Source organism: Drosophila grimshawi, unplaced genomic scaffold, assembly GCF_018153295.1.
Source record: "Drosophila grimshawi isolate 15287-2541.00 unplaced genomic scaffold, ASM1815329v1 contig_1369, whole genome shotgun sequence".
Lineage (NCBI taxonomy): Eukaryota > Metazoa > Arthropoda > Insecta > Diptera > Drosophilidae > Drosophila > Drosophila grimshawi.
This window is the reverse complement of record NW_025062891.1, coordinates 3745026-3957334: the sequence shown is the minus strand read 5'-3', so window position 1 is coordinate 3957334 and position 212309 is coordinate 3745026. Positions and strand designations below refer to the sequence as shown.

The window sequence follows — 212309 nt, the reverse complement described above, 5'->3', positions numbered from 1 at the left end:
TATATATGTATATCTCTTCTACACTTTAAAGCTTTGCATTTGCTTTTTTTCTTCAACTCTTTACTGCCTGCTTCAATTGACATTAGAATTCTGTGTGAGTGTGTGTGTGTACGTATTCAAGTACTTGTTATGTTTGCTGCTTCCTCTTTCTACTAGCATTTCGCGCTGTTCGCTGCTTTAAATTGATTTCAATAAGAGTTTGTTGAATTGAACGGTGCTCCAACAAACATCGCCACTTGACTTGGCCCTCGCTCCATCTCATTTACACACACACATTTACTCCATGAGCGTCTGGATATGTGTGTCTGCCTATGCCTCTGTGTGTGTGTGTGTATGCTTGTGTATATGTCTGGCCACACGACCTTGATGCTGTACATTAACCCATTAAGTTTTGTTGTGGTCGCATTGCACGTAGCTTATATAGCTTATGTAGCTGATGGCAACGGCAGCCAGGAGGCAGCAGCTTGCCCAGGCGATCATCTTACAAGAGCGCGCGAGAGAAAGAGAGAGGAAGAGAGAGAAGGAGAGTGAGCTGTGAGAGTGAATTTAACACAGGTTCTGTTTTCATACACACAGTGCCAGCCATAAAGTTGTCTCCGCGTCAGTTGGACAGATTGTCGTGTGGATTTTTTCTGCTCTTGTTTGTTATGGGGAAAAGCAGCAAAATTAATTGAATGCTTACGAAAATTCTATGCTCAATACAATAAAGATAATTTTGTATTTTTTTATATTTTATTTATAAACAAATTCAAAAAGTAAAAAAATTATTAAATTAAATTTTATCTCAAAATAAAAAATATTCATAAGATTTATCTGTTTGCAAACCTGTTGCAAATCTGTTGGGCAAACCCAGTAATCTTGTAAATATTGCTTATATTTTCAAATATAAATTTAAAAATTACATTTTATTTGTACCTCTTTAAAAAAATTCAATATTTCAATTTAATTTAAAATAAATGGTATAGAGTTAAAAATAAAATGTTATATTTAAATTTAAATTTAAAATATACGTAATATTAACAATATTTCTGGGGTTATTTAAGGGCAACATTTATAATTTATTTTCTACTTTATGTATATTTTCTGTGTCGACAGATATTAATCTATAGTAAATAAACTTCAAACGCCTTCTATCTTAAGCTGGCAGTCGCAACAGTGATAACAAATCAAACAAATAACAAAAAAAAAAACGAATGTCGATTTTCAAATGTGAATTACTTTTAATTGATTTTTTTCCGAATGCAATCACAGCAAACGTTTAAAATGTGAAAAGAGAAACCCGCGAACAACAACAGCAATAAGAACAACAAAAGAAAGCAGAACACCAAGTGTCAAGTGGGGCAAGTGTGGCAACACCAAGAGCACCAAAAGGCGTGACCTAATCCACTAAAGGAGTTCGTTCGAGTCACGTGTTCGCAAATGGCCCAGTTGCCAATGCGAGCAGCAGGAGCAGGAGCAGCCATAGCGACGACGACGACAACGACGAAGAGGCAGCTGTTGTTGAACTCAACCCGTGCCACATGCTCAGAGTCAGCCTCAGCCTCTGCCTCAGTCTCAGCCTCTGTCGCAACGCGCTTATAATTGCAACAATTCAATTAAAGCTGGAATCGAACTAAACATTTGCTGGCGGCGCTGCTGTTGTCTGTTGTCAACCGTCTCGTCTCGTCTCTCTGCGTGTCTCTCACTCTGTGCCACACTCTATCTGCGCTTGTGTGTGTATATATGTGTATGTGTGTGTGTGCGCCGCCAGCAACAGCAGCAGCGGGCATGAATAGCAAATGAACTTAAGCTCTCGGCAAACAAAAGAAAATGCAACTTAAGTGAACTTCCTGCGTTGACAACAATAACAACAACAACAACGAGAACAACGAATCGGAGGCGGCACCAATTATTGGAGCCAACAGCAACAACAACAACTACAGCCAAAAAAAGAGAGCAAGTGAATCCTGTGCAATGGCCGCCTCCACATCAACATCAACATCAACGCCACAAAACTACAAAGTGCCATCGACGAGCAAAATATCCGTTGACAAACTGCTCCGCGTCGGTTACTACGAGCTGGAGAAGACAATTGGCAAGGGCAACTTTGCCGTCGTCAAGCTGGCCACGAACGTTGTGACCAGAACAAAGGTGAGTTGTGCAACATGTTGCAGGGGCGTGAATCGCGTGGGTTCTTTTATTTATTATCTAATCAAACAACAAACAAACAGTTTAGCAAGTAGAAGCAATTGAAATTATTAGATGACAACAAATATTATTGAGTATAAACATAAAAAAGAGGGTATCTCTTAGCAGACCAATCCCTTTATAAGTGTGTGTTCTACACACATGCATTCAACAATTCAGCATTGTATTTATATTTTCATCTTGTTAACGCATCAAATTGCCCATCGAAATTTATATGCCTGTATATTTTTTTCTGTCGATTCTTATACCCTAAAATCATTGCGAATGGGTAAAAAGGTTATGATGTTAACTCATAAGAAAATTTCCCCAAATTTGAGTAAATCGCCATACTTTTGGGGTCAATGGCTTGTCACTCTATTATGCAGAAAGTAAATTTCTAAAATTTATGGTTGTGACATTCTAAAACTAGGGTTTGCATTTGTAGACTTCAGGATCGATTTTTCTAAAAGGTATGACAAATATATTAACTTTTCAACGGTGCTGTTATCTGTCGAGTTAGCTTTCTTGTTAAAATATAATCAATTCTTTAAATATAAATCAAACATTTTACATACTTTATTTACGATTTCATTAAATTTCATTACTAGTTTCCGACTTTTGGAAAGTATTTATTCTTAAAATATGACTTTTTAGAAATAATATTTAAAATATTTTGTGAACCATACGCATATTAGGTAAATTTCAATAAATCGATCACTTAAATGATTCCCGAACACAGGTGGAAATCGATTATCGACATCACTAAGGAAACAAACCATTTGAAGATACATACAGTGTCTCGCAGTTCAACTGGAACAGCGCCTAGCAAAAAAGTTAATTGCCTGCCATAAACAAATTATTCAATATTTTTCAAAAATTCCAAAGAACTATGGCAGGTACATATATTGACTACCTAAATGACTATATGACCCCCATAAACTGGGGTTTTCCCACTGGCTAGGTCGGGTTATGTAAAAAAGTACCTTAATTTGTGGTCACATATTATGTGGAACAATGGCGTTATGGACACCTGGGTGCCATAAAACCCTGATTTTTTACGTCAGGTTGATTATTTTTGGTATAAATAGACCAATCCTTCGTAGTCAGATTAGTTATATCCTGCATCTCGAGTGCAACCAGCCAACAAGGACTATGTGCAAGCGGACTACCATTGAACAACGGAAACTGATCCTGGAACACTTCAGGATTGGATATTCATATCGCCAAATAGCTAAAATGGTAAATCTGAGTACCACAACTGTATTCAATATCATTCGGCGCTTCGTCGACGAAAATCGGATAGAGGACAAGGGCAGAAAGGCACCACACAAGATTTTCACCGAACAGGAGGAGCGGAGGATCATCAGGAAAATAAGGGAAAATCCCAAGCTATCGGCTCCAAAACTGACTCAACAGGTGCAGGATGAAATGGGGAAAAAGTGCAGTGTGGAAACTGTGCGCCGGGTTCTGCGCAAACATGACTTTAATGCCCGAGTACCACGGAAGAAGCCCTTTATAAGCGCAAAAAATAAAGGGACTAGGATGACGTTCGCCAAAACCCACTTGGACAAGGATTTGGAGTTCTGGGACACAGTCATATTTGCAGATGAGTCCAAATTCAACATTTTTGGCTCGGACGGACGGAATTATGTGTGGCGACAGCCCAATACTGAGCTGAGTCCCAAAATCCTAAAGGCAACAGTCAAGCACGACGGAGGAAGTGTCATAGTATGGGCATCTATCTCGGAAGCCGGCGTCGGAAATTTGGTGTTTATTGAAACAACAATGGACAAGAGTGTGTATCTCAATATATTAAAGGAAAATTTACTCCAAAGTGCCGAGAAGCTACCACGACAACGACCAGGACAACAGCCAATCATAAGTCCGGATTAGTACAGTCCTGGCTTATCTGGAATTGCCTCCACATGATAATTCCACAGGCCCAGTCTCCAGATTTAAATGTTATTTAAAATTTGTGGGCTCTGCTCGAAAATAACATCCGGAATCACAGATCCGATCTCAAAAATGCTCTGCTGGATGAGTGGAGCAAAATCAGTCCAGAAACGACCCGGAAGCTGGTATCTTCCATGAATAATAGGTTAAGGGACTTTATTAGGGGTAAAGGATATCATACTAAGTATTAACATCCTTATTTAAGTTTTTATACGCCTAATATGTTACTTTTCTAAGACTGTTCCAAAAAAACTTTGACATGTATTTTGGATAAGATTTCAGTTTTTGACTAATTTTAGTTAATTAATTAATATTTTAATGAAAACTGAAGTTTCCTTTTCAAATGTGATATAACATAAAACAAATTGACATTTATACATTTTGCGTTTGTTGTTTTGTTTAAAAGTTATAGCACTTTAAATATTTTGCTAGGCGCTGTTCCAGTTGAACTGCGAGACACTGTATATCTTTTTATTGATATACAGTGTCTCACAGCTTATTTCGGCAGTGTCTAGCAAAAATTTTAAAGTGCTATAAAGTTTAAACAAAGAAACAAACGCAAAATGTATAAATGTCAATTTGTTTTATGTTATATCACATTTGAAAAGGAAACTTCAGTTTTCATTAAAATATTAATTAATTAACTAAAATTAGTCAAAAACTGAAATCTTATCCAAAATACAGGTCAAATCTTATTTCAGCAGTCTTAGAAAAGTAACATATTAGGCGTATAAAAACTTAAATAAGGATGTTAACACTTAGTATGATATCATTTAGCCTTAATAACTTCCCCTAACCTATTATTCATGGAAGATACCAGCTTCCGGGTCGTTTCTGGACTGATTTTGCTCCACTCATCCAGCAGAGCATTCTTGAGATCGGATCTGTGATTCCGGATGGTATTTTCCAGCAGAGCCCACAAATTTTAAATAACATTTAAGTCTGGAGACTGGGCCTGTGGAATTATCTTGTGGGGGCAGTTCCAGATATGCCAGGACTGCACTAATCCGGACTTATGCTTGGCTGTTGTCCTGGTCGTTGTCGTGGTAGATCTGGAAAGTACGCCGGATTTCTAGCTTCTCGGCACTTTGGAGTAAATTTTCCTTTAATATAGTGAAATACACATTCTTGTCCATTGTTGTTTCAATGAACACAAAATTTCCGTCGCCGGCTTCCGAGATAGATGCCCATACCATGACACTTCCTCCGTCGTGCTTGACTGTTGCCTTTAGAATTTTGGGACTCAGCTCAGTATTGGACTGTCGCCACACATAATTTTGTCCGTCTGAGCCAAAAATGTTGAATTTGGGCTCATCTGCAAATATGACTGTGTTCCAGAACTCCAAATCCTTGTCCAAGTGGGTTTTGGCGAACGTCATCCTAGTCCCTTTATTTTTTGCGCTTATAAAGGGCTTCTTCCGTGGTACTCGGGCATTAAAGTCATGTTTGCGCAGAACCCGGCGCACAGTTTCCACACTGCACTTTTTCCCCATTTCATCCTGCACCTGTTGAGTCAGTTTTGGAGCCGATAGCTTGGCATTTTCCCTTATTTTTCTGATGATCCTCCGCTCCTCCTGTTCGGTGAAAATCTTGTTTGGTGCATTTCTGCCCTTGTCCTGTATCCGATTTTCGTCGACGAAGCGCCGAATGATGTTGAATACAGTTGTGGTGCTTAGATTTACCATTTTAGCTATTTGGCCATATGAATATCTAATCTGGAAGTGTTCCAGGATGAGATTTCGTTGCTCAATGGTAGTCCGTTTGTCCATAGTCCTTGTTGGCTGGTGGCACCCGATGTGCAGGATATAACTAAACTGACTACGAAGGATTGGTCTATTTATACCGAAAATAATCAACATGACGTAAAAAATCCGGGTTTTATGGCACCCAGGTGTCCATAATGTCACTGTTGAAAATAAGCCGTGACCATAAATTAAGGTACTTTTTTACATAACCCGGCCCAGCCGGCGGGAAAACCCCAGTTTATGGGGGTCATATAGTCATTATGGTGGTTAATATATGTACCTGCCATAGGTCTTTGGAATTTTTGAAAAATATTGTATTATTAGTTTATGGCAGGCAATTAAAATTTTTGCTAGACACTGCCGAAATAAGCTGTGAGACACTGTATGTGTCCTATTCATAATATTGATAATATGCAAAGATTGCCTCAAGATCATTTAGAAAATCGTTTATTAAAATGTGCAAAATAATTTAGGGTATTCGCTAGTAGAGCCCTCTCGACTTGAGCATTCTTGTTCGTTTTCTTTATTTTGCCGTTAGGCTGCGGGTTTGGTTTAATCAAATTGATTTTAGTGATTATGATTCTTTTGTTGTTTTGTTTATTGCCGCGTAAATATGCGCGTAGTATACTTTAATGTTTACACAACTTATTGACAACACATATTTGCCAGGCATACATACATGTATATATATATATATATATATATATATATATATATATATCAGTAAATGGCAAATGTTGGCATTAGTATTCGAAGTGTGCTTTGCCCCATGTTTGCTTTCAATTGTGCCGCATGGAGTTCGACGCATAGATCAGATCAGATGATGCTAATTGAAACACACCTCTCTGTCTATCTCTATATCTATCTCTGTCTCTTTATCTCTTGCTAACATAACTGCTAATACATCCCTCTCTCTTTCTCGGTTTTTCGCTTTCTCTGTATTTCTTTCTGTCTCTGTATGAGGAAGTAATTAAGTTTTGTTTCGTTCTGTTTAAGATCATCGCAATCTCAGTCTCAGTCTCTGTTATTGTTGTTGTTAAATGTAATTTGCATTTTCACAAATATTTTCGACAGTTTCCGCACAACTTGTCAGCACTGCATATCTTAAATTAAGTGCCTGGGATGCTGCATTTAATTAGTGTGTTGCGTAATCACTTCGAGTATATATATATATATTTTTTTTTATACTGGTTGCGGTTAGCTAAGCGATTGTTATACTTAATATTATACCTTGTATGTGATTTAAAAGTCCATCATCTTAATATATGGAATTATTAAAGCAGAAAAAAAGCAAACAGAATTCAATGTGGTTTTTAATAAGACAAAAATCTACATTTTAGAGTCATTATAAGTAATAAAAAATGCATATAGCATTAATTAATTAAAAGGGGCACAATTGAACTAACAGGTCGCATAATTTAATAATTTACAGAGTAGCACTTAGCCGAGTGCATTTGTCATAATGTACTCTATCAGCTGAGTGACAGTTTCCTTCCCAGTATTCTCAGTGGTATAAATTCCGTATGCATTTTACAGCTGTTGCTGCCGGCGAGAAGTGATAATGAGTCACCTTCAAAAGGGAAACATCTATATATATATATATATATATAAATATATATAACATCATACATATATAACATCACAGTTGTCGCCCAATTGCAGTTGTAGTTGATAATTGCGGGCTGTCAGTGGCACAAAACATAAGCGTGCAGATGAACAAAAAAACATAAACTGGAACAACAACAATGCGTTTTAAATAGTTTATCACAACAATAATCGGGCAAACTACAATAGTTAAGTGCAAATTTGTAGGCCAAACAGAGACCTGCTCGTTATATGCATAATTGACAACGACTGTGCAAACAGCAACTACAACAACAACAACAAAGAACAAGCCAACTGTCAACAATGTGGAAAACAGAGTCTCCACACGTACATAGACACACACTCACACGCGTACATAACTGTGGTGAGATTCATCTTGCACTAGTGTTGAGTACGTGAGCACGTGCCTTCAATTCAAAATGGCGGAGAGGTCTGTGAAAATAAAAAACACAAATTTACATACATATGACGCGCGCATATTTGATTAATTTTTACTGTATTTTATTTGATGTTGATTGTTGGTTCATTTGTTTTCGTTGCCTATTCTTTGCTTTGTTTGCTGTTTACAGTTGGTTCTTTCATTTTGCTCTTTTTTTTTTTTGTTGATAAGAGACCGACCGAGCGACACAGCTGTTTGTCAATTTCAAGGTCCACTCGTCGCACTCACTTATCTTACTTAACACTCCGAGTGCAAGTGTGTGTTGGGTGTATGTGTGTGTGAGTGTTTTGGGGCTTGTGTGTGAAATGCAATGTACAAATACAACATGATTTGTGTTGACTGGATTATTGTTATTATAATTATTATTATTAGTATTATTATTGCCCACACATAGCCTTAGCTTATCTGCTAAGCGCATTTCGACAATAATTATTACTATTATCAATAGTCATGTACAATGTGCATATGTACATTAAACAACATCGTGTCCAACAATATCGATAAGAATGTATGAGATTGTTGTTTGGACCTAAGGCACTTTACAAAAACAAACGCACAACAAACAACACAAAAGTAGCAATATTTGTTCCTTCTAAATAGGCCAGAAACAATTTACTGATTTCCTTGACTTAAAAACTAGCGTTTACCTTTGGTACTACTTTTGAAGGCGTCTCCAATTGCATTTTTGGATTAGAATCTGTCAATGAATTCCTATTACAAATCGTGTATCTAACTAATAAACCTGAATTTAATAAGCAAACCCATTTCGATAATATATCTAGTTGAATTATTTTGGGTTAGTATCTGTACATGAATTAAAATTAAAAATAATGTAGCTAACTTTTTCCATTACTAAGTTAAAACTTTACAGAACTTTATTAATTAAAGCATTTTAATAATACATTGTTTCGTAGACTGATTAATTTCATAGTGCTTTCATAATGATTTTATTAATCCTCCTATATATCCAATTACTTTTAAATTAACGATTAATTTCATAGTAAAAGCTTCTACTCATCCTCCTTTATCTTCAACTATATGCATTAATCCGAATACCTTATTAAATAAATTTTTAATTTAATGATTAATTCCCAAAAATGCTTCTGCTAATCATCCTTTTCCTATTGAATCACTTTTTTACTTTGAATTCAATCTTTAATTGTGACAAATGTTTATTGGCTTAATAATTGCGCTCTTTAGATAACAATATATAATAATAACGGCTTTTTAGTGCAAACCACATGCTAATTCTTATCAAGCCCTTTGATGCAGCTACTTTTGTTTGATTTAATTAGACAGTTCGAGTTTTTTTTTTTTCGAAAATTTTATGGTATCTAAATTGGATCGTCTGTCAATTGGCCATCGAAGACTTAATTGGGCTTATGACGCGTGGCGGGATCGACTATCTACTTCTCGGCAACTGTTTTGATAACTGCCATTAAGCATTAACGCTCCAATTGATGCAATTAAGCATTCTACAATACCCACTCAAAGCATGCATTAGCAGCGGGATTTCTGGACGGAAATTTTCAAGTGTTTTTTTTCTTTTTCTCTTTTTTTTTGGCTATTCACCAATAATCAACGCGCTCCCGTTGCGCACTGAGGCAACTTTGATTGATCATTTGCTACGGCCAAATATTTAACTTGAGCTCACGCTGTCTGGCCACGATGCGATCTCAGTCTTACAGATAGAGACAGCAAAACGCCAAAAACCAAAAACCAAAAAAAAACTTGTTGCTGACCACTCACAGATCAGAGTAGCAATACATATACACAAAAAAAAAAAAAAATATATATATATATATATATAAGTTATATCTTCTACGTTGCTTTACGACTCAGTCGCATGGCTGACCAAATCGTTTAAAATTGGTATTTACTTTTTCATTAACTATTTCGCGGCTGTTATTTTTTTTCTTCCATTTCTATTTTTTTGCGTCTTTTAGCTGTCTGGCATTTTTTACCTTTATTTATTTTTTTGTTGGTCTTTGCTTTGGTTGTCTCTGTCGCCCGGGCTTATTGTCTGCATGGCTGCGATAGTGAAATCGTGACAGTTGCCTTTTTTTTTATTATTACTATTTTAGAACTGCTTAGGAACGTAATCCTCTTCATATTTCCACAGACTTTTTTAATCTCTTTTAATTTTTAAGCAGTTTTCCTTATTTTTTGCAGAACTGCTTTGAAATGTAATCCTATTGATATGTCGGCAAGCTTCTTTGATCTCTTAGTTTGCACTGCTTGATAATTGTTTAATTTAAAATAGTTTTCCTTTTCTAGAACTGCTTGAAATTGATATCCTACTGATCTATTTTGAATTTGCAAGCAGTGCACTGCTTAGCTAGTGTTTTTTACAGTTGTTCATAATGTCCACAATAGCTTTACAGGGTATATGCGCGGTTCAGTCTATGTGTGTTTATCTTTCTAATTTATTGTTTATTCGCGCTTGAGTTTGTCTGTCGTCTGCACACACATATACACATACACATACACACACACACACACACACACACACAGACGTTTACGCACACGCACAACTGCACACACACAGACTCGATAAACATTCGCGCACATATGATAACAAGCTCCGCGCTATCGTAAATTAAGAACGAGAACAAGAACAACCACCACAACAATAATAATATCAACAACAACAACAACAAATAACTACGTAAACAACGCAACAATTTGCGAATCAATCACGTGCACTGATATCCCTCTCTTTCTCTCTCTCTCTTGCTTATTTCTCTTTTGGAATCAAGTGAATTATTCACATTTCTGAGTTTATCTTTTCTGTTTTTTTTTTTCACACTTCTGCATCATCGTCAAAGCAAAAACAGCAAGTGTCGCAGCACTTTCTATAAATGATTTATCAACCCGCGGACAGTTGATTAAAGTCAAAGGCCTGCCAGGCCAACCTATCAATTTATACAGAAACGTGCCCATAAGTAGGCCATTAATGTAAATTCTTGCAATCGATTTTCCACTGCTGCTAAAAAAAATAAAGGGAAAACAATTGGAAAATTTAAAATGCCTCCACCTGTGAACCCAAATAAAGTTTACCGACCCTTGGCATAATTACGCATAAGGGTTAAAAGGGTGTGAACAACAGTGACCCAAAGAGAGAGAAAGAGCGTGAAAGTTAGACGGAGTGGGAGAGAGAGAGAGAGAGAGAGAGAGCATCAATTGCAGCAGCCCCAAAACAGTTAGCAGGTGGCGACTATTGATTAAACAGGGTGTGTTGCAGAGGGGGGAGGTTGGGCTGGCAACACACGTTTTGATTACCGCGTGTAAACAGCAACAAGAAAATCAACTAACAACTGGCAACAAGGGGCACGTTATTGCAAGGACTCGTTGCAACGTTTAGTGCCTCGAACCAAGTCACATGTCTGAGAAGCCAGCCAAGGAACCGAAAACCATCGAATCGTGCGGCATTGAGACGTGCCCCCGTTCTAGGTGCATGCCCCCCCACAAGAAAAAGTCCTCGGCCACACCCATGAGCATTCTGTGCGAACTGATGCGACTGAAGGCGCAACAAAAGTATCTCGAATGCAATCAAGTCAAGCTGAATGCCAGCAATTTTCTCGACGACAACGAGAACGACAACGACCTTGATGGTGTGGGTGGTGTGGGGGGCGGCGAGGATATGGGGGGCACGGCCAGTCGACGGCCTTCGAGCGGCAACAAAGTCGCCGGCCGCCTCATCAATGACATTGATCGCCTCAAGCTGGAATTGGACGAGAAACTGAGCAAGCATCACGTGGAGAAACGTGGCCAATTGCAGGACATGTGGCACTACATGAACACCCTCAAACAGGATGTCTTTCGGCCGGAACGCCTCAGTCTGTACACGGTGAATGCGGTGCGGGAACGCATCATCGCACTCAACGCTCAACTGGAGCGGCTGAGTGTTCAAAATGCCAAGGAGCTGGACACGTTGCGGCAAGAGTACGAGAAATTGGAGCAGGACAATGGATTCGTATGGAAGGGCAGCATTTAAGCCAAGGTTGCTTTATAAAAAAACATCCCCAGCATTTAAGCAATGATTGCTTCATACAAAATATCCCCATCTCTCTCTCTCTCTCTCTCTCTCTGCACAAACGGAATAAAGTCTGTCTTTATTAATTTGATTTATTTTGTTGGATTTTAATTGATTGAACACTTTCGACTCGAATTTAATCAAATCATAAACACTGAAGCGTGAGTCAGCTTTGCAGCTATCAAAGGAATAGTCAAATTTACATACAAACATCTGTGGTCAAAATAATATGTTCAGAAATAATAAAATAAAATAATTGTTGTGGAATAGTTGTGAAGCATTCCTGAGGAATAAGTCAAATTGAAAAGAAATGTCTCCATGGAATCGAAGGGAGGCTATGCAAATATTATGGATTTTAATTTTTTGTAGCAGTACTACTATTATTTTGACCGCAACTGTGCATTCTCAAATTGTAGCATTTAGCATTCTTGGGGCAATCAGGCCTTGTAGTCAGTCAGTCCTTCCCTTTAAATCAATACGAGCCTCTCTGCCATTTGCCTTGGCTTTTTCTGTGCTATGCCAAGCGAAGGATTTCCAAATGTGACATTCCTGCTGATGTTGTCGTTGTCGTTGTTGTTGTTGTTGTTGTGGTTGCTTCGTTGCTTACTTTGAATGTCTCATTTACGAGCGTTTGTTCTTAAGGTTCATCGCATTCGCGGGGCAAAAGGTCAAAATGGCACGTGGCAATGGCATTTTCCGCCACAAAACTCTTCTTTATATTTTGTTCTTGTACCCTAAAACCCATTGAAAACTTGTAAAAAGGGTATACCAATTGTTGTGCACAAGTATGTAACCAGGCAGAGACTCGCCACATAAATTACATAAATATTCTTGAATAGGATTAACAAACCAGTGAATTTAACTATGTTCGTCTCTGCCTCACCATCTATCTGTCAATGCTAATGTTTAATTAAAAACTCGATTTAAGGGTATTTCCGAGTCGATTTCTCGTCAGTAGAGCATGCTTTCTTTTTTGTTGTTGTTTTTTGTTTTGTCCAATTGCCGTACATCATTTGTTGTGATACCTTTCTAGCCCAGTTTTAAAGCTGGGCGTAATAACTTATTGTATTAACCTAAATACCTTTAACCTTTTTTTAACACACAGAACGTGACATTCTTGTGTGTTATATAAAATAGTAATTTCTTAAATTGAATACATTAAAGCAAACGCGTTTTATTTTCCATATAATAATAATATATAATGCTAATTATCGTGTAATATTTGCATAGCCTTGAAGACAAGTCCCGATGCGATATAATAATATATATGAAGAAAACCTTGACCCGTTGCCAATGAAAAGCATATTTCATTTATAAAAAGAGGTCACCAAACAATTAAGTATTATTGTAATATAATATAATTTGATTTGTTCAATAATATATATATATATATGTTTATATATGCATATTATTTATTATAAATCTAACAAAGTGATGCTGATCACGTGGCATTGACACTTCCAAAAATTGATTGCTCAACTGTGAGGCAATTATGTAAAATGTTAAAACAACGGCAAATTACAGATGAAAATGCGTATACAATATTACGTATACGTCACATGCGACAGATTAATTCTGCTCTGATGTTCGTCCTGTTTAACATATTATTATTTCAGTTATTGGCTGCATTCGATACGATTAAAGCAAAAGTGCTGGATCACTGCTTAAGGCAATAGTCAGAAGAGCGACAAAACGAATTTTATTTAAATGTTGAGGCAGCAACAACAAATCAAAAACCGGTATGGGGATCATCATGATGAAGCTCTATTGATTATAATGATTATTATTATTATTATTGCTTTTGTTGTTGCTATTGCTGTTGCTGTTGCTGTTGTTGCTGTCATTGTGTAAGCAAGAGCAAGTGATCTATCTCTCATTCTGTATTCGCCTCTCGCTCGCGCTCATGCCGCTAACGCTGATTGTTAATTATTTCAGTTTTTGTTAAATTATTATTGAAATGCTTGGCAAAAACACAAAAGCAAATAAACAGACAGTCGGCAACGACAACAACGACGAACATCGTGTGTAAAGAATGTTTTTTCTGTTTTTTTGTTGTTATTTTTTTTTGCGTCTAGTCTACCCTCACACCGTCCTACATTGCCCTTCCGCTGCTCCACTCTGCCCCGCTCAAAGTCGTCGTCACCATCATCATCATCATCTCGTCATCATCATCATCATTATTTCACATACTACAACCACACAGAATTTAACACTCGCGCCATCTTTGGCGTTTGTTGTCGTCGTCGTGTTTTTACTGCGGTTGTAGTTGTTGTTCTTGGTCTGGTTGCTGTTGTTGCTGTTGCTGTTGCTGTTACTGCTGCTGTGGCTGCAGACAGTGCGCCACCTACCACCTGACCCCCAGCAACAGCAAAACAGAAACGCGTCGTGCTTTCCCAGCGATGCCCGTTCATTTTTTCATTCTCTCTTTTTTTCTTGTTATTTTTTGAGTACATACCCTAACATTAGAGCATTATGATATATTAGTTAAAGTATGAAGAATGCTTTCACACACTGCAAAATCGTTCGTTTAAAAAAGTTAAATACACACATATCATATTAATTTATATATGTGTGTATATATATAAATATATATATTTTTATATGAATGTAATCGATGTTGTTGTATATCTAATTATATACATTTTATTGAACTATCTGCATTTAATTTTTTGAAATGCGAGCAATCTCTTGGCATACTTAATAATATATATATAATAATATATAATTATGTATTTTTATAATATGCTCTAGTTTGAATCAATTTTTATTTTTGGAAAACAAAAGAACATTACTTTTTTCTTAAGGATAGTTTTATTTGAATTTTAATCATAAATCTTTGTAGTTTTTGCAAACCCTTAAAATGTGTTAAGAATAGTTGTTGAGTTTAGTTTAGGATTTCTGCTGAACCCATATTCATTTTACCCGTTTTCTAAAGCTAAGAGTATTTCAATGTTCGGTTCTCAGTGCATAAATATGCTTATTGTTACTTGCTCTTATTACTGAGGGGGACACATCGAGTGACAAAGAGGGAGACAGACAGAGAGAGAGAGGGAGAGAGAGAGAGAGAGAGAAGTGACAGAGGCACAGCTGTCAGCCCACACAGCTCGAATTCTTTGGATCTCGTTGTTTGTCAACGTCGCACTCTCCTCGCCTTTGGTTCGTTCACCTTCAAGACCGAACCCACAAAAAAAAAATGCGCATCCGAAACTGTTTATCTTCTTTTTTTTGGCGTATCGTTGACTAATGCGACCTTTTGCTTCCTGTATTGCGGTTTTTAATTGCAGGTGGCCATTAAGATCATTGATAAGACATGCCTCAACGAGGAATACTTGAGCAAGACGTTCCGCGAGATATCCATACTCAAATCGCTGCGACATCCGCACATAACGCGCCTCTACGAGGTGATGGAATCACAGTCGATGATCTACCTGGTCACAGAGTATGCGCCAAATGGCGAGATCTTTGATCATCTGGTCGCCAATGGACGCATGAAGGAGCCGGAAGCGGCGCGCGTCTTCACACAGCTCATCTCGGCGGTGCACTATTGCCATCAGCGCGGTGTGGTGCATCGTGATCTCAAAGCGGAGAATGTCCTGCTCGACAAGGACATGAACATCAAAGTGAGTTGCAAAGAAAACTATTGAAATCTCTTTTTTAATATTCATCTGTTGCAGCTGGCGGACTTTGGTTTTAGCAATCACTACGAGGAGGGCAGCCTATTGCGTACGTGGTGCGGTTCACCGCCATATGCGGCGCCGGAGGTTTTTCAGGGTCTCGAATACGATGGACCCAAATCGGATATCTGGAGTTTGGGTGTTGTGCTCTATGCACTCGTCTGTGGCGCATTGCCCTTCGATGGCAAGACCATATTGGAGCTCAAGAGTCGCGTGGTCCTCGGCAAATTTCGCATACCCTTCTTCATGTCGCAGGGTGCGTTTTATACATATTTCCTTTCGTAGTTAACTCAGCTAATGTATTTGAATACCAATTTGTAGAGTGTGAGCATCTCATTAGGAATATGCTTGTCGTGGAGCCGGATCGTCGTTATACCATCAAACAGATCATCAAGCATCGCTGGCTAAGCGACTGGCAATCGGAACTGGAGCAGGATGAGGTGCGACTGGACGGCATGCCGTCGTTGCCGTTTGGTGCAACCGGCCTGCAATCCAGCTCCTCCCTGGCCAGCTCCACAACATCGCTGTCCGGTGCGGATAGTACGGATGTCACAGCACCCCAGTTGGACGCTGTGGTCATGACCCATATGCTGCAGCTGCCCGGCCTGACGGCGGACATGATTGCACAGTCGGTGCACGAGCAGCGATTCGATAATATCTATGCCATATACAATCTGCTGCAGGACAAGCTGCTGCAGAAGCGACGCGAAAACCAAAGACTGCAACACCATGCGAATCTGGCGTACTCGAGATCACGCAAGACAAGCATCACCACCGGCATCGTGGATCGCTCCGAGCCCGTCAAGCAGGAATCTCTCGATCGTCTCAGTCCGCTCAGCAATGCGAACGCCTCAAGTTCGGCGCTCGGATTTGGCTGGTGTGCCGATGTCGGTGTCGATTTGGAGAAGTTCGGCGACATTGAGCTCGAGTGCCTGGCGCGACCCAATGAAGTGAGTGAAGCAATATATATGGACATTATGCATTTGCAGATTGTTCTCTCTATATTTTACTCATACCATCTCTCGCTCTCTCTCTCTTTTAATCCTCCCCAGCAGCACTCTGTCAATGCGCAGCACTTGAGCGCCACAGGTGGCGGAGTCTCTGGGGCGAACACGCGTCGCCACACAGTCGGACCGGGCGATGTGGCGCACGAGCAGGCGCTGGCCAATCCCAATGTGCCGCCCATCGATTTCAAGGGTGCGCCGCAGTGCAGCGATACGGCTCAGGCGAATCCCATGAATCTTCCCATGCTGCAGAATCAGCCGCTGCACAATTTAACCATCAAGGATCAGCATCTGCTGAAGCCGCCCGTTGTCATGGGTGCCAGTAAGTAGTTGATCTTGTCTGCTCCTTGAAATTGTATTAAGCTTCGCATTTCGTTCGTTTGGCCAGGTTCGTTTGGACGTCGCGCCTCGGATGGTGGCGCCAATCTGCACATTTATTATCCCGCCAGCGTATCGGCTGGCAGCAGCGGTGTGGCACCTGCGGCACAACAAATGGACACCACTGGCTACTATATCAATCAGGGCCTGGCAGCAGCGCCTCTTCCCCCGGAACTGTCGCCGCTCAGCGAACAGTCACCGATACAGCTCAACTGCTGTCCCGAAAACAGCGGCGAGGAGTGCAGCGAGGAAATTGAGAGGCAAGCTCACCTCTCCCTCTCTCCCTTGCCATCTATTTCGATATACTAAAGTTATAACTTTTTGAATCCTCACAGGTACATGCAGAAGCGCGGCTGTGTGAAGCGACATACTGTCGGCTGCACAGAGGATCTCTCCGTCAGTCACAATCCCGGCGAGCTGGGCCAGATGCAGGTGCCACCAGGTGGCCAACCACAAACGCCAAGCGGCAACGGTGCATCTGCTGGTGGCAATATGCGCACCCGTCGCAGCGGTCTGCTAACAGTTACAGATCGGCCGCCAGGTACGTTTCCCATGGCTACTCTGCTTAGCTATCAAGCTGTAAAGTGTTGGCTGTTCCACAAAGACTAACATGAGATGTTTCTCTGAAATATAGTGGGTAGTAACCTGTTGGCAGATGTAGTATTATATTGACATCTACTTTATAGAATTGATTGTTAAATAGTAATTTGTAAATCCTTGCAATGCCTTGGCATATCTTGGAATGAAACAGCTTTAAAGACTCAAACAGCAAAAGCATTGTATGGTTTTGTAAATAGATTAAGAATGAACATAAGAAGCATAAAATACACAGAAACAATTTGGATTTCAGGCATTACAATGACTTTAAAAGTCTGCTTAGGTTTTTGTAGTAGTATCTCACCAAGCGTTTGCTTAAAAGATTTACTTGATTACTATCAGGGTGTCAAATCGAGACGAATTTTGTGTTCCGGTTTAAGCAGAGAAAGTGTAAAAGTTCCGCTAAAGATTACGCATTGAATTTCGGTTTCGATACCGATTCCGGTTCTGAATTGTAATCGGTTAATTTCGGTTCCGGTTTAACATCCCGCATTTATTTTAACGATTTGACTTTCGATCAAGTTTTGCAGTATTAAATACGTGGGAATTAATATTTAATGAAGTTACCTCGCTTGATTAACCATGCTTAAATAACTATATTTTTTAAGTTTCAAAAATGGTTGGTTTTTTTTTTTAATTACTGTTTTTAATTTTATTTAATTGATTTGTGTTGTATTTTTTGTTTGTATTTCATTTTATGATTTTTCGGATCATTTTGGTTAATTGCACTGCGTTAAACGCTAAATCGTCGCCTGCTCAACAACCGCAACAACAACCAAATGCTGCTGCTGCTGCTGCTGTTTGCTTGACTCTCTACCTCTACCTCTACCCTCCACCCGCAATCCCCGCACCCTCCTTGTCGTCTGTGTAGTGATTTGCCCCAAGCTAATACGCGAAGTTGAATCTCGCATGAATCGCGACTATTTGCCGCCCACACTCAAATCGCTGAGCCAATCGCCGCCCAATCCGCCCATTTTTGGTCTGGCAATGGGTGTGGCAACGTCGCCGTTGAGCGCCGCCAGCGCCGGCAGCAGCAACTCTGTGCCGCTGGTGGCGGCGCCCACAATGGCGGCCAACAATCGTCGCACCATCCGCCCCACCCACTCTAAGCTGCCCACTGTGCAGGAGGGTGGTAAGTTTAATTTTTCTTTATTTCTTTTTTTTCCTTATTTCCTTATTTCCTTACTTCTTGCCTTCTTTAATTCTTGAATTCTTTCTTGATTTCCCCATGCCGCATTTTATATCTGCGCCTTGCTGGAAAACTCAGCTCTGCAACTTTATTATTCCATTGAGAATTTCACTAATTTTGTATTCGGTTTTGTTTTGTTGTTTTTTTTTTTTGTGTGGCCATCTCTTCGGCTGATTGCGTGGATTGCGTGGATTACCGCTTAGCGACCATAGGACGCTACAGTCCTGTGCGTCGCGCCTCGGAGGGATCACGTTCGCAGTTCCAGGGACCGCTGCAGGAATGCCAATCGCTGCAAAAAGGTATCGCACAGAGAAATTTTTTGGTTGCACCCAGTCCGCCGCTTTTAGAAAATTCGATCAGTCTGCCCGGTAAGCCAAATCAATATGCTCCACTCAAAATTCAATTCGAACACCTTTCAGCCCACTTGCTGCACATAGCAGACGAACTAATCCTAATGACTACTTGCCTCCACACAGCCTCACCCATCCATGGCAAACCGACGAATCTGCAGCTGGCGCTGCGACGTGGCCACGATATCGAGGTGCCGCCGGAGGCCATACAGAGTCTGATGCCCGCCTTGGATCGATTGGTGAAGGAGCAGCGGGTCAGCTTCGACATTGCCAAAAAGATAATCTCAACGAAAGTGGTGCCTATCGATCTGGCCACCCAGCTTGGACTGGCCGCCCATGCGGCGAGCGGTGCAGCGGTGAGTGGTGGCCATTTGGATCAGTCGCATCTGCTGCAGCAGCAGCAGCTGCATCAGCAGCCCATGTACAGCTACAGTGTGTCGCCGCTGTCGACGTTGCCACATGGCGGCGCCAATGCCTCGCTGACCACCGCCAAGCAGATGTTTGGCCAGCCCATCTGTGGCTATCAGTATCAGCCGGCAGCAGCGGCCGCGGCAGCTGTGGCACTAACACTCCCGTTGCAGCCACAGCATTTGGTGGGTCAGTTCAGCAGCATCAATTTGGGCGCCTGCAATTCGAACAGCAGCAGCGGCTGCCAATCGCCCGTCTACAGCAGCAACTGCAACAGCATCATCAGCAGTAATAGCCATAGTGGGAGCGGATTCAGCGGCAACAGCTCACCCAATCCAAATCCGTATCTGCCGGGCACCGGTCCCTTTAATCCCTGTGTGAGTGTCAATGCGTGCGCCACATCCCCATTGCATCAGATCACCAAGGGCATCTCAGTGCTGAGCACTGGCGGTGGCGGTGGCTCCATTACGCGTGGCACCTCTGCCGCCAGCGAAGGGGCTGCTCAGCAGCCACTCGATCTGTCCATGGATGTGTGCATTGCGGGCGATCAGCCATCGGCTGATTATGCAACGACCAATTGGTTTATGCCCACGGCGGCGTACTATGATCTGAAGCCATTGAATCTGTCGCCGGCGCAGCCAGTGCGCGTTGTGACCACGCCGCCGGCATCGCCCAATCTGTGCATCATCCAGGAGGAGAATGGCAACGGTCAGATGTGTCACACGATTAGCACGGGTACCCCATATGCCGGCTGCACGGGCGGCATAACGCCACAGATCTGCCTCACCGATGTTCAGGGCAGTGAGATCACGCTGGTGGCCCTCTCCTCGGACAACAGTCGAGACAGCGAGGACTCCTTGGAGCCACATACGCCCATCATGTCAATGCAGGTGGGCACGATTTGCAAATTCTCTTGGCCAAAACTCAATCGAACACAAATGCTAATCTTTGAATGTGCTAATTGACTCGCAATTCTAATCCCAGTATGCTTTAACTCACAGGGCTTGATCATCGCGGAGCCCAGCAGCGATATGCCATCGATAACGCGTGGGATTGGACGCAAGGCGAGTCTCGATTGCGAGAATAGCACCACCAGTACCACACATGCTGCGCCCAGTTGCCATGCCCATGGGTCTGGGAATGCGGAGCCGCACAGGCGTGGCAGTGATAAATCGCTGGGCTTCTCAGACGATTCGCTGAGCAACGACTCGAATAATCTGTCGCCATCATGCCAGGAGCCATCGGCCAGCTCCGGCTTCAAATCCGACTCACATTCCGAAATGGGGGATCACACCGAATGTGGGCATCTAACGCCGGACTCCATGTGCGATTCGCGACGCATGTCCGACGAGATGTGCTACGAGGTACCACTGCCGCACGAGTGCTCCAATCTGGACTCGACACGCATCCTAGAGATGGTCAAGCAAACGATCGACTCGACAATGCCGCCCAAGGGCTTTGTGCTGCACAAGGGCAGCATTAGCTCCGAGGATAGCGGCGCCGAGTCCCGCTACAGCAGCGCCTCCAACGCATCCAGCGAGGCGACACCCAATGCCAATGCCATCGCCAGCGTGGCGGCCAGTGCTGCTTGTGCTGCGTCCAGCTATGGCGAACCGACCACCAATTTAAGTCTAGAGTACTCGGGTGGACTGCAGATCGAACTGCAGGTGTGCGAGGGACGCAGTCGGGATCATCATGGTGCTGGCAAAGGTATCAAATTGAGACGCATCTCGGGGGATCAGTTTGAGTATGGAAAGATTTGTCAGCAGCTCATTAGTACCATAACCATGCAACAGGTGGCGGGTTAAGGCGGCAGCAGGACTGTCCCCAAAAGCTTCACATTAAATATGTGTGTGTGAGTATGTGTGTGTAAGTGTGTATGTGTGTGTGTATGTGTGTGTGTGTGTGTGTGTGTGTGTGTGTGAGTGTGTATGTTAGTGTATCTATATGTCCTGTATTTTGAATGTAAACCACAAACAGAAATGACTCGCCTTGCCTATAAACTCTGCGTAGCTGTGATTTAAGCCGATATGTACGATATATGTGCATATATCATATATATGTGAATGTATCAGTATGTGTGTGTAACTGTTAACTGTTACTGTGTATCTGCATCTGTGTACGTGTGTGTGTGTGTGTGTGTGTGTGTGTGAGTGAGCTATGTTTTTTATATCCTAACAAATCAAACAATCGGACGAATAACATAAGCAATTGAAAACCAACGTCCGATGTATATACTATGATTATATATATATATATAATGTAATTTGATTGTTATTTGACATTTTTTTAGGCTTCGTTTCAATTCGTTAAACTAGTAACTTTAATCAAAATTTTTTTAGCTAACATATACAATAGATATATATATATATATATGTATTTAACTGGCGAGCATTTGAAAAATTTGTAGCTACGGTTTTAAATGTACATACTTCATATATATATATATATATATATATGAATTGATCTATATATATATATATAAATATACACACAGGCAGATACATACACATAGCTAATGGCATTGCGTATAGTGTAGAGCTGCAGATTCTTATTCTAATATTGATTCAATATTTCAATTCTCTTTTTTATTTTTGTGTAACGAAACAAGTGAAATGCATTCCAGTAGCAAATTTTTTCAAACATTTTCAGACGTTCTAGCTATATCATAGACATATGTATATGTATATGTATATGTAATTAGTAGTTCTAGTTAAGAGCCTAATCTAATTTTTAACTCTGTGCAATCCTATACGACAAATTGCGTATAGCGCTCACGGTGGACACGATTTCGATTTGGAACACTTTGTTCAATATACATACATATATATAAATATTAAATACTATAATATGATGATACAATTAATGTCTGTAGTTAATATGCATTTTTTGCTCCGATATTCGTAAGCACTATATAGTAAGCTATTTGATTCCGTTACATTTAAAAACAAAACAACAACAACAACAAGAACATTTATGTATGTAGTAAAACTTTGTTAATGGTTAGGAGTGGCGCCTTCGATATGCGTTCAAATTGATTAAACACAAATTGAGAAATATATTATTAAAAGACTGCTGTGATTTTAAATATAATTACTTTTACTTTTTATTTAGTTCCGAAAAGATAAACAAAAACAAATTATAAACAACAAATCAACAACATGAACTTAGTTATACATATGATATCTAATAATTAATTCAACTTTATCTTAAATAAATTACCAATTCTCCAAACATATAACTACTAAATAATCTTCAGTTTCATTACAAAAAAAATGCACGAAAAGTATTTGCAACTAAAATTTAGAACTAGAAATAATTTTCGAACTCGATTTTATCGACAGCATTTGCAAGGCGCCACCTATTGGGACTGTGTCAAAACTTAAGTTTCTTTACAAAAGAAAGTATTTTCATCGAATATTTAGAATTCATAAAATATTTGCGAATTGGATTTTATCGGCAGAATTATGTGCAAAGCGCCACCTATTGGGACTGTGTCAAAACTTAAGTTTCTTTATAAAAAGAAGTATTCTCATCGAATATTTAGAATTCATAAAATATTTTCGAATTGGATTTTATCGACAGCATTATGTACAAAGCGACACCTATTTGGAATGTGTCAAAACTTAAGTGCCTTTATAAAAAGAAGTATTCTCATCGAATATTTAGAACTTATAAAATATTTTCGAATTGGATTTCATCGACAGCATTATGTACAAAGCGACACCTATTTAGAATGTGTCAAAACTTAAGTTTCTTTACAAAAAGAGGTATTTTCATCGAATATTTAGAATTCATAAAATATTTTCGAATTGGATTTCATCGGCAGCATTATGTGTGAAGCGCCACCTATTGGGATTCTGGCAAACTTGGCAGACGTAGCAGAGCTGCGCTTAACAGCAATCACCGATAGCAACGCACAACTGAGTTGATTGCTTATCGATAACACATTCACGCAAAAGAAGAAGCAGATTGTTTTGATGCAGCTAATTTTTAATTGAATAAATTTTGTGATTATTGCTGAAGCATTTATAATGGAAACTTGAGCACAAAAATGATTTGCCGTCTGTGCTTGAACAGCGTCAGCGACACCATTCAAATATTTGAGGGCGTCGGCCTATCACTGAACATAGCCACAGTGCTGGCGAAATACTTTTGGTTTCAGGTACGATTCGTATATGTATCTTTATATACATATGTTTTCCATTTGCAACTGTAAACAATGAGCGTATTTTAGCCGAAAAGCGATGATCCCATATCGACGGCCGTCTGTGGGGGCTGCTGGACGCGGGTCAGTGACTTTAACGAATTCTATGCGAGCGTGGAAAAGGCGCATCGTCTCCTCACCGAACGTTTCTCCCTCAAAGGCGGCGAACCCCAGCAGGAGAAGCTCCATGCAAGTAGCCAGAGTCTGTTGGTCGGTGAGGGCAAGAAGGAGGCGATAGACATGCAGGAGGACACTAAAGACTTCCTTTATCATGCTGAGGATGATGACTTGGATCAGGATCAGGATCAGGACACGGCCGTCGACGATTTGTATGTCAGCGGCAACGAGAGCGATACAGCTGCATCGTTTAGCAATGAGCAGTTCCTCACCGATGTGCTTGCCCAGCAGGCACAAGCAAATAGTGATCCTGCTGCAGAAGAAGTGCCCACTGAACCGGAACCAGAGCAAACAGCTGCTGTGCTACAGCCAACTCCTGAAGCTGTTCAGGAGCGTCGTGAAACGCGCTCCACGCGTGCTAAGAGCAAAGCGCACCAGGTAAATGAATCGCCTCCAGCTGAAAAGAAAACACCAGCCAAGCGACGAGGCCGATCAAAAACGGAGAAAGTCGTTGCCAGCGATGCGGAGGAGTTGCCCAAGCACAAACGTTATGTGGACTACAAGAAATCCATGCTGGAGATTGATGAGAAGATCGCCCAACATATGCGCCTCACCTGCAGCGTTTGCCATGCGGGACAGGAGACTTTCCGGAAGCTGTGCGAGCACATGATGCAGATGCATCATCGCAAGGGGTATGCGGTCTGCTGTAACAGGAAGTTCTACAAGCGCTCCTTTCTCACCGATCACATCGATCGCCACTCAAATCCCGAGAAATTTAAGTGAGTGTAATGGTAAAGTGCGGACAACAAATTCCAAATCAAAGCATAATATATATCCAGCTGAAACTAATATGGTTTTTTCCATTGTATCCAGATGCGATCTGTGCGACCGAACCTTTGCAGACAAGCAGTGCCTGCGCAATCACGAGCTGCTCAAGCACCAGCCGGACGAGCAGAAGAAGTTCATGTGCGAGCACTGTCCCAAGCGCTATATCAAGCAGTATCTATTGGATCAGCATCGCATCATACACAAGGAGCGCAATGTGCCCTGCAACATATGCGACAGACGGTGAGCGAATGTGATGCAACTGTTTATATTTGGATAGATTTATATCTAGATCAGCCTCAAGAATCGACTTGATGTATAGTTGCGTCTGTATGTCTGACTTGAAGGGAACTACTCTTATATTTGCAGTTATTGTTGTCCAAGATTAATTGTAAACCAGACATAAATCTGTGATTATTTCCATGACCAACTCTTCTCACTTATTAAATTTCTTTCATAATATAAGTCTTCGATTTTGCTCCATAGTTTTCCCAACGTTTCGAGACTGTGTACGCATGTGAAAATGGTGCATGGCAATTATGGAACCATGTGCGACATTTGCGCTCAAGTTATCCGAGGACCAGCTGCATTTGAACGCCATCAGCTGACGCACGCCGGGATTACGGAGCCAAAGGTGCAGTGCGAGATATGCGGTTCGTGGCACAAGAACAAGACCAGTTTGAAGAAGCATGTGCGTCGCCACAACGCCTCATCGGAGGAGTGCAAGTGCAACATCTGCGGCAAGGTGTCGCCCAATCGCAGCGCCATGCTCAGCCATCAGAGCTATGTGCACAATACGGATCGGGCGCATGGCTGCAGTGTGTGCAACAAGAAATTTAAGAAGGCCATCAATCTGAAGGAGCACATGGCCACGCATACAGGCGAGGTGCTCTACAAGTGTCCGCACTGTCCGAAGACCTTCAATTCAAATGCCAACAAGCATTCGCATCGTAAAAAGTGCCATCCCAAGGAGTTCGAGGAGGCGCGCAAGGCACGTATACAGAAGCGCATGGGCGCCGATGCGATCGAGCAATCGAGCAAATCCCAAACTAGTCTAATCACAATCATGTCGGGCGAAACGGATAGCGAACTGGAAACGCACAATATACTGGTGACCACAACGACGACGACGTCGGCGACGGCAGCGGCGGAGGAGGCGGAGCACAGCGATGATGATTTCAAGGGCGAGGACATTGAGTTTATGCTCGAACTCAGTCCACAGCCGGTCGAATAGACAATCTGTTTAATAATTATGTGTTTGAATAGTGTATTTTTATGTATTAAGTGAAATCCTTAGGCTAGCATCAAGTAACAAAATTAAATAGACACAGATCAGATAAAAGTCAGGAATGTTACACACACATTTTGTCGAAATTTTCAAGTACTAACCCCGCTCACAGATGATCTCGACGGCATTCGGTTCCATCAGCACCGACTCCAGGCAGCGATGTACCGCTGACCCGAGTATCTCATCCAGCAGAAAGTTAACCAGGCTGCAATTTCAATTGTTAAAAGTCAGTGTTAGTGGCTTATGGACTGGACTGGCACTCACTTTTCATCGCTAACAAAGCGCCACAGATTCATTTGCAGATAGTGCGCATCCACCTGGATCTGTTGTAGTCCAAACTTGCTGAAGGTGCGCAGACGGACGCATTCCAGCAGCGTCTGTACGGGGATTAGTGAAGATGATTAGCAATAAACTAAAACTATGAATCATATCCCTACCTTAAGTCCAATCTTAATGATGCCCATCACAATGGACGCCTTGCTAAACTCGACCGATGTAAAGATGTCGACGCGCTCCGAGAACAGCCGATGAATGTTGGACACATAGCTGGACTCCAGCTGCGAGGGCGTGTAGTTTGACCAGTTGGATCGATATTGCGGCTTCGACGCATTGAAATTGCTAAAGTATGTTTTGCGGCTGGAATCGCTGCTGGCCGTGGTGCGAAAACCTGCATTGCCTGTGCTCTCATAGAGGCTAGCGACAACCGTCTCAATGCTGCCCAGTTCCTCGACGACACGTTTCATCACGGCACGCACTGAACGCGGCTCCAGGCAGTTGAGCCAGTCGCGCGTTTCGACGCTCTTGCGCAGCATCTGCGAGATGTTTGTGCCCTGCAAACGCACATAGGCGTCGAGCAGGGACTGCGCCGTCTCTCGCATCTCCGCACAGATCTCCGTTTCGTGGGTGAGTGTTGCACTGTTCTCCGAATCAATCTCGTAGAGATCATCGACGAGCGCTATCTGCGGACCAGATGAAAATAATACGTAATATATTTATTATATCAGAAAAAACTTGACTGAACATCTACCAGTATATGGACGCCCTGCTGCTCCAGTTCGAGGCACGTTTTGGACAGCACCAGCAGCAGGTTGGGCGGGCTGGAGCTCGAGGCATCCGCAAAACTGCACATCACCTTGGAAATGTGACGCAGGAAGCCAATTAGGAGGTTCTCCCGTATGCCCTCCACGCAAAGGGCGCCTTTGTGTTCGGCCTTGATGTTGAAGGACCAGTCGGTGCGCAGAAAGATCATCAAGTCCTGCAGCACACCCTTGATTTTCTCCACCATGGCCACATAGAGATTGCTAATGAGATCGCTGAGATTCACGCCGGCAGCCACATCGCTCTTGGCGGACACCAGCGACAAGCGCACCGCACTAAGGCTATCTGCGAAATGATCCCGGAGACTTTTTCCGTGCGCATCGCAGAGCTGATGGGCAGCGGCAATGATGATTTCCAGCGTGTTGCGCTGCACCTGAAGACCGCGACAGATGTTGCGCATCGCCTGCAGCCTGCGATGCAGGCGGTCCAAGGCGCGCAGCATCACCTGCGTATCTCCGTAGCCAATGTCAGACTCGACACGATCCTGTACCAGCGTCAGATACTTGTCAATGTTTTCATTGAGGAAAATGTTCAGCTCGTTCAGAGCATTCTCCTGGAAGTCATCGCTGCAATCAAGTATTTGTTATGGTATACAATCAGAGCCAAGATTTAAAATGGGAGCAGCTCACCGTTCGTGCTCGTAGTGTTTGGCGACAAACATGTCGAAATAGGAGGTGACCACCAGGGCCAGATCGTTGAGGAAGCCATCGATGCCAATGTCAACAAACTCGAGCATATCGCGCTCCGTTTGATCCTGCAGCATGACAATTTGTTCGTGCAGCCGCTTGCCAGCACATCTCAGCATCTCGCTGGCCAAATCGGAGGTCTTCTCGTCTAGCTGTAGCAGCAGCTCACCAATTTCTGTGAGAGATTGCGCTGTATTGCCGGCTCTCTGGAAGTCCTGACGCAGACGTTCCTTTAGATCGGCCATAATTGCATCACAATCGCGCTGAATGCCGTCGAACGAGGGCTGTCTGCCATACTGAGCGAACACCTTCTGGGCATGCAGATAATCCTGCACGGCCTGCGCATAGTTCTGCTCCTCAATCAGCGACTTGAGCTTCGCTGGTAGTGTGGACAGAAACTGCAGCCGCTTCAGCAGCGAGTGCTTCTCGGAGAGACGACACAGCTGGGAGCGTGTGCCTTGAAGGGTGCCTGTGATCTGTTCGCTAAATGTTGTGATCGACTGCATCTTGGTCATGAGCAGATTCACATCAGTTTCCATCTGCTTGAAGTCGTCCTTCATCTTGCGTATGGTATCCGTCGCCGAGATGAATTTGTTGTAGTTCTCATACACCAACGTTTGCATATCCGAGTGCAACGTTTGTGTGTCCTTCACAACGGCCGCTTCGGTGTCCATAATCTGCTTGAGCGAACAGTCCTTCAGCAGCCTCTCCAGATACCTGTCGGAATCGAAGCTGGAGGTATCCATGTCGAACGGATTCTCTTTTTCTTCCATTTCGCAAGATCTTTGTGGTGCAACCTTTCAAAAATGTATTAATAAATGCTAATTTACAAACTTTTATTTAGTTTGTGTCCGAAAAAAAAAACACAGAAACATATGTTTCTGTTATCCGAAAACTTAACAGTTTGATAGCTGTTAGCAACAGTTGCTAAATGGCGCCAAGTCGCATACTGGTAAATGAAAACAGCCTTTGCTAACAATAGTTTCTATTTATTATTATTATTTATTTAATATATTAAACATTTGGTGGCATTTTATAAAATTAACTACGAAGTACGTCGGTGGAAAACAGTTAGAAGTTTAGCGAAAGTTGGTTCTTGTGCAGGGCTGCAGAAAAGTATATACAAGCAAAGAGTAAATGAACGAACACCGGGGACTGAGCTGGTTCGTTCAGTTAAGTGAGTCGTTCGATCGAACTTATTCCGAACGATTCGATACAGCTCTAGTATACACAAAAGGTTTAAAATAAGTACTTTTCTTGTGTGATAAACAGCAAAGTGTGTTAAAGGACACATTGAAACGGCAACTTCAACGCAAAGTGCACAATTACAAACAGTGAAATGAAGCCAATATTATAGTTTTTGCGTGCGTCGGCTGCTGAAAAACGGTAACAACAGCCCTGCCCCATTGCGTCCCCTTGTGTAACAGCCCTGTTCCTTAAGTGAATTTTGGTGCTCCTGCTTAGACACAGGACCCAATTGTGAAAAGTCAAAAGGAACTGATTGGAAACCAAAAAGAAATAAGAAAAGAATAAACAGAGAATGACGATATTACGCTACATTATGAAACTATCTATTCAATTACGAACATTGAATGGGAACTATATGTGTGTAATAATCAGATTTCAAGATGTGTGAACTCTGCGGTTTTCAAGTACTGTACTAAATCGAACCACTTACACATTGTATGTTTATATATGTATGTACGAAATGCATTTCTAGTGGTTTCAGTTCAACACGGAGAATTGCACACACTCAACGAGAGCGGCGGAACAATCAAGTGACAGCGATAAGGACAGGATCATGACCTTGGAAACGCAACCAGTTGGCGGGGGACTGTGCGATGGCAAAATTGCCGGACTCTACGATCTGGAGGAGACACTCGGTTCGGGTCACTTTGCTGTCGTGAAGCTGGCGCGACATGTGTTCACTGGTGCCAAAGTGGCAGTGAAAGTCGTTGATAAGTTGAAGCTAGACGAGGTCTCCAAAGCGCATTTATTTCAGGAAGTTCGGTAAGCTTGAAAATTGTAAATTATATCGAGTGTATACATAAATTTGTCCTATGGCTGTAGCTGCATGAAACTGGTGCAGCATCCGAACGTAGTGCGGCTTTATGAAGTGATTGACACGCAGACCAAGTTGTATCTGGTGCTGGAGCTGGGCGATGGCGGCGATCTCTATGATTATATAATGAAGCACGAGACCGGGCTGAGCGAGGAGCTGGCCCGCAAGTATTTCCGACAAATACTCCGCGCAATCACGTACTGTCATCAGCTGCACGTCGTGCACAGGTACGAACACTCATAAATTCGCCATTGAAATGCCAAAAATGCCAAGTGATTTTTTACGTAACAAATTTCTTGTGACTCGCTCAACGGACAGGGACTTGAAGCCAGAGAATGTTGTATTTTTCGAAAAGTTGGGTCTCGTCAAGCTGACAGATTTTGGGTTTAGCAACAAGTTCTTGCCTGGCCAAAAACTGGAGACATTTTGTGGCAGTCTCGCATATTCAGCACCCGAAATATTGCTGGGCGACTCATACGATGCGCCCGCAGTGGGTAAGTCTATATCTGCGTGTGTGTGTTTTTGTGTGCTTGTATCGCATGATAAGCTTTATTTTATTATTGACATTATCTATTAGATATTTGGTCTTTGGGCGTCATACTGTATATGCTGGTGTGTGGCCAGGCACCTTTTGAGAAGGCCAACGATTCGGAGACGCTAACCATGATTATGGATTGCAAGTACACGGTGCCGTCGCACGTGACCCAGGAATGCCGCAATTTAATTGCCACAATGCTAGTGCGTGATCCAAAAAAGCGGGCAACCGTTGAGGAAATTGCATCATCCGCTTGGCTTAAGCAAATCGACGAGCCCGAATCCGTTGAGCACTCGCTGCCGCTGGTAAGCCGTGAGCAGCTGAGTGAAGAGGATCACGCTTTTATTATACAGAAGATGATAAACGGAAACATTGCGTCCAAGGAAGAGATACTGCAGTTAGTAATCAACCAAATCGAAATATATAATCGCTCACAAATTTTTACATTTATTAATAAGCATCATCATTAAGAGGGCTTAATACTTAACACGCGTTTGCCATATATTCTATTATTGTTTACATTTGCATATTGATTGCATAGCAAATATATGACTTGCACTATTTATTCAGACATTTGAAATGCTTGAAAAAAAATTTTAATTTGCGAGCGACAACTGTAATTACCATTCTATTTTTTAACAAAATCCAAATTTCGTACAGGGCTCTAGATAAAAATAAGTACAATCATATAACAGCCACATATTTTCTTCTGGCTGAATTACGTTTGCGCCGACGACGAGAAGAGGCACACAAGCAAAAGCTGCAAGAGGCGGGTCTAAAGTAAGTAAAAAAACGTGTATTTATTTTATACGTATATATTAATTATATAAATATATATATTGTTATTCAAATTGTGTTATCTATTAGACTGAGTGATGTTGATCGCAGGCCCACAGCAGATAAGCCGAGTCCAACGGAAAATCCCAAAGTAGTTGTGCCTGTTAGCATAAATGTCACCCCGGCAGCACAATTTGGCAATGATAATTCAAAGCCGGTAAGTTGACAGCTTTTGGGCACATATTTGACATTCTGATGACGCATTATTAAACACTCTTAGGATAAGCGTACCCGCAAGTGCAGCATAGTACGAGAGGAGGACGAGGAGGAGTCGGCGAATGAGGGCGGCGGCATTGGGAATGAGCTGCAAGTGGCTTCAATGCGGCGCGAGTCCATTTCCGATGGACGCCTCAACCGCTCATTGCAGGAGCGCCACTGTTCGTTAGCGCCAGCAGCCGATGTGCCAACAAATACACGCACAAAGATAGTCGTGTCCGTCGATACGCTCGCCCAGAAGCTAAAGCAAATGGAAAAATGTGTCAAGGTGGATGAGGACACAATAAGCGGTCTAAAGGAGCTCGAAATTGGGAAGCTGAAGCCGTTGCCCAGCAGCAGCAAGAATCCGGTGCTGACGCATCGACGTACAAAGCTTAATAAGATACGTACGCCATCGTGCAGCAGTTCTGAGGCATCTGACGATGACACAAAGACCCGTAACAAGAAGAAGATTAACAAGTTCACTGGCGATACACCCATAAGATTTCGCACGCATCGGAGAGACTCGCACGATGATTCCAGCGACTCACAGGATCAATTGTATCCACCGCCGGGCTCCAATAGCAGCGCTGCGAATTTCATTTCGAATAGCAATTCTGGTGTAAGTGGCAAAAAAGAGGAGCAGGGACAATATAAAGAGGTAAAGCGTTAAAGAACAATTACTTTAAAAGCTCCAATTATAATCTAAATTGTCATCCATAGCCAAATAAATCGGAGGAAACACGCAAATCTCACACTCAAAAGAATAGGAAGCATCATAGTAAGGACCATGTTGATAAACATTCCCAAGCGGAAAAACAGCAAACAGTAGTATTTGAAAGTACAACAACACGTCGAAGGCGCATGCGCGAAAGCCAGTCATTGGATCGCATCACAGAGGCTCAGGAATACGAGCTGCGTCATCGTCATATAAATGAAGCAGCCGGTGGAGATGCTGCAACAGGTGAATCAAGTCATCAACAACAGCAACAACAACAACATATCCAGCAAAGAAATTCATTATTCAATTTAAATACATTCTCCGTTGCCGAAACTAAAGAAGAATATGACGAAGAGTCCGATTTTATACCGGACATCGATAATACGGACCAAATCATGAACACATTGAATGCAGCCAAAGCAACGCTTAAGCAAAAGCAATATTTTAATGACACCAATTATAGTAGGAACTATAACAAAAACAGCAGTAGTAGCAACAACAACAAAAAGAAATCCAACGAAACACCAAAAGATATTTATAATCTGAACTCAATCGAGAAAATCGATTTGATTTTGGAAGATAAAAGCCTTACCAAAGCAATACATGTTACCGGCTCTAAATGCTTTGTCACTATGAAGAAAATTCGAAGGCTCGGAAAATATTTTCCGGTAGTAAACTTTTCTTAAGACATAGTTACCGTTATATTAATAGCTGCAAAGTGCATTCTAAATCTTAAAAAACGTAGAAAATATGTAGAAAATATGCGTGTACGTGTATGTATTACAAAAAAATTAAGAGAAAAGTTATTAAAAAAAAATACATATGCGACAATTTAATATTAGTTGTAGCGTAATTTAATTTATTATGCAATCTTTAACTAGCAATAAAAAAGGCACATATTTTGACATTATGCTAACCTCATTTACTGATGAGAAACCATTGTCTAATCTCGAAACACCACACGCACAAATAGATTTCGTGCATTCCCGAAATAAATGTATGTTATGGCGATAAGTGTGTGGGTACAATGTACAAACCAACTCAAATAAAGTCAATAAAATATAAACCCCAAAGTATTGAAGGACTGAGCACACAATTTTTGGATTTGAAGTTGGCGCCTGCCTATCTGCTCTTATCGTTAGATTTTGCAATCGATTGTGCCCCAAACCGATATCGTCGATACAAACTAGAGATGTGCAACCGCTGTAACTTGTTACTCCTCGATACTAGTGTTAAGTAACAAGTACGTGAATAGCGCTCATCTCTATTATGAAATTTTTGTTGAGAAAAAATTGAAAATAATATAAGAAATAAAACAGGCATTGAAAACTGTGTGAAAACTTTTGCCTCAATAAGCAATAATGTTGCGCATCTATCAGAATACAAACCGGTAAGCACAGAACGTGGCCAATGCGAACCGGTCGCAAATTTTCATACATCGATTTCGTCATCATCGCCCCATTGCATTTTGGCGAATTTGCACTTTCAGGCGAACCGCTAGAAAAGCCGTTGTATACTCAACGAAGGTTGTCTGCTGCAATCACTCCACGCTATGCAACATCACCAGTCAGTCGCGTCGCACCGGATCTGCCAGTGGTGCACGCTGGGAGCAGCACAGCAATCGCAGCCACGAAGAGTTTCTGCTGGGTGGCAACCAGGCGAGGGGCTGGACAATACCGCCCCACTCGCGTGGCTATGGAATGTTTGTGGTGCGAATTCTAAGGGGCGCCCTCAAGCTGCGTTACATTGTGCTGGGCGGCGCTGTTGGCGGTGGCGTTTCCCTGAGCAAGGTGACTGAAAATAAGTTACATCTAATAAGTTAATTGTTATATAATTGGCAAAATGCATTTGTGCACGTGCAGAAATATGAAGATTGGAAGGATGGGCTGCCCGATTTGAAATGGCTCGAGGATGCTCTGCCTCAGGGTGAGAGATGGACTCAGTTCTCGAAGAATCTCATTGAAGTCGGCAGCACGGTGAAGAATGCCATTGAAATCGGTGAGTTCTTAATTTGTATATACTTTTTTCTTTCTCTCTCACTTTAAATTGCCATAACAGTTAGTTATATTTTACTGAATGCGGGTTGAAGGAGTTTTCCAATTTTTCTTTGCATTCATTGTTTATTTGTCACGAGTCGTTTGATTTTCACATTCAGTATGCTTAACAAATGGGCATTTCCACAAAAGGCTTTACTCTAACATCAACGCATCGGCAGCAGAACTTATTTGTTTATTTGCACAAAATTACTAAATAATTGAATTATCTAATTTATTGGATCATTGCCTAACGAATGCAAATGTTCTTTAATCATAAACCTATTTTGATTTACCTTTTAACAACCACTATCAAAAATTAATAGAGATTGGTTAAATCTCAAGTAAATAGTAATAGTAATAGTAGCCGTATTTATTGAAACTTGTGTTATTTCAATATTCTTGACAGTGCTCAGTCTTAAGCTCAAATTAGTGATACTAAAATGCTATATTCAACGAAAAACATGTAAAAAGTAATAGACGAGAAATGGAAATGCCCATATTTCACTTCGCTGCGTTTTAATGCATAGTCTTGGCTTGAGAATGAATATTGATGATATTGGGGTTTGCTTGTAGATCCGAGGCTTAAGCAGCTGAGCGAAGATAAGTTGTCGGAATGGCGCTCGTGGTTCGATAGTCGTCTGGACGATGCAATTGAAGCGGCCGATTATCAAGGAAATCAAATTGTCGAAAGTAGGTTACACACAATACAATTCAAATATTCAATTTGCTGAACATAATGCATTTAAAGTGAGAGAATTTATGCTCGCCTATTATTAATTCGTCTTATTCACTTATTCAAAACTCGAATTCATATTCCATTGCAGCCAAGGACGATATCAAGTCGAAGACAACTGTTGCCGCGCTGGGCATACCAGCGGACGAAAGTCGTAAAAAATATGGTGAGTCGGCAATAAAGTAAGTGGTAAATTAAAATGTTTATTTACTTTGGATTTGTTTATTTTTTTGGCAGACAAACTGCAGAGCCAAGTGGAAACGCTGCAAACTGAAATTATGAACGTGCAGATCAAATACCAAAAGGAGCTCGAGAAAATGGAGAAGGAGAATCGTGAGCTGCGTCAACAATATCTCATACTCAAAACAAACAAGAAGCCGACGGCAAAGAGAATTAAGAAATCGCTAATTGACATGTACTCTGAAGTGCTGGACGAATTATCTGGCTATGATACCGGCTATACTATGGCCGATCATTTGCCGCGTGTTGTTGTTGTCGGCGATCAGAGCAGTGGCAAAACGTCTGTGCTCGAGTCCATCGCCAAGGCGCGTATCTTTCCACGCGGTAGCGGCGAAATGATGACACGCGCCCCAGTCAAAGTAACTCTGGCCGAGGGACCATATCATGTGGCACAATTTCGTGACAATGATCGTGAATACGATCTAACTAAAGAATCGGATCTGGCTGATCTGCGGCGCGAGGTGGAGTTCCGAATGCGCTCTTCCGTCCGTGGCGGCAAGACGGTGAGCAATGAAGTGATAGCCATGACGGTCAAGGGTCCTGGACTGCAGCGTATGGTCCTGGTGGATTTGCCAGGCATTATTTCGGTAATCAGATTGTATTACATTTTTTTATGCCCTTAAACTTTTCTATAATGTATTCAATATTTGCAGACCATGACAGTTGATATGGCATCAGACACCAAGGACTCCATTCACCAGATGACCAAGCATTACATGAGCAATCCGAATGCGATTATTCTATGCATCCAGGATGGCTCTGTTGATGCGGAGCGCAGTAATGTCACCGATCTGGTCATGCAATGCGATCCCTTGGGTCGCCGCACAATATTTGTACTCACCAAGGTTGATTTGGCCGAAGAACTGGCAGATCCTGAACGTATAAGGAAAATATTGTCGGGCAAGCTGTTTCCAATGAAGGCCTTGGGGTACTATGCCGTTGTCACCGGTCGCGGCAGGAAAGATGACAGCATTGATGCCATTAGACAGTATGAAGAGGACTTCTTTAAGAATTCCAAACTGTTTCAGTAAGTGGTAACACAACTACTATGTTTGTGCAACATTTAATGGACAGTATCTTTGCAGTCGACGGGGAGTTATTATGCCACATCAAGTGACGAGCCGAAACTTGAGTCTAGCTGTTTCGGATCGTTTCTGGAAGATGGTGCGTGAAACTATCGAACAGCAGGCCGATGCATTTAAGGCAACCCGATTTAATTTGGAAACCGAATGGAAAAATAACTTTCCCAGGTGAGTCGCCGTTGCTGATATGCATATTCTTCAATTGAATACTTATAGCGCATGATTATTGTAGACTGCGAGAATCTGGTCGCGACGAGCTGTTTGACAAGGCGAAAGGCGAAATACTGGACGAAGTGGTGACACTATCACAGATCTCAGCCAAGAAATGGGATGATGCTCTCACACACAAGCTATGGGAGAAACTATCGAATTATGTATTCGAAAATGTTTACCTACCCGCTGCACAGTCAGGTTCTCAAAGTAATATTCTGTAGTAATAAGTATTAAGTTGTAAGCCACGCCCAGGATCACATCCAGTGCATCACCATAATTGTGGCGTGTTTGTGTGTTAAGAAGCCAGAATATAACATTTTACCGGGAAATTATATTGGTTCCGTCAGCCTTTAACGCATCGACACATATCAATGTCCGAATCACATATCAATGGGAATCACAAGCCCATTTTAGGTTCCGAAACCGGATTTATCTCGTGCTGAGTTGAACCCTGTTTGCATTGAATCATGACCTAAAATTTGATATTTATATATATATATATATTCCGAATTTCAATTTTAATTAGCATCGTTTAATCAGACAAGTTCCCAAAACAAAAACGTGATTCAGAATGTTATTTTTTATTATTTGTTGCAGTCATGTGCGAATAAGGCGCGTACTTGTCGGAAAGTGTGACTTGAAGATGTGAAAAATATATTTGTAGATAAATTAAGCGATTATCGTGTCAAGGAACACGTTTAACCGGAAATCTTAATTTTAACTGCGTTAATTTGATCAATGAGCACGAAAATAGCAATTCTTAATTATCATAACTTCCAAATACAACTCCAGATGCGTTGGCCGACTTTTTACTTCATGTTTATTGTCGTTTTGTTAATCACTTTTGCATCTATTCTATAATCTATTAAGCTGGCGACTGAAAGAGAGACTAAGTTTTAATTTTCTTTTAGATTCCTTCAATACCATGGTGGATATCAAGCTGCGACAATGGGCAGAGCAAGCATTGCCCGCCAAGTCGGTTGAGGCTGGCTGGGAGGCACTGCAGCAAGAGTTCATATCACTGATGGAACGGGCGAAGAAAGCACACGATCATGACGGTGTCTTTGATCAGCTGAAGAGCGCTGTTGTCGATGAGGCCATTCGCCGGCATAGCTGGGAGGACAAAGCCATTGATATGCTGCGAGTGATACAGCTAAACACATTGGAAGATCGCTTTGTGCACGACAAAACGGAATGGGATCAGGCAGTTAAATTCCTGGAGAACTCTGTTAATACTAAACTTGAGCAAACCGATGAGACGTTGTCCCAAATGTTTGGACCCGGGCCGTGGACGCGATTCGTGTACTGGAAGTCAATAACCCAGGATCAGCAAAAGCGACGCAGTGTCAAAGGTGAACTGGACAAAATACTTAAAAATGATGCGGTGTGTAAGCTAATAATACAAAATCATAAATATAATTTAATGCAAGCCAACATTAAATTGCAGAAACATCTGCCCACCCTTAGCTACGATGAGCTGACGACTGTACGCAAAAATCTGCAGCGTGATAATGTGGATGTGGACACCGATTATATACGTCAAACGTGGTTCCCCGTCTACAGAAAGTGTGTAGCTTATAATTGATATATATACACTCAACTAATGTTGAACGTTTTGTCGCTTTTAGATACTTCTTGCAGCAGGCGCTGCATCGAGCGAAAGACTGCCGCAAAGCGTATTATCTCTATACGCAACAGGGCACAGAGTGCGAGGTGTGTGTGCAAAGAACAATCTATCCTTTTCATGACTAAAAGTCTGTGCTTTTGCTCTCTGTTAGGTATCCTGCAACGATGTAGTCCTCTTCTGGCGCATACAGCAGGTGATCAAGGTGACGGGCAATGCACTGCGGCAGCAGGTCATCAATCGAGAGGCGCGACGCCTGGATAAGGAGATCAAGGCAGTGCTGGACGAGTTCAGTGATGATGAGGAACGGAAAGGTTATCTGCTCACAGGCAAACGTGTTCAGCTGGCCGAGGAGTTAAGTAAGTTGATCACCAGGACTCTTTCGAACCACAAAACTAATCATCTAATTCTTTCAGTTAAAGTCCGGCAGATTCAGGAGAAACTAGAGGAGTTCATTAATTCATTGAATCAGGAAAAATAGGTTATAGTTGGTGTGCCATGACCAAAGACACAACTGCGTTATCTATTTAATGTTGTAATTTAAGCTGAAAAACAAAACGATTCGTTTATAATCACGATTTTCCTTACGATTTAGTTATTACGCTTATCTTGTGCAACTAAGAGTAATAATAAAACGATTGTTAGTTTGTATTTTATATAGCGTTTCAATTTATTGACAGGTTTTTTGGGTTCTTAGATCACCTCATAATGCTTGACTGCAGTCCTATGGAGCTGATCGTTGCGATTCTTACGCATCGTGTCCTTGGAAATTCTGTAAGAATTTCGCCTAGTTAGATACATTTTTGTAAAATGGACATTCGTTTTTTGTTCTTGCTCTGATATTTTTGTAATAATCGAAAGATTTCGAGAACTACAAAATGTTTTCCACAAATTACACAAGCGAGTTTTCAGAAAAAAAATTCAAAATGGAAAAATTTGGTGATACTTATCCGTTTCAAGAACCAAAGAAAGAAAGGCTTTCCTTAAATCAGATTATCGCTTTTAGCTCGCCCATATCATTACTGATTCTGACGAATCTTGTGGCAAACATTGTGTTTTGCCCAGGACAACTGACCGTAGGGCTCCCAAATCGTCCTTGAAGTTTCCAAAGAACAAGTGATTTTAAATGATTTCCGGATTATCGAAAATCTTCAAGGATATTATCGACTTGGTACATTTTCCCATCGCCAGTATGCCCCTCATGGCTTTCTTGGCTCGTTTAGCTAATACACGAACTCAATAGGTGTCCGTGGTGGGTGCATATGCTATCCTAAACAGCAGCTGGCAAAGAAAACAAAATATTTAAAAAATAGTTCCCCAACCGACAAAATAAAAGAAAAACGCTCAACTTTGTAGTGTTTGTAAATTACTCAAATGTTTACATAGTGAAATGTATAACTGTTAAATAAACTAGATAGATACATATGTAGAGATATCTCGTATAGTCTGTTGTATTGTTTCGGTTTTCTCTCATTGTTATAATTTGTATAATAATATTTTAACATATTGTAGTTGATAAACATAAGCACAAAGCGCGCTTTACTTTGCTTGAGTATGTTTGCATCTATGTATATATATATATATATATATATATATATATATATATATATATATATATATATATGTATGTAGTGTGTGTTTGTGTGAGTGTGTGTATAAGCGGGTCACAACACATTTTCAGATGGCCCACGTTTTGTTTGTTCTTTATAATCAACAATCAACAAAACGAGTCGATGACAACGGATTGGAGTTGGGTTCGGATTCTACGGTGCAATAACCTCTTGGCTCTTGGCTCGCTGCAACAGCAACATCAACAACAGTGTGACAGTGTGTGACAGTGTGTGTATGTGTGTGTGTGTGTGTGTGTGTTTGGTTTGTGTGTTTACTTAGAGCTAGAACTTACATATGTACAAACTATGCAACAAGTCTGGAGCAGAAGCTATCAGTTTAGTTAGTCAAACTTATCAATTAAACAAATGCAACGTCCTCTTCTTCTTTTAAATTGGCAGTCGAATTGTGGCCCAGCCATGCGGTCAGCTGCTATAAATATGATTATAATTTTTATAATCATCATAATTTTGTTTCTTTTAGTGTGTTTGCACACCCACTTAAGCACTTAAGATTGACCATTGATCGATGGTAAATATAAATATATATTTATGTATATTTAGTATATACAAATTTAGTTACAATTTAATCAATCAAGACATGAGCTGTGTGGGTGTGTGTTTAGTTTGAGGCGAGGCACTCGATAAAGATAAAGGCACAAACATTACACTTAGGCTAAGGCCTAATCTAGGCATTAATCTAGGCTACTTAATCTAGATCAAATCAAGGAGACATCTCAAGTACTACAACGCTTCAACGCTGCTCCGCAGCAAGCACTGACAGCAGTTTGGCTTAATCTAAAACTGCTCCTTGCTCTGCTTCTTCATTTTCCACTTCTTCTTCATCTTCTTTATCTGTTTGCTGTTTGCTGTTCAGTTGTCAGTTACTGGTTACAGTTCCGTCTTCCGTCTTCCGTCTTCAAGAACATCGAGCGATTGGCAATTAGTTTTGAATTAACCACTTAATGGGACACAGTGTCGTTATCAGAAGACATTTGCGACACTTTGTCGAAATTTCCAGTTTGTCGAATTGGTTGATTCTGCTTTCACTCACTCTATCTATCTATCTTTTAGTCGCTTCGCTTGCTTTCCACTTAGGCCGTTGACAGCTCCCCGTTCTTTGCATTGCGTCGGCTCTCCCAGTTTGATACGTAGGTGAGTGGATAGCACAGGAAGGCCGACAGCAGAATAAGTCCGCCAGCAAAATAAAAGGCCACATTATAGCTGTCGGTCATTGAGTACAGGGCGCCTAAAAGATATACAAAGAAAATACTAATTTAATAGGTGTTCAATCTTCTAAAATGTTTACAAATTAAAAGCTTTATGTTTTTTCAAAACAAACATATTATATTGTTTAAGTCGCAACAGATAGCATAGTGTTATAGAAGAGTTAATATCTAAGTGATAAGGTTATCAAGGTAATACGATATTTCCCATTGACAACAAATTTATTATATTATTTTATTTATTAATATTTACTATATTTGAATAATAAGACTAGAAGTACTCACCAGCAATAGGAGTACCAATGGTAGCGGCCAGGCCTTGGAAGAGCATCAGGAAGCCGAATGCATTCGTCAGCTTCTCCAATCCGATCAGCTCGACGGCAATCAACGAGCGCAGCGCCGAGAAGCAGGCAATGCAAATGCCAAAGAGAACGACAAATGTCCACTGGGTGGTTGAGTTGATGACGACACCGCTGAATATGGTGGCCAAGCCGCCGGCGGTGAGGGCGACATTGTTGAGCCACAGTGGCTTGACGCTGGGGAAGGAGCTTAGGGAGCCGCAAACGATCCTAGCAAACGTGTTGATCATGCCAATGCCGGAGATGAGGGACAGTGACGATTCCTTAGACATGCCAGCGGCCATGGCGCGGTTCGTCAGGAAAGAGAAGGGCACAAAGAAGCCCATCATGGTAAGGAAACCGCTGACGGCCAAACACATAAAAGCCGGTGACTTGAGCAGACTGGTGTCCAACATGGTCGACAGTGTGCGGCGCACTGCCTCGGGACAAATGCGACAGCCCTTCTGCCTATCCTCCAGCATGTCCTGCTTGGTGGGCAACCGCGTGACGGACATGTGATAAGCCAGCGAGGTCTGCGACTGATACTGCGGTATGCGTGTCAGGGAGCCCGTAAAGAATGCATCATCTCTGTACATGGGACGTGTCGAGGAGTGCGACGGATGATGACTGCCATCTTGGGCGGCGGCAGCTGCCCGCTTGGCCAGATCCTGTGGGCGACGTCCCGAGACTGTGTGACGACGTGCCTGAATGCTAATTGGCTTCACCTCCGTCTCCAACAGATTATCGTTCTCGGCCTCCTCCTCGTTCTCGCCGACGGTGGTCAGCTCCTTGTGCAGATTGAATGTCAGCTGCTGTGGATCGCCATTCGGTGTCGTTGGCTGCGATTTGCGCAGCTGCTTCAACTCGGTGCCCTTGCTGGCCTGACCCGAGGGCCGACGCTCCAGATTCATACCCTTGAAGATTTCCGCTGCCGTCGGATAATGATTACGCTGCGAGGCACCCATATAGGTATTGTGTGCCGAATTGGGCATGGAGTAGGCAAAGCGTCCCTCGGGCAGCGGCTTCGTGAATGCAGCCTGATGCAGTTGAGGCGTTGGCGCCACCGTATTACCATGGCCATTGAGCTTGACCTTCTCATCGCTGCCGTCGTCGGTGACGCCCAGCGTGATCGGTTGGATGGGACGGAAGGCGAGTCCAAAGAATGCGCACGAAAGAATCATGAGTCCCTGGATCGCTAGGGTCATGCGCCAACCGGTATTCTCCAGCAGCATATTGGTAACCGGGGCAAAGACAAAGGTGCCCACACCGGAGCCACAGAGTGCGACTCCCGTTGCCAGGGCACGCCACTTTTCAAAGTAGAAGCCAATGATAACCACAGCGGGTATGTAGACCATGCAGAAGCCAATGCCACCCAGCACGCCGTAGATCACAAATAGGAACTCCACACTGGTGGCAAAGTACGAGAGGCCAAAGCAGCCTGCCGCAAAGATGGCGCCCGCAATGGTAACCGCACGGAATCCAAAACGATTGGCCAATGCACTAACAAAGGGTCCGGCCATCAAATAGCAACCGCTGAGCAGCGACGTAACGAATGTCACGTAGAATTTGGTCACCTTAAACTCTTTGACGAGTTCATCCTGTATGAGGCCCGAGCAGAAGACGATGCCATCTATGACCGTGCAGCAGAGGAATGAGGCGACCATTACCACCCAGGCCCAACCACTGTCCGGTGGCACCACAACCGCTGCCGTTTCAATATCCTCCTCCTCCAACTCCTCATCGTCCTTGTCGATTTCGGGCTTGTTATCCGGATGCTTGGAGACGAGCGCATTAGCTACAGCCAGCTCATCCTGTGATCTCGTATGCTGCGTTGGCATTTTGCTGCTGCAAATCAAATAGAATCGATTATTAATAATATTTCGTATTTCGTATTTCATAATCGCGATTATGCAAATGTTTATCAGCACTTCAGTTTGTTGTTGTTGTTGTGCAGTAAAAACCAAAATATATTTTTGCGCGTAGCCTTCACACAGATTGCGTATACGCCCCCCTCCCACGAAAAAAAAAAAACACTTTCCATTTTCAATACTCTGATTACATTTATATATATTAGTCACGTGTATATTTCTCCTACGCATTTGAACATTTTATCTGTTTTTGTATCTGTATTATTGTGCCGAACTTTTGCTTATCGAGACGACGTCAATCGGTGGGTGGGTGTTGCTGAGGTGGGTGGGTGGGGAGGGGGGCGATGTGTGGGGATGGGTGTCAAACGTCACCGCACTCCCCCATGCTCAATGACAGCGGCAGTGCCAATGTCAAGCAGAGAACAAAACAACAACTACGTCAAAAGCTGCTTAAAAAACACTCGCCAAACAATCGGAAAAATGTATAATTGTTTTTTTTTTTTGTTGGTTTTTTTTAAGAAAAAAACAAAAATAAATAATAATAATGACTAGAAATTTCAGCTATTATGCTTCTTAAGTTGTCCGTCAATTTTCCTGCCACATACAATATACACAATAATACTTTGTGTATTTGCATACAAATATTTTGGCAATTTATATTTCTTCAATTTTGTTTGTGTTTTTTATATTCTTTGCACCAACGTTTGTCGACTAATAGCCGCATGGCCTTGATTCTTTATTTTTGGCCTAATCTAATCTGATCTGGACCTGACCGTGTACTGAAGTTCTTATGCCATAAACTGAAAGGAACTGCAACATTTTTGAGTGCTAAACAATTATTTATTTACTTTATTTAGTTTACAAAATGTGTACGCTATGTGAAAAACTTAAGATACTATATATAATTAAGATATGAATTGCCTTTTCAAAGCTCTTAATTGTTAGACTTTAAGTGAGATATGATGTGGCTAATATAGCCCATATATAAAAGATAAAGCTATGTTACAAGTTGAGGCTTTTCTAGAGATTTAAGCTCGCGAGTACGTACTCGACTACCTATATACCCTACAATTCCTCTGAAGTTTCCTTTATGGCCTTTATAAAACATTAGTGAATCAAATTTGTAGTTATCTTTAAAGGCTTTTCATTTTTTCCGCTTCAATTTCCCACAAACTTTGACCAATAAATTCTGGTGAATGTCTGCCGCAACTAGGCGTAATCATGACACAAACTAATCCAAATAATCCATCTATATACATGTTTCTGGTCGTATCTCTAACAATATTTATATTGATAAAGAAAAAATCCAGTTACAATTAACACGCGACAGGCAAGATTTATGATATCGGAGATTTATTATAATTAATAAGCACTTGATAAAAGCAGATTATTTGGCACATTGTAGGCACTTGACAACCCTGCACAAGCAAAATTTTATTTGTTTTCAACAAGTACATTTAAATTTTTTTTGCGGTTTTATTATTTGTGTTTCCTGCATGGCAACCCCGGTCATAAAAAATAACATTTTAAAGACCTGACGATTAGCTGTTGATTAGAGGATTGTAAATAGTTTAGTGTCTGCCGAAAAAGCAGCAAATATTAAACAAATACACTGAGAGGACAGCGGCTTAAGTCAAATACTTTTCACAGATTTGTTTTAGCCGCTGCGTGTGAGTGCCAGATAAGATGGCCTTAACGGATTTGCCGCGCTATCAGGGCCCATAGTAGCCATAGTACCAGATAATACATAAATTGTACCTTCTTAGCAACGAAGTAACTAACTAGCCACTTGTCATGTGACGATTGTTGCCGATTGTTTGCTTCCTTGATTAATTGAATTTTGGTCGACGGTTTATGGTCCGTCATAAATAAGTATTCCATATTTATATATTTATATTAGTCGCAGATTAGACGCCGTCGTTGCTGAAACCTTTTACGCTCTTGTTTATTATGCAATATTATTATTATTATTATTATTATTGGCGGGTATCGTATCGTATTTCATGATTGCTTTTTATGTACACACACGTTTGTGCCAAATGGCTGGCCGAATAGGAAATGGCTCTGAGTTGTCAGCCCAAGAAGAAGCCGTTTAAGTGTTTCTGTTTCTGTTTCTGTTGCTGTTTCTGCTTCGGCTTCTGGGATCGGACTCTTAACTGGCTTGCCATGCTATCCCATCCTATCCTATCCCATGCATACTATAAATAGACCGTTGTCAACTTGTTGAACGAAATCGAACCATTTTGTTTTGCACAAAAGTACAAACCACTTGTGAACCGGAGGACGCGCCCAGTTTCACGTGTTTTTCTTTTTCAGACAGTTCCTGACTCGTCATCTGCCCTTTTAACAGGCAAAGTGGGGTAAAATAGACACCAGTCTGGGATAAAATAGTATCTGTGTATCTCAGCGAGAATTAATGTATCTTTGTAAATCGTTATTCATATTATTTATGATTACTGCAAATGTCAAGCATAATTTAGAGCTGACTCAAATACTGACTAATTCTAATTGCTGCCAGTTAGTTTTCTATAAAATTATTGTTTCTTAATGTTATTTACAATCTCAATTAAACAATCGCAAAACGGTTTCGTAGAGAATTCAAAATTACGATTGCATTTTTCAATCGAAATTCAATCAACAATTTACAGAGCATCTGCTAGTCGTGCAATTTTCAGCTGAGACATGCTTGATTTTTTTTATTCTTATTTACTTTGGTTTGGGATAGGCGACAGCACGTTTGTGTCAAGTCGAGTTGTTATCCTTCGCCTGGTTGTAAGTTAATCCCACTGCGCGCAAATAGTAGCGCTTATCCATCAACTGACGGCTCTTTCACCCCCTTCCCCCTTCCCGGCCACCCCTTCCGACCACTACACACACACGCACACCTTTTGTGGCGTCAGTCGAACAGTTGTCAGCGACAATTGCGCCTGTTGACGGCTCTTAAATTGATGCCCGTCGATTGAATTAACAAATATAATAAGTAAACACATATGGCCATAGACTCAAAGAGAGAGAGAGAGAGAGATAGATAGATAGAGAATAAGAAATTAACAGAGAGAGAAAGACGTGCAGCGTTCTCAAGTTGTTGGTTGCTGGTTGCTTTTCCTGTTGCTGGTTTTTCTTTTTAGCATAACTATGCGTACACATTTATACACAAGTATCTATAGCCATATCTGTATCTGTATCTGTATCTGTCTCTGTATGTGTTTGCTTACGTATCTCATTTATAAAACATATGTATACTTCTGTGTCTCATCTGTCCATCTGTCCATCTGCCTTCTGCTTCTTTGCTTCTTTGTAGCTACACAAAACACACACACACACACACACACACGCACACACATTGCTGCAGAGCAATTTGTAGCCACATGTACAGCACTCATTAAATGATTTTATGCTGAAAATATTAATTAGCCGACGCTTTTGTGGGTATTACCAACAACAACGATAACAACCTGTTGTCTGCCACCCAAATAAGGCAAAACACAAAACACAATGCTAGCCCCAATTGATTTTGGCCCCCACACGAAACAGCGCCACTCGCCTCAGCTACAGTTGGCCCAAATTTTGTGAAACACTTCAAACAACTGTCTTCTGTGTTGTGTGTTGTTTGTTGTTTGTTGTGTATTGTGTGTTTTGGTTGTTTGTGGTCTTGTTTGCAATCCAAGTTCATTGAACGGCCTTTCACCCAGAGTGATTCAGTTACTCAGTTTGAATCACAGCCAAAGCTCGTGGCTCATGTGCGTCGCGCATGCGCCACAGAAATGCGAGAGGAGGAGGAGGATGAGGATGAGAGGCTGGTGAGGGTGAGGAGAAGAAGGAAGTATGGCATCATTTCAGGATAATTATAAATGCCATGTGGCATTGGGCTTGAATATTTAAAGTTAACTGAATTTTGATAAGTATTCGAAGCATGTGCTGGTTTTACCATCAGTATTTGTAATTCAATGGAAAATTACATTTTATTTCTGCTAACGAATAAAAAAACCACATCAATTCTGATAAGAAGTCATGTTTCCAGCGATATTCGGAGTTTGTGAATTTAAAAACAGTTTTGACAAAGTTACGACCACAATCTTGGTGACATTAACCGATATTAAGACTAAAGTCCAATTGTCAGCAAGAGTAATGAAACTTTGGAGTTCAGAAGAAAGATCTTTCTGATTACGCATATATTTAATGTGTGCATTTGTATGATGTGTGATACCGAGGAACTTTATCAGTTTTGTTTTTATTGTTGTGGCGGATGCTGTCGACGTTATCGGCATGAACAAAGGCCTGTCAACTCACTCAACTCAGTGGAGGCACTGCCAGTGTCAATGAACAATTAGTAGAGCGATCAATGGTCGTCTGCCACTCTATATTCTATCAGTGTGGAGAGAAGAACTAAGAGAACCAGAGAACCCGAACCCGAACCCGAAACCGAACCCACAAATAACCCGAGCGCTCTTTGGTCGGAAGTGGAGCATGCGATTCTAAATCAATTAACATGTTTAAATTATGGAAAATAGAACTAAGTCCCGCGATTATTGACTGTGATGCAATTAAATAGAGGCATTCAACTGATTTTTCCAGCAAGTGAGTGTAAATTGAATTTTAATTGGGCTTTGTACAGGCGTTAGTTCGAGGTATAATGCACTACATACATATTAGCTACAGATACATTCACTGGAGCCACAGATGCAAATACAGATAGTGGTTGGATTCATGACCCGACCGACCGTCGCTTTGACATTGGCGCTAGAGCATTCTCGAACTTAAAACGAATCTGATAAGAAAAGCGCACACAAATACTAAACGAAGTAAAACAGAAATCATGCTGCAATCATATTCGAAAATAGTCCTACCCGCCTTATCAGCGTTATCAAGTGGAAGCTGAGGAGAAGCTCTCAAGCAGCATGTAAATATTTACTAAGTGATTAGCTCTGCCTCTGTTCTTATTTCATTTCATTTTATTTGTTTTCTTACAAGCGCTGTGGAAAGATTTATTGTGCTCAATTCAAAAATAAATATAAAAAAAAGGTTACACACGCAAGCGCACTGAGGCTTATCCAATAAGTAAAAAAACGGCATGAAAACCTCAAAATGTAACCGCAAGAATTTGGAAAAGCTCAGCTGAAAGCCTCACTTATTTGGCAATGACTGACTGACTGACTGACTGTCTGACTGTCTGACTGACTGCGCTGAATTGTAAATGCACAAAACATGTTTACTGCACAGACAAACACAAACACAAACACAAACACAAACATAACTCCCATAAGTATATATATATATATATATATGTATATGTAAACAATCTATACTTAATACCGATTGCAGCTTAGCCTAGTTTTGCTTTTGCTGTTAATTAATCAAAATATTTGCCAGCATGCCACAGTCTACTTAAAATGTAATTAGGCGTTTGCCAATTTGGGCCATTAGCATCTGAATCAGAATCTGAATCAGTTTCAGCTTTCAGCTGCAGTTCTAATGCTTCTTGGCGACACGCTCACGTCATATCCTTCTTGGGGTAAGCTTGCGAAGATAGATAGATGCTTTTGCCTTTCAAATGTAAATGATTTTAACCTTAACTGTTTAACTGATATACCCAACAACATAAATTTCTCTAGTTGATTTTGCAATTATTTAAAGTCTTTCTCATAACTGCGAACATATTAAATAATTCTATAATGGCTCAGTAAAGTGTATAATCAAGTCGATAATGCCCATTTCATATACGAGTTGCTCAAGCGACATAAACAAGATATCAATAACGGTTCAACGTTGAGTTGACTTTTAGGCGGCAACCGGTTAATGAAAGGCATGTTACTTATGGAAAAAAATGAATTATAAAATGTATCATAAAGTTTCCCAAAACTGCCGACCAGAAATCAAAGACACGCTGAAAAAACCTTTACCAAAAGACAACATTTTTGGCACCTTGATAGGTTTTCAATAGATAACTCAGTGCACAGTCATTTAGAGATAGGAAAGATAGAAGAGGTTTGTTCCATTTTTTCATCGGTTTACTTAAAAAAAAAAAAAACCAAAAGTTTGTACACGAATTTTTATAGTTTCCTTTTCGGGCTAAATTTTGAATGCTAATTGTGGGTGCAATTAAGATAAAAGTAAATTGCTGGAACAACTGGGTTCGATATTTGCATAACTAGCGGGTAAATGTATCTGCATATGCATATGTATATGTATGTGTATATGAATATGTATAGGTTCTTGTATATATGTGTTATATGTGTATATAAATAAGTTCAGGCTTATTATCGATCTATTTTTAATCTGATTTTCTTCCGCTGTTGCTCAAGTTCAGGGGAGAAAAACGAAAAACAGAAAACGAGGGGAAAAAAATAGCATCGAAGCAAAGTCAGCGAAATGGGCCCATAAAAGGCACTCGAAAGCCGTTAATGTGTGAAACGTTAACGTGTTTCTGGTTCCTGATTCCTGGAATTAACCTGAAGATGAGACTTCTGCATCTGCATGAGACAAAAGCAACAAAAAAACGAGTTGTCGGCCACATGAAAAAAATATGAAGACCGGCGCGCTAAAGTTAGAACATTAAAAATATTGTGACTAACTTCTCGGGAGTCGTCTCAATTGGAGTTAGTGGCAGACGTCGCGACGTGTTTTTTTTTTAAATATTTTTTTTATTCATGTCTGTTAGCCAAAAAACTCGTTTTTCGGCCGGGTCAGCACTAGGGGAGAGACGGGTAGGGGCGCGGTCATGTGACACAAGCATATAGCCCGGTCTTTTTAGCCATTCATCTGTATGTGTATGCTCTGGGTGTATGTGTGTGCTTGGCAGTGTGTGTGTGAGTGTGTGTGTGTGTTGGCCCTCTTGTGCTTGCTTACCTTTTTATGTTGATGTGTTCGGCGTCTGTTGCGGCTTTCAATTTGTTTGCTGCGTTCAATTCCGTTGACTATTTGAATGTTGAGAATTTTCGTTTTTTAAATTGAAAAACGGGACACGCTGTCTTCTTGGGCGGTGTTTTTTTGTTGTTAGTTTTTTTTTCAATTGTTTTTTTTTTTTTTTGGGCTATTTTTGGCGGCCAGTCGTGGGCAGTGCAAAGAATTTCTGAAGCGAGAAAGCGAAAGCAAACATGAAACGCACAGATAGACACAGAAAAAAGCGAAAGTTAACTGTAAAAAAAAGCGCCTCAATTTAGAAACTGAACCGAATGCAGAGACGAAGAGCGAACGCGCTCATAAATACTTCTAGTTTATATATCTGTGTCTGTATCTGTATCTGATTATCTGTAGCGGTTTAGCAGCTGTTCGTACCGATTCCCCTCAGTGTATGGGTGTCTATATATATATATATATATATATATATATAAATGTGTGTGGTATTGTAAAAGTGCACGCAGACATACAAATATTATAATAGCATATAAAATGTGCGACCTGCCTCCGCCTGCAAAAGGCGCGCGTTTCAATAAAGTCGTTGTGTTACTTAATATATGTGTGTAAATTATTCTATAATTTTATTATTCTGTTTCAAGCGGTTGTTTTCTTCGGTTCTGCTCTGTTCTGTTCTCAGCGGTGCTTCGCTTTTTATTTATTTTTGTATTCCTAATCGATTTTTTGAAACGTATTGATCGCGCGCTTACCGACCGATCCGAGCGACTGACTGAAGATTACTAAAGTGAAATGGAAATGTGTTGGCAGTATAAACCACAAAGCAGAAAGCAGCAACAGCAACAGCAGCAAGAGCAGCAACAGCAACAGCAGCAAGAGCAGCAACACCAAGCAAGCAGCACAAAAACAGTACGCAGCAGGCTGCCGCGCAATACGAAGGCCCCTCCATACTAGAACTCAGAAAAAGACAAAAAAAAAACACACACACACATACATATTCACACGCAAACGCACACATGATGTGTTTGTATTTGCTGTTGGCATCTGTGTGAGTTTGTGTTTGCTTTCGTTGTTGTTCTTTCTTGTTCTCGCATTCTTGTAAACGCACATTATCAGGCAGCTAAACGCACCCCCCACCCCCTGTCGTTATCGCTCATGCGGAGTCGTGAATGAAAATGACCCACAACAACAACAGTGCCATCGTGAGACAGCATAAGAAAAAAACGTTACAACAACTACCGGCAAAACTACAGAAACATGGCGCGCTGCCCATATCTAAAAGCATTGCGCATGTGTGAGTGTACCTGCAGCAGTGTGCATGTGCGTAGCATAAGAAGAGAGCGTGCTCTCTCTCTCTCTCTCTGTCTCTCGCTCTCTCGGGCTCTCGCTCTATTTTGACATGTGCCCGCTCCTTAGCCGTCGCCTGCGCCTTCGCCTTGCATCCGCTTTGCACGCTTAACAAAATGGCTTGACAAAAACAAACAAGCAAAAAAATAGAGAAATAAACTCAGAAGAAGAACAAACGTATACGCAATGCGTTGATTTCGATGCCGATGGCAACATCAGCTCAACTGAGTTGATCGTGTTTCTTAGCCGAAATCTTTCAAATTCGTTGCTACACTCTGAAACTTTGGCGATTGCTCATTTCGTTTCTTATTTTTATGTACTCTTGTCGTACTCTAAAAAATACGTTTTTTTCTAATATGCTTTTTTTTTTGACATGAGGCGTGTTTGCCTGTTTGTGTATATATTTGTATTGGTAATTTTGGTATATTCAGCGTGTGTGCTGTGCTGTGCTGTGGCTTTTTCCACTAACAATAGATAAACGAATATTGAATGAGATTCATTCACATTTTTCGGGGAATATCTTATCGTTTTTCACACTTTTTTACGGGGTAGCCGACTATAAAAAAGCACGGCAACCATTACATTACAAATTTGAAATAATAGCCAAAAATTATGAAATAGTTCAATAAGCAAACTATCCCCAAGACTCAAGACTTAACATGATTGGACAGAAAAGACATCCAAATAAAATAGCAAAATCATGAAAATTGGAATTCATTAAGCGTGCTTTGAACTTGCAAATGATTTAGTGAGCACTTGCGAATGTTTCTAGTGTGAATCACCGAACTATAAGGAATTCTCGAAAATTCGATGCTTTGATTATGCATAGGGCTTCAGCACTTATCAAGAAATATATATATATATATATATATATATATAATAGCATTCCAAGCAACTGCCTATCAACTTGTTGAATACTTTTCGGCTGCTTTTGATTGATAATAAACCAGTTTTGCCTAATGTTTTAAATGGAGAGCAATTTTCTGTGCAATTTTAAGATAAGAATATTAATTTATTTTCAGCGTTTTATATTATTGGAAAAGAAAAGATAATATAAAAGTCAAATTACGAAAATTAAATTTATTTCTCATATGTACAATACTGAGTACTGAGTGTCCTTTTTCCATTGTCCATTGTACAGTCTACATTAGGTTGAACTGAATTTGAATATCAAGTATCAAAGTGAAGCAAAATCGAAAGCAATTAGAATCAAAAAGTAATCATATCATCATATATAATATTTTGAATATTCTGCGGAAGCAATTCACATCGGTTCATTCACTTCATTCTATTCTTGATCAGCAAGGATTATTGTTTGGAATACTTCACCTCCGGTATCCATTTATCTTTAATATTCTCCAAGGAATCTTGCCAATCGATCGGGTAGCACAACTATAGAATTAGTGTGCGGTTAGCTTAGCACTCTCAATCGATCATAATCCTCCTGCCCGGCTGTATCCAACAATTCCATGCAATTCCACCTGAAAGCTAGCAAGAAATCCATTTCTCTTTTTATTATATTATTAAAAGACCTGTGAATGAGGGCAACTCTGAGTCATGATTCATTAATCAAACATAAACGATTTTGTAAACTTGAGAAGAAAATGTGGGCCTACTTTTGCGCAGGCACGTGATATAATAAGATGTGTACTAAATAACATACACTGTATTAACATGCAACATCTTTATAAATAGGTGCGTGCAATTGTTGGTGTAAGCTTGCAACATTGCTCATACAGGGTACACAAAATAAAGAGATGTATTTTAACACAAACCTCTGATGATTCAACTTCTACATCCGCAATATAATTTTCATATATTGTTGGCACATGACGGACTGAAATATTGTCTCTACACAAGACAGGAAGCTCTTGCCACATGCGCCATGCATTTCGCTAGACACGTACTGTTTCAGAGGCACTTGAAAAGTGAAATGATGCATAAAATATGTTTATCATAATTCATTTTAAATCTGCTTATAATAAATGAAATAAAACTTTCGTAGTAGGTATTTAATTGATATATAATCTTGAAATTTAGTTCAATTTTAAGGTATTTGAATCAAAAGTAAAAATTGATCTTTTCATTCGCTTCCTAGTTTCATCGACCTGCAACGATGCTCTGGTGGCTGCTTCGAAATCTTCGCGAATTCCCTCCTTTGATTTGGTGGAGCTTTCGGCCATTTCCATTCGCTCTTTTTTTTTGACGGGTTGCTGCCTTTGCAGAGACAGGTTCTGCGAATGACAAACAGCATTTTAATTAACTTGATACGGTTCAGAGTTGTAATAAGCCTGCCTCGATAGTTTTCGGATCGTTGCGCAAGTCGCGTTTGTTGCCAACCAAAATAATGGGAACATTTGGGCAGAAATGTTTCACCTCTGGTAACCAAATAACTTTAACATTCTCCAATGAATCTGGCCAATTGAACGAGAAGCACATAACTATAACATTAGTGTTTGTAAGCTTAGCACTCTCAATCGATCATAATCCTCCTTCTACCTGGTAGAGAGTGAATCATCTATGTGGCTATATTTTAAATAAATAAAAAGTGGTATAATTTTACACAAACCTTTGCTCGTTCGACTTCCACATCCCCAAAATATATTTCAGATACTGTCGGTACATGACTGAGTGGGAAATTATCTGTACACAAAACGGATAATAGACAGGTCTTGCCACATGCCCCATCGCCCACTAGGACCAGTTTCTTACGTATAGAATTCATGACAGAAACAACACCTCTTACATTAGATTACAAAATAAAACTAAAAGTACTTGTAATCAATTAACTAAAAAATATATTTATCATAATTCACATTCTTTTCCAGTCTGTTTATAATAAATCGAACGAAATTTGTACAGCAAATTGAAATTGAAGTAGATAATATTAAATAATTACACGCGGAAGTGAACGTACTTATTCTTGAAATATAACAAAATCGAAAGGTTTTATAATCAAAAAGTAAGCGTTACACTAATGGTATGATAAATATTGTGTTATAGCAATTTACATGGGAAATCAAAACAACTCGTTCTCTTCGCGCTGTTGTTGACCTGCAAGGAAACTCGCGTGGCTGTTTCAAAAACTTCGCGAACACCCTCCTGCATTTTGGCGGAGCATTCAAGATATGCATAGGCATTGATAATCTCGGCCATGGTCCTACCATCCTCTGATTTGATGGGTTGCAGCTTTAGCAGAGACAGTTCCTGTGGGCAACAAACAGCATTTTTGTTAACTTGATAAGGTTCGGAGTTTGTAATAAGCTTGCCTCGATAGTTTGCGGATCGTTGCGCAAGTCGCTTTTGTTGCCAACCAAAATAATGGGAACATTTGGGCAGAAATGTTTTACCTCTGGTATCCATTTATCTTGAATATTGTCCAAAGAGTAGGGCTGATCTATCGAGAAGCACATGACAATAACATCAGTATCCGGATAGCTTAGCAATCGCAATCGATCATAATCTTCCTGGCCAGCCGTATCCCACAGCGCCAATTCCACCTGGAAGAGAGTGAATAATCGATTTCGCTGTATATATTATGAATCAAGTATGAGCGATTTTTCTTGAGAGAAAAATTGGGCCAGCAATGGGGCAGGCACGAGCTAAAATAAGACGTGTACTAAATAAAATACACTGTATACACATGCAGCATCTATATAAATAAGTGCGCGCAATTGTTGTTGCAGACTTGCAACATTGCTCATACAACATACGCAAAAATAAAGTGGTGCACCTTAATACGAACCTTTGATCCTTCTACTTCTACATCCGCTACATATGTTTCAAATACTGTCGCAACATAATCCAATGGGAAATTGTCTTGACAATAAACGGTTAATAGACATGTCTTGCCACATGCCCCATCGCCCACTACAACTAGTTTTTTGCGTATTGAAGTCATGATAGAACTCTACAAAAATATATTGAAAGCACTTCGCAAGTCACGTAGTGATACAGAAGCACTTGAAAATTAAAATGGTGTATTGATATTTCTTCGAATCTGTACTGTGCGACTGTTTAATGAATGCAAATTCCTGAAGTATTTTGTTTATTTATGAATTCTTGATTGCCCTACCGAGAAAACGATCCTGCTTATACCTAAACGAAAATGCTGCATTTTGAATTACATCAGAAAAAAAAACACAAAAGTGCTGTATGACTTAATTAAGTATTCTAAAGTGTATGGTGATCATAACTAATATTTTAAATTTTTGTAGGGTAATTACTATTCGAATGACAGTTAAATTAATAAATTACTTAATGGGTAACACTTTAGAACAGAGTTGCTGTGGTGAGCTGGCAGTTCCACAAACTATCGTATAAGCGTTGGCATATCGCTATATATCGATGTCACAATCAGCCCTGCAAGCAATGCGAAGAACAAGAAATCGGCTCTTCCTCTTTCTTTTATTTCCGCCATTGCCTGAGATAGTTGGAAAATCATGGGTGAGTTGTTAAAAAGAGTGTTTTTGTGTGAAATACGCATATTGAGTCGTTCAAAACGAGTGCAAAATGAATTACGGCAATTTTGTTGCAGTTAATGTAAGTGAATTGAAACTGGCCGGCGTTAAAATGTGTTCAATACGTTCAATACCAAAACTTGCAAATTAAGTCTGCAAGTTTTTAACTGTTAAAAATCGACAAATACCAAAAGAATCTTGCTATATAACAAGTCAAAGTCTTGTTTTACCTTAAAGTTGCTATATAACTCAATAAATGCAAGTGTTATTTGTGCAAATTTTCGAGTGCATTCGAATTCATTGTGTCTGCTTCAAACTAACCTTAAAATGACGCCGCTGAATTCGCCATTTGTTTACAATTGTGTTGATTGTTTTCTATGGCCAGCAACAAAAAGTTAACTAAATCGAAATGTTTATTGTAATTTACAGGCAAGCCTAGAGGTCTGCGCACTGCCAGAAAGCATGTGAATCACCGTCGCGACCAGCGTTGGGCCGACAAGGACTACAAGAAGGCCCATTTGGGCACCAGATGGAAGGCCAATCCTTTCGGCGGTGCTTCTCACGCCAAGGGCATTGTCCTTGAGAAGGTGTAAGTGGACATCTATCAGCTATACATTATTTAGAAGTGTTTTCAATTTGATATACATATATAGATAGATCTGTTAAGCCCACCACTGTCGATGTCTCGCAGTATATTTTTGTGTTTTGTTTATTTTTGAAAATCAAATCACAGGATTATACTGTGAGTTATCGCCAGCAGCAAGGACAACCAAATTTTAATTTACCCAAATACAATTACACAAATATATCTAATTTGAGGCATATCAAATTTAACTTTTGCATTACTCTCTCTGTCCGCAGTGGTGTTGAAGCTAAACAGCCTAACTCTGCCATCCGCAAGTGCGTAAGAGTGCAGCTGATCAAGAACGGCAAGAAAATCACTGCATTTGTGCCCCGTGACGGTAGCTTGAACTACATTGAGGAGAACGACGAGGTGTTGGTTGCCGGTTTCGGTCGCAAGGGTCACGCCGTCGGTGATATTCCCGGTGTCCGTTTCAAGGTCGTCAAAGTGGCTAACGTCTCCCTGTTGGCGCTGTACAAGGAAAAGAAGGAACGCCCAAGATCTTAGATGAGGACACATCTACAATTTTCCAGAATTAGGGTTTTACAAAACCAAATAAAAAAACAAAACTAACTTTTGAATGATTTTGTTGTAATATTGGGCATTTAATGTTAATCTTATTATCAGTTTTATAATATATAATATTATGTTTAAATGCCTAGAGGCCTTATAAACTAACAGTATGGATTATATGGTCCTCCACGACTCGTTCACGGATAACCGCCACCGCCGGGATTGAAATTGTTTGGTCCTGGACGCCGCATCGGGCGACGGCCGCGCGAACGATTCGCGAATATGCGATTGCTATTCGGCGAGCCGCTGGGCATGTTATTGTGATCCTGCATGCCGGGATGACCACGCATATTGCCTGGGGCGTTGTCACGCTGCCACACAATGCGTGCCGGCCTGTTGGCGTTGTTGCTGTTACTATTGTTGCCGCGCATTATGGAACGACCGCCGCGACGAGCGGGTACAGCACTCCTCAAATTGCGGAACCGTGTGTTCTCCGATGGCGATGTGGCTTCCGCTTCGCGACCCTCCTCCTGTGCACAGATTTAGAGGGATAAGCATTTATTAAATATTGTAAAAAAAAATCAACTATGTTTGTCGGGTTACCTCCACTTCAACGGCCTGTTTTTCGCCTTCTGAAGATACACCATCGGCACCTTCGTTATCCTCCGAGGGTCCTTCAGCCGGATTTTCCTGATTCTCTGTCTCCAAAGATTGGCTGGTGCCCACATTGGGATCTAATCGAAAATAAGCAGATTTTATAATAGTAATAGATTTCCCTCATTCTTCTTCATGTCGTCATCTTTCTATACACTTACTTTCATTGCTAAGCTGCTGGGAGGATTCTTCGGCCTGTCCAGCTGTTGTCTCTTCAGCAAATGCCTCATCTGCCTCGCTCACATTCTCTGCGCCTGTCGGCTCCCCTTCGTCCGGGTTGTCTTTGGCCTCCGCAGTGTGGCTGATGCTGATGCCGCTGCTGGTGCTGCTGCTCTGCTCAGCTGCCTCATTTGGTTTCTGAGGTGAGCTGCCCGCGGCAGCTGTAGTATAATCAACGCTGGTGCTGGCGCTGGTGCCGGCAACATCATCTGCCGCCGCAGCAGCCTCCGCTACAGCTGTGCCATCGACTTCTGCCTCGACGCAAGTGGGTTGTTGTTGCTCACTAAAGTTGGACACTTGGGGCGAGCTCACAATTTCAACAGAGCTGTGGGGGGAATTTGGGAAATATGTACAATCTTGTCAAAGACCACTTCTCGTTCACTTTACTCACCTCTCAGTGCGGCCTCGCTGTGCTGCAGCCGTTGATGTTGAGGGCGCCTGCTGCTTCCAGTTGGCCTCGGCCTGAGGCATTTGGAGTGTGTTCGACTCGCCGCTGCCGCTGGTTATGGCCTGGCTCTGATTGTTCTCCTGCTGCGTGGACACGGTGGTGGCGGGTGAATTGGTGAGTAGTTGGCTCTCGGCTTGAGCAGGCACCGGCACTTGCTCAACGTCCACTTCGTTGTGCTCATCGGGTGCATCGTCAGCACCATCGTTATCCTCCATTTCGTTGTCCTGCTCGTAGGAGTCCTCGTAGCCCTCCTCCTGCTCGGCATCGCCACCATCGATTGGACCCAGGGCATCTTCCTCCTCCTCATCATCGTCAGAGTCAACGACCTGAATCTCATCTTCCTGGTCACGCTGCGACGACGTGGGCATCTGATCCACATCCATGCCAGAGTCACCAATGTGCCCGGCAGACAATTCACCACCATGCATCGGTACACGCATCCGTTTCGCCAGCTTGACTATTTTTTCGGGTACACCTTCCTCGGCATTGGTGGAGGAGTCGCCTTCGACATCGCGCGGACGTTTGGAGCAACCCGCTTGGGTGGTGGTCACATTGCTGCTGGACGGCGTGTGGCGACTGTGACTGCTGACCACCGTCGAGGAGCTGCTGCTGCTGCCCGATGTACTCGGCTGCTGTTGAGTGCTGGCATCCTGAACGCTGGGCACCGTCGGCGTCGATGTGGTTGTTGTGCTGCTCGACGATGACGACGATGAGCCTTCGACACGTGGTGAAACGAGAGCCACCACCTGCTGCTGTGCACCGCCCACAAAGAGCTGTGCATCATTCTGCTGCGGATGCTGGACACTCTCCGCCTCCTGGGAGCTCTCCGCCGCCGCCGTTGCACTGGCCCCCATCGGCGGTATGGCAGCAACGGCGACCGAAGCGGAGCTAGTCGACGGCATATAATCGGTATGCGAGGATGTCGGCGATGAGGAGGCCATCGATTCCAAGGTGGCACTGCCAGTGGTATGCACCTGCTGCTGTGGCGGCACCAGGGCCGTATTGCCCACAGCTGAAGAGCTGGTGGTGCTGCTGCTACTGCTGCTGCTGGTGCTGCTGCTGCCGGCAGCTGAGGCGGCGGCTGCCGATGAAGTGGATGTGGACGTTGAAGTTGACGAGGTGGTCGCACCCGGCTGCTGACTAGTCGGCAGTATGGCCGCCGTGCGACTATTCTGCACAGATATGGGTCGTATGCTGGCTAGAGGTGTTTCGCCGCCGCGCCATGGCGTCACCGTTGCCGACTGCTGCACAGTGGCCGAACCTGACATGGGCTTCACATTGGCTGTGCGTGGCGACGATTCCGAGATGCTGCCCTTCTCGGCCATGCCCACGGAGCTGGTGGATGGCTTGGTTGACTGTTGGTTGCCCAGTTGACGCTGCAGCTGATTGATGCGCATGTGGAGGGATTCGTTTTCACGCTGGAGCCGAGCATTGATGTCCTTGTTACTGGCAATGTGATCCTGCAGCTCCTTCTCCAGACGCTGCACAGTCTCATCGTAGCTAGTCTTGGTCCCAGCGAGTGCCGACTCCTGGTTGGTCAGCTCCGTTTTGGTAACGGTTAGCTCCTGGAGCAGCTGTTCGATCTTTTGCTTGGACTCGCCGCTTGCCTGTTCCACATTGGAGCGTGCCTTGAGCTCGTCGTGCTCCTTTTGCAGCTTCTCGTGCTGCTCCTTGGTGCTGCGCATCGTGTTGTTCAGCTCGTCCAGTTCGGAGCGTACCTTCTCCAATTCGGCGACGGTGTCCGTGCCACCGGATTGTGCCTGGAGTCCAGTGTAGTAGTCTTTGTAGCGCTTGGCCAGTTTGCGCAGCATTATCTCCTTGCTGTCCTTGTCCTGGATGACCTTATCCTTTGTCTCGAGCTCCTCCTGCGCCTTCAGCAGTTCCTCCTCCTTTTGCAGTAGCCGATTCTTCAGCTCCATAATGTCCTGCGCCTGCCGTGTGCTCGTCTGCTTCAGCGACATGGACTCATCCATTTGCTTCTTACGCGCCTCATCCAGCATCTGGAGATTCCTATTCAACGCCGGAATCTCGTTCTCGAGGCGCGACTTGAGTGACGTTAGTTCGTCCAACTGCTTCTTATTCACCTCCTTCTCGGTTGTTAGCAGCTTGGCGAGACTCTCGCGCTCCGCTTGCAGGCGCTTGAACTCCTCGGGATTTCTGTTGCTCTTCTCGACGAGAGCATTGGCACGCTGACGCCACTTGATGGCCTCGGTGCGCAGCGAGGTGTTCTCAACATTAAGCTCCTCGATCTTTGAGGTCAGCTCCTTGTTGCCGCACTGAAGCGGGAACAGCTCCTTCTCTACGCTGCTGATGCGCTCCGTCAACTCTGCAACGCGTTTTGTCAGCGCATTGCGCTCCTCGCGCAAAATGCGATTGCTGTCGGTGATGGCATTGAGGGTCTCGATCTTGCGTAGCACTGCCTCGTGCTTGGACGCCGAGACGACATCGGTTTCGCTCTTGGAGCGCTCCTGCTTCAGATAACCGTTCAGCTCATCCACCTTCTTCTGCAGCAGCGTGTGCTCCGACACTAGACGAGCATTCTCCGCCTTCAGTATGTCCAGCTTGGCCGCATACAAATCCTTCTCCTTGCGCAGGAATTTGATAATCTTCAGCAACTGCTCGCTGCTCTTGATCTCATCCATGGCCGTCATTGAGCTGCTCAGCTCCATTGTGGATGTGGCCGCCTCCATCAGCGATTCGTTAAGCGACATATTGGTCGACGACGCAGTCTGGGCGAGCGCAGCCAATTTTGTTGTCAGCGCCTCAATCTGATCGTGCAGACTGGCATTGAGCGCATTCAGATCAGACACACGCTTCTCAGACTCTTCCATCTCCTTTTGCAGCGTGATCTGTGCCTCGGCGTTTGCCTTCAGCAGCTCATCGTGGGCATTTTGTAGCGATTCACGACCATTCTTCAGTTGATTCAGTTCGTCTTGCACCTGCCAGACAACATTCAATTAGTTTTCGGAACGGAATTGAAAAAGAATATCTCCAAGCAAGGTAGAGAAAATTAAAGAGTGTCAGTAAGTCAAAAACTGGTAGAAAGAAATGTAATGACGCTTATACGACGAAGATACTTTTGACGTCTCTTGTACGTCAAATTGTGGAATACGAATCCTGTGTAGGGATTCCCCTCAATATCAATCAATCTCCAAACTTTATTGGAATCTGTGCAAAAGCAATTCTTACTTTCTTCGTCGCTATGACCTCCATACACCGATTGACTCCTCCTTATTAACCGTGTCCCCCTAACTAATTATCGAGCAATGCTGTTTCCTTTAGACAATTTCGTTACTTCTTCCCACTTTCTCTTAATCGCTGTACTACTAATTATTCCTCGGCAATGACTACAATAGTCTTTGTCATGTAATCAATTCAAAGTACTCTCTTTCTCAATTTTAAACGTCTTGTCTGGTGTATAACATTTTCGCATGCATTTGTGATTGGGCTTAACTAATTCAAACTAAATATTTCTGTTTTTTGGTCTGATTGTTTTTTTTTCTAATCCGTGCAACAAATGTTGGACCACTTTGCATTTAAATATCTCCCGAAATCTTATAAATATTTCTTATTTTCTTAATTTAATCTATTTTTAGTTTTCATATTTATTATGTCGACTGACTTTAGTTGACATTAAATAACTAAATAAAACTGAGACTTTGGGGGAACTATATATATATCTATATGTATGTGGATGACTTACCTTCAAGAAGTCTGTCTTGAATTTTGACAATTCTTGGATATCGGAAGAGTGCAATACCATTTCATTGGCATACTTGACTTCGACGGCATTTAAGGACTCGGCAAGCGTCGAGTTCTCGGCGCGCAGCGTGCGAATGGCACGACCAGATTCGGTCAGTTTCTCCAGCACATTCTTGAGCTCTTCCTGGGCGATCTTCAGCTGATCCGATTGATTGGTGGACTTGCTCTGTTCGGTCACATTGCTGAGCATCAGCTCAGCTTCCAGATCGGTGACACGCGTCTGCAGCTCAGCCTCGGAGCTCTTGAGTTTCTTGATCTCCGCCTCGGCCTTGGCCACGATATCGGCGTGCATATCATGCAATCGTTTGATTTCGCTCTCTGCCGATTGGGACATCTTGTAGAACTGATCACCGTGCTCACGCGTCTTCGCCAGCTCCTTCGTGAGGGATTCGATTTCGATTCTAGCCTGCCCGTAGCGCAACTCGAATTCGCGCGCTTTTTTGTTGGCCGCAGTGATTGGATTCTCGTCCTTGGATGGGGTGAGGCTCTCCTGCAGCTTCTTGCTGAGATCATTCACCTGGCTGACCTTGGCGGCGAGCTCCTCGCGAACGGCATTCAATTCGTTGTGCCACTTTTCGGCATGCTGGCGCTCTTCCTCCTTCAACTTGTTGGCCGTTTCCGTTTGACGCTTGAATTCGTTCAATGTTCCGCGGAATTTCTCCTCCTCCTCGTAGAAATGACGACGCTGGGCAGACAACTCGCGAACAGTGTCATCGAGTCGCTGCTCGAGACGCAGACGTCCCTCCGTCTCCGAGCGCTCCAAATTGGCCTTGATGAACTCCAGATTGTTGAGCAACAATGCCTGATTCTGATGCTCGCGATTGTAGCCCTCCTTTTCGGCCTGCAGCCGTGCCGTGGTGTCCTTCAGCACACGATTCTCGTGGCGCAGGTTGTGCGTCTCCGTTTCGGATGTCACCTGTTTGTTGTGAGCCGTCATCACCTCATCCTTGAGCATGTGAATGGTCTGCTCGTGCTTGATGATCGTCTTCTCATAGTTTTTGGTGCGATCCTCGAGTGCGGCAATCTGTTGTTTATACGCAGCGATGCCCTTTTGCAGCAGCTCAATTTGTTCCTTCTGGAACTCGTTGGCATTGATCAGTTTGCAATTGCCGGAGGTGAGTTCACGGACCTCCTTGCGCATCGAATCGAACTGCTCCTGGACGAGTGCATCATTCTTGCGCTTCTCGCTGGTGTAGTATTCATAGTTCTCTTTCAGCGCTGCATATTTCTTCGACTCATTCTCCAGCTGCTGCTCCAGGCTGCGTATGCGTCGCTCCAGCTTTGCTTCCGCTTCCAGTTTCTGGGCATTATGAACAGCCTTCGATTGCTCCAACTTGGATTCGTCAATGAGTATGATGGAATCATCTATGTCTATGATCTGGCTACCCAGTTTCTTTTGGGCATCGAAGTAGAGCTTCTTGTAGTGCTCACACTTGGCCATCAGTGTAGCAATTGTGTTGTTCTTTTGGTTGAGTTCCTCGTCTATTTCAGCGAAACGTTTCGTGGCCTTCTCCAATTTCTCCTCGTAGGCCTTCAGCTGCAGTTGATCGTTTCGCAGCTCATACGCTTCCAGTTCGGTGGTCAATTCCCGTATCATCGACAACAATTTCACATTCTGCGACTGCAATTCGGCAATCGAATCGAATGTGACAAGATCCCGACTGATGGCCTCACTCGAATTGTGTATGATGCCGGACTGGGACTGGTTGCGCGGTCGATTGACGCCAGCACGCAGGCAATTGAGCTCATCGAGCAGCAGGCAAACCTGGCGACTCAAATCCACTTGCGATTGCTTCAGTTTCTTGTTTTCCTTGACGTGGCGCGTAACATCAAATTGTGTCTGCTCCAATTCCTGTTCGATGCTCAGCTTCTGCTCGACGATCTCATCGCGCTGGCGCAGCAGCTGAGTGTGTGCTTCGTTCAGTTTGATGTAGTCATCGTCCTGCTTCTTGAAGACAGGCGCACGCTCATTGATCTCCTCGACAATGGACTTAATCTGCAGTTTGAGCTGGGCATTCTCCCGATTCTTTCCTTCGAGCTCTTCTGAATTCTTTGCATACAGCGAGTACAGCTCGGTCAGCGACATATCCGAGCGCATCAGACGATTAGCCACAGCGGCAGTTGGTGCCATTTTGCATATGGCGCTCTCAAGACTCTGCTCCCGGGCCTCCTTCAGCAAATCGCCGGCGTGTGCAATCTCTTGCTTGAGCGAGTCAATTGTTTTATTGAGCGCCGTCAACTCATCGGTATGTGCTTCCTTGTACTGCTGGAATTCGGCCTCCAGTTCACCATATTGGTCGGTGGTCTCGGTCAGCATACGCTTCAGATCCGAGATGCCCTTAAGCAGCTCATTGCGTTCGGCGATATTCTGGGAATCGGCATTCTTATAGATATCAACAAGTTTCTGCTTGGTGTCCAGTTCTTTTTTGAGGGTGTCCACGAACTTTTCGGTTGCCGTATTGTGCTGGAACATTGATTTATTCAGGTCCTCAATCTTCTTGTTCAGATCCTCAATGCATTTCAAATATTGGGCATTCTGGCCTTGGATTATCTGCAGCTCGTCGCACTTCTCCTTGAGACGCACCTCCAAATGCATGGTGTTCATGTTGTGATCGCGACGCAGATTCTGCAGTTCGGCATTGTTGCGATTCAGATCGCTGCTCAACAATTGTATCTCATTTTGGAGCATGGCACGCTCGCTCTCCAGCCGTCGCTCCTTCATGTCCAGCGACAGCTCTTTGCTTTGCACCTCATCCAAGCGAGCAATCGCCTCACACTTGGCTGTGATGGCGGCTCTCAGCTGCTGCTGATACGTTTGCAGATCTTGCTTGAGCCGTTCCAGCTCACCATTCTGCCGTTCGATCACCTTGAGCAGCGAGTCACGCTCATCCACAAAGGACACCTTCTCCTTGCGCAGCGTCGCCGCATTTTGATCATAAGTCTTAACAGACTCCAGCAGTTGATCACGTTCAGCGGACACTTGATCCAACTGGGTGCGCAGCTCTGTCACATTTTGCTCAAAGTTGGTGAATTTTACCTGATTGTCGAGAATTTGGTTTTGCAACTCTTCATTCTTTTGTTCCGTTTCACCTTAGAAGAGCGCAAAGCGGAAAAGAGAATAAATAATTAAGAAAGAGAAAGGTGTAAAAATATAGTTGATAAAAAAAATTAAATATATATATATATGTGTGGAGTCGAAGTTGCCTCACTGCTGTCTGCAACTTTACTCACTGAGCCTATGAGCGGCCGCTCGCTCTTTGCAATATTCGTCGAAGAAGCCGTCAATGTAAGATTTCAATTTGTGCTGCAAGCCGGTTGGCAGCTGCTGCAGCTCATCTGGCGCAAATATGTGTGCCAGGGATTGTGGACCACTGAGATCCATGCTTGGAATGCTTTTATTTCCTTAATACTACTGTTCAGTTCACGTTATTTTTAATTCTTTAATGGGGAAACAATTTTTGCAAGCGAAAAATTGCAGTATTTATGTGCAAGTGTGTACACACGACCAGTGTGTACACCTCAAATGTCGTAGATTTTACCATTTTGCTTTGTACTGTTTTTTTTTTCATTTTGCATGTGCCGGCTTTTTCTTCGTATAAATTTTTGTTTAAGAATGGGATTACATATTTTGCACTTACTTAGGCGATTTGCGGCTGCCCGTTCCTTGCAATATTCGTCCGAAAATTTCTCAATGTAAGAAGAAAGTTTTTCTTGTATCTTGTCTGGCACTAGCTGCAGCTCCTCCGGCTGTAAAATGCTGCTTAGCGACTGAGTGCCGCCGAAGTCCATGTTGTTGACTGTGACTTGTAACAATTGAAAAATCCTTTTTTAATGTTTTAAATATTTCACACCACACGAAAACTATTTTATTTTGTTAGAAAAATCAGCGCGCAACTGAGCGTTCACCATACCGACGTAGTGATGGAATGAAAAAATGTATATTCATATCGATGACTACATTTAGTAATTGAAACTATCGGGGCATCGATAACTACATTTTAGTGCTGCAAAACGATAGGAAATAACGAAGGCACATATTTTACAGCACTATTTTGGCGCGAAATGTGCTTACAATTCAAAGAGCCTGGACGCGTTTCTAATTACTGTTACATAGTTCAAATACGTTCAATTTAATTATGATAGCATTTGTGGGCATGTATTGTAGGTATGAATATTATGTTGCCCGTGGTTAAATACACTCCTTTGTTTTATATCGACATATTTCAAGTTATTCAAGTGCCTGCCACTCAAACCTACCGCAGCGGTTGTTTTAACAGGCGGGTATTGCACACACAACACACAACGACCTCATCACACCGGCTTCGGCTTACATAACCCAAAACGTTCAGGCAAAACCAACAGCAGACAGCAATCAACATCAATGTGTGTACTGTAGCAGCTTCATTCAAAGACTGCATCAGAGACAGAGAGGCTGAGTCTGGACCAACGTGTGCCAAGCTTCATCTCTGATAAGAGCAAACTGCACCTACAGCGATACTTTTGCGATCACTGAAGCTTGTACACTGAGCGAAATCACGTGGCCAGCAATCAACTGTCTGGCTGTGTGGCCATCACAGTTTCTTCCAGTGCAACAGCCGGCCGATCTGCTTATCAATAATTTGTATTTTGTTTCCCTCTTGCGTTGCATTTAAGCAGAGATTCGCAGGCGATAGCAACCTCAAGTGTCACACGCCCACATTTTTGGAGCAGCAGCAGCAGATGAGTCGCAGCGGGCCATAGGTTGCCGTTGCCCGGACCATTAAGCTAAAACTTGTAACCCACCATCGCCGAGGCACGCTTTGATCCTCATCCTCAGTCCCCGACGACTTTGACTGCAACTTCAACTCCAACTCCAACTCCAGCTCAAAGGCGGTCGGCACACGCTTGTGTGGCTGTGTTTTGTTTCTTTCTTTTTGTTGTTTTTTTATTTTGTTGTCTTCTTTGACTTTTTGTTTTGGCCGGGCTGTTGCCCAGTCTGTTCTGTCCTGGCCTGGCCTGGGCTCGCCAGAGCCCTGGCATAAATCGACGGACCCAGCGAGCGCCGGCGGCAATTATCGCGATATGATAAACAAATATTTTTGCATCTAACCCACGTCGCCGACTGAGAAGCAAAGTTTCTGGCATTCTGGCGCTTAATTATGAACTCTGTGCTTCGATGTTTTGTGTGAGTGTGCGTATGTTTATATATATATATATATGTAAAATAAATGCTTTACGCGTGGCCAAATGCACTTTTACCTGGTTTTGGGTTGGTTTTCGGTAAGTACCTGTGCATTGGCAGTTGATCCGTTGCTGGGCTTGGCTTTTGCTCTTAGTTGCTGCAATATGCAATTTAGAAGCTTATCGCATTGCGGATACCAATCAGTCGGCGTTTTGGGCTGCATGCAAAAGTGGGTGGATAAATGAAATAAAAATTAAATATGGCTCTATTTGAATATTAATATTTTTGGTTTTCGAAGGTTGGTTTCATTTTTGACTGCGAAATAGTGATAAGATGATAAGATTTAATAACTACTGACATAATATACGTAAGGCAAGAACGGGTAACTGAGTTAACTTAATGTGATTTGTGTCATTTTGCGTGTTATTAGTTCGTTGTAAAGGACAATTGGTCATTTAATTGGTCACATCTACATGAGTAGGTATAAAATACTTGAATTTTTATAGCCATATTTACTGAATGACTTTCAATGGATTCTGTATATTCGATTATCTTGCCCAGTTTTTAAATAGCACATTATTCAATTACTAACACATCCGTTGCCAAAGTTCTCACCTTATCATTATTAATTTGTATGTATAAAATTGATATTAACATTTTTAGAGATTTCTTTATGTAACAAGTTTGCTTTTTAAAGATAGTTTTGAAAATATATTATACTTATATTACATCTTATTCTCTTGTACATCTGATTTAAGATACATCAATATAATAAATTTAACATTATTAGGAACTAAGCAATTTTTAGGTATTTATATTAATATAGGTTATTTAATTTGTATAACGATTTTTATTAGAAATATTTGCTGATTATCACAAATATTTGATAATGTAACTGATATATTTAAATTTTCCCAGTAATATAGTTTTTGTTTTCGTGATACAATGGCAAATGTGGATCCTGGTTATTATAATATTATAAATTGAATTTATTCAATATTTATTTATTGGATTTGTTATTAAACTAAATTATACTATACTATTAACTATATTAATTAATTCGTTAATTTTCTAATTATATATTTAATAAATTCCCTAAATATATATTTACAAAAAAAAAATAGATAGATCATCAGATATGATCATATACTTATTAACCGTAGTAGCTACAAAGGTTCCGCATGTAACAATATTTGCATACGCTGCGCTGTGTGCTTACTCATATACATATCTATGTGTGTGCATATGTGTGAGTGTGCGTGTGTGTATGCAAGTCATGTATTTGGGGCTGGCACTCACACCAATACACAGCCGTTTGGGGGCCTCCACCAATTGAAACAAACCAAATGCAAAGTCGTCTCTCCCACAACACATTGAAAGACCGAGAACAGGTTTTAGTCATATTGTGAGTGTATGCGACAGCTGCCGTAGACAAGGAGGATGAGGGACACGGAGCGGGAGCGGGAGCTAGCTCTGCTCTCAGCTCGAGACTTTTTTATTGTAAAATACTCGGCGAGAAAGAATATTAAATAAGTCTGTTTCATTTCGATTTGTAAGAACTTGCCGCACGTTGCCTGTTGCTCTGTTGCTCTGTTGCTCTGTGGCTGAGATCGGTGCTTGGAGTTGAGCACACTTGCCCCAGAATGAGACCTGCGTTCGTTCCGCTTTGCTGGGCAGCTGACAGTGCGCTCTCTATCTCTATCGCTCTCTCTCTCTCTCTCTCTCTCTCTAGATATATATATATATATCGCTCCCTGTATCTCTCTCTGGGGTCGTAGCTGGTGCTCAGCTTCAAGTTGGGCTAAGACTGCGCAAAAGGTTTTGCTCGTGCGCTTTTTGGCCTTATGCATTCGACTGCGACTCGAGATACTCGACAAACTGTGTGAGTCGCTGTCCGGAGATCTCAGTTCAGTTCACAGAGCACCACTGGCTGGGAGAGAGTGAGAACAGCAACAGCAGCAGCAGCAGCAGCAGCGCACTAAACACTGAACAGTGAAGTTCGCCAGTTGTTCGCCAGTTGTTCGCCAGTTGTTAGTTGCCAGTTTGGCAGTTTGGCAGTTGTCAGTTAGTTAGCTTGCGGTTTGTCATCGGCGTGGTTCATGTGTCTCTCCTGACCGCTTTTTTTTTGGCCTAGCCAAATCTCTCATCTCCGGCAGCAGCTGCGGCTGTTGCGCGTTGCGCTTATAATCATAAATATCTACATACTAGTGCAGCGCGTGTATCTGTGTGTGTGTGTGTGTGTGTGTGAATCTGTATCTATAGCTGTTGCCGTTGCTATAATAGTAGTATATAGTAGGTCCGTTTTATATGCCAATGCGTTGTGTTGTACATTTTCCCAAGTGTATTGTAAACTTGTGAGCCAAAGGCAGCAGCAGCAACAATAACAACAACAACAACAACAAAAACAACAACGGCGTCGGCAAGCCGCTCTCGGTTTTGTTTTTGTGAAATGTTGAAGCCCTTGATTTTAAGCACCAGATACGTTCATTAGTCGTCGCAAGACTTTTCGTGATCGTAAGCGCGTTTCGCCAACCTCTTGATATTGGCTAACGTGGGATCGTAGAACCAACTGCCAACGGTAAAAAAAAACAACAACAACAACAACAATTACTGTAAATAAAATTAAAATCCTCAAGCAAAAGAAATAAATAATAATAATGCGTGTGTGATGTGTAAGTGAAAGAGCAAGAGCCTGTTTCTAATTTAAAAAAAAAAAGTGCCTAATTGTGTTAAATTGATATGTGAAAAATGTATAATTTAAGCAAAAAGTAAAATCATTGCAAAATCCAAGTGCTTAATGTGGGTTAGGGCTTAAACTAGCACAAATTAAAATACAACATACACCCGCACAACAAATAGACACAAATTCACACATGCCAGTTAAAAGACAACAGCAACAACAACAACAACAAAAGCAACGAATGAGCAAATTTATTGTTGGTAGTTGGTACTCTGGGCCAAATGGTACCACGGCCAGCAGTCGCTTAGGGAAAAAAGCTAACGGAATAATGCAACATTAAGCAAAATGCTGCTGGCCCTGCTAAAGCTAAAGCAAAGCACAAACCACCACCGCCACCACCACCACCTCCACCACCAACAACAACAACAGCGAGAACAACAGCAACAACAACAACAACAACAACAACCTGCAACCATCGTCGTCGTCGTCGTCGTCATCGTCATCGCAGTCACCGTTACCACGAAACGTAGCCGTTGCTGTATAGCTGGTGTATAGCCGTATAAAATGGAACCCTCATATGATCACGAACATCCACATCATCTGCTAACAAATTACAAGTAATATTTACATTTTTCCCATGCAAAAAAAAAACACAACAACAACAACAACACACTTTTTTTTCGCTGTTTAATTATATCCAACCGTAGCGAAGATACATATCTTCCAAGATAATAACCATAATGAAAAATGGAAAAATGCACTGGTAGTGGTGAAGAAATTCTCTAGATGTCTCGTATATGTCGCTGGCTCTCCCATATATACATATATATATATATATATATATATAAATGTATATATGTATAAAAGTTAAAGCACAGACTATGTCTATGACGGGGTGGGGGGCCATTTCAAGACTTAGTCACACATACAAAGCTAGAGATGGAGATACGAAAAAATCACAACACGACAGCTAAAGCAACGCGAAGGGGATGTTTAGGTATATATATATATACATATATATATATATGTATACATATATATACACGAAAGTTAGCTTAGATTTTGTTTATGCTTAAGGAGATCCCCCACTTCCAGCTCCCCAATGGCAAGATACATCTACTTGAAGCACTTGCACTTGTATGCGTGTGTCCGCTTTTTCGTTTCACTGTGTGCGTTCTGTGTGAATATGTAAATAGATAGTTAGAATAGAACGAGCGTCTTGGTTGGCTCTCAAAAACTCAAGCTTCAGACTCGGACTCGGAATTGGTCAAGTGGAAAGTAAACCAAGAGCACAACGCGTCCGAGCCGCGTGGTCAGCAAGAAAGTCGAAAAGTATGAGAAAAGAAAAAATAACCCCAGAGGGCAACATAAAATATATAAAATAAACATTGTATATACGTTGCGGAGAGGTCACCATGCGGTTTCGCTCATTAAAATGATTTAGTTTTGATCTAAGCTCCCTGATAGCTCTGCTAGATATTTACATAGACAAACATTTAACCAACTAACCTTAAGTAGCATCCGGTTACGATTTGAATTCATATTTCTTGTATAAATGTATGGAATATATTAAAAACCCTTTAAGACTTCTTCGTATTTTTGTACCACACAAAAAAGATCGAAATATTTTTTGACATTCTGTCACAAAATTGGGAATTTGATGATCTTTTTTGTGTTCAGCTAGTCGTCATCCTGTGAAAGATGACAAATGCGATGACGACACGGTTTCGGGTTTTGTTTTTATGTTGCTCTATAAATCAATCCACCAAATACGTAGACACATCAATTTAACCAAGATTTAAACCGGCCAACTGGAGTATCCATCTCAATTGATTTGCATTTTGTACAAGTCTAACAAGTTTAGCGCTTTAAGATATATTTTTCCTATTCATATAAAAGATTAATAAAAAAAGTACCTTTTATTAAATGCTTCCTGCTGACAGGAATATAAATCAGAAGTTGGCAAGATAATTAATGTCTAAGCTAATAAGTTAAACATACCCATTTTATTATAATTATTTATACGCCAATTAACTTGTAATAATATTTTACTCCGTGTTAACAACGTTTTGATATGTTTTAAGATAATTAAACCGATTTAATTAAAGAAATAATACTTGCTATGAATTTGTCGTGTACAAATTCTTCTTAATAATGATATAATGAAAGTTTTTATCAAACTTGTTGGATTCTGAATTAAGTACAAACATCGAAATGAGGGGATTTCATTATATGCAGTAACCAACATCCATAGTTGAAGTATATTTAAGACCATTTATATAATACAAAAATTTAGATTTTAGGATTATAATTATATATTCAGCATAAGACGCTATCAAGCGCTTTAGGAATTAGCAATTAAATACAATTACATTGGATTATTATCAACTAATTGGAAGGGAAAGCTGAGAACGTTTTGTTAAATAAAACTGCTTAAATTTTTGAGGCGCCTTAAAGCAAACTATTTGAATAAATCTTTGATACTAATGGGTTAAACCATAATTAATTCAGCTTTATGTTTCTATACATAGTTATAGATTGTATTGTATATTTATCTGCACTAGCACTTACCCTGCCTGCCAAACTAAGCGAGGGAGTTGTTTTGTATGTGCGTGATAAAATCCATTACATTTCAGTACATTTTTCTTGGGTCTGTCTTTTTCATGCTCTTAAAATGGCTTTTGTGTGTGAGAACTGGGTCTTGCGTTGTTTCTTTGAGGACGGTTGTAAGCCTCATTAGCCGAACTCATTCGCAGCAGCGTTTCGGCCTCGGTTTTTATTTATTTATTTATTATTTTTTTCGCTGTTATGCTGAGCGCTCTCGTGCATTGGAATATGATCGGTTGGGCCCTAAAGAGACACACCGGAGAGAACTGCAGCGCCAAATGCTTGGCTTCATTAGTTTAATTATATACGGAGTTATGTGTAGGAATCTTATCCATGTATATATATATATATATATATATATATAATGGCAACGCAAATATAAGCAGATCAGAGCTAAGGGCATTTATCTCGGTCGTCGCTCGCTCTCGCTCTGCGTCTCCCTCTCTCTCTCTCGCTCTCTCTCGCCCCTTGCTCTCTTTTTCTTTATGGTGGCCTCTCATTCGACAGTCAAGAAATTGCCACAGGTAGCTGCGTTTACCTTTTCTTGTTGTTGGTTCATTAAAGCGAACGCGCTAAGATGGCGGTTACCCGGGCCGGATGCTGAAGCTGTTTATGCTTATTGGTCAACAACAACCAGCATCTACATAAAAATACAAATACAAATACAAACACACAGATACAGATACGGATACAGATACGGATACTGAGACACGCACATGCTTATGCATATGTATGCGTATCGACTGCGTCGTTAAGTTATTCCAGTACATCACACCTGGGCCTCAGTCGCTTTCGCACCACAACAACAACAACAACAACAGTACACAGCCAACCAACAGCAGAGGCAACAACACACAGCAGCCAACACTGAGGTCTTGGCCTGGCCCGTTCCGTCCCTGGGGCCAGACTGGTTTTATGTTGTTGTTGTTGTTGTTGTAGAGGCAACGTGAAATGAGTTGGAAACAAATGTATTCGGGTTTTGGGGCGCCTGGCACCATCAGCCAATAGACTGCAAATGGAGCAAAGCAGATGCTGCATCTTATGCAGGCCACACCCACTCTGTGGGCATCGCAGAAAAACCAAAATGGCTTTTATTACCACAAGCTTACAACAACCATATTCAGCTCAATATGGCCGGCAATAATGCGATGTGTTTTAATTAATGTCACCCGAAAATGCGTAAAGCAAGCTAATAAATGAATAAAGTTAGTGGCACTGAGGGAATATATCTTATATTAGTAGAAAACTGCTAAATAATATAATTTCTATTAGCAGAAAAATTATAAATAATGCTTATTGACATGTATCCATATCTAATCTAATCACATATAATTAAAAAATGTAAAAACTATGAGTATGATATGCTGTTTCTTAAAGTTAGTAATAATCTGAAGAATGTTGTTAATATTAAAATATTAGAATTGGTCCCCAAAAATCGAAAAGGTATTTTAGTGATTTGACAGCAATCGCTCCGATTCCAGACTAGCCAAGTTTAAAAGTATAAGTCTTTTGAATGTTGGTAAAAAGAATAAAGCTGTTTAAATAGTTTATTTTGTTACAGATTTGAAATTTACATGGCAAAAACTGTGCCGTATTTGACATAGATAGATAAAATGCATAAGTTTAAATAAAATAAATTTTAATCTAACTGCAGTCTAAATAATCTAAGAATGCATCAAAATATGTCCGGCTAATTTAATCAGTATAAAGATATTACATACAAATATTTTTGTTTAATCTTATTGCAAAGCTAAAAGGCTTTAAATAATACTTAGGAGAGAGAGAGAGATGAGATTTGGATAGGTTTCTTGGGGAAGTTTTTAAAGAACTCACGTTTATAACATGACCAGAAGCTTAACATAATATTTGAATTATATAAAATCTAGGGAAAAACTTAGGTAGTAATAAGTCTAATGATATTATATATTATATTAGGATATAATATATATCATTTGGTATTAAATTATAAGACTATCCAAAATCGCAGCGAAGAGGTTAAATGTAATAAGAGATGTAATATGGCAGTTCATTCTTGTGATTTCCTATAACAAAGTCAAAGTTAAGTTCACACGTGCCAGATATCTGACCAAATTTATGTGTATTTGGTTCCGTAGTCTAAGAATTTTCTTCAGACTTGAAAGCAAATGCTTTGGAGATATTTGGAACGTGTGAATTAAGTACGACAAGTTCACATCTATATAGGAATGAACTTTACTTACTTTCGCTCGATGCGCTTGTTGGACAAGTTAACATAATAACTATGCAGATTTTAAACATTGTATTATCTGATCATCCGACTCATAATTAACACCGAATATTTAAAACACGGTGGATAAAACCGCAACAAAACGATGCGGCCTTTTTTGTTTTTTTGTTGCAAGCAAATCGGATTCAGATGGGAATGGGGATGGGAATAGGGGAATGAGTTGTGGCGGGGAGGAATAAGACTTAAAAGGCTGTCTTCGAGCAGCGACACATGAATCACAATATGCTAAAGGGCTGACACTCTCTCCCCCAGATCAATGCGGCTTCTGAATGAAGTTTTTTCGGGCTTGTTAAGGCCCAGAGCCAAAGTTGCCTACTTTGCGGCAGCCGCAAGTTGCCAAGCTGTGAGTTAGCCAAGTTAGCAGCAGCAGCAGCAGCAGCAGCATGTTGAAGGCGCAGTTGAAGCCACCAGCAGAGTCGCCCCGTTGCGGTTGTCGTAAACAAAACGTTGCCACAGTCCACAGTCCGCAAAGTCAGCGCGGACGTTCAGTACTTGGACAGCAGACAGCAGACAGTGGACGGTGGACGGTGGACGTCGGACAGTGGACGGCAGACAGTGGACAGTGGACAGGGAGATAGAGAGACAGGGCACATAAAGGAGGCACAACGAGTGGAAAGCAGACAAACAGACAGTGGTGGACAGAGGACCGCAATGTGGAATATGTGGCATTTTGCAAAGATGTTGACATTTTGCGCGCATAAAAATGCCAACTTACCGGCCACTGTATGTGTCCTATTTTAAAATCAGGGCCATGGCTAAGAGACGCTGCTCGGACCGGTGGCTAAGCCCAAAGCCAAAGCCAAAGCCAAAGCTAAAGCCGCATCGTCGTGGATCGTGAGCGCGCGCTTAGGATAAAAAGCAAAGCGAACCAAAGCAAGACCCAAGTCAGAACCCAGAGACCAGTTGGACAGGCGTACAGATCCGGACGGCATAATTTTGTGTGCCTCGGTAAAGTATTTAGCAGCAGCAGCAGCAGCAGCAGTCGCAACCGAATATCAAAAACGTAACGATGTCACCAGGAACCCTCAATAAATTATCCAGTTGATGCCGTGTATCTATAGCTGCAGCCTGGGGGCTAGGTCTCTGTTTGGTTTTTGGGCCTTAACTTTGTCGAGTTGTGTCGGCTCGAATGCTCGTTTGGCCAAAGAAAGCATGAAACTAGAGCGCCTAGTTGCGCCAAGGTAGCCCCTGGCTGGCATCGCCTATGGTTGCAGCTAACAATTAGGCCGAGCTCATGTTAGCTCAGTTTCGCCAAGTTGGTAGGCAAAAGAGCCAGACAGTCAGCCAGCAAAGACAATAGACCAAAAGTGTAGTGGGCAGCAATAAATTCAAACGGTAACAAATCGAGCCAGGGGCCAAAAGACACGCACACACACACACTGAGACTGAAGCGAACCGAGACAGGAGTCGGATGTTGAAAGTCGGGCATCCAGGCGTCCAGGCGTCCGGGCGTCGGGGGTTCTCCCTTAGGGAGCGAGTTTCAGGGCTGAAGCATTGGTAATATTTAAACTTGTCTCGTTTGGCTGCTGCGGCTGCTGCTGCTGCTTGAATTCCTGGAAGCCGAATTACTTTGAAATGTGTCGATATGTCGCAACTTTTAAAAGTTATGCATAAAGGTCTGGGGGCCCAGCTCCTGCTCCAGCTCCAGCTCCAGCTTCAGCTTTAGCTTCAACTACAGCTTCTTTGCTTACCCTGCAACCTGGCGGCCTCCTTTGATAATACAATAGCTGCACGCGCCCAATTTACATTTATGTCCACTGACATTAAGGAGCGCAAACGTTGCCGGGCAGCCTTCGAGCTTGTGGACCTGGTCCAGTTTCCAGCCCTTCGTTTCCCCCTTCTCTCTTCGTGTTGGCCATTCTCTCTGTGCTCGTTGGTGTCTGCCATGAACGCAAAGTTTTTACCTTTGTTTTCGTTTTCGCTTTTTTCTTTTCTTATTCTGCGTGCCAGCAAACGTGAAAATTGTCAACGTATTTAGCGGCGATTTTAAATATCATTATAAGGCCAGCATTGCCGACATTTCTTGTACGTAATTTTTAACAGTAGCTCATAAAAACAATGAGAAACATGCTTCAGCGATTTTATCTCTAATTAGGATTTGCACAGCTTCAACAGGCAACACCTTAACATCCAATGAGTTTGTAAATATTCTGTTAAATATCGAAGAATTCACTTCTCAAGCTACAAAAACGTTTTGAGAACTTATTCTGTCTTATATGGGTTTTTTTTATTGTCATGATATCTTCGACGAAATAACTTAAAACCACATTTTCTACTCTGTCGAAATTGGCAAATGTTATTATTTAATGTATGCATTATAGTATTTAGAATCTTGAGACTTAAGTTTGTTGAATGCATATTAGATTAATAAAAATATACATCGACACAAAGCTGATGTATTTGCCAAAATTAGTATCATAAATAACATTCATGATTGCCAAAAATATATTTGCCATATCGCTTGGTTTTCAATTCATCACATTTTTATGGCTTATGAAAATAACATTTAAATTTATATATTCTCTTTGAATCCTCTCAAAAGAAATATTATTAACTTTAAAATTCAATTCCCATTATTATATAGACCGTCTTTCTTTATGGTTTAAATAGTTGTTATAAATGAAACCAAAATATTTCAAAATTCTATTTATAGTTAGTCAAGAAACTGACTATGCCTGAACTCTGATGGATATAAGTATACCTCTCTTATAGAATTAGAGATGTCTCATAAAGGGTATAAGCAAGAGCATATTACAAGGACAGTTCATATATATATGTTTGTCCTTTGATTGAAAGGACACATTAATTCATTGGAGCATTGACACATTTCTTTTGTGAACAATTCGTACAAAGCACAGATTTAATTCGTTTTTATTTTTAATATACGTTAGATTTAAAGAAATACTTGATACTCTATCTTACATATTAGATTATCCTTTATATTAATATTTTCTCCGATATTAATTCTACAACTTTCTAATTTCCATTTTATTGCACTTATCATTTTAGTGCTAAGAAGTATCCACTTGTGTCCCGTACACCGGAATATAGCCACTCAACCGTTGGTAGCGATTATCCGGAGCATGTTGGCTACTTGGCATCGGATGGGCGACTGCTGCACGAGAGTCCCAGCGATAGCATCTACCATGTGAGGCAGGGCAGCGAGCACTCCTCGCCCAGCCTACACTCACCAGCCATACAGAGCGCCGGCTACGAGAATGAGCACTCCATGAACGAAGCGGCGCTCTCTGTGCACAGTCACAGCCACTCACCGATGGTGTCCAGTGCGTATAGTGTGGGCGGTGGCGGAGGCGGTGCCTCATTGATCAGCAGCAATATACCACTCCTGGGTGGAGGGGGAGGCGGCACATCAATGCTGAACAAGTTCTTATCACATCCGCATGCAAGTATGATTGTTGGTGGCCAGGATGAATGTGGAGTGGGAGTGGGCGCGGCATCGCATTCACCCATTGAGCCGGCGTCAATGTGGAGCTATGACTACAAGGGTGACATATGTGCACCGAATTGTGGCTATCTGGACCGGCACAAGGCCATGCCCAGCGATTTGAAGTACAGACCGGGACCAGGTAATCAGTCAGTAAAAAGTGCCAAAGAGTCGCGCATTCGCCGGCCAATGAATGCGTTCATGGTGTGGGCCAAAATCGAGCGCAAGAAGCTGGCCGACGAGAATCCTGACCTGCATAATGCCGATCTCAGCAAAATGTTGGGTAAGTTACTATTCCTACTTATTATTTTAGATAGTTCCAACTAATGCTCCTGTTAACAGGCAAAAAGTGGCGCTCCTTAACGCCGCAGGATCGGCGTCCGTATGTTGAGGAGGCGGAACGCTTGCGTGTCATACACATGACAGAGCATCCGAACTACAAATACAGACCCCGTCGGCGAAAGCAATCCAAACTGCGCACCATTTCATCACAGCCGGGCAAGGAGCCGTCGGGTGAGATGACAACAACCGTTGCAGCGATGGCAGCGTCTAAGACAACGCCTAAGCTGTCAACGCCGCCACTGTCTGCAACAGCCACCAGTGGCAGCTATAACACGCCCACCGACGACAGCCGCAACTCGACGCCCCAAAATGTAGGCGGGCTATACGAGCAGCCGTTGAAGCCGAGCTTCTCGCCCAGCTCCGTGGACTGTTACAGCAATGCGGATAGCACGGATCAGATTGAGAGCTTAGCTGCCAATTGCAATGAATCCTCACCGGTCACAACAAATCCCAGCTTCGACAGCTCCCTGCTGCTCAAGAAGCTAACGAAGCCAGCGACGGCGACGCAAAGCCGTGCCAGCAAGCAGCGCAGCGAGAAGCTGGCCAAGTCGGACGAGAAGTCAAAAGCACAGCAACAACAGCAGCAGCAGCAGCAAACAAGTCTATATGCAACATATCCGCTGGCCAGCTCTGTGGCAGTTGTTGCCGCACGTGGCATGTATGTGACGTGCAACAATCGTGGTCTCCTGGATCATGGGCACTCCGTCAAGGGCACGTTCTATCCGCCCGTGTCGAGTGCCAACGATGACGATGCCACCATCTCAATGCGCAGCAGCAGCTCACTGCAGCATCAACAGCAGCAACAACAGCAGCAACAACAACAGCAGCAACAACAGCAACAACAGCAGCAACAGCAGCAACATTGCAACAGCAGCTCCAGCATGTCCACTGCGACAGTCACGTCGAGTGCAGCTCCAGGCTCCAGCTATACGGTAGCCATGGCAGACAGCAACTGCAGCAATGATTATCTATCCAATGCGTATGGCATGCAGTATGAGGATTTTCTGCGCTATCAGAGCAACGAGCAGTTGGACTATGATCAGCTGAAGGAGACATCGGATAATAATGGCACTCAGAAGTGTACTAAATATCCAGACACCAATCAGAATTACGATGATTACGAGGCGGAGGCCTATAATAATGCCATGTTGATAACGGCGGCACCACCACCGCCACCAACAGCACCACCTACTGGCGCCACCAGTTACTACACCCAGTTGCCCTACTCTACCGGATTGGCGGCTGCCTTTCCCCTGCAGCTAGCCGTACCGTTCCAGCAAACATCAGCGCCAGGCGGGGCCTATGCACAGCCCATGCAGAGCAGCTACCTCCACTATGGCAACTACTATGAGGCCAATGGAGCGAGTGCACAGTTGCTGCCACAGCAGACAGCAACAGCAGCACCACCACCACTACCACCACCACCAACTGCAGAGGCAGCCATGCAGCAGCATCATCATCCCCACACCCACGCCCATGCCCATTCCCATCCACATCATCATCATCATCATCATCACTTTGCCACAGCGGGCAATGCCGGACCGGGTATGGTGGGCGTGGGGGTGGGCGTTGGTGTTGGCGAAATGCTCTTCGAGCAGCAGCATCAGCAGCAGCAACAGCGCAAGGATGATGAGATTAGCAATATTTTGGCGGGAGTACGCAAAACCTGTTACAGCAATTGACAACAATTGACAGCAATGGCATCGATTAAGAAATCCTTGCTGGGATTGTCTCGCATATTCTCTTAAAATTTGTTATATTTGAAAATGTAGACATTAGTAGCGCTTGGTTTAGGTACGCATAAGTAATGACCCTACCCTCCTACTCCTCCTCCTCAGCCTCTGTCTCATCCTTCTCTTCCATCTCTTTACAAATTGTACTATATATAGAGTTTTTATTATTATGTATATCAAATATGAAATATGTTCAACTTAAGCTAGCTTGCATTGAAATAAAATGAAATTTGCGATGATATTTAATTGTATTACTTATATTACAAATACTAGTTATTAATCAACATGGAAAGCCCTAATAAAAATGGTATTGATTTAGCAAATCGGTTCAGATTCGAAAGTGCAAAATTTGGAATCGTTTCCAAATGGATTTATTGAAATAAAATTATAACATGAATTTTGACACAACAACAACCACAAATGTAATGCTTTTGGAAATCGATTAAATTCTTTTGTATTTATGGAAATGTTAAAAATTCCCAACCATCTCCAAATGCGAAGAGCTTCAAGAAGAACTCAAGATTATAACTCGATTAGAAAATCCAATAAGATTCACGCTTCATGAATACCGATGATTTTTGCCTGGTGTGTGGAAGATAAGTTTGACAGTTGTAACCATATGACACCTGACACCCATGGCCAACCAATACACACATGCACAGCATCTGCCAGCTGGCGACTGCGCACTGTTCCACGGGATGAGAGATTGAAAGTGAAAAAAGAAGAAGAAAATAATTTTCTTTTCTTGCTGCTGTGCTGAAGGGCTGAAGGATTTCCCTTAAACGTTACATAAAAATTTCAATTATTCAATATAATTTTCCAAATAATTCCACGTTTGGTCGGGCTGTACGAAAAAGAGATGCTGCTATTGAAGCTAGAGTTCCAGTTCCAGTTAAGCTAAGTGAGCAGAAATGTGTAAAGTTTTGATAAAAGCATTTGCATAGAGCGCCATTTATGCGCTGCATACAAAAATTTGTTAAAAGAAAATTCACACACATACAAATATCACACGAAAATTAAGTTTTTTAGTTAAATAGTTAGTAATGTTGTCTAATTTAAGTTTGTAAATGTGAATAATTGGAAATCAACAGCCGTAATTCGACAACATTTCAACATTCAGTAAAATCGATAAGCTTCAGCATCCGTACAAATTCGCACTACAACTTGATAGACAAAAGGGGCCGCCGTCATCCACCCAACACCAACACCACCACCACCACCGCCATTCGCATTAGCCACCCACCCACCTAACAGAGCTCGCTCTCTCGCTCACTTGCTCTGTGTGTAATCGCCAAGAACAACAACAATAAAAGCTACAACATGTCATTCATAACGAAATTGAAAGCAACGCCATTGCCACCAATCAGGAATATACTCAATGTGGCCATGCAAACGGCCAGACAACAAATTCCAGAGCGCAAGGATTATCAACAACCAACCGGCACAAGTGGCAATCCCCAGCAGAACTTTGCTCACGGTCAAGGTCACGGCATGTTTCCACCAGGAGGCGATGCTGGCGCTGGCACTGGCACTGGCGATGGCACCGAACCGCCCACAGAGATGAACTCGAATCCCTTTCGAAATGCGACCAGTTGGTCCAATGAGGATGCTGCTGAGGGTGACTACAAAAACGAATACCAGAGCACATCCTTTGTGGGCAATGAATACGATGGCAGATATCAGCAAACCGACGGATTCAGGTACGTAGCACACAGATGTACAAATTCCACCCAATGATGCAGTTGCTCATTTGTTGTATCTTCTTTCATTTCCATGTAGGCAAGGCAGCATTGCCTCGGATGCCAGCTCGTTTGTGTGCGAGGGTGAGGGTGGCGGCGGCTCCAAGATCGATGAGTTCCAAGCGGCATGGAATGTGACAAATGCGATTCAAGGCATGTTCATCGTATCGCTGCCATTTGCCGTTCTGCACGGCGGATACTGGGCCATTATTGCCATGGTGGGCATTGCGCACATTTGCTGCTACACAGGCAAAGTGCTGGTGCAGTGCCTCTACGAACCGGACCCGGCCACTGGTCAGATGGTGCGTGTACGCGATAGTTATGTGGCCATTGCCAAAGTGTGTTTCGGCGCCAAGCTGGGTGCCCGGGCCGTCAGCATTGCCCAGCTGATTGAGCTGCTGATGACGTGCATCCTGTATGTGGTCGTCTGTGGGGATCTGTTGGCTGGCACATATCCGCAAGGATCGTTTGATTCACGCTCCTGGATGCTGTTCATTGGCATCTTTTTACTGCCCATGGGTTTCCTCAAGTCACTGAAAATGGTATCGACGCTATCATTCTGGTGCACCATGTCACACATTGTGATAAATGCGGTGATTTTGGGCTATTGCCTGCTACAAATTGGGGATTGGGGCTGGTCGAAGGTACGCTGGAGCATTGACATGGAGAACTTTCCAATTTCGCTGGGCGTCATTGTCTTCTCGTACACATCGCAGATATTTCTGCCCACCCTCGAGGGCAACATGATTGATCGCTCCAAGTTTAACTGGATGTTGGACTGGTCCCATATAGCCGCTGCTGCATTCAAGGCCGGATTCGGTTACATCTGTTTTCTAACCTTCCAGAACGACACGCAGCAGGTGATAACCAATAATTTGCATTCGCAGGGCTTTAAGGGCATGGTCAACTTCTTTCTGGTCATCAAGGCCATTCTCAGCTATCCATTGCCATACTACGCTGCCTGCGAGCTGCTCGAACGTAATTTCTTTCGTGGCCCGCCAAAGACCAAATTTCCGACAATCTGGAATCTGGATGGTGAGCTAAAAGTCTGGGGATTGGGCTTCCGAGTGGGCATTATAGTATCCACAGTACTAATGGCCATATTCATTCCCCACTTTTCGATACTGATGGGCTTTATTGGCAGCTTTACGGGTACTATGTTGAGTTTTATTTGGCCCTGTTATTTTCACATAAAAATCAAGGGTCATCTGCTCGATCAGAAGGAAATAGCTAAAGACTACCTCATTATAGGGCTAGGTGTGCTCTTCGGCGTTATTGGCATCTATGATTCTGGCAATGCCTTAATCAATGCATTCGAGATCGGTCTTCCATTTTAAAAAGTATCATTACGATTGTTACAAAACTATTTATAGATTTGTTTACGAAAGCACTAATCAAACTGGGTAACACGCAGGTATACCTAGGTATATATATTTGTTGGGTTTTATGGTCTGCATTTTTGGCAATACATCCACAAGTCTTCCAAACTATATAGTTAATATTGTATTTAATGCCAAAGATGCAGTCTATGATGATATATATGAATGAAAACGAAACAATAAACCTAGTCTATAAGAAATGAAACGCAAGTCTTCCAAAACAAGCGAACAAATGTCTTCCAAGCATGAAATATGAAACTCCTAAGCTAATTTAAGTAACGAGTAATTAAAGAGATTATTGATATTTACTGTATGAGCGCATATTATATATATATATATACACAAATATATATAAATGTATAAATATATATAGAGGGAAAAACTTCTAAAATGAAAACAATAAACCATTATACAAATTGAAATGTATGTAAATCTATTAACGTATAGATAGAACTCATTGATTATTTATATACCAGCGTATAGTATATATACATATAGTTGAATGCGTTTTTTTAAACGATATTAATTATACAGTTGCTGTACTTATACATACGATAATAGCCTTTAAAACCCACACTAGCATCTTTTAAAAATTCTTAATAAAAAAAACCATCATCTCACGTTGAATAATCACTCGTATTTAAAACTATTTTCTAAGAAAAAATCAGTTAGGGTTTCTTTTGTTTTTAAAAAATGATATGCATTTATTGGTTAATCTTATTAATATTGTTGGTTTTTCGTTTAGGTAAGTTGATATTGTATAAAAAAATATTGTCATGGAATCTTAGGCACTATGTGATATGATATGAAGACAAGACACGACAAAAAAAAGAAACGTACAAAAATACGATTTTATATGTTAGTTGGAGGATTTATAAAACTTATGATCGTGTGTACTTCTGGTATGTTGGAATGCACCTTGTTTAATTTTATGCACAGCACACGTTGTTGTTGGGGCAGTTATATATTCGCTCTTATAGAGACTGGAACCGGTAAACTTATCGTTGCCCAGGCTGATCGACGATTGATTGCCGCGACGAGCAGTCATAACACGTTCGTTCTGGCCATGGACATTGCGGGAAGAGGAGGAGAAATCGATGCCACTCGACAAATGTTGGCTACCACTGCCACCACGGTGACGCGTCATGTGGCGCTCGCTCTGAGATTGGGATTGTGAATGGGATGGGAAATCGATGCCACCGGACACATAGGTGCGTGTAACCGTAGACCTATCTAGATTCGATCTATTGGCATTATTGGCGGTGTCAGTGCCACCCGAAATAATGCGCGACATGGATGAAGTAGATGAAGAGGTTTTCACTTGATGTTCCTTATTTTCCTTGTGGATGCTGCAACTGCGACGCTCCGTGGAATAACCTGCACTCAAGTCCGATTCCCGATTCTGGCGATGAATGCTGCTGTAACTCTGGCGATCATTCGAATGAGCACTGGTGCTCGATGGCTGCTCGTGTAGATTGAGGATACTCTTGCGTTGCATCTTGCCAGTTGATGTCAGGCTACTGTTGACAGCACTCGAGTCATTTGAAACATTCTTGCGATGGAATATGGTGTTGGACACATCCGCTTCCGATGAAAACTCGCTCTTCCTGTGATGGAAATGCTTGGATGAGCTCATTTGGGAAGTGGAGCTGCCTGTCACATTACTTAAATTGGTTTGTATTGAACTACCACCGACCACACGAGTCGTTGTACTGCCGGCGGACACATTGTCGGCCACGGTACGTCCACCTACCACATGAGATGTTGAACTGCCATTAGTCACATTATCGGTCGTTGAACGACCATGAAGTGTTGTATCACCGTTGACCTTACTGGTAACTGTACTGCTTGAGACAATGTGGGATGTTGAGCCACCCGATCCCGTCACATTGCTAGTTACGGTGCCATTTTGATTCCTTCTGGTTGTGGTGGAGGTCTCCAGAGCTCTGCTGTCATCTGTTGAACCTCTTATCTGTTCAGTGTTTACAGCAGTCCTTTCCACCACATTGAGATTTCTTTGCATAGATGATGATTCCTTATGTATGTTTTTAGTGTTTTCGATGTTTGTAGTCGTCGTATTTTTGGATACATTTTCAATAACATTTATCTTAGCTGGTCGTTTCACATATTCCGTTTCCGGCTCCTTTTTAGTCCGACCACCGACAACTGTTGTCACCTTTTTCGTTGAAACAATTATTAAGCCATCGACTGGATTTTGGCTATCAGAATCCACTTGCTTAATTGCGTCCTTGCCCGATACAAAGTTCATCTGGTTTGTTGTTTTCAGAATTGAAGTATCAGTTCCCAAATTGATGGTGGAGCTATTATGCTTGTATTTTTGTGTACGCTGAACTCTATCGACGGCAGTCTTATTCGTTGTTGTCTTGTAATCATCCTTTCTTGTCACCGTCATGGAACCTTCAAGTTTTAAATTATCCACCGGTCGCTTCACTGGCTCTCTTCTAGCGCTCTCTATTATCGTAGTGCTGTCTGTTTCGGTTCTATCGGTTCTATCAGTTCTCTTATAGAATTCACCTTCTGGCTTTAAGTTATCCTTGGGTTTCTTTTGGGTCGGACGTTCCGCTGGTTTAAATTTGGGTTTTTCGGGTGCATAGAATGGTCCTTCGGTCTTCAAGTTATCGCTTGGCTTCACCTGTTCTGGTCGCTTGACATGATGATATTCCTCCTTTTTCGTAAATGTCATTGTACCCTCGGTCTTAAGGTTGTCTTTTCTTATGACAGTCTTAACCTTTTCCGCTGGCTTAAATGATTCCTTTTCTGGAATGTACATTTGACCTTCAGGTTTTAAATTGTCAACATGTCTCTTTTGTTCAGGCCGATCTGCTGGCTGGAATTTCTGCTTTTCTGGAGTATACATAACACCTTCCAGAGGCTTCAGATTATCCTGAGGTCTCTTCTGTTTGGGTCGTTCAACAGGCTTAAAGCCAGGTTTCTCAGGAGTGTAAAACTCACCCTCAGGTTTCAAGTTATCCTCTGGCCTGACTTGAGATGGCCGCTCACCTGGGCGGAACTTCGGCTTCTCTGGACTATAAAATTCGCCTTCGGGCTTAAGATTATCTATTGGTCTAACCTGTTCAGGGCGAATGACGTATTGATACTCTTTCTTCTCCACAAACGTCATTTCACCCTCAGTTCGCAAGTTATCCTTTCTGATGATTCTTTCATTTTTCTCTGCAGGCCGGAAAACTTTCTTTTCGGGGGAAACAAACTCCCCTTCCGGTTTGAGATTGTCCACTGGCTTCTTCTGAACTGGACGCTCTGCTGGCCTAAAGCCTGGTTTATCTGGAGTATAGAATTCACCCTCGGGTCTCAAGTTGTCTTCTGGTCTGACTTGAGATGGACGTTCACCTGGTCTATACTTTTGTTTTTCAGGACTATAGAATTCACCTTCAGGCTTGAGATTATCTGTTGGCTTAACCTGCTCGGGGCGAACCACATATTGATACTCTTTCTTCTCCACAAATGTCATTTCACCTTCGGTTCGCAAGTTATCCTTTCTGATGATCCTTTCATTTTTCTCTGCTGGACGGAATACTTGCTTTTCAGGTGCAACAAAGTCTCCTTCAGGCTTTAAATTGTCTACTGGCTTCTTCTGAACTGGACGCTCTGCTGGCCTAAAGCCTGGTTTATCTGGAGTATAGAATTCACCCTCGGGTCTCAAGTTGTCTTCTGGTCTGACTTGAGATGGACGTTCACCTGGTCTATACTTTTGTTTTTCGGGACTGTAAAATTCACCTTCAGGTTTGAGATTATCTGTTGGCTTAACCTGCTCGGGGCGAACCACATATTGATACTCTTCCTTCTCCACAAATGTCATTTCACCTTCGGTTCGCAAGTTATCCTTTCTGATGATCCTTTCATTTTTCTCTGCTGGACGGAAAACTTGCTTTTCAGGTGCAACAAAGTCTCCTTCAGGCTTCAAGTTGTCTACTGGTTTCTTTTGAACTGGACGCTCTGCGGGACGATATCCTGGTTTATCTGGAGTGTAGAATTCGCCTTCTGGTCTCAGGTTATCTTCTGGTCTGACTTGAGATGGACGTTCACCAGGTTGATACTTCGGCTTTTCGGGACTGTAGAAGTCTCCCTCTGGACGCAGATTGTCTTCTGGTTTCTTTTGAACTGGACGCTCTGCTGGCCTAAAGCCTGGTTTATCTGGAGTGTAGAATTCGCCCTCTGGTCTCAGGTTATCTTCTGGTCTAACTTGAGACGGACGTTCACCAGGTTGATACTTCGGCTTTTCGGGACTGTAGAAGTCTCCTTCTGGACGCAAATTGTCTTCTGGTTTCTTTTGAACTGGACGCTCTGCTGGCCTAAAGCCTGGTTTATCTGGAGTGTAGAATTCACCCTCTGGTCTCAGGTTATCTTCTGGTCTGACTTGAGATGGACGTTCACCAGGTTGATACTTCGGCTTTTCAGGACTGTAGAAGTCTCCTTCTGGACGCAAATTGTCTTCAGGTTTCTTTTGAACTGGACGCTCTGCTGGCCTAAAGCCTGGTTTATCTGGAGTGTAGAATTCACCTTCGGGCCTTAGATTATCTTCTGGTCTGACTTGAGATGGACGTTCACCAGGTTGATATTTCGGCTTTTCGGGACTGTAGAAGTCTCCTTCTGGACGCAAATTGTCTTCTGGTTTCTTTTGAACTGGACGCTCTGCTGGCCTAAAGCCTGGTTTATCTGGAGTGTAGAATTCACCTTCGGGTCTCAGGTTATCTTCTGGTCTGACTTGAGACGGACGTTCTCCAGGCTGATACTTCGGCTTTTCGGGACTGTAAAATTCACCTTCAGGTTTGAGATTATCCGTTGGCTTAACCTGCTCGGGGCGAACCACATATTGATACTCTTCCTTCTCCACAAATGTCATTTCACCTTCGGTTCGCAAGTTATCCTTTCTGATGATCCTTTCATTTTTCTCTGCCGGACGGAAAACTTGCTTTTCAGGTGCAACAAACTCTCCTTCAGGCTTCAAGTTGTCTACTGGTTTCTTTTGAACTGGACGCTCTGCGGGACGATATCCTGGTTTATCTGGAGTGTAGAACTCGCCTTCTGGTCGCAGGTTATCTTCTGGTCTAACTTGAGATGGACGTTCACCAGGTTGATACTTCGGCTTTTCGGGGCTGTAGAAGTCTCCTTCTGGACGCAAATTGTCTTCTGGTTTCTTTTGAACTGGACGCTCTGCTGGCCTGAAGCCTGGTTTATCTGGAGTGTAGAATTCACCCTCTGGTCTCAGGTTATCTTCTGGTCTGACTTGAGACGGACGTTCTCCAGGCTGATACTTCGGCTTTTCGGGACTGTAAAATTCACCTTCAGGTTTGAGATTATCTGTTGGCTTAACCTGCTCGGGGCGAACCACATATTGATACTCTTCCTTCTCCACAAATGTCATTTCACCTTCGCTTCGCAAGTTATCCTTTCTGATGATCCTTTCATTTTTCTCTGCCGGACGGAAAACTTGCTTTTCAGGTGCAACAAAGTCTCCTTCAGGCTTCAAGTTGTCTACTGGTTTCTTTTGAACTGGACGCTCTGCGGGACGATATCCTGGTTTATCTGGAGTGTAGAACTCGCCTTCTGGTCTCAGGTTATCTTCTGGTCTAACTTGAGACGGACGTTCACCAGGTTGATACTTCGGCTTTTCGGGACTGTAGAAGTCTCCTTCTGGACGCAAATTGTCTTCTGGTTTCTTTTGAACTGGACGCTCTGCGGGGCGATATCCTGGTTTATCTGGAGTGTAGAATTCACCTTCGGGTCTCAGGTTATCTTCTGGTCTGACTTGAGACGGACGTTCTCCAGGCTGATACTTCGGCTTTTCGGGACTGTAAAATTCACCTTCAGGTTTGAGATTATCTGTTGGCTTAACCTGCTCGGGGCGAACCACATATTGATACTCTTCCTTCTCCACAAATGTCATTTCACCTTCGGTTCGCAAGTTATCCTTTCTGATGATCCTTTCATTTTTCTCTGCTGGACGGAAAACTTGCTTTTCAGGTGCAACAAAGTCTCCTTCAGGCTTCAAGTTGTCTACTGGTTTCTTTTGAACTGGACGCTCTGCGGGACGATATCCTGGTTTATCTGGAGTGTAGAACTCGCCTTCTGGTCTCAGGTTATCTTCTGGTCTAACTTGAGACGGACGTTCACCAGGTTGATACTTCGGCTTTTCGGGACTGTAGAAGTCTCCTTCTGGACGCAAATTGTCTTCTGGTTTCTTTTGAACTGGACGCTCTGCTGGCCTAAAGCCTGGTTTATCTGGAGTGTAGAATTCACCCTCAGGTCTCAGGTTATCTTCTGGTCTGACTTGAGACGGACGTTCACCAGGTTGATATTTCGGCTTTTCGGGACTGTAAAATTCACCTTCAGGTTTGAGATTATCTGTTGGCTTAACCTGCTCGGGGCGAACCACATATTGATACTCTTCCTTCTCCACAAATGTCATTTCACCTTCGGTTCGCAAGTTATCCTTTCTGATGATCCTTTCATTTTTCTCTGCCGGACGGAAAACTTGCTTCTCAGGTGCAACAAAGTCTCCTTCAGGCTTCAAGTTGTCTACTGGTTTCTTTTGAACTGGACGCTCTGCGGGACGATATCCTGGTTTATCTGGAGTGTAGAACTCGCCTTCTGGTCTCAGGTTATCTTCTGGTCTAACTTGAGACGGACGTTCACCAGGCTGATACATCGGCTTTTCGGGAGTGTAGAAGTCTCCTTCTGGACGCAAATTGTCTTCTGGTTTCTTTTGAACTGGACGCTCTGCTGGCCTAAAGCCTGGTTTATCTGGAGTGTAGAATTCACCCTCAGGTCTCAGGTTATCTTCTGGTCTGACTTGAGACGGACGTTCACCAGGTTGATATTTCGGCTTTTCGGGACTGTAGAAGTCTCCTTCTGGACGCAAATTGTCTTCAGGTTTCTTTTGAACTGGACGCTCTGCGGGACGATATCCTGGTTTATCTGGAGTGTAGAATTCACCTTCGGGTCTCAGGTTATCTTCTGGTCTGACTTGAGACGGACGTTCTCCAGGCTGATACTTCGGCTTTTCGGGACTGTAAAATTCACCTTCAGGTTTGAGATTATCCGTTGGCTTAACCTGCTCGGGGCGAACTACATATTGATACTCTTCCTTCTCCACAAATGTCATTTCTCCTTCTGTTCGCAAGTTATCCTTTCTGATGATCCTTTCATTTTTCTCTGCTGGACGGAAAACTTGCTTTTCAGGTGCAACAAAGTCTCCTTCAGGCTTCAAGTTGTCTACTGGTTTCTTTTGAACTGGACGCTCTGCGGGACGATATCCTGGTTTATCTGGAGTGTAGAACTCGCCTTCTGGTCTCAGGTTATCTTCTGGTCTAACTTGAGACGGACGTTCACCAGGTTGATACTTCGGCTTTTCGGGACTGTAGAAGTCTCCTTCTGGACGCAAATTGTCTTCTGGTTTCTTTTGAACTGGACGCTCTGCTGGCCTAAAGCCTGGTTTATCTGGAGTGTAGAATTCACCCTCAGGTCTCAGGTTATCTTCTGGTCTGACTTGAGACGGACGTTCACCAGGTTGATATTTCGGCTTTTCGGGACTGTAGAAGTCTCCTTCTGGACGCAAATTGTCTTCAGGTTTCTTTTGAACTGGACGCTCTGCGGGACGATATCCTGGTTTATCTGGAGTGTAGAATTCACCTTCGGGTCTCAGGTTATCTTCTGGTCTGACTTGAGACGGACGTTCTCCAGGCTGATACTTCGGCTTTTCGGGACTGTAAAATTCACCTTCAGGTTTGAGATTATCCGTTGGCTTAACCTGCTCGGGGCGAACCACATATTGATACTCTTCCTTCTCCACAAATGTCATTTCACCTTCGGTTCGCAAGTTATCCTTTCTGATGATCCTTTCATTTTTCTCTGCTGGACGGAAAACTTGCTTTTCAGGTGCAACAAACTCTCCTTCAGGCTTCAAGTTGTCTACTGGTTTCTTTTGAACTGGACGCTCTGCGGGACGATATCCTGGTTTATCTGGAGTGTAGAACTCGCCTTCTGGTCTCAGGTTATCTTCTGGTCTAACTTGAGACGGACGTTCACCAGGTTGATACTTCGGCTTTTCGGGACTGTAGAAGTCTCCTTCTGGACGCAAATTGTCTTCTGGTTTCTTTTGAACTGGACGCTCTGCTGGCCTAAAGCCTGGTTTATCTGGAGTGTAGAATTCACCCTCAGGTCTCAGGTTATCTTCTGGTCTGACTTGAGACGGACGTTCACCAGGTTGATATTTCGGCTTTTCGGGACTGTAGAAGTCTCCTTCTGGACGCAAATTGTCTTCAGGTTTCTTTTGAACTGGACGCTCTGCGGGACGATATCCTGGTTTATCTGGAGTGTAGAATTCACCTTCGGGTCTCAGGTTATCTTCTGGTCTGACTTGAGACGGACGTTCTCCAGGCTGATATTTCGGCTTTTCGGGACTGTAAAATTCACCTTCAGGTTTGAGATTATCCGTTGGCTTAACCTGCTCGGGGCGAACCACATATTGATACTCTTCCTTCTCCACAAATGTCATTTCACCTTCGGTTCGCAAGTTATCCTTTCTGATGATCCTTTCATTTTTCTCTGCTGGACGGAAAACTTGCTTTTCAGGTGCAACAAAGTCTCCTTCAGGCTTCAAGTTGTCTACTGGTTTCTTTTGAACTGGACGCTCTGCGGGACGATATCCTGGTTTATCTGGAGTATAGAATTCGCCTTCGGGTCTCAGATTATCTTCTGGTCTAACTTGAGACGGACGTTCACCAGGCTGATACTTCGGCTTTTCGGGACTGTAGAAGTCTCCTTCTGGGCGCAAATTGTCTTCTGGTTTCTTTTGAACTGGACGCTCTGCTGGCCTAAAGCCTGGTTTATCTGGAGTGTAGAATTCACCCTCAGGTCTCAGGTTATCTTCTGGTCTGACTTGAGATGGACGTTCACCAGGTTGATATTTCGGCTTTTCGGGACTGTAGAAGTCTCCTTCTGGACGCAAATTGTCTTCTGGTTTCTTTTGAACTGGACGCTCTGCTGGCCTAAAGCCTGGTTTATCTGGAGTGTAGAATTCACCCTCGGGTCGCAGGTTATCTTCTGGTCTTACTTGAGATGGACGTTCACCTGGTCTATACTTTTGTTTTTCAGGACTATAGAATTCACCTTCTGGTTTGAGATTATCTGTTGGCTTAACCTGCTCGGGGCGAACCACATATTGATACTCTTCCTTCTCCACAAATGTCATTTCACCTTCGGTTCGCAAGTTATCCTTTCTGATGATCCTTTCATTTTTCTCTGCCGGACGGAAAACTTGCTTTTCAGGTGCAACAAAGTCTCCTTCAGGCTTCAAGTTGTCCACTGGTTTCTTTTGAACTGGACGCTCTGCTGGCCTAAAGCCTGGTTTATCTGGAGTGTAGAATTCACCCTCTGGTCTCAGGTTATCTTCTGGTCTGACTTGAGATGGACGTTCACCAGGTTGATATTTCGGCTTTTCGGGACTATAGAAGTCTCCTTCTGGACGTAGGTTATCTTTTGGTACCTTTTGAACTGGACGTTCTGCGGGTCTATATCCTGGTTTATCTGGAGTGTAGAATTCACCTTCGGATCTCAGATTATCTTCTGGTCTGACTTGAGACGGACGTTCACCAGGTTGATATTTCGGTTTTTCGGGACTGTAGAAGTCTCCTTCAGGCTTCAAGTTGTCCACTGGTTTCTTTTGAACTGGACGCTCTGCTGGCCTAAAGCCTGGTTTATCTGGAGTGTAGAATTCACCCTCTGGTCTCAGGTTATCTTCTGGTCTGACTTGAGATGGACGTTCACCAGGTTGATATTTCGGCTTTTCGGGACTATAGAAGTCTCCTTCTGGACGTAGGTTATCTACTGGTACCTTTTGAACTGGACGTTCTGCTGGTTTATATCCTGGTTTATCTGGAGTGTAGAATTCACCCTCGGGTCTCAGGTTATCTTCTGGTCTGACTTGAGATGGACGTTCGCCTGGCCTATACTTTTGTTTTTCGGGGCTGTAGAATTCACCTTCAGGTTTGAGGTTATCCGTGGGCTTAACTTGCCCGGGGCGAACCACATATTGATACTCTTCCTTCTCCATAAATGTCATTTCACCTTCGGTTCGCAAGTTATCCTTTCTGATAATCCTTTCATTTTTCTCTGCTGGCCGGAAAACTTGCTTTTCAGGTGCAACAAAGTCTCCTTCAGGCTTCAAGTTGTCTACTGGTTTCTTTTGAACTGGACGCTCTGCTGGCCTAAAGCCTGGCTTATCTGGAGTATAGAATTCGCCTTCGGGTCTTAAGTTATCTTCAGGCCTTACTTGAGATGGGCGCTCTGCAGGACGGAATTCGGTTTTTTCGGGTCCGTAAAACTCTCCTTCTGGTTTTAAATTGTCTGGATGTCGCACTTGACTTGGGCGGTCACCAGGCTGATATTTGGGTTTTTGGGGGCTGTAGAATTCACCCTCTGGCTTCAGGTTGTCCGTGGGCTTTACGTATCCAGGACGGACAACGTATTGATATTCTTCTTTTTCCACAAAAGTCATTTCACCGTCCATACGTAAATTGTCTGTGTGTATAATTTTTTCACGTTTTTCGCCTGGTTTGTATGGCTCTTTCTGTGGAACTAAAAAGTCGCCTCCGACTGTAAGATTGTCTTCGGGTTTCTTTATGACTATGTAATCTACAAATATGTCTTCATTTTTTTTTGGAATGTTATCATCGTTCTTAGACCAAGTGTTAGTCCGTATCCTTGTGTAAGTTTCGTCGACGTTATCTGTAAAAGCAAATAAAAAAAAAAATGAATTAGTCTATAAGGTAAATTCAGTAGTTAGAAAAATTTCAGAGCACTTGCCATCTATTTCAACAACTGTAGTTTCTGTAGTTTTCGTTGCGCTAGTGGAGCAATGATGACGCCTAAGAAATCAAGAATCATTAGATACATTTTTTACGAGAAAATACAAACTGACTTACCCGCAAGTACATATTTCACAAATACATCTCTCACTGTGTTGTGTTGTTCTTTTGTTTTTACTGTCGACTCCGCGCTGGAATACATATTGAATTAATAATCTTTTTCAATTACATTATCATTTAGTAATAATCACTTACGGTTCTTGAATCGTCTAAGCGTTTCTTATCAGTGCGTACATTATCGATTTCATCATAAATATTCTCTGTGATATTTTTGTGTTTCGATGTTTCATTCAGATTCAATGTGATATTTTCATTGTTCTCTGAAATGGATGTATTCTTTTCAATTTCCACAAACTCGTCCACATATATTGTCTTCTTGGGTGCCTCCACAATTTTCTCAATAACATCCGTATGGACCTTCTCATCGAGAACTCGCCAGTCATTAATGCTCGCATCGAATATCTGAGGGTAATATTAAAATTCTATAGTTAATTAGCTTCACACACACCCCCGAAAAATAGTGTGTAACACACCCAATATGAGAAGCAAGACACACGCACCTTTGAAAAGGCTCAATGGTCGAACTCACCTTTGTTACTTCTGTGGTGGTCGTTATATTTGCCACATCGGTATTATCTTTCTCGATTTCACGAGCAATGTCATTCGGCACAAAAGCTTTCGTATCTGTGTACGATTTCTCGTCGACGACCGTCCATTTGCCGAGCTTCGTGTCATACACCTTGGTCGTGTACGTTGTGGTTGTTGTATTAATGACATCATCGACTATTTCAGGATAGCCAACATCAGAATTACTATCCACAATGCGCTCATCCACCACACGCCACCGATTGTTGCGTCTATCGTATATCTTCTTTTTGTATGTTATTTTCGTGGTGCCATCCGAATCTCTGCTAACATATCGCTCAATGGTCGGCGTCTTTTTGTTTGTGGCATGTGTGCTGCCATCGCTAAACTCGCTCCAAGTCTTCGTCTTCACATCGTACACCTCCTTTTTCGATGTGGACGATGTCGACTGTTTTGTGCTGCTGCTGCTGCGGCTCTCGTTGACCTGCTGCTTGCTGCTGGCTGTTTTCGCTGTTGTTGTCGTTGCTGTTGCTGATGACGTTGCGACTTTGTCCACGTCAAAGCTAACAGCTGTGCTGCTGTCCCGCAACGTTGATGACGTCGTAGTTGGCTTTGTTGTGGTTGCGACCGGTTCGCCCGGCGACGTCATCGTTGTTGTCAACGTTTTAGTTGATGACGAATCAGCAGCAACAACGGACTTTGGCACGCTCTGAGATTCGCCGCTGCTGCTGATGATATTGGTGTTGGTGTTTGTGCTGTGTTTGTTAATGTTGGTGTTAATGGTGCTGGTGTTGAGGTTGCTGCTACCGCTGACAACCTGTTCGGCAACATCAAGCATATATTTGTTGCTCGACAGCGACGAAGATGATGTCATACCGTCTGCTCTCTCGCTTGCAATGAGCGTTTCGTTAGCGTTGCGTTGCTGCTGCTGCTGTTGACTGGAACTGGTTGTTGTCGACTCAAAGTAACTGGAGTTGCTCGCCTCCTGGCGGCTGCTGCTGCTCGACATTTTCGATGTCGATGCATACATTTTGGATATGCTGCCACCACTGGCGGACATTAAGAGGCCGCCGCTGCTGCTGCCGCCAGGAGCTACAATCTCAACCACCTCGATGGGCACGGAGAAGACCGGTTCCTTTTTCTCACTTTCGAGCAGATCGATCGATGATATGATCTTCTCATTTGAGTAGTCTTTGGAGAACTTGTTGCTGCTGCTGCTGCTGCTAAAGACTGCTTCCGACTGCTCGGACTTTGACTGAGATTTAGCTGTGTATGAGCTGGAAGTGTAGCTCTTTCCACCGGCTGCTGTCACCAGACTTTCCCCCTGCGTCAACTGACCCCCAGCTGAAGTGCTGGGCGCAGTCGCAGTCACAGTTGGCGCACCAAAAGAGACAGATTCATGCTCCATTGATGTTGAGCTGGTGTTTGTCGTTAGCGTTGCCAACGCATTCGGGCCAAGTTTTTTGGTTAATTTGGTCGCCGAGGCCGATGTTGATGTTGTTGTGCTTGATCTGTCTGCTGGCGGCTGCGTTGACTGCGATGGCGACTGCGACTGCGACGAGTGCGACACTTGTTTCTTTTTATTGCTTTTTGATACCATTTTGCTGTTGGCTTGATTTTCACACAGATGAGGTAATCACTGACTATGTGCGTTGAATTGAGTAATATTTTTATGCTACTCTACTTTTTATTTGTTTGTTTCTTTTTTTTGTTTCGTATGCGTTTCGTTTGTAATTAATCACAATTATCGGCTGGTTTTGGCACTACATTTAAAAACTATATTAGAATTATTATCTCTCTCTCACTATCTATCTTTCTCGCTCTCTCGCTCTCTTGGTGTCTCCTGAATGTCGAAATACTTATTTTTAATTTACGTTTGTATATTTATTATGCGCGAGCCACAGTTCAAGTTGAAAATGACAAAAGGTGGCGCTCACACACACACACTTACACAAAAACCACACAGAGTGCGACACTTGAATATGTGAGCGGGGAGCGTGAGCGTTAAAAAAGCTTAACAAATAAACACACACACACAGAGACACAGACACAGACAGCAAAAAACGCTTAGATAGATAGAGAGAAGAGACTTTATTCGGTTAGATGCTCAATTGGGCAAAGTCGTTTTTATATGTACATTTATATGTACATATTATTCGTATTCGTAGAGCAGTATTAAAAGATCCACAACCGTCGCGAAGCACAACTCAAAACGTACTGATCAACGTTGGCGCTGTCTGGAATCGCTTTCGACCGTATCTGTTGCCGCTCTGCCAACAGCCAAAAACCAAAAGCAGCGCAGCAGTAGCAGCAGCAGCAGCAACAACGCTCGTGGGCTTTGCTCCAAAGCGTTGGAAGCATTGCACGCCTGCGTGCGTGCGTGCGAGCGAGATGGTACAATGCAGCGCTTCGACTTCGCCTTCGCAAAAGGCAAAAAGCCAGGCCAGATCGTTACCGAGGCAGCGACGCCGTCTCGCGTAGGTTGCCATTTGAGTTATGTGTATTGGGCCAGTCTGTGTGTGTGTGTGTGTCTGTGTGCTTAGAGAGTAATAAAAAGTTACAGAAAAAGTTGTTGCGTAGGTTACTTTAGCTGCTGAGACACGCTCACCGCCTGTTTTTGCCACGCAGCGAGATCAATATGCCAATAAAAACAATACAACAACAACAATTTGCTCATTTCGAAAGTAACCGCAAAGTGAGACAAACAGCTGCTTGATGAACACCAGCGGCGTTTGTATTTTTTTTTTTTTTTGTAACTGCTCCCGCTCCCAATTGCTCTCCGTCTCTCTCTCTCTCTCTCTCTCTCTCTCCCACTCACTCACACGGTACCGGCGGACGAGGGTTTGATAAAATCTTTAGAACGGGCCAAAAATGAGCGCACTGACCAAAATTGGCCAGTTTGAACAGACGACTTCGTCGTCGTCCTCGTCATCTGTCTGCCGGATGGATGCACAATTAAAATGTTAATACATGTAAATATATATGTATCTATGTATCTCGTATATATGACACTGAGAATTAGTCAGCCAACAGTCAGTTTTTTGCATATACTTTCCGAATGTCTAGCTTGGCGCTACGTGGGCGCTTCCGTCCGTGCTTATAACTCAGCTCAATAACAGCAGCAACAGCAGCCACAGCCTGCCAAGATTTATTTAGTATGCATCGACAAACAAACAAAAAAAAGAGAGAATTGATGCTGAATTTTATTGCTCAATTGATTTATAACGGCCTTAGGTGGGTGTTGCTCAGAAATTATGCTGCAACTCGTTGTGCCCATAAAAAGAGCTCTCAGTTTATTATAGACTATATAAAATATATATACATATGTACTATATAGCAGACAGAGCCCAGGTTTAAGCAATTCGACCTCTAAAAATCTAGACAAGAAAACTAAATTCAATTCAATTCTTGCTTAATTCACGAAACGACTCTCAACTTATGACGTCACCCGGCCAAGACTCATTTTCATGCGAGGCTTGCACGAACAATCAAAACTTGTTTGCTGCGCCGAGACAACAAAAAGCAAACAAAAAAAAAACAAAAGATATTAGCAAAATAAGCCAAAGTGAAAAAAGAAACAAACACACAAAATTAAAGTGAAAAATAAAAATCGCACTATGGGCACACAAAAAAAAAAAAAGACACATTACAAATTCAAAGCACAGCTGAAGTGACCCGAATTCACCAAACAGTGGATTAAATACTATGTGGCATGTACACAAATGGCAACCAGTTGGAATCAGGTGCATTCGCCAATTTAGAATATTCAGAATATGTGTGCAATTAATGATCAACAACAACAACTACAAATAAAAACAGTGAATTAGTTGTGAGATGATGACATCTTTCGCTGCCATGTCACGGATTTTCCATGGAATTGAAATTGAAATTCAGCAATGAAGGCGAACACGAAAATTGTATATGCCACTTGCTCAAGCGCAAGCTCAATTAATTTTAATTTAATGCCAGAGGAATAAAAAAGCCGCTGAAAATATGTTTGATATCAAGGCAAAGGAGTCCATGTCAGAAGACCCTTATATGGGCAGCTGCCCAAAAATTGTTGGCCTTACACTTGTGAGGCAAATGCACTTTTAGGGCACAATTCCATGCATAATTTACGAGTACTACTCAATAAGGCCAGATTCTCTCTCCCTCGATGATGTAATCGCTGCAGTGTCTCACGTATCTGTACAATAATGTTCAGAAAATTTAAATACTTTTGTAATTTACTAGGCAATTATAACCGATGCTAATTATGAATGAGATGTAACAACTCTTTTGGCGGATATTCAGCGCTTTGAATGCTAAACATTTGCTACGTGATCGTTTCAACTGTTTCAACTGTTCATATCGGCCATATGGCCAGGTCGAGCTATTTTTGGTTAGTAACTTCGTGACTTCAGGTAAAAACAACGCTAATTATTTTTTGTGTATACAAATATGTAGTCAAAACTGAAAACTGAAGCTAATAGCTACAAAGAAATACCCTGTGCTATTCAAATATAATATATAACTGGTAATTGCAGCTAATTGTATATTTATTAGCAAGCCTATACTGCTTGCTAAAGTTTAAGCACCTTATCTACCCGATCAACGTTCTTTTGCTGGGCATAACTAAATACAAATTTTAAACATTTTTGTTTTATCGTGCCGGAAAGTGAACTTCCACATACATACCAAACACAGATACGTGAATCTTATCTACCGAGGAATTCTACGCGCATAAGCTGTGTATAATTCTTGAGAACATTATTTTTATGAACTGATTTAATTAAAGAAAGAGAACTTGCTTTGGCAAACTAGTTTGCTTTTACTACCTGGCTAGCTTGCAAAAAAAAACACACTCTAATTAATAATAATACTACTTGATTATGGAATGTCAATTGTGACTAGCAGCTACCCTGTATGGGCTTTAAGAAAATCCAATTGACTGATTCACTACGCAAAGCAATTGACTCAGAATATTAATATGACTTTTTGTTTGTTTAATCAGCAATTCTAATAATAAATTATTAATACATACGCCAAACTCGAAACTGTGCAAAAATACAGCATATTTGGCAACAACTGATACATATATATATATATATGTCTGTCCGTTTGTCCCCTTGTGGGTATTTTTGCACTTATGTATGATAAAAGCAAACAAACTGATAACACTGAAATATTTACCAGATCTCAGATATGAGTAATTATGGAGTAATCTCGAGTGAAAGTGGAAAGTATCCGAGTTAATATATACAATAAAAATACATACAGTTACACATTCTTTTTTATTATTCATAGTCGTATTTTCTTTAAGGCTTACATATTAAAATATATGCTTAATATTAGGTTCATCTATTTATCGGATTATGTTATCGATTTACTTTTTGCATTCATTTAACGCATTCCTAAGTTTAAGGTATAAGGTTTTTGTTTATATTATATTTTTACAATTTTGATAATAAATGTTGTTTGTTGGTTTCTTTTTCCTTTTTTTTTTTTGTTTTGTTTTTGTTTTTGCCACAAAAAGCGTGCATTGATTGATGGAACTGCAACTGCGAACGTGTGGGTTTTTTTTTTGCGTGTATGTGGGTGTGTGGGCGTATGTGTGTGTCTATAAACTAATTGCTCTTTATTTTTTTGCAGTGTTTGTGGGTGTGTTTTGTGTCGTCGTCTATCATTTTGTTATACAACTAACGTTACTTACAGCTATTCATATTTTAATATATTTCCTTTGCTTTTAACTTTCTTTACTTTGCTGTCGTCTTCCAAGTTTAGATATAGTATGCTTTAGTTATTGTGCCAGGCACCTACTCAAAGTCTCGCTGACGGCGTGGGCGCCTAATCGAACCGGCTACAAATTAAATATCTCTATATGTTTTCTTCTTATTTAGACCTGTTTCTTTTTATTGACTTAAGTTCTAGTTGTAGAGTTGCATGTTGCATGTTGTTTAACTGATTTTTATTTTATATACAAGCTTGAAATGTTCGACAGCGAGTGTCTCTGTGTGTATGTCTCTTTGTGTCTGTATGTGTCTGTGTGTGTGCTGGACAAACGCCCACGATCACGCCCACAACAACATGATCGAGACGCTGAGTGCTGTTTCTTTTTTATTCTTTTGTTTTCTCGTCTATTTTACGTATTTACCATAATTATTATTTAGCGTGCCTAGAACTAAACGTAGTTGTTGTTATGCATAATAATTAGTTTTAATATATATATTTGTTTGTTTTTCTTTTTCTTTTTGTTTTTTTTTTTGTTTTTTTTTTGTTAAAATGTATACACAGTTTACAGTTAGGCAATATATAAATGTGTGTATACATACTTATGTGTGTGTGTGTGTGTGTGTGTATTTGTTTAAAATGTTTCAATTAAAAACTAATTAGGTAAAAACTTTTGCAACTTAAGACGAGGTTCTTGTTTTAGATGCGACCGACGCATCACGAAAATTTTAACAGGAGAGAATTAGTTATAGTTACAAATTAATTTTTGTATATTGATGATGTACATATGTATGTATGTGTGTGTGTGTGTGTGTGTGTGTTTGTGTGTGTGTTACGCTAGTTAACTATTTAGGTGTATATTTAATTAATAGCTAAACGGTAACTAAATTAATACAAACTAAGGGAATCGCTTATTTCATATTATTTGCCCAAGGATATCTCTCTTTCACTTTTAGCTGTTGTGTGTCGGTGTGTGGGGTGTGTGTTGCGTGGAAAGCTGCCCTGCTACATATTAATGCGTGTGTATGTGGGTGGGGTGGTACATATGTATAGGTGTCTGGCGGATTGTGTGTGTGTGTGTGTGTGCGGGGAGCAACAATCTTCCGCCTTCCGCAATTGCAATTGCACATTGGCTCTGAATATTTACAAAAAGTTACAACAAAAATGCTCAAAATTTACTGCGTTTATAAAATAAAAATTGTAATCATCATCATCATCTTTCCCTGGCTTCATCTGCTCCACTCTCTCTTTTTTTCCTTACTATTCCGCATGCATTGATGCCTGCTGCTGCTGCTGTTGTTGTTGTTGCTGCTGCTGCTGTTGGGCGGATTGCTCCTCCTGCAGGACATTTCGACAGATCTCATACTTGATGACCTTGGCATGGCCACCGGGCAATATTTGCACCTCCACCTGTGTGGATTGTTGTCCAGCGGCTGCTGCTGCAGCCGCAGCTGCTGCTTGTTGTTGCTGCTGCTGCTGCTGTTGCACGTCGGCCTCCTGTAAAAATGTGCAATTCAAAACTTTAGCATATTCAAACAAGAAATCTAAAATCTGACTTCTCTCTAACTCTCTTTCTCTCTCTGTCTCAATTTAAATGCAATTAATCAAAATAAATGTATAATTACTAAACTAATATATTACGCTCAAGCAAAAATTGAAAAGGATCTATCAAAATTGTAACGTGTTGTTTTTGTTTTTTAGATTGGAAATGGGAGTAGACAGATTAGAACAGAAAACTGGAGAATTTGGTAAGAAAAAAAAGAATGTACAGAAGTTACAAGGGTGAAGAGGACAATAAAAAAGAGAAGAGAAGACACAGGCACAGGATACACGCAATACACAAGAATACAAAAAATAATAATAATAATAAAACATAAATAATTATTGTATAAAACATATATAAATATAACTAAATACACATGACAATGAGACGTAAGTAAAATAATAGGCATTTGATATTAATGACAATTAGCCATAAAATTTGGAATATTTTTTTATTTGTATACACACCTAAAACGCGCACAGTGAAGCCTTTTTTGCGTACACGCGTCTTACAACAAATTTTGTAATGTAGTATTTGATCTATTTGTTATTATTTGCTTTATATGGATTTTATTGGTTTATCAATTTGATTTTCTTTTTTGTTCTTCTTTTTTTTGAGTCTGCTACTCCCACACAAACGCACAGGCACACACACACACGCACGCACACGCACACACACACACACACACAGAGACGAGACACTATTTTATTTTATTTAAATGGCAATCCGAATGTGTGTATTGTGTATGTGTGTATGATGTGTGTGTGAATGGGGCGAGTGTGTGTGTGGGTAGCTTTCTCTAGCATTTATTATTGTTCAGTTGATCTGATCGATCTATTTGTTTATTGTTTTCTTTTAGTAAGAAGTAGTTGGTACAACAAGCTGCAAGTATTCGAAGTTAAAAAAAGGTAATGCAATTATCATTTCGTGATTGTTTTTCTTTCTTTTTTTTTTTGTGATTTGTATTGGTTTACAGAGGATAATAATAAAATAAAAACATTAAATAACGCAATACAAGATGTTGAAACGAATATATATACAAATTTATATATATATATATAAGTGATATATGTAGTTGCAGTTGCTTTAATTAATGTTAACTTGTTTTTAAGCTAAGTTAATGTTGGACAGAGTTTAGATTTCCATAGAGAGAGAAGAGATTAACCCCGACAAAAATAGGCAAAGTTCTCCTCAGCAGACCGACTTTCCGACTTTATGAAGCATTATGTTTTTATTGTTGATCTTGATAGTTGTTCAGTTAACAATTGCTTGGTTCGTTAATAGCTAAATTAAATTGCATAGCTTAGGCACTAAACTAACTGCGCTCCCACATAATATATAAAACTAAGCCTAATCCAATTACAAACTAAGCCAGATTTCTTCTTATCTTTTTTTCTTTTACTTTAACACGAAGAAATGAAAGCAAATGGAAAAACAATCGAAATATCTAAATATATATATATATATATATATATATAAATATATATATTTTTATTACTATCGGGTTTGGGGTGGGTGTGTGGAAATTGGAGCTTAGGCTTAGGCTGGGCACACTTAGCATACCTGTTGCTGCGATATGGCTGGCTTCGTTTCCAAATGCTGGCGCTGATGCAGCATCAGATGATTCTTTTGGAAGAACGCCTTTCCACACTCGCAGACATGGGTGCGCACCGTGCAGCCGCCGTTCGGATGCCTGCGATTGTGTTGCATGAGGCCGTGCTTCGCGGCGAATCCCTTGCCGCAGCTGGCGCAGAAATGCGATTTGGGTTTGTTGGCCGGTGAAACGGTGACGACATGTTGTTGCTGCTGCTGCTGCTGCTGGATGTGCTGCAGATGATGTTGCCCGTGGAGGGGCATTGTGGGCACGGCGGTGACCACAGCTTGCGGATGCGTCGAATTGGCGGCCTGCACCAGTGTGGTCTGCGACATCACCTGACCGGTCGATGATATGATTTGCACCGGCACCGGACTCTGCCCAACCATATTCGGATTGGCCGTAACCACAGTGCCCGGATTTAAGCTGGCCGTACTCAAAAAGTGTCCCGGCAGGGCCGCTGTTAGCGCACACAAATCGGTCATCAGACTCTTGTCGCCGGTGTGCAGTCGCAAGTGCAAGGCGAGCGCCTCCCGACTATTAAACGCGCTGCCGCATTCACTGCAAGCCAAACAAATAAATTAGCCTCTTTATATCGAGTAAACTAGAGGATCACTCACCGGCAAACGAATTGTGGACGCGCCACGCCATTCGCATCGGTTGTGGAGACGGTGAGCAGCGTTGAGTTAGCCGGATTGCTGACAACGGTTATGGTCTGCGGATGTCCCGGATGATGATGCGGCTGTTGTATCTGCTTAAATATCAATTTAATTAACTTGCTGCTTTAACATGTGTCTATCTGCTTATACCTGTTGATTGGCTATAATGGTGGCGCTGCTCGTATTGGGATTGACGCCATTGTGCGCCGCACGCACATGCTGATGCAGTTCCGCCTTGGTGAGGAAACCTTCGCCGCAGCTGACGCAAGGATGCGCCTGCTCGCCGGTATGTACGCGCCTAGCCATGGTAAGGTAAATGGGATAAATTAGTTAAGGGACGACTCTCGCTGCGATCTGAGATCAAAGCACTTACCTCATGTGGGAAACTAGTGTGCGCTTCTGTAGAAACTCTTTGCCGCAAACGGTGCAGGAGTGTGGTATCTTGCCGTGTATGCGTCCGTGATTAACCAATTGAAATTTGCGTGGAAACGAGGCACCGCAATCAGGACAAACAAATGGATTCAATGAACCATGAAAGCTGCAAATGAAATTGGAGAATATGTAATCAGAGTTTGCCAGAAATTGGTGATTGGACTTACCGCGAGTGCATAATCAGATGGTTCTCCTGTGCGAAACTCTCACCGCATTCCTCGCAGACGTAGGGACGTTCGCCGGCGTGAAATTTACTGTGCGTGACCAGATGCCGTTTGAGAGGAAAGGATCGTCCGCACTCCTGGCAAACGAACGGTCGCTCCCGGCTGTGGACCCGGGAATGCGTCAACAGATGATGCTTGAGTGTGAAACTCTTCTTGCACTCCTGACACTGATATGGCCGATCCGTTGAATGCAACAGCAGATGCGTATTCAGACAGTGTTTGTGCGCAAAACTCTTGCCGCAATGTGTGCAAATATGGGGTCGTTCACCTAAACAAAGAGATGGCGGACAGGAGGAGTACGGAGGAAGGAGGAGATTCGATTAGACCTGCTCGTTGCATGAATGGGTAAGTGCTAGGAACAAGAACAACCACCTGTGTGCACGCGTGCGTGTGTTGTCAAATGATGTTTGAGCAGAAAGGATTTGCCGCACTCGTCACAACTGTACGGGCGCTCCTTTTTGATGGTGGCGTCGGTCTAAAAAAGAATATAGTCCGCAAGGTGAAGAGAGAGAGAAAGAGAGAAATGGAGACAAGTTGATTACTAATCGATTTCGGGGGGGCAGCATATCATTGTGTATATATAAGATATAATTTTTTTTGTGTATTTGTGTTTATGTGTGTAAGGTAAATGTTGGGCTTACTTCGCTGAAATGCATTGATTCCTGTAGTTCGGTCTTTGGGGACAATTCTAATGTGCCTGGCTCCAACTTTAAGTTGGGTGCGTCGCCCTGCGAGTCCTCGTTCTCTTCGAGTCCTTGTATTACTTTCTGTACTTGAACTGAAATACCAGGAAGTATGTCACCTAAGAGTGTTGTTGCACCGCCAACGGAACAATAACCAAATGGAATTCCAATACGATTGTTATCATCCAAAATAAAAAGAGAAGAAAAACACACAAGAAACAAAATCAAAATTACGAACTAAACGAAACACAAAAACTCTAATCAAATCAAAGTCAAATAACATATTAAAACACATGGAAAAACAAAGATCAAATGAAAAAATTAACGAAAAACCGAAAGGCTATAAAAATCGAAACAAAAATGTATGCAAATTAAAAACGAAATGCAAACGCAACGTAACGTGTCACGTTACGTAACGCAACGTAACAGGAAAGCAACGAGAACCGAATACCAGAAGAGAGAATACCAGTGCCAAGAGCAGTGTTGAGCAATTGAAGAGGATGAGGAGGAGAAGTAGGATCAGAAGGAGGAGTCGGAGAGAGGAGGAGTAGGAGCAGGAGGATCAGGAGCAGGATCAGGAGGAGGATAATCGAAACACAACACAGATTTGAGATGCTTACTTGGTGTCGCGCCTGGCGCCGAATGATGATGGTGCGCTCCGTCGCCAGCGTTGGTGATTGCTGTTGGGTGCGTCTGATGATGATGGCCGTGGCCGGCTGCAATGGCGCGCTTAATTAGTATCTCATTGCACTCCTCTTGGGTGAGATGCAGTGCACCAATAGAGCTAAAATGCGATTTGGCTGCCGCAGCGCTCGCCGCTGCCGCCGCCGCCGCCGATGTCAATACGGTTTGTCCAGTTTTGGCATCAACAATGCTGCCACCATTTGTCAATGTATGATGATGATGATGGTGGTGGGCCGCCGCCGCTGCCGGATCACCTCCTCCGCCCGCTGCTGCTGCAGCTGCAGCTGCTGCCGCTGTTGCCTGATCGACCAAAAGATCTAATTTGCGCCATAGCCGCCCGCCGCCGCCGCCATTTATATAAGATGTGATGGGTGATGGGATGGTGGTGAGTTGAAGTGTGGTGAGTTAAAGTGTGGGGAGTAAGAGAGTGGGTGGTGGTGGATAGTGGAAAGAAGTGGAGAGTTGTGGTTGATGCATGACAGCAACACAAATCGAGCGACAAACAGCGACAACAGACAACACAGAGAGACAGACAGAAGAAAGAGAGATAGACAGAGAGAGAGTGAGAAAGAGAGAGCGAGTGGAATTTAACATTTTAGTGGATCATTTACAGCGAGCGAGCGAGCGAGCAGACAGTAGCGAGTGGAGCGAGAGAGAGGGAGAATGATAGAGAAAGGAAGAGAGAACAAACGATTAGCGAAAGAACAAAAAAAACCCCTGCATGATAATCGATAATCGATAGCCAATAAGCGAGAATCGATTACAACCAACACATCAACAACGCGTGCAACACTAATTATTTGATGATTTCTCAAAAACAGACAAGACCACTTACAATTCTTATCGAGCGAATTTATGCTCAACACTTGCTGACCAGAGTCCTGTTTTTTGACCACCGTCGATGCGGAGCCTGTGGTAATTACTCTGTGAATGGATAGATATAGAGATAGAGATAGAAGAGAGTGAGAGTGTGAGAGAGAGTGAGATCATCGAAGCAGACGAGAAAAAAAACGTGGGCTTATTAAAGCTTTTACTTCTTTTTGTATTTTTTTCTTTTTTTTTTGTGAGCTTCAGTTTAATTTTTAAGTTTTTTTTTTATTTTCAAGTTTGTTGTGTTTTGAAAACGCACCTTTGTGTTCCGGGCGCAAATGAGGAATCGTTCACGACGAACATGCGACGAACGACATTGCCCTTATTGCTGGAGAGTGCGCCCTTAACATCCTTTTGTACGGCCAATGATCCATCCGTGGATAACAGATAGGGCATCTAAAATGGGTGTGTACACATTGTTTTTTGTTTTTTTTTTTTGTTTCTTTCAGTATTTAACTCAGGCTGGACTCGGGCACAAATACTCGGCACAAACAAACGATTGAGATGATGATGTATTATTTTTTTGTTTAATGGAGATGTTAATTCGATTTTGATTTCGATATCGATTTTTTACTTGATTTTCTAGATTGTTTTGGATTGTTTGGTTTGCTTGATTGATTGTTCAATGTCTGTTGTTAGTTTTGTTTGATTGTTTGATTCATTGATTGATTTGTCCCCAAAAACCGAACAGATTACAGGAAATGCAAGTGCAATGTTTTAATCAGCGTGTATTGTTCAACACTGGTCGCCGCTGCATAACACATTTTTTTTTGTAAATTTTAATTAATCCAATATACAAATAGTTGTTGTGGGGGGAGAGGGGGGTGTTGGGGTTGGTTAGGTAATTATTAAACTAATTCTATGCTAAATGATTAGTACAAGAAAGTACAGTTGCCACTGCTATTATTGGTTGATAGTCTTTATGTATTTTTAATGTTGCGCTTTGTCGTTCTTGTTTTTTCTGTTTTGTTTTGTTTTGTCGTGTTCATATTTTGTCTTATTAACACGCTACACCTGCGCAGCAGCAGCGGTGGGGCAACGGCAACAGTTGATAAAGAATACAGATACACAGATGCCAAATGAAAGGGAAGCAGCAAGCAGCGGTGGCAGCGGCAGAGGTGACGACAGCGACAGCGGCAGCAGCAGCGGCAGAAGAGCAAGAAGAAGACGAGCACACAAACACGGAGGAGGCAAACAGAGCAAAGCGCGCGCTTTTTTTTCTGCGAGTGTGTGTGCGTATGTGTATGTGTGTGCTATTGGACTTTTGACAGTTTGAGTTGAGCGCCAAAACGTAAGCAAAGTGTAATCAAAACACACGCACGCATCGCACGCACACCAATATATGGTCAACTGGGTGTGTATGCGTTCATCAGAGCGGGAGACAGAGATAGAGAGCGAGCGAGAGCGTCGCTTTCTTTTTTTAGGTGTGCGTGCGTTGGGCGTGTGTTAGTATTGAAGATTTAACGAACGGCGAATTGACGACTGTCGCACACATTCACACACAAAATGGTCGCCAGCAGAGCGGCGCGGCGAATTCAAACACAACGAAACTTCGTCGACGTGTGCATGTGTGTCTCTTTGTATGTGTGTATTCACAATTGTGCGCAAAGAGGCAGAGAGAGACAGGCAGGCAGGCAGGCAGAAACACAGCGAAATAGGGTTGCACTCTGTGTGATGCCAAAGCAAAAAAGGGACTGCCAATTGTATAACAAACTTGTCCAACACAAAAACAAACAAAATTAACAAAAAAAAAAGAAAAGGCAACACGAAAAATAAAAATATATGCGTGATTAAAAACCAATATGCAATAGATGTATTTTAGAATTAAATTAGATTAATATATATATCTGTATATGAAGATAATTATGGTTACTTATCGACTACCATTCGATGATTGCTGTTGGCAACAACGCCATACTGTAGCTTTCGCCTCCTCTAGCCACACACACAATTAATAATTGCGACCAGTAATTAAATTGCCATTACCAGGGAGTAGAAGTTGCAACAATCAGCTGCCACCGCAGCGCAGCAAAAGCAACGTGCGTATTTTTGTTTGTTTGCATACAACAGCAAAACAAGATACATACATGCATACGTAGATACACACGTACATACATAGCATACGTCGTACGCATACTTTTTACAAATACCAAATTATGAATGTTTACGAATGAAATGGAAACGAAAAATTTTTGTATAGATGTATGGTAAAAGAATTCTAACACACTCGTCGCTCGCATTCGCATGACCAACGCAGTTACATAAAAGTATATGTAGCTGCCTGTTTTTTTTCTCTTGTATTTGGGCCTTCACGTACGTACGTATGTATGTATTCATGTGTATATCGTACGACGTGTATACGTGTATACATACACGCGCACTACCCTGCATACGTATACGTACACATATATATGGCCGATGCACTTATACACACAGCGTGGCAAACCAACGAGTGAGCGAGCGAGCGAGCAAACGACGTAGCTGTATCTGTACTAGAGATGGCAACGTGACACAAATGCTTGTCGCTCGTTAACCGATTATTATACATATTAGAGGGAAAACTATTAAATATATCAAGGAAAAGCAAAATTAAAGTGTACCTAAGAGTATAGTATGTATGTCTATTGATTGATTGAAATGCTACAATTGTTTTCGTTGCTGATTAAAAATCGTGTACAGCTTACACATGACATTTGATATTTCTCTCGTGATATTTGCTTACACGACCAAGTCATGTGACCATCTCTAAGTAGTATGCTTATGTGTATGTGGCGCTGTTGTTAAGGAAACAACAGCGTACAAAGGGGAGAGCGGTAAAAAGAGGACACAACACGATTCGCTGTGGGAAAGCAACAGCAATATTATTACGTGGGTGGCGGGGGGAGAGAGGGGGTTTGGCGCTAGCTAGCTCGTTGGGTCGATCGGTTATTTAGTAAAGCAGCTTGCACTTGCAAAAAGCACTCGCATTCGATATGTACGAAAATACAAATGAAAAAGGAATACGAAAAAAAAAAAATATAGATGCAACCAAGGAAATTATTCTATGTATACATACAAATTGAAGATATAAAATGTTGGCTCGACTTACCGATTCCCCACTGACAGTGTAGTTAATATTTGGCGATATCTCCAAAACTGATTCTGCGGCACGGTTGCCGTTGTCTGCAAAACCCCAAGTGTAGCCGAAGGGCGGCGGATTGCTCTGTGCAGCGCACATTATAAATGAAGCAAAAAGCAGAAACAGAAAATGTGGGGTGGGGAGTTGGGGGGTAGGCGAAAGAGAAAAAAAGCGCAAAATTTCCAAACGCAAATTGTAATTGCACTTTTCTGTTGCTTCTATTTGTATTATATATGTATATGTATTTATACAAAATCACGTACAAAATACTAGCCTCCTGCTGTACGTCAAACGTCGCATTTAGATGCAATTTGCAATATATATTTTTTTTCTTTTTTCACTTTTCTTTTTTTTTTTTATTTTATCGCGACAAATATGCGACGAAAACGAGCGACGAGTGCGGCGACGAACTACACACACCGAAAAGAAAGTCAACTTGCTTCTGTGGCTGAGGCGGGCGCCATTTTTTTCCGTTCCCTCGAAAAATTCACTTCGTTGGCGTTGGCGTGCTTCTTGCTGCTGCTTTTTGCCTCAAATTCGATTCATTGATAAGCGCACTTTAGCATTTGTCTGTCTGCCTGTGTGTGTGGGTGGGTGGGTGTGTGTACGCGCTATTTATTTATGTGCCGTACTTGCAATTAAATTTATAAACAAAATAATGCACAGTTTTTTTTTACCCCCAATATATAAATTCACAGACACAGACACCACTGAAAAATTCCTTAGTGTTCGTGTTCGACTGCTGACGCCATTTTGTATGATCAAACAGTGTGTACACACTCACTACCCATAATACCCAGAGTTGCATTACCACAATTATTTGAAAAACGCAAACACAGCGTTTTTCAACACGAATTTGAGGTCCTTGCGTTGCTGTCCTGTCAGCGGGCAGCATTATTAATCAAAGAATTTTGCAACGATTTAAATATTATAATGGTACATTAATCGATAGTCCGTTTGTTGATAATTTATCGATAGGTATTGTGGTAGTGCAGTGTGTTTTCATAACACATTTTGTTTTTTGGTCAAGTTTTGAATAGGTTTGAAAATGTCCTTGTCACCAGCCAGTGGCATTGGTCGCTTCTACAAGCACTCCGCCAAAATAATACGCTTTGTGCGTCTCGGCTGTGCCAATCGGCCATTCTATCACATTGTCGTTATGGAGGTGAGTCTTTCATTGGACTCTTTGAAGAGTGTGTAATAAATAAATTCATACTTTACAGCGTCGCAAGAACCAGCATCAGCCTGTCATCGAGCAGGTTGGCTCCTACGATCCCATGCCGAACGAATCCAACGAACGCCTGGTGGCTCTTAACACGGAACGCATTCGGTTCTGGCTGGGCAAAGGTGCCCACATGTCGGAGCCGGCTGCAGAGCTGTTGGGCATCTCCGGTCTACTCCCGGTGCATCCCCGCACCTATATGACTGCCTGGCGGAATCGGAGAGCAGCTGCAGAGGCAGAAGCAGCAGAGACTGAAACCTCCAAGGTCGACACGGCGTAGTTTTGCATTAATTATAATTAAAGTACTCAATAAACAGTTGATTTTTACAAAAATTTATGTGTAACAAGCCGAGAATTCCACTAAAAACACATAGTAATCATTATTAAATGAGGCGGGGATTGCGAGAACCATGTGGCATGAGCCCTATAACAACAATTATTGAGTACAAATTTAAAATTAAAAGACAATCCGTGATACAAGCGAATTCAATTTTTTGTGACATTCCGTCGTGCCAGCGGAAGCTACCAATTGCTCAAGGAAGTGAGAAGTGAGTGAGAATTGTGTGATAGCATCTTCATTTTAATCGTTCTTCAGCACGCTGCCGGCCTTCTTCATGCCATCATCGATGATCTTGTCAACAGCTTGAAAATGAAAGTAGAGTTTCAGCATGGTATTGATATCTATAAATTAAATATAAATCACTTACAAGCATGATGCTTAAGGAAATAAGGTCGCACTAGCTTCTGGTAGATGATCTCCGAGCCATTGTTCTCCATTGGGAGCATGCACCAAATGAGGAAGCCGCACTGACGAGAAGTACAATAATAGCAAATTAAAATAAATTGTTTAATTTAATAATTAAAAATTGCTTCTCACCTTTAAGAGCCAGTAGAAGGGTATTACGTGGGTTAGCATATGCGAGAAGAACTCGATGACTGTGAAGATGCCGAAGGTGACCCAGTAGGTCAGCCATTTGGTGTCATCCAGCTTGGTGCTGGTCTCAATGGCATGAATCGAGACATACGCTGGATAAAGTACGCCAATAATGTTGCACAATAACTGAGCGCCATAACCAAATATCAGATAAAGTCCGCAAAAGACAGCAGCACCTATAAAAATTACAAAATTATATTGAATATTAATTATTAGTAATTACTAATTAATGCCTATTTTATTTTTAATCTGACCATATCGCACAATGGGATTCACTTGGAAAATTTGAATTAGTTTTTCTTCCAATGCCTCGAATGCCATGATCTCAATCTCTGATAACTGAATGCAGATGTTGCACGTAGTTTAATTCAAAGACGATTGCCCTTTTTGCAGCCCGTGTGGCTATTATTAACCATTTAGCTCTTGTCATAAGTTGATTTTTGGCCACGCGCATTTCGCCCATAAATTAGGAATTCTGTTCTACGTCTACAATTTCTATGATCACAGATTGCCCAGCTGGCCAGTGTTGCTTTGCTCGGCGACGCATAATTAATGCTCTCCTTTGCATATTTAATCGCACTGAATTATCGTTAGTGACGTCACAGACTCAACTAATTAAATTCGCGCTCTCCAACACACCTTACCCATGGGCAGAGAGATGTGAAGGTGCCGACAGATAAGAAACAAACGCTGCTGATTCACACACACACACTCACCTGAGCCTATGTAGACAAGGGGAACTCGAACATTTTTACGCGCCGCCTGCCTTTGTCGAATTTCCATCATGTAATCCCAGAGCCACATTAATATTGCGCTTTATAACACACTTAACATGCTTAAAAACACACTCAACACACATGTATATATGTATGTGTATGTGTGCACACCTGACCCGACCTTTTAATTACACACGTGTGCTAAAACAGAAAATCGCCACGAAAGCACAAAGTCGAAGTTGAGCTTAACCTTTGGATTAATTCATTAATTATGTGGTTTTTAATAATATAATTTTGCAGCTGCTGCTGCTACGACAGAAATTACGCTTCTACACGCAGCGAGAAATGCGTTGTGTGTGAAGTAAACAAAAGAAAGAAAAAACATCAATAGTTTATGGAAAAATATGTGGAGAAAATACAGAGAGACTTTGACTTTGTGTGTGTGTGAATCTGTGTGTGCTGAAAAAAGTATGCAATTGCTGTAGTAATGAAAGTAGTCAATCTGCTATTCTCGCATTGTGATTAATTTTCGGCGCCCGCATGAAATGTTTTGTATATGTTTGCCTTGCTATAATATTATAACAGGTTGCGGTTCCTATTTATAAGTGTCACACAGACAAAAAATAAACCCCACTTAGTCACGCCGCGTAGCCACGTATTATGCATGGAGACATTCTAATTGCTTATTGCGACATGTTTAGTTGAGTTTTCAGCTGGAGAATGAGTCTCATTAGGAGCAGGACTCACCAAAAAATATTTTAGATCTGTCGATGCCCGTGCGCTGCTCGACCATATCTAGTGGTTTTGTCCATGGCTTGCTTGAGTCGCGCAGCGAGTAGTCCACTGTTTGCTTGTAGTTTTCAAACCATTGCGTCACAAGTGAGAATTGGGCGGCCATTATTAACTTTGAATTTCTGAAAATAATTGATTTAATGTGCTTCGCCGACTAGTTACACCAGCGTTCTTTCAATATTTCGATGCCAGTGTTTACTTTCGATAGTACGAACAATCGACCGACCGCCACAGCGGCTCAATTTTGCGTTTGCAGCTGCTGCGAACTCCAAGTGAGGCATGCTTAAGCTTGCCGCGCAGCACAAAACTTTCCAATTGGAAAGCTTAACAGCTTCGCAATCTTGATTGATGGATCTTATACCCTGTACGTATAATATATGTATAGTCTACATTAGCTATATAACTAAAATAAAAATACAAAATCTAAAATACAAACAAAATAACGCATTTTATTAAATAAAAGTATTGCACAGTTATATTTACGTACTACAGGTCTACTTTTCTAGCTTTGCAAAATGGGAATTTGAAGTTTCGATTTGAGCAAAATAAACGCTATTTGTTTCAATATTTGTTTGTGGATATTCCAGCTCTCAAATCTTAACCATACGTTACAAAATTACACGTTAAGGCACATTTATAGGAAGCATTTGAGGAATTGGGGAATGGAAAACTCTTTGGGCAGGTTTTTATTTGTTAACAAATCTAGTAACAACTATTTAAAGAAATTTGTACTTAAATTAAGACAAAGAAGACTAGCACACAGCACTCATACTGGAGTACATTGCAATCAGAAGCGAAGATTGTATTTTTCCCGCACCGCGATCAGTTCGTCAAAGAACAGCAAGACCAGAGTCGAGTGCGGAGCGATGCGCAAATAGTTGGCCCAGAAACCCTTGTACATACCATAGATGCCCTCGGTGCGCAGGATCTTGACGCAACAATCCAGATACCCACTGTAGTAGAGCCCACGACCCTGCGCATCCACGCCCTGATTGTATAGACGGGTACTTATCACATCCGGCGGCGTGATGGCCACCGACATCAACGAGCCCGCAATCAAACCCGAGCTGAACGAGTTGAGGGTCGGCTGCGTCACCAGATCGTATTCCACAAGCATTGTCTTCGTCTTGCCAAAAGTGGCTATCTGGGCACCGGAGCCAATAGCAGCACGTGGCAGCGCCGACAGTGATCCTCGCCAGAGGCCAACGATGCCACTTTTGCCATAGATCTCTCGCAGCGCACTGCTCATCGATTTGTGGGCGTGTTGATGGCCAACAGCAATCTCCTTGGCTGCCTGCGACTGCAGCTGTGTCTTGATCTGAATTGGGAAGCAGGAAGGGAAGTTATCAGTTGTCGTCTCATAAGAATTAACCCATGTGGCATGAATTGCTACTAATCTGCTAGATTTAATTATAAACACAAAAGTTTTGTTCATGCTGCAGATTAAAATTATTATGGAAAAAACTATTTAAGATTAGAAAAATTGAAATTGAAAGTCTTCAAGGTACTTTGGTGGTGATGTATAAGTTCCTATTAATATAATTTTAAATATTAATAATGTACTAAATCTGATGTTGTGGAAATGAAGATATAAAATACAAAATGAACACTTTGAGTACAGAAATAATAATAAAAATAATAAATTATTTTGCAGTTTAAAAGGGTTATGCAAAATGCATTTTTTAATATTAGAAAATTTGAAATAAGTCACAAGTCGTTACTCTTTTCAATTGAGATATTAAATAATAAAATAAAAATGTGATATAATTCTGTAGATGTCGAAATGAAAATTTAAAATTAAATTAAAAAATAAATATTTGCAAAACTGTTGTCATTTGAAAAGCATTCAGAAATAATAATTGCACAGTAATTCGAAAGAGTAATGGAATCATCGATATAATTAAATCTATAATATACTATAATTATACGTGTGGTGGTAAATAAAAAGCATGCAACACGTTCACATCGCTAGTTGAGGAGGGCAAATGTAATTTGTGTTCTTATCTAAGCCCGAATGGACTCAGATCACATTTTATGCCGAGGCAAACATATTACGTCTAGCCTCAAATGATATTTGATGGAAGAGGAATATAATCATAAAGATAGATAAGTTGGCGTCTGATTTTATATAGCATGCTTTATGTAACCGTCTCTGCACTCACCATAAAAAACGGACTAGAGCAATAGCTGCCGACAATGCCGCCAAGGGCGCCCCAGCAGAGGCCCAATCCAAAGGAGACCTCGCCATGCCTGTTGTGCATCCAATGCTTCTCCATGGCAGTTGTGTAAATGCTCAGCCTGATGATGAAATGGCACCATTTACATACATCGTTTAACATAAGTGATTCACTCACCTGAAGGAGTTGATTATGAACTGAAAATAGAGGGCGGGAGCCAGGCCCTTTTGGAGGCCCTTGATGCCATCATTTTTGGCAACTGTGATGAATGCCTGCAGGACTCCCTTGTAGGGCTCCACATAGGAGCCCCTGGCGGCCAGTTCGCCCTGTAGCTGGATGCGCGTCTTAATCACCTCGATGGGGTTCGTGAAGAATGTGGCGCCCACTGAGGCCAAGCCACCCAGTACAAAGTCCGATGTGGCCATTAGTTTTTAGTTACGGTCGACTAGAAATAGCTCAGCTGGATCCTTAATAAATCGTCGGCAAGCGTCAAACAGTCATGTTAGGATCTACTCAGCGTAGATAGATGAGATTCAGTGCGGCTGGTGGAGGTGCTGACGCCTTAAAGATCTGCCGGCGTTTAATCAAAGCAAAAAAAAACTATACTTATTAAATTTGCCTCCATGTGGGAGTAGCTGCGGCAACAGTGTTGCGGCTAGTAATAAATAATGTAATATGGTATCGATACCCAGCTGTGGGCTCTCAACAGCTTTAACATTATGCGACAATGTTATTAACAGTGCGAAGCCGTTACGAGTACTGTGTGTGTTGTAAAATTGCATCTAAATTCACAATGGCACCAGCAACGCTCTGTTCCTGTGTGTATCAATGCAAGAGTATCGGGTAATACGATACAGCCATTCGATATATCGATAAGCATTTAGAAGTGCAGCAGCTCTGGCTAGCCTTGATAGTTGTCAGCCCTGGCCCAGATGCAAAACAACAAAAAGTTCGTCGAATGTATTTTTAAGCATTTTTTACAATAATAATTAACGAACAAAGGAACGTGCATGTCTGCATTTCAAACCGCGCACACATAGCACGCACGCAGGACGTGCCAAATACACCAAAATACAAACACAATGAGCAAATACACGCTTTGCTCGCTACTCAAATTGACGCTTGCAATTGCGTTCTATGCGCCAACTGCAATTGTTTGCTACAAAACGGTGCGTTTGCAGGACAATCTCTGCTCGGACAAGCTCATTTATACGTTGGCCAAACCGTTCCGTGGCGATCCAACGCTCCGGTTAACAGAAGACCACGACTCGGGGGCGATCATCACCCAATCGTGGAATGTGACGCTGCCCAGCGGCGGCGTTGGTGGTGGTGGTGGTCATTCGTCGAATAAAATCAAATATGACTGCCAGTTCCGAGTGCAGACCAATGATCGTCCGCCCGGTGGTATTTATACGATCATCACACGGCTGAAGTTTCGCAGAGATCCGGTGACGAAAAAATGCATCGATTACATTCAGTTCACCAATGGAAATCGTTCGCCAAGCGAACGCATCTGCAGCGACATCTCCATCGATGGTCCAGCTGGTCGCCTGATCTTCGATCAGCGTGATCGCGATGTCCATGTGCATATATTTATCGATAGGGATCGTCATATATTCGAGAATCCACTGGAGCTGCGCATGGTGCTCACTGCCCATTCGCATTGTCAATTTGCGGGTGACTTTTTGTGCGATCCCAAGGATCAATACTCTTGCATATCGCGTCATTTTGTGCGTGACAATATCACCAATTGTTTGTATCCATGCCGGGATGAGGGCACCTGTTTCCACGATGCCATCGCACCCGAGGAGATGGACACCACCAATGTGGCCTTATCGGCAATCACATCCCTCATATTCACCATGGTCGGTGTGGGCTTCTGTGTATGGATTTGCTGGAAATATTGGAACTGCATCACTGTGCAGCAGCATGCCCACGAAGCATCCGCTGCTCGCTTCAATCAGCGGCATGTTCGGGTGAGTATCAAAAAAGCGGTTACTGCATACATCATTTTATTATTTATTTATTGCTTGCGTTTGTTAGTCGGACGTGCCCACGATTGAGTTGCCGTCAGCGCCGTCATATGATGGCGTGCTGGCACATGATCTATCGCCAGTTTCGCCGGATCATCATCAGCATCATCATCAGCAACAGCAGCAGCAACCGGGAACCCCAAAAGATATGCCGCCCAGCTATGAGTCACTTTTTCCGGAGAGATAAGGGCTGCATAATATGCTATATTTATAATACGCTCCGCTTTGTGCCAGAACCGTTGAACCAAAAAGATGTTGGCGCCAAAACGAACACAAACACGAAAATCAAAACTCCAAACACTTGAAAAAACTCGAATTCACGTTTAATGCAACAGTTCCATTAATAATTGTTAGATGATTGCATTTGTTGCTAACGAATTATGCAATTACTATTACAATATTGATATTGATAGCAGGCGAGATGATATATGAATGCAATGTAAATATGCACATTCGTTGTAGTGTTAGGGCTGATTTTATGTTCGATTCGATATTCGATTAGCTTTAGGCCAAAACTCAGAATATTATTTTATATATCTTATAAGACTTTGGGTGAATGTGTTCAAACGCTAACAAATCAAGTACAACCACTACTACTAAAACAGTTAACTTTGATTTCCCCCTTTTGTTTTTAACTAACAGTTTTGTAAATACAACCGCACATTATTTATATAGGTATATATTATTATTTTGTTTGTTGATATTATAGTCGCGAATTATGTTTGTTTTTAAATGTAAAAGCTGCCGTTCAAGAATCTGTAGTAATAATATAAATACAACACAACACAATCCAATCCAATCAATCTCAATTACACACTAATGAAATCTCACGCAATTAGTAATGCAAATTGTATCAATTATAAGGTAAACTACAACTAATGCTAGTTAGTGCAAATTTGGAGATTCCAATTAAATAATTGTAATATAAGTCCACAAAATTTAGCGGCATTCCATCTAGTTGTACCTGTAACATATTTATCTATATCTATATATATATATATACAACACGCTTTTGTGAAACCGAAAAAAGAAACTAAAAACAAAAGACAACTTATTACGTATTTGTGAAAAGACAACAATTATGTTATTGCTGGCCTTGTCGTCAATTGTTTAATGTCAATCCATATGCGAAAATGTTATTGTGTAAGCTACAGTATGTACTCGAAATATGTAACAGCAATAGCCGAGCAATATGTAGAAAACTAGCGGTCAATTTGTCTTGAAACACACAGAGAATTACACAAATACACATACCCATATACGTATATTAACTATAAATAAAACAACTAAATGTTAAAACTAAATATTATGATTGTTGAATTTGTTGGGTGCGGTAAATTACCCATTTATAGGTAATTTTAATCCACATCAAGTGGTGACACAGAGCTCAAAACCAAATGATTCATCTCGGAGCGACCAGCAGCAGAAAAGAAGCCAAAAACCAGTTGCAGCCACAAAAAGTATTTCGTTATTGTATTAATTTTTGCATATAGGGAAAGCATATTTGTTTATTCACCTCGAATCTGTCACGCGCATTTAAAATATGGCAAACATTTGCAAACAACTCAGCTAAACTCTTTGACTGAGGTCAACAAACCATATAAAGCCAGATGATTTTTATGTCTTAAAGTATTCAATGCCAATGCGAAACGAATCTTAATGGTCTTAAAATTTGGTAATTGCCTTGGTAAAGTTCAACTAAACTAAAACTAAATCCAAACAATGGTAATTTAAAGAAACATTTAATCTTTATTAGATGAGTCATCGAACCCAACTAAAGTCAATGGCCGATATTTCACAAAACCGATTTGTAATGGTCAAGTTCAAGGCTCCTGAACTACCTCAATTTGAAGCACTTAGCCATAATTACCACTTGTTATAATTGGTGATCGGGTCATTAATTTGATTAGAGTACTCGTTTTGCTTTATTTTCTTTATCTAGCATAATTCAGACATCAGATAAGAACACATCGTATCAAGTACAATCGTCGTGGCTGGAACGCAATTGCCCGTTGACGCTAATTAGGCTGTGTCCACATTCAGATTTAAATCGTTTGCCATATCAAAAACAAGCTGAAACCAGTATCCAAATGCTAAAAGTATCAGATAGCAAATGACAAACTCCAAAATCTCGATCATTTCGAAGTGACGTCAAAAGCATTAAAAGCGTTCAAATTGATGAAATTCATGATTTTTTTTGTTTTCTGGTTTTCTATACACTCGCACAGAGAGTATCTTAAATAGCACATGCGAAATGTGAGCGGAAAGTTTGTGTATTTTGAGCAAACTTTGTATTGATAACAAGGCAATAAAATAACAAAATAACTGAGTATATATTTTGAAGTTTATTCAATTTTGTTGAAGTTATCGTAACTTGACTCGTTTTGTTAAATTATTTATTTGATTGCTGTTGATTATGCAATTGTTAAATGCTTCAACCAACAAAAATGAAATATTGTTGTTTCAGATCGAGTATCGTTGAACTTAAGGGTATTTAAAAGGCGTAAACTTGGCTTAAACATAAATTGAATAAAATTTGTCTTAAATATTATCAAAGCTAAATAAATTATTTTGTAAAAATTTCATTATTCATATGTGAAAAACTTTGTTGATTTAAAAATTATCCTAATGGAATTTTATCAATTCTTTTTTATAATTTGATTGCTGTTTAAAGCACCGTTAATAAATTCATTTTAAGCTTCTTGTGTGTTTTTTTTGTACATATAAATGAGTATTTATTTTGAAATTAAATTTGTGTTGCTTAAGAAGAGTGTCTGCTGGCTGATTATTTTGCCATGCTTGTTAATTTTACAATTAGTGCGCGTGTGGGCGTGTAGGCATTATAATAAGATGCTTAGGGCCACGCCCTGAAGACGTCCTCAATCTGAAACGCTAAAATGCCATGAGATACTTATTGCTGCATTTTATTTATAAACTGAATTAATGAAATGTGCGAATTACAAAGAGCGACGATAAAAGCGTAAATATTGGTATATACAATGGTACCAACAACCACTACACACACACACACACACTTATCTGCAGGTATATAATTATAAATTGCACTGCACCAGTATGCGTGTGTGTCGGTGTGTGTGTGCAAGTCTGTGCATGTTGCTGTTACCTTTTTGCTTTTGCCGGCTGCGACAATTGCTGCAGTTTAATGTTGTTGATGTTGCTGTGACTTTAGCCATTTGTTTGATTTTTGGTCAGTGGCACAATTAGCCATGTTACGCTAACTAACACAAGCGCATCAACAAAACACAATTTGTTGAAATTACTTTTAGCATACACCAAATAAAAAAAGTAAAAACGAGTTAAAACTCTGCGATCGCAACTCAAACGATTATTGTCGTTGCTTGTTTGCGTGTGTGTGTGTGTGACTGTGTGTGATTCAAGCGACGAACAGCGGAACGAAGCAAAAGTATTGGTATCGACGTGGGGAGAGAGTGGTGGGGTTCGTGGAAACTACCCATACCCATAACAATACCAGCTCGAGGCAGTTGGCTGCCCAAGTTGCTGGAGAGCTGTGCTCAGTCGACAACACAGACCTCAACCAGAAAGATCAATTTAGCGGGCTTCGCAGCGCTGCGTGTCGGAGAGTGCCAGTGAACTTGGAGCTACGGCGAATCGAAATCGGGGTGGCAAACTTTACCGTCGTTTTACACTCGAACGTAATTCCCATGCAAATTGTGCGCGCGTGTCGCTGAAAATTCAATTGAAAGTCAACGATTTATATTTCATAAATTTATCTTACACATTTATTTCTTCATTGATTATTGTGCCGTCAATTGTGCTATAAACTTTTGTTTAAAGGGAAAAATCAAAACGCGGAAGCGATAGTTTATTTAATACAACGCATAACGCCAAAGTCAAATATTTTTGTGTGTGTAAATCAGAAATAAACGATAATTTGTTTGTGCATAGCGCGTGTTTTTCAAAATTGTTTAAATACATGAAAAAGCTTTATTTGAAAATGACGACGGCGCCGAAAATTCAGACAATGCTGCTGATTATTGCAAGTGAGTAAAGAAACAATATATATTCTATAATGTAATTGTTAATGCGGAGGAGTGTAAGACATTTTTGGGCTCATAAATACAAAACTTTGTATTTTTTGTATAGATTTTAAAATTTGAAATTGTAATTTTAAATGGGATTTTAATTTACCAATGATCTGCATCAAATTGTTTAAGACCTTATATAAATGACTTTTTTTAAATTAAAATATAAAATTGAAGATTTTATAAAATGAATTCTCTTATGAACACATCGCATGGGAATGTTCCTCATTAAAATATGACTAGAGATTAAAGATACATACATTATAGTGCATTAGTGCATTAGTGCATTTAAAAGCAATTAACTACACTCAGAGAAAAAATCGACCTGAATTTTAGAAAATCGTCTTACTTTTGGCACCAAGTGTAACTCACATTATTATTAAAAAAAAACATTTCTAAAACGAAAATCTGGATCTTTCTAAAGCCGCGGTTTTTATTTACTTAGTTTCAGGCTACACTTTTATAAATTAAACATAAAAATTCCGCATTTCATGTTTTTTTTTTTGTTTTTATATGTGTACACAGCTTATTTCTTTGTTATTATTATTTCAGTTATTCAAACTTTCTTAGTAGATTAAATTAAAAAAAAAAAAGTAGAATTATATAGGGTATTTTCTGGATTTCAAAAGTGATTTTTTCGAAAAATATGTCATTGCACATTTATATTTTTGAACAAATACGAAGGAAGCATTTCCAATTTTTTCGGAGAGAAAAATGTTCTAGTCTTCGGTATGATTTTTAAATTTAAAAGTGGATTTTTTTCTGTGAATATAAGCACATGTATATGAACTATGAGCATTTTTCTCACTTTTGTAATTGAGAATAAGTTGAGTTTAATGCGAATTATGATGTTATTGTCAATGAGCAATAGTTTGTACTTGACTTAAATTATTCAGATTGCATGCATGTTGCATGAGAACTTCCCGTGGCAGTTCCCATTACTCAATAGCTGAAAGTGCTATTTGATAAATCGCAATTAATAATTGCTCATATCTAAACACCGCTCGTTAACTGAATTTGCCGAGTGAAATGCTTGTTAGACAGGGTCAAAGTCAGCCTGTCAAAATATTAGAGGTAACAGCTAATACATTAAGAGCAAGTATAATTTATTTGCTAAATGTGTGTTGTCATTGTATTGATAAGGAAATTGGGCTTATATTGCGAAAATCTAGCTAATCACTTTTATGGTTGACGAAATTTGAGTGTTGTCAATGTATATTGATAAGGAAATTGGGCTAATGTTGCAAAAATCTTGTTAACCATTTTGTGGTTGACGAAATTTTAGTATTGTCATTGTATCTGTCACTGTGTTGATAAGGAAATGGGGCTTATTTGACAAAAATGTTGTCAAACTGTTTTATGGTTTATGAAATTTGAGTGTTGTCAATGAATTGATAAGGAAATTGAGCTTATATTACAAAAATCTTGTTAAACACTTTTATGGGCTATTTACCAACTCAATATATCTGTATCTAATAACATATTATCAGCACTTATCCGGTGCTCATAAAAAGTCTAATGACGTCCGTTATGAGATTGTCGAGGTAAAGATAAGGAACTGACATGTGCTTGTTTTTAGTTCATATTAAATACATAATTAAAATGAATCTACAAACATGACAAAAGATAATTTAATCAAAACCATTTGCTAAGTCAGCAAGTTCAATTTAATTATATAAAGGTTGACATCGGCATTGAAATAAGTATGTTATATTGAAATTGCACGCCAAACGGTTAACCGTTTCGCTCTGCGTAATGTCTCTCCAACTGTTTATGCTAATTTCCCCACACACACAATTCTGGCTGAATTCTCAAAAAGGCATTGGACTCGACTTGTAATCAGCACAACAGCTATGCAAATGACGGACACAACTGACGGCACGTGACCGACAGCTATTTTGTTGAGAGAAACCGAAAGGAATTGAGAAATCGGCGAATTTCGATCACTGGCCCAGTAGAGAGAGAGAGAGAGAGGGAAAGAGAGAAAAATGCGAGAGGATTGACACGCGTATACTTATATTGATTTATTATCTCTTGACAGATTAAACACCTAAATAGATTTGCCAGATGTGGCTACAATTTGAACAGTTACAAGATTGTAAAATATGTGTAAATATAGTTTATAAAGTGGCAAAATTGACATTCGTTATTAGCCGCCACTAACAGTTTGTTCAGCTTTTTGTTGTTTAGTATTTTCTTTATATAGCCTCAACCCATTAAATATGGCTAACAAGGGTATAAGGGTCTCCGACACCAATGGGTGTACACATTTTCGATCACGCGGATATCAGAGACTATAAGAGCTGGAGAATAGAATATATAAGCTCTCGTATTTCGCACTTTTCAGTATATATCGTAGTCGAGCTCACTCTACAATGGTATTCTTACTTTATTTATTTAGCTTTTAGCTTTTTATGGCTGTCAGCTTTCGGTTTTTGTTTTATCAGCTCGCATTTTGCATTTTTGGTATGTGGCAATAAAATTAGAAGAATAATTTATTTTTACTGGTTTACCCATCAGTACCTGTGCTGGTCATAAGAAATGAGAGCACTTCCACAACTGCTTACATTTTAATGTGCAAAGCAATTCGGCAATTAAACAAGAATTACATATTTAATAGCAGTAGGTTAAGGGCATCTCGTGGTCGATCTCACTCGACTATAGCATTCTTGTTTTTATATTCCTTTTTTTCATTCATTTTTTGTTTGTCGTATAGCCGGTGCGCTTTTATATGGTTGTCGCCAATAGGGTTCGGCTTTTGTCTTATCAGCTCGCATTGTTCATTCTATAATTGGCCATGGGCGCTGCTTAATGAGCTTATGATATGGCCGCATCAGGCAAACGCTTAACGTTCATCGATCTTAAGATGCCTGTTTAAAAAACATATATTGATTGTGGGGTATATTTGAACTTCTAATCACTTGAGCACATTATCTGATGAATCAAGTGTTGCGGAAATGAATTAAGATTAATGTTGAGGTGACTGAGGGGTAGGGATATTTTATAAAAATTATCAAGCTTCATTCACAACTTCATTATACCCTTTCACCCATTTTCAATGGGTATTCGAGCTAACGACAATAAAAGACTAAATTGTTTTTACAACTTAAATGCATAATTCAAGCTAATCTTATTTTCTTTAATGCAGACATCTGATTTTATAACTTGCGTACCCAAAATAAGAACTAAAATACTATTCAAACTAAACAAATTGTGTTTAGATAAAGATAAAGCCGAGTGATAAAGCCACTGTTATTCTAAGCAACTGGTATTTGTCTTAATAAATTACATTTAATGTGGCTGTCAGATGCAGCTTGTGACTTAAGAGTTGTCAGATTGCCTGACATAATACCGGGCCCAAGAGGCGTATGAATAATAGCTAAGACAGCCCCTAAGTAGTTCGATAAAATAATAAGGAAAATGGACACCTGCCGCATTTTGAGCCTAGGTCAACAAAACTTTTGTACATCGTTCGCTTGCGTTGTGAAATTGATAAAAGCCAACAACAAAAAATTAGAGGGAAGAGAACAAATATGTCAAAATGATTGAATTTGCAACAAAGTCGTGTGCCGTGTGCGATTCCATAAAGATAATTATATTTACTATTTCTGTCGCTGACACACGCGCTTTTGATTTGCCGATTGATAAATGGTGGAAAGGCAAAATCGTCGAATGTTCCGGCAGCGTAAGATAGATTAAAAAAAAGTAGACAATAACAAAAACAAATCGATAAACCTGCTCAACTAATAATAGCAATGTGTTTTTCGTTATTAACTGCAAGTTTATGATGGAACTTGAACTTACCTATAAGTTGGGGCACTTAAGTGCTTTGCCTGTTTATGCGATTGTAAACTGATCCATTAACTGGTTCTGTGGCAGGTGTTAAAATTAGACATAGACCAGTGGACGCCAGTTGTTATCAAGAATCTACTTGAGAAATTGCGCCTTTACGCATTAGGCTTATTATCGTATCCATAACGAATTGGTTAATTATTCATATTATCGCTTTATTGCGATAAATGTACAACTGCTGCGATCATAAGGTCCCACCCCAATTCCCCTTGATAAAAGTATATGGAAGTCTGGGCATTTTGTCTCTTTGTATGCCTTTGTAATTTGCACACGCCCAAAACAGGGAATGACCGGGTAGTAATATACAATTTATAAGTATTTGTTTATTTAGAGAGGGAAGCATATTCAATGGTAACATACCTGATAGCTTATCTGTGTGATCATCATTTCGTTGTGATTTTATTGCTGTTCATGTGTTGGTTGTTGCCTTCTTGTTTTATCAGCAATGCAGGTTCTATAGCCTTTTTGTATTTATACCATTTCAGTATTCAGTGTCTACGCACCCGCTGTACATGGCCAGTCCTATGTGCTAACTTTGGAGAACGTTATTACACGACAACTGCCATATAATCGAACGACTTTTAACGGTACAACGGAGACGGATCTATTTACCGAGCAAGTGGATAATAAGTCCAGGATATTTGTTTATAAAAACAGTAAGTATTGTGCCCACTTAAGACTTAAGTTTAAAGTACAAAAGCTTCAAAGTTCAAAAGTGTGAATAATTATTGTAGTTTATTAAATATAAACCTTATCTTCATGTGAACTTAAAAATAGATAATAAGTCTAAAAATGATAACGGACAACTTTTCCTTTAGTTGCAAATTGGAACACGTTTGATAAACTTCAATTTTGAAATTTTTTTCAAATTGCACTTCGAGTATTTACTGTAAAGTACAATTTCCCATTTAATGGCAGAAAATGTAAGAGGCATTTCAAAATATAATAATAAAATATATATAATATTGTTGTCGCTGAAACTAATTTGCAGTTATAGGTTACAACTTAATAACTGGTTGACAAACAGGTTATAAGCAAACCCATTTAATGTCCAGCGCAAATGGATTCACTCAATCACTTCATGTACTCGCTGGAATATGACGCGTTGTTTGCGTCATCAAATGACGAATAGTTCATAAGCTTTTCACTTGGAGACCGACGCCAGCCTGATAAGCCCCATTCGGGGGATCTATATGAGTTGTGATATTGTGGTAGCAAAAAGATCCGGGTAATTGTGATATTTTGTTTTATTTGTTGATTAGATGCATTAAAATAAATATTTGTCACATTTATTTATTTATTTTTATTCTTTTTTTAGATTTTGACAAACTTATTTCAAAATCAATTTCATTTTGTATCAGTTCCGTTTGTATTTGACAATATAATTCTTAGTGACTCAAGTTTAAATGTTATTTGGAATACACATATTTTTCATTTTATTGGTAACTAATGATCTCTTGTCTTTATCTACTTTCAGCAGCTGATTCCAGCAACGAGTTGTCACAGACGGCTATGGATGTGATCACGATTGTGTGGTATGTGGCAACATTTCTGGCATTGGCCGCTTTCTTCATGCTGATGGCCTGCTCGGATCGACGCTGCCGGGGCATGCGTGTCCGACGAGCGAACCCCATGCAAAATGAGGCGCAACGGGCACCGCCCACACCCTCACCATCGTACAGTGAATTTGCCCCGCCCAGCTACGATACTGTTATTAAAATGCAGCATGACGCCAAGACGAGCGTCTTTGTTATACCGTTCAACAGTGAGAATAAGGCCAATGATGCGCCTAATGGCCCTGCCAACTCCCCCACCAACGCCTACACAATTGATGAGCGGCCAAAGGCACAGGTGTAATTGGATCAAAAGTTGGCCCTTATCGGCCCGAATATAACTGTATAACGTCTCTGTGATATTTGCTGTGCGTGCACCTTGTGCCAAATTCAAAATGTCGTCGAAAACGTCGAGATTTTGTAGTGCAGTGTGAAATGTATTATATTATATATATTGTATATAGTATTGTAGCAATTGTCATCCGTATATTTAACAAATAGGTTATTAGAATTGCTTAAAAAGACTGAATGACAAAATATGTTAACATATTTTCTACTGGTCCATTTATATTTTTGTTCGCAATTAATTTAGCATTTTGTTAGCTAATAAAATAAAATATAACAATATAATAAAATGTATAACATTTTATCTCATTTAAAAAATGCTTATTAATTCATTAGTTGTTGATTGGGATGAGTATGCAAATCTTTAAGTTATTGCTCACAGAATTCAGGGGAAAATGATTCACGTTTTGGTTTAAAAAAATTACCGATTGTTGGGCAATTTATCAAGCAGTGTGTCTCAAGCAGTGCGTACAAGCAGTTCAAATACTGCTGTGCAGCAAGTAGTGCAATCAAGCAGTGCAAATTTGTGAAACAAGCAGATTAGAAAACGATTTAAAAACCAATATTTATCAAAAAGCTTTTCAATTTGAAGATTAAAACGAAAAATAGCGCCGTATATTAAATACTCTTGTAAGCTAATTTAAAAGCTTAAATACTTGAGCCACTAACCAGTAAATTACAATTAATGCCTATTCTGATTCTTCCACAGCAATTCATTTGATTCCAATGGTATTTATAATTATTTTGAATAGGCTTAGTAGCAATAATAATTACCAACTCCAAAAACTTTCTATTCACAACCATGACCTTAAAAAACACCAGAATGCTTTAAGTAGATCAGCTTAAGCTGTTGACAATAAATTGACGACAGGTGTTCAAGTTGAATGAAGCAACTTCAGAATTCCGTTTTGTTAACAATTTTCACGATTACATAAGTTTAAGTCAAAATAATATGAATAATTTGCTGTTCTCCAGCATGAAAGCACTCATGTCTGTTTGTTATCAGAGGCGATGACTAAAGTCGGGGATTTTCAATGAACGTTCTTTAAGTTCTACTCAGATTATGAGATTTCATGGTCGAAATCGCTTTTGATAATGTTGAGATTTGTGCAACAGAACATTTTATTTGTTTTTTAATTTTTGTTTTCTATTTGTCAAGTAAATGTGTAGTTTTGATTTGTGAGCGATACGAGACTTTTAATACTGAAGGCCTGTAATTAGCAGAACTCTTGTTATTAACTGAAAATAAAATATATTTAACACAGAACGTTCTAGTACCAATTATGTGCTTAATTTAGCATCGAGCTATAATTAAATTATTATTTTCGTACATTGCTAAAATTTCCAAAAACAAAAATTCACTCAGCTGACACACGAAATCCATTGCAGCTGATAACAACTACAGATTGTTTCCCCAACTCAACACAACACACACGCATAAACACACACACACACGCACACACATACACATGCACAGATTATCTTAGCGGGAGCAAAACCAGATCATTTGCATTATATGCAGTTAAATCACGTTCCGCCTCGATAAATGCGGTTAATCATGAAGAAGTCTTACCTCTGGATTTGTTTTACGACTGACGCTTTTTCCTGGCTTCGCAAATACCCCTTAAGCCAAGAAATGACCAGATAGGCAATCATAAAGTTGTGCAATATTATGTAACTATGGAGAATCTGGCATTTCTAAATATAAAATTTAAAATTCAAAAATTGCACTTGTATTTAGTTTATTCATAAATAAAATTGAGTTTCAACCACAAATTTGTAGGCACACTTTTGATATCCGGGCTGACTGCTGACAGGGTCAGTTGTAGTCGATCAGTCCACTCGTTGTTGCCATTAAATAAACCAAGAGGCGCATAAATACTACTTGAATCTAAATGCTTGATGGGCCATTCATTAAGCTATTGGCATGCTTTTCAGAGCGCGTGAATATAACAAACAACAAATGAATTATGTTTTATTTTGGATCGTGTTTGGCTTTGGGTTTGAGTACCGGGCTTCCGTAGGGGGAGGGGGGGCTGCCTCTACCTGTTGGCTACTGCCGGCTGATTTCTTATGCGCCACTCGTCATCATGTCGGGGTTTCCATGATCAATCGTGTGCTTGCAAAACGCGCCAATATTATTATTAATGACTCTCACGCTCTTCAATTGAACTGAGCGCCCGCATTAAACACTACTATTTGCTATCTGCTGCTGCTGCCCATTTAAACCATTCTCTCCGACCTTCTCCTCTGCTCATCTGTGCTCGCCTCCTCTCGTCTCTTCTCTGCTGCGTCCGACTCTGCCCGACTCTCTGGCTGCTGGCTGTTGTTGCTATATGTTGTTGTTGTTGTCGTGGTTGCCTCTTGTCTCATTTACCGATCGTTCGTCGAGTTTTGCAAAACAACGTTGCGGCCCGCTGACGTTGTTTGATGGTTTCTGTTCGACAATAATTTTTCGTTGAAAAGCATCTGGAGCGAATTTAGTTTTGCTCAGTGCTACACAAACCGTTCGATTGTGTGGATTACTTTTTTTACACGCTGTGACAATAAACATATTTCCATATAAATATTCAATAACATACTACATACATATTAATACTAATCGTAAAATAACGAAAATGTCAAATACGAGCATATTTCTTGGCCTGTGCTTAGTGTCAGCTATAATGCTGCAATTTGTCTGTGCGGATATCGAGACAAACGAAGTGAACGATAATGATCCAAAATTCTTTAGTAAGTCTCATCTGATAATGATACTAAATATATATATACATATATATATATATATTTAAATGTATATATGTCTAAACCCCAACTTATAGTGCATGAGGGCGTGCGTGTTTATCTGCCTCATGAAGAAGAATGTGTGAAACTTGGAGGTTTATGTATCCAGACTAGGGATTGTGATAAGCGCACATCCTACGAGGGTCTCTGTCCCACCAACAAGAAGTACGGTGTGGAGTGTTGCTTTGAGTGTGAGTAGACAACTTATAGACTCTCAAAGCTTATCATTATCATGATTCATTTGGTATTGCTTGAAGTACTCACATATTGTTTTTATTTTTATTTGTCCTTTTCATCAATTGCGATCAACAAAAATGTACTAACATGGACTGCTCATCCTCTACCCCTAAAATACTGTCTCTCACATATAACTATGCTTGTTATTATGTGTGTGTGCCTACCGCAAATACTTCCGATGCCGCTCCAGATTCGGTTAAGCCAGCGCCGTGTTCGCATTTCTCGGGAGAATGCATGGAAAGGTGCAACAAAGACCTGGAAAGACCGGGCAATGACTGCAATAATGGAGAAGTTTGCTGTGTTTTGGTTTAGCCAATTTGTGTAGTAATATATAATCTATATAAATCAATCAGAACATACACATGTCAACTGTAGACTATATTTATCTATATTTTTATTTATATGTTGTACCCATATTTTGTATATAAAAATATTTCGATTGTTGTAATAAAATGCACTGTAAATATTTTTAGCAATCTATATTCAAAAGTCACTTATCTGATTGCTGATTTCATTGTTATACAAGATTTTATCAATTTATTATTTCGTTATTACAGAATGACCCATTGTTGAGCATACTTCTTTCAATTTTTTTCTAGCTCTTTCATAAACGATTGGGACACCAATTTTAATTGAATGGCCCATTCATTTATTTATTTGTGTTCATTTCAAGGCCCTTGAGTCTATCACATGATTTACAATATTGGGACGGACTGCCTTAATTGGATGGTCCAAGTGTGCTGTGTCCAAATGTGCTAATATTATTAATGGCTCTCCTATGATGCAATTTAATTAAGAGACCGTAATTTAACGCTATTTATCGACAGATCCAAAGTGAGTGGTATAAAAGCCGTAAGTAGTAGAAAGAACATTGTTTAGCCCTTGGCAAAATTCGATTTTTTGCTTCCAATATGTCATCAAAGGTAAATTGTCTAATGGAGTATTCTTTTTAAATATGTATTCTAGAAATCAATAATAACTTATAATATATAATATATAATATCTTAAATGTTATAATAAAACAAGTTATACAAATGAGCACTCAAACACGTTCACATTTCCGTTTGAGATAATATTATTAATGATTTTCCAGGTCTTAACTTAACTGAGTGCATGAGTTGAACGCTGTTGATGGCTTGAACTCAAATATTTATTTTTGCTTAAGGCTATGTATGTAAATTTTAAATTATAGATAAGAATTTCCGAGGAGACAAAAATGATCGCGACTTTTTCCACCTGCTGAGACTGTTGGTATTATCTGAATGACAAAACTATGGTGAGTAAAGTCAAATACTCAATTATATTTCGCTTCTCAGAAATTGCTTTAATCTGCATGCGCAAACTTATTTACACTGAAATTGTCTCTCTCTCTCTCTCTCTCTTGACTTTCACAGGAATAATACACTAAGAAAAAAAGTCGCTCTGGATAATCCTGAAAACAAAAAGATTTTCTTTCTTAGAAATAATTTCTAATTCGATTTTATTTTTCGTAATGTATTATTTTAATAATAGAAAATATTTTTCGGAAAAGAAGAAATGCAAACCCATATTTGTAGAAAAAATCGTTTATGATATTTAGAAAATTTTTAAAATTTTAATTATTTGAATTTATAAGCTATCAAAAATGGTTGTATGTGTGTGAAAATTTTCAATACTTATGTTTTATAATAATACAAGTAATAAAATAGAAAATCTTAGAAAACACATGCAAAATACACACGTAAAAGATACCCTAATATTTAGAAATTTTTTTGATTGATTTAAAAAAAATGAATCGTGAATTAAGAAAAATATCGGTGGATTGTAGAAAAACACAACCTTCCTTTTTAGAAATATACTTTTTGAATAGTACGGTGAATTACCCTTTGCAAAAAACATATGTCGATTTTCTACAATTGATTGAGGGGGATTGTTTTCCTGAGTATATGAAAATATTCCACGGGTTATGTAAGAACGTGTATTTGTGTTCGAGTGCTGAATCATAGGTAGCAAAAGAGACACAAAGGTTGCCAACTAGGTCAACCGTGGCGGCTCTTATCAGCGATCCACTCTCTGCGATGATATATGACCAGAATGCTCTCCAAATGGTGATCATGATGTCATCTTCATCATCATCATCATCATTATGTTTACATTTTTGTGTTTGCAATTGTCACGTGTCAATGGATCAGTGGCGTGCCCGTACAGAGCTTTGGATCCGATCAGTCTTGGGCGTAATCTCTAAATATACTTTAGTATATGCATATAAAGAACCTTATTATATATGTAGACGTCAACGCGTATCTCTACGATTTGGGTTTCAGTGTCAAGTTCAACGCTGGTTAGGTCTGACAACAGTTTGATTCTCGTATATTTCAAGTATTCAATCGTATTTTCTAAGTGTCTTTTGGAATTTGTACATACAAATATTGCTTCTGATATTCTGATTTTGTTAAAATAAACGTCCTTGCTAAACATTGGCGTTCGAAAGATTTATATGACAGCAGAGGCACGTACTCGTGTCTGGCTCTCAGATGTATAGGCTTGTCTATCCCATAAATAATATTTTAGTTTTGCGCTAATATTTCAATGTTTATTTCATGTCGTTATATACAGTTGAGTTGGAAACGTGTGGGCGCAAAATATGAAATCGTTCTAGGCGAGTGAGTTGAATGAATTAAGCCAAGGCAACTCGTTGAGTGAGTGGATGTCATTTTAAGAGCTAAAAATATTAGCATTTTTTAGAGAAAAAACTAAAACTAAAACTAAAGTTTACACTGTAAGTTCTTTGTTCTATATAGCTGGGCAATATAAACTATAATAATGCCTTGAGAGATCTTTTGAGATGTGCATGCCAACCAAATAATAACAAAAACGAGTAAGAATGCTTTCATCGAGTGAGATCGACTACCAGATACTCTGAACCCAGCTATTATATATATATTATTTTAGATTTATTGCCAAATTCCCCCTCAGCGACAAATTTTCACTCGGTGCTCTCATTTCCATGAAAATAACTAGGACAACGCATGTATTTAATCATGTACTTATAGAGAGCTGACATTCCAAATTTAAAGAGTCTAGTTCTGAGATCCTTTAGTTCATACTGACGGACGGACGAACAGATAAATATGGCTAGATCGACTCAGCTGCAGATAAGTAATAAATACACTTTATGGAGTCGCTATGGAGTATATTTTATGGAATCACAGACATATCCTTCAAAGTGTTGCAAGTCTGAAAAAATAGTATAATACCCTCAATAATGGGGTTATACTCTTTTGCTATTTACTCGTATCCATTACTGTCACTCTCGATAACCTCCAGATACACCCACACTCGTACAACATGTGTATATTGCAGTAAAATTGCAATTCCCTAATTTAGTCAACTTGCTCCAGTGCCAGTGAAAACGAAAATTGACTTTGAACATGAAACGACGGCCTTGAAATAAAATATATTTCTGTATATACATAAAGTATACACTATATATACATAGATTCTAATTAAATATACTATACAGGCTTGGTTCAATTGAATCAACTACGTCTTAGATTACACAACATTTGTTGTCTGGTTGTCTGTGCTTCGCAGTTGGTCAGGCTGCAACTGCTGTGAACTTCCGATGGCGATTTGAACTATTTGAAATTGTTTATATTCGCACGAATTCGCATTTGATAGTCGATGCAGGGCTAGTAAATCAAAATAACACATTTAATATTATTATATGTATATATATATATACACTCACACATACTTCTGGGTATTTTGTATTTCCCATTTTTTAATATACAGTTGCTTATCAGGCTGCTCTTCTCTTTCCACATTTTTCGTATTAATGTGTTTTTATTACGATTTTGTATTCGATTCAATTTCGCTGTTGATTTTCGCTTGACATATGAGCTAATAGCACTCAATAATAAGCCGCGCTTCAATTTTTGCATACCCTGTAAGCATCCTGGAACTTGGACATATTATTTTTTGAAATTTTTGAAATAACCTTGTATTAAGATTTAGAAAGAATCAAACCTCCCTTTTAGAAATCCACTTTCCGAATAATAGGATAAGTAACCCTTGGCGCCTAGAGAATGTAGATTCTTTATTTAGAATCTAGAAAAATATTATTAATCTAGATTTTCAGCTTTGATCAAAAATGCATTGCTTTTGTGAATCGATTAAGTTTGGCAGATCTGAGTTGGATGCAAGATATTTGCGGGTCGGGCACAGTCGTTCAGAGCACTCTGACTTGTTTATGTCTTATTTTATTTCATTTTCAAAGCGCACTAATAAATGGTGGTGTGTGGGCTGGTTAAGGAGATGAAGGGGGTTTGTTGCATTTGGTATGCGCTCATATTTCATGTCATAGTTCGCACTCATTTTTCACTTGACATAAACTGCGACTCGTCGCCGAAGGCGCTGCAACGCAATTTGCATGTTTCTTGTCTTTTTTTCGCCTTTTTCATATTTCATATTTCAGTTTTAATTTTTATTTTGCATGTGGCTGCGTGTATAAAAGAAAATGATTTTGTGGCATAAATTAACGCCATGAGGCACACGAAACACTATTAAAAAATACTCCACACATGCCCGAGTTGCACATGCTTCAGCCGCTGTCTGCCTGGCTGCATTGGTGTGTGTGTGTGTGTGTGTGTGTGTTGTCCTGGCAAAGGATGCGGATGTGGATGTGGATGTGGATGCAGATGTGCAAGTCAATGGCTTATGGAAAAGCCAGGATATTCAGTGCCGTGTTGCCATCGCCGTTGCCACATATCCCGATGATGTCATGCCCTCAGCTTCGTGCAGCACTCTCCATGCAATTAATCCTTTTTTCTCATTCTCATTCGCGCTGTTGCTCCATTTCGCTGCCTCCTTAGCTGTCTCGCAGTCTCGTTGCCTGCCTGCAAAATGACTTTTTAAGTTAATTTCTTATAACATGTATGCGACGAGAATGTTGTCCCACAGCATCTACGTGGCCAACACACCCTCCAACCATCCCATCCAACCGCATGACCCTCAACCTTACCTTGCATGGCTGATTGGCTGCACAGGAATCACAATCAAGTTGGGCTTTAAGTTTTCTTTTAATGTGATTAACATTATAAACAAGTAACTTTGCTCTCGACTCAAGAGTGATCAGATCTCAAATGTATTTGTATTTGATTGTGATAAGTATATCATCTTACATAAATACTGTAATAATCTAGTTATCACAGACTATCACAAACAAGTAAGAATGAATTCTTCATAAAATGTTTACAGCTGGTCAATATTCCTTCTAGGCATTTGCACAATGCTGCTCGGATAAGTTGTAAGTCTTACAATGGCCGCTCTCAAGTATTTTCGATGGAACTCTCTATTCCTAATAATTGAATAAAATACAATAAATAAATAAAAATAAATCTTCTGAAATCCTCTGAGCGTGCGTAACTGTGGTGAACGTGGTTCAGATACTTGCTTATATTTTCTCTATTTTATATCTCACTATTTATCTCTTTTATTAACGATTTATTCCTTGCTTATTACTAAGCTACTTCTTTTTTTGTGGTCCGCAAATCTTTCAGCATTTTACATTTCAATATCCCAGATATATTTATTATATCCTTTATTTTATTTATTTTCCTTTATTTTAAATTTTTATTTAATTTTTCCCTTTTAATTTTAAATAATTCTTTATCTAATTCATAGCTTAAAATTTAAATTAAATTAATTTATTTGTAATAAAACATATTTAAAAACTAAAGTCCACATTAAATAAATCAATCAATAAAAATATATAAGCGCATATTATATATTAATTAAAAAGGTCTGCTTGTAAAATTATGAGTTTTGTTGCTATCGGAAATCGATATGTGTCGAAACGAAGGTAGTTATCGATAATATAAAATAAACCTGATATGCTCGTGATATACCAGAACTTATACACAGTTTTGAAGTCCGTAGTTCTTATAGTCTCTGTTCAAGAACAAATATATCTTAAGTCGGAAATGCTTCCTTCTCCATTTTACCCATTTAAAGGTACAAAAAAGGTTGGTTTTTTACAAATTGGTTAACAGTCGAAGTTCTAGAAGTGGCAATACCCAATAACTCATAAAGTCTTCACTTCAGGCTGTGCTAATTCTTAAATCAAATTGATATAGTATTTTTTTCGCATTGTTTCCAAAACTCTTTTCAAGTTTATTAGTATTTCAGCGTTGTGTTCAGAATTACAATGTGCTTACGAGTTGAAAATGAATTTCCTGTTATAATCTGTATGTAAATTGATGTTCAGATGGCATAAAATGCAATTACTTAAATTTCTTTGACAAATATGCACGAGAATGTACTTGGCACACTTGGTATCCCACGCCCCCTTTATCTTAACGTATTCTAGTCATGGCAATAAATCCCATTAATATCATGCAAATTAAAGCAAATTTTGTTGTCATCCTGCGAAGGTGTTAAAATATTGGTGCTTTGAAGTGGCATGCAAGAATTCTTGTCAAGCACCGAAAATGACATAATAATTGTACAGGTTGGAGTTAAGAGAGATAAAGACAGAGAGCTAGAGAGAGGGGGAATAAGGATGGTGGAGGGGGAGGGGGTGGCTGAAGAGTTGAAATTTAACAATTAGCTAAAAAATGTTGTGTTGCCAAAATGCTACACAATTTGAGCGGGAAAATACAAAAATTACAGTTGCCCCAGGCAGACTGCCTCCATCTTCTCTAAGATATAAGAATTTTTTGTAGCGCTGCTAACGGGATTAACCGCAATTTCTTTAATTAAAATTTCACCCCCAATCCGACCACATCTGAAGGCACGAGAAACAGCTAGCAGGGCAAAAGGATTGTAAATTACGCTGTCATTCAGTCGTCTGTCAACAACAATTAAAACGGGAAGCAACATCACAAATTAAAAAATTCATCTTCCGCTCGAAAACCTACACACAGATAACTCATGTTTTATGAACAGATACAATTTTCTTGCTTTCCTTTTTATTAGGTTTTTTTTTTGCTTTTTTTTGTTGTTGTGTTGTGTTGTATCTATGCTAAGCATGTCTACTTGATGTGCTACCGGTCCCTTTTTAATTTGATTGGTGTGGCTCTTCTTCGTGCCGGCATTTCCGGTTTTTTTTTTCTGGCTTTGCCCTCAACCCTCCGCTTACCTTTTCAGCTTGATTAGCATGAAGCTTAGCTATAAAAAAAAATGGGGTTAATTAATTTGTGTACTGGCATATTTGATAAAGTCTTGAGCCTGCATAAGATGCTAAACAGGGGCTACGGCATAGGGGGAGACTGTAGATACTACAAAATAAACACAATATCAACGATAACTACGAGAAGATATGAGATGTGATTTAAGAAATAGCGTAAAATTGAAAGGATTAGTATTTTCTTTTCTACGCTAATTCGAAATTAGAATAAGTATAAGAGTTTTGGGGAACCCCTTTAAAATAAATGTGGCACCCTGCCAGTGGTATTTGTAGTTGCAAATGTAGCAATTTGAAGTTAGATTTCAATTATAGCCTCACTTTTTCTCTTCAGTTTGATGAGTGCAGCAGCTAACCTTTTTCTTTTGGGTCGGAAGTGCCTGGGGAAACTCGTATTTCTTGTAACCGACTTGTATACCTAATTAACTAAAGGGTTGCCCTCATTGCAAGTTACTTGTGGTTTAATTGCGATACGTTCTTCACAACAATTGCTGTCAAATATAGATTATAGTCCAGCCGGTTATATTTGTGTATATATATCGTAAAGGCATGTCAAACTTTTTGTGTGTGGCTGTGCAACTTTTTGTGACTTTTGTTGTGTGCAAATAATTTGCAGCTCGTTTCTTGGCTCATTAACAATTTAGGGGAAGCAGAACTTTTATCTAATTAATGGAAACTTCAGCACAATGACGTGGCGTGTGGCATGAGAAGATCTTTTGCTTTTGCTTTTGAAACTGTTGAGCGACACGCGTATTGTTGACAGTGAAGCGACGAACTCTGCGTACAACATGGCGTATGATTGCTTCTGTGTAAACAGACGGATGTATGGCCAAAAGGGAGCAGGGAGCGGGAGCGGGAGCTGGAGCGGAAAACGAGTACATCCATGTCTTTGGCAGTTTTTTTGCCACTTTTCTTTTTGGCGCTGCGTAAAAGTTTTTTAATTAGCAACAAAAGTAAAGGGGTTAATAATGCGAGTCGACTCGACTCGACTCGAGTTGAGTTGAGTTGAGCTGACTCGTTGAATTTTTGTTGGCTGTTGCAAAAAGTTTGGCAAGCTAACAATTAAGTTTCGGCTATGCGGCTGACATGCGGAGAGGCTTGTGTGGGCGTGGCCACAGATAATGGGTATTAAGCAACACTTACTGACAATTAAGTTGGGCCGCTTGCCGCTTGCCGCTGCCGTTATCCTTCGTTTCATTGTTGACTTTTTTCGGGGTGTAATTACGCTTAATCGTGAATTTACAACGCTCTGCACATGGCAGGCAGACAGGCGAGGCATGTTGTGATGCGGCGGCTGCTGCTGCTGCTGCTGCTGTTGAAGCTGAAGCTGAAGCAGAAGCTGCTTAAGTTGTGACAATAACCCGCAGCGTGCCGCAACATCAACTACCGCGAATCGTTGCTTGACCAAATGGCAACAAATGCATTTGCATTTGCATTTGCACAATCTGCACAATTCAAACAATTGAAAGATAAGCTCATAATATTCATGAGCTTTGTTTTATGAAGTGCTAACAATGCGTAAAGCTACAACAACAATTACAGGTGGAGGGGGTCCGGTTGGATGTGCTTGCTACCACCAGCAGCCACTTGGCTGAACACCTTTTCTATAGCAGCAGCAGTCTGGCTCAGATACTACCACATTCCAACATTCAGCTGACGTCTGTTTGCCTTTGCCCCGCAGTACATTTTTTTCCCATTTTCCTTTTGACCATACTCATACCTATTCAGCAGTTTTCTATTTCGTTTTTCCTTCCTTTTCTTGTGGTGCTTTCCTTTCGTACTTTTGCTCCCTGGGCTGGGTAATTTTTCACTTTCGCAAGATGGCAGCGCATTTTAATGAGCCACCAACAACATGCGATCCATGCGAACCAAGGAACAGTAGCCACAGCATCAGGACGTTCTATACAGGACACTCGCTAGATAATTTGTGTTGCATTTGCATTTTCATTGGTGCGATATGTTAATGACTTTGCTTACTTTCCACCCCCCACAACTGCCTCTCATCTTGATAATGTTGTTGTTTCTCCTTGCTACTACCTGTCTCGCCTTCATGTTATCTGTTTTCCTTGCTTGTATAACAATTTTTTCGTCTTTTGTCTGATTAGCATAGGAAAACGACTAGACAAAATGGCAAAGTTTTATTCCATAATTAAAAGCGTCATTTATCATTCAATTGTTGCAGTTGCAATGCCAGCTGGTCCGATAAGTACGCTTGATGCATAGATTTAAGATATTATAGGCAAAGCATTAATCATATTTAAGACGACAAATCTTAAGGGTGGGCAGAAAAGAAGAGATCTCAAAAAATATCAGCAAATAGTTTGTTATAATAAATTCACATAAAAAACGATTTAAATGGATGATAAAATTGCATTGCGTTTTCAATTTATGTGACAGAGAACTCAAATAAATGTCTAATAGCAATGATTTATTGTCATTTGAATTGGCTACACATGTAAATATACTTTAAATCCAATTTGAATGGCCTATGATAATATTGTGTAAACGAATTTTATTGAACGCTTCGAATAGCACGAAAATTAAATTTGTGCTGTCAATTATTGTAAAAATTGCAATGAAATTGTTTTTGTAAACATCATTCAGCTTGCTAATTTTGAATAACAAAAATATTTTCACAAAGTTTATTCAACTGTATATTTATTTTACATTTTATTAAATACAATTTTGTACGTTTTGGCTCAGATAATATTGCCAAATGTGAAATGAAGAGAAAAATTACATTTAAAAGTCAAAAATGCAAAAGTCGTTTAAAATGTATATAAAACTCAATTTTACACACATGTGTGTTTGTGTGCGAAAAACATTAAAATAATTGTTTTAAAATCCTTTTGTCAGAAAGCAAAGTAAATTATAAACACAGAGACGGACAGAGACAGACTGCAGAGCGAGTCAGTGAAGCCTGGCAGGATAACGATAACACGTCACAAGTCACAGGATTTCACTGAGCCATTAAAAACGATGGTACACACACACACACACACACACAAATACACACACACATTCGTACACACAAACTGTGTGTGCAAAAACATAGCAAAAAATTAATTTTATACAAAAAGTTATGCAAATTTTTGTACAGCAAAGTATACTATAAGAAAATGTATTATTGCACACAAAAATTGATGGGAATTAAAAATAACAGAATGCTCGACTTCACTATACTTTCTCAAGAAAATAAATACCTTCACGCATCCACTGCCTCCTATTGTGGTAACAATTTCCAGCAAAAGCAACGTTTCTCATTTCTGTCGCCAACCGATCTTTAAGGAGGACCCCAATTTTGTGAAATTGAATGACAAAGAAATCGAATGCTAAGCAAATTCTCTAAGTGGGCATATCATTGAATTGGTTATATAGCTAAATATCTGACGAGTTGAACTTTATCGCAAATGAGACACCCACTTTGGCCTGTATTTGTTTACAGGGTGTCGCAAAGGAGAGAGGCAATTGCTGGAAATATTTTGATAGTTGCAAAATTGCAATATAAGAACGATACGAATATTGTTTGTACATTTGCATACAACATGCAACATACATTTTCCATAAGGCTTTTCTCCTCATCAGGATGCTCCAAATGTTTCAATTTTATTCATTGTACTGCAATTTTTCAAGCAATTTCGTTTTCGGTTTTTTTTTTCGGTTTTTTTCTGTTTTTGGATATTTACCCTGAGTGGAGGGTGATATTGGATGGGTGTGAGACAGGCGCAGGTAAACTGTATTCCATTTGTAAGATGATGTTGCCCGTGCCGCAGAAGTTGAGAGGGCTTTTTGGTGCAGCTGCTGCCTGTTGGGTAGGTGGAGCTCATTTGGATGGCTTTACCTTTAGCACTGGCTCTCAATACAATTGTACAATATTTATTTAATGTAAATGAGAAACGAGAAACGAGCCACGAGCCACTCACATAGCACAGGCCAGTTCGGGCTATAGCCCGGCTCATGTGGCACCGCCACATCCCACATACCCCAACCCATCATTTACGATATGCGATATGATATTGAACACTGTGTCGATGTCGAATTGCATCTCACCCTCTCTCTCCCTTTGAATGTGCCAATGCATTCAAGCAAATTAAAATTGGAAATTAAATGTTTACGAAGTAAGAAAATTTTAAACGAAAAAGTAATTGCTTTTCATGCAGTTGCCTTGAGAGGTTGCCACGCTTGGTGGCATATACCAGAGTGCGAGAAGGCACCTATTGTGGCACATATGTATGTGTGAGTGGAGTGAAGAAAGCAACTTGAGGTTAGTTAGCCGAGATTTTGTCTTTAGCTTTGATAAAGTATTCCTTGCATCTGGAGCTAAATGGCCTCAAGTCGTATTAGAGAAGTCATTTCCAACAAGTACACTGTGCCAAATTTGCAATACTAGTTAAAAGAAACTCCATTCCGCTGTCGAATATTTGAGGCATCTGATCCAAAGATTATGAAATATAATATAACGTTATATATAGTTATTTTTAATTCTGTTTTTGCATCTGATCTAAACCATATCAAATCGAATCTGGTAAGTACCTTTTTAATTTGAAATAATTAAGATAGTTGTGTAAGAGAGAGGGAGAGAGAGTTAGAGAGAGAGAGAGAGAGAGAGAGAGAGCGCGAGAGAGAGAGTATATTAATATAACAAATATTAATATAAAAGAAATCTAGTATGCGGAATAAAAAAAAGAGCGAGATGGTAAGAGAGAATAAAATTAAGAGAAATACACAATTTGAATAATACGTCTCAGAAAAAAGGAGAATAAGAAATAGAGCGAGAGTAAGACAGTAAAATAGAGAGAAAGAGAAAGACAGAATAGAGAAAGATACAGAGTATAAGTGAGAGACACAGAATGAAAGATAGCAAACTTAACAAAATCCATTAAGTTATCACAAGACAAGTTAAAGACACGTCTCGCAAAAAAATTAAATAAAACATTTCCGACTTAGCTGAATTCAAGAGAGTCTATTAAAAAGAAACGAATATAAGAATATTTCACTTAAGAAAAATATGTACATCTCTTGTAAGAGCAAATCTTATAGTTTAAGGCTGCCCAAAATTGCATTTGAGAATTGTAAGCGTAAATAAACTATTATTTATGTTTTATCAGTGGGATAAATATGCACTTTTAAAGCGTACACAAGTGACAGACTAAAGATAAGCTGCAGAAGGAGAATGGATTTCCAGGCTGAGCTTTTGTTTGCTGTACGGCTGAAGCAGGTTGAATGAGCAGCCGTGAGAAACATACGGAATTTTTGCGATTGGACTTTGCTGTGGGTTAAAAAAAGAGGAAGTTGCGTTGTCATCTAACGTCGTTGGCAACGACTTTTGCGATTTGCAGAGGGCATCATTATCCTGGCATTCAAGTCCTTGGCTTCAGCACTGGCTAAGGCTCAACAGCCAACAAGGATAGGCACCCTCCAAAAGCGCGTTCGGGTCTGGGAACGTGGAGTAGTTCAGAAATGATATCCTGTTTTCATAAGCGTCTGCATGTGTGTGTATGTGATGTGTGTGTGAGTGTGTGTGTGTGTGTGTGTGTGTGTGTGTGCAACAACTGCAAGTTTTGTTTGAGTTGTAGCCGCGGGATTCATTGTAATGTGCTGGTATCTTGTTGCCAGTCAGTCAGCCAGGTGGGTCGCTCACTCATTCAGCCAGTCAGTCAGTCAAGCAGAGCAGGTTACGGTTGCGGCTACGGTTATGGTTACGGCGGAAATGGCCATGGTTTAGAGGTTCCTTTGCTGTTTTCTTTTTGCACTTTTTAATTTCCGTTTTCGTTGCCCTCGGGCGTTGGCTACTGCGCCAGTGCGTCCATGTCTCCGTGTGGCGGCTCTGTGCTCATGTTGTTCTTATTGCTACTGCACGACTGGCTCAAAAGTTGGCAGCAGCAGCAGCGGCAGCAGCAACAGTCACAGGTAAGCAGAGACCGAGACCGAGACTTGCAGTTGGAGTTGCCCTATTCTCATTCCCATCATTCTCATTCACATTCTACTACTACTACCAACGACCATGTCCAGATTCACGTTCCCGTTCACGCTCACATCGTTGCCAAGAACAACATAAGCTAACGAAATTTCGTAGGAAACGCCAATGGCCAATTGGTCGACGCTGTTGCTACTTGTGGACCGTGCAGGAATGCTCGAACCTGCTCAGCAGTAACCATACAAGAACCTCGAGTTAAGCCCGAGACACTGAAAATTGAAAGGAGAGCGTTAAATTCCCCATGGGATATATGCGTCACAGCCACTTGCTATGTATTACAGCCACTTCCGGCGGCGGCATGACACAATTCTTGTCCCACTTGTCTCCACGTCTCCACCCCCCACCCCCTCCTCCTAAAAAAAAAAGATGACCCTTGGGGCTGTGGGTTGTCCTCTGCGCGTGCTCGATTATTCACTCCCGTTCGATTCATAAAACATTTGAATTCATTCTGTAAAAATTATTAATATGCAATGTTTCCTTCATTGTAGTTGCAGCAAAAAACTAATTAATATTAAAATATCACAAAAATTACAAAAATATGTATAAAAATGAATCCAGCCTAAAATTATGCAACATTTTTATTTTCTGTTTAGCCCGCAGCCAACTATTAATTAACATGTTAATTACAGCTTTGCAATCCTTTTTTTTTATTTTTATTTTTTGTTGCGTGCTCTCTCCTGACATAAATGAAATGCAATTTTATAAAATGTCGCCATTTTAATTTTATGCATGATACGCACACCACACAGCACACCCACACACGCACACACACCCAGAGATGGGTGGAAATTCATTCTTATCGAAAACTCGCTCAGGTGTATTATGGAGCTGCGGTGGCATGGGAAAATATTGTGCAATGGCTGGAAAAACCATTAATATTCTTATTTGCTTAGCCACTGATGGCAAATTGGTAGGTGCAGCGAGTCCCCGCTAAAACCCAACGCTCCTCGATATCTGAATACCCTCCAACTATCAGAATGTGACAACAGGAATATCACAGCAGAAGTCAATTTTGATCTGACCTGAATCCGATAAGCTTTTCGGCAATTGGCTATATAGAAAATTATAATCGATTGTTTGTCTTAGCTATTTAATGTGCTTGATCTATGTTTTTTTTTTAAAGGATAGGCTATGTTAGAGTAGCTGTATGTTGACCAGCCTTGCCTCGATTAATATTAGTTGTTGTGCAACACTTTTTGATTGGCAATTTAAAATGCGCTCGTGCTTAGTATCGGGACAAACGACAGGGAGCTGCAGCAAAAGCGTCACCAGCAGCAGCAGCAGCATCAACAGCAGAATTTTGAAGCTTTATATAAATAATCGAACTGCATTTTATTGGACATTGGACAACAGCATTTTGAGTCTGGTTGGAGCTCTGGTAACGCTTTGTCGCCGCCAGCTAGAGCCAAATACCCCGACCACAGTGATTGTCAAAGGATAGCGGCGAATTGTCTGCTACGAAAATAATTAAAAATTCCATTTAAATGCAGATTAGATGCGTGCGACTATAAAATTATATGGCCATGTAGCACACTGCTATAACATACTATAACATCCACTTTAATAGAATCAAAATCATCAAACGAAGTGGTAAAGCGTCGTGCCTGTGCCTAAAAATATGCAAATCGCTGCAACTGCTGCAGCGGCAACATTAAAGATGCATGCCACGAGCTGTGAAACGTGTTGCCACACACCCTTCCTCTTTCATTCTCATTCTCTCCCTCTCTCTGTCTCTGCCTCTGTCTCTGTCTCCCCTTTTCATATTTCTTGTGACCGTGTGTGTGTGTGTGTGGCGCGTTACATATTATTTATTTATAAATATTGTTTGTAATAAAATCAAAAATAATATTTGTATTAAACTAATCAAAAATGTATGAACATTTGTGCCATGTGTAAAAACCTACAGCGGAAATAGTTGGAAATTCTAAGCTTTGTTTGAATTTCCTCCATGTGTGCGTTTATGTGTGTGTGTGTGTGCATGTGCGTGTGTGTATGTGTATGTGTGTATGGAAGTGTGTGTGTAGTGTTGAATGCCAACTTGCGAAAAGTTTTTTTGCCTCTGCGCGAATCCCTCTCCATAGCTAATCGAGTTTAATTTATATGCATTGAGTCAGTAGAGTTTTAAGCTTTAAATTCGCTTAAATGCAATTTATATCGCTTGAAGCATTAACTAAATAAAAATTTATAATGGAAGATTATAAGATTAATACACTGATAAAGTTCAAGTTTTTTCTTACAATACCTTTTTATTAAGTAAAAACTATTATCTAAAATTTGCGTTTATTTGGACAGCTGCTACAAGTTCTACAAGTTCTACGATCATACTTAGTAATGTTTAAAGGGTATCTTTGGGTGCTTCTTCTTTTAATTTTCTGATTGCCTTATGAATATTATTCATAATGTCTACTTATTCATTAAATTAATGTAAATAATGCACAGGTCTGCTATCAATACAATTTCTGTAAATGCTCCATTGAATTGAATAAGTTATTTGTACTCTCTCCAAATAAATGCAATAATCTACATATATTTTATTTTTTTAAAATACGTTTTTAAATTTGCCATATTTTTTTTATAAACGAATATGTATATGACATTTGTGGACCTGCATCGAGTGTTTGATATATGTATATGTAGCTGTAGCATTACTCATACGACATGTGCGCCCGTTTACATTTCCCACATTTTACCAGCAGATACGGTTCGCCGTCAATCAGTGTAACAGCATTTAAATATATATGTATATGTTGCACAATTTGTCGCAATTCCATGCATTTTTATAAATATTGTGATGTCCAACGTATACAAGAGGAAAAAATTGTACCATTGGGATATGGCTGGGCCAACGGATCAGACATCGTGGCAAGTCATCATTTTTTATGCTCTTGCAGTGACATTTCGCAGTCACAGCATCAGCACTGAGGCCTCCATTTGAATCTGCATGTATATTGCGAATTGTAAATACTCATATGCAATTGCAGTTAATAATAATGCAGCTGCATTCAGCTTTTGTATATCGTTTTGGATTGAACTTTTTTAAGGGAGGTAAAAATTGCAGTTAAATTGACAAGCATTCAATCACCCAAAGGAATTTCGGTGCATGAGTCTCGTTATGGTTTATTTTGATTTTAATTTAAAATATCGAAATTAAGCTTAAAGCTCATCAGTTCGATCTGCATTTTTGAACTGTTCAAAGGTTTTAAAAGGAATTATTATTAATATTATTGGAGAATTTCATGCACTGCGATCTAGTTAGATCCATTGTGTCCCCTTCTGATTCTATGGCTCTTCCATCAACCCCAACTCTTGGGGGAATTCAGGGATTTGTACAATTTTTTATTGATGGTTTTCATTGTCACAAAATCGATGGATTATAATTTGCTCTGTGTATAGCTAGCTTTAGCTGGGTGACCTCTAAACACTAGAGTTCCTACCAAGAGACAGGTGATCATTCTAATTATACTACAACTATACAACTACTGCAATTATACTAAATAATATTCATATCTTCCATGCAAGTTGGCTTTAATATTTCGTAACTGAAGCCGAAACATTTGATTGAATTCTTAAGAAACGTATCCGGACATAGTATCTACATAAATGCTTTTCTTGCCTTAAACTTCCGTACAAGTCATAAAATCAACATTTATTATGTTTACATTTAATGGCAATTTGCAGTTTATGGGCTTAGCAGATGAATGCTGCCTATTTGGGCTGCCAGATAGCAACTGTCTCCGTTTCGTAGCACCATTTTTAATGTCATCCGTTTTCAGGAAATATATTTTACTGCCGCAAAATGTGTCCTGTCCAGTAATGTGCACAAAAGCTTTGATGAAATCAAAATACGGCCGAAGTATTTTCACAACCAGGCACAGACACAGACACAGACACGGCACACAAACACACACACACACACACACACACACATCGCTCACTTGGAATACCCTAAAAACTTTACAGCTCGTTTGTGAGGTACGCAGCGTGTATCCTGCGGCGTCCTTTGGTTCCACCATTGAAATACAATTTTTTTGTTGTATTTTTTGTTGTATAAATTTCATTTTTGGTATGTTTAGAGGTTTCCCGAATGGCCAACGGCATATTTTATGTACAACTTCAACACTGTAAGTATTCATGTGTGGGTGGGTGTGTGTGTGTGTGAGTGTGAGTGTGTGTTGTTATCGCACTGCATTTATGTATGTGTGAGTGTGTGCTGTGTGTGTGCCGCGTGGTTACTTAATATACAAAGGCCTTTAATTTTGACTAAAGCTAAATAAACTTTGTACCCTTTGGTATCTCTACGCCCCACACTCTCCCTCCCTCTCTCTCTCTCTCACATACACCTGCGGTCATGCCGCCATCAGAGGACAACGTATGTGGCTCTGTGTGTGTGTGTGTGTATGTTTGATGTTCGGCCTGTGTTGTGTTTCACAGTGTGTCTGTTGCTACTTTCTCTGCTGCTGCTGTTGTTGTTGTTGTTGTTGTTGTTGGTGTATTTGCTATTGCAATGTCCTTGGGCGCATATTTGCATGTTTTATTGTATCTGCTCGCAGTTTAGGAGCAGACCCCCCTCCTTCCACCGTTTGCCACTCCCCCCTGCCAGCTACTATGCGTGTACCTATGTTTTTAATTCTTTACATCGATATTTGGCCGCTGGCATGCCAAAAACGCGAGCCGCAGCCAAAGGTTGATTGCGGTGTGGTGGTTGACGTTGTCGGTAGAGGAGGGCGGGAGGGGTAGAGGTATTCAGTTATTTCATTCCCATTTGTCTGAGTTAAAGGTTTGGGGCGGAGCGGGGCAGGCTTGGGCACCGTTAGCGGCAATTTACTCTCCAAAAAATATGCATGATATGTGCTACACCTTTTGTTATGCAGTTGTTTTGATGTTGAATCGTTGCCCGCTGGCGGCCATTTTGTTGCCTCAATGGCAATGAGTTGCTTAAAAAAATTTGACCCCCATAATTATACCCTGCTGGTAAATGAGTACCAATAAAGCATATTCCAGTTGTAACAGCTAAAATTGGCTAATAATAATGCGACAACCTAGTTGCAATCTGGTCAAGAAATTTATCTTAACGGAATGTTTCTCTCGTTCGCCTAGGCTAACTAAAAGCGTCTCAAGCTTGACACAGGGTATCTACAAGTCGGGGCACGCTATCTTTGCAAACTTATTGCTAATATTTGTAATAACTTGAAGAGCCCGCTCTGAAAATTAAAGCTGAAATATGTGTTCCTGCCCAAGCTAATTAAAATTGACTGCTGCCTGCACAAAAAAGTGTTGCATACTTTTAGCTGCACTTACACACACAGACACACCCACACCCACAACCACACACACACACACATACATACATACGAATCGCTGGTATTTATACACTCACATACGTATTTACCCGTTAGTTTCCCATTACTTGACATTTTCTTTGCCTCGCACTCGGCGCTGGCAGTTGGATTTTTAATTTGCGTTATACGAGGAGTTTCCTTTTGAGCTTGCGGCACCGCCACACACACCCACACCCACACACACACATGTGTGTCTATGTGTGTGCGATGTAGACGAAAGGATGTGCATATAAAGGGCAAGGAGCGGCGCAGCGTAGCGTGACAACCGCCAGCTCGTCGAGCAAATGTCACGCTTGACTCATTTCCGTCCCATGACGTTGCCGGTGCCTCCCGTATGGTTAGTGGCAGCAACGGCAACGGCAACGGCAGCAGCAAGAGTCGCAGTGCCACAGTGCAAAGAAAACCACATAACAATATTGGTTGCTTGGCAGCCAAAGCTAGCTGGCAGCAGTATGTTCCGAGTGGGTTGTGTCGGTTCCTCTCGCCTATCTCTCTCTCTCTCTCTCTCTCTCTATCTCGCTCTCTCTATCTCTCTGCCTCTTCTACCACTGGGTAGGCAACCTATGAGCCGGAAGCACTTGAGAACTTGCAATGGCCGTGGGGCATTTTGCGGTCTCGTGCGTCACATCGCATCGCATCGCAGCAGCAGCAGCAGCAGCATCACCGGCAGCAGCAGCAGCTGAAAATTCCCTTCGTTTTCATTATGTTGCGGCTGATGTCCTTGCCTCATGCTCGTCCTCAACCTGAGCCTGAGCCGCAGCCACAGCCACAGCCACAGCCTCATCGTTATGTTGCTTTTCAGTGAGAAGCCACGTCATCATTATTATGAACACCGTTATGGCCAGCAGCTATATATTCCAATTTGTTGTTGTTGCTGCTGCTGTCGGTCTCCTCTGCTTCATCTCCTTCATCTCCTTCTTTATTCCCCTTTTTGCCAGCGGTTCTTGCTTTGCTTTTGTCTGCTCTTTTGGAGGGGGGGTCAGCTCTTGGGTGTTCTTATATGACCGCCGTCAAGTTATTCTAGCCAGCGCTTGTTATAGACTATATACCCTGTAGCTATTGAATAGCAACAGTAATGGGCATACCCAGTGACAGGAATCTATGCTCCTTTCATCTGGATCCCTCTATCTCTGAGAACAAACAAAGTTTGGAATGCAAAAAATTCGTGCAATATTTGCAGATTCTTTGCTTGTTTTTAGGAAATTTTTAAAAACTTTTATTAAGCGCATATTCTCAAGTTTTCTTTATTTGTTTTTATAAGTATATAATAAATAATAATTTAATTATTTATATAAATAATAAATAAAAAATAATATAAATAAGACTTATAAATATACATCGAGATTATTGCTCATAGTATAATTTTCAGTGTCTGTATGAAAACTGTATTGTTTTATAAGATATTAAAGTTTATTAAATTATCAGACATGAATAGAAGTTTCAGAAAATTATAGTTCTTAATTCAAATGTAGGATCCATAACAGCAACCTCTGTAGTCTTATTTAATTAAGCTTTATTGTGTTAACACTGTTTGTATAATGGTTTTAGTTTTGGATTTGTATCAAATCAATATTTATAGCCTGAGAAATGTTACCAAGAGAAATGATATATAAAATATATAAAGATGCTTAAATAAGATTATCAAAGTTGGAGGTATCTTCTAGTCTCGTACACACAGTCGACAACCGAATTCTTATTTGCAATTGTTGTTTATTTTCAGCGCATTTCTGTGAGGCGTTGACAAAAAGTCTTGGCTGCTATTTATAAGCCCAACAATTGGTAAGGTATGTGAGTTTCTAACGTTGCAGCAGAGTTACCTGAGGCAGTTGCTGTTGCTGCTGCTGCTGCTGCTGCAGCTTCTGATGCATTTGCTAATACTCGTACATTCTACTTACGTTCGCGTCCGCTATTCATATGGATGGCAGCTGGCAGCAGCGGCAGCAACAATAATAACAATAATCGTGCCACACTTAGATAGCGCACACAGCACAAAATAATAATAAAAAAAACCTTTAAAACGCTTTTAGCCAATTGAAGAGTTTAAACATTGGCCAAGTATAAAATTTGTTTGCATACCAAAAATGTTAAGTTGCCGCTGCCAGCGTCGATGCCACCAGACGCAGTCGCAGCGGCAGCCGCAGCCGCAGCCGCAGTCTCAGTTTCAACCTCAGTCGTTGGCTCGCCCGCTTATCTGGCGCTGCTTGCAACATTTGCTGCGGGCCTTTTTACTTTTCGTTTTTCGATACGAGAGCCGCCTGAATAAGGTGCGGTGCGGTGTGGTGCGGGTGGTGGTGGGCAGGGGTGGGTGAAGCAGGAGCAGCATAAGCGGGTGTGCTGCATTCAGCTTATATATATGTGTGTGTGTGTGTGTGTGCCTGTTATTGTGTATATGTGTGTTAAGTTGGTCGCAAATACTTTTGGCCTCGCTTGGTGTCGGTGCCTTACCGTTGCTTCCAGCCTTATAGTTGTTGTTGTTGTTATTGTTGTTGCTGCTGCTGCTGCTGCTGCTTTTTGGCATCTGCTCCTTGGCCCTAAGCTGATTGTTACTTTATGAAATATTTGCAAGCAACTTTATTTACAATTTTTCGGTTATTTATTGTTTGCAATTTATGCTTGAATATTCGTATTCGTATACAATGTGTATTTGTTATTGTTATTGTTATAGTGATTGTTGTGTATTTGGTCAAGTTTGAGTAACTGATTTATCGCATCCCACTTACGTATATGTATATGTATGTGGTGAGTGGGTGTTGCCTTATTGAAGAGAGTGCAAAATAACATATCCACCCACAAAAATACTGCTGAGGATATTCCAAACAAATGTTAAAGAGCATTTTTGAATTTGTATTTGAATTGCCCGAGAACTAAAATTGAGTAGCACTTTTAATTTGCAGTTTATGCATAGTTGTTTTAAACTTAAAAACGAAAAAAGAAAAAAACAAAACCAGGAGCAACTCTTTGAGATAGTCTAAGCCAACGGTATTAGTAACAATAAAAGTATCAATCATTGAAAATTATTTAAGAATTCCCAAAGTTTGTTGCTAAGCTGAATATTTTATTATTAGCATTCAAATGAGCTGCAAAAATATATTTTGCATGAAAAGTTTTCTATTTCAATTTGAGCCGCCTTGCAACTGCAACTAATGGGAAAATTGTTGAGGCACAGACAGTTCTCGTTGCAGTTGCAGTCGTTATTGTTATTGTTGATGGACAAGGCGCAATTAAAAAGAATATGAAATCTGTTTGCCGAAATTGAACACGACATTTGGATTTGGACTGGTTGAGTTTTACTAATGATGACGAGTTGCATATTGTATTTCTATTGTTATTTGTTTGGTTCGTTTCGTTTGTCTTCTCCACATCAAAATTGAGCATTTTTTTTTTAATGAAGTAGTTGCCTGTCATTGCCAGAATGTCTTTAAATTCGAAATATGCAAAGCTTGTCTAAAGTCGAGGATATATTGATGTCATGATTGCAGGCCGAATAACTTAAACCGAGTAAGAGCTGAATAATAGATGAGAAAATTTATGTAATTAAGCTGGAAATATGTAGATAACTGACAGTTCAAGTTGCCTAAAGTCCTGCAGCTAGAAGAGTCAAGTCTACTCTCTCATTGCTGCTGAAGGACTCACCTCACCTCAGCAGGCATTCTTCATTTGTGTTGATGAGTTGCCATTTGACTGTCACTTTCTGTGATATTTCAGATTTAGAAATGATTTTCTGACTTTATACTAGTCACTGGCCGTTCTTAATTTATCACTTGATATACGAGCCCAGCTGAAAAATAAGCATAAAAATCAAATTTCGCTTCTGGCCAAAAATTTGAGCCGACAATGGTTTGCTTGTTGTTTACTTTCAGATTATAGAAATATATGTTTTGTGTTTGTGTTTGTTTACTTAATTCAAACGTTGTGCTCTTTAATAAACTCTTTGCAAAATATTGTTTTAATTGAACTTTGTTTTAGTTTGTTCTCAAACCACATCAACCCTACCAACAACAAATTTTCCACAACTTTAAACTACAATTAAAATGCAATAATCCAACGCAGCGCTGATTGCATTTCCTCAGCGCATTCAGTCAAATATAAAGGGGAGAGGGGGATGAGGGAGACGGGTGCGAGTTGTGTTGGTAGGGGTGAAGATGAGGGTCAAAGGGTCAAAGGGGGGATAGTGTGGATGCTTTTGATATTTTTGCATATGGATCGGGATTCGCGTCTATGTTGCCAGTGGTCAAAAGGCAACTGCAATCAAAATTGCAAATACAATAATATGAAAAGCACAATGAAATAAATTGAAATACCTCAAGCTATGTAAATGGCCAACCAGCCACAAGGACACGCAAAGGCCGTCCTCCCACACACACACACACACACCCGCACACCCGCACACACACACCTATGTAGAGCTTGCCAGAGCAAATATGGACGAGACAACATCAACATCAACAACAAAAACAGCTAAAGCTGGCGGGTGGCACAACACAAAAAAAAAGTTTGCTCGCCCTCTTTATATATATATACATATATATATACACCTACAGAGTGCAACCCATATGTACCCATAGGGCACCATATCAGCCAGCTCTTGTTTGTAATAAGGGCAGCTGGCGATATCGGCGAGCATGTCACCTATGCCATAATCCATAACTATGCAATTGGAATCAAAAGTATGGCAGTAATTTACACGCTTTCGCTCAGATATAGAAAGTTGAAGACAAGTTGCAAATTAATGTATTTATATATATATATATATATAGGGAGAGACAGTCAGTATACATGTATAATTAATTCGTTTTGGCATTGTATCTTGTTTACTAATGACTTGTCATTTATCACATTTACTCGGACAGATACCACAGTTATTATTCGCTGCTTTATCACCTTCAATATTTCACTTGATATGAGTATGCAGTTAAGAAAGGGTACACAAGTTTCGTGAGTGGTTTGCTTTTTTTGCGGCTGTTGTTGTTGCTGTCTCGCCGAGGAAATGGAGAAGGGAGCGTCTACGTAATCAGCATTTGTGGCGCTCGAGGTCATCCGCAAAGTCTTCAGGCGACATCGTGTTGCATGCGGCACAGCTACGTTCTACAGCAACAATAACAACAACAAAAGTTCCGTGTGGCTGCGGACCCGAATGACGACGACGACGACGACGATGACGACGCCGCTTCATCTTCCTGCCTTGGCCGTTGTGGCTGCTGCTGCTGCTTGGCCCGGGGCAACATTTTGGGTTGGCTGGAATATTATAATTACAAGCGAAACAGGCCCCAGAGGTGCCCGAGCAGCGCCTCAACAACGTCGTTCGTTGCCCATGACAACGATGATACCCAAATGAAGCTGAAACAGAAACTGAAACAGAAACTGAATCTGAATCTGAAGCTGGAAACCCAGCCGAGGCAAAGGTGGCAGCGCCACACAATTCTCTGATGATGCTGTGACAGTTCCGCTTTTTCCCTTGTCTCTCAACTAGCAGGCTTTATGTGTTGGTCTGTGTGTGTGTCTGTGTTTATAGAGTGTGCGTGTGTAAGCCAGTTGCATGTGCCTGCTGCCAGTTTGACTTGACTTCCAGTTGCTACTGCGCTGAATCTAGTTGAGCTCTGACTGATGGCCCAGCAAATATGGCTCGCTTACTTGCTTGGCCAGCTGCCGGTCAGCTGGCAACTGGCAACCAATATTTTTTGTGGTGCCACTAGACAAATTAAGACTTAAAAGACATACAAATGACTTAACGCTAGAGCAAAAGAAAAAAAAGAAGAAAACCAGCAACGACTTCATTCAACTGATTTTCGTGTGAAAATTATTGAAATACATTTCCTAAAGCCACAACAAATGAGTCGAGAAACGACTTTGGCTGCAGTCCATATACATATAATCGTAAGTATACTTGTATATAGCATTCGGTATTGGGCCTAAACATTTTCGTCGTCGTCGTCGTCGTCGTCGTCGTCGACGTCGACATCGTCTTCGTCTACCTCTAAGCGGACATTGGCGATTATCTTGTCCACGACTGTGAAATAAATGAGCGTCGTAGTCCGTACTAAGGATAGCCCCAGGCTCATTGTTGGCGCATTGTTGCTTCAAAGAAAAACAAAATACCAAAGATAGGTTTCAATTTATCAGTGTGTGTGTGAGTGTGTGTGTGTGTGTTTGTTGTGTGCGATGTGGTTTTGTCTTCGAGGCAAACTGATTAAGAGCCAAAAAGTTCCCACATTTCATATGTGTGTGTATTTAGCCGCATGTGGGTGTATTGGTGTCTGTAGTATTTGAGTGCATGGGAATGCCCTTAAGTTCAATTGAGCCCTTCGAGCACATCAAACTCTCTGCGTCTGCGTTTTCTACAGTTGACCTCGGCTTGCATCCAATGTTGAAGCCTGCGTTGAAAATAAAGCTAATCCCACGATGTGTATCCTCGACACATAATTCGAATTGATATCAATATTTATAGAATTTAGAGTTGCTTGAATCCATTGACAATTTTTGAAAGTTATTTGAATTTTATAGGTATTCAAACTGTGTAGTCTAGTTAAAAATCTCGATCTTGGATATTTTACTAATATTTATTTATATATATTTAATATATTTACTAGAATTGTGTAAGTATATTATTTTATTTTATTGTATAAGGTTTTTGACCTACCCATGAAATAGCGATTCTATTTATATTTAATTATTTATACTTGGCAAATTCGAAATGACCTTGACTTGCTGAACGGATTACCTATCATTATCTATACAAGTGTTATCACCGATCAGTTTCTAATCTAAATAATTCAAGCAACAATAATAGTACCTGCTCGATTTGATAAGCGAATTTAGTTGCTTTTCAAATGCTGGTAAATGAAGTTCAGTAAAATGTCATTAATCGACACATATTACAATGAACAGCAGAAACTGTGGTACGGTCCCGAAAATGTGCTGTTTGCCGATGCCACAACATCCATAGGAGAAGTTGTATATCAAGCGCTTAAGGCAGATCCCACAAATATATGTCAGGTAAAGAACTCGAAGTATTTCATCCAGTGTATTTCTTAAGGAATCTATTTGCCACAGACATCACATGATAATGGTAAAGTCCTTACCAATGCGGAAACTTTGACTGCAGCCATACGCATTGCGCAATTCCTAAAGGCTGAAGGACTGAGCCACGAGGACATTGTGGGAATCATAGCCAAAAGTGACATCCATGTAACTGATGTGCTACTTGCATGTTTTTTCAATACGACACCCGTTCATGCCGTCAATCCGTTGCTCGAAACATCAACTATTGCTGCTCTATATGGGATAACAAAGCCAAAGCTAATATTTTGTGATGGTTGCAATTACGAGCTGATGAAAACGTTAACTAAAGACTGGAAACCAAGGATTATAACGCTGAGTGATCATATTGTGAATGTGCTCAGAATTGAGGAGCTATTGAAAGCAACAAACACGGAAAATAGCTATGTGTAAGTAGAGTGAGTTATCTTGAAGAATCTAATTAGTTTTAAGCTTCCAATTTATAGACCTTGTAAATTGGTGCATGGTGGCGATCAAACAATGGCCATCGTCTGTTCATCGGGCACAACAGGTCTGCCAAAAGCTGTCACCTTAACCAATTCGCAATTGTTGTTAATATCACCGTGAGTCTATTGCTATTTGATAAAGGTTTGCTTTGCTTTGCTATTGATTGCTGGATATTCTTTTCAACTACAGCACCAGCGGCATTAACGATGTTGTCTACACCACAGCCAGCTTGGATTGGTTGACAGCTATCAAGTGTCTGCTGAGTAGCATTCTGAATGGAGCTGCACGCATTGTCAGTAGCCAGCCAATTACTACGCAGCTAACTGTGGAGATTATAAAGAAATGGAAGGTGACCTACTGTTATCTATCGCACTGGCAATTTAATGAGCTCTTCGCCAGTCCACTGGCCACCACAGAGAATCTGTCGAGTTTGCAGTTCGTACAGTATTCCGGGGGCTGGGTCTCTCCGGGCGTTGTCCACTCCGCTAAACGAGTACTCGAATCTACAATCTTTGTGTGTGTTTACGGTACAACTGAAACCGATGGCATATCGTTATGCCTAAATGCTGAAATGGAGAATTTGGTTGGCGCTTTGCTGCCGGGCATAAGTGCTCGTATTGTGAGTGAACAGGGCGTTTATCTTAACCACAATGAGATTGGCGAAATACTCGTCAAGACGACCCAAAACTGGAACGGTTACTATGGCAATCCGGAACAAACAGCACAAACACTCGATTCTGATGGCTGGTTCCATATGGGTGACTTGGGCTATTTTGATAACGACAATCAGCTGTATTTGATTGATCGTAAAAAGGATTTGTTAAAGTACAAGTCTATGCATTATACACCCAACGAAATTGAGAAGATCATCATTGAGTTGCCAGCTGTGCAGCAAGTGTGTGTTGTTGGCATTAAGGATAAGTTTTATGGAGATGCAGCTGGTGCTTTAATCGTCAGGAAAGCAGGTTGTCACCTAACTGAACAGCAGGTCATCAATCATGTGGCAAAGCGCATTTCTGTGCACTACAAACAGCTGCATGCAGGTGTTCGATTTGTGAATAGAATTCCAGTCAACTTCAATGGGAAACTGCTGAGAAATGTAGCTAGCGAGATGTTTGAGGACGCCAAACTACCAAAAGCTAAACTTTAAATGTATTGTATAAAAGTACACTTATTGACTACTTTGATAAAAAAATAAGGTATCCAAGTTAATACTAAAAACCTAAAAGCTTCAGTTAATGTATTATATAGAGTAGGCGAAATGTATTTCAAGTATAAAATAAAGATCTTCAAACATGAACATGAAACTGAAGATATGTGTAAAGCTGTCTTTTGTAAACATTTTGGATTGTAAGAACTTCAGATGCCAATAGGTTGAATAAGAAATCACAATCTTGGGCTAAGCAAATGAAAAGCAAAGAGTTAACTTTTGGATCAGCTTTCGTTGCAGAGGAAATGTGCTCTGTGTTTGATTTTTATTTTTTATTCAGTTTTATTTAGCCCTCATGTTGCCACCGGCTGCATTTCATGTGAAATATGTATTACGATGAGGAACAGAGCAATGGGAAATTCCCTGGCGGCGATTTATTAGTAAAAAATGTTTCGTGTTTGGCGTCTGCGAGTCGCATTGTTCGTCGTGTTCTGTTTACGTTGTAAGCTGTTGCTGTTGCTGTAGCTGCGTTTGCCTTTTGGCCATGATAATTTAGATGCTGTTGTTGTGATAACAATACACACACACATACACACAGGCACACACACACACGTAGTCACGCACGCTTCTAGCCTGAGTCGAAGCCAAGAACTGCACGAACAAGTTCGATGTTGGCCAACAGTTGTGGGAGTCTCTGGCGGTCTGTTCCTGACTTCTTGTTGCCAATCGTTAGCCTACGTGTATTTATGGCCAATGTGAAAGTAACCTTGATTTATGGCCACCACAGACCCATCACCTCAAATAGGCTCAAATTATATAAATTGTGCCATACACACACAAGTATAAACTGCTGCGAGCCTTAGGCAAACGGATTAAGCCCCCGTAGGCCATGACACATCTATAAGTCGTTATGCCCTTATCCCAAAGAGTTAAAATAATGTTGTATTTATAGCTTGCCCGTTACAGAATATCGGTTGGTTAACTGAGAAATAACTGAAACACTGATATAAAATCGGACTCTAAATGTGAACTTCACAAAAATTAATTAATGAGTAAAAAAAGTACTTTTGCAATGTTATTTTATTTTATCGATTTATTTCAAATAAGCTACAATTGAAAGGAATTCATTGGAGAGTTGTTAAAATTCTGTTTTGGGTACCTATTCAAATGCCACATACATAAATCGAATTTTGGGGTCCTTTCAGTAATCGCTTTGATGTTTGCATTAGGATTCGAATTTCGGTTCGGTGGCCAAAATTGGTCAGCATTGCGATAGCGCTAATATTTTTCTAACACTCGCGCAGTTTAAATTTATGCATGGTCGCTCTCTAATACCATTTAGAATAACAGAAATAATTTATTATTTTTAACACTTTACAATTTCGGTGTATTTTCGGTGTCGTCGTCGTTGTTGTTATTCTCGCTGTAGTTTTTAGTGTTATTTGGGATAACAACAAAAGCGAACTGTTTGTTTTTCATTTGGTCAAGCGCCGAACGGTGGGAGTTGGTCGCAAATGAGGTATGTTTTGTGGCGAAATGGACGCGTTCGAGTGCAACTAGATTTTAGCACTTATAACTAAAATATATCAATTTGCACATATTTTACAATAAATAAATTGATTGTGTGCATAAATGAACAACAGAACACTGGCAATTGCCAATTAAAATATTGGCAACTTTAACAGTCGCATGATGTAGTAAAAACATTTGGCTAAAACACCAGCCGATTTCATTTTAACCAAATAGCGCCGCTCCTCATTGACATATTCGATGACATCATAGCACAGCAAATAGCTGAGAAATGCAAATGTGCACAGGCAAAACACCAAATGATAACCCAATAATACAGCCAAGCTTAAGTACGACACATGAGATTTACCAAATCGCATTACTTTTTGAGCCATCCCATGGATTTTAATGTGCTTCTGGCAGCAATTGTGGCACAACATTGCTGGCCTCGCATTGTCAACGTGCGGATTTTCCCTTTGGTGATGCACAATTGGCTGCACCAAGCTTGTTGCTGGTGGCCTCTAAACGAAAAGAATAAATAACAAGTATTAAAGTAATATTTTAACTAGGGTACTACTTATTTTAGTGAAAGTCAAATGACAGAGCAGAAACTTGCCTCATCTGGTTGCTGGTCTGATTCAGCTGTTTCATAGCAATCTTCTTCTGAGGAGTTTTCGTCTTTATTTAAGTAACATTTTTTCTGTTTCGTTTTCTTTGGCTTTCTTTGAAAAGTCCGAATTTGTTTTGGATCATGTACTCCTGATTTCTGTAGCTTAATTGTTGGCTGCTTGGGAAAGGTATTGGCCTGTTTTGCCAGCATGCAATCCTTGTGTGGAATTCTGGTCGAGGGTTGCTTTTGCCGATTTTCAATTTGTTGTGGTTCATTTTCGTCCAATAGCTTTGACAACCTAAATAGATCATTGTTGGCTGAGACGGCGCAACGCTCCTGCAATCCTGGTAAGTTCAGATCAGCCCGCAAATGACGATCGCCGATGTTGCCTACAGTTTTGGTCTTTATCTGTCCATCCGCAGTGACTTTAACAGATTTTACACATACTGAGCACAGTCTGTTTTGCAACTGGACATTAGCTGAGATATTCAGTATTTTCACTACGATTGACTTACGAGTCGGTCACAAATTTATCATTTCTGTACAGCTCTGTTACATCAGGAAGGGCCCCAGATCGATTTGTATGCTTACTATCAAATATATATATTGTAGTATATCTCCTAGCTGTCCATATACATTTTACTTACTGTGCCACCTTCCACATTCTTTTCAGATAACGCTTTTCTTTTCTTTGAAAAATTAAAAATAAATACTAAAAACTCAGTTTACTGTCATTACTTAAATGGTTAAAAAGGTCAGCCTGCCTAGAATGAATTTGTAATAAGGTTAAATTTTAGGACATATTAATTCATATACTCTTGAAATTTAAGAAATTCAGTTCTGTTTTTATTAGTTTTCAGAGTATCTAATATAAAACTCTTAATGCTATAATCAACTCTATTATTTTGAATTTGAGTTATGATTAAATTTTGTTATACATTATTTTGTACACCCTTGAAATTGAAGAAATTTACTGATAATACTTGAAACTTGAAACTCTCAGAAAATTGAATTCAATAGGTATTATTTATATACTATACTATATATATTGATGTATCTTAGGCATATAATTATATTTATTAAGTTCGCCAAACTCAGAAATAATATAATTTAGCCCTTTGGGGATTTAGTTGGCAAATAACAGAGCGGAGATTGAAATGTTGCCACATGGCCAGTGGCCTTTAATGTTGCTGCTGCTGCTGCTGCCGTTGCTGTTGTTGTTGTCGTCGTTCTTGCCTACCTTAGAGCTGCGCAAGCGCAAAACCGCAGGCAATTTGCCATGCCCACTAACAGGTCGCACACACACATACCCACACACACACACACACACACATATATACACATTGCTAGTAGCAAACCCTCCCGAGAGTGTCCCTTGCTTGTGCGATCTCGCCTCCTGCCACATTGTCCTTGCCTCGTCCTTCGGCTGTCCGCTGCGCACTGCTCGCTCATCAAAGCGGTAAGGTCCTGGGGCAACATTAGCAAACCGAAGCGTACGGCTTCGCAGCGGCGTTTGCGCCGCCGGCTGTCGAGTTTTTCACGCAGCGACGCTTTTTCGCCCGTACAGTCAGTCAACGCCCGTTGCCAGCATCCGCAACTCCTTCAAGCCTGCCAGCACTAACATGGACAGAGGGAGGTGGGGGAGGGACTGTATATAAGACTTTGTATATATAGAAAGCGACTGTCTCTATATCTGTGTGTATATATACAAGTATGTGTGTCTGTGTGTGTGCGACTATTCTGTGTGTTGCTGCCGGCTATTTCGTGCGGCGCAACTAAATGCACTTGTTGTTGTTGCCGCCGCTGCTGCTTCCCTTTTTTCGCTGGTTCTGCTGATGCTGCTGCTGCTGTTGTTTTTGTAGCTGCTTAGCCGTTGCCTTGTCATTGCCCCTAGCTACTTCAGGCTAAAATGTGCGTGCCACCGGCAACAGCAGCTGCAGCTGCAGCTGACTGACTTCTACTTTGACTTTGAGTCGCTGGCTTTCTTTAATTGTCTTTAAACTTGCTCCAAAAATGATACATACATATTTTTGTATAAATATATTATATATATTTCTGGGTGCGGCAACTATTTAGCGTACACACACACACACACACTCGCGCAGCAGAGAAGCACAACAAGCAATTTGATTTTGTTGTGCAACTGACAGTTGCATAATTTCTGCATGAATGCCACTTTCAAATTCAATGCACACGTACACACAGTGAATTCGTTTGTTGTGCATTTAACCTCACTTTTGTTTGGTGTGTGTGTGTGTGTGTGTGTGTGCGTGTGTGTGTGTGTGTGCTTGTGTGTGTTAATTAAATTGTGTCTAAACGTTAGCCTCGTCTGTGATTGCTCAATGGTGCACATAATTGCATAGAAAATAGAAAATTACTAATGCGTTCGTATTCGTATTCTAAAGCAAGCCCAACAATACAATATATATCACTTTTTGTTGACTGAAAGTATTCAGTTTAAGATTACTTGCAGTTATCTTTTTGTATACATTTTAAAGGGTATTTGGAGTGCAAAAAATAATTGTTTAACGTTTAGCATCAAGTTGAATTATTATTTTTAAAAAAATGTACTAGACTAGGCTAGTAGCTACCCTGCTATTTATTGCCCAGGGAATAATCTTATATTTATTTTTTAATTTGACAAATGCTACTTAAATACATTTAATACATCACTTCATTTCTTTAATATTTTTATCTTTATTATATAAATAAAAGTAATTAGATTTAATTTAAAACTACTTATTAAAATGTTGCTTCTCAGGTATTTTATAATTTATACTTTTTCTAGGGTAGTGAACGGTCTGTCTGTCCCAGAGGCGCCTCAAACATTATGGTGCAGCATCTTGGCAAATAATGGTGCACGGAAACGCCGGTTTGGCTTCCGTTATTCCGTTTGCTTTAGATTCGTGGCTAGGCGCAGTGGGTGGGGCTGGAAAAACACTTCAATGCGACGTTCGGCATTAAACAAAAGCAGCAAACGGGAAATTAAACGTTGCGGTTGTTGCTGGAGTTTGCTGTTGCTGCTGTTGCTGCTGCTCCTGCTGCTGCTGCTGCTGTTGCTGCTGCTGTTGTTGTTGCTGCTACCAATGCGGCGTATGTGTTATATTATTGGCACAGAGCGCACAATGCGACATGGTATGCCGCATGTTATTATTATTGTTCTTATTGTTGCTGCTGCTACTGCTGCTGTCAGCTTTTCATTCAGCATTTGCAGCCATTATGAGCAGCCAGCACTGATAAGAGCAGCAGCAGCAGCAGCAGCACGAGAAGCAGCCACTGTGGCAGCAACAAATAACAACGAATAACAATTGCCATTTTGGTCATTAAGCGTCGTTTTAATGGCCATTTCCCTGAGTTGGTATTAAGTGCACTGCGACTTATCTTCAAGCCACTAAATTGCCAAACTGATAACTGCGTCCCGAGCAAAACAAAAAAAAAACAAAAAGTTTTGGCCAAAACCAAAACTAGATATGCACGACATTTGCCTAAGAGAAAATTTTAATTAAATGTCGCCGCAAACGATGCGGTAATTCGAGTTGCATCTACAAAACTACGAAATCTACAGACACATTCATTCAAGCAGCAACAGCAGCAACAGCAGCAGCAGCAGCACAAAGAGGTAAGCAATATTTTAGCAATATGAATATGATTTTGGCTGCCGGCTAGCGGCTCAATTTATCACAAAATGAACCACACCTTGGCTGCCACCCCCCGCCCTCCCATGGGCTCATAGTTGGCCACGCTGTGGCAGGTTGCACATGTCAAAGATTTGCAATGCACTTAAATAGCATTTTGTGTGTGTTTGCCATTTGGAATTGCATTTTCATGTGTCAGCCACATTTTTAGGCGCCTTCGAGCGCTTCGCTTCGCTGCTTTGCGCCGTTTTTGATGGCTAATTTATTGTCCATAAATAACGAGGCCGGTTCACTGTTCGGCACTATTTAATTTGAGCCACATTTCTATGTAAACAGCATAAGAATGAAATCCTCTTTTCTGTAAGTTTATATATATATATATATATATATTTCTTTTTTTATATAGCAGCCATATAACAGGTATCGCAGGCAATGCATACAATCAAGCACTACGCAGCGCTTGAGGACATGCGGCGAAGGCCACAACAGAAAGCAGAACAGACCACAGTCTGTGGCAGCGAGGTGGATTTGTTGTTGCTGTTGTTGTTGCTTGTCTCTCGTTGGGTTGTGGCGTTTATGTGGCAGACATTACTGTACGAGTAACCCACACGCCAAGTTCAAAAATTCATCATTGTTGGCGTTGTGGCTGCATTGTTGCTCTGCTCGGTTCTACTTGGCTCTACTCTGCTCTGGTGTCCTCCTGTTGCCCCCCCTGTCGCACCCTGCGCTGTGCTTCAGCCTGCAACAAGCCGCAAACGAAACTGACGCTGATGCCCGGCAGCTACTTTTGGGATGAAATATTATAATTACAAGCGAATAGCCCTAGGCCAAGGAGCAGCAGGAGAGACACGAGGCAGTGGCACGGGTAGAGGCAGGAACAACAGCAGCAGCAGCGAACAGCAGACAGAGCCCCAAATCAGACCGAACCGAACTCAGAGCGCTCGAGCTGCAGCCAGTTCGACTATGGCCCGAGGCTGGCTCGCAACATGTTCGTGCGGACAACATTGAAAAGGAGGAGGATGAATCGCAAGCAGCGTAAGAGGAAGAGAGGCAACTTTGTTGTGTTTACATATGTATGTATGTGCGCTCTTATGCTCTGGCTCTGCTTCAGCTCAGCTGCTGCTGCTGCTGCCGGCATTCGTGATAATTTAGATGCGTTTGCAGTGATAAGACATGAAACTGGTTTGATGTATGGAGGAGCATGTTTGATGGCAACTGACAGACTAGGACTGCAGTTGGAATGATTGAGTGAGCGAGAGAGAGAGAGAGAGAGATTTGCTCTCTTATAACTGTTTTTGTGTGGGTTTACTGTTTGAAACAAAAGACAATCGAATGAAAGGAATAAAAGGGAGGGGGAGGAAGAGCACCGTTATTAATTGCAACTTTATTGCTTGCAGCTGTTTATTAACTTTTTGTTTAATTTATAAAGCGGACATTGACATACATACACACATACACACATACATAAACATGCATAAGCACATAATGTTATTTGTGTGTGCGTGTTTGTTTTTGTATTTCACTCATTTCCATTTCAATTGGCAGCACGTCAGGCACAAAAGAATACACACACTTACACCTTCGATATATATATGTGTGTGTGTGTGTGTGTGTGTGTGCGCATACATATAACATAGCTGTCAGTTTTATTGAAAATTAGCCTCAAGTTAATTTTGTATACCATTAAATTTATACATGCCTGCGTCTCCACATCTCTTTACTTTCCTCTCGTTCCCGTTCCCGTTCGCTGTTCACTGTTCGTTGTTCGTTGTTCGTTGTTCGCTGTGTGTATGTGATCCCAAAAGTAATACATGCAGATTATAACTTAAATATGAAATGTCACACATTGACAGGCAGTTTTGAAAAGTGTGCAACACCAACAACAACAACAACAACATAATAGTAATACACCAACAAGTTTTACACCTGCGGGGCAGTTACGCCGCTGCCACTCCGTTTATGAGGCAGTGCCAGAGCCAAAGCCAAAGCCAAAGCCAAAGCTGTAGCCACAGTCCGAGTCGGAGTGGAAGTCGGAGATGGAGATGGAGATGGCGATGGAGCAACCACAGCACCACCAGCATCATCAGACCAGCTAACCACAAAAGCCAACCACAAGCCACAAACCAGAAAAAAGGAATTTATGCAGCTTTTGCATACCCAGCACTGAGCACACTCAACGGGGTCTGCAACATTTTTAAAAGTTGATATCGAAAGTCGATTATTGAAATCTGTACGGCACAGAATATCTGTCAATTGGATTGGAACATTAATTGCCATTCCGCAATTCAAAAATGTTAAATGTTTTCAATCACAAAATAATAACATTTAAGTAATATATTTTCACTTTTTTTAAGTATGAAAATGTCAAGTGCTTTTTAAGGGGTGTCTTTAAGTCGAGTAGATATGTTATTGTTTTCTTACCCGCTTGTAGTATTTGCTTTGAGGCGAAAGTGTGCGCTTTGGGATGTGGTTATTCGGGCCAGATATGATAAGGGTCATGTGGCTCTGACCAGCCTGCTGAGGTGTGCAGGAGATGGGCGCATTACCCATGTTTATATACAGGTATATAATCACCCCATGACCAACTGATACCCCCGGCCAACACATATTTGTCAAACTGTTTCAGGACAATTTCTTTACACTCATTTAATTGGATAAGTGGGGTCTCTTTAACGGTAGTTAGTTGTTCAGTTTAAATACTCGGTATATTTGCAGAGTCCTTTGAAAACCGGATCTAAAAGCGGAAAGTTATACGGGCATTGATATTCCTTGGGTTTCTGTCGCAGCAAAATCATGTTGTTCTTATAACCGAAGGGAAAGTAATAACAAATCAAGCTAAGACCATCATCAAACCTGTGTTAACATATAAAGAAATCAGAAATATCGAGGAAGCAGCAGCTCTCACTCACCGGGAATAGGAGCAGCCCAATCGATGCATCTGCGGCTTGATGATATGTGTAAAGGTATTGATGCCAATCAGCTTGTAATAAGTGTTCTTGTGGTATTTGGTCTTCGTGGGGTACTCCAGTTGAGTGTGCGACTCGTACCAGCTGCCCACCGCATACTCTATGAAATTGGTGGCATAAATGTTCTTCAGAAAGTAACTGCTTTGTGCCAGGTTGCCATTCTTGCTCTGTCCAATCTTCCGATCTTCTGCTTTATTCAAGTGATTTCTTGCAGCTTCGCAAGTCACTCGTCGCATACAGTGTCTGTGATGACGATTGGCGAGCTCGGCTAGATTACTGTCCCAGGACACGTGCAGCATGTCACAGATATTCAGTTTGAGGGCTAAACGATTCCGTAATCCATTATGGCCATAGATTAAGAGTGATCTTATATCAGTGTTCTCATCATCGTGCAGATCAAAGTGTTTTTGCAAAGAGGGACAGTGAATATCATCATCATGACACTTGAAGACGCCGTTGCAATCAATTACACATTTATGGTCTGATAGCAGGTCAAACGTACGATTCTCCAGCATTAATGGATCTGCTGCAGCAGTATAAAATAGCAGTCGGATAAATATCAGAAACAACATGATTTAAACAAAACACAGAATTGTTTCATTTCATTTGACTTGTTATGGCATTTGTAAGATGTGAAAAGAGAGGCATACTTTTGAAAATTTCAATTTGTTGTCTTCAGTTTGTTCCCATTCCAATTTTGGGTCACTTCTCAGCACACTTAACGCTTTAGTTAGGTTAGCTACTGTTTAATTGTAAAACTTTAAACTTTTTTCACACGTTTTTGCTTTTTTTGCACTTTTTGCTGTATTTTTTACTCGCGCAGAGGGTATACTAGTTTTCTCAAGAAATTTGAAACGCATTAAGAGCGCCAATCGAAACGAAGAAGATATATTGATAAATACTACATTCGCATAAATAGAAAAGTCGTGTCTGTCTACGGAATATTGTCTCGCAGATTTAAGAAAGCAAAAGCATTTTGAAATACTTGAGGAAAAATTTCTAAATATACGAAAAATAAACTTAAAAATAATTTGTTTTTTCTGTGTAATTCTTCAGCAATGCAAACTCATATTGTAAGAATAAATCTTTTCTGAATTTCACAAAATAGTAATAAAGTGTCGAGAGTCAACTTAAAATTCAACTTCTAATTTTGAATTCTATGTGCTTAATTATTCTTTTTACCTTTTAGGAAAGTCTACCCAAGCATTAAGAAGAGAAAAACTTTGGTTTTTGGAGAAATACCATTAAATATACCTTTAAAAATATGCTTACTAAATCATAAGGTGACTTACTCTTTGTGCCAAATTCTGCCAATTTTCAATTTGTTTTATGAGCATTTGTAAAACTGAGTCCTCTTTTGGGTTCAGGATATATTAAAATCCAACTAATTATGCAAGGGTATGTAATCTTCGGTATGCCAAAGACAGCAGTTATTTTGATTTTCTTTGTTTTTCTTTTGATTTTTCATTTTGCTGTTGGTCGTTGACAGGTGCCTAAAATGCATTGGCACCTTTTTTTCGGCGTGTGAATTTTCACTCCGCATGTGCAACGGCGTGTGCAAAAACTTGACTGTTTGCGAGTGGCAGTGTGGGTGAGTTTGTGTGGCAGTGTGTGTAAAACACATGTCTGCAAATTGCTTTACCAACTGACTGACTGACTGACTGACTGACTGACTTACTGACTGAATCGACAGCAGCTCGACTGTTGGCAGCTCTTTGGCTGCTGTTTGGTTTATGTCTGCCAAAGTGTTGGTTCGTGTAATATATAACTGCATTAATGTGAGCTTATGTTGCATCGAGTCAGCCGCAGTCCACAATAGTGTTTGCCGTTGTTGGTGTTAGTGTTGGTGTTGGCATAACATTACAGACAACTCTCCACGGCGTTATCATATATTCATGTGAATATGTATGTCTGCAGCTGCAGCTGCCGCTGTTCAGCAGTTTGCCGTTAAACGCGACAATAAAACAAACAGCCATGTGCAACACAAGCACGCACACACACACACACACACACACACACACACAGACTGTGGAGCGTTGCACACAGGTGAAAATAATGAGAGAGCAACTCTGTGGCCATATGGCCACAAAGGGGCGGCAATGATGAATGGGGCGTCTGCCTGGACATCCTGGACACAGTGTGGACATCCAGTTCGTCCTTGGTTGCCTATTAAGTGATTTTAACACTTTGCGCATGAAAATTGCAAAAAGGCAACGCCGTCGATAATTATCCCTTAATTGTTTAATGAGCAGCACTTGAGCACAGCGACCGCAGCGACAGCAACCACTGAAGCTGCAGGATGTGTCAGCTTAATTAATGTCAATTTAATTACACCATATGCACATATGTGTATATATGCATAAGCCGTGCTCGTAATAACCATATATGCGCACGGATACGCCTGTAAATACGCCTGTTACACTCATTTGTATATGGATTATAATGGGCTTAATGCCGCTCACTTGTCGCACTCCTCGAGCTGTGTGTGCGCTCGCGGATAGTTCTCAAGAAAAGTAAAGTAATTCTCTGACGAACTCAAATATAAATAAACTCAAAAGTCATTTTTCAAAGATGAATTACTCTACGATCTGTCTTGAAAACGCTTAGTATAATAAAGTTTATAGGTTGGTTCTCAAGAAATCAAAATCTTTGCATCGAAAAGTAATTCGCTGACGAATAAATTCAAAAGCCATTTTTAAAAGAGGAGACATTGGCACTTTTGAAAATACTTGAGAATTATTTCGTATTTATTATGAATCAGTTATGTTTGTTTAACTTTGACATACATTTATTATTCAATATTTCGATTTCTTTTATTATACTTTTGTATTTTGCGCTGCTATGTTTTGAGCCGTTGAGCGATTGTCATATAAGTGAAATAGCATAATATGTTTGTCTGTTTAATTAATACAGCTGTCTAGACATAACTATCAGTTAGCTGCTTTAAATTGACTTCAGCTCATTTACACGCACTCCCAACTGGCCGTGTCTATGTCTCTATTAGCCGGGTCCGCAAGTTATTTGGTTATTTGACTGATTAATGTTCAGCTGCGAACGAGATGAGTTGGGAGCTGAGAGCAAAGAACTGGGAAATGGAAACTGTGTACTGAGTCTGTCGGGGTCTTTAGCAGCTCGGAGGAGAGCTAAGGCAACTCCCCACCTATCACATTTTGCAGAACATAACTTGGTCGCTTGCGAGTGGCAGCATCTTTTACCCTTTTCTGTCAGTTATTGCCAGCGGTCAAAGATTGCTGTTGTTGCTGTTGTTGTTGTTGTTGTTGTGTGAGTCCAACTATGATCTAATGTGGTTATTGCCGTTGCCAGTGATGAGCAGCAGCAGCAATTCAATTATGTTGTCCATAACAACGCGATATATTTTTATCTACAAATGTCTGGCTATATTTTTCTTCGCAATTATACTGCGACCGATACGGAGACAAAGTAAAACTTGTGCAAGTATAGAAAAGACAAATGCCCCGTATACATAAATTTATATATAGACAGATATATTTAATATACAATTATAAATATGTATATGTATGTATGTATGTGTGTATGTATGTATGTATCTATGCATGTGCCACATAAAATAGTGAATGTAATTTTATTCACATGTATGGCCGGCGGCCAATCCGTTTTGCCCCTTGGCCACAAATTGCACAGCGGCAGCAGCAAGCAACCCCGGAACCCCAGAGAAGGCGCACCTCGATGCCACAACTAAGACCAACAAAAACCAGCTGGGAATGTCTGTTCAAATGTGTGTGTGTGTGTGTAGTATGGTATATTATATGGCATGGTGGCAGAGTGCGGGGCAGAGAGTTGAAATCCATCATTGGCGCATGGCCGGCGGCAACATTTGGGTTGAAATATTATAATTACAAGCGAACGCCCCAGGGGCAAGGAGAGGTGAGGCAGCAACAGCAACAGCAACAGCAAAAGCAAAAGCAACAGCAACGTTTGCGAGCGTTGCCATCGCGTGTCTGTCCGCCCGTCTGTCCGTCAGCTCGTCTCTCTGTCTATCTGTATCTCTATCTAACTGAGCTGAAACTCAACAAAGCTGCGGATATGGATACTTAGTTTCTGCCACTGCTGCTGCTGCCGCCACTGCTGCTGCTGCTGCCATTGCTGCTGCTGCTGCTGCCATTGCTGCTGCTGCTGCCATTGCTGCTGCTGCTGCTGCTGCTGCTGCTTAGTTGTTGTTGCTATTGGTTGCTTGGCTGGCTGTTCGTTTGTTGTGTTTACGTTTTGGCTGATAATGTGGCGGGTAGTCGCAGCAGTTTGTTGCTGCGGGGCAACTGGCATGTTGCAGCTCGTTCGCTCCGCAACATGTTGCATGCAACCGAAATAACCGAAAACAATTCGTCTCTAGCCACGTCCTTTAGACTGCCATTGTCCTTGCGTGAGTGAGCCTCTGTGTGTCTGAGTGTCTGCGTGTCTGCGTGTGTGTGTGTGTGTGTGTGTGTGCGACTCTGCGACTCTGCGTGTGTGTTTAGTAGTTGTCGGTTGTGTTGTGTTTGCTCAGGCGACAGCGGACAACGAATAACGGAAAGCAGGTGAATAGTTTGCCATACATTTTTTTTTCTCTTGTTTTTCTCCCTGCATCATGCATGTGAAGTGGAGTTACTGTCTGACATACCCTGTACGCAACGCAATAGCGAATAGAGTGGAGTAGACATTTCCCTAAGCGGGTGGCATATGCAACACGAAATAGCGGCTATCTACACTCTTGTGGACCGTACTCAATCTGCTGACGTGAAAAGAAAATAAAAGACAATCTAAAAGGATATAAAAAATATAATCTAAAATGTTGTATGCTACATGCTATTTAGTCTTAAGGTCCCTAATAGAAAATGTTCACAAATGTTGTATGTGGGCTCTTCTTATATTTATTATTCAATTTAAATTGTCTTACATCAGTCATACAATATTTTTATTCGCTTTTATTCCTTAATAATCCAACTGGAGTTCGATGGAATATATTGATTCAAGGAAAATTAAATTACTTCAAGTGAAGACGTCAGCTAAACTTGTCATCCACTTACAAATGTGGCGAATATATAATGATGATTATAATCAGAATATAAAACTGATTACAGGACAGTCTTCAACTTATTAAAGCTGTCAAGTATTAATTCTGCTCTCAAGATTCGTTGGACTGCGCTTTTCAGATCACTTGCAACAAGTCTAAAATTGACATTGTGCTACACCATTTGTTGAGTATCTCAAGAGGTATCTGTTAGCTTCCTCTTTCCGCTTTCCACTTTTCGAGCAATGTCAGTTGTTTGTTTGGTAAGTAACTTGTTGCACTTATATGTGTGTGTGGGCGTGGCAACAAAAACATTCGGCACACACTTGGTTATTTGGACAAGTGGGCGAGTTAGTGAGGCGGGCAAAAAATTGAGCTACCTGTGCCAAATTAGACAGCAACAAAAACAGCGTTGACGTTAACAAAAACTTGCAGCACACATGTTGCACTGCAGCAGCAGCAACAACAGCAGCAGCTGTCTCCATAAATGCATACAAAGTATAATTTAAAAATAACAAAAAACTGGGCATCCTTCAGCATTGGGGCGGGTGTCTCAGCCTATAATTATGTTTGAATATATACAAACCTCGGACTCTGTGACGGTGCCACAATCACAGCTCATAATTGTCCCCGAAATGTTGTCCAGTGCAACAACAACAACAACAACAACAACAGCAGCTGCCAGGTGACAAGTCCTCAGCGGACTTGAAGCTGACTGCGTAGTACCCTCATTATATGCAAAATGCCAAAATGTTGCCTCCAGCTACTTAAGTTTAACTTATTTTTAACTTATACATACATATATATATATATACATATATATATATATATATATGCATATACATTGTTGCTGCTGCGGCTGCTGCTGCTGCTGCTGCTTGGTCCCTCGGGGGCATTCTTAGTTGCATGTTCGACGCAATCCTTTTCCGTTCAGCATTCAGAGTTCTGCAGCAAATAAAGAAACTGGTCCCATTCATAACTGGCGGCAATTTTTGCATTTTGCATTATATTTTTCTCAGATCTTATTCCCATTCCCGTCTCAGTTTCTCTCTCTTCATCTCTCTCTCTCTCTCTCTTTCTCTCTTTCGTTCTCTCTCTCTCTCTCTCTGTCAAATATCAACTGTCAGTTTTCGAGCTCAACTTGCCAGCGGGCTAGTTTGTAAATCAGTAAAAATTATGCACACACACCATGTGTATGAATTTATGTATGTGTACACACTCACGCACACACACTCACACACACACACACACACAATTGAGTAGTTTTGCAAGAAACTTAAGTCACCAATGACAATGAAAACTGGTTGGGAATAATGCAGCTTAATGGCAAATGTCACGCACGACTCAAATAATATATATATGTATGTATTATGAGACGACTCCATGCGTTTTGACTAAGACTAAGACTAAGACTCTTTTTTACCATTCCATGGCGTGTGTAATTGTTATTTGGTGTGTTCCAATTTTCATTTACTGCCTGTTGGCAATATTTTCAGGCACTTTTTTTATTTCATTGATGAGAGCCGCTCATAAAAAACGTAATCTTTGGCAAAGCCAGCTCTTCAGATAGATAAAAAGTTTTTTATTATTAATGCCACAGTTAAAACGACGGCTGTGGCACATTTTGTTGTATTTGATTAACGCAAGTTTCCCATAAAGTATGTCCCCTTTGGAGAAACCAGTTCTTTAGATTGGCAGTGCAGGTGTTATTTTTAACGCCACAGTTAAAATTGAATGAAAAAGTCAAAGTCATTTTGATTAATAATTGATTTTAGATTTAGTTTGCACTTTGTTCTCTATAGCTGTGTACTCAGTTTTGCGAGTTGTGTTGACTGAGAAGACTGCAGTCTTCTAGCTTGTGTGATCATATATTTCACACAATGAATAAGCGATATAAAAGAGCACTCAAAAAATAATATATATATTTCTTCAAAAATGTTGAAATATAATGTGAAATATGAGTATTGCTTTTTGCTGTTTTTATTTGTATATTTTCTTTTTTTTTTTTATATTTGTTGTTGCAGTCAGTCGTGTGTTAAAAATTAAACGCGAATTTTTCAGGCAGCGTTTTCAACGCAAAAATGGCATCATTAAGTAAAAGGCCTCCGGGCAGGCATTGTAAATTTTATGAGCCTTTTTTTTTTGTGTCGTTAATAATACAAAAAATATACACACATATATACAAATGTATACAAACACAGACACACACACACGCACACATACACACACACGCACACGCACATAAGTGATGTATTGTATGTGCTATATATAAATAATAATAATAATAATGATGCGTAAAAAAGTGCGGAAATTCTCAGTAGCATATGTTGCTGCTGCTGCTGCTGCTGCTGCTCTTGCTGTTGTTGTTGTTGTTGTAGTTGTCTTTGTTGTTGTTGTAGCGTATGGGGGGTGCTTTCAGTCGATAAGCATTTCAGTCTCGCTGTTCTCAGCCAATTGCTGTTTGTTATTTTATATTGATTAACACGCAAAATGCACAAGCACAAGTGAAAAAAACTACATACTTAAATAAATATGCATTTTGCGGGCCACATAACGGATGTGGGGCAGAGTGGGGCTGGCGGCAACTCAATGGACTCTGTGGATTGTGGCTTCTTTAAAAATCCATCAACAATTATTACCATGAGAGAAATACATCTGGCTGTCGACGCTGATTTTGTAGACTCGCCACACAAACACACACACACACACACACACACACACACATGCACATTTGCATGTGTGACCACGCCCACAATTGCTCACTTCCCCCCTGCCCGCCTGCAGCGTTCCAAACAATAAAGCATAAAGCGCGCCGCGCACATTTTGTCGAATTATTTTGTTGCCAGTTGCTGGCGGCTAACTGCAGCAAATTGGCTTGAAATATTGGTATTGCCATATGTATGAGTGCTCTCTCTCTCTCTCTCTTGCTCTCTTGCCCCTTTCTCTCTCTCTCTCTCTCTTTCTCAGTGTGTGCGAGTACGAAAGTGTGCGTGAGTTTGTGATTAAAAAAATATTTAAAATGGCAAAATCATCGCGGCACAAAAATATAAAAAACTGAAAGCCCGCTTCGCTCTGATACTCTGTGTGTAAAGCTCAGCCCCAAAACTGAAAGAAGTAATAAACGTCAGGCAAAGTGTGTGCGGCTCGACCATCAGATACCCTATCATGCGCATTATACATTATCATTTGAGTATTAAATATGCAATGTAAATCGCGTAAGCTCAAAGACAAGAATTAAATGGACTTTCAAGCTATTATATTTGAATCAAAAAGATTAAAAATGCAACTCGAAAGCTGATTTAAATTGATAATAAAAAAAAATTAAATAAAAAACACGAATTGCTATTTGATTTGCAGTTGACTTGGTAGTTGGTCAGCCGGCTATTTATGGCACTTTGCAGGAGTATAACAATAAATGGACTGCTCTTTTGCACAGTTTCCGCCTACTTCGCCTACGCTTTGACTCACAAACTCGTTCCGGGGCACAATAAGTGAAATGAGCGATAAAATTGCAACAATTTCCACTGGCAACATCCTCGTCGTCGTCGTCGTCGTCCTCGTCGTCGTCATCATTGTTGGCGTTAGTCGCTTTCGCAGCCCCGTTGTTCCGATAAAATATGAAAAATTGAAATGTCACTGGGCAGTGAACAGTCATTGGTATTGTTCATATGCACACACAAGCACACATCGTCCACATATGCAGCTATTAGTTGTAGTTGTGGCAAGTTGCAACTTACAACAATGGCCACTTGTATGCAAATAGCGCAAAAATATGAAGTATGTACAGAATTAATTTTGCCTGCGGCTCAATTGCAGCTCGACTAACAATTGCCAATGAAAAATGATGTGACATAAATGCGTGTCTGTGCTGCAAGGGTGGGTTGGGCGGTGCGGCTTGTAATGGCACGTTTGGGGCTGGGGCTACAGAGGGGTGGGTTGTAACTGTGTGATTGCGTTTTGGAGCATAAAGTTGGCACTCATTTTAATTACAGCTGCCTGACGACTGAAGCCCTACTGTACTCCACTTCCGCTCTGCCTGCTCCTCCTCTCCTTCTCTCTCTCTCTCTGTCTCTCTCTCTCTCCATCTCTCTTTCTCTCTTTCGCGCTTTTGCTGCTTTGAAATATGCCCTTCGGCATATTTATCACAAGTTTTTCTTTGCATCGCCTTGGGCCAACTACAAAATATTTCAGCTGCCCGACGTCGTCGTCGGCTTCGTCATTCTGCTCGTCATCGTCTGGAACTGGAACTGGTTCGCCTGGGGCATTGTTGCCAGCTACATTTCTGCTGCTGCCGATGCCGATGCTGATGCTACTGCCGCTGCCGCTGCTGCTGCTGCTGCTGCTGCTTATTTTGCCAACGCGTCAAAGTCTCTGCGACGCTGGCGCTGCCGGTTGCCGGTTGCCTATGCGCACAAAGTTTCATTTCGTTTTGAGCCTTCCGGCGGCTACAGCAGCGTTCTATGCTTTGTCATTAACACAAACACACGTACACCAGCTAAAAAAGAGATAGAGAGAGAAAAAGAGATGGAGAAAGAGAGAAAGAGAGAGAGAGAGAGAGAGCGAAAGAATCGCATATGCATAGCGCTAAAACGGAAGCTGCAACTAAAGTCTAAAGCTAACTTTGGCACTTACAACTTATATGTACATATATAAATAACTTATATGTATATATATACATATATCTATGTATTTGTGTATTTGCACATAAATGAGCACAGTTAACGTATCTTAATCTTGTGAACTGACCAACTCAAGCTGCCTGCTGCTAAAACTGAATAATTTAGATAAAACTTAAGCTAATTATTTATAAAGCTTGTAGAAAATATGCAGCTGCTTTGGATAAAATTCAATAGAATATTTGCACATTTTTATTATTTTATGGTACATTTACCATTATTAAATCCGTTCAAAAATTTGGATTACCTGCACTTTGAAATTATATTTATAAATATTATATTCTTTCAATGTTGTTAGTCGGAACACTCAAAGACGTAGCAACATAATTTAAAGCTTTCAACAAATGTTAAGAGTTAACATTTATTTATAATAATAAACTATTATGCTATTTGCCACAAAGCTATTACGGACTTTGCCTTTGCATTGATTAACCATCAGAACGATCAGGGCAGTCAGCATTTCACACGCCACACGCAAGTCCAGTTACAAAGTTAATTGCGGCAGCTTAGTTGCAAACAACAACTGCAACAGCCGCAGTAACAGCAATCGCAATAGCAGCACCAACACCAACAACAACAACAGCACTTAAACCGGAAATAGACTATTAAACGTTCGCACGCAAACACACTCACACACACACGCACACACACACACAAACACGCACACACATGCACAATCACACACACACACAGGCACTTGCAACTGGCAGTCATATGGTGGGAAAAGTCAGCAGCAACAACTAAACAATCGTTTGTTGTTGTAGTCACTTGTCTCTCTCTCTATCTCTCTCTCTCTCTCTCGCTCTCTCTTTATCTCTCTCACACTCGCTCTCCCTCTCTGTTTCTCTGTCTCCTGCTGATGCTGCTGCTCTCTCCAAGGTCGCCATTCGCTGAAGACGTCAAGCGTCAAACAGCAACAGCAAACACGACTTGCAACTCGAACCGTGCTCGAACCCCAACAACAACTGACAACGTGTACTGCAAGCCACGCTAAATTCTAATAAGCTTATTGTTTACATTTTGAAATTAGTTGACTTAAGTGCTAATAATTATGTTTTAATTGCGTGCAAGAACTGCTTCCATTTCAAATATTCCACGTTCAAATAAATAGCTTGCTTGTAAGTCTAATTAGATACATATATCATTTTAATTCTAATCAGATCTGGGCTTCCCATTTGATGAATGTAATACTTATAATATATACAATATATAAATAACAAATTATTAAATGTTGAAATTCCACATAAACCTTGTGTTTAGTCATTCAATATGTTACATTTTAATGATTTCATATTTCATCGCAATTTTCTAAGCCCTTCGCAAGCATTTGAAGCCAAATCAGTCCTTTTGCAGTTTGCATAGCCCAAAGGCGAAAGTTTTGGTTTGATGCCAACAAGTTTGAGGTTGGGTAAAAACCAGTTGGATGTCGAACAACATTTCAGTTCATAGCGAACACTCGACGCGAATGCAAGTCAGGTAAAAAGCAATTGAGAGGCGCCACAGAGATTAGTAGGCAGCAAACAGCGGGCGCGTCAACAACCGGAAACCGGAAATACCAATTCTAAGTGATTTTGTAGTGTGTGTGTGTGTGCGACGCCATTTTGCAATTAACAATGCGCTTAAGCTAAAATTTTGAAACTTTAGAAACGAGAATTAAGTGCTAGCATAAATTAAATGAATCGAAAATAACAATCAATTCGAATACTATATATATATACTTATATATATATATTTATATATAATAAACACAAGACAAAAACAGTTCCAAATTAGTTGTTCACACGCGCTGGTTAATATAAAATAGTTAAAGTGCATTTCCTAAATATACCGACTTTTTTGTGAGTTCCATTTGCATTGTATGTGTGTCTGTAACAGTTACAGTTGTACTGTGTCTCTCTCTCTCTTTCTCTCTCAATGTCTCGTTCTCTCCATCTCTCTCTCTCTCTCTCACTCTGTTTTGCTCTATGTTTATCTAAGTGTGTCTGCATTGTGCAACAGTTTATTTTGATTTGGCTTATGTTTGGACTGAATCGTATTATTTCATCAAATCAAATTTCAACTATGGCAATTGGATATTAGTTTCAAATTGTAAAAAGTCTTTCAGTTGGGTTACATGAGAAATATTTGTATTTTGTATATGTATATTGTATGTCAGTTAAGTACTTAAAAACTGTTATGCGGGCGCCTTTGGGTTTGCCTTACGGTTTTGGAAGTTTGGTGCTATTTTGGTAATGATCTTGGCCGCAAACTCAAGCAGATTAAGCTAAAACACACACAAAACCATTAAATATCATTTTTCTTTTTAAATCTGGAATTAAGAAATCTCTTTTGAGGAGAATTTAGTTAGCATGTGATTTAAGCAATATCTTATAATATCTATTTTGTGTTATCATTCTAGAACTCCATTTGTTGCATTGGATCAACGATCACCATTGACGGTGGAGTCCTCCTGCCCCAAACGGTGAGTAAATCAAATGACTCGACCAAAACAGATACCGAAACAAAACAAACCTCCCAATTGGCTCTCTGTCTCTCTCTCTCTCTCTGGCTCTGCCTAAGCCAATAAATTAGTTCGAAAAAGATTTTGTAATAAACGAATTTGAAGCACATAACCGAAACCGAACGCAGGACAAGGTCCCAGTTGCATGCTGTGGAGAAACCTCTTTCAGTTTTTGATTTCCCCCTTTTTGTTGTAGAATTTTGTTGTTGTTGTTTCTCTCTTTTTTTTTTTTTGGTTTTTTTTTTGTGGTATTCGCCTGGGCCAAATGCGCCTAGGGGTCAACTGATTTTCGTCTCTCCCACATCGGCCGCACATGCACATGGCACGTCCATGTCCATGTCCAAGACCAAGTCGCTGTCCGTGTCCGTGTCCATGTCCGAGTATGAGTTGGAGTCCGAGTCCGAGTCCGAAAACTGTGTGCCATAAACGCAGACGTTTTAAAAATTTGATGCGCCTCAAGTGTTGCTCGGCCCGCACCAAAGGAGAAATAAACAAAAGTACCAAGAAAAAAAAAAACTGAAAAAATATTACAAACAAAAAAATTGTACCACGCCGCAAGCATTTTTCGACAAACTTGGCCCGCAGCTGAGTTATGTGTGTTGTGTGTGTGTGTGTGTGTGTGCAATGGAGGCAGCAAATGACGATGACGACAAAACGAGAACGGTGGGAAGGGTTTGCAGTGGGAGGTCGCATTATTTTTTGTACCTTAAAAGGCCACAAAGCACGCTGGCTGATGAGACGGGCGTTTGGGTTGTGGGGAGAGGGAGAGGGGGGGTAGGCGATTTACCGGTTGTTGTGATTGTGATTGTGTTTGTGGCTCGCTTGCAAGCCAAAACTAAGCGGCGGGCATGGCCAAAATGCCCGCCAGGCCAAGAGCTCACCATGTAACAACACCAAAAGAATTACAACAACAGCAACAATTTTTTTTTTCCTTTTTGTTTTGTTTTATTTCGACGAATCGACAAAGTTCCAAAAGTGTTGGAGGCAAAGTTCAAAGCATGGCTGCAGCGTTGGCCAAAACAAAAATCGCATTCAAGTGGAGCCAAAAACAATGGCAACAACAGCAGCTAGTGGCGGGAAGAGTCTCGGGAGTTATGTGGCGACCTTCACCAGTTGCGACACTACGACAACTGCTCTGCCCATCTCTCTCTCTCTCTCTCTCTCTCAGTCTCTATCTCTTTTACAATATCTGTGGTAAGCAACTGGTTTTAACTTGAGCGAAGGCGGAGTCGAAGCCAAAGTCAAAGTTATTTATTTTGTTTTGGTTGCCGTTTAATGTTGCGTGCCACAATCGTAACGTAAAACAATTTAACGTAACGTAGCGCGAAATTCTTCAACTTCAAATTGTTCTAAAATCAAATCTGAAAGTTGTATTCTGTGTTGCGAATTTGCACTACAAATGCAGTATTTAAAATACATACTCATTCCGTCCAACTTTCCATTACACATGAATAGTCAAAGGAGCTGGGGAAAGGGAAAGGGAAAGGGTAATGGAAATGGTTATGCATTCGAGTGCTCATTTAAAGCATTGTTGTTGTTGTGGTTGTGGTTGCTGTTGCTGTTGCTGTTGCTATTGCTGTTGCTGCTGCCACCGCACACAAAGCGCTTAACGCGCTGTGTGTTAATTAAGCTGCAATTGGGCATCATTACCAGCAACAACATTTGCCAACATTGGCAACATCGCAATTGCCAGTCGGGAGACGAACAGGCCAACAGGCAACCAATTTACAACGATTCACTTTTCTCGACTGTGAAATGCTCTTTCTTTATGCAAAAACTAATTCTGCTTTTAACTAATCTTAGGCGGCTTGTAACCATCTAAATCAGTGTCAGAAATTAGTTCTGGGAAACTTTCTCTATCTTACTGAGTAAGATAAAATAAAAGATCTTAAAAATACCTGTGCCTAACCCAAATAATAATAATTCTTACCTGCAAGCCAAAAACTAATACTAATAATTAAGATAATAAAAATAATCTCGTTCTATATTTAATTCAAGCAATGTAGCTGAGTATTCAATCTCATTTTGAAGTGTTAATTGTCTTTTGTAGTTGAGATTTGACATTAAAAAAAATGATTAAAGGCAGATATTAATTTGCAGATGAAGAGTATACAAAATGTTTATTTGATAAAGACAGCTTTTATTGTTTATGTGGCTCAAAGTTGAGTTTAAGTTAACTTTTAATGGTATTGTTAAAGTTGAATAACTCTTAGTATACCAAGTATATCACAGCATAATTTCGATATACCCATTTTTGAGATTTGCCCAAAGGGTAAGTGAAAAGGCAATTGTTGCTGGTTCTGCTGGCTGTGGTTTTGCTGCGGGTTGCTGCACCTGGGCCTGCATTTGTTTCACTTGCTGCCAATTTTGCTTTGTGTTGCATCTGCTGCCAGTTGTTGTAGCGGTTGTTGCTGTTGTAAATACTGTTATTGCAATATGCACACTCAAATTGCGCCAATTAGGAAATGCGCATTGGATGCTGCCAGTTGCCGGCTGCCATTTACCAGTTACCAGTTACAGGGAGTTTGAAACGCATTGCAAGTAGAATTTGCCACTTGAATGGGGATGCACATGCAACTGAAACTGCAACTGCAACTGCAACTGCATCTGCATCTGCATCTGAATGTAATGCTGGCAACTGTTTGATCTGCATTCAACTGGAAGTATTGTTGTTCTTTTTTATGTACACTTGATTAGGCTCCAATCCATAAATGATGGACTGAATGCATGAGCGAAGGATTGAACGCATTGCAAAGCAATTTTTAATTGTCTGATTTCACAAAAGGATTCAATTGGGCGGCCTACGTATATTTATTTATATTTTATTGCTATATATATATATTTGTTTAATATCAACTTAAATTTAAAATCAAAATTAAATCATATAATAATACAAATGAATTTATATATTTTGTTTTCAATGAAAAAGCACTCAATACATCTGAGGGACTTAATGAACCAACATTTTTAACAAGGATTGGGGGAACTCAGAAATAAACCCAATCAAACCAAAAAATGTTAAGAATTCGTATTAAATAAAATAAAGTTTAATTTTATATTATTTTATTCAAATATCAATATGAGTTATGGTGTTGTTAATATAAGTTCAGTGCTATTGGCAGCTATAAAATAAATCTTAAGTTCTTAACATAGATTTAGTCACCAGAATAATTTTTGCGAGGTTATAAGGAAGTTGTCTTATATCTTTAATATCTCTCGATTAGTTTCTAGGCAAACTAGGCAAAAATATCTATATATATTTGTTATATTTCCTCGAACGTTGAGTTCTTGTAGCTTTTTTACTTCTAATTCTAAAAGTTGTTGGTGCAGGGTATTTTATCTTCGATATATGAAAGATCGGTGTTCAAATTGTTGTTTACCTTTATTATCCATCAATCAGTGTTTACATTTTTACTGCATATAATTGGCTTACCTGTGCACAATGCGGCGTATACGCAATTTAATATTGTCTTCGTCTTCTGGCATATTTGTTGCTCTTCTGCTCTGTTTCCTTTGCTTTTTTGTCTGCATTACTTGCAATTCAATTTTTTGAACATTTAGCTATAAAAACAGTTGTGTGCCTTTGTTTCTCAGTGTGTGTGTGTGTGTGTGTGTGTGTGTGTGTGTGTTTGTTGAAGTTGTCTGTGAGTTTGTGCCATGGAACGCAGCAAGTCAGCCAAGCATTCGCATGTTGGCAGCTGTAGCCAAACTGGCATATAGCCACACACAGCCATATAGAGTGTATATAGCCATCTGGCGTGTTTCTTATACAGGGCCACATCCACACAATCGTTCTGTGCAGCTTTTGGCATATGCAGCGCAATCGTCGTTTTTATTTAATATTTTCTAATAAATTTTTCAAAGTTTATTTTTGAAAGCCTTGCAGCGTTTTAATATCTGCTACACTCGACTCGACTCGACTTGACTCCAACTCAACTTTTGCCACACACATACAGAGCGCATATATTTGTACAATTTGGCACACACACACACACAGCTACACACCCACACACTCACACACACGCAAACATTCTGCAACTTTTGCTAGCAAATTTTCATAGGACTTGCGACTGATTTCCCATATGCGTCGGCGACTCCCTGCAACTGCTGCCTCGGTGACGGCTTCAGTTTCGTGGCCTTTTTTGTAACTTGCTGCTGGCTAAGTAGAAGAAGAAGAAGCAGGAGCAGCAGCAGCAGCAGCAGCAGCAGCAGCAGAAGTTTTGGCTATGTGTGTATGTTGCATCAAACTGCTTCCTGCCCTCGATGCCTGCTCCCTGCTCCCTTTTTGTTTCTAGCTTTTGCTTTGGCTTTTTGTGCCCCTCCTGCGTCCAACAAGCCCCCAACCACCCACCAAATAAAAAAAATAAAAAACTTTTTCATTTGCCTGCTCATCAGCGTTTTGATTTTGTCCGCCAACTCCAGTTTTGCCTGAGTTCCCCAGTTGCCTGCTCCCCAGTTGCCAGTTTGCAGCATCCACTCGACACTTGGGGCATTGGATTCTTCTTTAAGTGCCTTGCGGCCATTTGTGTGATTTGTGAGTGTGTGTGTGTGTGTGTGTGTATGGGTGTGTGTGTTTGCAGTGAAGCATATATATGCGAGCACTTTGTGTTTGTCTTTGCCAACATACACAAACCTGGCAGCCCTGCTCCAGCCTTGCCCCAGCACTGGGTCGCGTCTGTCAGCCCTTAACTACCTTTCAGTCACCCACCCACAATCCTCAATTCGCCTCCCCCACATCCACATCGTCAGAACATGACACTAGAACTAATTGAACCGCATTGGCGGCAAACTGTTGCCAAAAACAGTTGTTGCAACAAGCACGGCAATAAATCCGCCTTAAATTAATTCGCCATAAGTTGCATACAAAAACTTGGTGGCATCTGATACGATCCCGCACCGCCTCTTTTAACTGCGCTCTCCCCTACCTACCCCTCTCCTACCACCACATAAGATACTCGCGAGCGGGCAGCGGTTGGAAAGGGTGACGGTGACGGCGGCGGTGAGGGGGGGGGGGGGGAAACAGCATTGCTTGAGCCGGCGGCATTTTAAAATTGAGATAAGGTTTTTGCCTCCACAAACTTTCGTTTCTGGGGCTCAAGCTGAGGCAGCGGCAGAGGCAGAGGCAGAGGATTTGGATTTGGGTTTTTTGGTTTGGTTTGGTTTGGTTTGTCGAGCTTTGGGGCTTTTGATTTCTTCTTCTTATTATTCGCTTGTTGTTGCGTTCAGAGCAATGTTTTATGCTGCCGCAAGGGATCAGCAACTAAGGTATGATATCTTAAAATGCAGACACACACACACACACACACACACATACACATATGCAGCTCATATGAATGTGCCTGTGTGTGTGTGTGTGTGTGTGTGTAAGCCAGAACGGACACCCAACTTACCTCGAACCAAAATTCAAAGTTTTCGCCTCTCTGTGTGTGTGTGTGTGTGTGTGTGTGTGTGTGTGTGGGTGTATTGTTTTGGGACAAAACATAGAAAGCAGAGGGCAGAGCTGAAGCTAGAGCAAACTGGAGAACTAGAATCCGAGTGGAGCTGTGGAGTCAGTCGCCTTGCTGTGGTTAGAGCCAATGCTTCATGCTCTTTTGTTGTTGCTGTTGCTCTTGCTGTTGTTGTTGTTGTTGTTGCAGTTGCCTTTAGCGCTGCAAGGATAAATGAATGAGGAGGCACACACAGATACTGCATACAACACACATACATGCATATACGTGCAACAACAGCAGGCAGCAGGCAGCCCTAGGAGCAGAGCAATCCACACCCCCTCCGCCCATGCTCCCAATACCAAATCTCCGAGCACCTTTGCCATATATGAGCTGCTCCTTGGCTTGGCTTGGCTTGGCTTGGCTTGGATTGGGTGTTTGGTTGGTGTTTTGCTGTTGGTTTTGGTTTCGTTTCGTATCCATCCATGATTTCCGCACTAATTCCAAACGATCGCCGCTGGCGAAGACGAGCGTTTTGCCCTTTTTTGCCAGTGCACATAGAGGGGGTTTGTGGCTCCGGAGGGGGTGGTATGCTGCAGCACAGGACACACTGTCTGGCTGGCTGCCTGGCCTTTGTGTGCAGAAGGTTGCCTGGCCGCAGGACATTTTGTAGGGGTTACATAGTCAGCGTCAACGTTAACGTTAACGTCAACGTCAACGTCAACGTCGTCGTCAAGCTCTGCTCGCCTCTGCTGAGGTGTGTATCACTACCACCAGCTCACTCTGTGTGTGTGTGTATGTGTGCATGTGTTGATCTAGTGTGTGTGTGTGTGTGTGTGCACTTTAGCTCATTTCTTGGCTTTTGTTATCGCTTTTGTGTGGGTTTTCGAGATGGGATAGCTGAGGTGAGTGGCAGGAATGGACTACAACCAATTGCTGGGGCGGCCATGTCGCATTTTGAGATTGAGCTGTGTGGCTGCCTCTGGCTGAGGGGCAGCTAAATGGAAGGGCAACCAGGCAGAGCAGGCAGGCAGAGCAGGCGGGCAGAAGACTAGCTAGTCCAACTCTTAGCCAGCGGCTACTTTTGTCTATGCTACGAACTCTGCAAAATTATTTGCACCCGAGGCACTGCAGCAGCAGCAGCAACAGCAAAACAACAATAAGAGGAGCAGCAGCAGCAGCTGCCACTCGATAGTTTTGTCCAAAATTTGAACAATGCCAACTAATAAGCTGTATTTTAGCCTACACACATATATTGTCTCTCGCTCTCTCTCTCTTTTTCTCTCTCTCTCTCTTTCTCTCTCTCTCTCTCTCTCTGTCTGTCTCTGTCTGGCTCTATCTCTGTGTGGCATGTGTACCATGAAACTGAATATTGGTCAAACTGGCTAAGCAAGTGGAGCAGAGCTGAGTTAATGGCAATGCCATTAAAAGGCAAACCAAAGATGTCAGATACTAGTTCCGGCCAAGGGGCGTGTGGAAGGGGGGCGGAGGGGCGTATTATGGTAGCCACAACCAGAGACGCCCACTTGAAATGCAAATGCAGGAGCAGCACCAGCACCAGCAGCAGCTTGACAGGCACAGGCACTAGCACAGACACAGGCCGAGGCAAGGCACAGTCCTGGGCTTGGGCTCGTTCTACGGCTCTTTTAGGCAGACAAGAAGAGCAACAACAACAAGAACAGCAACAACAACAACAACAACATTTGGCAACAGCAACTCTTCAAAATTTGATGCTAAACTGAAGTGTAACCAAAGGCGCTGCGAATGGCGCCCCTCTCTCCATCTCCCTCTCCCGCTCCCTCTCCCTCTCTCTTTCTCTGTCTCTGTCTCTCTTTTTGTGTGTGTCTGCTGTTGTGGTCTGTGCTGGGGCGCATAGAAAAGATAATGCCTGTGGCACTATTGGACTAGAATAGCTGGCAAAACTGCAAAGCAGCCGTGTGTCTCTGGTCTGTGTTTGTGTGTGCTCTTGTGCCCATATACAATACCGTTAACAGTGTGTGTGTGTGTGTGACTGCTCGTTGGTGCGCCTGCTGCACCTGTGCCAAGCTAACTGCAACCTGCATGCAGGCAGCCTCAAGTGAACCGCAAAGCAATTGAAATTGAATTGTTTTGTGGCAAGCAGACCTCAAATGCTGTTCTGCATATGTTCCCCTTGTTCTTATTCGACTTGTTGTTGCTGTTGCTGTTGTTGTTGCTCTTGTGGCATTTAAGCCATATTCATTGGCCGCATGCTTTATAATTGTTGTAAATTAATAAAAATGTGAAAACCACCAACGCGAGGCAGCTGCACACACACACACACTTGCCATGAGAATTGTCCCGCGGACATTTTGTTTTTTAGCAATACTTCTTTTTATACACTTGCCGTGGGAAATATGATTATATCGTCATGTTTGTAACGTATTGAAGGAGTCGTCTTTGAACCCATAAATAATATATATTATTGATCAGCATCAGCAGACGAGTACCGGTCTGTCTATCTGTCTGTCTGCCCAGCCTTAAAGCTATGCTGGACTGGTCTGATTGAATCACAATATCTTATAGCTGATATAGAAACGATCGGTCGAAAGTGAGTTATATTTGTTAACCAAGTTATTCTAAATGAACTCAGTAGGTATGCATGTCATTATGCTTCCATCCATCCATCATTCAGTTGGACTCTGGTCAGCAAGGGTATACCATATGCGTTGTGCTTTCTGGCTTAATCATATTTTCAGCGTCGCTTTGGCATTTTTTTTCTCGTCTCGAATGCGAATAGGAATGTCAGTGCGAATACTAATACGAATACGAATACGAATACGAATACTAATACGAATAATATGCGAATGTGAGTCTGAATGTGTATGCGAATGCTCATGTAGTTAAAGTTAATCAAATCGTAATTACCAGAGCCATATGGCCCAAGGGCTTAAAACATTTTAAAAAGCAAACTTGTTTAGTAAATACGCTGAGCCAAAGGATGAGGAGTGGCTCGAAGGGTGGGGGGCGGTGGATAGCGGGGAATTGAGTAAACTGAATGCATCACCGGACGTCTGACAACTGGCAATTGCTCTGTGGCCTAATGCGCATAACAGATTAAACAAGAGAAAAACAAATTAGCCAGCTAAGAATAAACGATTCGAATATACCCTGTAAATGGATCGCAATTAAGCTGAGACTTCACTTTATAGTTCGCTTTTATCCATCTTTATAAGCAATTCAACATTAAATATAATTAATATTTATACACGTATCATTTATACAATTAGCGTTGCCATTTTAATAATTGTTTAGGCCAGCATAAAACATATTAAAATAATTGAAAATGGCATATTTGCCGATGACTAAGCGACAGTCGTAAAATTGCCCCAATGCCAGGTGGAAGTGGTAAGGCTGAGTTATTCCCGCCACTCCTGTAACCCGCGGCACAAGTTTTGATTGAGTTTTATTAATTTGTTATCCATGACGACCGCTAATGATGCGACAGCTAAGAGAGCCGCTGCTGCTGCTGCCGCTGCTGCTGCTGCTGCCGCTGCTGCTGCTGCTGCCGCTGCTGCTGCTGATGATGATGATGTAAGAGACAAAGACAGCGAATGAATTAGAGGGAGAAGGCGATAGTCAAGGAAAATGCGTTGGCCGCTTAGCGTTGATTGTGGCTCAGATTACATTGCGTATACGTCATGTTGGACAGGGCCTGACATGTCATAATTAGCGTGCGTGATGCCGATGCCGATGCCGATGCCAATGCCGATGCCGTCGCTTGTCGGATGTTCTTTGTTGCCTGTTGCCTGTTGCTGGTTGCCTGTTGCCTGTTGCCTGCTTGTTGCTGGTTGCTGCACGCAGTTGTCTGAGGGCGACCGCAGCGCGCACAGTTTGTTGCCATAACGATGCTCAAATCAACGTGATTTTCGTGTGAAAATCGAGGCGCATGCCCCGTGGTCAATTTGACTGTACAGTCAGTCAACTGTACCTCCACTCACCGCCCCAACCCCAAACACCACTTCACCCACTATTTTTGTTCGCAGTGTCTTGTCGTGGCTGCAACAGCAACAGCAACAGCAACAGCAACTGCAACTGCACCTGCAGGCTATGTTTGTGTGTGTGAGTGTGTTTGGGGAGTTTCAGCATAAGTGAGTTGAACGCAATGAAAAGCCAAATATTCCCACACAATCATATGGAATATTCCGTATTATATATATATGGGAAAAGCTCTTAACTTAAGTTGTATGCGAGCCAAGAGCCCTCGAAGCATTTGCGTTGGGCATTTGCTTTGTCACGTTTGCTCTGCCAGTCGGGCTGTCTCTCTTTTTGGCCATGACTGCATGTAATCAACAAGCTGTAGTCAATTTTGATTCACAGCCTTGCATTAACCCATCCAGCTGCGCTGTGTGTCTCACTAATCTGTCTTATTTATTTCGTTTTTCGCTTTGGAATTGTAGCAAAAAATGCGATATGGATCGAGAGCGCGAAAGAGATGCAAAGGGCCTCGAGCCGCGCGATTTATCCTCCACGGGCCGCATCTACACCCGCAGCGATATTAAAATCAGGTAAGACCATGATCTCCACACCCAAACACCTTTGCAATTTGCCTGAGTCCATTGAAAAAAAATGATTAAATTATGCAATTGCATGCAACAGGCAGATGAATTATATATCACTATCAATAGCTCTCTCAGAGACTATTAGATATATTTATTTATTTATTTAAAAGTTAAAAAAATTTAAGCTAACGTAAATGTATGATCAACTTTAAAAATATATATTTATATATATTTAAAAAAATAAATATTTATAATACTTCTGGGGGTATTTAACTGCAGAATGGTCCAACATGTGTTGCGTGAATTGGGGAAAACCCAGAAAAACTGAATTAGATCAATTAGACAAAAATAATTAGTATGAATTAGTTGAGTCCCATCACAAATACATGCGGAAAAGTTATTCATAATTTTAGAATTTGAGGACTCTGATTATCAATTCAGAGTGATAGAGTCTGTTGTAAGCATTACAGATTACTTCATGCAGGGAATAATTAGTAGTACAACGACTAAGAGCAAGTGGGATAAAGTAACTTGACGTTCCAGAGGGAACAGAAAAATGTATTTGGCTCATCAACGCAGCTGAATCAATTTCATTAAGTAATTGAAGATCTAAAAACTTTAGACTTTTAAATGGAAATGGAGTTCACTTAACTTTATACAGGCTATCGTTCAGTCGACTAACTGTATCTCAACTATATCTTACTTGGATAATGTTAAAATTGTTATTTGTTTTTTTTTCTCGCAGCGCTTCGCCCACCGTTTCGCCAACGATCTCAAATTCCTCATCGCCCACACCGACGCCGCCCGCCAGCTCCTCAGTGACGCCGCTGGGTCTGCCTGGTGCGGCGGCGGCTGCCGCTGTGGCCGCTGCCGCTGCGGCTGCCGCGGGCGCCGGACCTGGTGGCGCCTCGGCCGGAGCCAGTTCCTATTTGCACAACCACAAGCCCATCTCTGGCATACCGTGTGTGGCAGCCGCCTCGCGATATACGGCGCCGGTCCACATCGATGTCGGCGGCACAATTTACACTAGCTCCCTGGAGACGCTTACCAAATATCCCGAGTCGAAGCTGGCCAAGCTATTCAATGGACAGATACCCATTGTGCTCGACTCGCTGAAGCAGCACTATTTCATCGATCGGGACGGGGGCATGTTTCGCCATATACTAAACTTTATGAGAAACTCAAGACTATTGATTGCCGATGATTTTCCCGATCTCGAGCTGCTCCTCGAGGAGGCGCGCTACTACGAAGTGGAGCGTAAGTACACTTACACTGTTCAAAATTTCTGCTTGAATTCGAAATATTTCCAATGAAATTCCAATAAAATGCATACAATAATTTTAATTAACAAATTGAAGCCAAAAATAAAGCGATTGTTTTCATTATTATTTGATTATGATTTCGCTGTGTTGATGTTGAGCAAATGGAATTCCAATTTTAGTTTTATTTTTAAAGCACAAAAAAAAAGAATGATGAATTTAAAATGATAATGAAAATGTTTTGTTAAAGTGTAAATAAAACTAACCCGTGGCTAATGCGTGCATATTTTCTCTATTCTCGATTCTTTGTGCCCCATGGCAGCGATGATTAAGCAGCTGGAGAGTATGCGCAAGGAGCGTGTTCGTAATGGCAACTATTTGGTGGCGCCACCCACACCGCCAGCACGTCACATTAAGACCAGCCCAAGGACAAGCGGTGCGCCTGAGTGCAATTATGAGGTTGTGGCGCTGCACATCTCACCGGATCTGGGCGAACGCATTATGCTATCGGCGGAACGGGCACTGCTCGACGAGCTCTTCCCGGAGGCCAACCAGGCAACGCAGTCCAGTCGCAGTGGCGTCTCCTGGAACCAGGGCGACTGGCGCCAAATCATACGCTTCCCCCTCAACGGCTATTGTAAGCTGAACTCGGTTCAGGTGCTCACGCGGCTGCTAAACGCCGGCTTCACCATCGAGGCGAGCACTGGGGGCGGGGTCGAGGGTCAGCAGTTCTCCGAGTATTTGCTCGTCCGTCGCGTTCCAATGTGATAGACCCCATGTCCAGGTCAACGTCTGCGTCAACGTTCTGGGCACTGTGTAATCGTAATCTATGTGCGAGTTGCGCACTAATTGCTACCCCTTTGGCTAATTTATCGGGAGACGGGGGCATCTCTACCAGGATGGGGGAGGGGGGCGGGGGAGAAATGGGCGTCTTCTGAAGGCAAGGGCGATGGGGAATGGGGTGCGGAGTGCGGAGTGCGGCGGGGGGTTTTCTTTGCAAATTTCTGAATCCAAATGTTATTTAATGTTTATATCAATTAGGTTTTTGCTGGCAATCAAACCCAGCCCGTTCACACGCACACACACACACACACACACACCTAGACACACATACATAAACACACACACACACACACACCTAGACACATACTAAGAAGCACGTGCACATCATAAATAAGATATGCTAGTATTTCCATTAGTATTTTTAGGTAGAGCCCAGAGCGCCCAGCACTGATTTGTTTATGGCCTTTGAGTTGAGTTGAGTAGTTTGGCGTAGTCTTTCGGCATAGTTTGATTAGGTATTCTACTTGTTTTAAGTGCTCCCAGATGGTTATAATTGTATACTTTCGGTTATTTAATTGCCTAAAACTAGCCAGACAGACAGTTCTCGGGAATTGTCTCAAAGCATAACTTATTATACGTACATATATGTGTAGCTATCGCAACAAACTAAGCAACTATAATAAATTAACTCACAGCAATAGTTTTGTAGTACATAATTGATGTAATTGAACTTTTAATGAATGTAAACTATGGATTAACTTCTCAATATGCATACATACATATAATACATATACATAAACATACATACCGACAAGCTCTACATTATGTGCAACATATATATACTCAATATCAAAAAAGGAAATAAAACGAAACAAAAACAAAAACAAAAACAACAAAAAAACACAGTTTGCGCCCACTTTTAGCGAAATCCATTAAATTGTCTAATTGCATATTTCAAAATATAAACAATAAAAAAAAAATTACAAAGTGAATTTATGCGTTTCTCTGGCTAACGGCTTAATTCGAACAAAGCGCCACCTTTCGGTCAGCGGGAACGGGCGCAATAGTGCCGAGACATGTTTTACACAAAATGTCGACAGGTGGCGCAAAAGCTTGACAATAAAACCAACATTTTAAAACATACTTTTAGGCTGCCCAGAAAAATCAGTGGCTTAAGCGAGTAACAGAAAACCAAAATAATTAAAGCATACTTTTGAGGGTTGGTCCAATTTAAGAACGAGTTATGGTTTACAAGGGAGTTCTTATGATATATGTAACCATATTTTTTTTATCGAAAGCTGGAAATCTTTGAATGCTTTACTTTTTACTGCGAGCTCAAGAATATGTATCCTATGTTTGAGCTATCAAATGAAATCAGAAATAGCTCAAACTCAGCCAAATCTTAACATGCGACATCCTCTATCCAACACATTTAAGGATTTTTGGGGTACCTATATATCCCTGAAAAGTAATTGAAGTTGAATCGTGACAAAATGCAAAATCACTAACAGCTCGGAACGAGAACGTTTTGGATCTGCTTTGGCCCAGTAACCACAATTTGCATGAGAATAATGACAATTCGTTCATTTATTTTAAAATCGTTTTATTTACTCGTTTAGGCATATCTTTGCGTAGGTACTCGTAAATTAATTTCAATTAAATTAAATTAAAATATATATATATATATGTATTATTGTATATGCAAAGTACAAATCTACATGTGTATAAGAAGTAGGCGTAAAGATTAGATATTAGCTGCATACGTTTCAGTATTGTAATCGTATATATTGTATATATTTTTTACATAATTATATCTTTGATCAATATATATTAGACTAAGGCTTACATTTATATTTCAGTTTCAACCTTAATGTGCCAACTCGAAATACTCGAAATCTTTAGGAGAATTGCATAATCGATGCATGGCACGCTCGGGATTTATTGTTTCTCAAATCAAATCGGTTCTATTATTTTTTGTTTTCGAATGGTAATGAAACTAGGCCCATAAACTGCATTAGATCTGAGTGGCTATTAACAATGTATACAGTGGGTTGCATATCGTTTGAGTTAATTCAGAAGTATGTAAAATTCTTTTATTATTCAGAGTTCCCTACGAACTATATCACAGTTGAAAACTATTAACTAAAAGCCTATAACTCGTATATATTATTAAATAAGTTTATATATATATATATATATATATATATAAGAAGATTATGATGGGTACAACTGCGACAGTCCACTACATGAACTAGAAAACATAATTTTAGCTTAGTGAACGCCCAACGCAATACCAGAACCATTGAACCAATGGCCCCCAAATGGAGCGGCTTGTACAAAGTTCAATTCGCTGGCTTCGCTGGCGTCTAAGAAATGCACTATCGGTGTTTTGTTCTCGTAATTACATACAAATCTACAAGCGCTGATCAGCGACTGGACATTAAAAACAATATGTGTAGATATTGATAATATAGAAAAGTTAGACAGAAGAAGCGGATGAGGGGAAAAGACTAAACGGCTAAGTACGATAAAGATAGAGAGTTATATAGATAGATTGATAGATAGATAGTAATGTACAGGAGATATATATATATGGGTTTTATACAACTAGACACGAATTGGTTTTATCTATGATAACAGCATTCAGAAGGCACACCTCAGCTGCCGTTCCGCAACTGGCAACTGGCAGCTGGCAACTGGCAACTGACATCTGGCGATGGGTTCAAAGGCACTTGGGTACTACGTGGCAAGATTGATATCCAATGTTTCATTCTTTTTCATTGTTTAACTTGTTGGTTGAGTTTGTTACATTCTGGCAGTAAGTGTGTGCGATGCACCTGCAACTGCAACCCCAACTGGCAACTGGCAACTGGCAACTGTGTGCTACACACGCGTCTCCGTGTTGCGACTGCGCAGCAATTGTAGCGGTTGCAGCTCCCGCTGCGTATCATTGTAGTACTCATGATCGGAGCTGGTCGATTCGCTGCCCGGCATTTTCACCTCCATGGTGCTGGGCACACCCGCCACCGGTATGCCAATCGTTTGTGTTGGGATCGGCGCCTCGCCAGCGCTCAGTGCGTTCAGCAGATACTCGGGATTATCCACACTCGCAGGCACCTGCAAAAGATCAAGCAATCGATTAGTATTTATTACCTTAAAAGATACAGAATGTCTTCTATTTTTTAAGGAATCCTTTAAGATGTTTGCAACTCGATTTATTAACTGGCTGATCTGAGTAAAGAATGTTATTTTAATACTTACGCCAATGACATCAATGTAGCCCGTGGCTGCTGTGGCCATGTTGTTGTTGGGATTGTTGCTGTTATTGTTGTTGTTGTTGCTGCCATTTGGATTGGTCTGGCACGTGGGCATCAGATAGTCATCCTCATCGACTGGCAGATCGAGTCGCAGATTGCCAACGCCCACTTCACGGGCATTGGAGTCGGTCTCATCGTCACCGTTGATGCCGCCGCCTCCGCTGCTGTTGCTGTTCTTGTTGCTGGGATCCTTGCAATACCGATTGAGTTTGGGTATCTCATCGGTGCCGTCTGTGCGATGGCTGGGACCGGCTGCTGCCTTTGGCTGCAGATAGTCATCCGCTTCGACAATGGACTCGGAGCCGTCCGTTGTCGGCGCCAGCTTGCGTATGAGATCCTTCTCGTCCTGGCTCGTATAGGCTGGCAGGCGTGTGAACTTATCGCCGGGTATGGCCAGATATCGGCCCGGATCGCGTGCAAATTCCGCAAACACATTCGTCAGCTGCTTGAACGGCGGACGCAGATCGGCATCCAGCTGCCAGCAGGAGAGCAACGTGCAGTAGATGTCCAGGGAGCAGATCTCTGGCTGCTCCAGCTTGAGACCCATCTCGATCAGATCCGGTATATCCTTGGCCAGTATATTCTCATGCGGTCGCTGGCCAAAGGTCAGCAGCTCCCAAATGGTCACGCCAAAGGCCCAAACATCCGATTTGCTGGAGAAGACCCGATGCCTAATGCATTCCAGAGCCAGCCATTTGATGGGCATCTTGCCGCCAGCCGCTTTATACTCATTGGAGTCCAGGCTGAGCAGCTTGGCCAGCCCAAAGTCGGTGATCTTGACCAGCGATGGCGTCTGCACCAAAACATTACGTGCGGCCAGATCACGATGGACGAGACGACGTTCCTCCAGATAGGACATACCCTTGGCGATTTGGGTGGACCAGTTGAGCAGCGCCTTGGAGCCGATCTTGTCGCGATTGTTGCGCACATAGTCGAGCAGGCAGCCCAGCGGCATCAGCTGGGTGATCAGCATCATCTGCGATGACATGCAAACGGCCAGCAGCTTGAGCAGATTGCCATGCTCCACAGTGGCCATGGCGTAGGCCTCACTGAGGAACTCCTGACTCGACTCGGCGCCGGATGTCTTTAGCAGCTCCTTGATGGCAACGGGTATCTTGACATTCTCGCCCTCTGGCACCCAGACGCCCTTGTAGACACGCCCGAAGGCGCCCATGCCGAGAACACCGCCTTTGCGCAATTCGGCATCCTTGACAATGCGCAGTTTGCTGAGATTGGCGCCAATATTGGAGGGACGCAACGGCTCCGAATCCTCACAGCCGAAGAACACCTTGGCCAAGTCATCCGTCTCCTTCTTCTCCTGCTGCTTCTGCCGGCAGATGTAGATGATGACGCAGAGCACACAGATCACGGGTATAAATACAGCCACAAAGATAATGACAATCGTGTTCACGTTGAGCCCGGCATTCATCTTCGATCCCCGGGGCGGACTGGACACACAATGCGGCCCAATGAAGTGCGACTGATAGTTGACATGCGGCAGCTCCGCCGGACACTTGGAGGTGCAGTTGAACTCCGTGGAATTGTCATAGACTCCGCTCCCGGCAAACAGCTTGAAGTTGCGACAGGCGAGGCAGTCCTCGGAGCTGGGTCCCGTGCATCCCTTGCACTCCGGATGGCACTCGAAGCACTCGCGCTTCTCCTCATCCGCATAGTGATCCGCTGGGCATTCGTCCTCGCACTGCTCGCGTCGCTTGTAGCCGGCACACTTGGAGCAGACCTGCTCGTGGAAGCCATAGTTGGTGCAGAGCTCGCAGCGCGGATGGCATTTGCGGCAGATCGCTTTGCCTGCGAGTGGCTTGAGGGAGCCCTGCTCCTGCGGATGCACATACTCCCAGTAGTAGCCGTCGGGGCACTTGTCGTCCTTGCGCAGACAACGCTCCACAGTCGCATCCGCATTGATGATCGCCAGACTGCATGTATTACAGGCGCCATGTCCAATCGTATTCCTTGGTCCCGTGCAGCCGGTGCATGTCTCGTGGCACTTGCGACAGATGCCAAAGTCCGAGTACTTGTCATCCGGACAGACGGTCACACAATGCTGATCATTCCGGACGTGCACGCACTCATCGCAGTGCTCGGCACCGGGTCCGGAACAGGTACGGCACTCCGGATCGCATTTCTTGCACGTCTTCGAATCCAACTGATAAGTGCTGCAAAGTGGAGGAGGAACATTCAGTTAGTTAGTAACTGCCCACAACAGATAAAACAATTCAAAATACTCTAGTCGAGAGTTGGGAGACTGGGAGATAAAGTGAACCTAAGCTTTTACTGAAGATAAATCGCAACATGTTCTTCAATTTCTATTTCTTAAGTCTTTCTTATCGATGAACTGAAATGAACTTGACGAGTTAAAATATATATATATAATGATATATAATTATTATAATAATTGATATATAATTATTATAATTTCACTTTATTTATATTTTATACTCCACTCAGGTCAAGTTCATTTTAGTTTATCGACAACTTTGACTGTTAAAAATGATCTCTCTAGCCATTATAATCTCTGAGATCGGAGATGGAGATAGTGATAGACACAACTACTCGCTGATCAGGAATATATTACTATTATATTATATATATATTTAATGATGAATCAAGAATGTTACTTACTTGGAGACATTGCGACAGTCGGCAATGCAGGTGCCGTTGTAGTTGAAACTCTTGCAGTTGAGGCACTCGTCTGGTCCAGCGCCCCAGCAGCCATCGCCATTACATTGATCCGAACAGACCTGACCGGCTTTGACTAGCGGAGATATTTGGGTTTTGGGATGTGTTAGGAATGGTTTTGATTAAGAGAATTCTATATGCGAGAGTACTTACGACATGCGGTTGTATTGCGATTCTTATTGATGAACTGCTTCTGCTCGTCGAGCTTTTGCAGCGTGGGCCAGCGAATGTTGCCCACATAGCAGAGGTGGCTGTTGTCCTGGATGACGATGCTGCCCGAGTTGATGCGCTTCAGATTGCGCAACTCCAGGCTGGACAGCGAGGACTTGACAATCGATAAGGCGGCAAAATAACTCTCCATCAGCTGTCTGCCATGTATGACCTCCAGATTGCGAAAGTAGGATAGATTCTTGAAGTTGTCATGGACACCCTCAATGTTGAGGTAGCCGGTGATCTCCTTGACTGTCGAGAAGACCTCGAGGCGATCGGGATGCATGGGTATATAGCGCGGTCCCATTGTGTAATTGGAGAAGATATCCTGATAGCCGGAGAAGGTCTGATCGAGCACCCTGATATTGCCCTCGATGACGGTGCAGTTCTTAAACGAATCAATGTTGCCCGAGTGCAACACTGAGACGCCCGGGCAAGTCTTGGGGCATGGCCCATTGCAGGCGACACACTTGCCATCCTTGGCCATCTTGTCGGAGGGACAGCTGCGCACACAGGCGCCATTGTCCTTCAGCAGGTGGCCGGGGCATTCGCGGACGCAGGTCGCTCCATAGGCGTACTTGCCCTCGGGATTCGGCTCCAGCTCATAGTTGGATGGATTGTATTTGCGCATCGGCGGGCATTCCTCCTTGCAGACGCCATCGTCGAAGAAATTCTTGCACGCAATGCAATCCTTCTGCGTGGGTCCCGTACACCCTCCGGCGCAGAACAGATGACAGCAGTCTCGCGGCCCCGGACCGAAGCAGCGACCCTGGGCGCACTGTGGGGCACACGTGATCTTGCTGAACTTCTGGCAGTTCTCCGGACCCTCGGCCCAGCAGGCGCCCGTCTCACAGGAACTGTCGCACTTGGGACAGGTGCGCTCATCCGCCGTAAAATTGTACGTGTAATTGAAATCATCCTTGACGCCCGACAGAATCTCGCGCCAGACAATCGTGCGCGTGTGGCACAGATTGTAGTTGTTGAAGAATCCCACCCAGCCCTGCAGTATGTCCCGCAGCTCGGGCATCTCCAGCGTGTTCATCTTCGAGTAGGTGGCAAACAAGGCATACTTCTCCTTCTCACCGTTCACGCTGAATAGCGTTCGTCCGCGTATTATTTGAAGTCTACGCCAAAAACAAAATGTGCCGAATTTAGAGAATTGTCATCTGCTGTTGTTGTTGTTTACTTACTTTGGGAATATCACATTGGTCACATCCACATGACTGATCAGTATGTAGCCTGTCACCTCACGTATGTTGGCCAGAAAGCTGAGATCCAAAGTGGCATCCTGCAGCCAGGTTAACTCTAAATTGCCATCGACATAGGTGCAATTTGTGTAACGATCGCGCAGATTGCGATAATGATGATCCCGATTCGAGGGCACCGATAGACGACTCTTTGTGCCAATGCAAACTGCAAACAGAGAATAAATAAAAGTTGGCTTTTAGTTGACTTGATAGCGAATATTGTCAAATGAAGTCAAGATTTGGCCAGAAGAATCATCATTTGAAGCGAGACCAGTTCGAGAAATGCTTTAAAATACATAAACATAAATCAAATATTTAAAACTTTAGAGAAATAGATGAAAAAGTCTTCTAACTTCACTTTACAATTCATTTATAGTTTTCAACTAATTAAATATTTCTAATAGTTGCATATTTAATAAAAAGAGAATAAGAAATAAATAAAAGTTGGTAAAGGGAAAATAAAATCATTTATAATATTTATTTGAACTATTTTACATCACTTCCTATGGAAAGATAATGTTTTACTCAGGGACTTGATTATTTGGTACAGTGAAAGCAACGAAATTTCACGCTTGATTTCAGCGGAACAACAACCAGAAAAAAAGAAAAAAACAAAATAACAAAAAAAATAAGGCACAATGTGTGGGCTAAATTTAATTTCGAGCCGTTGTCTAATTAGACGCAGGTAGGTGTTGAATTATGTGCTACAGGTGAATGCAAATGCTAAGAAATTAAAATTAAAATTAAAATCAAACGAAATTCATTCGAATTATAGACGGAAATAGCAAAGGCTGGCAACAGAGAGCGCAAGTTTGTTGCCTAAGTCTTTTGTATTTAACGCTCGGAAGCAATGAAAACAACAACTTAAATAAACAAACTTAAATAACGACAGTGAAAACAACAACAACAACAACAATAACAACAACATTGAGTAAGTGGGCGCTGCCAAGTCACAAGTTCAGTTGGCGTTTTCAATAATTAGCAGCCCACGCAGATTCAGATTTCGATTCAGAGACTGAGACGGAGATGGAGACGGAGACAGGCCCGGAGAGTCGGGCCCGACTGTGACTCCGTCTGTTATCATTAGTCAGCGACCTGTTTTAGCCTGCCAGCCTAAGCATCTGCCATTGATTTGCATGGCCTACTACTACTACAACTACTACTTCTACAACTACTGCCAGTTGATGATGATTATAATAGAGATGTGAGCGAGTAGAATCTATTAGGAAAGGGTTACGTGGGTCGCGGGTCTTACGTTGTACGTTGCAACCATATATGTGTGGGCTGCAAAAGTGTGCCGTGTGTCAGAGTCGGAGTTGTCGAACACCCACTTGCTGCACCACGGCCTACGGACCACGGCCAGCGGTGGTGGTGGGCTCCACACCCACCCGTCACTCAGCTAATTATCAGCAAGAAAAGCAAAAAGAAACTGAAAGAGTTCAAAATGACGAGAAGAGGAAAAAATTCGATAGCCATAAATATGGCGCATTTTGGCTGATTTCATTTCGACGAAAAAAAAAAAGCAAAAAACAAACAATAATTATGAGCAAAGATTGAAACGAAATATTGGCAGAAATATTTTGTTTGTCGCCAGAAATGCGAAATTCTTCGCTGAGGCTTGGGAAACGAGAAAGAAATACATTTAAAAAAAAAAAAAGCTGGAGAATGCCTGCAGTTATGCAGCGCCCAAAGACAGCGGACCAGGGCTAAAACAAAACACCACACAAAACAGCACACAAAATACAAAATACAAAGGTGAGCCTGCAGTTGACATTGGGACTGGGACCCAGACCAAGACTCGAGTCCCAACACAAGGCGGACATTGATCAAAAGAGGCTGCTTGGCTGCTTGGCTGCTTGGCTGCTCGGCTGCTCGGCTGCTTGCCTGCTGGCAAATCGAAGCGCAACAATTTTCGTACAAATTCTTTGGCTTTGTTTTTTCTTTTCTTGTTGTTGTTTGGCCCGCTGGCCAGTTGAAAGCAGCGAGCAGCAGCAGAGTTGCAGCATCAGCAAGTTGCTCTTTTGCGTTGGCATTTCTCATACCGCGCCGCATGAAACCCTTTTCAAGCCGCGGCTGCTTTATCGCGCACAATTTATCAGCAGCGTTTTTCATGTTGCTCCTTTCGACTGAAACTTGAGACACGAAAAGGCCGCAAGCAACAAGCAGCAAGCATTGGCAGTGGCAGTGGCAGTGGCTAAGGGGGCTGTGTTGAGTTTCTTGTGAAATGCTTCAGATGTTGCATATGCGATTTTTCTGCTGGGCTGTGGACACGCCCGCATTGCGCAGTGACGCTGTGTGTGTGTGTGTGTGTGTGTGTGTCATGTTGTGTGTGGCAAAAAGGCTAATTTGTAATCCTTAGGCTAAGTGTCTCGACGCTAATGAGCAAGCGACTCGCACTCGCTCCATCTCTGTTTGGCAACAAATCAAAGTCATAATTCAAGCGTTGTGAATCATTAAAACAAAAGACTTAGGCAGCGAACTTGCACGTACTATACGACAAAAAAGAGGCGGAGAGGGAGTGTAGTTGCTTGAGGTTAGCAACACTCACATATGGCGACATTGTGTTTTGTGCAGAGCCATCAAGAAGACAGCATCTCAACTTTATCTTCAACTTCGCCCTCTAGTGAGAGCTCTAGCGACCCCCTACTACTTTCCGCCTCACCTCCTGCTCGCACCCTCTCTCTCTCTCTCTCTCTCTCTCTCTCTCTCTCTCTGTTTCTGTGTCTGTGCTGTGCTGCTGACGTGCTGATTAATAGACCCAACCGCATTCCAAGCTTCGCTGTGCGGTGCTGACTTTCTAAATATTGTGTTTTTTCTTCGATCTACGGTTAAAGTTTGTTTCTTGGCAGGGGGGTTGCAGGGGAGAATGTGAGGCTGGGGTTAGCTGATGCTGATGCTGCTGCCGCTGCAAGCACGACGCATTTTCGTGTGGCAAGTCAAACGGCTGCATAATCGATTTGAATGCTGCAACTGCTAGAGACTCGAGTCTAGGCGCAGACTCCAACAGCAGCAGCAGCAGCAGCAGCCGCAGCAGCAAACAGACTTCGAACTCTTCAGACGCAGACTCAGACTCAGACTCTCAGTTCGGTTCTCAGTTCTCAGTTTCGGTTTTGAGACTCGCTTAGCCGGTTCTGGCTGTGCATGTTGCTGCTGTTGTTGTTGCTCACGTTTATGTGCGCTCCCCGCCTCCAGACCTCTTCATCATCATCATCATCTTCTGCTTCTGCTTCTTCTTCTTCTTCTTCTTCTCGTGCTTGTTCTTTTTCCCTCTAGCTCTGTCTGTCTGTCTGTTTTGTGTGTATTTTCATTTCGTGGAAAAGATTTTTAACTCTGTGGCCAAACCATCTGGATTTGCTGAGTTCTGCTGCCCATCGCTCTTCGCTTGTACCTTTGCCTGCGGCCACAACAACAATAACAACAACAACAATAACAACACTAACAACAGCAACATTAAAAGCCATAGATTTTTGTTGTAAAATAACAAAAGATTTAAAAGGGCATTAAGCATGCCTTGTTTTTTACCTACATAGAATCAATGTTTGCTCAGCATGCTTCCCCCTCCCTCCCTCCCCCACCCTCTCTACAGCTCCATCACTCGTATCGAAGTGGGCAGATTCTGATCAACAAAAATTATAAGGCGTCGGCCGTTATTGCCGCCAGCTAGTTGCTGCCACAATTTGAACCGAGACAAGTACATTGATCTCTAAACAAAACAACAAAAAAAAAAACAAAACAAAACAAAAAACCTGCGGTGAAAGTTCGTCAAATACATATTGACATATACGCAGCTCTACATATATATATATATATATATATTTATTTATACATATATGCATATCTGTTTGTATGCAGATGCAACAGCAGCTGCCCGCCGTCGATGATTAGGTGTCATAGATTAGCCAAGTGTGTTGTTGCTGTTGCTGTTGTTGTTGCTGCTGTGACAAGAGCTGTTGCTGTTTGCTACATTTAAAGTTGCCAATTGGCGGTTGCCGGTTGTTAGCTGCAACGTTGCTACATAAATAATTCATAACTGTTTTGCGACAATTCAGTCGCGGCACGCGTTCAATTTACAATGAAATTGTGTAAAAGCGCTTAATAAATTCATTTGCGACTGGCCATTAAAATCACGCAGCTCATTACAGATACTCCATACACCATAGACCATACACCATAGACCATATACCATATACCATAGACCATATAGCATACGGCATACGCTGCCATCCGCTACCCCCTCCTCAAGCCATGCCTCGTGTTGGCCATAGGCAGAGCGATCGCTTGGTTACGTGCGCGGATTTTGCAAAACAATTCTGCAACTTGCGGCAACTTTCTTTCATAAGTTGTTGTTGTTGCTGTTTTTGTTGCAGTTGTTGTTGCTGTTGTTGTTGTTGTAGTTGTTGTTGTATGTATATTCTATGTCGTGGCGTCACGAAGACAAAGGCAAATAAGCGCAACGAGCTTTCGCAGAAAACGCTGCAAGCGCGCATCTTCAACAAATTTTTTGTTGCTTTTTTTTCGCTTTTCAGCGAGGCAGCGCTGATCATGCAACAACAAAGCACCGACAAGGCATGCCTCTCGCTGTTGGCCAGCAACAAAAAAAACGTAAGCCAAGCAAAAAAAAACTATCTTGGTCAGTTCGAAGATTGCATACGCTTGCAGATTAAATCTCAGTTCAAGTTGAAATTATAATAAATAAAAAATAATAATATGAATAATAATAATAAGAATTTCAGAAATAATACTGGCAGTTTAATAACAATCTCAACTGGATACTTTGGTAAGGATAACCTGACGAAAAAGCCCATTTTAAGTTTTAGAAAAACCAATTCATTGTTACTAAAGAATCTAATGGATCTAAGTGTCCCAACTTGTTGATATTCTGACCAAATAACAATCAGAACTGAAGACTTTAGTTGGGATAACTTGGCTAAATTATATCGTTGCTGTGAATATATATGATATAGTGGAACAATGCCAATGACTGTGACTTATATTCAAAGTTTCAGTAAGACACATCTTCACAGCTGAGGCAGGCAGATAAGTCCACATCAAGTCAGCATCAAATCACATCAATAATATATATATATATATATATATATATATATATATATATATACCCTCAACGAGTCTACAATATTAGACTATCCCCTGCCGTAAGGGTATACAAAATCAAAAGATCTCAAGCCACAAAAATAAAAAGCAAAAAAAAAGGTGGCCCTGGCTTGGTTGAGGTTGCTGCGCGCTGTTTTGTTGCCCATTTCGTGTTCGATGCGCGTTCATTTAAGTTTTTCAACTCAAAAAAAAAACAATTGGGCGCAGGTCGTGCTGCATGATAAAAACAACAACAACAAAAAACAATAACAGCAACAACAATTGCAACAGCAACAGCAACTAGAATGAGTAGTAGAAACAGCAAACAATGTTGCCATTAGATAAGCTCGACGCGATTGCGCCAAGTCCGAAGCAACAATAAGCGAGGAGCGAGGAGCAAATGGAGAGTGGAGCGAGTGGAGAGTGGAGAGAGAGGCAAGGAGAGAGGCGTAGAGAAAATGACGATATAGCTGCTTGGTTTAATGAGCACGCCCTGGCGCCATTTTTGGGCTGTTCAATGCCCAATGGCTATAAGCATTTTCAGTAACGCAGCATTTTAGCTATTTTTAGGCATAGAACCAAGCGAAGAAGCCAACAACAACAACAGCAACAACAACAGACAGCAACAACAACAGACAGCAACAATAACAAACAAGCAACAATAACAAATACGTGGGTCGCAACAACGAAGCTGCGGAAGCTGCCGCCGCTGCCGCTGCTGCTGCCGCTGCTGCTGCTGCTGCAAGTTTCGAAATCGAAACGCCCACACGAGAAGACAAGCAAAGCACAGCAAAACTTAAAAAAAAAAAAAAAGTCGCTAAAGCAGAAGAAGAAGATGATAAAGAAGAAGAAGAAGACGCTAAGACCACACAGTGGAAAGCAAATCATTTGCAGGTCGGTCACACTGTGCATTCGGCAATTCAAAATATAAAGTGCAAGCAGGCTTCCAAAAAGGTTGTTAAGAAAAAGTGTCGTAAAATGTGTAAATACAACTCTATGTGTGTGTGTGTGTATGTGTGTGAGCAAATAAAATAGAGAGAGAGAGAGACAGAGAGAGAGAGAGAGAGGAAAGGAGAGGAGGCGAGCGAGCTGCGCAGTCGCAGTCGCAGCAGCCAGCACTTCACACTGCAATTGCTGCTTGCAACTGCTGCCTGTCTGTCTGTGTGTGTGTGTCTGTCTGTGTGTGTGTGTGTGTGGGTTTAGAAAACCAGTATTTTGTATAAAGACTTGGTACTGCGCACTCTACACTAAAGTTGGCTTGCTAAAAAACTAACAACAACAACAACAACAGCAGAACTGGCATTAAAGTTCAACAGCTCAAAAATAAATATTAAAAAAACCCGCAATTGGCGATTTGCCGTTGAGTGTTTTTTTTTTGTTGTATGTGTGTTGCTTATATGATGTCTTAATCAGGAATTATAGAAATGCTATGCAAACTAAGCAACACACAGCTGCAGTTGCACACCAGCAACACACACACACACACACACACACACACACACACATACAGAGTCAGAGTGAGCGCGTGCCTGACGCCGTAATTAGCCAGAGCTTACACCATTTTATGTATCTGGCTCTCAGTGGATGCTGTTGTTGTTGTTGTTGTTGTTGTGGTTGGCTGTTGTTGTTGCTATTGTGAGTCTTTGTGGATGCACAGTGTGGCCAGGCACACTATGGAATGTGGTTTTTCAAGCACCAACTCACACACACACACACTCAACACACACACAAACACAGTGAACACAAAGCTAGCTGAGGAAACCTTTTAGTTCTCAACTAGAATCAGGCGCTTGGGCACTCAAATCGTGGTCGATGCTTTGTGCTTTGTGCTGTTGGCCTGGCCAAAAAGCGTTAAAGTGCAGCCCAAAACGCACGCAAGCAATAAACCAACAAAGAAAACAATAGAAAGGCAAACCTGGAAATAATGTGTACATATAGAAAAAACAAGACTTCAACTTTTCATTTAGTGTAAAACCTGGCAGCATGTTCAAATTTATGGACAAGTTAAATTAGTTTTTGTGTGCAGTTTAAATGCTTATTGATAACTAAAAAATAGCTAGCTGAATAAGTTTAGATAAGTTGGCTAAGAAATTCGAAATAGAAACGAGAAATTACTTTTTATTCAGTTTCATGCTAATATAAATATATATTCCAAGTTAAGTCTGCAAACAGTTTAATTAACACCAATTACAAGTAACCATAGACATATATTAATCGCTTGATTTGAGCCCTTATTTGCGCTTGCCCCACTTTAGAGTCGCTTGTGTATTCGGCAAATATTTTAGCCCTCTTATTATGACAACTGGCTGTCTACAGTTGCGCCACAATCGTAATCAAAGCGTTGCGAATACTCCACAGCAGTTGCCACAACAATAATTCCAATTGTCCTCGATTTCCAGGGTTTTGCCCCTTTGCACCCCGCCGCGTTAGATGCACAGTTAGTGTCCGTGTCGACTCGGTTTGTTTTGCCAATCGACTTATTTGCATATCTGTTGCAGCTGTGCTTGTTTACAACAACGACGACGACGACAACGTGCCATAAAATCGCAAAACTACTTTGGAGTGGTGCAAAACATATATATATATATAATTATATATATATATATATAATTATATACAGTCACACAGATGTAGCTACATATTCGATTCCGAAGAAACGACCATATCGACCCTTGGGGACTTATAACAATTGACAATTGGTTGGCAAATCGCTTATCAGTATAATAATAATAATTATTATTGTTTTCTTATCCATATCCGGCAAACTTCAATATGTATATAGTGTACATAGTGTGTAGAAACATTATAAAGCTGGATCCATTAGCATATGGCATACGGCAACGCAACTGGCGATAACCGTGGCTCTTACTTCAAATATTTGTGCAATTGCGGACTGGGGGCGAGACGTTTATTAATTTGCAGCTACAAGATCACTGAATATCGACAAAGTATGGAATGTGGGCAGGGGGAGAGGGGGAGTGGTGTTGGTGGTGCTGGTGGTGGGGAGCAGTAGAAAATTGTTAACTTATTTGCCAGCCAAATGCTAATATTTGCTCCAAAATATTGGGTAAACAAATGTTTTGCTTAAAGATACAAACAAAATAAATGAGATGCCAAGTGGAGTCTAAAGTGCCCTGACTAGCAGATACCCTGTTCTGTTATCTCAGCTGTAACCTTCATGAAAATGTGTAAATTGATCAAATTCCAAGGTCATATCTACAAAAGTACGCTAATGGAAATTAGTCAAAACTAATCAAAATCGATATTCATCAATATTGACTGATTGAGAATACATTTATCACAACCAGAGGACACCCATCGTGCATGCAATCAATCTGTGCAGGGTGTAAAAACGTGCCATATTTTGTTGCTATTAATTTTCGAGTAACAGCGACCAGGGGCAGTTTATAAAATATCCAAATTTTAAACAGTCAACGAAACAAAAAGTTGGAAAATAAAAGCACGCAAAAATGATATGATAATAATAATAATCGAAATGATCTCAAACATTACATATTGAACTGCCCTCGAGTGTTGGCCGTTATGGGTTCTCATTAATTTTCGAGCTGGGCAAAATGAGCAAATGCGATACTCGTGATACTTGCGATGTCAACAAATTAAGTCGCCATTTTAGCTGGAAATTGTGTCGACTGTTTGTGACTGTTGCTGTTGCTGCCGTTGCTGACAAAGAGAAATGGAAAATTTGCTTGAAAGTGCAACAGCAACAGCCACCAGCCACCAACCAACCAGTCGCAACATAAATATAAAAAAAAAACTGTTCAAGTTGGTTACGAAATGCGCACAAACAGTAGAGAGATTCTTACAGGGTTTCGTGTTTGTAGAACGGATTGATAATAAAAACAAAAATAAGCTAAAAAGTAAACTACATACACTGGGAGGCGGGGTCGTGCGCCCAAGTCAAGAGGTTGAGGCCCGAACGCCGGCCAACTAACTGGGCAGGTAAAAAAGGTATGAAATGCCAACAAGCAGCCCAACAACAACAACAACAACAAAAAAAGGAACCCCAAACTCAACCCAAAACTAAACATTGGTGCACTTCAGCACTTCAGAGCGATAAGATAAGCGGAGCTGCATATCAAATACAGATACACAGATACAGATACGCAACGAAGTTAACTGCCGAGTAAATACGAGTACCTTTTGGGCATACATCACATACATATATATACATATATATATATATATATATGTATATATGTGTATTTTGATTTTTGTGTTGGGGCTGCATTTATTCGGGGCAAATGTCTTGATATGATTATGATATATGGGCAGGCAAATCTACATAAACATCATGATGGATGCGCACGCATGATGGATGCACATGACTGATGTGTGGACAAGGCTGAGTGTGGCTAAGTTGAATAAGGCACCCCCCACAACTCAGCAGCTAAAACAGGTTCAACAAGTCATTGAAACATGTCTTACAAAATAATACTAGTAAGTAAATTGATAATCGAGCATATATATATATATATATAATGATAAATCTTTTTCTCTTCTATCAAATCCAAATGCATTTTCAGCTAGGCATTTGATTTACGACTTGCAACTTGCAACTTATCGAGTTTATAATGATGAATATGATAAATCTTTCTCTCTTCTTTGCCAATGCCATTTTCCACTAAATCCAAATACTTTTTTAGTTTGTAACTTAAGCGCGTAGTTTCAGCGATTAAGCAGTTATTTTCTATATTCTAAATGTCAATAAATATGTAATATATATTTAATGATAAATCTCCATCTCGCTTCTATCAAATCCAAATGCATTTTCAGTTTTGAATATGAGTTAAGAAAGTGGCTTAAACGTCTCCAGACATTAAACTGTTATTTCTTTATGCCTATCGTCAGTAAGCAAAGAGTAAGATCAATTTATCGTATATATAATATATATAATAAAAGATCTCTCGCTTCATTTTCAGTTTTGCAAATGAGCCTTAACTATTTTCAATCTTTACGCTGCCATTTTGTTTATCCAAATCGTTAATAAGCCATTTGAATTCCGTTAGTGGCATCAGATTAATGTGCCACATTGATAATTATAGAAATTATAAGCTTCGAATTTGGCTGCATTTGTTTGCCTGCATTTGCATTATGATTGCCACTTACTTTTGCCTTTGGGGAACGTATCCTTGTTGTTATCGCCGACGACGCTGCCAGCGTTGCCGATGATAACGCCGCTTACCGCTGCCGCGGCTGTTGCACGATCATGGCCAACGTTCGAGGGACGATTGCGTGCACGGTTCGCGTTGCTGTTGCGATAGACGTCCTGCTGTCGCTGTTTGGCATTCTGGCGGGCGAACCGATCCCGGGCCGCCGAAACGGGCCACACACAGACGCAGTTCACCAGGAGCAGGAGCAGCAGGACGAGCAGCAGCGGCCTCAACAATTTTAATATGCGCATCGTTTTGGGTTGCAGCTGAGCCAAAATGCGAATCAAGTGCGAGTCGAACCTGACGCCCGTGACGTCATGAGTTTCTTTGTGGTCTCTTTTTTTGTTAATTACAGAAATTGGCAACGTTTTCAGCCTTCTATGTTGCTAGCTTTTTTTCTGTTGGTTTAAACACTTTTTATTGGTTGCTTTTTTTGCGTTTTTGCTGATTTGCGCGTGTTGTTTTTCGCTTTGTCAGCGTGAAAAGACCAACAAAAAATTTGCTACGTTTTGCGTGCCAAAAATACAACAAAAAAAACTTCCGAACTCTTTCACTGCGTTTTATTATTGCTGTTGTTGTTGTCGCTGCAATTGCCGTATCTGCATGTGTGTGTGTGTGTGTGTGTGTGTTTTGTGTTGGTATTTGTAGCTGCTGCTGCTATTTATTTTTTTTTTGTTTTTGTATAGGAACCAGTTTTACATTACGAAGGCTTTTATTGTTGTTGTTGTTTTTGCTTTTTGCTTTTTTTTGTTGTTTGCTGGCAGCTTTTCAATTCTCTTTTTCGAGTTCGACTCGCGCGTAGCTTTTTCGAGGTTAGGGTGAGCGCGCGCAGGCGCAGGCGCAGCTTTTAAAAAGCTGAGCTGCAAGCTGCCTGTCGCCTATATTGTCGTTGTTGTTGTTGTTATTACTGTTGCTGTTGCTGTTGTTGTTGCTGGTGTCTTTTGCATAAACACTGGGCCATCTTGTGGCAACAACAACTACTGCTAAGCAACTACAGCTGCACTTTCGTCCCTGTCTCGCCAATTAGCAATGAAATCACAAAAATTATTATATATCTATTTCTGTGGCTCTTCTCTTTGCACTTCTTCTTCTTCCTCGCTTGCCACAAACACACTCGTTTCGATCAGCAGCCAGTCGCTAAACAATCGCGCAACTGGAAACTGGACGTTTTTTATTATTTGTTTTTCTTTTTTGGCATTACATTCGATTAGCAGTGAATTAGCGGCAAGTCGAGCCGTTCACGGTGCAACGAAAGGCAAGGCGTGGCACTGTTATATCCACTGCCTGGACTCACTCACGTCACGTCACGTCAAGTCACGACTCGTGTAGCAATTCGCGTCTGCGCAGTGTCACGTTAGCTTCGAAACTGAAGCCGAAACGAACCTCGCTCAATGCACAGCGCACACTGCTCACCAATACAAACACACACAAACACACACACAGGCACAGCTCACACGGCGAGTTAGGTAAAGAGCGAGCATAGCCAGTATAGAATACAGGTAAACGTCGCAATGTTGGTTGGTAAAAGGTGAGCGGCGAAGATCCCGAAGCGAAGATCAGGCCAAAAACAACAACAACAACAAGAACAGCAAATACAAAACTAAAGCAAAGCGAAGCGAACCAATGCAAAGCGAAGCGAGGCGAGCCAAAGAAAATGCTGCCTGTTGCTTGTGCAGCTGCACATTAGATTCAAAGACAGCAACAGGCAGCCAAAGATATACACACAAACAGCTATACAGCTACACATACAATTGCAGTCAGTTAGACTGATAGAGTTAGTGATCCTAACTAAAGATAACTCATGATTGCAATGTGACCGTTCCATAATCTTAAATATGTCGCATTGTGGAACCCCGTTCTATAATATTAAATATGTCACATTGTGGAACCGCTCACAATTGCAATCATGATTTATCTTTAGTTAGTAATCTCAACCGAGCATTACAACTAAAGATAACTCAGCAAGATCGTTTTAGAACAACAAAGTTATTAGACATGTTTCAAGTATTTACCCAACTTATTCAGAGTTATTTAGTAAATCCATTTATAAATATAAAAATAAAAGAATATCTTGAGTAGCATAAATATAAAATATAAATTCAAATACAGCTGTTAAATCAATGCATTTTTATTAAATTGTCAAATACAGTTAGCTCTTCTCTGCTCTTTTAGCGCAACACAATTTTAACTGCAAAATAGGCTTATCAAATGCTTAAATCCTTTTGCGTCATATTGCTGATAACTGTTTAATCCTAAGCCGCCCTTGACTTCTGTCTGCTGTATGCTGTCTGCTGACAGCTGTCGTCTGGTAATCGTTTGCAGCGGCTTCCCAGATTCGTTGCGAACCCGAGCAAAACACACACACACAAAATACACACAAACACAAGCACACAGGTAAGTTCACAAATTGTATATGTACCGAAATTCGTAGCTGTTGCTGTTGTTGTTCTGCTTCTTCTTCTTCTTCTTCTTCTTGTTCATCGCTTGTGTGCGGCGAATTCGTGGCGAAGCATTTAAACAGTTGTTATTGTGTTATAGGCAGCCATGCGCTTGGCGTTCGCTCTCCCTCTCTCCCTCCCCGTCGCTCTCTCTCTATCTCTCGCTCTTGCTCACCTGTGCCTATGTGTGTGTGTGTCTGTGTGTGTGTGTGTGTGTGTTGAGTCTGAGAGAGTTGTTCGACTGTGCAAATGCTGCCTTATAAGCACTCAAGTTCGCCGCTTGCCTTGTCTGGGTGTGTGTCTGTCTGTGTCTGTGTGTGTGTCTGTGTGTGTGTGTGCGAGACTGATCTCTGCGTGGGCATTAAAATCTACGGCGCTTTGGCTTTTGTCTTTGTTGGCCAAAAAAAAAACAAGAAAAAGAAAAAATACACACAGATTTGTAGAAGCGCTGTTAACATTGTATTTTGGCAGTTTTCTGCGTTGCTGTTGTTGTTGTTTTTGTTGTTGTTGCATCGAGAAAATCAGTTCTCACCTGTTGCAAGCCGCAGGGGTTTTTACGTCAGACAGCAGGCAGCAAGGACTCTCTCACAGGTAAAATGAGGCGCATACTTCAGACGCACAATGCCGAGCAGGGCCAATAAACAATAAATATTGTGCAGCAGGCTGGCAGCAAAGAGACAAAAGATGTGTGGCACGTAGAAGAAAAGTGCCACAGGCAGCAGCTAGAAGCACAGCTGCACCATCTAACCAAATACCAATCGAATCCCACGCGACGGCTGACGACTCCTCTCCAAACTCTGCCGCATTGTTTTACTTCTTCGATTTTGTTTTGGTTTTTGTGTTGAAGCATGAAAATACGTTTCAAATTTGAAAATCGTTGTTAAAAGTTTGGCTGAAGCGCCTCTTCAGTTTAAAGGCTTTCGGCTGCTTTCTGCTGCTTGAAATCGAGGTCTATAATCAAACATATTAATAGCTGTCTATGCAGCAGTATCAGACCTCAATCATACAGAAAAATCCAAGAAAAACAGAATCATCTGTCAAAAATCGAAGAACATGCAACCGACAACTG

The 212309-nt window shown here is 41.1% G+C and overlaps 26 protein-coding genes across 51 annotated transcripts; 14 read left to right on the top strand and 12 right to left on the bottom strand.

The window, feature by feature from the left end:
• Positions 1-1244: 1244 nt before the first annotated feature.
• LOC6560691 (serine/threonine-protein kinase par-1) lies at positions 1245-21939 on the top strand. 7 transcript variants are annotated; one of them, XM_032734146.2, is made up of 11 exons: positions 1245-2130; positions 15229-15564; positions 15619-15874; positions 15940-16568; positions 16671-16944; positions 17011-17260; positions 17336-17541; positions 18469-18729; positions 18990-19154; positions 19263-20434; positions 20529-20614. In XM_032734146.2, the coding sequence occupies exons 1-11, from the start codon at positions 1954-1956 to the stop codon at positions 20550-20552; spliced, it is 3750 nt and encodes a 1249-aa protein (XP_032590037.1). In that variant the 5' UTR covers positions 1245-1953; the 3' UTR covers positions 20553-20614. The 7 variants fall into 7 exon arrangements, with proteins under 7 accessions (XP_032590037.1, XP_032590031.1, XP_032590034.1 ...); XM_032734140.2 differs by having other exon boundaries at positions 1247-2130; positions 20546-21939; XM_032734143.1 differs by having other exon boundaries at positions 1247-2130; positions 16674-16944; positions 18999-19154; positions 20546-21938.
• On the top strand, positions 10902-12211 carry LOC116804962. The gene has a single exon (XM_032734147.1). The coding sequence runs from the start codon at positions 11291-11293 to the stop codon at positions 11903-11905; it is 615 nt and encodes a 204-aa protein (XP_032590038.1). The 5' UTR covers positions 10902-11290; the 3' UTR covers positions 11906-12211.
• A 1485-nt stretch (positions 21940-23424) lies between the features above and the next one.
• On the top strand, positions 23425-26052 carry LOC6560689 (transcription factor grauzone). Its single transcript, XM_032734580.1, has 4 exons — positions 23425-23709; positions 23782-24647; positions 24742-24936; positions 25180-26052. Exons 1-4 carry the CDS (start codon positions 23599-23601, stop codon positions 25925-25927), a joined length of 1920 nt encoding a protein of 639 aa, XP_032590471.1. The 5' UTR covers positions 23425-23598; the 3' UTR covers positions 25928-26052.
• LOC6560048 (vacuolar protein sorting-associated protein 51 homolog) lies at positions 25944-28640 on the bottom strand. The gene is made up of 5 exons (XM_001987274.2): positions 27709-28640; positions 27009-27645; positions 26419-26940; positions 26246-26358; positions 25944-26186 (listed from the first exon to the last, which is right to left on the bottom strand). The coding sequence occupies exons 1-5, from the start codon at positions 28536-28538 to the stop codon at positions 26078-26080; spliced, it is 2211 nt and encodes a 736-aa protein (XP_001987310.1). The 5' UTR covers positions 28539-28640; the 3' UTR covers positions 25944-26077.
• A 350-nt stretch (positions 28641-28990) lies between these two features.
• Positions 28991-33196, top strand: LOC6560047 (SNF-related serine/threonine-protein kinase). The gene is made up of 9 exons (XM_001987273.3): positions 28991-29151; positions 29486-29775; positions 29836-30054; positions 30146-30321; positions 30405-30759; positions 31023-31142; positions 31230-31356; positions 31420-32055; positions 32118-33196. Exons 2-9 carry the CDS (start codon positions 29567-29569, stop codon positions 32799-32801), a joined length of 2526 nt encoding a protein of 841 aa, XP_001987309.1. The 5' UTR covers positions 28991-29151; positions 29486-29566; the 3' UTR covers positions 32802-33196.
• Positions 33197-33421: 225 nt separating this feature from the next.
• On the top strand, positions 33422-38699 carry LOC6560054 (dynamin-like 120 kDa protein, mitochondrial). 4 transcript variants are annotated; one of them, XM_032734447.1, is made up of 14 exons: positions 33422-33505; positions 33605-33905; positions 33978-34113; positions 34725-34841; positions 34976-35050; positions 35122-35711; positions 35778-36151; positions 36210-36374; positions 36439-36617; positions 37331-37803; positions 37867-37985; positions 38048-38132; positions 38198-38402; positions 38460-38699. In XM_032734447.1, exons 1-14 carry the CDS (start codon positions 33477-33479, stop codon positions 38522-38524), a joined length of 2913 nt encoding a protein of 970 aa, XP_032590338.1. In that variant the 5' UTR covers positions 33422-33476; the 3' UTR covers positions 38525-38699. The 4 variants fall into 4 exon arrangements, with proteins under 4 accessions (XP_032590338.1, XP_001987308.1, XP_032590340.1 ...); XM_001987272.2 differs by having other exon boundaries at positions 36439-36626; XM_032734449.1 differs by lacking the exon at positions 34725-34841.
• A 951-nt stretch (positions 38700-39650) lies between these two features.
• On the bottom strand, positions 39651-50148 carry LOC6560053 (monocarboxylate transporter 10). The gene is made up of 3 exons (XM_001987271.3): positions 49929-50148; positions 41162-43059; positions 39651-40899 (listed from the first exon to the last, which is right to left on the bottom strand). Exons 2-3 carry the CDS (start codon positions 43050-43052, stop codon positions 40745-40747), a joined length of 2046 nt encoding a protein of 681 aa, XP_001987307.1. The 5' UTR covers positions 43053-43059; positions 49929-50148; the 3' UTR covers positions 39651-40744.
• A 3146-nt stretch (positions 50149-53294) lies between these two features.
• Positions 53295-53744, bottom strand: LOC116805005 (ras-like GTP-binding protein Rho1). Its single transcript, XM_032734530.2, has 2 exons — positions 53577-53744; positions 53295-53515 (listed from the first exon to the last, which is right to left on the bottom strand). The coding sequence occupies exons 1-2, from the start codon at positions 53718-53720 to the stop codon at positions 53318-53320; spliced, it is 342 nt and encodes a 113-aa protein (XP_032590421.1). The 5' UTR covers positions 53721-53744; the 3' UTR covers positions 53295-53317.
• Positions 53745-54059: 315 nt separating this feature from the next.
• On the bottom strand, positions 54060-55239 carry LOC6560052 (ras-like GTP-binding protein Rho1). The gene is made up of 3 exons (XM_032734529.1): positions 55027-55239; positions 54551-54781; positions 54060-54488 (listed from the first exon to the last, which is right to left on the bottom strand). Exons 1-3 carry the CDS (start codon positions 55180-55182, stop codon positions 54279-54281), a joined length of 597 nt encoding a protein of 198 aa, XP_032590420.1. The 5' UTR covers positions 55183-55239; the 3' UTR covers positions 54060-54278.
• Positions 55240-55689: 450 nt separating this feature from the next.
• On the top strand, positions 55690-56944 carry LOC6560274 (40S ribosomal protein S23). The gene is made up of 3 exons (XM_001987269.2): positions 55690-55727; positions 56171-56330; positions 56603-56944. The coding sequence occupies exons 1-3, from the start codon at positions 55724-55726 to the stop codon at positions 56868-56870; spliced, it is 432 nt and encodes a 143-aa protein (XP_001987305.1). The 5' UTR covers positions 55690-55723; the 3' UTR covers positions 56871-56944.
• LOC6560273 (nucleoprotein TPR) lies at positions 56945-65804 on the bottom strand. 2 transcript variants are annotated; one of them, XM_001987268.3, is made up of 6 exons: positions 65598-65804; positions 61901-65049; positions 58141-61136; positions 57692-58074; positions 57480-57610; positions 56945-57406 (listed from the first exon to the last, which is right to left on the bottom strand). In XM_001987268.3, exons 1-6 carry the CDS (start codon positions 65746-65748, stop codon positions 57074-57076), a joined length of 7143 nt encoding a protein of 2380 aa, XP_001987304.1. In that variant the 5' UTR covers positions 65749-65804; the 3' UTR covers positions 56945-57073. The 2 variants fall into 2 exon arrangements, with proteins under 2 accessions (XP_001987304.1, XP_032591060.1); XM_032735169.1 differs by lacking the exon at positions 65598-65804 and adding an exon at positions 65191-65362.
• Positions 65805-70258: 4454 nt separating this feature from the next.
• On the top strand, positions 70259-80399 carry LOC6560272 (putative transcription factor SOX-15). The gene is made up of 3 exons (XM_001987267.2): positions 70259-70417; positions 77683-78401; positions 78461-80399. Exons 1-3 carry the CDS (start codon positions 70365-70367, stop codon positions 80140-80142), a joined length of 2454 nt encoding a protein of 817 aa, XP_001987303.1. The 5' UTR covers positions 70259-70364; the 3' UTR covers positions 80143-80399.
• Positions 80400-80989: 590 nt separating this feature from the next.
• LOC6560271 (vesicular inhibitory amino acid transporter) lies at positions 80990-83666 on the top strand. Its single transcript, XM_001987266.2, has 3 exons — positions 80990-81094; positions 81285-81893; positions 81973-83666. The coding sequence occupies exons 2-3, from the start codon at positions 81514-81516 to the stop codon at positions 83267-83269; spliced, it is 1677 nt and encodes a 558-aa protein (XP_001987302.1). The 5' UTR covers positions 80990-81094; positions 81285-81513; the 3' UTR covers positions 83270-83666.
• Positions 83667-83990: 324 nt separating this feature from the next.
• On the bottom strand, positions 83991-97018 carry LOC6559529. Of its 9 annotated transcripts, none has more exons than XM_043214375.1 (6): positions 96894-97018; positions 94808-96566; positions 94414-94680; positions 94276-94349; positions 94157-94218; positions 83991-94078 (listed from the first exon to the last, which is right to left on the bottom strand). In XM_043214375.1, exons 2-6 carry the CDS (start codon positions 96401-96403, stop codon positions 84171-84173), a joined length of 11907 nt encoding a protein of 3968 aa, XP_043070310.1. In that variant the 5' UTR covers positions 96404-96566; positions 96894-97018; the 3' UTR covers positions 83991-84170. The 9 variants fall into 9 exon arrangements, with proteins under 9 accessions (XP_043070310.1, XP_043070309.1, XP_043070311.1 ...); XM_043214374.1 differs by having other exon boundaries at positions 94808-96579; positions 96755-97017; XM_043214376.1 differs by having other exon boundaries at positions 96941-97017.
• A 3242-nt stretch (positions 97019-100260) lies between these two features.
• On the bottom strand, positions 100261-110558 carry LOC6559528 (zinc finger protein 665). 5 transcript variants are annotated; one of them, XM_032735125.1, is made up of 12 exons: positions 110290-110558; positions 107461-107597; positions 107167-107255; positions 106268-106648; positions 105606-105766; positions 105337-105439; positions 104908-105232; positions 104682-104846; positions 104459-104606; positions 104270-104400; positions 103619-104210; positions 100261-102009 (listed from the first exon to the last, which is right to left on the bottom strand). In XM_032735125.1, exons 1-12 carry the CDS (start codon positions 110416-110418, stop codon positions 101773-101775), a joined length of 2598 nt encoding a protein of 865 aa, XP_032591016.1. In that variant the 5' UTR covers positions 110419-110558; the 3' UTR covers positions 100261-101772. The 5 variants fall into 5 exon arrangements, with proteins under 5 accessions (XP_032591016.1, XP_001987300.1, XP_032591019.1 ...); XM_001987264.2 differs by having other exon boundaries at positions 105606-105742; XM_032735128.2 differs by lacking the exon at positions 100261-102009 and adding an exon at positions 102863-102937 and having other exon boundaries at positions 105606-105742.
• A 731-nt stretch (positions 110559-111289) lies between these two features.
• LOC6559527 (probable 28S ribosomal protein S16, mitochondrial) lies at positions 111290-111908 on the top strand. The gene is made up of 2 exons (XM_001987263.2): positions 111290-111484; positions 111543-111908. Exons 1-2 carry the CDS (start codon positions 111368-111370, stop codon positions 111819-111821), a joined length of 396 nt encoding a protein of 131 aa, XP_001987299.1. The 5' UTR covers positions 111290-111367; the 3' UTR covers positions 111822-111908.
• Positions 111859-114184, bottom strand: LOC6559488 (receptor expression-enhancing protein 5). Of its 2 annotated transcripts, none has more exons than XM_001987262.2 (4): positions 113939-114184; positions 112419-112651; positions 112249-112348; positions 111859-112183 (listed from the first exon to the last, which is right to left on the bottom strand). In XM_001987262.2, exons 1-4 carry the CDS (start codon positions 114087-114089, stop codon positions 112122-112124), a joined length of 546 nt encoding a protein of 181 aa, XP_001987298.1. In that variant the 5' UTR covers positions 114090-114184; the 3' UTR covers positions 111859-112121. The 2 variants fall into 2 exon arrangements, with proteins under 2 accessions (XP_001987298.1, XP_032591025.1); XM_032735134.1 differs by lacking the exon at positions 113939-114184 and adding an exon at positions 113192-113696.
• A 223-nt stretch (positions 114185-114407) lies between these two features.
• On the bottom strand, positions 114408-116799 carry LOC6559487 (solute carrier family 25 member 35). Its single transcript, XM_001987261.2, has 3 exons — positions 116338-116799; positions 116146-116281; positions 114408-115301 (listed from the first exon to the last, which is right to left on the bottom strand). The coding sequence occupies exons 1-3, from the start codon at positions 116583-116585 to the stop codon at positions 114771-114773; spliced, it is 915 nt and encodes a 304-aa protein (XP_001987297.1). The 5' UTR covers positions 116586-116799; the 3' UTR covers positions 114408-114770.
• Positions 116800-117082: 283 nt separating this feature from the next.
• Positions 117083-119491, top strand: LOC6559486. Its single transcript, XM_001987260.2, has 2 exons — positions 117083-118136; positions 118204-119491. Exons 1-2 carry the CDS (start codon positions 117243-117245, stop codon positions 118378-118380), a joined length of 1071 nt encoding a protein of 356 aa, XP_001987296.1. The 5' UTR covers positions 117083-117242; the 3' UTR covers positions 118381-119491.
• Positions 119492-121733: 2242 nt separating this feature from the next.
• Positions 121734-128325, top strand: LOC6559571. Of its 3 annotated transcripts, none has more exons than XM_001987259.2 (3): positions 121734-122215; positions 126595-126765; positions 127587-128325. In XM_001987259.2, exons 1-3 carry the CDS (start codon positions 122149-122151, stop codon positions 127964-127966), a joined length of 618 nt encoding a protein of 205 aa, XP_001987295.2. In that variant the 5' UTR covers positions 121734-122148; the 3' UTR covers positions 127967-128325. The 3 variants fall into 3 exon arrangements, with proteins under 3 accessions (XP_001987295.2, XP_032590334.1, XP_032590335.1); XM_032734443.1 differs by having other exon boundaries at positions 121737-122215; positions 127590-128325; XM_032734444.2 differs by lacking the exons at positions 121734-122215; positions 126595-126765 and adding an exon at positions 127180-127337 and having other exon boundaries at positions 127587-128238.
• Positions 128326-130459: 2134 nt separating this feature from the next.
• On the top strand, positions 130460-131543 carry LOC6559570 (U-scoloptoxin(19)-Sm1a). Its single transcript, XM_001987258.2, has 3 exons — positions 130460-130740; positions 130830-130982; positions 131219-131543. The coding sequence occupies exons 1-3, from the start codon at positions 130626-130628 to the stop codon at positions 131338-131340; spliced, it is 390 nt and encodes a 129-aa protein (XP_001987294.1). The 5' UTR covers positions 130460-130625; the 3' UTR covers positions 131341-131543.
• A 24780-nt stretch (positions 131544-156323) lies between these two features.
• On the top strand, positions 156324-158336 carry LOC6559569 (4-coumarate--CoA ligase 4). The gene is made up of 4 exons (XM_001987257.2): positions 156324-156502; positions 156560-156954; positions 157012-157128; positions 157202-158336. The coding sequence occupies exons 1-4, from the start codon at positions 156347-156349 to the stop codon at positions 158160-158162; spliced, it is 1629 nt and encodes a 542-aa protein (XP_001987293.2). The 5' UTR covers positions 156324-156346; the 3' UTR covers positions 158163-158336.
• A 1158-nt stretch (positions 158337-159494) lies between these two features.
• On the bottom strand, positions 159495-160992 carry LOC6559568. Its single transcript, XM_032734769.1, has 4 exons — positions 160929-160992; positions 160797-160871; positions 160288-160738; positions 159495-160192 (listed from the first exon to the last, which is right to left on the bottom strand). The coding sequence occupies exons 1-4, from the start codon at positions 160943-160945 to the stop codon at positions 159824-159826; spliced, it is 912 nt and encodes a 303-aa protein (XP_032590660.1). The 5' UTR covers positions 160946-160992; the 3' UTR covers positions 159495-159823.
• A 5555-nt stretch (positions 160993-166547) lies between these two features.
• LOC6559567 (glioma pathogenesis-related protein 1) lies at positions 166548-167458 on the bottom strand. Its single transcript, XM_001987255.2, has 2 exons — positions 166826-167458; positions 166548-166769 (listed from the first exon to the last, which is right to left on the bottom strand). The coding sequence occupies exons 1-2, from the start codon at positions 167452-167454 to the stop codon at positions 166604-166606; spliced, it is 795 nt and encodes a 264-aa protein (XP_001987291.2). The 5' UTR covers positions 167455-167458; the 3' UTR covers positions 166548-166603.
• Positions 167459-178379: 10921 nt separating this feature from the next.
• LOC6560194 (BTB/POZ domain-containing protein kctd15) lies at positions 178380-192031 on the top strand. The gene is made up of 5 exons (XM_001987253.2): positions 178380-178422; positions 178983-179045; positions 188929-189036; positions 189776-190287; positions 190612-192031. Exons 3-5 carry the CDS (start codon positions 188942-188944, stop codon positions 191055-191057), a joined length of 1053 nt encoding a protein of 350 aa, XP_001987289.1. The 5' UTR covers positions 178380-178422; positions 178983-179045; positions 188929-188941; the 3' UTR covers positions 191058-192031.
• A 742-nt stretch (positions 192032-192773) lies between these two features.
• Positions 192774-209249, bottom strand: LOC6560193 (epidermal growth factor receptor). Its single transcript, XM_032735397.2, has 6 exons — positions 208759-209249; positions 198484-198706; positions 197237-198417; positions 197027-197159; positions 194334-196560; positions 192774-194189 (listed from the first exon to the last, which is right to left on the bottom strand). The coding sequence occupies exons 1-6, from the start codon at positions 209051-209053 to the stop codon at positions 193956-193958; spliced, it is 4293 nt and encodes a 1430-aa protein (XP_032591288.1). The 5' UTR covers positions 209054-209249; the 3' UTR covers positions 192774-193955.
• Positions 209250-212309: the final 3060 nt, after the last annotated feature.

What these genes read in the sequence shown, in the direction of transcription:
- LOC6560691 (XM_032734140.2), top strand. Translation starts at nt 1,954, where the DNA reads ATGGCCGCCTCCACATCAACATCAACATCAACGCCACAAAACTACAAA. An exon ending in ACAAGGACATGAACATCAAA is followed by an intron (nt 15,565 to 15,618) that starts GTGAGTTGCAAA and finishes CATCTGTTGCAG; the next exon opens with CTGGCGGACTTTGGTTTTAG. An exon ending in AGTTACAGATCGGCCGCCAG is followed by an intron (nt 17,542 to 18,468) that starts GTACGTTTCCCA and finishes TCGTCTGTGTAG; the next exon opens with TGATTTGCCCCAAGCTAATA.
- LOC116804962 (XM_032734147.1), top strand. Translation starts at nt 11,291, where the DNA reads ATGTCTGAGAAGCCAGCCAAGGAACCGAAAACCATCGAATCGTGCGGC.
- LOC6560689 (XM_032734580.1), top strand. Translation starts at nt 23,599, where the DNA reads ATGATTTGCCGTCTGTGCTTGAACAGCGTCAGCGACACCATTCAAATA. An exon ending in CGAAATACTTTTGGTTTCAG is followed by an intron (nt 23,710 to 23,781) that starts GTACGATTCGTA and finishes AGCGTATTTTAG; the next exon opens with CCGAAAAGCGATGATCCCAT. An exon ending in TCAAATCCCGAGAAATTTAA is followed by an intron (nt 24,648 to 24,741) that starts GTGAGTGTAATG and finishes CATTGTATCCAG; the next exon opens with ATGCGATCTGTGCGACCGAA.
- LOC6560048 (XM_001987274.2), bottom strand. Translation starts at nt 28,538, where the DNA reads ATGGAAGAAAAAGAGAATCCGTTCGACATGGATACCTCCAGCTTCGAT. An exon ending in AAACACTACGAGCACGAACG is followed by an intron (nt 27,646 to 27,708) that starts GTGAGCTGCTCC and finishes ACTTGATTGCAG; the next exon opens with CGATGACTTCCAGGAGAATG. An exon ending in CGCTTTGTTAGCGATGAAAA is followed by an intron (nt 26,187 to 26,245) that starts GTGAGTGCCAGT and finishes TTGAAATTGCAG; the next exon opens with CCTGGTTAACTTTCTGCTGG.
- LOC6560047 (XM_001987273.3), top strand. Translation starts at nt 29,567, where the DNA reads ATGACCTTGGAAACGCAACCAGTTGGCGGGGGACTGTGCGATGGCAAA. An exon ending in CATTTATTTCAGGAAGTTCG is followed by an intron (nt 29,776 to 29,835) that starts GTAAGCTTGAAA and finishes CTATGGCTGTAG; the next exon opens with CTGCATGAAACTGGTGCAGC. An exon ending in CTGCAAGAGGCGGGTCTAAA is followed by an intron (nt 31,143 to 31,229) that starts GTAAGTAAAAAA and finishes GTTATCTATTAG; the next exon opens with ACTGAGTGATGTTGATCGCA.
- LOC6560054 (XM_001987272.2), top strand. Translation starts at nt 33,477, where the DNA reads ATGTTGCGCATCTATCAGAATACAAACCG. An exon ending in GAAGAATGCCATTGAAATCG is followed by an intron (nt 34,114 to 34,724) that starts GTGAGTTCTTAA and finishes GTTTGCTTGTAG; the next exon opens with ATCCGAGGCTTAAGCAGCTG. An exon ending in TGGTTCCCCGTCTACAGAAA is followed by an intron (nt 37,986 to 38,047) that starts GTGTGTAGCTTA and finishes TGTCGCTTTTAG; the next exon opens with ATACTTCTTGCAGCAGGCGC.
- LOC6560053 (XM_001987271.3), bottom strand. Translation starts at nt 43,052, where the DNA reads ATGCCAACGCAGCATACGAGATCACAGGATGAGCTGGCTGTAGCTAAT. An exon ending in CATTGGTACTCCTATTGCTG is followed by an intron (nt 40,900 to 41,161) that starts GTGAGTACTTCT and finishes TATATCTTTTAG; the next exon opens with GCGCCCTGTACTCAATGACC.
- LOC116805005 (XM_032734530.2), bottom strand. Translation starts at nt 53,720, where the DNA reads ATGTGCTTCTCGTTCAATTGGCCAGATTCATTGGAGAATGTTAAAGTT. An exon ending in ACGATCCGAAAACTATCGAG is followed by an intron (nt 53,516 to 53,576) that starts GCAGGCTTATTA and finishes TGTCATTCGCAG; the next exon opens with AACCTGTCTCTGCAAAGGCA.
- LOC6560052 (XM_032734529.1), bottom strand. Translation starts at nt 55,182, where the DNA reads ATGACTTCAATACGCAAAAAACTAGTTGTAGTGGGCGATGGGGCATGT. An exon ending in TAGAAGTAGAAGGATCAAAG is followed by an intron (nt 54,782 to 55,026) that starts GTTCGTATTAAG and finishes ACTCTCTTCCAG; the next exon opens with GTGGAATTGGCGCTGTGGGA. An exon ending in ACGATCCGCAAACTATCGAG is followed by an intron (nt 54,489 to 54,550) that starts GCAAGCTTATTA and finishes TGTTGCCCACAG; the next exon opens with GAACTGTCTCTGCTAAAGCT.
- LOC6560274 (XM_001987269.2), top strand. An exon ending in GGCATTGTCCTTGAGAAGGT is followed by an intron (nt 56,331 to 56,602) that starts GTAAGTGGACAT and finishes CTCTGTCCGCAG; the next exon opens with TGGTGTTGAAGCTAAACAGC.
- LOC6560273 (XM_001987268.3), bottom strand. Translation starts at nt 65,748, where the DNA reads ATGGACTTCGGCGGCACTCAGTCGCTAAGCAGCATTTTACAGCCGGAG. An exon ending in GGCAGCCGCAAATCGCCTAA is followed by an intron (nt 65,050 to 65,597) that starts GTAAGTGCAAAA and finishes CGCTCTTCTAAG; the next exon opens with GTGAAACGGAACAAAAGAAT. An exon ending in CAGCGAGGCCGCACTGAGAG is followed by an intron (nt 58,075 to 58,140) that starts GTGAGTAAAGTG and finishes TTCCCCCCACAG; the next exon opens with CTCTGTTGAAATTGTGAGCT.
- LOC6560272 (XM_001987267.2), top strand. Translation starts at nt 70,365, where the DNA reads ATGGAACCCTCATATGATCACGAACATCCACATCATCTGCTAACAAAT. An exon ending in CATCTGCTAACAAATTACAA is followed by an intron (nt 70,418 to 77,682) that starts GTAATATTTACA and finishes TTATCATTTTAG; the next exon opens with TGCTAAGAAGTATCCACTTG. An exon ending in CGATCTCAGCAAAATGTTGG is followed by an intron (nt 78,402 to 78,460) that starts GTAAGTTACTAT and finishes TCCTGTTAACAG; the next exon opens with GCAAAAAGTGGCGCTCCTTA.
- LOC6560271 (XM_001987266.2), top strand. Translation starts at nt 81,514, where the DNA reads ATGTCATTCATAACGAAATTGAAAGCAACGCCATTGCCACCAATCAGG. An exon ending in CAGCAAACCGACGGATTCAG is followed by an intron (nt 81,894 to 81,972) that starts GTACGTAGCACA and finishes ATTTCCATGTAG; the next exon opens with GCAAGGCAGCATTGCCTCGG.
- LOC6559529 (XM_043214375.1), bottom strand. Translation starts at nt 96,403, where the DNA reads ATGGTATCAAAAAGCAATAAAAAGAAACAAGTGTCGCACTCGTCGCAG. An exon ending in CCACCACAGAAGTAACAAAG is followed by an intron (nt 94,681 to 94,807) that starts GTGAGTTCGACC and finishes TATTACCCTCAG; the next exon opens with ATATTCGATGCGAGCATTAA. An exon ending in TGTGAAATATGTACTTGCGG is followed by an intron (nt 94,219 to 94,275) that starts GTAAGTCAGTTT and finishes TTGATTTCTTAG; the next exon opens with GCGTCATCATTGCTCCACTA.
- LOC6559528 (XM_032735125.1), bottom strand. Translation starts at nt 110,418, where the DNA reads ATGTGCGCTGCACAGAGCAATCCGCCGCCCTTCGGCTACACTTGGGGT. An exon ending in CATCTGATTATGCACTCGCG is followed by an intron (nt 104,847 to 104,907) that starts GTAAGTCCAATC and finishes TTTCATTTGCAG; the next exon opens with CTTTCATGGTTCATTGAATC. An exon ending in CCATTATAGCCAATCAACAG is followed by an intron (nt 104,401 to 104,458) that starts GTATAAGCAGAT and finishes ATATTTAAGCAG; the next exon opens with ATACAACAGCCGCATCATCA.
- LOC6559527 (XM_001987263.2), top strand. Translation starts at nt 111,368, where the DNA reads ATGTCCTTGTCACCAGCCAGTGGCATTGGTCGCTTCTACAAGCACTCC. An exon ending in ATCACATTGTCGTTATGGAG is followed by an intron (nt 111,485 to 111,542) that starts GTGAGTCTTTCA and finishes CATACTTTACAG; the next exon opens with CGTCGCAAGAACCAGCATCA.
- LOC6559488 (XM_001987262.2), bottom strand. Translation starts at nt 114,089, where the DNA reads ATGGCCGCCCAATTCTCACTTGTGACGCAATGGTTTGAAAACTACAAG. An exon ending in CAGATCTAAAATATTTTTTG is followed by an intron (nt 112,652 to 113,938) that starts GTGAGTCCTGCT and finishes TAATTTTTATAG; the next exon opens with GTGCTGCTGTCTTTTGCGGA. An exon ending in TTTCCTTAAGCATCATGCTT is followed by an intron (nt 112,184 to 112,248) that starts GTAAGTGATTTA and finishes TTCATTTTCAAG; the next exon opens with CTGTTGACAAGATCATCGAT.
- LOC6559487 (XM_001987261.2), bottom strand. Translation starts at nt 116,585, where the DNA reads ATGGCCACATCGGACTTTGTACTGGGTGGCTTGGCCTCAGTGGGCGCC. An exon ending in TTCATAATCAACTCCTTCAG is followed by an intron (nt 116,282 to 116,337) that starts GTGAGTGAATCA and finishes TTTCATCATCAG; the next exon opens with GCTGAGCATTTACACAACTG. An exon ending in GCTCTAGTCCGTTTTTTATG is followed by an intron (nt 115,302 to 116,145) that starts GTGAGTGCAGAG and finishes TTCCCAATTCAG; the next exon opens with ATCAAGACACAGCTGCAGTC.
- LOC6559486 (XM_001987260.2), top strand. Translation starts at nt 117,243, where the DNA reads ATGAGCAAATACACGCTTTGCTCGCTACTCAAATTGACGCTTGCAATT. An exon ending in TCAATCAGCGGCATGTTCGG is followed by an intron (nt 118,137 to 118,203) that starts GTGAGTATCAAA and finishes TGCGTTTGTTAG; the next exon opens with TCGGACGTGCCCACGATTGA.
- LOC6559571 (XM_001987259.2), top strand. Translation starts at nt 122,149, where the DNA reads ATGAAAAAGCTTTATTTGAAAATGACGACGGCGCCGAAAATTCAGACA. An exon ending in AATGCTGCTGATTATTGCAA is followed by an intron (nt 122,216 to 126,594) that starts GTGAGTAAAGAA and finishes ATACCATTTCAG; the next exon opens with TATTCAGTGTCTACGCACCC. An exon ending in GATATTTGTTTATAAAAACA is followed by an intron (nt 126,766 to 127,586) that starts GTAAGTATTGTG and finishes ATCTACTTTCAG; the next exon opens with CAGCTGATTCCAGCAACGAG.
- LOC6559570 (XM_001987258.2), top strand. Translation starts at nt 130,626, where the DNA reads ATGTCAAATACGAGCATATTTCTTGGCCTGTGCTTAGTGTCAGCTATA. An exon ending in TAATGATCCAAAATTCTTTA is followed by an intron (nt 130,741 to 130,829) that starts GTAAGTCTCATC and finishes CCCAACTTATAG; the next exon opens with TGCATGAGGGCGTGCGTGTT. An exon ending in TGTGGAGTGTTGCTTTGAGT is followed by an intron (nt 130,983 to 131,218) that starts GTGAGTAGACAA and finishes ATGCCGCTCCAG; the next exon opens with ATTCGGTTAAGCCAGCGCCG.
- LOC6559569 (XM_001987257.2), top strand. Translation starts at nt 156,347, where the DNA reads ATGAAGTTCAGTAAAATGTCATTAATCGACACATATTACAATGAACAG. An exon ending in ATCCCACAAATATATGTCAG is followed by an intron (nt 156,503 to 156,559) that starts GTAAAGAACTCG and finishes TATTTGCCACAG; the next exon opens with ACATCACATGATAATGGTAA. An exon ending in CAATTGTTGTTAATATCACC is followed by an intron (nt 157,129 to 157,201) that starts GTGAGTCTATTG and finishes TTTCAACTACAG; the next exon opens with CACCAGCGGCATTAACGATG.
- LOC6559568 (XM_032734769.1), bottom strand. An exon ending in GATAAATTTGTGACCGACTC is followed by an intron (nt 160,739 to 160,796) that starts GTAAGTCAATCG and finishes GTTGCAAAACAG; the next exon opens with ACTGTGCTCAGTATGTGTAA. An exon ending in CAGACCAGCAACCAGATGAG is followed by an intron (nt 160,193 to 160,287) that starts GCAAGTTTCTGC and finishes CTTTTCGTTTAG; the next exon opens with AGGCCACCAGCAACAAGCTT.
- LOC6559567 (XM_001987255.2), bottom strand. Translation starts at nt 167,454, where the DNA reads ATGTTGTTTCTGATATTTATCCGACTGCTATTTTATACTGCTGCAGCA. An exon ending in TTGGGCTGCTCCTATTCCCG is followed by an intron (nt 166,770 to 166,825) that starts GTGAGTGAGAGC and finishes ATGTTAACACAG; the next exon opens with GTTTGATGATGGTCTTAGCT.
- LOC6560194 (XM_001987253.2), top strand. Translation starts at nt 188,942, where the DNA reads ATGGATCGAGAGCGCGAAAGAGATGCAAAGGGCCTCGAGCCGCGCGAT. An exon ending in CGCAGCGATATTAAAATCAG is followed by an intron (nt 189,037 to 189,775) that starts GTAAGACCATGA and finishes TTTTTCTCGCAG; the next exon opens with CGCTTCGCCCACCGTTTCGC. An exon ending in GCGCTACTACGAAGTGGAGC is followed by an intron (nt 190,288 to 190,611) that starts GTAAGTACACTT and finishes GCCCCATGGCAG; the next exon opens with CGATGATTAAGCAGCTGGAG.
- LOC6560193 (XM_032735397.2), bottom strand. Translation starts at nt 209,053, where the DNA reads ATGCGCATATTAAAATTGTTGAGGCCGCTGCTGCTCGTCCTGCTGCTC. An exon ending in TACGTTCCCCAAAGGCAAAA is followed by an intron (nt 198,707 to 208,758) that starts GTAAGTGGCAAT and finishes CTCTGTTTGCAG; the next exon opens with TTTGCATTGGCACAAAGAGT. An exon ending in GACTGTCGCAATGTCTCCAA is followed by an intron (nt 196,561 to 197,026) that starts GTAAGTAACATT and finishes TCCACTTTGCAG; the next exon opens with CACTTATCAGTTGGATTCGA.